General features: G+C 42.4%; 1 protein-coding gene across 1 annotated transcript; it reads left to right on the top strand.

The window, feature by feature from the left end:
* The first annotated feature begins 75,449 nt into the window (after positions 1 to 75,449).
* Positions 75,450 to 227,011, top strand: LOC126252400 (uncharacterized). Its single transcript, XM_049953290.1, has 8 exons — positions 75,450 to 75,731; positions 93,122 to 93,246; positions 93,330 to 93,506; positions 100,122 to 100,330; positions 125,250 to 125,461; positions 133,036 to 133,313; positions 178,130 to 178,374; positions 226,851 to 227,011. Exons 1-8 carry the CDS (start codon positions 75,450 to 75,452, stop codon positions 226,934 to 226,936), a joined length of 1,614 nt encoding a protein of 537 aa, XP_049809247.1. The 3' UTR covers positions 226,937 to 227,011.
* Positions 227,012 to 227,768: the final 757 nt, after the last annotated feature.

Raw genomic sequence — 227,768 nt, 5'->3', positions numbered from 1 at the left:
TGAGTGATTTTGCGAGTGTCAAAGTACGTGGCTGTATTGACTTACAACCTTCATTTCATTACGTCACCAAGGGACCGCACACCTTAATTTGTGCCATAATTTTCAAATTGATACTTCTACCTGTTCCTGAGAAAAAGTGTTTTAAACAGTCGGAAGAACAAAGACAGACAGATGGACTGCAGTGACTCCCATTCACCTCCACCTGTAGCAGCAGACGATAGGCAGCACTGACCGAAAACCAGCAATCAGCGAAGCGCCTGCCGGCCGAGGTACCACCGCATCCCCAAAGCGCCCTCGCTGGTCATTTCTGCAGGAGGTAGAGCTTAAACTGCCATGCTTTCTGGACACCATGCACGCTGGACCGTCGCTCGGACAGTCCGTTCTCCCACTTAGACGAGGTACACCTCCCGACCTCGCTCTCGGTAGCTCTTCTCGCGCAACGCCACATGGCTTCCGTCGTCGTCTGCCGCACTTCGGTGAAGTATGCGTGGACAGCAGGATTTTGTACCCGCGCCCGAAGTTCCGTAAACGAGAGGAGTGCTACCGCGTCTACCACGCTGCCTTCCCGAGCGGTGTACACTGAAAGAGTTTTCCTTGACCGCGGCTGTACCAAGCCTGATGCCGGACGCCTCCTTCATCCTCCGGTATCAGCACCTGGAATACTGTGTGCAGTGTGATGTAAATTATGTGGCGAAGTGCATCGTGCACTGGGAGTACCAGGCGTCTTTATTACCATTCCGCCGCCGGCCGATTTGGGACCCCTTTACCGCCAAGCGTGCCACTGAAGCGGGTTTCCCCGCTCCACCAGATGACGCCGAACAAAGTACTGTGAACCATTCATTGTCCGCACCATTAACAGACTCCGCCACGAGTGAGAGCCTTCCCCCTCCCCTCCCCCCACCCAATTGATTAAGAGGTAATAACCCATTAAACTTTATTGTAGCTGTTAGCTTTTAGGAATAACATCACCTAACCAGGTCACATTCGTCTATCAGCACGTCCCGTTATTTATTGTTGTCTTTATTAATTACTGCGCCTCTACAGACATATAGGCCGCTTAGGAACATCGAAGGAAACCTAAATCGTTCATTCAGGACAACAACGTGAACCTATAAGGATTCCGTCATTACCGATTGAGGTACAGAACCCTAAAACCTTAGTTGTTTGAGATTTTACTGTAACGTTTTTTAGTAGATCTATACATTTCAGTTGATTGAGATCAAAAAAATAGAATAAGAAATGAAGTTACACATCAATATTACAGAAATGCCGTAAACATACCTACAGTCTAGGAGTTTCCTAGACACCTGAGTCAGCTGAAGGTTTTTGTCAGAATGAGGCAACGAATGACGCTGAGGAATCTAAGCTTCCATCACCGTATAAGATCATTTATAACGTAATAGTTCTCACTGAGTCACGTTGGTGATAACGTACGTCGCAGCAGTCAAGTTGCGTGACACTGCAAGGAGGTGTTTCGCGTAGAGGGGGTGAGATGTGGGAAATCGGCCTTTCGCAGTGCAATTGACACAGGCCCTGATCACGACAGCTGTACTAAATAAGGGAGTGGACGAAGTTACTAACAGTATGGTCAACACAGATAAAAAGATGTAGCTGAGGTCTGAGGCCGATGGGAACAACGATACAGTATGTACTCATGAGCTCACTGGGCAAAATAAATATCAAAACCATAACCGATCACACTGCTCGCTGTGGAGTTTGAAACAACCCCTTAGAAAAATTTATGAATTACTGTACTGGTAAACCTCACGTTATTTGATTTTCAAACAGCTGAGCAAACCTGAACATACTCAGACATTTCTCTCTTTACTTATTCTGATCATCACTAAACTGACACACAATATTTTTAGCGCAAAGCAATCTGACTTTCAAAAATCCCTACAAAAGAATGGCCCTGATTAACAATAACCTATACCTTTCATGAATCACTTACCTCACAAAATTCTTCGTTACTCGAACTACTGCAATAGAGCGAGCGCCAATACTGCCAGCTAAATAAAAGATTCTAACTACTGAAGGCACTAACTACTGATAGGCATAGTTAGCAAATGAAAGATTTTGATAGAGAACAAACAATGTATTTACCTTAATAGTATTCAAAAGTATAATATACACTCCTGGAAATTGAAATAAGAACACCGTGAATTCATTGTCCCAGGAAGGGGAAACTTTATTGACACATTCCTGGGGTCAGATACATCACATGATCACACTGACAGAACCACGGGCACAGACACAGGCAACAGAGCATGCACAATGTCGGCACTAGTACAGTGTATATCCACCTTTCGCAGCAATGCAGGCTGCTATTCTCCCATGGAGACGATCGTAGAGATGCTGGATGTAGTCCTGTGGAACGGCTTGCCATGCCATTTCCACCTGGCGCCTCAGTTGGACCAGCGTTCGTGCTGGACGTGCAGACCGCGTGAGACGACGCTTCATCCAGTCCCAAACATGCTCAATGGGGGACAGATCCGGAGATCTTGCTGGCCAGGGTAGTTGACTTACACCTTCTAGAGCACGTTGGGTGGCACGGGATACATGCGGACGTGCATTGTCCTGTTGGAACAGCAAGTTCCCTTGCCGGTCTAGGAATGGTAGAACGATGGGTTCGATGACGGTTTGGATGTACCGTGCACTATTCAGTGTCCCCTCGACGATCACCAATGGTGTACGGCCAGTGTAGGAGATCGCTCCCCACACCATGATGCCGGGTGTTGGCCCTGTGTGCCTCGGTCGTATGCAGTCCTGATTGTGGCGCTCACCTGCACGGCGCCAAACACGCATACGACCATAATTGGCACCAAGGCAGAAGCGACTCTCATCGCTGAAGACGACACGTCTCCATTCGTCCCTCCATTCACGCCTGTCGCGACACCACTGGAGGCGGGCTGCACGATGTTGGGGCGTGAGCGGAAGACGGCCTAACGGTGTGCGGGACCGTAGCCCAGCTTCATGGAGACGGTTGCGAATGGTCCTCGCCGATACCCCAGGAGCAACAGTATCCCTAATTTGCTGGGAAGTGGCGGTGCGGTCCCCTACGGCACTGCGTAGGATCCTACGGTCTTGGCGTGCATCCGTGCGTCGCTGCGGTCCGGTCCCAGGTCGACGGGCACGTGCACCTTCCGCCGACCACTGGCGACAACATCGATGTACTGTGGAGACCTCACGCCCCACGTGTTGAGCAATTAGGCGGTACGTCCACCCGGCCTCCCGCATGCCCACTATACGCCCTCGCTCAAAGTCCGTCAACTGCACATACGGTTCACGTCCACGCTGTCGCGGCATGCTCCAGTGTTAAAGACTGCGATGGAGCTCCGTATGCCACGGCAAACTGGCTGACACTGACGGCGGCGGTGCACAAATGCTGCGCAGCTAGCGCCATTCGACGGCCAACACCGCGGTTCCTGGTGTGTCCGCTGTGCCGTGCGTGTGATCATTGCTTGTACAGCCCTCTCGCAGTGTCCGGAGCAAGTATGGTGGGTCTGACACACCGGTGTCAATGTGTTCTGTTTTCCATTTCCAGGAGTGTATATATCAGTTCATGACATCCGTTCTTTCAATTTTCGTTTTTCTGACGGACACACTTCCAGATCGTCCGCTCTCAAAATTCTGCCATCTCTCTCCCCACATCCACCACTGCTGGCGTCTCACCTCCAACTAGTGTTGGGGAGCTCGTGAATGAGTCGTTCAAATGAACGCTTCACTCCAGTGAAGTGTGAACTAACCACTCAATTTCAATGAACTGGTACTTCAAACTCTTCACAGATAGCACACACCACTCTTTTTTCTAGTTCACTCACTCTCTTCCCCTCTCCCTCTACCACTATATCGGTGCTACGTCACTCATCCTCCCTTGGCTTCAGTCCTCCCTCTACTGCCTGTTGACGAATCGCGCGGTGTTTCTGGGGAACGATAGGTTTACGATGGGTAGGGGTGATGTGGGGATAGTTGTTTCCTGCTGTGATGACATCATTACCCGTAACTATTTCTGCAGTTAAACTTCGCGTCTATAGGTAGCCTACCGTTGGCAGCGCTTGCAGACAAATGAATATTAAAGATACAAACGAAGAGGCTGGCTGTGTGAGCACGCACAGCCAACATGAAAATAAAAGGTTTGTTAATAACACTGAAAGAGGGATTTTACCTGAAATCGTACTAGTGACTGCATGTGAGAGTTTACGTTTTGAATGTGGAGGGTTATTATTCTCAACAAAAATATAATCTCAAGGAAAACTTCTGAATAATTACTTAACGTAGGTGTATAGACTTTATGACAGTGGTAAACATACTGATTCTATTTTGGATTAAATTTTAAAAGGAACATAAAATTGGACTGCATTTCGTTGTTAGCCCTAGTTTTCAGTCCATGAATACAACAAAAATGTTTCATTTGGCAGATAAAGACTTTTTTGGGCGCTTCATGAGAAAATGTCGAGCAAGATTAAATGTAATACCTTCTTTATATGTGACAAGCTTCTCTGTTTATCTTTCCTTTATCCCCTTCGACCATGCTCTATTTAACTCAGACGCTGTAACAGCATAAAACGTTGCGTGCACGTTACTGCATAGTTCGGCCATCTGTTGGTAAAATTATGAAGTATTACGAAGCATTATTGTACGAGCGAGGCGAAGCGAACGTAGCCGCGGCTGAGCGGCGACCTGGGCAACTTCGCTAGGCTTCCGTACTTCATGAATGAACTACTTCATTTGAACGCTTCACGGCAAAGAGTGAAATGAATGAAGTAGTTCACGGGAATGAACGAGTTCGACCCATCTCTACCTCCAACTGCGCAACGCTACGCGCTGTTCACATCCAACTGCCCAACACTACAATAGCAAATATTCCAACAATGCAAACCAGCCACAGACTGCACACAGCTCAGTCATTTTCATACAGAGCGCTACGTGGCGTTACCAACATAAAAACCTAAACAGCCTACTTACCAGTTCTTTAAATGGTGTGACGATCATGTGACCTTCCAGCACTGACAGAGCTCATGGGAGTTAAGTGGCATGCACGTGCCAGCCAGTTGTAAGAAATTAGCGCACACTGGGTCAGAGTGGAGAAACGTCAAAATTGCAGAAAGGAGCTATCATGTCTGGACGAGCCCAGGATCACACAGTGAAGTAAATCGCCCGATTTGTTGGTTTAGGAACGCTGACACTCCGAAGTGTCTGCAAGGAATGTGTCTGCAGCCATGTAACACAGCGTAAGAACATTGGTCGTAAAAAGAGACTAACTGATAGTGACAGGATACGAGTGTCTCTAATTGTCAAAGATTATCCGTTCCAGTCTTACATCAATTGCCGTCGTCAGTGGATGTTCAATAAGCAAATATCTATAAAGGAATTGCAAACAATGGATATTTGGAGTCGAATACCTCTCGAAAGGCCATTTCTCACGAAACCGGCACGTCGTCAGTAGGCCAAGCTACAGAGCAACTAGACGGTAGCTGGCTGGGAGTGCGTAGTCCGTAGTGTGACCCAAGACCACCTACAATACATCAGACCACAACACAGGAACCAAGATGGCGCCCGTCTTAGGCCAAGTATTTCAGCGCTACCCTAATACGAATAATTTACAAACTTCATAAATGGAAAGTAGATTCTAAATTGCGTAAGAAATGTATTGTTATGTATTTTTGTATCTTCAAACTTCAATAAAAAGTTGTCACTAAAGCCACAAATTACGTAATAAGTACTATGACGAAGTAAAATTATGAGATGCAACTCAAAATCAAATCCAAAAAACTACTACACAACACATGTAAATGTCATATTTGGACACTAATAATAATTTGCAAAATAGAAGCTTCATAGCAATAATAAATGAAGCATGCAACTAAAGCTCAAAATTGTATTAAACAATATGCAGTTACTTCTAGTCACAGTCATTACGTAATATGTTAGAAGTGGTTTGATTTTGAGTACCTGTTGGAATTCTTTGCTGCTCAGCTTGGCCACTTTGCGTTTTGTTATTTTTGCTGCAATGTCTTCATGAGTTCCTCTTTTTTGTTTGACTAGTGTTCGAGCAATTTCTTTTGCAACACACTTTTCATTCAACAGTTTTGTGTAATTATTAATAAAAGTATTTGAAAGTACTTTAATACTTTTCTTGATTATTGTCTTTAAAGGAATGCCACATTTGCACACATCACTGAGGTTACTAATGGCATTTTCACACAATTCAGCTCCTAAGGCAAGTACTGCATCTCTCTGATTTTCAAGTTTTAGAAATTCTGGTTCATATGTGCTGCTAATCAGAACTTGAAAAAGTTTATATATATTACAACACAAGGAAATCATTATAGAAGAAGGACACTTCAATCCCCCACAATTCAGTTGGTTGAAATAGGAAAGGAGTTATTTGGTTTCACACTGCAACAAAATTTCATCCTGTGTCTGCAACATTTCTTCACAGCCTGAACATTTTCCACCTTTTTGCAGCTTCTCAAGCACTGTTTTGCTGGTGTAGCTAGCAATACAAACGAAGACTTTCAAGTCTTCGACCATCATGGGAATGTTTGCTAGTCCCTGTAGAGCAGGTTCTAATTTGTCTAAATTTTCATACGTTTGGTGTTTTATGCTGTAATTTACTTTTGCTGCAAAATCATTTAATGTAAATTCACCATGTTTAGTAGATCTGAGCTTTAGTAGACTTATTACTTTCAGTTTCCTCTCAGATTCCAAGATTTGCTCAACTGAAATATTATATGTGCAGCCACTTAGCCTTCTATAAGCTCCAAATCTTGCTTCCAAAGCATCAGTTTGTAATTTTGCTGTAAGAATATAGGACCAGTTGTAAGTGTTAAAATGTATTTGCATAACTGAACTGTTGTTGCAAGTGTGTGAGAGAAAGCAATATATGTTTCATTGGTTGATTTTCCATGAGTAGGCAATGCAAGCCAGATATCAAGAAATGTTTTCAAATTGTCAAGAAACACAAGTTTGGAGTCAGTAGGTCCAGTGATTGGGCTAGAATTATCATCTGATGTGTATTTGCCTTTCGTGGGATGCTGTACATTAGAAACTGTCCACCATTTAATGATTAATTTCAAAAACTGAATAGTGCCATCAGAAATCCCAATCCCTTGACTTTTCAAAATTTCTAGTGCTGCCACATTTTTAGAATCAAAAACACTGAGAGCAAGGGTAACATTCTGTCTCTCAATAGAAGTTGGATATACTGCCTTTGTCACTAGCTTTGGGGCAAGTTTCAACAGTTTATTTTCCTCAGAATGAAACAGGTTCTTCAAATCTGAAAACTTTGCTTCACTGACAGTATATTCACACGCAGCATTCCCTTCATCACTGTGTAGACAGGTATTGATGAAACCAAATGTATCCTCAATATTTGGCATTATGAAGGATTCATTTTGTCCATTCAACAAGTTATTTCTGATACACTTAAGCAAGTGCACATTGTCAAACAGAAGAAAGAGAAATTTGGATGGAGCGACTGGATTTGTAATACATGGGTGTAAAGTGCCACCACACATAAGCTGATACATTTTTCTATTAGTGCTATGGTTATCTGTTACCAGGCATATAACATCATACTGAAGCTCATGCATTAACTTTAATACATCAATTGTCATTTTCAGTAGAGTATCAGAATTAACATTTTTTACAGGAAAGAGAGCTATTACTTCTTTATAATCAGAATGTAAAGATGATGTCAGGAAAACCTGCATTGTACCAGCTGCTGTAGTATCTGAAGTATTCTCAGCAACACCAAGTATCTTTCCTGCCTTATAAGAGAATTTTGAATTAACATAAACTTCATCTAGCATCACTGAATTTGCCTTGTCACTTCCCTGAAGAAATTTATTTTTTTCCCTCAAAAAAGGTACCTGCGATGGACCAATACAAGGTTTATTTGGACCCATTTTGCATAGAAACTGCCTTAAATAGACAGGATGAGGTAATGTTAACACATTTGTTTTTCTCAAGTGATGGTAGGCACCAGGAAATGAAAAGCAAATGGTTGCTGCCCATATCAAAAGCTCAGGAGAATATCTACTTTGCTTTGTTATTGCAAGTTGTAATTGCTCCAAAACAAATTCTATTTTAGGTGCTATTTCAGCGTCAAAATCACAACCAGCTTTCAGTTATTGTTTGAGAACATTGACTAAAATTATAATCTTGTCAATGGTGCCAGTAGAGTTATCTGCGAAGCCATTTAGGTGGCTCACCAGATTGTCAAATTTCGTCCATTTGTCACATTTCAAGTTCTCTTCCTCCCCAGACTGTTGTATCCATTTAAAGGTTTCTGTAGGCAAACACACATTTTTGTGAAACACTTTTACTTCCAAGGAACTTGATATCTGGAAGCACACTGAAACTAATGACACATCACTGACTGAATCATCCTTTAATTTAATGAAAGATACGTAGTCATCGTTTACTAAAATTGTAAATGGACAAACATTCCTTTTCTGCACTTCGCTTTTAAAATGCTGAAAGTCTGGTATATTGTAATTTTCGCACCACTTACTGAAACTAAATTCATCACGTTCCAGTAGCTGTAGAACACGATCTTCAGGATTCTTCCTTTCCTTAGGAACTGGTACTGTGTGATAAGAAGGTTGATTAGGAAAGATGGTTGGAATTGCATCATTTGTTAGTTCTGGTATTTTTCGTGGCACATGTATTGGTTCACTGTTTCCCACAGGAAAAATGTCTTCCCTAACCACAAACTTAGGTTCAAAATGCCTTATGCATACCACAGCTTTATCGTTCACTTCAAAATTATCTCTATGAATTAGTTTAATCCATTTGTTCCTCAATGCTGTTTCCTTGGGAAACTTAAATGTTGAGGTATCGTATGTTTTGCCGTAATTGGATTTACATCCTGGTACACAACAGCTACGACCCATCGCAAGAACAGTTTACACTTTAAATTATGCCGAACCTACTACAGAATCTAGAAAATAAATACTAGCGTAGCACTTTTGACGACGCTCACAGCATATAGCATAAATAATAGCTAGTAATAAATGCTTTCGCTTCTATTGAAAATCACGTATACAATGTTACACACAGGCGTTATGGAAACACGAGCACGCTGGTTTGTTTCCCCCAAGATGGCCGCCATATTGTCAACTATCGATATCTGCCTTAAGGTCTGATGTATTGTAGGTGGTCTTGTGTGACCTGGGCAGTCGTCATTTTGCCACTTGTGAAATGATGCAAGGTGCCGAGTGCACCGGCCCTGCTCTAACTATTGATGTGCGGAGGATGTAGTTAGGGTGGAAGCAGTTCTGTCATTCTGATTTAATCCATAACGGATATGAGGTCGTGGTTGTAAGAAGCAATGTTAAAATGTCATATCAACCACGTACATACAGTGTAAAAACACTACATGAAAGTGATTTCCGACTTTTGCTGCATTAGAGCACTGAAACAACTCAGTGGCGACAGATGATAATTTTTGATGGACCGGGACTCGAACCTGGATTTCCCACTTCACGTGGCCGGTCGCCTTAACCACTCCAGCTATCCGAGCACGTCTCCCGTCTGACCCAAATTTCCATATGCCGCACATTATAGAGTAATAGTGTCCTCCGTTCATTATGTGTCGAATGGGAGATGTGCTCAGATAGCTGAAGTGATTAAGGTAAAGCGAAAAAACAGCGTTCGAATCCTGGTCCGGCAGGAATTTGTTCGAAACCAGGTCCGGCACGAATTTTCATACATGTTTATATAATACCACTGTGATTCCACACAGTGGTGACTGTTCTTTCGAATATGCATGTCCGAAAGGACAGACACCATACTTATAAAAATATTAGAGGTTACACGTTTTGGAGGTTAAGTCTTCTTGTTCAGAATTACTGTACAAGAAACCTCTAAGAGCGATCAATATACAAAATAAACAAGAACAATAAAAATAGTAAAATAACGTGACTACGTCCCTTGAAGCTGTATTTTCTTAAGATAAACAAAGAGGTTATGCGGGTGAGCTCTGCACGAACGTATACCTGAAATTAAAGAGATGGTGAAGAAACATTGATGAAGTATGTATAACCACGATACTATGAAGAAAGTTTCTTCCGTGTCTCTTTGAATTAATGTCTACATTCATGAAGAGCTCATTCGCATTACTCCCGTGTTTGTGTGTGGGATGTAGCTTTCAGCGGACCCATTGAGATGTTAATATGAACAACGTATGCCATTCCATTTGAACCTACGAGGACGTGATCAAAACTAATGCCTGCAAGAGCCCGAACGGCTAGCCGCGCGGTCTAAGGCTAGGCGCAAACTGAGACGCGTATAGCGCGTGTGGCGCGACGCAGCGCAGCGCGCGTTTTTGTAACATCACAGGTTGAAATGGGACCGCGCAAATTGCAACGCGACGCGACTGGGACGCGACACGCGCCTGCGCCAGGTCGCGCGGCGTTGTGGTTGAGGCACAGTTCCTCGCGCCGCAAGTCGCGCGTGCCTCGCTAGCACCGTGGGAAATTTGAGGCGGGGAGCGGAAAGGTAGCCCGGCCATATGCTCACATCGGAACGGCGCATATGAGCAGTGGTAGTATTGCCCATACGATAAATTTTGCCTTACTGTGTACTAAATTTTATTGTCTTTGGATAGTGTTTCGTTTTCCGCCATTTAAACGCTCCAATTTTCTTCGTTAGTACATTATACTCTTCTGTTATTTATATCTGTATAGTTTTGTTTTGTTTTGTTTTGTTTTTCTTCTGTCAAGAAAAATGCATACTTCAGTAACTGATGACACATTGGCCGCTGGAATTGCAGCATATGCCTCCGCGATGTTTTCAGATCGCAAGCAGGGACAGAGGGTAGTGAATATGGAAGCAAGGAATATTATAAAATCATGTGATTAAGAATCAAGGCAGGAAAGTAAAAATAAAAGGTTATCTTCTCGCTGCCTAGAATGCTGGCGTATCTGTACGATCTGTTACAAAAATTTAGAAAGAGATAATCTCCACAGGTGTGATCCCTTTGTGCTCCTGGTAAAAAGCGTCCAAGATCTGAAGTATAGAAGTCTCACTGTGATTTCTCTGGTATGGATGTAATAATGTAATACGACACACTGTACTACATGCATGTGCATATCACATTTCCACTGCAAGCTAGAAACAGTCGAAAAGCAGTCACAAATAACAAGGTTTTAATTGGTTTGGCGTGATAAGAAAAAGAATTTCAATTGTTGCATGCACATTATCAGCATTAATAAACTAATTATACAACAGGCTACACATATGAAGAAAATGGTCGGTATTATTACGAAAGTAGGAATATCCTAAAAGAGTATTATGATTAGATATATTTAATTTGTTGAAATGTACTGCTGACAAAGACAGATCTACTTTCATGACAATGTTTTTTGAACTCAAACTCACAAGACACACATGGTTAGCTTGTGCATTCCTGTCGTGCGCATTATCCTCCGCTACTGACAATACACTGACCATTGTGTTGTGCAACAGATCAATTGTTTATTTTTCTCATTAACAACTATTTTATTCGCGATCACACATTGCCAGTTTGGCAAGCCGTAGGTGAATAACCAGTATCTGGCAATTGCCTATCATTCCGCTTGAAGGAACGCTCATCATTATTTTAATACTGCTCAGATCAAGAGAAGGAATAAAATCCTTTGGTAAGTTTCCATTCCAGTCGCTCAGTGTTAAGAATACGATGGGTTACGAGGATTCCACCAAAATTCCAACTGAATTGGCAATCTATTTTTGTGTGAGTTATTAACCTTTTTTCATTCGAAGAAGCATCACCGTTTGTGAGTAACGGCCACATTTCCCTTGGTGACTGGTTTAATTGTACTTCCTTTGTCACAGTGTAATTTGCCAAACTCATCTCACAGCAGCTATCGAGACAGAATTCCGAAACGGAGTGTCTCATTAAACAAGTAATTGGCAATCACACACCTCAATAGCTTACACAAAACCTCATAGTGTCGGTTTGCAGTAACATAAAAGAAGAAATTTCATCTTTATTTTCATACTAGGAAGCTCTTGTTTCGCTAGCTGTCGATAACTCTTAAAAAATTAGTCATTGGAGTGAAATAAATAAAAAGGGAAGTGTAAGTACTGATATATCGCCATAGATAAGGAAGTTCCGTGCGTTTAAGAATTGGAAACACTCTCCTCCTTGGGTGCTGTCATTCGCCAAACTTTCGTTTCGATGTCTCGAGCGGTTTAGGAGATATGAGAGACGTTGCGAGTATTTCATTCTCGCGGGCGTGGGATCGGGATTGAGCGCGCTACATAGGATCCATTTTCTCGAGATCGGAGGCAGATAGAGACCTCCTCCCAAGTCTAAACAAAAATTCAGCATGTTAGCTAAATTTCATACGCAGCAACATATGGTGTAATATGCACCAAACGCAAAATCATAGCGACCCCTAATTTTCGATGCAAAACCTTTTGAGTTTTGCGTAGTGTCTTAACTACAATGTGTACATCACAATAAGAACGGTCATTAGCGAGGTGATGAGCACTGCGGCACGAAGCTGACATATAACGCTACAAGTAAGGCAAAAATCATATATATTTTCAGTGAATAGTTTCTGTAAAATCGTTTGAGAAAGTTAACAGGTTGCGCGCGCTTCGGATCTGTCAGCGCAGTGTCGCCAGTCGGCGCGTGCGAAGTAAGGTGTACGTTTCGCAATATGCGCTGCACCCGCGCGACTCGTGCGGCACGTGCGTGTCGCGCTGTAGTGTCGTGTCAAGTCACACGTGCTATACGCGTCTCAATTTGCGCCTAGCCTAACGCGCTGCCTCCCGAGCGGAAAGGCGTGCCGGTCCACGGCACGAATCCGCCCGGCGAATTAGTGTCGAGGTCTGGTGTGCTGGCCAGCCTGTGGATGGTTTTTAAGGCGGTTTTCCATCTGCCTCGGCGAATGCAGGTTGGTTCCCCTTATTCCGCCTCAGTTACACTATTTCGGCGATTGCTGCGCAAACGCTGTCTATACATACGCCATAATTACTCTACCACGCAAACATTGGGGTTACACTCGTCTGGTATGAGACGTTCCTGGGGACGTTCCTGGGGAGGTCTACCGGGGGCCGAACCGCACAATAACCCTGGGTTCGGTGTGGGGCGGCGAGGGCGCGGCGGTAGGGTGGGTGGACTGCTCTGGGGTTGTGAACCACTGAGGGCTGCGTCGGCACGACGCCTCTCCGTCGTTTCTAGGTCCCTGATTCAATATATACACACAAATGCCTCCAAGTTTTTTATGTGAGAACTTTTAAAGATTTTTAATCCAAACAAATGTTATTAACATTCCACATCTTTATTCTTCGTGTCTGTATATTTGCAACCCTCTGCCGCTACATGACTCCGAAATGTAATGTGGAACATGAAGATGTGTGACGTAACTATGTCGATGCGTGAGAAACAGTGTGATGTAATCGAGTTTCAAATTCGAAGAGTTCGTCCACACAGGGAGAACACTCTCCTTCAGTATGACAATGCCAGACAACAGACAAACACAGCGACATGTGCAACAATCCCGACGCCTTAGGTCCACTGTCATCGATCATCCTCCGTGTGGTCCCGACTCCGTCCCACCCGATTTTCATCTCTGAGAGCGTGAACAACATCTTCGAGGCCTTCATTTCGATGGTGACGAAGCCTCACAAACAGAGATGAGATTGTGACTCCGTCAACAACGTCAGATAATTTACAGTGACGGTATCAACAAACTGGTTCCTCGTTGGAAGAAGTGTTCCCCGCCGCAAAGGGTGACTATGTTGAGAAATAAATACGTAGACGTGAAGAATAAAGATGTAGAATGTTAACAACGTTCGTTTTACCGAAAAAGCTTTAAGAGTTTTCACATAAAAAGTTCGGAGGCATTACTTTTCAGTACCCTCCCTTATTTTATCAGCTGTCGGTGATGGATAGGTACATCTTAAGAAAACACGGCTGCAACGGAAGTAGCCACGTTATATTATTTTTATTGCTCTTCTTTATATTTTATATTCATCGCTTTTGGAGGTTTCCCGTACAATAATTCTGAAACTGGAAGCTTGATCTTGGAAACGCATAAATTGCTGTGTTTTTTTAGACGGAATTTAACATTTGTTCTGTCATGTTCTGGGTATGTTTTCTTACCATAACTTCTGCCCAGATAATCGTATTGCACTGAACTCACGCAGGATATTGCTTCTCCATTCACAGAATGTTGCTCTTTCTTCTACATTTTCATGATAAGTGCGCTGTGGATACTCTCATCTTTTAAGATGCCAACAGTCGTACTCACAGGGCGGCACGTTCCTGGTTCGTCGAACATTCGGACACCATATCGCACCGCGGTCCCCAAGTGTGGGATCGAAATTTTGATAGCATCTATCTATACGGTGATGTAGGTTAGTGTCCCAGGTTTCACACCATACAGCCATTCATCCAGGTGGATTACTGTTTGCGAATAATCGACGGAAAATATTACGGAATTTCATCTTGTAAGTAGGCTGTTTAAGTTTTTATGTTGGTAACGTCATGTAGCGCTCTGTATGAAAATCACTGGCTGTGTTGTGTGCTGTCTGTGGCTGGTTGGCATTGTTGGAATATTCGCTATTGTAGTGTTGGGCAGTTGGATGTGAACAGCGCGTAGCGTTGCAGAGTTGGAGGTGAGCCGCCAGCAGTGGTGGATGTGGGGACAGAGATGCCAGAGTTTTGAGAGCGGACGATATGGACGTGTGTCCGTGAGAAAGAGGAAATTTGTAATACTGGATATCATGAACTGAAAATTATTAAGGTAAACACATTGTTTGTTCTCTATCAAAATCTTTCATTTGCTAACTATGCGTATCAGTAGTTAGTGCCTTCCGTAGTTAGAATCTTTTATTTAGATGGCAGTATTGGCGCTCGCTGTATTGCAGTAGTTCGAGTAACGAAGATTTTTGTGAGGTAAGTGATTCATGAAAGGTATAGGTTATTGTTAGTCAGGGCCATTCTTTTGTAGGGATTTTTGAAAGTCAGATTGCTTTGCGCTAAAAATATTGTGTGTCAGTTTATTGATGATCAGAATAAGTAAAGAGAGAACTGTCTGAGTACGTTCAATTTCACTCAGCTGTCTCTGTATCAAATAACGTAGTAGTTTACCAGCACAGTAATTCATAATTTTTCTAAGGGGACGTTTGAGTCTGACATTCTATAGCATTTAAAATGAGGGAGGTACACAGAACAGCATTGTAGCGTACGGAAGGTTGTGGTTCGAACCGAGTCAGCTGTTTTGAAATTTTTTATTTTCGTATCTTTATCGAAATGACTGTGAATCATTATTTTTATTCGATTAATTGGTCTAGATGTTATTTTTTGCATTTATAATCCTTTGTCACATCGTTTGAATCATTATATTAACAGTTTCGTTTTGATCTTATTTTGTCTCGAAAAAAGAATGATTGTTAGAGTGGTGAATAAGTTCTTAGTGCTTTTGTTTTGCATGTTGATATTCCGGTTGCTTTTTTATTTGTAGTTTACTGTTGCTATTTGAGTTTGTATATAGTCATTTTGTCATTTGGAGATAGTGTGTGGAGCTATGGACGCTAGTAAATGGAGTGCCAAGTAGAGAATTCGGAACCTTTCATCTGTATTCTTTTGGTTGAGTTCAATACAGCAGGGGAGGCAGCCAAAAGCATTTGCTCCGCATGTGGGGATAGTGCCATTGGACAGAGCACGGCAAAAAAATGGTTTTCTCGTTTTAAGGAGGATCATTTTGGCGTTAATGACCCAGGAAGACCTTCGGGGCTTGATAAGATCGTTTAAAGGCAGCAGGTGGCTATATGTGCATCTCTGATTGCTCGTTATCAATTGACTCGAGAACAATATTGACCATTTCTATCATGTATTGTTACTGGTGACATGAGGCCTTTAAGCTAACACAAGGAAAAGAAAGGAGTGATTGAGTCGAAACAAAGCAGAAACCCCCCGTACAATGACCTGTGTGGATCCACAAAACTTAATGTTATTCAAGTGGTGGAGAAGCGACGATGTGGTGTACTACGAATTGCTTCCCCGAGGAGCAACCATCAATGCTGACATTATTCTCAACAACTGGGACGTCTTGCAGAGGCAGTCCAAGAACAACGACCAAGAAGACTGCGTGAAGTGATGCTGTTCCAATATAGCGCCCCACCGCATTTTGCTAGACTGATTAAAAACACTGTAAAGGAGTTGGGTTGGAAAGCCGTTCTGCAACCATCTTATTCACCTGATCTTGCGCCCTCAGATTGTCGCCTTTCCCGCTCTCTATAGGACAAACTTCAAGGAACTTCCTTTCCGGATGAAAATGCGCCCCAAACGTGGCTCGACGAGATCTTCGCCTGAAAAGCCTCGTGATTTCCACAGTCGCGGAATCGAAAAGTTACTCCAGCGTTGGCAGGCCGTTAAGTGTATCTGTTGTGTTTATTAAACTTACGGAAAAACACTAGGAACTTATGCACCATCCTAAAAGAATCTCTGGGCATGTGATTTTAATTATTATTATTTATCTATAATAATATTTAAAAGTTTGAAAATGCCGATCTACTGGTTAAAAAACAAAATACGAAGTAATCTATTTAGATTGGCTTTGCAGTGGTACCAAAAATACATTTTTCGCTACATAATGTTCATTTTCCTGGGTGATAATTGCTACACAAACATTAACCGTTATACAAAAACATAAAACAAATTCTTGTCGGACTGTGAGCAAAATAACAGATGAAGATTTAAACGATAGGAGGAATTATAAATAAAACGAAATTCAACCATCACGAGGAACGGAAATAATGAATTCAGTAACATGGACAAAAATATAATACGATAAAGCGGAAGAAATTAAATCATAATTAATACATAAAAATAAGTAAAGTCACCTGCACAAAAAATTCAAATGAAAAAAGAACGACTGAAAGACAAAATAACGGAAATTGAACTACACTCCTGGAAATGGAAAAAAGAACACATTGACACCGGTGTGTCAGACCCACCATACTTGCTCCGGACACTGCGAGAGGGCTGTACAAGCAATGATCACACGCACGGCACAGCGGACACACCAGGAACCGCGGTGTTGGCCGTCGAATGGCGCTAGCTGCGCAGCATTTGTGCACCGCCGCCGTCAGTGTCAGCCAGTTTGCCGTGGCATACGGAGCTCCATCGCAGTCTTTAACACTGGTAGCATGCCGCGACAGCGTGGACGTGAACCGTATGTGCAGTTGACGGACTTTGAGCGAGGGCATATAGTGGGCATGCGGGAGGCCGGGTGGACGTACCGCCGAATTGCTCAACACGTGGGGCGTGAGGTCTCCACAGTACATCGATGTTGTCGCCAGTGGTCGGCGGAAGGTGCACGTGCCCGTCGACCTGGGACCGGACCGCAGCGACACACGGATGCACGCCAAGACCGTAGGATCCTACGCAGTGCCGTATGGGACCGCACCGCCACTTCCCAGCAAATTAGGGACACTGTTGCTCCTGGGGTATCGGCGAGGACCATTCGCAACCGTCTCCATGAAGCTGGGCTACGGTCCCGCACACCGTTAGGCCGTCTTCCGCTCACGCCCCAACATCGTGCAGCCCGCCTCCAGTGGTGTCGCGACAGGCGTGAATGGAGGGACGAATGGAGACGTGTCGTCTTCAGCGATGAGAGTCGCTTCTGCCTTGGTGCCAATGATGGTCGTATGCGTGTTTGGCGCCGTGCAGGTGAGCGCCACAATCAGGACTGCATACGACCGAGGCACACAGGGCCAACACCCGGCATCATGGTGTGGGGAGCGATCTCCTACACTGGCCGTACACCACTGGTGATCGTCGAGGGGACACTGAATAGTGCACGGTACATCCAAACCGTCATCGAACCCATCGTTCTACCATTCCTAGACCGGCAAGGGAACTTGCTGTTCCAACAGGACAATGCACGTCCGCATGTATCTCGTGCCACCAAACGTGATCTAGAAGGTGTAAGTCAACTACCCTGGCCAGCAAGATCTCCGGATCTGTCCCCCATTGAGCATGTTTGGGACTGGATGAAGCGTCGTCTCACGCGGTCTGCACGTCCAGCACGAACGCTGGTCCAACTGAGGCGCCAGGTGGAAATGGCATGGCAAGCCGTTCCACAGGACTACATCCAGCATCTCTACGATCGTCTCCATGGGAGAATAGCAGCCTGCATTGCTGCGAAAGGTGGATATACACTGTACTAGTGCCGACATTGTGCATGCTCTGTTGCCTGTGTCTATGTGCCTGTGGTTCTGTCAGTGTGATGTATCTGACCCCAGGAATGTGTCAATAAAGTTTCCCCTTCCTGGGACAATGAATTCACGGTGTTCTTATTTCAATTTCTAGGAGTGTAGTTAATATGACGATTAAAATTAATTGATAAAGGATAAGAAATAAAAACACACAATTAAACCAATTACCTGAGAAACAATAATGATCAAAAGTTATATGAATAAATATTTGAGAGTAAATTTTCGACCTACTTGACGAGATTCGAACACACTTGCACTTTAACTACTGCGCCACAATAGTGCTCTAGGAATTTCCATCATTTTAAGACTCTAAAATATCATGCGAAATTCCGAACGTTTTTTCGTCGATCACTCAGGAACGAGTGCCCACCAGGGTGAATGGCTGCAGGGTGTGATACCTGGGACCCTAACGTAAATCACCCTATAATTTGTTTCAAAATGTCGATCTGACCCCTGTGGACATTGTCTTGTCAGTGCAATGCTGTGAGTATTCGAAATAGCGCGTAAAACGTAACAATCAACAACGTCGCAATTTCGTAGATCTGTGGGATCTAATCATAAAGTAGTGGCTGCATCTTGACATGGCATACCCTTCCTCGCCGAAATGAAACAAATGAAACTATTATGTAGGCTTGAGGTGGAGTTACGAGGTATTAGCGAGATGTCTCCACGGGCGAGTAATTTTTTATCTGAAGTGTTATTATCGAAACGATATAACATCTGCCAGTCTGTAATACCTATTAAACAATTTACAGAGCAATTTAAATAATCAGAGAGCATTTCCAGGTTTCCTAAAACAATTTTGTCTAATGGAAGCTGCCCGAGGTCCTCTCGAGAATTCGTAGCTCTCTTTGTTGCAATATAGAACAGATGCCAAACAAAACTAGAGTCGAACAGAGGTGACCATTAATGTTATAGCATCGGCTATTCTGGCTTTCCCCGGATCATTAAAGATGACAGCAATGCTCATTCCGGTAGAGCACGATTTCTCTCTCAGCGTTTCATCTTTGACGAGCGTGTAATACCTTTGGAGAGCCATCTGGACGCTTCGAGGCTAGAGCTGCCTTCGCACGGTAATTTCTGAGATAATAAAGGGAATAATTTAAACGTCCTTTACGCGCCGGCGCAGCTGCGCCTCGTTGCAGCAGCGCCGCGAGTGCAATTACTTAAATACGGTATGAGGCGTCGAGCAGGCAAGAGGTGCGCCGGACCAGCTGACGGCTACGCGATGGCTGGTTGGTGGCCGGCAGTCGGACTCGCCCTCTCTGCGATCCACGCCTGCTCGGCGCTGCTCGACGGCCGCGCCGTGCTGATGGCCTCGGACTACTTCGGCGAGAGGAACACGCGCGTATGCGCCATTTACGCCTGTAGTACTTACGGTCAGTAAGATTCTGCATGTAACGCCGTTTGCTTTACAGGGCTTCTCGTGTTTTGTTATTTTAACATATCGTTTGCTACAGCGTAATGTTTTTGTCAGCCTAAGTCTTAACCCTAGTGGTGTACACTTCTGAAATTGTCACACGAACTGTACACCGGTGTCACAGTGACCCGCAATTATCTCCTGGAGAAATTGCTTGTGTGTGGAATATTTTATAATGAAATTCGTGTCATTTGCTAAAAGTATTTTATTTCATCTCTGTCTTGTACTTTTCCGATGATTATTAGTATTAATGAATCCAAAATTCGAGGAAAAGAAAAAGGTCTCTTGGAAGCTTTTCAATGATGTAAGTTGAAAGTTTTTTTAAAGGAACACACCGCCATTTGACTGTTTTATTGTTTATTTAAGTACAACCCAAGTTTCGGACTCTTATGCCATTTTCAAGTATTTGATTTTATGTCTTTAATATATATTGCAGGACACTTAACATGTTGTCAAGCTCAAAGTTGGCCGTAAATTAAGAAAAATATTGGCTCCCCACGAAATGCTAGATGTAAAATCACCATCTTGTAACAGACCAGTATATAATTATGGGAGCACGTCGTATTTAGTAAAAGCAGGCTATCATTACGTTTTAAGGACTTGTTCTCATCTTTTATTTACGAACGTAAGCGTGCTTTTACTAAATATGATGTGCTCCCACAATTATTTACTGATCTGTTCAAATGGTTCAAATGGTTCTGAGCACTATGGGGCTTAACATCTGAGGTCATCAGTCCCCTAGAACTTAGAACTACTTAAACCTAACTAACCTAAGGACATCACAAACATCCATGCCTGAGGCAGGATTCGAACCCGCGACGGTAGCGGTCGCGCGGTTCCAGACTGAAGCGCGTAGAACCGCTCGGCCACACCGACCGACCTACTGATCTGTTACAAACGCTGATTTTAAATCTGGCATTTCTTGGGGAGCTAATAATTTTCTTAATTTATGGCCAACCTTGAGCTTAACAACATAAGTGTCCTGCAGTCTATGTTAAACACATAAAATCAAATACTTGAAATTGGCATTAATTGCCGAAACCTGGGTTGTACTTAAATGAACAATAAAATACTCTATGACTCTTGCTCAGCAACATTACTTTACCTTTTTGTACCTCATCCAGAAGTACAACAATTCACTAATACTAAGTATTTTGTGCTGAAACCGTTCAATGTGCAACAAAGTTGGAGGGTCTGTTGTCATTTATCGTCGTCTGCTATTTAAACTGGATGCTGTACTTCCTTTCCGTTTGACCAATACAAACAAGTAATTTGCATAATTAATGTGAAGTATGCCTGGTTGTGGAAAAGGTCCAGATTTGTGACTCAGTAGCTGTTGTAAACTGTTACTGCTCTTATAGCTTATTTTTATTTTGTGTTCTTACAGCAGCTAGTTATTTTTCCGGAAACAGTACCTAAATATGGGCATAGAAGAACTTTGATTTTATTCTGTTTCTATGTATTCCTCAAACTTGTTTCTTCTTCAGAACTGGCTTCTTATTAGTTTTCTTTTAAAATAATGCGTCAGCCCTGTACTTAGGAAACTCGTCATTTATTGCCATGTCCCAGAGAACGTTTAGCTCCTGTCCAATTTTAATTTTTTCCAGTGATAGATTGATCAATATATAAATCATAGCGCGAAAATATGCAAGTATATGTGTCCTCAGGCGACAATATTGGTTGTGTGTAATTACGTCCGTTGTGGTAGGTTTAAGAAATATATCGATACATATCCAGCATTTTTAGATCTAAAAATTTAATGTCGTGTTTTTTGTCTTCTTCCACTGTCAACTTCATCTTATGGTGTTGTTGAACTGTGAATGCATAACATTACTCTCATCTGTTGTGCCGTTAAATAAGGTTAAAATTTCGTTGACGTATCAATTGTAGTAAACTATTTAGTCAGCTGTTCGAGTGAACCTACAAAAATCTTTTCCTCTGGAGTGTTAATGAGAATATCAGTCCTAAGTGCCCTCAAGGCACGAAGCCATTGTCACTCCATCGTCTTTGAGATAAATTTCGTTCTGGGACGAGAAATAATTATATCCATTGATCAACTGCAAGAGCTCTACTATTTCGTGAACTTCACTTAAGTGATTTTCGTATACTTGAGGTTATTTTCAGTGATTTCCATATTCCCTGCTACTGGAATATCTGTGTAAAGGTTTGATATGTCTTTTATGTCTTTGTATTGTAACACCCCACTCGTCACTTACCTGGTTTTGGTGTGTGTTCACCCCAGGTAATTGACTAACAGATCAACAGAGAGTGCAAAACTGCCGCAATATCGGATAACGCAAAGAAAGTAATAAGGCCCTGTGACTGCTGATTGAACTGCGGTGGCAGTGTTGACATTAATTGATTCAGAATTGATCCCTTTTAATTAAAAAGGGGTGCACATTGATGTTATATTCAGCTATTGAACACCAGATGCAAATGTTGAACATAAAATTAATTAAGAAATTGACTTGGGATTTCAACTACTTGATTGAAAACAGATGCAGTCGATCGGCACAGATTTATTTTAACTCACAACCTTCAATCATCACATTACATGACTCTCCTAACAGGCAGTGGTAATAAATTGCATTTGCGTGGAGTAAAGTGCGATAAATCAAAAGTAATTCCTATTGACTGACCCAGGCATAGTGCGAAGTGCGAGAAGAATTCTACAATACACGGCCTATGAAACCCTCATGGAAACTTTGCCGACGTGATCCAACAATTTAATCAGTGGCTGGAGCGGGCGCAATATCACCGAATTCAGCGTGGCAGAGCGGCGTCGTTGTGTGGACGTCGGCCGACCTCGTGGTGCTGCAAGGCAGCGCACGTCTATTCACTCCCAGCTATCTTGCTCAATACACAGCTGAACCATAACTTCCTATCTCCAAGCTCAATCGTTCTCTTTGTTAAGTCCTAAACTGCAGAGATGCTCACTCTTTCTCAGGCAAGCTAAGTCAAGAACGCCACGTCCGCACTCTAGGCAAGCTGGGAATGGAAGACCTCTATTGAGACTTCTCACAGTCCGCTCTTCGCCTCAGTTTCCCCCCCAGCAAAATCACTTATACCAATTGCAGCGTAAGTCGCGTTAATTATCCGTCGCTTCCCAGCGCTGACCAATGCCTGCTATGGGAAGTGAACAAATTCCCACAAAATTTCCCTTCTTCTCAACTTCTTCTATATAGCTCCTCCCAGGCCACCCATCAAGGTTAGCGTCTGCACAAACACCAAGTTTTCCGGAATTCTGACTCCCAGGAGAGTACTTCAAATTCCTTGGTCCTATGTTCCCATTGGAGGCCGGCGTATTTCATGCTGTCGCTCTTCACCTGATTTACTTCAGGCTCTGCGGACCGTGAATTCACCATGAAGTTGCTATAGTCACGAACATGCATATTTTGACCTCTGTTGACCAATCCACCATAGCTTTGCGCGGCTTTCTCGCATGTTTCACAGAAAACGGGACGACGGACATTTATCAACAGGCATAAAGTTCTCCGTCTGTTTCCCAGTACATCAGCATGGGGTCGGGGTCAACCACCCATGCTGTCACTCATCTTAAGGCGGCTGGAGGCCGGGCCGCGTTACCGCTCTCTCAGAGCTTGAGCTGCCCTAAGCTGCCTGTTGTCGCTTCCCTTCGCCATTCCCCATCCGGCCACAGTCAATTCTAAATACTTTCCTGGGGTAAACTAGCATCCAGTAAATCGACTCATTTCCACAAAGTTTTCATGTCGTGTGAATTACTTTAAAACCATCACCCGACTTTAATTATTCCACTACGTCCATACTATACCCTCTACAAGATGCATTGTGCCTTGTCAGTCATTTTGTTCAGCCCTACTGTTCGCTCAACGTGAGTTAGGTGATCTTTAATGACTTCATATAAGGGGCACAGTTCTTGCCATCTTACGAGGTGCATTCAAGTTCTAAGGCCTCCGATTTTTTTTCTAATTAACTACTCACCCGAAATCGAAGAAACTGGCGTTACTTCTCGACGCAATCGCCCTGCAGACGTGCACATTTTTCACAACGCTGACGCCATGATTCCATGGCAGCGGCGAAAGCTTCTTTAGGAGTCTGTCTTGACCACTGGAAAATCGCCAAGGCAATAGCAGCACGGCTGGTGAATGTGCAGCCACGGAGAGTGTCTTTCATTGTTGAAAAAAGCCAAAAGTCACAAGGAACGAGGTCAGGTGAGTAGGGAGCATGGGGAATCACTTCAAAGTTGTTATCATGAAGAAACTGTTGCGTAACGTTAGCTCGATGTGCGGGTGCGTTGTCTTGGTGAAACAGCACACACGCAGCCCTTCCCGGACGTTTTTGTTGCAGTGCAGGAAGGAATTTGTTCTTCAAAACATTTTCGTAGGATGCACCTGTTACCGTAGTGCCCTTTGGAACGCAATGGGTAAGGATTACGGCCTCGCAGTCCCAGAACATGGACACCGTCATTTTTTCAGCACTGGCAGTTACCCGAAATTTTTTTGGTGGCAGTAAATCTGTGTGCTTCCATTGAGCTGACTGGCGCTTTGTTTCTGGATTGAAAAATGGCATCCACGTCTCATCCATTGTCACAACCGACGAAAAGAAAGTCCCATTCATGCTGTCGTTGCGCGTCAACATTGCTTGGCAACATGCCACACGGGCAGCCATGTGGTCGTCCGTCAGCATTCGTGGCACCCACCTGGATGACACTTTTCGCATTTTCAGGTCATCATGCAGGATTGTGTGCACAGAACCCACAGAAATGCCAACTCTGGAGGCGAGCTGTTCAACAGTCATTCGGTGATCCCCTAAAACAATTCTCTCCACTTTCTCGATCATGTCGTCATACCGGCTTGTGTGAGCCTGAGGTTGTTTCGGTTTGTTGTCACATGATGTTCTGCCTTCATTTAACTGTCGCACCCACGAACGCACTTTTGACACATCCATAACTCCATCACCACATGTCTCCTTCAACTGTTGATGAATTTCAATTGGTTTCACACCACGCAAATTCAGAAAACGAATGATTGCACGCTGTTCAAGTAAGGAAAACGTCGCCATTTTAAGTATTTAAAACAGTTCTCATTCTCGCCGCTGGCAGTAAAATTCCATCTGCCGTACAGTGCTGCCATCTCTGGGACGTATTGACAATGAACGCGGCCTCATTTTAAAACAATGCGCATGTTTCTATCTCTTTCCAGTCCAGAGAAAAAGAATCGGAAGCATTAGAACTTGAATGCACCTCGTACATAGCACGTCTCTTCAAATCAATGTTGTAGTACAGGTGATGACTCCTATGGTGTTACCACATGTGGTACAAAATTAATATCTCCATAACTGGTATTTTTAATCCATTCGCGTGTGTAGTTACGGGTGATTGATTACCACTGCTTTCTCTATGATGTAAACTCCCCTCCCTGCCTTCAGTGACTGGATTTACTGTTAAAGACGTGGTCATTATTTAGTCTAATTTTACTTTAATCTCTGCCGATTCCTGAGACAATTATTGGCCAGAGTACTCAAAAGAAAACTACAATTATATTACAAGGACACATGTCGCAAAGGGCAAATACACATGTTTAAGCACCTCTGTGCTTGTCATTTGAATGGCAAGACCCACAATTATAACTTAAGCTCCATTCACTCTCAGTTATCCATCCCTACGCGACTTAAATTACTAAAAACATAAATGAACAATATTCGTGTAACATTTTGTGAAGTTGATAATAGTTGCTCTCATAAAATTATATGTGAATCCCCCTTTGACATTTTATAAATATAGTTTTTTTTGTGTCTGTCCCTGGACGTTTATATTGTGCATGGTGTAAGTGTCATCTTTACACAATTCAACAAGGTCTGGCCCAGTCCAGTGTCTGGATTGTGTACACACATGTACTTATATATATATATATATATATATATATATATATATATATATATATATATCACAAGCAAAATGACAAGAATCATTGCGTATTAAGCAACCACTGTTGTGTATTTGTAACAAGGTATAAGTATGAAATCTTATTTTAACACAAACTGATGTGGCATGACAAATATATGACGTTTTAACAAATGGCACATTTATAAAATCATAACCTTCTTATAACATAATTCATAAACAGAACAAATGAGTACGTTTGTTGAACCGCATGTTATTAATTTGAATCCACACTGACACACTCACACACACGGCACAAGTTTCTTGCAGGAACGGAAGTGACAATAGTTCTCACTAGCAAGTTGAGGGATGGCTAACGGTTGAGAAGAGAGCAACGTCGATTACAGAGATGGCGCCACAGGCGCCCGCATCTTCTTGAGGCAGGATGGCTCTCACCTAAGAGCTCGTTGTTGACATCTTGTCCGACAGGCACAAGACCCCATCGGTGCATCTATGATCGGTGACCTCTCGCGGCTCAGCCACAGGTCATTGCTCGTTCTATAGACGTTTTAGGGCAAGGAAGGGACCGTGATAAGACAAAAGCCTATTTTTTGCTCAGGCCCTCAAAGTTGGTGCCATTAGGCACAAAAGGTCAGCTGGGCTGTCGCTCCACCTGTTTTGGCGAGCAACAAATATAGAAACCTTCTTGGACCTCTTCATTGCTGCCCCCGATCTGCACTGTGTACAGAGACCAGGACCGACCTCTTTGTTGTACACAGAGGTGCTGGATCTCACCTCTCCTTGGCTGCTGAGTTGACCACTGGCCCGTCGATTCAGGGCGTGGTCTGCATGCCATCCTCATCGTCAGCTGTGTGCTCCCCTCATTGCTGTCGTCCTCGTTCCTTGTCAGCTCGTGTGTGGTGTGCCAGGTGTCGTCACATCAACTCCCTCTCGCTCAGTTACGCCACCTTAACAAACTAAGATAACTAATTTTAGTACATCGAAAGTGCTGATGTTTAACCATCAGTACCATACATTTTTTTAATACATAAACATAAAAAATGTACAAGACAACTTGCTTCACAGTCATTCACACATACACAATCAAGGGATAGGGAATCAAGATTATCTGAACATGATCCCATCACCATTTCTAACAACCAATTCCTACGATTAACACGGTGTTGGCCAACCCGACTACATATCTACTATTTATTACTTTTTATCTCTAATCTTGTTTTTTCTTCTGAATTCCCTATGTGGCAGACGTCCCTCTTATTGTGCCTGTGAACATGTATAAAACACAACAAACTTAGACATGTGTCAGTCTTACCAAGATTTTTGTTGGAAGTTTGGGTAGCGTCCATTATCGTGTTCTATTGCGACACTTCTTCTCTCCTCTATTTTCTTCCCGTTTTCTCCTTTTGTCGCGAATGGTTTTATAAGGCCTGTGAACATGTTTTGGATTAGCAATGTCATAATTGCACAATACAAATATAGCTCACTGCTCACACTCGCAGTTGTTACACTATCTTGGTATCAACAAGTATTTCTGGCGTATCAATGCTGCTGTTCGCACTGTAGATGATTAAATCCGGTTCATTTTAACATACACTGGGAGCGTTAATTCACGCAACTGCGCATAGCTGTCCACCTCTTACGTATTCAGGGGCATACGAGATGCGTCGGTGCGTCCACGTAACGACCTACGGAACTGGCCACCTTAAATATGTTCTCCAATGACGGAGATACAATTACGGGAACTTTTCTGTAATTTACAGAGTTCCTAAGTTATCTTTATCTAGGGGTACGCCCAGAAACACTTGTATTCCATTCTTTAATCATGTGTCTTTACAAAATATTCTAGTGCACTTTACTTGTTTAACATCGAGAGGCGAGATATCATTATTAATAATAAAAACGCAAAATATCGGCACATATAAACGAGACATTCTACCACTATGATCAGTATATACACAAACAAATAAGACACTTTAACAAATATCCTTATTCTAAGCCTATATTTACTACAATTCCATGTACAAAGTCTGCAGTTCATCATTCCACAAATGCCTTTACATGTGCTATCGGATGCACTCCCAGTGATTTTCCTGTTTTCATGGATTCTACTTACAATGCGTTGGCATGCGCTATTCTCCGCACGCGCACAGGCCCACTATACGCGGCGAAGAATTTGTGGCACAACTTCCTTTGCTTGTTTGACAGCCGGTGTGTCTTAATGAGCACCTTTTCCCCAACCACAAATTGTCGTACTCGCGCCCTTTTATCCGCTCGTGCTTTGCGCTTCTCGCCTGCACGTCGGATATTTTGTAGGGCTTCCTCCACGACGGTCCCATGTCGCTGACGTGTTCTTGGAGGAAATTCCACTAACTGACGGAGCCTGTCCGGCGGGTCCCGGTTCTTTAGTACCGTAATTGGTGCTGTGGGGTATCTCATTAATTACTTCCTGGAAATCTTTGATGAAGATGTCTCACGTGGCGTGCTTCTTAACTGCAGTACAATCTGCAAAGGTTTCGTAAATCCTTCATTGTTCTTTTAGAGGGATTAGAACTGGGGTGGAAGCGGGATATGAAAACTGGTTTAATTCCATGACTTTCAAGTGTTCTCTTCCATGCCTCCGACCTGTACTGTGGCCCATTGTCTGACAAAATGTACTCTACTGGCCCTACCTGTGCCAGGAAATCTTTACGTAGCCCCTGCTCACCGTTGTCCGGGTTGCTCTTTACAAAAGTGTCAGGGTGACGTACTTAGACGTTAACCACCCTGATGTATCTATAACCCCTTTGTGTGGTTGGTAACGGACCCATCAAGTCCGTCGCCGCTGTTTGTCATAATTTCTCCGGAATAATGGGGTACAGAGGCGGCTGCATGGCCACAGTACTTGTTTTCGCCTTCTGACACTTCTTACATACCGCGAGAACCTTGCGTATTCGTCTCTCCATGCTTTTGAAGTGACAGACGCTTTTTAGTTCCAAGAAGCACTTCCTGGGTCCGAAGTGAGCGTAACTGAGATGTGTATACCAGATGAGTTTGTTTATTACTTCCTCTGGCACACACACAACGCACAAAGTCTCACCCAGATTTCTTCAGTAAAACAGGACCCCCTTTCTTAACAGATAATGCTGCCTAAGCGTGGCTTGCGTTCTATCTTTCCACTTCTCTTTTATTCCTCTCAGCACAGGATCTTTGTCTTGTTCTCGCCCAATATCACGCATTGTCACTCTGATATAATTTTCAAATGCCACTTTTCGTAGATAGAACAAGGAGAAATGTTCTTGTTCCAGTTCTTCAGCCTGATAATTTCTTATCCCCAGAGGGGAACGGGATAGTGCATCCGCTATTACATTTGTGGGTCCCGGTACGTAGACTATTGTGAAATTGAATTCCTGGAGGACACAACCCATCTCGCAAGCTTCCCATGCGTTAATTTGGCAGTAAGTAAGAACTCCAGAGCTCTATGATCGGTATAGACACGTGTCTTACGTCCGAATAAAAAGTACTTGAACTTCTGGAACCCCCACACTATCGCGAGGGCCTCCAGTTCGGTTACTGAGTAGTTCCTTTCGCTTTTACTCAGCACCTGACTCCCGAACGCGATCGTTTTGTGTATCTTTATTCCATCTTCTTCATATTCTTGGAAGACCATTACGCCTAGCCCGGTTTTTGCGCTATCCGTGGCCATACAGAAGTCATGCGCCAGATCAGGATGTGACAGAATCGGAGCCTTCACCAGAGCTGATTTTAGCATACTGAATTCGCTTTCTGCATCATTGTCCCATACCCACGCCGCATTCTTTCCGGTTAATTGACACAGTCGTGGTGTCGCCAATGCCTCTATATATATGAATTTTTTGTAAAAATTCACGACACCGAGAAAGCCTCTCAGCTGTTTCCTTGTGGTAGGCGTTGCAAATTCTGCGATTGCCCTCATCTGCTCTGGGTCTAGCATAATACCTTCCCCTGAGATGACATGACCCAAAAAATGTACTTGTCTTCCTCCAAAACAGGACTTTTTTATGTTTACCGTCACCCCATGTTTTCTTAATTTGGAGATCACTTCTCCTAGAAGATTGTTGTGAGATTCCCATGTCTTTTCCGCAATGAGGATATCATCAACGTAACATGTTATTCTCTCCCTTAACCCCTCATCCAAAATTGACTAACAGATCAACAGAGAGTGCAAAACTGCCGCAATATCGGATAACGCAAAGAAAGTAATAAGGCCCTGTGACTCCTGATTGAACTGCGGTGGCAGTGTTGACATTAATTGATTCAGAATTGATCCCTTTTGATTAATAAGGGGTGCACATTGTTGTTATATTCAGCTGTTGAACACCAGATGCAAATGTTGAACATAAAATTAATTAAGAAAGTGACTTGGGATTTCAACTACTTGATTGAAAACAGATGCAGTCGATTAGCACAGATTTATTTTAACTCACGACCTTCAATCATCGCATTACATGACTCTCCTAACAGGCAGTGGTAATAAATTGCGTTTGCGTGGAGTAAAGCGCGATAAGTCAAAAATAATTCCTATCGATTGACCCAGGCGTAATGCAAAGTGCGAGGAGAATTCTACAATACACGGTCCATGAAACCCTCGTGGAAACTTTGCCAACGTGATCCAACAAATTAATCAGTGGCTGGAGTGGGCGCAATATCACCGAATTCACCGTGGCAGAGCGGCGTCGTTGTGTGGATGTTGGCCGACCTCATGGTGCTGCAAGGCTGCGTGCGTCTATTCACTCCTAGCTATATTGCTCGGTACATAGCTGAACCAAAACTTCCTATCTCCAAGCTCAATCGTTCCCTTTGCTAAGTCCTAAACTGCAGAGATGCTCACTCTTTCTCAGGCAAGCTGAGTCAAGAACGCCACGTCCGCACTCTAGGCAAGCTGGGAATGGAAAACCTCTATGGAGACTTCTCACAGTCCGCTCTTCGCCTTGGTTTCCCCTCCAGCAAAATCACTTATGCCAATTGCAGTGCAAGTCGCGTTAATTATGCGTCGCTTCCCAGTGCTGACCAATGCCTGCTATGTGAAGTGAACAAATTCCCACAAAATTTCCCTTTTTCTCAACACCAAGTTTTCCGGAATTCTGACTCCCAGGAGAGTACTTCAAATTCCTTGGTCCTATGTTCCCATCGGAGGCCGGTGTATTTCATGCTGTCGCTCTTCACCTGATTTACTTCAGGCTCTGCGGACCGTGAATTCACCGTGAAGTTGCTATAGTCACGAACACGCATATTTTGAACTCTGTTGACCGCTCCACCGTAGCTTTGCGCAGCTTTCTCGCATGTTTCACAGAAAACGGGACGACGGACATTTATCAACAGGCATAAAGTTCTCCGTCTGTTTCCCAGTACATCAGCATGGGGTCGGGGTCAACCACCCATGCTGTCACTCATCTTAAGGCGGCTGGAGGCCACGCCGCGTTACCACTCTCTCAGAGCTTGAGCCGCCCTAAGCTGCCTGTTGTCGCTTCCCTTCGTCATTCCCCATCTGGCCATGGTCAATTCTAAATACTTCCCTGGGGTAAACTAGCATCCAGTAAATCGACTCATTTCCACAAAGTTTTCATGTCATGTGAATTACTTTAAAACCATCACCCGACTTTAATTATTCCACTACGTCCATACTATACCCTCTACAAGAAGCATTGTGCCTTGTCAGTCATTTTGTTCAGCCCTACTGTTCGCTCAACGTGAGTTAGGTGATCTTTAATGACTTCATATAAGGGGCATAGTTCTTGCCATCTTACAGTATGTATGTGAATATTTAATGTAAGATGTTTGAAACAGCATTTCTTTTGTCCATACTCAACAATGCGCAGTCATATCGTGTACGTTGAGTACGATGCTACATGGAATGTGGGGTGTTATGATTGAAGAGCAGCTACTCATCAAGGCCCGTGTGGGTGGTCATTGTCGTACTGCATCGAAAGTTGGTAGATATTGCAATGCGTTAATGTGGAACCGATTTACGCTGGAAAAAAATAATTCGAATTTTGGTCACTAGGCGCTAATCTGACGCTATGAATGCAAGAAAGACATGTAGAAATGTTTCGACATGTATCAGATTAGGAACGGGAGATGGGCAGAAAAGGTCAAACAAGTGACAAAGACATATATTGAATTTTTTATTATTAATCGCCGCTCACGCTATTTACACAATATGAGCACCGGAAACGTCGAGTAGATGGTATACAGCACCAACTTTGCATCTGGTGGTCAAAATTGTCAGTTTTTTTTTTCTAGCGTGAATCGGTTACGCATAAAGGCGCCAACATATCTACCAAGTTTCGCTGCCATACGATAATTACAGACCACACTGAACCTCCATGAGTAGCTGCACTTTAATTATAACTACCTGCTACGTGTAATTTTCACAACTGTGACTTGCACGCATACTAACTGTGCAACTTCATGACATATGCGACACGTGCACTCAGAAACACAATGGCAGCAGGTGCCACTCAAATATACACAGGTGCAGAAACTTGTATGGCATATTGTGCCATTGATGAATGAATGCTTCTAACGTAAATTTTTAATTAATCCAAGAATGTTTTAACGTCTGATTTGTTTCTATGTTTAATTTTTAACTGGTTGCTAATACACTGAATGTACGAGCATGTTGTTTCCGAATAATAGGATTCTTGGTAGTGGTCTAAGACCCAAACTGCGCAATCGTACAACGCATACAGAAGAAATGACAGCTGCAAGCGGTATAAAACCATTTAAATGTCACAGAATACTGTATTGCCTATTAAATTATAACGTACAATGCTTAAAAGGGTATTATTACAGGATACAGGTTCTGCCTTTATACAAAAACGCTGTTTTTTTTCTTTTCACCCAGACATGTTTTGGCACCTCTGCGCCATCATTAGTGAGTTTAGTTTATTGAAGGCTGAAAAAAAAGGAACATATTTTAGGTTATAACAATCTAACGAAGTGAGGCAAGAAAGTTTTTGGTTCGTCTTTCTTCTTACCGCGATTTTACATTATATCGTTTTGCAGGACTATCTGTTTGGTATCCTGTACTGATAGTTCGTCGTCTTCAAACCAAACGATGTAAATGTGAATTTCATCGGCGACTTAACACAGATCTTAACATTCCCTTGGTCAACTGTGCATAACTTCTTCACCCCCAACTAAATAATTTCCGATCGTCTTGATGAAATTTGCCGCGACTAAAATAATAATTTCAAATATAGTGTGAGAGGGAGAAGTGGCACAACTTTTTGACTTTGTGCCTGGATATTCAGTCTGGAACCGCGCGACCGTTACGGTCGCAGGTTCGAGTCCTGCCTCGGTCATGGATGTGTGTGCTGTCCTTAGGTTAGCTAGGTTTAAGTAGTTCTAAGTTCTAGGGGACTGATGACCTCAGATGTCAAGTCCCGTAGTGCTTAGAGCCATTTTTTGTGCCTGGATTAAGGACATCCTAACAGATAGACCTGAACATGCCCTTCTTAATGAGGCAAGACTGTCGGATGAAGAGGTGGCTTCGGGAGTTTTATACTCCAGAGGAGTGTTATAGGCTCATTATAGTTAACGACATGCATAAATGATCAGCTGGGTATAGTCGGGAAGGTCTTAGAGACTATTCGCGAATAATGATGTTTCAGGTGGTGTCCCAACGCCTGAAAAAGGTAGCGAAATGGCTGGGTATAGTCGGGAAGGTCTTAGAGACTATTCGCGAATAATGATGTTTCACGTGGTGTCCCAACGCCTGAAAAAGGTAGCGAAATGCATGAAGGCACACAGAAATCGGCGCTTGGAACAGGGACTGGTGTTGACGCCCTACGTGAAATCAGTGTAATATATTGCGGATAAGTAGGTGGAAGTATGGCAAATGTATGGAAACAGAAACAGTTGTAAAAAAAAGGAGCATCTATCTGCAGCTACCTAAAGAGGAACAACCACATAAAACTAGTTGTAAGGAAAGCTGATGTCAGGTTGAAATTCATTGGTAGAATTCTGATGAAATGTAACATCTACGGCAAAAGTAATGTACAGAGCGCTGATTCATAGGATTCTTGAGGATTGTTCGTCGGTTCGTCTGACTTTACTATGTAACATTAATACTGGATGAGCAAAATAAACTGACCAGGATATTATTTCATGCAGCTTAAGATGCGCAACCGATCTTACACGTCAATCACAAAGGGTACAGGTGTTGTAAGTTAGCTAGCCTATGTTAAGGTGCATGAAACACATTTTATGGCCAGTTTTATAAGGGACATTCAAATGAAAAGAGACAAATGGCAAAAAGTAAATAACTTTTATCACTTAAGAGATAATCACCGTAACCGCTAATACATGTTCGAAAGAAGTTAGGCTACACCTTGCCGGGCATTATCCTGCAGCAGAATGATGCTGTCTGTAACAATCCTAGGCCTTTGAACTTGAAGGCACCATTCGGTTTTAGCAAAGTGTGCACATACCGCTACGTCTCAATTGCGGCGCCACATCGCAGAAAATCAATGAATGGGTGACCCTTGCTGTCAAAGAAAAAGGTCTTCTTGACTTTCTCAGAGCTGACGTGCCTGTTGTTTCGACTATGATGCAGAAATGTCACTGAGAAGCCCTTACATACCCCGCCTACAGTATCGATGTCGTACGATGCGGTACCTATATTTTTGGAAGCTGAAGAAAGACATTCTGCATCTACATCACTTCTCTATAAATCGCACTTAAGCGCCTTGCGGAACGTTCTTTGAACCAGCTTTAGAGTATTTATCTACCATTCCACTCTCTAAACACGTGTGGGAAATGAACACTTAATTTTTTCTAAATGAGCTGTGATTTTTCTTATTTTATTATAATTATCATTTCTCCCTATATAGGTTGGACAATAAAATATTTTCACTTTCAGCGGAGAAATTTGGTGATTGAAATTTCGTGAAAAGATCTCGCCGCAACTGCGAATGCCATCCAAACTCGCTTATCACATGCATGACACCCTCTCCCCTATCTCTCGATAATACAAAACGAAATTAGTGGCCATCGGTTAGCTACGGACGAAGAGTTGCACGCCTGGGTACAATAATCGTTCGGTAGGCAAACACAATCATTTTTCCGTGAAGGCATTGTAACGTAAGGCGTGTGTAGGCGAGAAGCTTAAGAGGACCGGCTATGCACCAGCAATGGCGAAGTGACAGACAAGCTGAAAGATGGCTTCTTATAGCTCTTTGAATTTTGCCAATAAATCTCAGTTACATAATAAAGCAAAGCTGAATTAATACATATGTAATCTCAGATAAATGAGGCGCATCCAATGAAACAACAATATTTTCAATATCTTTAAAACTGCAAAAGTTAGTAATTTAGAGTGACTAAACATTTTCATCACGAACCTTGGAATTAACAGTTTTTAAGCGCTTCATGTGATTTGAACGAACGATATCTCAGGTGATAGCATTCCACTATAGCTATCATCCATGAAAGCAGCTTATTTGTATCTATTTCATTTCTTGATTTATTATGATTTTTGTATCTTTTCATTATGTAAATGTTTGTAAGGACATTGTATTCTCCACAATAACACAGCAAATGAATGCAACATAAATACCTCATATCTTGTCATACTTGTGCATTTATTTAAGGAATATTTTACTATTTTTGACAGATATTTATTTAACTGTTGATTACAATTGCTAGCACAAAATCGCGGTAATTTAAGAAGTGGCCAATCGCTTGTGCTAGTTGACAACACTATTGTAAAAAGTACCGAAAAACCCTAATATCAAGCAGATGTAAATAATTGTTTGAACAACATTTAACGACAATTTTTTGTAATTTAACATGAGCGCATTGGCGTAAGAATTCTGACTTGTTCATTCATGAACAAACTGTTATTTATATTTATTGTAAATGATTTGAGTGTGGGTGGAAAGTGGTCAAGTAGGGTCAAATAACGTCTGTAGAACATAAGAGCGATGTATTTTTGGTGAGGACGGCATTCAGCCACTGGAGACGTAGACAGCGATGGAAGACTGCTGAATTCAAGTGGAGACAGACACTTTTCGGGTGGTACACTCAAGGAAATGATTCCGGACACTTTTACGTTTGTTATCGAAGAAGGCTTAGCTGCCGGTGTATTAAGGAACTGCGAGTGGACTGAGTATGACTTTCTGCTCGTTATCTCAAGTTTATTAATTTGTAAATTATCATGTTGAACTGTAAACTACTTCGAGCTGGTGAATACCTCGTGTACTCTGATCATATATTGTGATCACGAAATGAATTCAGTTTTCACGTGTCTTCGATGACTTTTTAGCTCGGTGATTCTGTTCCAATTCTCGTAACGTTCTCAATGCAGCTTTATGCATTTGATAAGGTTATTTTCTGTATGTATTTTACTGGAAATCGTAGGACCACTTTCTGTTTATTTGAGATGTACTTCCTCTGTTGCCTACTTCAATTATAGACATTAGAACAGAACCATTTTTATTAAATAATTTATTTATTTCTTATTTTATGTTTCTGTGCATTTTATTAATTCGCGATTCTAGCCAATGCATAGACCATTTGACTGCAGGACCACAGCTACAGGTTATTATTTGCAGCGAGTAGGCTGCTGGGCATGAAAGCAGGTGTGTGTGACTCAATCCTATGACTTTATAGAGCTATTCTTTTTAAACAAATCCGTGCATAGCCCAATAACCTAAGGTACGAGCAACATCAGGTAAATTCACAACTCTCTGTCGGTCCATTATGGGCAGGGGACATCGGCTGGTACGTACTTCTCAATTCAATAAACTTTACCAGCAGCCGTATACTTTAGATTATTTTATTTTATTTCGAACGCCACCAGTTTCGGCAATTCTTTTTGCTATCTTCAGGCTCCTGCATAATAAAGGAGTATACATATAGTAATATAAGGGTGTACAAATCAAGTTTACAAGTGACAGGTAATCATAATACGGTTTAAACTTGAAAATAATGGAAGTACTGTATTAGAATTAAATCGAATCTGTGTGTACATCCAGCACAATAGACTAAAACTTGTGAACACATTTGTCAGTCATAAAAGCATTTTACATCACAGATTTACGAGGGAACGTGTAAGTTCATTGAAAAGATCAGCACTAGACAGCGTACAATCTAGAGTTCCGTAAAAACAAAGCCCGTCATTCTTGTTTTTTTAATAATAAAATCCTATAAAATTCTTTTAGATGAGAAACTGCCCTGTGAGTCCCAATCTTCATTTAAGTAAAATGTCACATAGTAAAGTATGAATTACAATAGTATGCATATTTACGGCCTAGGCAATATCACTGTGAGACAAGTACTTGTCCCAGTATCAAAAATAACTTGAAGCAAAACCCAACGGCAGTCGACATATTAAGAGGAAATAAGCATGCATAGCGAACACTAAGAATATTCACAACTAACTTGTGGCCTAGGCTGTAAGTAAATCGGAATAAAAGACGTGATTGGTTTCCTTTATAACACTTAACAGGTTGGCAGTACCACCGTGAAACAAATAAACAAGAAAGTCAAATCCTACTTCAGCAAGGCGAGTCGTCTTTCACAGCCGACCACTTGATACGTCACTGGGAGTGTAAGGCAATCCTCACACGACCTATCTGTAGAGGACAATCCATCTAAATAGTAAGACGTAAAAAGTTGTGTAGCGATAAGGAACATGGGCACAGAGAAAAATGAAAGGTAAATGAGTATGCGAAGACCACTATATTGTCGAAGTTGAAGCCCATAAAACGAGTACCATCATCTATCTCCATGAATACCAAAACCCAACTTGTTATGTCTTAGTATGGCTGGTAGTTGATGGTTGGAGTGCTGACACATTATCTGCGTATCCAGTAATGTTGGCAACACGTGTGTTATGTGTGGGGCCCATATCAACCTATACCGCATCAAAAACAGCCTGAAGATGACACACGGAAGCGTTGAAACTGGTAGTAACAAAATAAAATCATAAGGACGGCTGTAGTTGTTTTATTTTGTCACTATATTAAACGACCGTCGTCCCAGGGACCTCTTGCCAAAAGGATCGACATGCAAAAGCTAGATGACAAATAGCTCTCGGTAGTGATATGTACTGGCCTCCTAACTTGATACTTAGATGCTACAACCACTTGTTTGATGGGGCAAGATGCGAGCTCAGTTTGCAAAGACTTTTTGTAGAGTGGGGGTAGAGGGGGGGGGGGGAATGGCGGCAGCAGTTGGTCTAACCTGTCCCTCGTTACATACGCTAAGGATGGAGGCGTACAGTGCATGATGACAAAGCTATTCGCCAGTGCCCTCGATAAAAAACCGAAATCCGTCCGCAGTGTCTCGGGGAACAAGGGGAGCGAAGTTGTTTGTAGTGACTCGTCCGCCGGATGGAGGCCTCAAGCTTGGTGATCCCTTCGCTGCTACTCGAGAACGGTAGGCTATTAGGCTATGCACGGAAACTGGGTTCCAACCTCTCCCGTCTCTCTCATCGTCATCAACACTATAAGCAAGACACCACACTCTTCTTTGGCTCGTGGCACTCGTCTTCACTACAGGCACACTTAAAGATATCAGGCACACAAATCGCTTAAACGGTGTCGACTACTTTGAATTCCACAACGGCGTGAGGCACATGGCAGGTAAATAATAATCGGCTAGCTTAGGGTCATACGACAACTTTGTATGATGTAATATTTTGTGGTTTACTTATTCTAGGATTGAAGACAACTGTGTAAGTTGAAATGACCTGTTTAATGTCGCAATATTAGCACAAAATTACACACTTTTACACAGTTTTCAATGTGACAACGAAAGAACAGTTGTCAGGATAACACATCTCGTCAACATCAAAGAGTGAAATAATCCTAAAGACAACAATATTAAATATTAACTCTCAGAAGGTTAAATTTTCCTAAACACGACCGAGCGAGGTGGCGCAGTGGTTAGCACACTGGACTCGCATTCGGGAGGACGACGGTTCAATCCCGTCTCCGGCCATCCTGATTTAGGTTTTCCGTGATTTCCCTAAATCGCTTCAGGCAAATGCCGGGATGGTTCCTTTGAAAGGGCACGGCCGATTTCCTTCCCCATCCTTCCCTCACCCGAGCTTGCGCTCCGTCTCTAATAACCTCGTTGTCGACGGGACGTTAAACACTAATCTCCTCCTTTCCTAAACACGACAATATAAAAGTTTAATTAGAAGTTTCTTTACAAAATTGTTCCTACACTTAGGTTATGATGTTGGTCAGTACTACGAAAATCGTCCGATTCCGGTTCAAAGTTCGGTACTAATTTTAGGATGACAGTCAAGTCTACGGTGGATGGTTAGCTATGTGGTAAATTGAGCAAAAGATTACGCAAGGTCGCTCGAGTTACAGTGGACGCAGGCTGGTGAACCGACAAGTTTACGCCTCTGCGAGTGGTATTTATCTCAAGCTGCGATGAGCTGTCGTTTGCTAGGCCGCTCTCTTCCGCTGAAATTCCTGTAAAACTAATTACACCTTTGCCGAATTTTCCAGCAGAAATTTTCCCTATATTTCTCGTTATGCGAGAGAACATGTACTCATCACTAGTCTTAGAATGTGGCGATATACACGCGCATGGTTGGAGCAGCGTGCATATTATAATGCCCTCTTAGTTCTCGCAGGAACAATTAACTAATTGGCTGGTTCGTTTCTCCACAGTTGGAGATAAACGATGCTACAGATAATTTCTAGCTGGATATCAGCCTCTGTGAACGCGGTGTTCACACAAATTACTCCTCTGCGTCGTACAGAGCGTTATGCGCTCCGTTCAGAGAAGAGTCCCCCGAAAATTTCCGTCTTGTCTTACTCATAGCTGAACTGTCTCCCCACCTGAGTTCTTTCGCTCTTCACGTCACGGCTTTTTTCGACCAATAGGAGCGTTCCTCTTGTTTTGTGGAAACTTTCTCTTCCAATCGAAAGGTCCCTACCATTAAGCTGCGTCGAAACTTTTGCTCTTTTCTCCTTCCTAGCGCGTTTCCGCCAATTAGACGTTTTGTGCCCGTTCCAGACTCCTAAATGCTTACATTGACTCTCTCACATGTGTAGCACTCGCTCGACACGTGATCGAAAATGCGTCACTGGTTTTGTTCCTATCCCTTTGGAATTCCGAAACACAGTTTCTTAAAAGCTTTCTTTCCTGTCCTCCCTCAGATGGGCTCTTATACTCACTCTCCCCATCTGAATAACCTGGTCGGTCGTTTACTTTCCGCCAGGGACTCCACTTTAAGTGGCTCCTGTGGTACCCCCTGTAGCACGGACTTGCCTCTGATTACCCCTCTGAAATTCCAAACTAAAACACCTCTCGCTGCTTGTTGCACCTTCTGCTCATAGAAATGCATTATATATGAACAGTGTGATAATTACCGTCGACTGAGTGTCATCCCTGTTTTGCATTTCAAACTTGTAAGGTGTATGCTTCGCCGGCGATGGGCGAGGCATGACAGAATCTCTGACCAGAGAGTAGTTTATTGTTAGTTGTTGCTTGTCGCAAGTCTGCGCTAGTCTGCTCGAGTCGACAGTAGTAGTCAGTCGGATACAGTGGTAGTCCGTCGGCTTTAGTAGCGAGTGGACAGGAGTAGTCTGCGGGAGTCGGCATGCGTCGGCTGTGCGCTCTGCTCGCGACTCTGGTCAGGACTCTGGAGAATGAGTATTGTTGTAGAAGGTAAAGAAGCAGCCTTGCGCATAATTAATAATGTATGTTAATTGTAATTTAATTTGTTCAAAAAAAATGCCCCAATAATAATTTTTACAATATAAAGTAACCTTTTTTTAAAGAAAAGTATTCATTTCAATTTAAAGAATTTTTCCAATGCATTATCATTGCTTCCAAGAATCCAAAAAAAATATACGCCAGCATTGCACGAAGCTGTGTCGAAGAGTGTATACATAAGAGCAGATATTTAATTGCAGTTTTATTGAGGTAAGAATTTTTGCTTGTTTTATTCAGAATACAGGGCCGAAGGTCAGCGCTGCTGTCCTTATAAAATTTACCAGATATTATTATTTCTGTTAAGAGGTTACATTTCGTTCATGGTTCATTATTTAATTAATGTTATTGTGTGGTTTATGGTCAATTTTCATTTATCAATTTTTTGCGGGGAGTTTACACTTGGCTCCATTTTCCACAATCATTTTTATTCAAATATTTCTGCTGGGAGGTTACACTTGGCTCCATTTTGCATTATTATTTAACGTTTTCTGTGGGGAGGTTACACTTGGCGACATCCGGCCAGGATCGTATTTCTTTGTGAATCTTCTGAGAAGTAGTCATATATCTGCTCTTAATTACTTAAATGTAGTTTGCATCTGGGCAACGCATTTACTAATTTGTCACTCTTTCTTCCACAGATCATCGGCAATTTGTTGCTCTTTGTTGTAATTGTGTTTGTTGGATTTTGTATTGGCTTTGTTTTATTTGTGAATAATTATGATTTGTGAAAAATGCCGCGAAAAACTGTTAACAGTACATCGCGATGCGTAATGAGTGAAATAGCCGATTCTAATAATTTGACCGATAGTATTTGCGACACTCAGTGTAATGATGACAATCCTCCATTTACAATCAGTGCGTACCGACCACTTGTAATGATTTTGATCGTAGTGATGAACAAATAAATTCAATTGTGTCGTCTGTTAATTTAACGACAATTGATGACGCGGGACGTTCTGTTACAATGAACGCTACCCAGCTTGACACACCCGGTTTGCAAAATTTACGTAGTGAACAGACAAATCTTTCTAACGAAAATGAACAGTATACTCAAAGTAGGACAGATTTATTTGATTCCGAGGTAATAACTAACAGTGCACATCCGATTGGCAAACCTTTTCAAGAATCACAGAATATCCAAATGGATACACAAAACGTGACAATTGCAGGTACACCATTAAACAGCACAGAGAATACAGTAGCTAATTTTGGCATGGATCGAGTCATAGCATTAATGCTACAACTTAACGAAAATCTCAAACAACAGCTTGATGAAATTAAAGATAAGCAAGACAGCAATCACAAACAACTTAATGAAAGTTACGACAAACTTATTGAATCGTGCAAACAACTCAATGAAAAATATGACAGGTCGATTAAAATAATTAATGAAAGTTGCAAACTGACGAACGAAAAACACGACAACCTTAACGAACAGAACAAACAAGTTAGTGAACAGATTACAGCTGTTACCGTGCAACGTCACGACACGAAAAAAGAATCATGTGAAGAAAGTAAGGCTCATGCTAGGAAAAGTAGTGAAGAAAATAGATCTGTTGCACAAGAATTAATTAATACACATGTAGCCACAACAGAATCACATAGCGATGAAATTAATGCAGTCGCTGAACAATGTTCTGAAAATGCGACACAGTTACACGACGAGTTTAATTTAAAATCACCAGAACTTTCACACACTGTGGATACGGAAGTCGATAAGAAATGTGAACAACAGAACAGGCAAGTTGACGAACGTATTAAAGTGACAGAAATGAAAAATGTTTCAGTCACTAACACGTCACAGCATACGGCACAATCCGAACATTTGTTATACTCACACAGACAGTATAACTTAAGCAATTTACAGAGACTACGCGACTTAAAATCCGAAAAGCTACGCGAGTTAAAATCCGAAAAGACACAGACAAACAGATTCTTATGTAATCGTGAACCTGTTCACACATTCAGTGACGATAACGTTGATTACGAGCAATTTTCATCCGTAAAAATGTCTAAGGTATTTGAAAATGACAGAGCACAGGTACACGCTTTGAACCGTATACGACAATTTGTTTTTGTATTTTCAATAGCATTGCCTGTAATGCAGAAATTAGAATTAGCATTGGAGTGGATACAACAACTTGTTTTTGAATCTTCACCGCCATTGCCGGTAACGCGAGAGCTGAAATTTATTTGCAGCGCGTAAGGACCTCAGGGGATTCATTACGCTTTAATGGGTATGTGCCGTAGCGTGCACAGGGCCCCGAGCCGTAGTAGTGCTGTTTCATCTTTAGTTTTCTGCACTGCTGCCTTCTCTTCTACTATCCTTCATATCTATCAAAACAGCTCTTTAACTATTGCTCTACGTAGGATTAAGAAAAGTGTAAAGAAAACCCGATATGACAAATTTTACCGAAAGTGACAATTTTTTATTAGACGCTCAAGAAATGACAACCACGAGAACTTTAATATCAGAGAAAATTTTAATCATCAGTATGTGTAAAAAATTTATCAGCAACAGGAACCACATTTTAGTAATAATAGACGTTTTTCACCCGAACAGCATGAAAGCCAGCCGGTTAGCATACCAAACCAACTATGTAGTCTACAAGGTCAACCAAGCTTTAATGTTTCGCCACGTACACGTATAGCATCAGCTCCAACAAATAGCAACGCACAGCAACAAGGGAATCAGTACGTACAGAAAACACACTATTTCAATTCCTATCGCAATGCACCGTATAGAAATGACTATCACGACAGACGTAAAAGAAATGAGCACAATTTTCAGCGCACATTTAATAACAGTTGATCTTATCACAGCAAGAAGATCAGCAACAACATATTATCATGAATGAACCAGACAGTAGGTATCATCCAGAACGTAATACGTCTGGAAGAAATAAAGAACAGTTCAAATAGTCGAAACGCTACAGCATCCTCCAGAAAATAATAACACGTCAGATAGAATTTGACTAGATACAGGACAGGTCGCATCTTCCAGCAACGCAAGCACTACTTTTGACACGCAGAATGTTGTTCACGAAAATGTTATTACTTTTGACGACATCCGAGACACTCTTTTGCAGGAAAGACCAGTTGTTCAAAAAACATTTCACACCCTGTCATCGAAATTAAAATTGGATCATCGAAATTTTCAGCAGTAATCGATTCTGGATCACCTATGTCAGTTACAAATGAAGAAACTTTCAACGAGTGTACAAAGAGAATACCTATCCTACGTTACCATTAGGCAAAACGAAAGTAAAAGGAGCAGTATCGAGTAAAGGAGTAGATGTAAAATTACAGACACATTTATCATTTTGTATTGCAGGTCATACATTTCACACAAATTTTTGGATTATTCCGTTATTGACGACAGACATTATTTTAGGTACGAATTTTCTGGTACAACACGATGCCATTATTGACTTTCAAAATTCCTATTTAATGTTAAAGGATGAGAATGTACAACTGTCTTTAGAATTTCAGCATTCTTTATCTGCATAAGAGCAAACAATTAATCGTACAGAGGTCATTTCCGCATCACGTAACATAGACTGTAATTCCACATTGTTCACAGATACGTACGTACACAACTATAATACTCCAGACGAAGCCGACTATGACGTTATACAGACGATTTCTGATAAAGTTAAACAGAGCAGTGCAAATACAGACGACGAACGCACGCAACTACACAATATTCTTTTACAGCTAGCTCCAGTTTTTGACAACGTTCCTGGTACTATGTCCGGTTTGATGTATGAATTTCAAGTTAAACAGCACGACACATTTAAAGCCAAGCATTATCCCATTCCGTATATTCACAGAGAACAAGTTAAGAAAGAATTGCAAGCTACGCTTGGCCAAGGAATTATTGAGCCGGCAGTTAGTCCGTACATAAACCCACTCCATATTGTTAAGAGGAAGGATGGTTCACTTCGCCTCGTACTTGATTCGCGGCACATCAATGACATTATTATTAATGAAACAGATCGCCCACAGACACTAGAAGAACTTCTACAGAAATTTCATGGTACTGCTATTTATTCCACATTAGATTTGAAATCGGGATTTTGGCAAATTCAGCTCCATCCGAACTGCAAAAAGTACACAGCATTTCTCTGTTTTGGTGTCTGTTACCAATTTTATAAATTACCGTTCGGTTTAACAATTTCTTCAGCAGCTTTTATTCGCGGTTTGAATACAATACTTCCGACAGAACTTAAAGACAGAATCACAACGTACGTAGACGACATTCTTATTGCAGAAGCTAACTGGTCTGAACACAATTTGATTCTTGAACAACTGTTGCAAACTTTTCGTGCACAAGGACTCACAGTTAATCTCAGTAAATCGCACTTTGGTAAAACTTCTATAAAATTTCTTGGACATGTAATTTCAGCAGAGGGCATTACGCCTGACCCGGAAAAACTTCAAGTTCTACGTGACATTAATGTTCCTACGACGAAGAAACAACTACGCAGTTTTTTGGGTTTAATTAACTTTTTCGTAAATTTATTCATTACTCTGCTTTAGACACCCCTAGATTATGTCAATTGACAGGTAAAAACACTATTTGGTCTTGGGATAGGCAAGCACATTCTGAATTTGTGAACCTGAAAGAAGCCTTGTTGAATGCACCACTTTTATCGCACCCAGATCTTACTAAAAATTTTTCCATTGCTACCGACAATTCTAACACCGCTTTAGGCGTACACATTTTTCAAGAAATTGAAGAAGATGGTTGCACAGTAATTAAAAGCATCGCTTTTGCAAGTCGCACTCTGTCACCTGCTGAACGTAATTATTCTGTTACAGAACTTGAAACATTATGTGTTGTATGGGCTTTTAGCAGATTTAGGCATTTTCTTTATGGAAGACACACTACAGTTTACACAGATCATAGAGCGATACAATTTTTACTTTCGGCTAAATTTACACACGACAGATTAAGCAGATGGAAACTTTATCTACAGGAATTTAATTTTACAATTGTTCACATTCCCGGCACACAAAATATTGTAGCAGATGCACTATCCCGTTCTCTCAGCAACAATCTGCAAGACGTAGCAACCAACTTCTGCCAAGCAAATTTCAGCGTCATGTACATTCAACAAGTTGCATTTGAAAATTTCATTTCGTCGTCATTACAAGACATAGCACAAGAGCAGAATAAAGACAACGTATGGAAAGAGATTAAACACCTTTGGCAAGATAGGAATAATGTTACCATTAGAAACCATTACACTGTACGCAATGACATTCTGTTTCGCCGCTCTCATCCTTACAGCAACAATTGGTTATTATGCATTCCTGACGAACTTGTTAACAAATTAATCTGGTATACTCATTTAAGTTATGCACATTACGGAGCTAGAAAATGTTTTCTTATACTGAGACAGAACTGTTATTTTACCAACATGGAAAAACGTATTCGACGAGTTTTAGCGTCATGTAAAATCTGCCAGAAAGCTAAATCAGATACGACTTCACATATTCCTACATTACATCCCATTGTACCTGTTAAATTGAGACATATGGCCGCTGTAGACATTTTTGGTCCGATTCCCAGAGCTAATAGAGGTTTTTGCTACATCTTTGTCGCTGTTGAACTCACTTCAAAATTTGTTACCTTCACTCCGTTACGCAAAGCTACTGCTAAAACTGTTTCGAAAGCATTTGTAAAACATTTTCTATTTCATGTAGGGCATGTGTTGAAAGTAATTTCCGACAATGGACCACAGTTTCGATCTGCTATATGGACAAGTATGTTACGAGCTAGAAACATTTCTCCGATATATATATCCAGGTACCATGCTTCTTCGAACCCTTGTAAACGAATAATGAAAGAAATTGGTAAACTGTGTAGAATATACTGCCATAAAAAAACATATTGATTGGGACACACACATACTCTCATTCCAAGATGTAATTAATTCCATACCGAATGAATCTACTATGCTATCTCCGTCTGTTATACTGAAAAATGTTGAACCACCTAACAAAATTAAAGAATTAGTAACATTTCCTACATCTCGTCGACTACGATACCATGAAATAATTGACATTGCGCTGAACAACATCAAACGTGCCGCAGAGCGCCGGAGAAGACAGCAAAAACAGGTTTGCCGTGACTTTCACATTGGACAGAAGATATTAGTACGTACACACTATTTAACGAATAGAGGAAAAGGTAGGTGCAGTAAATTTGAACTTCTATACGCAGGTCCATATCGGATTCGCAGCATTCCTCACCCCAATGTAGTACACGTCGAAACTTTGAGAACCAGAAAAACCAAAGGGAACCACCACATATCCAACATCAAACCTTTTATTGAATGAAAATACTTTATGATTTATCACACTGTAATGCCATTTCCTAATTGTTTATGACCGCTTATGCAATTATATTCACATGAACACCTACTGATGATTATCGTAATTTTTTCTTGACAAGTGCCCGGCAAGGTAAGGTTAGCAGGTCGCTTTTCTTGTCGTTACACATCAGACCGTGCATATTTTTCCAGATGAACTTATACATTTTATGACCACCTATGCAATTGTATTTATGTGACTACTTACTGATGATTGTCGTATTTTTTCTTGGCAAGTGCCCGGCAAGGTAAGGTTAGCAGATCACTTTTGTTGTCGTTACACATCAGACCGTGCATATTTTCCATTTTTTATGTATGTATGACTGTTTTCCTGTTTGTTTGTATGCTCTATTAAATATTTAAGATATAACAAACACCAGTTGACTTTAACATTTTGGCTTATGATATCTCAACATCGTGACTACTTTACTTTTTTTTTTTTTTTTTTTTTTTTTTTTTGCTGCTACATTGTGATACACTGTGTACATTTTTGCTTCTGAACACTGTCGATGTTTTGACATATTACGTTTTTTGTCATGCTATGCTGTATGCTCAATTATGTTACTATAAACCAGTTTTTATCTAATGGGTCTATGAATTAAATGCAAGACATAAATCTTTGTTCGTCATTTTCAGAAAGAAATAACGCGTAAACGAAATAAATTAAACAGAAATGGGAATTTCACCTTCGGAATGAACGAAAGAGGATGCAATACCTCGTGAAGAAGAGTAAATGGATCAGAATTAACAAGCATTAACGAGAATATACTATACACATCGTATGATAGCAGTCTTAACTAATTTTTTCTTTCAGAATACAAGGCGATTGATGCAGGCTGTCAGACAGAACTACACATCTTAGTTTTAGTGATGAAATATGATGGAAATAAGGAATAGTTGTATAATGAATAATGAAGTGACTCTTTTGCAGATGATAATGAATGATGATGAATAATGATGAAGAATATGCTACTATGGATAATGAAGTTTTTCTTTACAGGTGATGATAATAATGGAGTTATGGTGATATGGATAATGAAGTTTTTCTTTGCAGATGAAAATAATGATGAAGTTTATATATTTGCTGTTAGTTAAGAGATGCTATGTAGTTATTTAAGTATTTGTTGCAGTTCGTTTTGACATATGTCTTATATCGCATGATATGATGACTGAAGGTTTTGGAAAGGACAGCTAGAGAACATATATATTTTTATAGACATTTCACTACCTGTTAATTCGAAGTTCACTACTTTTCAGCATAATATGCGTTTCTTCTTTCAGTTTCATAATCCATTTTGTATATTTTGCAGGAGAAAGTATTCATGAAATTAATGTGGTATAAATAGTTGTTTATTAAACCTATGTCGTTTATGAATGTGATCACATATACTCTACTTGATTCATAACCTTGCTACAGCTGACTCATGACGAATGACGTTACACATCTTCATTTGCAGCAATAACTCAAAAGCAAACAAAGTAATTACCAGTCCCAAATAATGGTTCAAATGGTTCAAATGGCTCTGAGCACTATGCGACTCAACTGCTGAGGTCATCAGTCGCCTAGAACTTAGAACTAATTAAACCTAACTAACCTAAGGACATCACACACATCCATGCCCGAGGCAGGATTCGAACCTGCGACCGTAGCGGTCACGCGGTTCCAGACTGAAGCGCCTTTAACCGCACGGCCACACCGGCCGGCCTGTCCCAAATAATGCTACTAGTTTAAGAGAGTTCTGAATAATACTGATCAGCTCTGAATAGTATGTCACTTCAATAATGACTTCTGAATAATACAAAAAAAAGCTTTGTAACTGGCCAATGAATGCCACTGTTTATTGTAATAAGATTACCTATGATGCCAATGATTACTATAATTAGATTAATTATGTATAAATGCTATGCCAATAATTAACTCATTTTGAGTAATGACTTCTGAGTAATACAAAAAAATGCTTTGTAGCTGGCCAATGAATGCCACTGTTTATTGTAATAAGATTACCTATGATGCCAATGATTACTATAATTAAGTGAATTATGTTAATACTATGCCATTCATTAGCTTCTGTTTTGAATGATGACTTCTGATGGTTTGTAACTGGGCAATGAGTGCCAATAATTACTATTTTCAGATAATTTTATGAACATTATTCTGTAATACTACATACATGGTACAGAAATGTTCAGTAACTGGGCGATGAGAGCCACCGACTACTCAAATCAGTTGTTAGACTAGTGTAATTCTCAATGAAGACTACTATGTGACTTAATGTCCTTCACCTTCTGACCTAATTACCAGAAATTACTCCTATATCCATTTGTCCTGTCTATCCTCATGATCATGACAAGAACATGGTGTTGACACGACATGCTGTCCACCACCTTGAGCGATGGAGATGTTATTATGGTCCCACTGTTTGGTGTACCTAGTGTACTACCAAAATGATAGCATGGAATATTATTACGACATTTCAGTGTCTTGGCTACACTGATTAATACTTCAAGGAAAAGAGCTTCAGATTGTCTCACTTGGTGTTGTGCTTCTGTAGAAAGATATGGACTTTCAGTGCAGCTGCGTGCAACCTAAAGTGCTACAACCATGACGCAATCCTTCCCATTCCTTTCCTAATTCTTGTAAAATGATAAAGACATATACTGTGCGTGTGCACTTCCTTTCATTTGTTAATAAGATCAGTTGTCCTGAAAATACTAAAGACTTCTATAGTGCATGTGCACTTTATTTCACTCCTTGATATGTTTATTTGTTGTAAAAAAATGCTACAGAGTTTTACAGTGCGTGTGCACTCTATGCCATTTGTTAATATGATTTGTACTCATTACGTATACATTTTGTGATTCCCAGATATGTTCTGCATTACAGTGCGTGTGCACTTTCGTCATTTTGTTAACATGATTTGTATTCATTGCTTACACATTTTGTGATTTGCTGATATGTTCTGAACTACAGTGTGTGTGCACTTTTGCCATTTGTTAGTATGTTTTGTACTCATTGTGTATACATTTTGTGATTCCCAGATATGTTCCGAACCTCAGTGCGTGTGCACTTTTGTCATTTGTCAATATGATTTGTACTCATTATGTTTATTTGTTGTAAAAATATTAGAGAGTTTTACATTGCGTGTGCACTTTATGCCATTTGTTAATATGATTTGTACTCATTACGTATACATTTTGTGATTCCCAGATATGTTCTGTATTACAGTGTGTGTGCACTTTCGTCATTTTGTTAACATGATTTGTATTCATTGCATTTTGTGATTTGCTGATATGTTCTGAACTACAGTGCGTGTGCACTTTATGCCATTTGTTAATGTGATTTCTACTCATTCCGTATACATTTTGTGATTTGCTGATATGTTCTGTACTCAGTGCATGTGCACTATATTTTATTTCATGTTCTACACTTATATATCTGTAAATATTCTGTGACTGTAAAGTTAGTTAATTATGAAAAATTTGTTGCTCATGGCAAGTCCAATTGACTCACCATCGCTGCCAAATTTTTGCCCCCCCCCCAGTGGAGGGTTATGTAAGGTGTATGCTTCGCTGGCGATGGGCGAGGCATGACAGAATCTCTGACCAGAGAGTAGTTTATTGTTAGTTGTTGCTTGTCGCGAGTCTGCGCTAGTCTGCTCGAGTCGACAGTAGTAGTCAGTCGGATACAGTAGTAGTCGGTCAGCTTTAGTAGCGAGTGGACAGGAGTAGTCTGCAGGAGTCGGCATGCGTCGGCTGTGTGCTCTGCTCGCGACTCTGGTCAGGACTCTGGAGGATGAGTATTGTTGTAGAAGGTAAAGAAGCAGCCTTGCGCATAATTAATAATGTATGTTAATTGTAATTTAATTTGTTAAAAAATGCCCCAATAATAATTTTTACAATATAAAGTAACCTTTTTTTTTTTAAAGAAAAGTATTCATTTCAATTTAAAGAATTTTTCCAATGCATTATCATTGCTTCCAAGAATCGAAAAAAAAATATATGCCAGCATTGCACGAAGCGTGTCGAAGAATGTATACATAAGAGCAGATATATAATTGCAGTTTTATTGAGGTAAGAATTTTTGCTTGTTTTATTCAGAATACAGGGCCGAAGGTCAGCGCTGCTGTCCTTATAAAATTTACCAGATATTATTATTTCTGTTAGGAGGTTACATTTCGTTCATGGTTCATTATTTAATTAATATTATTGTGTGGTTTATGGTCAATTTTCATTTATCATTTTTTTGCGGGGAGTTTACGCTTGGCTCCATTTTCCACAATCATTTTTATTCAAATATTTCTGCTGGGAGGTTACACATGGCTCCATTTTGCATTATTATTTAACATTTTCTGTGGGGAGGTTACAAACTGCTAGGCAAATTTGCTCATTACCGGCGAATTAAGTTAGGTGCTATATTCACGTTTCCATTGCGATGTATAAAGCTCTCATGTAACGTGCGAATCTGACCTTCATTTATTCTGCCACCTTTCAACTTATGTACAACATACTACACCTACGCCAACACCAACAGTAAACGGACTGCAGCATCCTAAGTCTTTATAAGAGTCAGACTGTTTTATAACTAAGAACTAAAGTTTCTGCAGATCAGGATTCAGACTGGTTACAACGAGATCGAACGCTACAGAGCTGCATTACAAGACAGTACTTTCATAGATCTACTCAGAAAGTAGTCATGCGACACAACAGATTCGTACACTTTCCGTAGTTTCTGCGAACACCAGTGTGTAGGTGGCGCTGTAATAAAATTTAATGGTACTTTCCAATTCGCTTAAATATCGTAGCTACGTGCGAGAGCCAAGAACTTGTGCCTTTTGTGTTCACAGACAGCTACCGGGTCTGGAAGCACTTCTCAGCACGCCACGACACATGGCTGCTGGCAGCGCCTGCCGTCCATCGCATCCCGGTCGGCAGCAGCGCCGCCGTCTTCCTCGACCACGACTGTGCAGCCAACCGGTGGATTTTCTCGCTTGTAAGTAAAAGCACTGCGGCGATTGTGGAACGGCAACATGTTTTGGGGGTGGCGGGGGGTATGGGAGGGGGGGGGGGTGCCTGAGGCGACATACACTGTGTCGGACCTCATTTTGCCCAGCGTAGTGCACAGCTCGACGTGGCATGGACTCAAACAGTCGTTGGAAGGCCCCTGCATAAATATTGAGACATGCTGCCTCTACAGCCATCCATAATTGCGAACGTGTTGCCGGTGCAGGTTTTGTGCACGAACTGATTGCTCCATTAAGTTCCATGTCGGGCGATCTGGATGGCCAAATCATTCGCTCGAATTGTCCACAATGTTCTTCAAACCACAATTGTGGCCCAGTGACATGGCTCATTGTCATCCATAAAATTTCATCGTTGTTTGGTAACATGAACCCCGCGAATGGCTGCAAATGGTCTCCGAGTAGCCGAACTTAAACATTTGCAGTCAATTATCGGTTCAGTTTCACAAGAGGACCCAGTTCATTTCGTGTAGACACAGCCCACACTATTATGGATGCACACTGTCTTGTTGACAACTTGGCTCCTTGTTGTCATAGGCACCACACTCGAATCCTACCATCAGCTCTTACCAACTGAAATCGAGTCTCATCTGACCAGACCACGTTTTTCCAGTCGTCTAGCATCCAACCGATATGGTCACTAACCCAGGAGAGGCTCTGAAGGCGATGTCGTGCTGTTAGCAAAGGCACTAGCGTAGGTCGTCTGCTGCCACAGCACATTAACGCCAAATTTCTCCATACTGTCGTAACGGATACGTTCGTCGCATGTCCCACATTGATTTCTGCGGTTATTTCACGCAGTGTTGCTTGTCTGTTAGCAATGACAACTGTAAGAAACGCCGCTACTCTTGGCCGTTAAGTGGAGGCCATCGGCCAGTACGTTGTCCATTGTGAGAGATAATGCCAAAAATTTGGTACTCCTAGCACACTTTTAACACTGTGGATCTCGAAATGTTGAGTTCTGTAACGATTTCCGAAATGGAATATCCCACGTGGCTAGCCCCAACTACCATTACATGTTCAAAGTTCGTTAACTTCCGTCGTGCTGCCATAATCACGTCTGAAACTCTTCACGTTAATCACTTAAGTACAAACGACAGCTCCACCAATGCACTGCCCTTTTACACCGTGTGTATGCGATACTACCGCCATTTGTGTATGTGCATGTCAGTATCCCATCACTTTTATCACCTTAGTGTACGTTTTGCTTAAGGAGAGGTAAGGCGGAAGGGTTGACTACAAGCTGTACAACTAGGATGTACATTTCACTAACATCATCGGATGCTCATTCGGTATATGCTCTGCGCTGGACAACACTCCTGCATCTAAAGACAACACCCTATCTTTTGCCATCAAATTACAGCCTTGCATATTGCACACGAGCGCTACGGCACTGTTTTGGAACTGAATCCATAGAGAACTATACCGACCGAAATTGAAAATATTAAATCAGGAAGTACCAGTCCCATATTTATCAAACTGTGTGGAGATGTTCATCGCAGCCGACGCATTTGAGTCTACATTTCATTTATAATGTAAATGTAAACCTTTGTGTTCTAACGGTTGATACTGATGTTCACACGTTACATGAGTGTTGCAAATGTGATTGTACAGTACAAATGATATGGCCAGGCATTGACATTTCTGGCAAATAAGCAACTTGTATTATAAAGTAGTTTTGTGTTCCGTAAGGGGTCGATTGTGGTCAGTCCTCAAACAATCGGAATGCTTGATACTGGCGGCTGCCCTCGAATCCTGCGATCAGCGTGACTGATTTCGGTGTGTGTTGCCATCCAACCGTCGTAACTCTCGTGCTGGCTGAATACAAACGACAACCATTGTAATAAGATAAAATGTCAATGAAGAGATACAGACGGCCGCATCTGCCACGGATACTGACCGAAATTAAGCACTCCAATGATGAGTGACACACAAGGGGACTCAACAAACCAAAGCATCCCGATGGCAGCAGAAAACTGTTACCTCCACGTCGCTGATTCCTGGAACGTGCTAAACGTAGTTTTTGACCAGATATTGGACGGCTAACCGTATTGTACTGTACAATCAAATTTGCTACACTGTAGTAAATTTCGAATATAAATATCAAACGTTAGAGCCCAAAGGTTTACGTTTACATCGATGTAGAATCAAATGCGTCGGTTCTTAATTGCAAAAGCAGGCACACTTGATACACTCGACGACAAAAAAAGAATGACGCGCCAAAAGGGAATTATGCTAATAGGACGGAAACGGTAGATGTGATATACATGTACAGATAAGGTAGATGTGATGTACCGGGTGATCAAAAAGTCAGTATAAATTTGAAAACTGAATAAATCACGGAATAATGTAGATAGAGAGGTACAAATTGACACACATGGTTTGAATGACATGGGGTTTTATTAGAATAAAAAAAAACACAAACGTTCGAAAAATGTCCGACAGATGGGACTTCATCTGAACAGAATAGCAATAATTAGCATAAGAAAGTAAGACAAAGCAAAGATGATGTTCTTTACAGGAAATGCTCAATATGTCCACCATCATTCCTCTACAATAGCTGTAGTCAAGGAATAATGTTGTGAACAGCACTGTGAAGCATGTCGGGAGTTATGGTGAGGCATTGGTGTCGGATGTTGTCTTTCAGCATCCCTAGAGATGTCGGTCGATCACGATACACTTGCGACTTCAGGTAAGCCAATAATCGCACGGACTGAGGTCTTGGGACTTGGGAGGGCAGGCATGACGAAAGTGGCGGCTGAGGACGCGATCATCACCAAACGACACGCGCAAGAGATCTTTCACGCGTCTAGTAATATGGGGTGTTTTTCTTTTTTTGGTTCTAATAAAACCCCATGTCATTCCAAGCATGTGTGTCAATTTTTACCTTTCTACCTACATTATTCCGTGGTTTATTAAGTTTTCAAATTTATACTGACTTTTTGATCACCCGGTACATGTACAGATAAACAAAGGTATCGAAATAATCAGCAATGAGTTCCATAAACTGCTATGAAAAGAACTGGCACCCCAGACGATCATTTCTGGTTGTCAGGCCGTATGGCGGGCGACAGTCAGGTTGGTATCCCATTCGATGGAGCAGAAATGTCTACAGCGATAAATTCCGCTTCTAACTGAGGGATGATCAGCGGTGTGGTCTGGTGTGTCATTACGTTTCATAGCAGGACCCCCACGCCCTGATGATATTATACGCCCCGTTTTGTTGCCTTTCGTGGCAAGCCATCCTCAGCTTGATATTTCAGCAAGATGATGCCCGCCCGGTCACGGCTAGAGCTCCTACTGCTTGTCTTCCTGCTTTCCAAACCCTACCTTAGCCAGCAAGGTCGCCGGATCTCTCTCCAATTGCGAGCATTGTTGGTAGGGCCCTCCAACCAGCTTGGGTTTTTGGCGATCCAACGCGCCTATTGGACAGAATTTCGCACGAAATCCCTCAAGAGGACATCCAGCAACTCCGTGAATCAATGTCAAGCCGAATAATTGCTTCTATAAGTACCACTGGTGGACCAACGCGTTACTTAGTCGCTCAATTTATTTGTCGATTACAGCGCCGTCTAGCACGAATGGAAAACAATGATTTGAGGAAACTGTACGTATTTGTAGATGTAGAATCCGAATATGTAATAAGAATGGGGGATTCTTATTTCAAATGCAATGTTGATCCAGCCCAATCAGGAGCGGTGGTTAGGAGATGGCCAGCTATAGCACCGACAGATATGCCCTTTACTAATATTAACTCTGCCCCTTGATCTTTGTTTCTACACGATGTGTCGTTTTCGAGATATTTAGCTGTCTCAAGCTCAAACAAACGTCTCGAATACACATGACTCATTAGTTTTGTAGGAATTAAACAGTTTTTTTCCATTGCTGTCATCCAAATTTATTTATTTTGAATAGAATTTAAGTTACGTGTGAAACGGTGAAAATTTTGATTAATTAATTATAAGCAGTAATTGAACATAGCAAACTTATGATCTTAATAATTTTTATGATGTGTAACTACGTTTGGCCTGCCGGAGTGGCAGAGCGGTTCTAAGCGCTACACCGTCTCTAATGACCTCGTTGTCGACGGGACGTTAAACACTAATCTCCTCCTCCTCGTCCTCCTCCTCCTCCTCTAAGCGCTACAGTCTGGAACCGCGCGACCGCTACTGTCGCAGGTTCGAATCCAGCCTCGGTCATGGATGTGTGTGATGTCCTTAGGTTAGGTTTAATTAGTTCTAAGGTCTAGGGAACTGATGATCTCAGCAGTTGTCCCATAGTGCTCAGAGCCATTTGAACCATTTTTTGTAACTACGTTTACCGACACGCAGTGCTATGCTGTGCGTGTTTTTGTCTCGTGTAATTAATCATGCATACTTTAATTTTATATATATATGATTCAATCACCTCTCATTGGCTAATTACTGTGTAAGTAAGCATGTAGATAGCCCATTCGCTACGTCCCGATGACTGCTTTTGTGTGGCAAGTCCATCTCTTTTGTAGTTAAATTATTACAGTTGTTATTACAGACGCTGTGAAAGTTCGTTACAGACACTTTCTGGGCTCGATAGCTAATTAAATACATCATCTGCATAGTCGTTCTAAATACTAGCTGAATCATCGCACTCTGCTCTTAAAACTGGTGTATCAGACTCAGCTGTAAGTTTTATGGTGGATGTTATATGCATACAAACGTATCCAAAGCTACGTTGTTCGTCACACGAGCTGCGCGGTGGACCTGACGTCACATCTAGACTTCAGTGCGACTCTGAGAGAGGCACGTGCACCAGCTGACTCCCGCATCACGGGGCACCATGCCTAACTGGCTCATCCCGTGAAGCAACAGAGTGGCATGCTGATGCTGCCAGTGGCCGGGGAGCAGTGTATACACAAGCTCCCGCGCTCAACCAGATCAAACCACCTCTGATCTCTTTACTGTCCATTGTGCTATAATATCTCCATGTAGATTATCTTTCACGCAGAAATTGATATAAAGAATGTAGCACCAAACTTGAAAGTCCCACTAAAAGAATACCATAGAGTTGTCAGAAAAAAATTATGCAAATAGGCACAATTTGGACATTCACAAAGTTAGCACTTTTGGCATGTTTCTTTTAGCCTAGAGTCTAAGCATGTATTAAATCGCTGGCACTCTCATATCCACTTAGATCAATATGTTCTCATTCAAAAACAAATACAAATAAACAATTAAAATTGTGTGTAGGTGTATGTATGTCAGTGTAGCACTTCATTAACAAGAAAGAAAAACATTTAACTGCAGAGATACAGTGCTAGAGTTATAATCTGCGCCTGTGCTCAAACCTGTACAAACTGAGCTAATTACAAGAATAAATAGAATAATTTATGAAAACAGTAACATTACTCAGCATCGGGTGCCTCTTTTCAGTCTGATGTATATGTCATTTAACGATTGTAAGTATGTTATTATCAAGCTTCTCTAGATTTTACATATTATGACGCAGTGAACTGACATTTCACTCACGCTACGTAGCACATGATACACTGTGATTTGCTTGCATTACATCTGATGTTCGTGCGCATTTATATCAGGTGATGGTAACTTCAGTGCAGCCACCATTGCTCCGTTATCTCTACCTCATGCCAGCCAGATGGACAACTTGCAAAGAAACAAATCCAACCCACGAGCCACACAGATGAAAACTCATTCACGTTCCCAATACGTCATAAGGTATGAAACCCCCCTCCCCTCCCCCACCCCCCCACCCCCCTCCCTCTTTGCTGGCCAGATTCATGCGACATATAAATTCTTGGGGGACCAAAACAGATGCACTCACAATTGCTGTGCAGAGAAAAAACCAAGCAGCTACAGTTTTTTTTTTTTACTTTTGCTGGCGTAACCTGTATCTTTAGAATGATAGAACTCCAATTACAGTACTGCATGCATTGAGATTACACACCAAGCAAGCCCTTCGCAAAGGTAAACATTACATTAAACTATGACATCCGCTGTCCTACTTCTGCTGTAAAATAAAACAAAACAAACCCAAATTACACCTTACACTAACGCAAACAAATAAACAATTACATAAAATCCAATGGCATCTCCACACACCAAAATAACCCTGTGGCTTAACTGATATTTACACAAAAGATCCATCATTAAGACTTATATAAACACAAGGAATATAACCCGCATACCAGCAGTTTACAGAGTGCTGGTAACTTCTAAAATATACTGCCTCGTATCAGTGACGGTCCCAGTCCCAGTGGTATCCCAGCTAAGCAGTAAGCATTCGGACATGGCTCTCATTGACCACAAAGGGTCCATGGTACAGTTCAAACAATTTATTATTTTCGCCTTCCAAGTCACTTGATTTCTCCTTCGTCTCCACTAGAACTGCATCTTCTAGTTTGTAGCATACAGCCTTGTATTTCATATCATGGCGACTCTTTCTTTCATTGGCCATTTTCGTCATACGTTGCTTTACCATCGCCTCATGCTCTTGTGTAGTGATCTGGCCTCCACGAGGAAATTCCAGCACCGCTGACAACAGATTAGCTAATTTCTTTTGCATCATTATTTCATGTGGCGTGAATGCTGTCGCACAACTTTTAATGCTGTCCGTAACAATCTCAGACACTGGAACATACTCTGTCCGTTGCATGTGTTTTTAGCTACAATATGTTCTTACTAATTGCCCCATCTCCCTCATATAGTGTGCTGCTAGATTCCGTGCACGATACTACACAGCTGTCCGAACATACTTGACACCCACTCCAGCCATAAAATCTTCTTACAGTTTCGACACAAATTGAGACCAATTGTAAGACAATATGCTTTCGGCTTTCCTTGTTTGGCAAAATAATCCGTTTTCATCTTGCTTTTAATTTTTCTTGTGGCTCTTTTCATTGCTTATTTCGGAAAATGTCTTCCGCCAAAAGGACTTACTTTGCTACTACATGACGTGATGGTAGTGGCTCGTGGATGTCAAGTGCAAGTAATTCGTGGACCTTATTAGACCCGCCTCCCTTCCCCCCCCCCTGCCACCCCCCCCCCACCCCATGAACCATAGACCTTGCCGTTGGTGGGGGCGCTTGCGTGTCTCAGCTATACACATAGCCGTACCGTAGGTACAACCACAACAACGGAGGGGTATCTGTTGAGAGGCCAGACAATCGTATGGCTCCTGAAGAGGGGCAGCAGCCTTTTCAGTAGTTGCAGGGGCAACAGTCTGGATGATTGACTTATCTGGCCTTCTAACACTAACCAAAACGGCCTTACTGTGCTGGTACTGCGAACGGCTGAAAGCAAGGGGAAACTACGGCCGTAAATTTTCCCGAGGGCATGCAGCTTTACTGTGTGGATAAATGATGATGGCGTCCTCTTGGGTAAAATATTCCGGAGGTAAAATAGTCCCCCATTCGGATCTCCGGGCAGGGACTACTCAGGAGTACGTCGTTATCAGGAGAAAGAAAACTGGCGTTCTACGGATCGGAGCGTGGAATGTCAGATCCCTTAATCGGGCAGATAGATTAGAAAATTTAAAAAGGGAAATGGATAGGTTAAAGTTAGATATAGTGGGAATTAGTGAAGTTCGGTGGCAGGAGGAACAAGACTTTTGGTCAGGTGAACACAGGGTTATAAATACAAAATTAAATAGAGGTAATGCAGGAGTAGGTTTAATAATGAATAAAAAAATAGGAGTTCGGGTAAGCTACTACAAACAGCATAGTGAACGCATTATTGTGGCCAAGATAGACACGAAGCCCACGCCTACGGCAGTAGTACAAGTCTATATGCCAACTAGCTCTGCAGATGACGAAGAAATTGATGAAATGTATGATGAGATAAAAGAAATTATTCAGGTAGTGAAGGGAGACGAAAATTTAATAGTCATGGGTGACTGGAATTCGATAGTAGGAAAAGGAAGAGAAGGAAACATAGTAGGTGAATATGGATTGGGGGTAAGAAATGAAAGAGGAAGCCGCCTGGTAGAATTTTGCACAGAGCACAACTTAATAATAGCTAACTCTTGGTTCAAGAATCATAAAAGAAGGTTGTATACACGGAAGAATCCTGGAGATATTGACAGGTTTCAGATAGATTATATAATGGTAAGACAGAGATTTAGGAACCAGGTTTTAAATTGTAAGACATTTCCAGGGGCAGATGTGGACTCTGACCACAATCTATTGGTTATGAACTGTAGATTAAAACTGAAGAAACTGCAAAAAGGTGGAAATTTAAGGAGATGGGACCTGGATAAACTGACTAAACCAGAGGTTATACAGTGTTTCAGGGAGAGCATAAGGGAACAATTGACAAGAATGGGGGAAAGAAATACAGTAGAAGAAGAATGAGTAGCTTTGAGGAATGAAATAGTGAAGGCAGCAGAGGATCAAGTAGGTAAAAAGACGAGGGCTAGTAGAAATCCTTGGGTGACAGAAGAAATACTGAATTTAATTGATGAAAGGAGAAAATATAAAAATGCAGCAAATGAAGCAGGCAAAAAGGAATACAAACGTCTAAAAAATGAGATCGACAGGAAGTGCAAAATGGCTAAGCAGGCATGGCTAGAGGACAAATGTAAGGATGTAGAGGCTTATCTCACTAGGGGTAAGATAGATACTGCCTACAGGAAAATTAAAGAGACTTTTGGAGAAAAGAGAACCACTTGTATGAATATCAAGAGCTCAGATGGAAACCTAGTTCTAAGCAAAGAAGGGAAAGCAGAAAGGTGGAAGGAGTATATAGAGGGACTATACAAGGGCGATGTACTTGAGGGCAATGTTATAGAAAGGGAAGAGGATGTAGATGAAGATGAAGTGGGAGATATGATACTGTGTGAAGAGTTTGATAGAGCACTGAAAGACCTAAGTCAAAACAAGGCCCCGGGAGTAGACAATATTCCATTAGAACTACTGACAGCCTTGGGAGAGGCAGTCCTGACAAAGCTCTACCATCTGGTGAGCAAAATGTATGAGACAGGCGAAATACCCTCAGACTTCAAGAAGAATATAATAATTCCAATCCCAAAGAAAGCAGGTGTTGACAAATGTGAAAATTACCGTATAATCCACGGCTGCAAAATACTGACGCGAATTCTCTACAGACGAATGGAAAAACTGATAGAAGTCGACCTCGGGGAAGATCAGTTTGGATTCCGTAGAAATATTGGTACACGTGAGGCAATACTGACCCTACGACTTATCTTAGAAGCTAGATTAAGAAAAGGCAAACCTACTTTTCTAGCATTTGTAGACTTGGAGAAGGCTTTTGACAATGTTGATTGGAATACTCTCTTTCACATTCTGAAGGTGGCAGGGGTAAACTACAGGGAGCGAAAGGCTATTTACAATTTGTACAGAAACCAGATGGCAGTTATAAGAGTCGAGTGGTATGAAAGGGAAGCAATGGTTGGGAAGGGAGTGAGACAGGGTTGTAGCCTATCTCCGATGTTATTCAATCGTATATTGAGCAAGCAGTAAAGGAAACAAATAAAAAGTTCGGATTAGGTATTAAAATCCATGGAGAAGAAATAAAAACTTTAAAGTTCGTCGATGACATTGTAATTCTGTCAGAGACAGCAAAGGACTTGGAACAGCAGTTGAACGGAATGGACAGTGTCTTGAAGGGAGGATATAAGATGAAAATCAACAAAAGCAAAACGAGGATAATGCAATGTAGTCGAATTAAGTCGGGTGATGCTGAGGGAATTAGATTACGAAATGAGACACTTAAAGTAGTAAAGGAGGTTAGCTATTTGGGGAGTAAAATAACTGATGATGGTAGAAATAGAGAGGATATAAAATGTAGACTGGCAATGGCAAGGAAAGCGTTTCTGAAGAACAGAAATTTGTTAACATCGAGTATAGATTTAAGTGTCAGGAAGTCGTGTCTGAAAATATTTGTATGGAGTGTAGCCATGTATGGAAGTGAAACATGGACGTTAAATAGTTTGGACAAGAAGAGAATAGAAGCTTTCGAAATGTGGTGCTACAGAAGAATGCTGAAGATTAGATGGATAGATCACACAACTAATGAGGAGGTATTGAATGGGATTGGGGAGAAGAGGAGTTTGTGGCACAACTTAACTAGAAGAAGGGATCGGTTGGTAGGACATGTTCTGAGGCATCAAGGGATCACCAATTTAGTATTGGAGGTCAGCGTGGATTGTAAAAATAGTGGAGGGAGACCAAGAGATGAATACACTAAGCAGATTCAGAAGGATGTAGGCTGCAGTACGTACTGGGAGATGAAGGAGTTTGCACAGGATAGAGTAGCATGGAGAGCTGCATCTTAGGACTGAAGACCACAACAACAACAACAACATTGGACACAATGCTTTGCATTTTCCTTTGGCTTGCCTCTGTGCCGTACTTCACTCTCTGGCAATGATCACAAGCACTGAGCTGCTGTCTATACTTATTATAACATTATTGAACAAAACAGATAGTTGCAACATGCCCATGTACTTTTATGTTCCAAGGTGACCGAGGCTCAGGTGAATGAATATAAGGAATTAACTACTCTACATGTTGTTCAGGAAAGCAAAGCCTCCATGCCTCTTTGCTCTCATCTTTTCTCCTAAGCAACACACCTTACAGATTTGGTAGAAGCATTGCAACATCTCATTCCCCTTCGTTGCATACACTGTCTTTACTAAGCCAGAAGGGTAGTTGAGTATTAAATTCATTAGTAATTTATGTCGTGGAAAGGAATCGTGTTTTGTTTTCATTAAATTTTATCTAGTATCGGAATTATGGTATTTCTAATCTAAATTACTTGTGGTAATCTGATTGGCTGACATTAGGAATACCGCGGGTATAGATGTGCTCGAGATGATTCTGATTGGATGCTTAACATAGTAGCCAATAGGAATGCAGCATTTCCGGCGCCTCTGAGTAAGGCTTTGTGCCTCAGTTCTATGAGCTGAGATAGTCGCTCAGAAGACGTTTTCTGGTAAACACCTATTTAAATCGCACTGATCAAATTTGTACCAAAATCAAGAAATTCGCGCGTTTGATCGGTTCTTGCATCGCTGAAGAAAAGTGACTGCACTGAGTATTTTGTGAAAGTTTGACGTTTGTGAGTGGTTTACTTTCGGAGATTTTCGCGTGTGAACATTTCATGCCATACATAATTTCCGCGTGGCGTGTTCTGTACCGCTTACGAGACATTATGGCGAACGCTTCTTTACAAGAAGCCCACTGACTGTTTAGACGTTCAAAATATCGGGTCGGACTAAATATCTTTTGGCTGCTTTTGGGCGTTTATTAGTTACAGAGGCGGTAGCATTGCATAATTAATGTCGGCATATTAAATACGGACTTGATAGCCACTTTCCTTCTTTTAAAGACAATAAACCAACTTAAAGGAAATTTTAGATATTTTTTCAAAGGAGTCATGCAAGAATCCCGAACACTCGATAGTGTAACTGACTTTCAGCTACTGCCCATGGACTGGAGTTATGTGGCCTTTGCGTGGTAGGTACTTAGCTGAATTTTCGTCAACTATGCTTTTATCGGCTAAACTAGCACCTACCATGGCAGAGTAAAGGGGCAGACAACCTGAAGCCTATCCAGGTAGGTGGACAGATTGTTTAATGGATAGTGAGAGCACAACCCGACCCTCCACACCATCTCCTTTTTCACTGTCTTCGGCATCTACTAAGTGCATTCGTAACAAAGCGTCTGCCACAGAGCTGTCAGTTCTTTTTATATATTCGGTGGTATACTGAAATTGCAAAGGAATAGCAGCCACTACTTCTGCCTCCAATTGTCCAGTTTGCACTCTTGCAAGTAGCTAAGTTCATTACAGTCGGTTTGTACAATTGTTACACATCCTTTGAGATACACTCAGAATTTTGTTAAACCCAGAATACTGCAAGCAGCTCTTTGTGAGAGATCCAGTATCCCCTCTCATGCTTTAATAACATTTGGCTGAAAAACGAGATCGTTCAATTCTCTGAGGTTCCACCCGTATTCACCACCTGAAACGATGCCACATCCACTCCATATTCGAATTGTCCATTGTCAGGCAAAGTCATGTTAGGGTAATATAAAACTTTTCTATGGCGCAGACTGTCTTTTATTGCCACGAAATCAGCCTTATAATCTTTCACCCATAGCCAAGGCACAGTTTTCTTCGGCAATCTCGACAGGTTTGGCGAGTTTAGACACTGATTACCAATAAACTTACGACAGTAAGAGAACATCCCTAGAGGCGACTTAAGCTGTTTCTGCATTAAATGTATTCGCAATTGTGAATAATGGCAACCAGGTCAGACATGCATGCATCCATGTCCAAACGAACTTTGCATCGTAATCAGAATAACACAGGCACTGCAATATCGTAAGCTGTTTCTGGTGTTTGGGTGTTGCAGAGCCTGCTATCCCCGCAAGATTGTCTGTATTTGTTGTTGTACCTGTAGCTGTATGTCCTAAAAGGCGAGTTCTGCTTTCATTAGTGCTTGCCCTAGTACACAGTTCAGTGGATATACAAATACTGCCACAGATGAAAAAATGGTTCAAATGGCTCTGAGCACTATGGGACTTAACATCTGAGGTCATCAGTCCCCTAGAACTTAGAACTACTTAAACCTAACTAACTATAGGACATCACACACATGCATGCCCGAGGCAGGATTCGAACCTGCGGCAGTAGCAGTCGCGCCTAGAACCGCTCGGCTACCGCGGCCGACGCACCACAGATGAGCAAAGGGCAAATGGCACCACTTTACATTGGTAAAATCTTTCCTCAAAAGTTCGTCCATGTTACCAGGATGATCTGTATCCTTAACAATGATTTAATCTCCTGCCATCCAATACAATTCTAACTGAATTGTCTTTCTTTTTAACCACTACAATGGAATTGCAATACTCATTTCTACTGACCTCTGTGACACTCCTGACAAGTTTTCTCTGAATCTCTGCCCTCCATTCATCCCCGTTTGCCATGTGTATAGGGTATGGTAATACTTTTACACACTCATGTTGTTAAGCTCTCATAGAATAAACAAATCAACAGTCTTCCCAGGCTTACCTGAGTATACACTCTGGTGTTCAAAAACAAATTAAATAGCTGTTCCTGTTTTCCTTTGTAAATCCTATAGTATCAGCTACCTTACTTCTAATTCGCTCAGTTAGATCTACATCATCAACACTACAGTCTCTGAATATGCCTGCCACTACGTTCTCTCCTGCCAGTGCGGACCTTTAAATTTGGCCCACATGCTGTTTGCACCAGCATTCAGTTCTATAAATTAATGTTTGTAACTAATGTCACCCGCTTGCTTCCTCAGGAAATCTACACCCATCAATATGTTGGAGCACAGATTTGGGATCACAAAGGACCCGTGAACATAAATTGCTCCGCCGATTAGTGCTTCAAGAGTAACTTCACTTTTTGCCGGTCTACTGTAGCTCCCACTTGCATTTTTACTTTTTACACTTGTCACGAGGTAAACAACACTTCCCTTATTTCATATATGATTGAAACATAGAACAGACTCAATGACACGTCACTATCTGTGTCCACCAGATAACCCACTCCAGAATTGTTAGCAGTAACATTTAAGACGCTTCTAATATATTTACTTCTGGAAGCTTTTCAATTTTGTCTCGTCAAACAGGTCATTCTTGACTTCCTTAAAATGGTCAGCATATATCGTATTTACACAGATCTCTCTCGGAGGCTCAATTTCACTATCATTGCTGAAAATTACATTAAAAGCTTCATCGAAACTATAGCACCACTTCTCAAATGCTTCGATTCTCTTCTGCTCCGGTTTTCCCACAGTCCATGTTTCACTACCATACAATGCTGTACTCCAGACGTACATCCTCAGAAATTTCTTCCTCAAATTAAGGCCGGTATTTGATATTAGTAGACTTCTCTTGGCCAGAAATGCCTTTTTTGCCATAGCGAGTCTGCTTTTGATGTCCTCCTTGCTCCGTCCGTCATTGGTTATTTTACTGCCTAGGTAGCAGAATTCCTTAACTTCATTGACTTCGTGACCATCAATCGTGATGTTAAGTTTCTCGCTGTTCTCATTTCTACTACTTCTCATTACCTTCGTCTTTCTCCGATTTACTCTCAAACCATACTGTGTACTCATTAGACTGTTCATTCCATTCAGCAGATCATTTAATTCTTCTTCACTTTCACTCAGGATAGCAATGTCATCAGCGAATCGTATCATTGATATCCATTCGCCTTGTATTTTAATTCCACTCCTGAACCTTTCTTTTATTTCCATCATTGCTTCCTCGATGTACAGATTTAAGAGTAGGGGCGAAAGGCTACAGCCTTGTCTTACCCCCTTCTTAATACGAGCACATCGTTCTTGATCGTCCACTCTTATTATTCCCTCTTGGTTGTTGTACATATTGTATATGACCCGTCTCTCCCTATAGCTTACCCCTGTTTTTTTCAGAATCTCGAACAGCTTGCACCATTTTATATTGTCGAACGCTTTTTCCAGGTCGACAAATCCTATGAAAGTGTATTGATTTTTCTTTAGCCTTGCTTCCATTATTAGGCGTAACGTCAGAATTGCCTCTCTCGTCCCTTTACTTTTCCTAAAGCCAAACTGATCGTCACCTAGCGCATTCTCAATTTTCTTTTCCATTCTTCTGTATATTATTCTTGTAAGCAGCTTCGATGCATGAGCTGTTAAGCTGATTGTGCGATAATTCTCGCACTTGTCAGCTCTTGCCGTCTTCGGAATTGTGTGGATGATGCTTTTCCGAAAGTCAGATGGTATGTCGCCAGACTCATATATTCTACACACAAACGTGAATAGTCGTTTTGTTGCCACTTCCCCCAATGATTTTAGAAATTCTGATGGAATGTTATCTATCCCTTCTGCCTTATTTGACCGTAAGTCCTCCAAAGCTCTTTTAAATTCCGATTCTAATACTGGATCCCCTATCTCTTCTAAATCGACTCCTGTTTCTTCTTCTATCACATCAGACAAATCTTCACCCTCATAGAGGCTTTCAATGTATTCTTTCCACCTATCTGCTCCTTCCTCTGCATTTCACAGTGGAATACCCGTTGCACTCTTAATGTTACCACCGTTGCTTTTAATGTCACCAAAGGTTGTTTTGACTTTCCTGTATGCTGAGTCTGTCCTTCCGACAATCATATCTTTTTCGATGTCTTCACATTTTTCCTGCAGCCATTTCGTGTTAGCTTCCCTGCACTTCCTATTTATTTCATTCCCGGAATATGTTTGTACTTCCTCCTTTCATCAACCAACTGAAGTATTTCTTCTGTTACCCATGGTTTCTTCGCAGCTACTTTCTTTGTACCTATGTTTTCCTTCCCAACTTCTGTGATTGCCCTTTTTAGAGATGTCCATTCCTCTTCAACTGTACTGCCTACTGCGCTATTCCTTATTGCTGTATCTATAGCGTTAGAGAACTTCAAACGTATATCGTCATTCCTTAGTACTTCCGTATCCCACTTCTTTGCGTATTGATTCTTCCTGACTAATGTCTTGAACTTCAGCCTACTCTTCATCACTATTATATTGTGATCAGAGTATATCTGCTCCTGGGTACGCCCTACAGTCCAGTATCTGATTTCGGAATCTCTGTCTGACCATGATGTAATCTAATTGAAATCTTCCCGTATCTCCCGGCCTTTTCCAAGTATACCTCCTCCTCTTGTGATTCTTGAACAGGGTATTCGCTATTACTAGCTGAAACTTGTTACAGAACTCAATTAGTCTTTCTCCTCTTTCATTCCTTGTCCCAAGCCCATATTCTCCTGTAACCTTTTCTTCTACTCCTTCCCCTACAACTGCATTCCAGTCACCCATGACTATTAGATTTTCGTCCCCCTTTACATACTGCATTACCCTTTCAATATCCTCATACACTTTCTCTATCTGTTCATCTTCAGCTTGCGACGTCGGCATGTATACCTGAACTATCGTTGTCGGTGTTGGTCTGCTGTCGATTCTGATTAGAACAAACCGGTCACTGAACTGTTCACAGTAACACACCCTCTGCTCTACCTTCCTATACATAACGAATCCTATGCCTATTATACCATTTTCTGCTGCTGTTGATATTACCCGATACTCATCTGACCAGAAATCCTTGTCTTCCTTCCACTTCACTTCACTGACCCCTACTGTATCTAGATTGAGCCTTTGCATTTCCCTTTTCAGATTTTCTAGTTTCCCTGCCACGTTCAAGCTTCTGACATTCCACGCCCCGACTCGTAGAACGTTATCCTTTCGTTGATTATTCAGTCTTTTTCTCATGGTAACTTCCCCCTTGGCAGTCCCCTCCCGGAGATCCGAATGGGGGACTATTCCGGAATCTTTTGCCAATGGAGAGATCATCATGACACTTCTTCAATTACAGGCCACATGTCCTGTGGATACACGTTACGTGTCTTTAATGCAGTGGTTTCCATTACCTTCTGCATCATCATGTCGTTGATCATTGCTGATTCTTCCGCCTTTAGGGGCAATTTCCCACCCCTAGGACAAGAGAGTGCCCTGAACCACTATCCGCTCCTCCGCCCTCTTTGACAAGGCCGTTGGCAGAATGAGGCTGACTTCTTATGCCGGAAGTCTTCGGCCACCAATGCTGATTATTTATTAAAATTGAGGCAGTGGCGGGGATTGAACCCGGGACCGAAGACGTTTTGGTTATGAATCGAAGACGCTAGCCCCCAGACCACGGGTATGTATGGCTATTGTGATCAAAATGCCCAACGGGTATGTGCTATGTATGCTGCTCGGTATCCTGGACGACATCATCCAAGTGCCCGGACCGTTCGCCGGATAGTTACGTTATTTAAGGAAACAGAAAGTGTTCAGCCACATGTGAAACGTCAGCCATGTCCTGCAACAAATGATGATGCCCAAGTAGGTGTTTTAGCTGCTATCGCGGCTAATCCGCACATCAGTAGCAGAAAAATTGTGCGAGAATCGTGAATCTCAAAACGTCGGTGTTGAGAATGCTACATCAACATCGATTGCACCCGTACCACATTTCAATGCACCAGGAAATGCATGGCGACGACTTTGAACGTCGTGTACAGTTCCGCCACTGGGCACAAGAGAAATTACGGGACGATGACAGATTTTTTGCACGCGTTCTATTTAGCGACGAAGCGTCATTCACCAATAGCGGTAACGTAAACCGGCATAATATGCACTATTGGGCAACGGAAAATCCACGGTGGCTGCGACGAGTGGAACATCAGCGACCTTGGCGGGTTAATGTATGGTGCGGCATTATGGAAGGAAGGATAATTGGCCCCCATCTTATTGATGGCAATCTAAATGGTGCAATGTATGCTGATTTCCTACGTAATGTTCTACCGATGTTACTACAAGATGTTTCACTGCATGACAGAATGGCGATGTACTTCTAACATGATCGCCGGCCGCGGTGGTCTAGCGGTTCTAGGCGCTCAGTCAGGAACCGCGCGACTGCTACGGTCGCAGGTTCGAATCCTGCCTCGGGCATGGATGTGTGTGACGTCCTTAGGTTAGTTAGGTTTAAGTAGTTCTAAGTTCTAGGGGACTTATGACCACAGCTGTTGAGTCCCATAGTGCTCAGAGCCATTTGAACCATTTTTTTCTAACATGATCGCTGTCCGGCACATAGTTCGCGTGCGGTTGAAGCGGTATTGAATAGCATATTTCATGACGGGTGGATTGGTCGTCGAAGCACCACACCATGGCCCGCACGTTCACCGGATCTGACGTCCCCGGATTTCTTTCTGTGGGGAAAGTTTGAAGGATATTTGCTATCGTGATCCACCGACAACGCCTGACAACATGCGTCAGCGCATTGTCAATGAATGTGCGAACATTACGGAAGGCGAACTACTCGCTGTTGAGAGGAACGTGGTTACATGTATTACCATATGCATTGGGGTTGACGGACATCATTTTGAGCATTTATTGCATTAATGTGGTATTTACAGGTAATCACACTGTAACAGCATGCGTTCTCATAAATTATAAGTTCACAAAGGTACATGTATCGCATTGGAACAACCGAAATAAAATGTTCAAACGTCTCTAGGTTCTGTATTTTAATTTAAAAAGCCTACCTGTTATCAACTGTTCGTCTAAAATTGTGAGCCATATGTTTGTGACTATTACAGCGCCATCTACCACAAAGCGAAAAAAGTGGTCCAACTAAAACATTCATATTTCTTTACGTACTACACGAATATGTAATAAAAAATGGGAGTTCCTATTTAAGAAAACGCAGTTGATATCCGTTTGACCTATGGCAGAGCCATCTAGCAGGTCAACAATAGCCCCATCTGGTTTCCCCCTTCAAGCTAGACCAATTTCGTTCTTAGTAGTTTTTTCGTTTGATGCTTATTTCGTGAGATATTTGGCCCAGTCACTATCAATGGACCACCCTGTATATTACAGCTCCCTACATATCGCTCACATGGGGATCGTGAGGATAAGATTAGATTAATTACAGCACGCACAGAGGCATTTAAATAATCATTATTCTCGCCCTCCATATGTGAATGGAACGGAAAAAAGCCTTAACAACTGGTACAGGGGAATGTACCTTCTGCCATGCATTTCACAGTGGTTGACAGAATATATGTGTAGACGTAAGAGTCTACAAAATGCAGACCCTATCGTCTTTTTATTCACACACTCTCTCTCCACGAAACATCTACTCTTTCTTGTACAGATGTTTTTTCCCTGCGGTTATCCAGTCCGCCAACTTCTTTTCAACCTGAGTAATATGAGTGCAAATTCCCACTAGCGAAGAACTTGTTTTCACAATCAGGTCATCGAAATTTTTTCTTATTAACTCCTCAGACTTTCTGTCTCTCTCCTCAAACTTGTTTATTCCTTTAAATTGACGGTTCATCACCTCAACTTGACTGTCCATCCTCTTCAGTTTCAACATTATATATTTCAATGACATTTCTTGAACATTCTCTTCCTCCACAGACCTACTCAGACTCTTAAGCTCACTCAAATGATCGAAACCAAACTTAGTGGGTGACTGCTTAATACCCTTTGCCAATACTAACAATCTGCAAAAATATTGCGTGGTCAGTAGCAAATTCTGCATGCACTTAATTTGTGTCTGCAACCGCTGTCCACTACTGATGAAATGGCGACGTCTGTGAGAATTTCATGGGGCTTCTGTGGCGCGTTGGAGCGCCTTGGCCCTCTGTGTGTGTGTGTGCGACGGCTGGTTCTCACTGCTGCTGAGCCAGCAATATGCGAGAGCGCCGCGTAGCCATTGGTGTGATGCTTTGGCGAACCTATGGGTGTGAGTGTAGCATGCTGCGTCGTCCTGAAGGCCACTGCTGCTGTACCGATGACGTTCATATGCATTCACGGTGAAAGCAAATAAAGAAGTCACCATCTGCAACTAAATTTTCATACGCACCATGCACTAACCTTCCGGTCTAGTTGCTTATAGCAAATTAATTCCCTAGTAACTGAATTTTTAGTCCTGTCCAGGGAAACCACGTATAGCACGTGGGCTGCAAGTTTGCACCAAGTATAACGCTATGCTCGCAGTGTAGTGTTACCCTCTGTGAGGATTTTTGTATTTCTTTGACCGTGTGTATACCTAATGGACAGAGGGTATCGAATTTCTTATAAGTGCCAATTAATAGAAAACTGAAAGACTTTACTTTGGAGGTAATACTAGTATTGACATTCGTACATATGAAATAATAAACGGTCGTCAGCCTAATTAGGCATAATAATTTGAAACATTACATTTCAAGAAAATTTAATATCAGCTACTAAATTGACTTTCATTAATACTCCTTTTGAATAGTGCAATGAATACACGCGACTACTGGACGAACTGAGTAGTGGGTAGCAGTAGTTAATATTTACACAAATCAGCAATCATAGGAATTTTAAAAGTTATTTCACTCATAGTAATAATAATTACTGTTGCAATCAATAGCTAACTCAACAATAAGACGTTACTAAAGACCTCACGAGACTAAAACTGGGCATGGCCAGAGTCCTGGTTCAACTAACATACAGACACCACAAATCAAGTTAAATAACATTACACAGGCACTTTTTATACTCACTCTTCTACGGAAATGCTTCAGACTTCTTTAGCGAAAGCAGTATTTAGTTTATCTTTCTTATAATAGAAAAAAATATAGTGGGGGCCCATAAATTGAAACTGTCGTTTCTAATCACACTTGAAATAGTTTATGTGTTCATACTTTAAAGCAAGTAATTCAAATATTAAGTTCAATTAACTACAGAAAATAGTTCATAGTAATAATCAAAGCAAAATTACTTTTCATATAGGTTCAATTTGTGTGCCTTATCCATTAGCTGTGAAACAGGTGTTTTTACGATAACACTACACACGTTGGCACTGAACATTAGCACATTTAGTACAGAAGCAAACCATTAATTAGTTAGAAACAGGTTACTCCGTTTCTGCACATTTATAATGGGACCCTACATTGATTTCATGATCAGGACCATTTTAAGGTTCAAACACACGTTATACCAATGGGATTATTATTGAAAAACATTCACACAAACAAACTGTTCCATACTATGATACATATCTGAGTTCCTGAAGTTGGCGGGGCAGTGGCGCAATAGTGGTGGTAAGCACGTGGCGGCTATCTGGTCTCACACTCTTGATGTTGAATGCTCTTTATAAAGTCTTGTTGGCGACGTATTATCCTCGTTTTAGAGCCATTCCATAATAACAAGAGCACCATACGACAGCCGAAACCACATCCGAGGCAATTTCAATATAAATTGGCTTTCAAATGCCTCACTTGGCCCCTTGATGTTAACTGTACAATGGCTAGCCACTGACTTTCTCTGACTGAACATACATATTTTCCAAAGTTTCATTATTTTTAAACAATATTTTAGTTTTCATAGTGCATATATTACAAACTTCAGCCTTCTCTCTGACAATTCGATGACTTTCATTATTAAAGAACAAACACTTCATAGTCACATACACATAATTACACAGTACAAACTACTTACAATCGATATTGGTGTTACGTGCTGTGCATACGAAATCCCGGATAAAACATCCACCTTTAGCTTGTATCGTTGTTGTAGGGCTTAGAGTTCGTTTGATAAAAATGTTAATGCATACCTAATACAAAAAACCAGAGTAAATTACTGTTAGGTTGATGCATTGGTGCTGCTTGCAAATAATGTTTCCCAGCAACGAGTTTTGAGTTCGACATCATTCACTCTTTATTCATTAATTGCACACAACAGTGCACATAGAACGTTGGCCGTAACCTTGTTGCTAAGTCTACGAAGCTACAGAGCCCTTAGTAACCGAGCGGTCTTGGGCGCTGCAATCATGGACTGTGCAGCTGATCCCGGCGGAGGTTCGAGTCCTCCCTCGGGCATGGCTGTGTGTGTTTGTCTTTAGGATAATTTAGGTTAAGTAGTGCGTAAGCTTAGGGACTGGTGACCTTAGCAGTTAAGTCCCAGAAGATTTCACACATGTGAACAGTTCTTAGTAAGCATGATTCGGAGTCGCACTAAGTAATGTTGTTCGTATGACCAACAGTGAATTAAATCCTCGTTCTTAAGTAAGCAAGTTCTGAGACAAACTTGGTGATGATGGCATGTTGCCAACAGTGTAAATTGGCCCTCAGTCTTTAGTACGCCAGATCTGAAGATGGTTGTCATTCAGCCGAAACCAGTTATGAGCAAATGTCATTTCATGTTTTACTGCGATAAGAATATTACGAATTTTTAACAAATAAATCAGGTATCTACATCTCTGTCACCTGACGATGTCAGGACTTACAAACATACATAGATGGCACATCAGTTTTGTAGAAAATGATCTGCTCCTTCCGTTGCTGCTATCCAAATTTATGTGCCTGTAATGGAATTTGAATCTCACGGGACACTATGAAAAATTCTGATTAATTAATTAAAATCGGCAATTAAACATATAAAACTTATGATATAACTGGTGTTTATTATTTGTGAGTACGTTTACCAAAACATGTCGCCAAGCTAATCATCTATAAATCTTGTGTAATTAAATATGTTTACTTTAATTTAACATCTGATTCAATCACCTCTCATTGGCTAACAATGTATGTAAATAAACATTTAAGTATTCCATTCAGTACGTCTTGATGAGCGCTTTTATATGATAGGTCGATCTCATGTGTCGTTAGATTATTACTATTGTTATTAGAGGTATTGTGAAAGTTCGTTACAGATACGTTCTTGGCTCAATAACTAATTAAATGTGTCATTTGCGAAGTCAAACTGTACTCAGCTGAATAATCTCGCATTGCTCTCATAGTTGGCGTATTGTACTCCACTGTAAGTCTTATGGTTTACGCTATACGTTCGCAAACGTATGCAAAGTCATTTCAGCGCGACCCTGACGGAAGCGAGTGCGCCAGCCGCCTCCCACCTGACGGAGCGCCGCGCCTAGCTGGCCCCTCCTGTTAACGCTTTGAGCACCAGTGGTTTCCGCCTTAACCCACCATTTTATTAATTTTATAACGAAGTACTAGTCAGTGCCTTGTAGCTTGAAACCACCGATGCTATTGCAAAACAGACACATCTAGTACTGAGATACTTTTACGAATGCAATGCATTGTAGCAGTCACTTACAGCATTCAAAGAAACAGTCGGAGCGCAGTATGTACAACGTGACTGTAGGAGATTCTGACAAGAAGATTTTTTTACAGTGGTCGTACTGAGAGCATCATTCACAGCTAAATCAAGTACATTTAAAGTTATTGTAACGTAAATTTGAGTTTTCAATACTGCTTTAATGAGTTGTTTCGAAATGAAACCACTAGAGCAGTATGTACCTTTCATATAAATTTATTAACTGTTATGCCCATTTTGCTTGTTATTTAGGACTACATTTGCTTGAGTTCACAGAAGTTGTGGAACTGTGTCTAGGAAAAATGCGAAACTGCTTTCAAATATATCACTTGAAATTACTGGAGGTTGAAAACTGTGTCCCAGTGGTTCCAAAATGAAAACATCTCCCTAAAACAATTGACTGTTTACTTTTTGCCAGTTTCTTCTTGCATAATAGTATGATGAAGGTTATTTTTATGAAAAATTTTGAAGTTATTTTTTTCATCAGAGTGACGCAATGCCAACCAGAACAAATCAGTCTTAGTATCCTTACTGTCCGTCATGTTACAAGGCCTACAAAACTTCGTCGAGTAACCCCAGATGTCACTTCAGTTACACAAGTTTGCTTCCTCTCAATTACTACCAACTGTGACAGATCTGACAGAAAGACACAAATCCTGTTGCACAGTTGAATGATATTCCATAGGCAGGCAGTCTGATTAGGAGTTGCTTGTGGATAACGGTGTCGAAAACCCTTCTGGATATCTAGAAATATGAGATCAACTTGATATCCCCTGTCGATAGCACTTATTATTTTGCAAGAACAAAGAGCCTGGTGTGTTTCACAATAACGACACTTTTATGAATCTGTGCTGAGTACGTGTCAAGAGAGCGTTTTCTTCAAGATGTTTTATAATGTTCAAACACAGTATATGTTCAAAACGCCTGCTGTAAATTAATGATGATGTGACTCAAGAGTAAGATTTTGAACATGACTGCACTTCAGCAACTGCGCGTTCAAGAGCTTTAGTGGATTGTAAATAACAGCCAACTAGTTGCAAAATACAGTTGTATCAAACCTTGACCATGGTTTTAATAAATCTGTATTTTGCAACTGTTGGCTGTTATTCCCAGTCCATTCAAGTTCTTACTCGAGAGTGGTGAGTATGTTAGATATCTGGAATGTTCGTCACCAGAGTGTGGAGATGGGCCTCCTGAACACGTCGACTCACTGGTTGGTGAGGAGCGGAGGTCCCCCGCCTCCAGGCCTGGTCGTGCGCTTGGACAGTGACGTCACGTGGGCCTCCCCACGCTCTTCGGGCGACCTGCTGCTGCAGCAGCTGACCAGAGACCATCTGGCGGGCCCGACTGTGCAGCGCCCTCTGGGGTCCTGGTCACCAGTTGCTGGCCGCCTGTGCCACGACGACTGTCGCAGCCAGGGCTTCCGGAGGAACCTCTGGGGCCCCATCCTGAGAGTCGGCACAGTGGTGAGCACGCAAATGCATCACTGGCCATTAAAACTGCATCACCAAGAAGGACAGAAGACAGAGTTTTATTTATTATGCGAATTCAGTATAACAGGAAAAATATGTGTTTAAATTTCAAGGTGATTTGGGCGTAATACAGGAAGAGAAACTTAGTATATAGCGCTGCCAGCTCCATTTTGGCTTTTCATCTAGTGGAACTGAGTTTGGATGACCAAAATGGGTACGTCAATCCGCACTGCCCTCAACTCTGTCCCCGACTGCATGAGTTTATTGACTGGCGTTTTGTGGCATGTCAGTCTCTCGGCAACCCATGAACAGATGTTTTCAGTAAGTGAGAGATTTGGAGAACTTCCTGTATAGTTCAACGGTCAACGACCTCCATTCCGAGGAAGGTTACGAAGTTATTTTTTATTACTTTATTTGCTGTTATTTTCAAAAATGGCAAATGGTTCAAATGGCTCTGAGCACTATGCGACTTAACTTCTGAACCGCACGGCCACACCGGCCGGCTATTTTCAAATGATTTGTCTCCCAGGTGCTAAGTCAGGTCGTGTTTTCACAATATTAAATTTTACATATAAAGAATATGAAGCTTATTTTATTTATAATAAAGAATGAATTCAAATTTTGACATGGGGCTATATGATACAAAAACGAGAAAAATTAAACTTCCTGGCAGATTAAAACTGTGTGCCCGACCGAGAATCGAACTCGGGACCTATGCCTTTCGCGGGCAGGTGCTCTACCACCTAAGCTACCGAAGCACGACTCAGGCCGGGTACTCACAGCTTTTCTTCTGCCAGTATCTCGTCTCCTACCTTCCAAACTTTACAGAAGCTCTCCTGCGAAACTTGCAGAATCTCATTCTGGAAACATCCCCCAGGCTGTGGCTAAGCCATGTCTCCGCAGTATACTTTCTTTCAGGAGTGCCAGTTCGGCAAGTTTCGAAGGAGAGCTTCTGTGAAGTTTGGAAGGTAGGAGACGAGATACTGGCAGAAGTAAAGCTGTGAGTACCGGCTCTGAGTCGTGCTTCGGTAGCTCAGATGGTAGAGCACCCGCCCCCGAAAGGCAAAGGGCCCGAGTTCGAGTCTCGGTCGGGCACACAGTTTTAATCTGCCAGGAAGTTTCATATCAGCGTACACTCCGCTGCAGAGTGAAAATCTCATTCTGGGAACAAGAAAAATGTTTGTTTCGTAAATAACTCGCCTTGCGTCTCAACATAGTCTCCCTTGAACAATATACACTTGATCCTGCGGCCTCAACCCTTTTCATCTCATCGGAAAAATAGGTTCTGCCAATCTCTGCCAATCTCGTTGATTGCAATTATCGCTTCCGCGTTCGATGAAAATTTTTTTCTCAGCAAGTAATACATGTTTTAATTTGTAGGTGATTTGGGGCGTATTACAGGAATAGAAACTTAGTATAAAGCTTCCAGCTCCATCTTGGTTACACATCAAGTGGAACTGAGTTTGGATGAACGAAACGGGTACGCCATTCCACGCTAGGGAACAGTAAGAAGTCACTTGAGCTAAGTCTGGTGGGTAGAGTGGATGAGGAACCAATCCAAAGCCTAATTTATACACTTTCGCTGTAGTTATCGCTGATGTGTGCGATGGTGCATTATTCTGGTGAAAGAGCACTTTTTTGTGTACCAACCTTTGTCTTTTTTAGCCAACGCAAATTTCTAACGATCCAACAATGAAGACTAATAGGATCCAGTTATGGTTCCCCCTTTTTCCAAATAATCTTTGAGGTTTATTCCTTTGGAATCCCAAAAAAACAGTGTCCATCACCTTCCCAGATGATAAATGGTCTTCTTCTTCTTTGGTGCACTTTTACCAGCCTTTATCCATTGTTATGACTGCCGTTTTGTCTCTGGTGAATAACGATGGATCCAGGTTTCACCAACAGTCCCAAATTGGCGCAAAAAGTTTTGCGGACTGCTATTAAACGTGTTGTGCCGGATACACTTTCGGTAGACTGTGAGCGATCGCTGCACCCACTTCGCACGCAGTTTCTTCACAGCCAGTTCTCCGAGCAGGATACTATACTCTCGCTCAGTTGAAATGCCCACAGTCTCAGCAATCTCACAAACTTTTGTTGGCGGTCTCGCATTACCATATCATGGATTTTGTCAATGGTTTCTTTTGTGGTGACCTTAATTGGACGGCCGGAGCGCGCTTGGTCTTCGGTGCTTTCCGACCACTTTTAAATTCATTTGTCCAAAAATAAATTGTCTTCAATGATGGCGAAGAGTCTACATAAATTTTGTCCAATTCTCAAAATGGTTCAAATGGCTCTAAGCACTATGGGACTTAACATCTGAGGTCATCAGTCCCCTAGACTTAGAACTACTTAAACCTAACTAACCTAAGGACATCACATGCATCCATGCCCGTGGCAGGATTCGAGCCTGCGACCGTAGCAGCAGCGCGGTTCCAGACTGAAGCGCCTTGAATCGCTCGGTCACAACGGCCGGTCATCCAATTCTGTTTTGATTTTAGTGGCAATCCAACCTCCAAATGAAAATGTTTAATGACAGCACGAAACCAATTTTCTCCATTTTCAGTCGCAGTCAACACACTGACCAATTCAGACGGCTGTCAGGAATGTATTGTGCTATGTACACTGTTGAAACTCTTTGTACGATCCTTGAAATAAGCGAACTAACCAACCATCAAGGTGCAACAGAAATGTTACATTCTTTCATGGCTATTTACTGCACATATCAAACCACCCTCGTATTTATATATAAACAGTTTTAAGGTTTTAACTTAACCTTTACCGCATTGGAGATGGCCACAAAATGACCTAAATTTGTTTATAAAATAAACATTAGTGGTCATTGACTGCTGTACCCTTTACTATCTAAAATAAATACAGTCGCTGGGCACAGCTGCTTCCTCACGGAATTAAACATGATTTTAATGAAGTTGAATAATATTTTTAAACTTAATCACGAAGCAGAAAAGTTTAAAATTAAACAATTTGTGTATTAAGAAGATAGAAAGACTTTAGATTTATAGAATGCTAGCACTGATGCCGTCCATGAGAAGTACCTCAGAACGACAATGAGCCTCTCGCTTCTGGGCAGCCACTGCCCCATCTACTGCTACTGGCTTGTGAGGTGAGGACCTCAGCAATACTTTGGGTCTCCTATCCTGAGATGGCGTGATCCTACAACTAAGCTAAGTTATTGTGGTATCGATAGCAACGATGCCACGGAATAGTTTCTCAAGTTGGCACTAGGAGAGACACAGACGATAGCGCCCTCTAGCCGGTGCTGTCGAGGTCTAGGAGCTCCGCGACTGCTTCAGCCCATTTCATCAGGTGCAGCCAGCCAGGACACTTCGCTTCAGCATCGCACCTACGTACAAAGTTATGTAATCGTTTATCACATTGTTTTTACACCAGTGAACCACGTTCTTGCATTACCGACTTGTATTACCTTTTCCTGTTCCTACTCACGCGCCGCCTCCCAGGAGGGATACAAAAGTTATAGTACATAGCAGCGTGTGGTATCCTGTATTTCTATATTTCTCAATCAGTCTATTATTATTGTCTGCTATACAGTTGTTTTTGTGACAATCCAATAAATGAAGACCTACTTCTTATTCTTTGTTTGTCTTCGGCTAGGCCGCTGTAATCTGATTTGCTACCGCTACTGCTGTTGTCTGTCTCGCTGGAATTGTCTATGGAGCCATTTGTCACCTGGGCTGCTCGCCGCCTGTACTTCCGTTGCTGGAAGTATTTTTTATGCACCGCTCTTAGACATTCTATCTGTATAGTCGCTGAGATCGGTCCATTAGGTCTGATCTCTAAGTAATTGTGTTATGTCGTCGTGTGAGTCTGTTAGTCACCTTCCCTGCGACCGACGGTTACCATATAGAAGTACGTGTTCTAGGGTCCCCATCTCCCCACAAGCGCAGTCAATCACCTGACGAGATTTATACAGAGCGATTGAGTGGGGTGTGACCCATGTCCGGGCTGGGATTGACATGGTTTATCCTCAGTCACTCCATGACGTTGGGAAAGAATTCGATATCCTGCTATCCTTTCCGCAGTTGTCCTATTCCCTTTGCCACGAATTCACTCTGAGCTCTCCGGAAGTTTCTATTTTCTCCCCTGCAGTATCTCTCAGTGTGTCTGGTCCTCCCAGTTTTAGCCCCTGTGTTGCCAAGAGATACTTAATAGTTTTGTCTATCGGGAATATTGCGAGCACGAAGCATATTGTCTCCATTGACGTAGTGTCGGAAGCTCCCGATAGCTGCAGGAGCACACTCCTCTGTCCGCACCTTACCGCTATGGCACTACCCGCTATACAGAGTCGATATTCCCACATGCTGGCAGCAAAATATATTGTTGACTCGAAAAGAGCGCACTGGTTTGTTCATATTACAGTCATGGGTAATCTGTAATTCACCGTGTTTATCCTGGCAAGTTATGCCGTAACTTGTAGATACTTTCTGTAGCAGTTTCGATATGTTGATTGAAGTTTAATTTCCGGTCCAGGTATATAACCAAGCACCTTGTAATCATGTTTCTTTTTATGCTAATTCCATCTAGTTTAACTGCAGGATTCTTTTGTGTCTCCTTTTAACACATTGTCAAGGATTTTATTTCTGAAATGGTGAATTTATTTATAGCACACAACTTGTTCGCGGTTTGCAAAACTGCCGATGTTTTCACTTCAAGGTGCTCTCTCAAGTTGGTCGGTGTCACGAGAAGGATGTCATCAGACCATGCGAATTCTCCTTCTGTGCCATCGTCATTTCCATTAATGATAGACTTGGTTCAACGGGTCCACGAATCGACCCCTGCGGCCATCCCTTAATGACCTTCCGATCACCTTGCGATTCCCTCCTCGCCACTTGATAACTATTTCTGCATTTTTAAATAAAATTGTTACACAGAGCCGCCGGGAGTTGCAGGCCTCAAAAGCGTGCAGACATCGAGGGCCACCATAAATTGTCGAATGCCCCTGCTATATCTACTAGTACCTTAAATGAAACGACAACTTTACTGTTACCAGTCACCTTTTTATTTATTTCCACGACGCGTTTCAAAGGTTTAAACCTCCATAAACCTTTGAAACGCGTCGTGGAAATAAATAAAATGGTGACCGGTAACAGTAAACTCGTTGTTTCATTTAATGTCAATAACAGTCACGGTAAAGCCTAACCTAAAATGTTCGCATTTAAAACGTTCTATTAGTACCGCTATCATAAAAAACTTTTTAAAGTCTAGAAAGCATAAACATTTCTTTATTTGACAGACTTTGCTGTCATCCTCAGTTCTTCAAAATGTTTGTTAAAAGCTTGTTCATTGTCAGTTGGAACGTCACACTAAGTTGTCATGTTAGTGGATAAAATGTAGCAACCTATACAAAGGTTTGTCAATAATAAAACATTTACAATCAAAAAGCAATTTATGTTAATGGCCTTGCCCGTATATGTAGCCTTCAAAGAAGATTGTTACGTCATAAAAATCACAGCATACAGTAAAATGCACAGTAGCATATCTGTTTACGATAGCATGACATTTTCCATTGATTGCTGATATAGGATCAGCTTGACATGTTCTATTAATTGATGATCCAGCATCACGCGGATCAGTGATTAATGGAACATGTGAAGTTAGCGTAAACAAGTGTGCTACTGTCCATTTTATTGTATAGTGTGATATTTATGAGGTAACGATCATGTATGAGCGCTATATATGCAAACATGGCCATGCATACAAGGTGCTTTATCATTGTAAATTACTGACAAACCTTTGTATAAGTTGCCACATTTTGTCTACTAACACGAAAATTTGGCTTGACGTTCCATATCACAATGAACACGTTTTTAAACAAAACTTTTTAAGACCTAAAGATGACAGCAAAGTCTCTCGAATCTGTTTGTTGAAAATAAAGATATATTTATGCGATCTTGACTTTTGAAAGGTTTCTTTTTTTTTAACCAAGTAAAAGAGATCGTTCCTTCTCATTTATCAGCACGAGAAAATTCAGTCATACTGCTGATGTGTATTTCTCTTCTGTTCTGTTGCTACTCGTATAGCCTGCTTAACGGCGTCAGCTATTGGTTTCGCGGGTGTAAATCCTGAGCGTCCTGCACACCTAAAGGCGATCAAAAAGAGTGGGTCAGGATACCATGATAGCATGCAGAATAGCATGATAGCGTGCAGTTTTATACAGAGAAGGTCACGTAAACCTAGGCCACAGACTTGATGCGCCAGACATGTAACGGCTGCTGTCCAAAACACAACCTATGCAAACCGCATATGAGCGTGTTGTTTACCCAGCGGCACCCTTCACAATCATGCCATGTGCTGACCCCGTATGACAATGATGAGTGCAACCTGGTAACTTCGGTTGTCTTCGGAGTCTCCACATACGGATAGACTCATGATGATGCCGAAGGTAGAAACGAGATTCATCTGAAAAGAGGACTTTGTGCCAGTCGTTTGTCTAATGTCGTTGAGTGCAACAGTGTTGGCTCTCATAGTTCTCCTTGCTGGAGGCTCTGGATTCTTATTCTGCACGAAGGCAGTCGCACTTCAGTGGAACTGAATTTGCTTCTTGTCGGAAGTGAATTTTACTTCTTGTCTTATTTTTGTCGCTTTCTTCTTGGCAGGTAACATCCTGTCAGGATTTGCTTGTAACCGATCCCGTCGATTCCACGTGTGACGAGTTCGTCTAAATTTTGAAGTGTAGAAATGGTACATAATCGAACTTTTTAATGTTTTCGTAACAGGAAAAAATGTTTTTTTCTGACTATTTAAATACACTATGTGATTAAAAGTATCCGGACACCTGGCTGAAAATGACTTAGTAGTTTGTGGCGCCTTCCATCGGTAATGCTGGAATTCAGTATGGTATTGGCCCGCCCTTAGCCTTGATGACAGCTTCCACTCTCACAGGCATACATTCAGTCAGGTGCTGGAAGATTTCTTGGGGAATGGCAGCCCATTCTTCACGGTGCGCTGCACTGAGGAGAGGTATCGATGTCGGTCGGTGAGGCCTGGCACGAAGTCGGCGTTCCGAAACATCCCAGAGGTGTTCTATAGGATTCAGGTCAGGACTCTGTGAGGCCAGTCCATTAGAGGGATGTTATCGCCGTGTAACCACTCCGCCATAGGCCGTGCATTATGAACAGATGCTCGATCGTGTTGAAAGATGCAATCGCCATCTCCGAACTGCTCTTCAACAGTGGGAAGCAAGAAGGTGCTTAAAACATCAATGTAGGCTTGTGCTGTGATAGTGCCACGCAAAAAAAACAAGGGGTGCGAGCCCCTCCATGAAAAACACGACCACACCATAACACCACTGCCTCCGAATGTTGCCGTTGGCACTACTCACACTGGCAGATGACGTTTTCCGGGCATTCGCCATACCCACACCCTACCATCGGATCGCCACATTGTGTACCGTGATTCGTTACTCCACACAATGTTTCTCCACTGTACAATCGTCCAAAGTTTACGCTCTTTACAACAAGCGAGGCATCGTTTGGCGTTTACCGGCGTTATCTGTGGCTTATTGGCAGCCGCTCGACCGTGAAATACAAGTTTTCTCACCCCCCCCCCCCCCTCTAACTGTCATAGTACTTCCAGTGGATTCTGATTGCGTCTGGAATTCCTGTGTGATGGTCTGGCTAGATGTCTGCCTATTACACATTACGACCTCTTTAACTGTTGGCGGTCTCTGTCAGTCAACAGACGAGGTCGGCCTGTACGCTTTTGTGCTGTACGTGTCCCTTCACGTTTCCACTTCACTATGACATCAGCAACAGTGAAGCTAGGGATGTTAAGGAGTGTGAAAATCTCGTGTACAGACGTATGACACAAGTGACACCCAACCACCTAACCACGTTCGAAGTCCGTGAGTTCCGCGGAGCGCCCCATTCTGCTCTCTCACGATTTCTAATGACTACTGAGGTCGCTGATAAGGAGTACGTGGCAGTAGGTGGCAGCACAATGCACCTAATATGAAAGCCGTATGGTTTTGGGGTGTCCGGATACTTTTGATCACATAGTGTAGCAATCATTAACTAATACATTAACTGTGTTCGTTTTCAGAAGCATTAAGTTTGGTGCAGGATGCAATTTTTGGTTACTGGAAAGCCGCTTTTTCGACGGCCAGACGCTACATAAAAACAGGCTGCTGTTTCGCCCTTTTACACTGCTTACATGGCGCGCGACCCTGCCGCTGCCTCGCGTAGTCACAAGAAATGTCTAACACGACACCGGATCTCTTCCCAGAAAAACTGACGCTTTTTGTCCCTTAGTTAAGCACTGGCATTTATTCTGCACTTCAAAACTGTCACTGTTCTGCTGACTCTAAAGGTGTTTAATTAACTTGTTGACCATGTGTTACCTAAAGGAGTGTATTATTAATATTTATTTAGGCAGTTAATTTTATCATGGACCTCTCTGCGAAGTGCGATGAGGATAATGGAGCGTAATTTGCAATAACTTCGGCACACAACAAAGGATATTTCACTGTATGATCACTTCGCTGCCTGCCTAGCTGTGTGGAGGGTCTCAATCCGAGGCTCAGACGGTTCTGCGACCGTGTAGGTGGCAGGTTCCTCGACCTTGGTGAGTTTCCAGGATACGCTGAACAGGTCAGGAGTCCACTACAGGCAAGAAAAAAGATTCGGAAAACCGTGTTTAGTAACTTTGCTTTAGTGGTGCTGTCATCAATAACATCACCATTGTTATCGCGCTGTGAAGGTATTGATTGCATTTTCCACTGATGTACTTTACATACGACCGAAATCCCTTCTGGTTTTCTACCATATTTCGAGAGAGAATTTCGTTGTCGAAGCTTATCGCACTGAAGTTCATGCTAAATTTCGAGCTTCTGTGAAACTTAGCCAGTCTTGGAGATTTTGCTTTCTTTTAAATGTGACATGTTTTGTGTACAGTGGGGGATCGTTAACGCGTCTTATTAATTTATTTGGTACATATCTCACAACTGCCGTCGATACTACTTCTCTGAATATAAACCTCATCTGATCTGCGATTACATACTCAGATTGGAAGGAGTGGACTCTCTCTCTTAGGAAGGTTTCAAGCGAATTTTTTTATTTATTTATTTATTTATGCATTTATTTTACCTGGCAAGATTAGGGCCTTCAGGCCCTCTCTTACACCTAACCAGGCATACTCAGATTCAACAAATTTCAGTTTCTACAGAACATTAAGGACATATTACATGTTATACAGTATTAATGTTAAGAAAAAAATAGAGATTATAAACGTAGTACAATGATAATTATAACAATCAAAAATTAAGTATAACAATCAAGAATAATAATAATAGTAATAATAATAATAATAATAATGACTATGTATATGAAAGTAAACATATTTTTCTTTTATGAATGTCAGTCCTATTGCTGGTTGGGAATTTTCTCGTTATATTCTTGCAGCTTGTGAGTTATTCTCATCAAGCAGAGACATAAGACGATAGAATGGGGTGAAAGAGATATAGAAGAGGTAGATAGGTTAGAGGAAGAGAAATAGAATGGTAAAATTCGAAGCTATGATGGAGAGGAGAAAGAAAGAGATGAGAGGGGCCCAACAATGGTGGCTATACCGTCCCTAATATGTAAGTCTTGAGTTCACTCTTGAATGTTGAGTGGTTCCGGATAAGACGCAGATCACAGGGGAGCGCGTTCCATAGTCGTATGGCTGAGATGGAGAATGACATGGAGAAAGATTTTGTGTTATGTAAAGGTACAGCCAAGATGCTAGACGTATCCGATCTGGTATTGCGGTTGTGGAATGATGATAGGTGTTTAATGTGAGAAGATAAGTATTGGGGGCACCAGTGGCTAAGAAATCGATGAAGTAAGCACATCGTGTGGAGATCGCGTGCCTTATGTGGGCGTATCCAACCTAGCTGGGAGTATGAAGGACTGATATGATCATACAACCGTACATTGCATACGTATCTAACGCAAGCGTTCATCACTAGCTCGAGGCGTCTCGAATTTTCACTATTTGTGCCGTGTTGAACTACATCACAGTAGTAAAGATTAGGCAAGACTAGTGTTTGGACTAATTTTTGTTTAACATGGGTTGGAAATATTTTTCTAAATTTCTGAATTGCATGTAGGGAGGAGAGCGATTTCCGGCAAGCTGTAACTGTTTGTTCTTCCCAGTTTAGGTGTTCATCCAAGATTATTCCAAGGTCTTTTACTGTTTTTTGGTATGGTAGTTGGGTACCATTGAGGTGTATTTGAGGGACTGTTTCGTGAAAGTGCCGACTGATTAACTTTGGATGAGATATAAGTATGACCTGGGATTTCTTGGGGTTTAGTTTCAGACCTAGGTTCTGTGCCCATCGAGAAACAGAGCAAAGATCCGCGTTCATACTCGCTACTGCGTCAGCAATGTTCTTGGGGCTTGCACTTATGTACAGTTGGATGTCGTCGGCATATAGATGGTAGTTGCAGGAGTGAATCACTGAAGAAATATCATTAATGTACAGTGAGAAGAGTAATGGACCAAGGACGGAGCCTTGGGGAACTCCAGAGCGCACGTTTTTCCATGATGACTTTTCCGACCCACAAATGACTTGTTGACTTCTGTTTTTGAGGTAGCTGTCGAACCAGTGTATTGCGCTGTTTGAGAAATTCAGCTGCTTCATTTTAATTAGTAATATATCAAAGTCAACTGTATCAAAAGCCTTGCTAAAGTCAAGCAGTGTTAGGATGGTAGCTTCACGTCTGTCCATAGCATGTTTAATGTCATCAGTTACTTTGATTAGTGCAGTTGCTGTACTATGGTGCTTTCGAAAGCCTGACTGATATTTGTCATGGATGTTATGAGTTTTGAGGTAATCCGTCAGCTGTTCATGGACGATGTATTCTAGGGCTTTAGATATTGCAGGTAGTATGCTGATCGGCCTGTAGTCACCTGGCGACTTAGGGTTGTCAGTCTTGGGTATAGGTTGAACTAAACTTTGCTTCCACTCAGTAGGATATGTACTACTGACAAGAGACAGGTTGAAGATGTCTGTGATAACTGGAGTAATAGTGTCTACGACGTTCTTGATCATGCCAATGCTCACTCCATCATTTCCTACTGCCTCGGAAGAGATTCTCGTAATTGCCTTGTGTACTGTGCCGGTAGTGACATGTTTTAGGAAAAACTTGTCTCTCGAGAGATTGATATCTTGGGGCTGGTAATTTGTCGCTGCGTGGCAATTTACAGCTGTTGAGAAGAAATCGTTTAATTCTTCTGCAGACGCTTGATAAACAGCGTCAGATCTTCGCTTCCCTATACCGAAACTGCGCAGCTTTTTCCACAGTGCAGCAGGCTTTGATATGCCGCATACGACAGAGCGGGCATGTCTGATTTTGGCATTCCTCACGCTCTGCTTGGTTCTATTTCGGAGTTTCCTATAAGCTTCGTACGCCTCGGGAGTTGGGTTACGCTTGAAGGCCCTATGTGCAGCATCACGTTTATTCATTAACTGGCGTAATGCAGTGGTGAGCCACGGAGCGGGAGCTCTCTTTACCTTGACAGTGCGTTGAGGAGCATGTTTATCATACAGTGCAATGATTTTGCGACATAATTCCCGAATTTTTCCGTCTAAAGTCGGTTCATTGCTTATATCATACCAAGGGATGTCTGAGCAATCCTTTTGAAGAGCGTCATGGTTAACATTTTTTAGGTTTCTGTAGGTTACCAGGTGAGATTTTTCTTTGGTAGTATGCACTGAGTAATTTAAGAATATCACGTCATGAGCAGAGAGTCCTGGAGCGGATGTCTGATTGGCGCGAATTATTTTATCTGGTCGCTTTGTTGCCATTATATCTATGAGTGTATGGCTATGTGGCGTGTGATGAGTTGGGTCCAGCGGTGTTAAACTCATATCATTGGAGTGGAACAGTCTCCTTAGTTTTTCTGCAGAGGGAGATTTTAACTGTAAGTCGATGTTTGTGTCGCCCATAATGATTATGTGTTCATACAGTGTCACGAGCGAGGACAGGGCAGACTGAAAGGAGGACATAGCACCGACGTTTGGAGGTTTATAGATTACTCCAATTAGCAGTTTCTGATTTGATGTATTTATTTCGAAAAACAAGAACTCTGCTTCTCCTTCGCGCTTTGCATCCGATGTGCATAGTATAGTAGGTCTCAGATCAGAGCGAACATAGGCACCCACACCACCCCCGCGTCGTGTTTCACGATCTGCCCTTAGGAGAGTGTAACCAGTGATTCGGATAGCGTCGGAAGAGATGTTTGGTTTCAACCAAGTTTCAGAGACGAGGATAATATGGAACAGCGATTGGCAGAACAGGTTACAGAACTCGTCGAAGTGAGCCGTTAGCGACTGAGCGTTCGCGTGGGCCACAAAGAGCCCGCCGCCGGAACCGGTCCGTCCCATTGTGGCCGCCTGTAGGACCGAGCGCGCTCCGTCTACCTGCTGGCCGGAAGAGGGACAAAAGCTGGATTTCGCGGGGGAAGACATATTTACAGGTGTGTCCAAGGTCGTGACTGACTCAAGCGTCTGTGGGCTAAAGGTGAAAGACAAGCTGGAGGTATCGGAGAAGGGAGCGAAAAGAAAGATGGAAAGTGGCAGTGGTGCTTACGAAAAAGATAATAGTAGTAGTAGTGGTAGCGACGAGGATGAAAATAACAGATATAGAAAGGCGGTTTTAAGGAGATTCCTGTTAATGGTGAATGTTAATTCCCGTTTGACTGACAATATGAATATACATGAGCACTTATGATACACAAATAAAGAAGCAATATCTATGTGAAACAATTGACTGATTTTAAATAGAGTACTTATGGTACTTATAGAATTAACGAAGCAATATTTACGTAAAAAAATGAAAAGAACGAATACTAATTAACTTATATTAGACAGAGTACAATATGAGACTTTGTGTCTCGCGAGATTTCGCTCAGTCTTTCAGTTCGGACATGTTCGTCACCGTTTTCCTCCCTCCTTCCATCTTGACTACGATCCTGCCATCCTGGGTCCATACATTTTGAAGGCCGAACTGTGTGATCGCAGTGTTCAAAATTTTTAGTCTTTCGCGCGTCAGATCTTCCCTCAGGGTAACCCCACTCTTGGCGAGTTTTCTTTTCTGAGCAAACACTTCAGCTCTTTTCCGATATGACACAAATTTAATTATTATGGGCCTGGGTTTCATGACACCTGGTACCCTGCGCCCAACACGGTGGCTTCTGTCAATATCGGTCACGTCGATTCGCACGCCAAGTTTTTCACGCACGAGGCTAATGACCAGGTCGTCGGTGTTTTCGCGATCGTTTTCAGCTACCCCGAACAAGCGCAAGCTGTTCCTTCGCTGATACTGCTCGAGTTCATCGGTGGCCGCAGACAGTTTAGCTTCTAGGTCGGCGGCTTTTTTCTCTTGTGCGGCCAGGGACTTTTTGAGAGACTGGATTTCGGTGCTGTTGCGCCCGACAGACTCTTGCAGTTTGTCCATGACCGCGGCCGTCACAGAATCCGTGATGGATTGCACGATTACGTCTAGCGTGTCTTTGCTGTGCAGCGCCGCACTCACCTGGGACCGGACGAGCTCCCCGATGTCGGGAAGCGAGGCCTCACCTGCCGCCGGAGACCGGGCGCCCGCGCCGCCTGCGCCCCTGTAGCCTCGCCTGCTGCCGCTTACTCGTGCTCTTCCCATTTTTCACTCACTTATCACTTATCACTTGTGGTAATCAACGGAGAACAACACACCACGGCAAGTAACTCTTGTTTAGTCGGATGCACACGTTGTGGACTGCCGCACTTCTCTGTAACACCTTCAATGAGCGGAAAAACTCGCGAGCCAAAGAAACGCGCGTCACTCAGTGGCCGCCATGTTGTTTTTATCTGCTTTTTTTAAAAATAGATATATTTCCCATTTATTTCTGGTGGATTTGGATGTTGCGGTACTCAGTGTAGCTACAACAACCTTGTGGTCACTAACGCTTGTATCTGTCATGATACTCCTGAAGTAGCTGTTCAAAATAAATTTCTGAGAAGCCATTCAGTACGATTTCGAACGATGTTTTATGCCTGCCACCGACTTCAAACACGTATTTTCGCCACCATAGCAAGGGTAAATTGAAGTCACTACCAATAATAATTGCATGAGTGTGGCATCTATTTGAAAAGCCACTCAAATTTTCTTTTAACTGTTCAACAACTATATCATCTGAGTCGGAGGGTCGGTAAAGATAACCAATTATTAATTTATTCCGGTTGTCAAGTATAACCTCTACTCATACTAGCTCATGGGAACTATCTACTTCAATTTCACTACAAGGTAAACTATTTCTGATAACAATAAACCCTTCGCCATCAACTGTATTTAATCTATCCTTTCTGAACGCAGTTATTTTCTTAGTAAAGTTTTCGGCTGAACCTATTTCCTGCTTTAGCTAGCATTCCATGCCAATAACGATTTGAGATTCAGTGCTTTATATTAGCATTTGAAGCTCTGTTACTTTTCCAGCACATCTGCGACAGCTTAGAACTACAATACGGATTGTTTCCATGTCCACCCTCTTCCTGTGTTCGGCCTGCACCCTTTGAAATTAAAGCCCTTTTTGTACTTTCCCAAGACTCTCTAAACTAAAAAACCACCAAGTCCCCTTCACACAGGTCTCGTTGCCCGAAGTAAATATTTCAAAATTCGAATCAAGAACAACTGCCAACATGAATAACTAAAAAGTAGATGTCCTAATTGTAGCGAATCAGCTTAAAACACTTAAGAAAGGCTTCTGGTCCAGATTTTATACCAGGCAGGTTCCTTTCAGAATATGCTGATGCAATACATCCATACTAGCAGTCATATGCAATCGCTCGCCTGTAGAAAGATTCGTACCCAAAGACTGAAGAATTGCATAAGTCACACCAATACCCAAGAGAGGAAATAGGAGTAATCCGTTGAATTACAGACTAACGTTGAATTGCAGTAGAATTTTGGAACATATACTGTGATCGAGAAAACGATTTATTGACTAATAGCCAACACGGATTCAGAAAATATCGTTCTTGTGGAACACAGCTAGCTCTTTACTCTCACGAAGTAATAAGTGCTATCGATAGGGGACGTAAAATTGATTCTACATTTTTAGATTTCCAGGACGCTTTTGACACCATTCCTCACAAGCGACTTCTAATTAAATTGCGTGACTACGGAGTTCGCCTCAGTGACTGGATTCGTGATTTCTTGTCAGAAAGGTCTAGTTGGTAATAATTGACGGAAAGTCTACGAGTAAAACAGAAGTAATATCTGGCGTTCCCAAAGGAAGTGTTATATGCCCTCTGCTGTTCCTGAACACAGATCTCTTAGATTGTTTGCAGATGATGCAGTCATTTACTGTCTAGTAAAGTCACCAGAAGATCAAAACCAATTGTAAAATGAATTAGATAAGATGTCTGCACGGTGTGAAAAGTTGACTCTAAACCACAAAAGGTATGAAGTCATCCACATGAGTACTAAAAAGAAACCATTAAATTTCAGTTACACGATAAATCACTCAAGTCTAAAGGCTGTAAACTCAGTAAAAACTTAGGGATTACAGTAACGAATAACTTAAATTGGAACGCTCACATAGATAATGTTGTGGGGAAAGCAAATCAAAGACTGCGATTTGTTGACAGAACTCTTATAAAATGTAACAGGTGTACTAAAGAGACCGCCTAAACTACGCTTGTCCGCCCTCTTCTGGAGTACTGCTGTGCAGTGTGGGTTCCGCACCAGATACGATTGACGTAGGACACCGAAAATGTTTTTGGCACCCTCCTACCTAGGGAGAAATGATTATCATAATGAAATCAGAGCTCGCACGGAAAGTTTTAAGTGTTCCTTTTTCCCACGCGTTGTTCGAGAGTGGAACGGTAGAGAAGTAGCTTGAAGGTGATTCGATGAACCTTCTATCCAGCATTTAATTGTGAATTCCAGAGTAATCAAGTAGAAGTAGATGTTACCCTCACCACAGCAGCGAATGGACTGTAGACTGGTGAATGATCGTATGGCATTGTTGGCCGGGAGGCCCCATGCGGGGAAGTTCGGCCGCCGTATTGCAAGTCCTCTTTAGTTGACGCCAGTTTGGCGACTTGCGAGTCAATGATGATGGACACACAACACCCATTTATCACGAGGCAGAGAAAATCCCTGACTCCGCCGGGAATCGAACCCGGGACCCCGTGCGCGGGAAGCGAGAACGCTACCGCAAGACCACGAACTGCGGACTGTAGACTGGTGTAATCTTACTATATGACAGTCCGCCTGTAAAAGATATTAATTCTACGAATATTTTAGGTTTGGAATCAAGATGGATGCAAGTTGTGAGATTAAGACGTAGCTCAATGGCTACCATCTTTAAAATGTAAATTAAGTGGAAATGAAAATTAAGTAACAGTCAAAATTGTGAACTTAATCTCTAGATTAATATAAGCTAGCAATGCGATTAGTATGCTTCAGAGAAATACAAATAGATTTAGAGCTTCCAAAATGAAATTTTCACTCTGCGGCGGAGCGTGCGCTGATATGAAACTTCCTGTTTCCGATTTAGAGCTGTCTATTACAGGAAAAAAAGCCCTTTAGGTGAAATTACGTCATTCTTCCATCATCGTGATATTTAAAAAATAATATGTTTTGATTGTTGAGCTTTACACAAGATTATCTAAAAGAAACAATGACACAGAAATAGGATTTTGTTTAAGATCTTGAGAGAATGAATTTAAGAAAGAGTATCAGAATCTGTTTCACACTGCTTGTGTGAATTTTGGACTGTGATATTCAGTACAGTTCTACCCACTTACATTTAATACAGGCTCTTACCTTATTTGTTATAGCTCTTGTGATAGCTATATTTGAAACTTGCAGAATAATATCTGGCTAGCTCTTTATGTGTCCTTGGAAATAGTTTAGTATAACCACATTGTATGCGGTAGCCATTATTCTTGATGTAGCGTTGGCTATAAATTCCTTCATAAATTAATGTTGCATAATCTTGCTTTCCAGAACTCACAATTTTCGGGAACGACTTTGCGACATGAATGCTGCTGTCACGCCAACTTTCACTTGAATTTACACATTTTTAGCACTCACAAAAATATTAACATCATCAAACATTACGCAGCTACGTCCGCACACCAGGATACCCTTCCCGCTATTGTCACCTTTCCTTTCCTTCAGTCTTTGATCAGCCTTGCCCACAACATTTCCTGTGTGTTCCTACCAATTTAAATTGTTCGTAATTGTAATTCCTAATTATTTAGTTGAACAGCTTTTTGAAACTGGAACTTTAATTATGGAAGTCCTGTATTTTATGACGCAAGAAAAGAAGCGTAGTGTTGTTACAAAAACTAAGTGATAAAATTTTCGTAAATATTTCAGGTAACTGACCTACCTCTCGATAATCTTGGACAGCGCCTCAGTGACGTCGAAGAGAAATATGTAGACACAATGGCACGTTTTGGTTGGGGACTGACAAACATTCTGTCACAAAAATTAAATTTCACGTACGTCTGGTAACTAGCTTTCAGGCTTCTTAAAATATAGTTGTCAACAATTTCATATAACATTAACCGCTTTCTCATTACAGTACAGTTCTGTACGCGACGGCGTCTTTCGGATACAAGCGGCAGAGTGAAAACAACACGCTCGACGGACTGGTGGGTATGCTGGAGAGAGGGCTGGTCGACGTCGGATCAGCGGGCCTGGTCATGGTGGAAGACCGCCTCAGCCGCATCGACTACGCCGGGCCCTCCCGCCTCTGGGTGTAAGTGTTGCCACCTCGTCAGCTGCGAGTCTGCACCAACCGGCCGTAGACAAATGCTGGATAAACAGGCTTGCTGTATCAGGTGTAGCATACAGAGATTTGTCAAGCTTATTGGAAATTTGAAGGTATGAAACGTTCCTTTTTTCCGTGGCTCGGAGGAACCGTGGCTTCTTACGGAGTCGCACCGTAATCTTTAATTTCTTGGCGATGTGCGGCATGCAAGGTGAATTACACTACGTACTGTTCTGCAGATTTATTATCGGATTTTTTGTTCTTAAGGCTCGAATCTGAGCATTAATTACAAGTGAACCAATACGCCTTACGCACAATGAGTTACATCAATATATATATATACTATACTTTAAGTTGTGTTGTTGTGATCTTCTGTCCAGAGACTGGTTTGATGCAGCTCTGCGTGCTACTCTATCCTATGCAACCCCCTTCACCTCCGAGTAACTACAACAACCTACATCCTTCTGAATCTGCTTAGTGTATCAAATGGATAAATTTTTAGACAACATTGTTGTGTGGAGATAACATCGATTGGTTTACTTATAATCAATTATTCAAAATGACAGTCATAATTGCATTATTGCGCAGGCAGGGTGACGGCTCCAGCGAGCGACCAAATGGTGTAAATTGCCCTGAAGATGACCCCATCGCGGGTTGAAACCGGTTGGCGACAAAATAAATAATGAGACTGTGACTGTCATTTTTAATAATTGATTGTATCAAATGGTTCAAATGGCTCTGAGCACTATGGGACTTAACATCTGAGGTCATCAGTCCCCTAGAACTTAGAACTACTTAAACCTAACTAACTTAAGGACTTCACACACACTCAATCCCGAGGCAGGATTCGAACCTGCGACCGTAGCTGTCGCGCGGTTCCAGACTGAAGCGCCTAGAACAGCTAGGCCACAGCGGCCGGAGTTTTGTCTATCCATCTCTTGGTCTCCCTCTATGATTTTTTTACCCTCCACGCTTCCCTTCAACACTAAATTCGTGATCTTTTGATGCCTCAGAACGTGTCCTACCAACCGATCCCTTCTTCTAGTCAAGTTGTGCCACAAATTCCTCTTCTCCCCAATTCTGTTCCATACCTCCTCATTAGTTACGTGACCTACCCGTCTAATTTTCAGCATTCTTATGTAGCACCACATTTCGAAATCTTCTGTTCTCTTCCTGTCTATTTATCGTCCATGTTTCAGTTCCATACATGACTACACTCCATACAAATACTTTCAGAAAGGACTTCCTGACACTTAAATCTATACTCGATGTTAACAAATTTCTCTTCTTAAGGAACGCTTTCCTTGCCATAGCCAGTCTACGTTTTGTGTCATTTCTATTTCGACCAGCATCACTTATTTTGCTTCCCAAAGAACAAAACTCATCTGCTACTTTAAGTCTCTTTTAATCTGATTCCCTCAGCACCACCTGATTTAATTCAATTACATTCTATTATCTTCGTTTTGCTTTTGTTGATCTTCATCTTATATCATCCTTTCAATACACAGTCCATTCCGTTCAACTACTCTTACAGGTTTTGCTGTCTGTGACAGAACTACAATATCGTCAGCAATCCTCAAAGTTTTTATTTTTCTCCATGGATTTTAGTTCCTACTCCACATTTTTTCTTTTGTTTCCTTTACTGCTTGCTCAATATACAGATTGAATGACATCGGGGATTGGTTACAACTCTGACTCACTCCCTTCCCAACCACTGCCTCTCTTTCGTGCCCCTCGACTCTTATTACTGCCATTTGGTTTATGTACAAATTGTAAATAGCCTTTCGCTCCCTGTATTTTACTCTTGCCGCCATCATAATTTGAAACAGAGTATTCAAGTCAGCATTTTCAAAAGCTTTTTCTACGTTTACAAATGCTAGGAAAGTAGGTTTGTCTTCTCTTCACCTGTCTTCTAAGATAAGTCGTAAGGTCAGTATTGCCTCGCGGGTTCCAGTATTTCTACGGAATCCAAACTGATCTTCCCCGAGGTCGACTTCCACCACTCGTCTGTAAAGAATTGGTGTTTGTATTTTGCAACCGTGACTTACTAAACTGATAGTTCGGTAATTTTCACACCTGACAACTTCCTTTTTCGGGATTGGAATTATTATATTCTTCTTGAAGTCTGAGGGTATTACGCTTGCCTCATAGTTCTTGCTCACCAGATGGAATATTTTTGTCGTGGCTCGCTCTCCCAAGGGTATCAGTAGTTCTAATGGGATATTGTCCACACCCAGGACCTTGTGTCGACTTAGGTCTCTCAGTGCTCTGTCAAATTCTTCACGCAGTATCATATCTTCCATTTCATCTTCATCTGTTCATCTACGTCCTCTTCCATTTCCGTAATATTGTCCTCAAGTACATCGCTCTCTATATACTCCTACCTTTCTGCTTTTCCTCCTGTGCTTTAGGTTATATGAAGCAATTTTGCTTTAAACTTCAATATACGTTTTTTATTTTAGATTGTAGTAAGAACTGTCCGGTTTTGGCGTCTTCGCTACGAACTGCTCACTTCAAAACAATGTAGCTTTAAATGTTAGTGAAATTATAATACTTTATAGGCACATATATTGGCAATGGAAATTTTAAGTTACAGAAATTCTCAATCACCCACAAAAATGTTCTAATGATTTTCCTAAAGTAACTTTTTCTCAGCCAAGAATAAACAAACGACAGAAAGCGTGGGTTTCTTTTGAAGGTCTCAGTTGTGGTTGTAAGACGCACAACCACTGTGACCATACCGTGTGATACGGATCTTATAAAGAGTGCTATTTAAGAGAGGTTCTGTGAATGCTGGACCTCGCGATTAACAGCGTGCACGCGAAGCTCCGTGTTGTTGGAAAACGGCTTGCCTGTGACTGGCAACATAGCAACTGATTCCATCACGGCGACCATTGTTATTCCCACGGTCCAACACGCACAGAACCAGTCTTAAATGCTATTCTGTTACATATTCATTTACAACGTGGCCAGATCACCAAATAAAAAAATAAGAAGAATCATTATTATATAACGACAATGTCGTCTGTTGCCCACGGGGCGCGGTGGAGAGGGGGAAGGGGTAGAGAGGGGGGACATTTCATAACACTCCTGGACAACATCAATACGTGGTGGAACGTCCACGTGCTCGGATGCAGACTTGGATCTACTGTGGCATACTATGGATGAGGTCATCAAACTACCTGTGTTTCCGTGATTTCCCTATATCACTTCAGGCAAATGCCGGGATGGTTCCTTTGAAAGGGCACGGCCGATTTCCTTCCCCATCCTTCCATAACCCGAGCTTGTGCTCCGTCTCTAATGACCTCGTTGTCGATGGGACGTTAAACACTAATCTCCTCCTCCCTCCTCCTCCAAACTACCTGTGGTCAAAATTGTCCCACTCTTCAATGACGAGTCAGCATAAGCCGCGCGGATACGAGGCCGTCGTCGACGTTCAAAACCGGCTCGTTGCAGTCGAACTCACCCGTGTTCCATTAGGGTCATGTCTGAGAACAAGCAGGCCACTCCGTTCCGCTGAACATAGTAGGCTGTACGAGCGTGTTCACGGAAACAGCACGATGAGCACGCGAGTTACCGTCCATCGTCCATCGTCGTTGGCGATTCGGTCCACTATGTGTTGGAGAATCTCGTCCCTGTACTATAGAGCAGTGAGACAGCTGTCAGCAACAACGAGAGGTGTCCGGTGGCCCCATGCAATGTCACCCCAGAACATCACTCCATCAAATCTCTCCACCACCGCTTTGTTGCATATATGGGACACAACATTCAAGGCGTTCATGTTACTGGGTTGTCTCCCGAGATGTCTTCAGTTGTCAGGGTGCAAAACGATCCAGATTTCGTCCATAAACAACACTTGGGGCAATCCTGGGTCGTCCGTTTTACATGATTTCTTGCCCTTCATGGTGCTGTGATGTACGACATAATGCTCGGTATGGCCGTCGGGAATGAAGGTTCGCATCACACAATTGTGTCCAAACAGTTTGGTCCGATACATGACGTCCTTTAGCGTCTTAGAATGACGGATTCCGTTCTGGAGAACTAAGCTCATAGTTCCTTTGATTCAGAAGTCGTAGATATCGATCGCCGTGCACCCCTATCAAACAGGGATACCATATGCAGCGTTAACTCCTCAACATAACCTGTGGAATTGATTCCATCTCTGCACCACGTGAATTGGACTCAGGTGCAAATGTCGAGAAACCTCCCTAGTTACCAAGACTTCTGCAAGTAACGTGGTGATGCGGACCCGATCATTGATTGGGACTGTCCTTCTGGCGCTATAGATATTCACTCTACTGTTCCACAGACGTCTCTAATACATCCCTACTGGTGTTTTACTTTCAGCTGAAATGCTGCAATCCATTCGAGTGCAGCTTTCTACCCTAATTAGTTCTCATGGTAACTCTGTGTATGTTTACAAGTAACGTCACATATGACCTTCCGATTGATACAGAAACAGTCACAATAGCAACACACCTGTGCGACATATCAGGAATATGCGAAACTTTTGTTGGTTTGCGTACATCAAATCTAAGTTTTAAAATGCGAACATTTAGGTTATGGTGGAACAGTGAACCTTTTTTTTTATGAATGCTTGCATTCGATCTCTCATTTATAAAAACAGTGGAGTGATGACTTGAATATAAAAATATGCATATAAAAATAGGTTAAGAAAGCATACAAAAACAAAACTTTCTTTCAAACTCATGAAGAGTTTGCCAAAAACAACACAAGAAGCTTCTAGCAAAAACTATAAAAACCTACCCTTCAATTGCGAGATGCTAATTGGAACATTGCTCACAAAAATATAGAAAATTGCAAGATATTTTCAGACTTCTTTAAGAAACTCTTGAATTGTGAAGTCATTGTTGAAAATTTTGAATTCACTTCAAATAATTCTAATAAACCAGATTCAGAACCATCAACAATTGAAGAATTACAAAAAATCATTTCAGAATTAAAAAATAATGAAGTACAGGTGGAAATCAAATAGTGGCCAAACTATGCAGAAAATCTAAAAAAAGTCATTAAACTTGTGTTCAATAAAATTTGGGTAGAAGAAGAGATCCGAGTAGAGTAGAAAACAGCTCTCATCCATCCCTTCACAAAGAAGTCCTTTTCAGAAGAGCAGAGCCACATTTGAGTCCGCAACTGGGGGAGTACCAGGGAGGGTTCTGAAACAGTGGATCATACTCAGAATAAATACAAAACCTTTAAAAAAACGTTACACTATATCAAAAATCAAAGACATACACAATTTCCTTCACTGATTTCAAGAATGCATATGATACAATTGATAGAGAATCCCTAATATCAATGACATAAGAACTGGATTTGGATACGAAAACAACTAACAATAAAAACCACTATTACAAATACGTCTTTGAAAGTTAAATTCATGGGTAAAGTGTCAGACACATTTGTAATAAAAACAGCAGTAAGATAAATGGATGGGTTTCCAACATTATGGTTTGATTGTCCCTTGAGGAAGTAATCAGAGAATGGAAGAAAACCATAAAGAATGGAATAAGATGGTGTTGCAAAAAGCAGATTTTAAAATCAACTACATTGCCTTTGCAGATGATGTGGCCTGTTTGCTGAAGCAATGAAGGAAGCAAAGGAATGAATCCTTGAACTACAGAAACATGCAGCTAAAGTAGGTCTCAACATTTGCTTTGAAAAAACTAAAATAATGGCAAATAACAAACACATAAATAAATACATAAAAGTCCAAGAACATAAAATAGAAATAATAAAAGAATTGAAATGTTTGGGGGAATGGATTAATTGGAATGCAACAGAACACAAGGCAATAGAATCGAGGAAAAACAAACTTGAATTGGCCTTCATTTGACAAAACAGACATACAACAAGTAATTCCTTTCATGAGGTCCAAAAGTAAGCATCACAAAACAGTGAACACGCCAGAAGTATTGTATGCAACAGAAACCCTAACCATGAATCGATTAGGCCAGATAGAACAATCAGCATGAAATTAAGAAAAAAATTTAAGAAAAACTGTAAGGCCAAAATTTCTGGATACTAAAAAAATGTACCTCAAGAATCAAACTCTCTGAAAAAAAGAAAGACCTCAGATACTATGCGAAAAAGGAGACTACATTTTTATGGACATCTTGTTAGAATGAACTCTAAATAGATTCACTAAACAAATTTTTTATTTCTCCCATAACCAATAACGAAACCTAATTGATTTACAGAAATTGAAAAAGACCTAAGAGAATTAAAAATTACAGGAAAGTCATTACTCGATAGAACAGCTCAGCAAAGTACCAAAGACGACAAAGTAAGATTCCAAGACAAATTTAAAATAAAGTCGAAACCCATCAACTCGGAAGAGGAGTGAAGAAGAAGAAGATCAGAGAGAATGAAGAAATACTGACACAAAGGAAGGAACATTATGCGAAGAAATAACTGATTCATCGTACTCCAGTAAGGGTGAAACGAAAAAGAGGAAGAAAAGAGAATTGCACCACAAAACCCGATTTTTCGCGATTAATGAAAGACAGGATATATATAAAATTATGCTCATAGCAGGGTACGCTGTTTTGGTGGCATACGCTAACGAACGACATGTTTCAGGTCAAAGATCATGTTCCGGCACCCGGCAGTGGTGACGGTGCAGGGCACGCTGTTCCGGCCGCTGGCGCCACGCCTCTGGCTGTGCGTGGTTCTGGCGTTCGCCGCACTGGCGCTGGTGGCGCGCGCCGTCTGCTGGGCGCACGGCCGGCCCGCACTCCAAGCCTGGGGGGACACGTTCCTGCTCGTCGCCTCTGCTGTGGGGCAGCAAGGTATACCTTGACAGCAATATTACACGAGAAAACGCGAAAATTGTTAATTTGTAACAAAATCTTACGAAAAAGTTGCTTTTATGGCATTTGTTTTCCGACAATTGCAATGTTCGACCATCACATAGCACACCTTTCTCTTCAGGACCGAGTACAGCTATCGAGTGGAAATTTATGTCACGTCCTAAGATATCTGGACTCTTCGTTGTTTGCAAAATAGAAGCTTCTAAGTCAATGCAATCCACAAGTACGCCGATCTATGTCATATATTTTGGTAATCGAAAAATCAATAATCGACCATTGCAGGTGCCTCTCACTTGACCTAGGACAGTAATATTTGACAAGAGACAAGGTTTAGCAGCAATATTATACGAGAAATCGCGGAAGGTGGTAATTTGTAGCTGGTTGGTTGTGAATTAGCAGGCTACACAGATGCGCGAGCATGGCTCTAAACAAAATAACGTTGGATGTTATGTGTTCTGCACTGCTATCGGCAGACACTATGAGTTCACTGAGGAAAAGCATGTGTGTGTGCCGCACAGTTACGAGATGTATTTATAGAATACCTTAGTTTCTATTTAACTAATGAAGTATTATCCTACTGCTGGAATATTAGTGTATATTCTGTAACTTGCACATCCTTTAACTGACACTGGTGGATTCAGGCAGGTATCACAATGGAACACATATTGGACTCATAAAGCATAAAATATTGTAGTGAAATGCAAATTATTACTGGCTGGATGCCAAACATTTAGTTAAATATAAATTATTAATGACAAGGCCCAATGCTGGGTGCCAAAATACGGTAAATTCAAATTAATAAAGTAGGAGAAATGTACATTTATTATAATCATTTATAAATCATTAGTACAAAAAATTTCAGTGCAGATTGATTGGGCTTACACACAACTCTGGGCATGAGGGAGGGGAGATGGGTGATTAAAACACTAAATCTTACCACGTGATAGAACTGGTGGCATGTGCAGGAGCGGACAGCTAGTGTGATGCCAATGTCAGTGTAAGATATCAGTCTCCTGTAACATCTCTCGTGGTGTCAAGCCGACATTGGTTTACAGTAGAGCACTGCATCTGTGAGGTGGAACTACGTGGGCTGCAGTCGCTTCCCATCACTCGCTCTGTAAGCATTGTGCAAGCATGCGGCCAGCGACTTCCACACCCAGCACCACGTGGTGCGCACTCACTGAGTGGCGCACACTGACTGAGCTACACAGCTAAGGAAACCTACAGTGGACTCTGGACAGCTTCGCTGCAACGTAGCAGCACTAATAGTCCTGGCGTAGGAATGCATTTAGAATTACAATTTCTTGGTAGCTGTCGATATTCCATAATTTCTGTGCAGCAAGTGCGTGCTGTGTACCTGAGATTCATGAAGTATTACCCCTGCATTGAGTATGATAACATATAACGAGAATTAAACTGGCAATAGAATAATGAAAGTTATTGATAGACACTGTTTTACTTGTGGAACTGTAAATATGTCTGAAATAATGCCTGCATTCAGTCTGCTGGTAAAATTGCACTGACATTGAGACACTCTGTGGACAAAACAAATGAAAAAGATTTATGCTGCGAAGCATGAAAACATATTGTAATTGGCAACCTTCTTCATAATTAACAAAAAACTTCAACCCAGCTACACTATAGATTGTTGTGTGTAAATCGAGCAAATTAACTAACAGAACTCATTACAGTTGGTAATATTAATTGCTATGAATGGAAAGAGGAAGGAAGTGTAAGGTGCAGTGGTAATCGAAGATGGATATTATTTGAATAAATTTCTAACTTGGTAATTATTCGAATATGCAGATCACTCTACTGAACTTGTTGTTGTTGTTGTTGTAGTCTTCAGTTCTGAGACTGGTTTGATGCAGCTCTCCATGCTACTCTATCCTGTGCAAGCTTCTTCATCTCCCACTACCTACTGCAGCCTACATCCTTCTGAATCTGCTTAGTTTATTCATCTCCTCGTCTCCCTCCAATACTAAATTGGTGATCCCTCGATGCCTCAGAACATGTCATACCAACCGATCCCTTCTTCTAGTCAAGTTGTGCCACAAACTTCTCTTCTCTCCAGTCCTATTCAATACCTCCTCATTAGTTACGTGATCTACCCATCTTACCTTCAGCATTCTTCTGTAGCACCACATTTCGAAAGCTTCTATTCTCTTCTTGTCCAAACTATTTATCGTCCATGTTTCACTTCCATACATGGCTACACTCCATACAAATACTTTCAGAAACGACTTCCTGACATTTAAATCTACACTCGATGTTAACAAATTTTTCTTCTTCAGAAACGCTCTCCTTGCCATTGCCAGTCTACATTTTACATCATCTCTTCTTCGACCATCATCAGTTATTTTGCTCCCCAAATAGAAAAACTTCTTTACTACTTTAAGTGTCTCATTTCCTAGTCTAATTCCCTCAGCGTCACCCGACTTAATTCGACTACATTCCATTATCCTCGTTTTGCTTTTGTTGATGTTCATCTTATACCCTCATTTCAAGACACTGTCCATTCCGTTCAACTGCTCTTCCAAGTCCTTTGCTGTCTCTGACAGAATTACAATGTCATCGGCGAACCTCAAAGTTTTTATTTCTTCTACATGGATTTTAATACCTACTCCAAACTTTTCTTTTGTTTCTTTTACTGCTTGCTCAATATACAACCACTGCTTCCCTTTCATGTCCCTCTACTCTTATAACTTATAACTTATTCATGAATAAATTATTTGTAACTTAAATAATGTTTAACATATACTGCCACTGAATTGTTTTCATTTACTTCTTGTACCGAATTCTATGACTAATATACACTGCTGGCCACCGTAAGTGCAACACCAAGAAAGACAAGAGGTAGCACAACAAAATTTATTTTGTAGATAACATGTTGACCAAGCATCAAATGATTACGTTTACAGACGTCTGTGACATGTGGTTCCTGCCAGAATCAGTAGCCAGAGTAGCCGCCATTGTTGGAGATCACCGCTGCCACACGTCTCGGCATTGAGTCAAAGAGACGTTGGATGTGTTCCTGGGATACAGCAGCCCAAGCAGCTTCCACACGTTGCCAAAGATCATCTGGTGTGGCAGCTGGGGATGTAATCTGGGTCACTCGTTGAGCAACCATGGACCACATGTTTTCTATCGGCGAAAGATCCGGAGAGCGAGCCGGCCAGGGAAGCAATTCAATCTGGTATTGACGAAGAACCTTTGGACAATGCGTGCCACGTGTGGTCGCGCATTATCCTGTTGAAATATGGCTGTGGCCGAGCCCTGAAAGTAAGGAAGGACAACTGGCTCCAGCACCTCGGATATGTAGCGCCGGCTATTTAAAGTACCGGCAATGCGTACTAGAGGCGTGCGAGAGTAATATCCAGTACCGCCCCATACCATAATACCCGGTGCAAGACCAGTGTGCCAGTGCATAATGCAGCTGCCCAGCATCCTCTCTCCACGGTGTCTCCACGCTCGAATCCGACCATCGTGGTGCTGCAGACAGAAGCGTGCCTCGTCGGTAAAGACGTCATTCCATTCTGCCGTCCACATCCGTCTGTCATCACACTATTGGCGACGGAGACGTCTGTGGTTCTGCGTCAATGGTAGACGAAGCAATGGACGTCTTGCGGACAGACCACTCTGCTGTAAACGGCGTCGAATGGTACGCGCAGACACTGGATGATGCGTTACAGACGCAATGTGCTGTGCTATGGTTCGGGATGTCACTGAGCGATCCGTCACTGCCATGCGCACAATTTGCCTGTCAGCACGTGCAGTGGTGCACCGAGGTGAATGCGATCGACCACGTCGGTCCGTCGTACCCTCCTGCATCCAACGGTCACATATCCGCATTACAGTTGTTTGGTTTCGTCCAACACGACTAGCGATTTCTCTGTATGATAATCCACAATCTCGGTAAGCCACTATCCTTCCTCTGTCGAACTTTGATACTTGATCAAAAGATGTTCGCTGTTGTCTACGAGGCATAACTGATCGTCTTGTGAAACAACCACAAGGTAAACACACGTGCCGAACGTACACTCGTCGAAATCGCCAAGCCTTAAATGGCGCTATGAGGTGGCGCCACAGGCGCGCGTGATGTGCGTCTGCGCTGAAATTCTAATCAGTTGCATATCTCATCGCTGCAAACTCATGGTGTAAATTTCACTTGATTCGGATGCTACCTTCAGGGTGTTGCATTTACGGTGGCCAGCAGTGTATGTTACCTTTGCTCGGTCCATTCTGTATTTGATAAATAACTTATTTAAAGTCTGTACATAAGTGTGGGCTCACTGAGTATACTTACAGACTATAAAGCCAAAAGTTTTAGGTTCGATCCTCCATACGTTCTGGGACTGTTCCTGTTATTTATAGCTTCTTTCATCTCTGACAACGAGAAAAATCCGAAGTTGCAGTTTGTTCTGGAGTATGTGTTGAACTGTGGGTTTCGTTCTAAGTAGTTGTGTAAGTCGGTTCAGAGGTGAAAGGAAGTCAAGGGTGCGCCACTATGTCTGTTCAAACCCAACCCACTTTATCTGACTGCACCTGCCACTCCTCCCCCAACCTTCTGCTAACACGATCTAGTACTCTACCGACAGTGAGTTCAAAAAGTATTCGTCTAGCTGAATATCTTTTAGAAAACAAAGTCTGTGTAACATGAAAAGAAATGTATACAATATCTAAAGAGTCAATAATGTAAGAAGTACCTCGGTAAGTCATTTTTGTTCAAAAGCAAGGAAAGAAATACATCCAAGTCGACAGAAAGGTTAACAAAATAGCAAATGTAATACAAGAGCTAGTTTATAAAGTAATCGTCCACCATCTGAACATGCCGAAATTCTACGCGCAGTGATTAGACTATAACGCTGACCCACGGCACGAACTAGACTCAACCGCGCGCGGCCCCACTCTATCGCCTGTTGTGGTTCTGAACGAACCGATACAGCGCAATTAGCGCCATGGGCCTTAAGGGTAGTGAGGCGACGCTGATCGAAAGGAAACTTATTTTGCGCTTACATAATGAGTGCAAATCTTCTTACGAGATTGCTAAAGTAGTCGTTAGACCTAGATCGACGGTTCAGTCGATAATAAATCGATTTTGCGCAACAAAATCATTAAGAAACCAACCACGTACCGGACGCCCTCAAAGTTTGACTGATGCAGACATGATATTTATCGTGACGGAAATGAAGAAGAAACCTAAAATCAGCGCTCCTAAGTTGGCTGGGGAGTTAGAGTCTAGGGGAAAGAAGGTATGTGCCAACACAATCAGAAATATCTTCAAAATGTATGTGTATCACGGCCGAGTAGCGCGCAAGAAATTTTGGGTCAGTGAACAGAATAGAAAGAAACGTCTTCATTTTGCGATGGAATATAGATTCAAAAACGAAGACTTCTGAAATAGAGTAATATTTTCTGAAGAGAATAAATGTAGCATATTCGTGTCGGATGGCAGGCGGATGGTGTGGCTTAAGAAGAATGCGGAGATGTTGCCACGCAATCTTGTACCAACGTTTAAACACAGTTGTGGCTCCCTGATGGTGTGGGGCTGTATGAGTGCTGCAGGTATTGGAAAATTACATTTCATAGAAGGTACAATGAATCACCATAAGTATATCAACATTTTAGAGGACAATCTGAATCCTAGCGCCGAAAAATTAGGTCAGCAAGGAAATTACATTTTTCAACAAGATAACGACCCAGAGCATACGGCTCTAAATACAAGGCTGTGACTCCTGTACAATACTCCAAAACAACTTAACACCCATTCTCAGAGCCCAGACATTAATCCTATTGAACACCTTTGGAAAGTACTGGAAGATAGTATTAGGAGAAGACACATTTCTAAGAAGAGAGGCCTAAAAGAGGCACTTCAAGGGACAAAATTCCAGCCTCTCTCACGGCAAACTTGGTCAAGTCGATGCTCAGAGGACTATAAGCAGTAATTGCTGTAAAGGGAAACCCCACTAAATATTAATTTTTGTAATTGAAATCATATTTTCAGATTGTAAATTTAAAAAAAAATGAGTGGCCTAATACTTTTTTAAGTAGTCCTTGAATAAATTCTCTATTTTGTCAAATTTGTTATCGCTATGGATGTATTTATTTCCTTGTCCATCAATAAAAATCTTACCAAGGTTCGTTGCATATGACTGGATGTTCACATTTTATGCTCCCTTCTTTTCACGTGACATATACTTAGTTTTTAAAAAAAATTACAACTAGACTAATACTTTTTGGACTCATTGTAAGTAGCTAAAGATGACAATTCAGCCAGCAGAAAATCATAGGGTACGTTTATGCTGCAGCCTCGCTGTTGGCATCACGCTGCTGGTGCATCGCACATCGCTGCTCGCTAATGAACGCTGCAACATAGCTAGCAGGAACAAGCACAGCACTGCTGGAGTGACATGCAAGCTGTCAATGGTAGCTCTAGTTTCAGGACATACTGCGATGCTCACAACGCATAACACAAAATAGCTCGATGTCATTGTCTGGCGACGATCGCAGCGAACAGTGAGGCGAGTAGCGGGCCGAGCAGCGATGGTGCAGATTAAACAGGCCAGTTAGACTCAGTGCGCTTGTTTCAACTTTACCAAGACACGCTGTCGAGCGGCAAGATGACAGCATAAACACACCTTTAACCTGCAGCACCTTCCTCCAATGTACCAAGATTCCTAAAACTATCGGATATTGGTGACTCGTTGAGATAACTACGGAGTTTTATCCAGTTTGTGGTACTACGAAATGAGTGAACAAAGTTACTGCTTAGTTCCTAACGACTAACAACAACTGACTTTAAATCTGAAAAACTCCATAAATGTTTGTGGGCTGCTGTTGGACGTCCAGAGAAATCCAAAAGTGTTTTAGGAATAACTCTGATTAAGCTTTCCATTAGAATACGTCATGGTTTTTCGATCTGACATGTGTCTGTGCAGTTACATAGAGCATTAAGATTCAAAAATTTTGGAAGATGAATTGGGTTTGCCGGCCGCTGTGACCGAGCGGTTCTCGGCGCTTCAGTCCGGAACCGCGCTGCTGCTACAATCGCAGGTTCGAATCCTGCCTCGGGCATGGATGTGTGTGGTGTCCTTAGATTAGTTAGGTTTAAGTAGTTCTAAGTCTAGGGGACTGATGACCTCAGATGTTAAGTCCCATAGTGCTTAGAGCCATTTGAACCATTTGAATTGGGTTTGAATACACAAAAGACTACATAATATTGCAGTGTGATTGGCAACTTTTTATCGAGGAAGTGTCAAGAGACAAGCAGAAGACCTTTTATGCCTTTTTACATCAACTGCAACTATTGCAACATTGTCTTGCCCAGTATTTACAGATAGTTGACCTGTATTGGGGTCCATAACTCAGGGAAGCTTACAACAAACTACAGACATATAATAGCCAAACAAACATCGAAGAAGTAGGGTTACGATGACATGTCATAATATATATATATATATATATATATATATATATATATATATATATATATATATATATATATATATATATATATTTTGAATGTAATTTGGAAAGTGAAGCTGACGTGTAAACACGAATAATTATTTGCTAAATATTCCAGTGGAATTGATTATTTCGTATATTTGATGATCAAGACTGTGCATTGGAAGTCATAACTCGTTATCATGAATAAAGACGAATTCTAACGCACCGATATCCTCTCTGCATATGCAGAACGTGTCGCAAGGATAAATCTTCGAAAATCAACTAACATTTCTGATGAAATGTTGGACAAAAAAAGTTGTTCTGAGGTCTAATTTTAAAACAATGAAAAGTACATTTGTTTGATACATAACAAATAATTGGAGCAATAAACGTCATCGGACTTCAAATTTATCTGTTATTCGTAACACTTTTTACAGCATGCAATTCACTTACTTGATATATAAGAAACTCCTCAACGGATCAGCTGTGTAACGCTCGAGTCACCTCAGAATGAACTCTTGTAGGTCTCAAAATGCTCTTCCACTCATCTCAAATCGTAGTCCTACAGTATGGACTCTTGAGTTGTCTCTGAATGTACAATAATGATCAGAATGAACTTCAAATGCGAGCTCACAATTGTTCTCAGCTGCTCTCAAGGCATTTTTATTCATTTCCCCTCCCTCTGTCTTTCAAGGCACACAGTTTCACGTAATATCATGTCATCGGTGGGCTCAATTTACAATGTCACCTGACCAACGATGAACGCTGGATCAGTCACTGCTGCAGGATGCCAAACTTTCTGATCTTGCTTTGAAAAGCCGCTAGCGGCAGCTTGCGTGGGTCATGGGATCTCCAGTACCGTTCTCGCTCTAGCTCCCATAGCGGTACCTGCTATAGTTGGTGGCTAGTTCGATACTAGCTTACAAGATCGATTTTCTTGTGAAAACCGGTGCGAACGCCTCCAGGCCTTTCTTGGTATTCCTGACCTGTTAACACGGCCATAGCTTAACAACAAGGCCATTGGTTTGTAATGAGAATGCCTTAAGTCCCCATTCAAGTGTCTCATGTGCTTCCACAGCTGTCACCCTCTCCTTCGTCTCTCATTCTCTAAATAGGACACTTATTTTAGAGCGAAGCACAATATTTCCACTAAACCATACCCGTCTGTCGTTCTGGCTTTTGGGAAAGTCTCATGATAACCTCACGCATGTTAACTGGAACTTTTTGTCCAGATCGTTTCTCTACGAAGTATTACAATATAGTTTCTGTCAAAGCGAATGTTCGAAATGGACACCCTGTTTTCTCAGTTGACTCTGAGAAAAGTGTAAATAAGACAAGATGTCAGATCAGGCATGGGCAACGTTTGGTCACCCGCAGTCCTGATTCACATATTTCCTTAAGCTCACAGGGCGCCTCATCACATGATGCGAAGGCAGTGCTCGTAGCGCAAGTCAAAATTATAGCATCCCTTACGTTAGTGTTTATGGAGTAATGCACCAATAAGATGGTACCCCTTTCCCGACATGCCATACCACCAAATTATGCCGAAAACCTGTGTTCTTGAGAGTACATTCATTTTATGTTCACTTCACCTTCAGATGTTTTCGTGAAGACTGTGTCTTTACCTACAACGTATAACAGTCCTAAAAACGTCCGTTTCAAAATTCTGCAACACCATTAGTAAAGCAAAAATGTTCACGCCATGTAAAGAAATACTCTCCTTCCCCCCCCCCCTTACATCCTGTTGTTCCCCGCCTACCCTCTGACTCCCTTCTCTCCCCCCGAGTCCTTTTGCTTCCCCCTCCACTGCCCCCATACTCCTCGCGCCCGCCCTGCGGCCCCCTTTTTCTATGTCTTCTTCCTCCATCTGCCCCCCCCCCTTTTTCTGTTCCACTCCTCCTCCCCCCTTTTTCCCCCTCATCGATCCAGGTCCTTCCCCCGCCCCCATCTGCCGCTGTGTCGCCTCTATAGTGTTGTTTTCAGTGAATGTTCGGTGTTGTGCGTCCCCTGTCAGTGTTGCGAACAGCCACCATACTGTCGCTAGGTGTCTTTTTTATCTCGTGCGAACAGAAACCAGCCCGCATCTCGTGGTCGTGCGGTAGCGTTCTCGCTTCCCACGCCCGAGTTCCTGGGTTCGATTCCCGGCGGGGTCAGGGATTTTCTCTGCCTCGTGATGGCTGGGTGTTGTGTGCTGTCCTTAGGTTAGTTAGGTTTAAGTAGTTCTAAGTTCTAGGGGACTGATGACCATAGATGTTAAGTCCCATAGTGCTCAGAGCCATTTGAACCATTTTTTTTTTTAACAGAAACCAAACTGTCGCCGTGTTTCTTTTTTTTTTAGTTGTGCCTGTTTCCTTACTATGTGTCTTCATCAGGATCGTCAACACCGTGTTTTTATATTTTAAATTCCACAACTTTCCGCCGTTTTACAGTTTTTTACAATGTCGCCGTTCCATCGCCTGTTTTTCTTGTTTGTTTATCTTCTCATTAAGTTTTTTAACTTTTCTGTAGGCTGTAGAGCAGCATATTACGCTGCTGCCAGCCCGCCACCCCTTGGGGGGGGGGGGGGGGGAATATAAAACTCTGGAGATCAGATGCCAGACATCTTGAAATGTCATCATGGAACAATAAATGCCAATAAAAGCAACTGGTTACAGCTAATTCATTATAAATTATCTTAAAATTCAATACTGGCAGTGTTCTAAATGTTCATAATGGACAGGAATTATTTACTTAAGTTAATACCAGAAAGAATAGGGAAACAAAATACGTCAGTAAGATACCTCATTTTTCACCTGGCTCAAAGGACGATGCATTTGAAAGTAGAATAACTTGGGCATTGTTCCCAAACACGACATTCGAATTCAGTTCTTAACACCGACTGGCAATGAAAATGTATGTTCGAAAATTTTGCATTCTTAAATCAAGTCACTAACATAATCAGTATCTTGGAAATTACAAGAGCGCTTGCACCGTTGACAGCATCTTCCTATAACATTTTTGTCACCCACTATTGCATTTCCCACCTTCCACATTTCACGGAAGTTCTCCACATAGCTTCTGGGACTAGCACTCGTGGAAGAAAGGACTGAGTGCAGCGGTAGTGCAGTAGCGAGTCGCATATTTAGCTTTCATATTTGTTTTGTAGTTTGATTCTTAATTTCTTACCGAGTGTTTGTGCGCTTGCATATTTCATTACATAAAATCCTTGCGTATTCTCGTATTTGAGAGGAGTAATATTGCTTATTGATAGCTGTAAAGTATAAATTCGCGGAGTCGTTAGTCCGTTGTTTGTTTTGGACAGCCAGTGCTTTCTGTTTATTTCGTAGAGTCAGTTAGCAACAGACAGAGGCCAGTGCAGTTTCATCCGTGCTTGCAGAGTGACGTGTGCGAGCAGCAGTAGCAGAAACTAGTCGTGTATTCAGTTTTTCGTATTAGTTCCGCAGGTTTAATTCAAATTACTTTGTGTGTTTGTGTGGTGAAATTTTTCCGATCTTTGCGTATTTTCGAAATAGAAAGGGGTAGTATCCAATTTTAATAACGGTAGAGTGTAACACCGCGTAGGCGGTTGTCATTTGTACTAAGACAGGGGTAGGATCGCATTGTAATATCTGTGTAGTGGCGTTGTCGTAGTCATTTGATTGCTTAGTTCGTAAGTAGTTGTTCATATATCGCAGCTCAATCTAGCGCTGGTGATGCAACTGTGCAGTCGCATGTTGCCGTTTTATCTGTCGCAACTCTATACGTCCAGATATTAGCTGTAGGATGGATAGGATGTGTGCGTGCTGTGTGCGGGCGCAGGAGGAACTGGCCGCAGTTCGCGAGCAGCTGAGCGTGCTGTTGGCCACGGTCAGCCGCCTTCAGGCTGCTGCATCGAGGTGCAGCGACGGCGGAGGGTCTGGCACGTCGCTTGAGACACCCCAGGTGTCGCTTGCTGCGTCCGCTGACTCAGCCGCCGAGGCACCTTCTAGTGTACCCGGCGCGTTGGGGCCGCCTTCACCTCAGGATGAGTGGCGGACTGCAGCGCGTTCGCGTCGCTCGAGGCGGAGGGTCAATGTGGAGGCTGGCCGGCTGGCCTCGCTCGTTCGTCCTGTCAGTGGGCAGGTGGCCGCTCCTTCATCAGTGCCCGAGCAGGCACACGGCGGCAAAGGCTTGCTGGTTATTGGGAGCTACAACGTTTGGCGGGTGATGGAGCCCCATAGGGAAATAGTGTACAGGGCTGGAAAGAATTCCAACGTGCACTCGGTTTGTCTGCCGGGGGGCCTCATCCAAGATGTGGAGGCGGCCTTTCCTGCGGCTATCGAGCGTACGTGGTGCAGACGTCTGCAAGTAGTTGCTCACGTCGGCACCAATGATGCCTGTCGCTTGGGTTCTGAGGCGATCCTCAGTTCGTACAGGCGGCTGGCGGATTTGGTGAAGACCACTGGCCTCGCACGCGGGGTGCAAGCAGAGCTCTCTATTTGCAGCATCGTTCCCAGAGTGGATCGGGGTCCATTGGTTTGGAGCCGAGTGGAGGGTCTCAACCAGAGGTTTCGTCGACTCTGTGACGGTCTTGGCTGCAGATTTCTAGTCTTGCGCTATTGGGTGGGGAATTGTATGACGCCTCTAGATAGGTCAGGGGTGCACTACACAAATGAAGCGGCTACTCGGGTAGCAGAGTACTTGTGGCGTGCACATGGCTTTTTTTTGGGCTAGGCAGTAATGCGAGGTTTCCTGATGAACACTCACCAGTCGACGTGCAGGTAGGGAAATCAGGTCGCGCTCAGTGTAAAGACACTTCAGCTATCAAGATATTAGCAGTAAATTTTCAGAGTGTTCGGAATAAAGTTCCTGAATTTACTGCCCTCCAGGAAGCGCGTGGCGCGCAAATTGTTCTCGGGACTGAGACCTGGCTGAACCCTGAGATAGGAGGTTCTGAAATATTTAGTGAGGGTTGGAACGTGTATCGGAAAGACAGATTAGTCACCGTAGGAGGTGATGTCTTCATTGCGGTTGATAAAAGTATTGTGTCTACTGAGGTCGAAGTAGAGTGTGATTGTGAAGTCATCTGGACATGTTTAATATGGCTAGGAGAAATAAAGTTAATTGTTGGGTGTTATTACCGGCCACCAGGTTCCACTGTGACAGTTCCAGAATCAGTCAAAGGGAGTCTACACTCTGTATCGCAGAAGTACCCGAATCGTGCTATATTAGTCGGAGGCGACTTCAACCTACCTAGTATAGACTGGGATGTCTATGGATTCATTACAGGTGGTACAGACAAGCCGTCGTGTGAATTACTTTTGAACACATTATCCGAAAACTGTCTTGAGCAGCTAAATCGACAGCCAAATTTTAATACATTGTAAATCACGCATTGGAGAAGTATGTGCCGAAAAAGTTTGTTACGGACGGAAAAGACCCACCGTGGTTTAACAGCGCAATTCGGGGAATGCTCAGGAAGCAAAGACAGTTGCACTCGCGGTACACGAAAGATCGGGAGAATGAGGACAGGCAAAAGTTAGTAGAGATTCGTGCTGCTGTATAAAGAACGATGCGCGAAGCCTACAACCACTACCACTGTCATACCTTAGCAAAAGATCTTGCTGAAAACCAAAGGAAATTCTGGTCTTACGTAAAATCGGTAAGCGGGTCGAAGGCTTCCATCCAGTCACTCACTGATCAGTCTGGCCTGGCAACGGAAGACAGCAAAACGAAAGCTGAAATTTTAAATTTAGCATTTGAGAAGTCTTTCACGCAGGAGGATCGTACAAACATACCGCCGTTTGAGTCTCGTACAGATTGCCGTATGGAGGACATAGTGATAGACATCCCTGGGGTTGTGAAGCAGCTGAGTGGGTTGAAAATAAATAAATCACCAGGTCCCGATGGGATTCCAATTCGGTTTTACAGAGAGTACTCCACTGCATTGGCTCCTTACTTAGCTTGCATTTATCGTGAATCTCTTGCCCAACGTAAAGTCCCGAGTGACTGGAAAAAAGCGCAGGTGACGCCTGTATATAAGAAGGGTAGAAGGACGGATCCTCAAAATTACAGACCAATATCCTTAACATCGGTTTGTTGCAGGATTCTCGAACATATTCTCAGTTCGAATATAATGAATTTCCTTGAGACAGAGAAGTTGCTGTCCATGCATCAGCACGGCTTTAGAAAGCATCGCTCCTGCGAAACGTAACTCGCCCTTTTTTCACATGATATCTTGCGAACCATGGATGAAGGGTATCATACGGATGCCATATTCCTTGACTTCCGGAAAGCGTTTGACTCGGTGCCCCACTGCAGACTCCTAACTAAGGTACGAGCATATGGGATTGGTTCGCCGGCCGGAGTGGCCGAGCGGTTCTAGGCGCTACAGTCTGGAACCGCGCGACCGCTACGGTCGCAGGTTCGAATCCTGCCTCGGGCATGGATGTGTGTGATGTCCTTAGACTAGTTAGGTTTAAGTAGTTCTAAGTTCTAGGGGACTGATGACCTCAGAAGTTAAGTCCCATAGTGCTCAGAGCCATTTGAACCATTTTTATGGGATTGGTTCCCAAATGTGGGAGTGGCTCGAAGGCTTCTTAAGTAATAGAACCCAGTACGTTGCCCTCGATGGTGAGTGTTCATCGGAGGTGAGGGTATCACCTGGAGTGCCCCAGGGGAATGTGGTAGGTCCGCTGTTGTTTTCTGTCTACATAAATGATCTTTTGGATAGGGTGGATAGCAATATGCGGCTGTTTGCTGATGATGCTGTGATGTACGGGAAGGTGTCGTCGTTGAGTGACTGTAGGAGGATACAAGATGACTTGGACAGGATTTGTGATTGATGTAAAGAATGGCAGCTAACTCTAAATATAGATAAATCTAAATTAATGCAGATGAATGGGAGAAAGAATCCCGTAATGTTTGAGCGTTAGTAGTGTAGCGCTCGACACAGTCACGTCGATTAAATTTTTTGGCGTAACATTGCAGAGCGATATGAAGTGGGACAAGCATGTAATGGCAGTTGTGGAGAAGGCGGATAGTCGTCTTCAGTTCATTGGTAGAATTTTGGGAAGATGTGGTTCATCTGTAAAGGAGACCTTTTATAAAACCCTAATACGACCTATTCTTGGCCGGCCGAAGTGGCCGTGCGGTTAAAGGCGCTGCAGTCTGGAACCGCAAGACCGCTACGGTCGCAGGTTCGAATCCTGCCTCGGGCATGGATGTTTGTGATGTCCTTAGGTTAGTTAGGTTTAACTAGTTCTAAGTTCTAGGGGACTAATGACCTCAGAAGTTGAGTCCCATAGTGCTCAGAGCCATTTGAACCATTTGAACCTATTCTTGAATACTGCTCGAGCGTTTGGGATCCCTATCAGGTCGGATTGAGGGAGGACATAGAAGCAATTCAGAGGCGGGCTGCTAGATTTGTTACTGGTAGGTTTGATCATCACGCGAGTGTTACGGAAATGTTTCATGAACTCGGGTGGGAGTCTCTGAAGGAAAGGAGGCGTTCTTTTCGTGATTCGCTACTGAGGAAATTTAGAGAACCAGTATTTGAGGCTGACTACAGTACAATTTTACTGCCGCCAACTTATATTTCGCGGAAAGACCACAAAGATAAGATAAGAGAGATTAGGGCTCGTACAGAGGCATATAGGCAGTAATTTTTCCCTCGTTCTGTTTGGGAGTGGAACAGGGAGAGAAGATGCTAGTTGTGGTACGAGGTACCCTCCGCCACGCACCGTATGGTGGATTGCGGAGTATGTATGTAGATGTAGATGTAGACTTAGTATCGAAACCATGTCACATGATCTAGTGCCTCGCCTTCACTTATAAAGTCCTCGGTGTAGGTCAGATGAGCCACCGTGTGTGTTGTTGCAGTCTCACCTGAAACTAGCTTTACTAGACGTGTTCGCTTTACTTGCTCCACAGAAGACTGTTGGCTCTAGTGTTTTTGTTAACAACAACAATATCCGCTAGCAAACTTTGTCCAAATGTTACGATTCAATTCATGTAGAATCCATAAACGGGGAAGGGGAACCAGATGTAGCTCTCTTCCATAGCAATATTCGTGTTTGGTCGATTGCGGGATGTGACATGCCTCTCCAGATTTGTACAGCTCGTCTTAATGAGAATGCACATTCTAGTTTCGTGTATCTTTGTTCTGATCTGTTAGTAACGCTTGTTATTTCTGGGTTATCAATTAGAGGCACTGCAGTTACCGAAAATGAATCGCTTTACTCTCGAACAACGTGTTGTCAAGGTCAGAACATATATATACGAGGAAAGTTCTTTAGAAACACAGAGACATTAGAGACATTTACGTAAAATTTTTCGGTCAGCGAAAGGCAACCCTATTGAACGACAAGTCGACATTTTATCGAAAAGTTTGTGACAAGTCGTTCAGTTAATGACACCAAAGCGACATCGTATCGACCAGTCTGCTGCAAATATACGAGGGCCACTCCAAAAGAAATGCACACTACTTTTTTTAAAACCATCTTTTATTCTACATGTTTGAAAGTTTTACAGTGTGTAGACACATCCTTTAGGAACAATATTTTCATTTCTCGACATAATTTCCATCCCTCTCAACTGCCTTACGCCATCTTGGAACCAGCGCCTGTATACCCGTACGGTAAAATTCTGGAGCAACCTGTTGGAGCCACTGTTTGGCAGCGTGCACAAGTGAGTCATCATCTTCAAACCTTGTTCTACGAAGAGAGTCTTTCAGTTTCCCAAAGAGATGATAGTCACATGGAGCCAGGTCAGGTCTGTAAGGCGGGTGTTTCAGTGTTGTCCATCCGAGTTTTGTGATCGCTTACATGGTTTCTTGGCTGACAAGTGGCCGTGCATTGTCGTGCAACAGCAAAACATCCTGCTTTTGCCGATGTGGTCGAACACGACTCAGTCGAGCTTGAAGTTTCTTCAGTGTCGTCACATACGCATCAGAATTTATGGTGGTTCCACTTGGCATGATGTCCACAAGCAAGAGTCCTTCTTGGGTGAATTTGCATGATGCCACTCCACTGATCGCTCCTTTGTCTCTGGTGAAAACTGATGGAGCCATGTTTCATCACCTGTCACAATTCTTCCAAGAAATTCATCTCCACCATTCTCGTACTGTTCCAAAAGTTCGCTGCATACCGTTTCCATGTGCCTCAACGCATGCGCGTACGCGCCGTTGTATGTTCTGCCTCACACGTTCACATCGCCCAGGCTGCATACGAACAGTGTCAAAGGCAGCATGAATACGCTGCTCCACTTCCTCCGCACTGGAATGGGCTCTGCGTACACGATGATTTTGGGATGACAGACAGAAATCGCTTGGGTTGAGATCCGGCGAACGAACAAGCCATGCAACTGGACCACCTCGTCCGATCCATCGATCGGGGAAGACACAATTGAGATGCGTCTGGACGTTAGCAGCGAAATGAGCTAGAGCACCATCATGTAGCAGCCACATAACTCTTAGAATCATCAATGGCGCTTCTTCCAGCAGGGGAGGCAAAGTCAGGCGCAAGAAACGCCGATAGTTCCGGTCTGCTAGGCAACGTAGAAGGAAGACTCGTCCCAAAATATGGTCCAAAGTATCCCAGCCCACACATTCCAGATGCACCGATGCTGATGATTCGCTGTGCCATACCATGGTGGTTCTGCGCACTGTCCCACAGGTGACTGTTGTGAAAGGTGGAGACACAGGATGGCGCAGGGAAACGGGAAATTTCGAAATAACGTCATTTCCATGAATAAATTCATAAAACTAGTAATTTATTAACGAAAGTGAATATATTCAGTATGCCATTATTCAGTATGTCTTTACAATCAAAATGTCCAAAAGTGTCTCTTTACTTTTTAAAGATGACATCGGAAAGATGTGCTCCCATTCGGCGTTCACACTCTAACAGCCGGTTATGAAAACTGTGGAATGCGCGGTGTAGCAAATCTTGGGGAATGGCAGTGATTGCGTTTTCAATGTTCTCCTTCAGTTCATGGATTGTTGCAGGACGTGTACGGTACACCTTGCCTTTAAGATATCCCCACAGGAAGAAGTCGCACACACTAAGATCAGGGGATATCGCAGGCCATGCAATGTCACCGTTACGTGAAATAATGCGTCTTCCAAACAATTGACGAACTGCTGCCATCGATTGTCGAGCAGTGTGTGACATGGCTCCGTCATGCTGAAACCACATGTTTTCGAGGTTAAGATTAAGCTCGTAAAGTCTCGGTGTAAAGAATGTTTGAATCATTTCAACATATCGAGCGGATGTTACTGTCACTGCACTACCATCCTCACGTTCAAAAAAATAAGGGCCGATAACACCATGACATGATACTGCACACCATATTGTGACCTTGGCGCTATGTAGTGGTCGCTGGTGAAACTCACAAGGATTGTCCTGTGCCCAATAACGAAAATTCTGTTTGTTCACGAATCCGTTCAGATGGAAACGGGCTTCGCCTGATATCCATAAGTTACCAAGAAAATTCGCGTCCTGGTTGATTTTAGCCAATATCTGGCTACTAAACTCCATACGTGACACTGGGTCTCGTTCATGTAAGTGTTGCACAATCTGCAGCTTATAGGGATGGAAGTCTAATTCGTGCAGTATTCTTTGTAAGCTTCGTCACTTAATCGCTAGCGAAGATGCATGCTGTCGAACGGAGCGGCGAGGACTTCTCTCGATTGCAGCTCTAGCAGCTTCGGAGTTCCAAGATGGCCGCCGAGTAAGTGACGCCAGAAACTATTTCCAGAAAGATGACTTAGACAGGAATATAATTTAGTTTAACGCCGACAACAAATTAAATACGTGCATTAGTGTATCGTTTAGTCTTGCCATTAAAGGTTTGACTTTTCTTTGCGTATTTTTTCAGAAAACACGAAAAGATCGTAACCTCGCGAAGTCGCGCTTAGGCTTGAATTTTGTAAACGTGTTTGTTTATTGTTTCACGGTAATTAAACTAGTTTCTCGATAACAAATAAGTAAACTACCGTAAATAGCGTGTAACTTCATTGTTTTAATACAGATTTCAGAAAAACAGCGTAACTTTATATCAGAAACTTGCCTATATACATTTGTTTATAGGCCTAATTCTCGTAACGTTTTTGGAGAATCAAAGTTAAAGTACCTCGTTTAATTGTCCTTTTTTCATTCAATCGAGTGAAATATATAATAAATAGCGTATACCTTCATTGTTTTAATACAGATCTCAGAAAAACAGCGGAATTTTAAATCAGAAACTTGCTTATATACATTTGTGAATAGGCTTAATTCTTGTAACGTCTTTTTTGATTTTCGGTAATTTTATTGATTTATTCTAGCTAAAGTATTATTTTTGCCATGAGTGAGAAGTGCCTGACTTGCCGTAGAATTGTTAGTTCCGGGGTTTGGTGTGATGGATGTAGTAGTTTTTTTCACTGGGGGGATTGCAGTGGCGTGGGTGTTGGGAAAGTGGATCAGGCTCATCAGTGGTTATGTAGGATTTGCAGCAGAGATAGGAAGATAGTGGAACAGGAGGGGAAAATTGCTGCCCTTCAGGCTGAGCTAGATCAGGCTAGGGAAGACCTGGACAGGTTAAGGAGGGAGAAGGGCAAAGAGAGGTGGGAAGTGGCAACAGGTAGCAGAAGGAACAGGCCTAGAACTAAGTCTGACAGTTTTGTGGTGAATGTCAAAAATAAGTTTGACCTGTTGCTTCAGTTAGAAACTGATGAGCCTCAAGCAGAGGTAGGTGTAGACAGGACACAACAAACTTTCAATTGGAAATTGTAAAAGAATGTAGGAAAGTCATCGAAAAGGAAGAAAGTTTTGTTGTTAGGCAGTTCTCATGCCAGAGGTGTAGGCCAACTTCTGCAGGAGGAATTAGGACCAGAATACCAGGTCACAAATTTTTTCAAACCAAGTGCTAGTCTGGAACAGGTGACAGAGGATTTAGGTTCACTCTGTAAAGGATTTACCAGGGAAGACACCGTGGTTATTGTGGGAGGGCCAGGGAACAGCATCGACAGAGATCCTGGGTACAGTATAGAGTGTGACCTGGTAAAGATTGCGTCGGCATCGAGACACACCAATGTTGAATTTGTATCTGTCCTGAGACGCCATGACCGGCCTCATTTGAACTCTTCTGTTGGGAGAGTTAATTTGGAGTTGGAATGGCTGCTTGGGTCGGGTGCGGGGGCTCATATTGGTGTGGTTCCTGTTGATTATCTCAGTAGGTGGGACTATACCAGGCACGGCCTACATCTCAACAGGAAAGGGAAGGGGAAACTGGCTGGGGTAATAGCAGGAAATTTAAGGGGGGAAGGCACTGCCATGAATGGTAAAATACCAGTGGTTACAGGTGTTGGAGCAGCACCTTTTTTAGCATAGGTAAGACAGAAAGATGTCAAGTTCTACGAGAGGTCAGGATTGAAACAAATCTTCAGTTTAGGAAAGAAATTAAACAGCACAATTCTAGCACATTGGATCACCAATCACAGCTATCAATTATAAATTTTCACCAATCACCAGAAATTTTATCTCCACCAAGTTGTATCTCAGTCCTAGGTAATTGCATTGATGAATTAAAGTCACCCAACCCAGTTGACATAATCTGCCTCTCTGAACACCGTGTGACCACTGGTATAGGAACTAGGCCTAAGCACAATGAGAAACTCAGACAGGAGAGTACTGCAAATGTTAGAATAAGGAAAGGTTCTCATAAAAGTATAATTAAAAATAATGTAAGTATATTTCATCAAAATATTGGGACTTTAAAGAATAAAGTAGATGAGCTTCTGGTTTGTTTAGAAGATTTAGAAGCTGAGAATGAAATAGATATACTATGCCTGTCTGAGCATCACATTGTTACTGATATGGATAGGGTAAATGTAAGTGGATATAAGCTCTCTGCACATGTAATGAGAGAAAATATGGAGAAAGGAGGAGTTGCCATATATGTCAAAAGTTATCATTGTGCAAAAAGTATAGAAACAAAAAAGTTTTGTGTAGAGAAACATATAGAAGCATGTGCCTGTGAGCTTAAATTAAATAAAGGCACATTTATAATTGTAACTGTATATAGGTCCCCATCAGGAAATTTTCATCTATTTCTGAAAAATTTGGACTCCTTGTTGTGCTATCTGTCAGACAGGGGGAAGCAAATTATTATTTGTGGGGACTTCAATGTAGATTCTCTGAAAGAGGGTAATAGGAAAAATGACCTTGAAGTATTACTCGGTTCTTTCAATTTGACACCCGTTATTGATTTTCCTACTCGGGTGGTAAAGGATAGCAGCTCACTGATAGATAACTTCTTTATATACCAAGATAAGTTTAACCAGATAAATGCTCAGCCTGTTGAGAATGGTCTTTCTGATCATGGTGCACAGCTAGTTACAATATATGACATAGCTCCATTCAGCAATACTAAACAGTCCTCCAAAGTAGTACGTTCAGTCAACGATTTAACAATTGCAAATTTCAGGGAAAGCCTACAGCAGTTAGACTGGGATGAGGTGTACCGTGAACCTGATGCCAATTTAAAATATAATTTATTTCATGACATTTTTGTAAATGCATTTGAAAACTGCTTCCCCAAGAAAATAGTTAAATATACTCGTAAGAAACCTTGTAACAAACCATGGCTTACTAAGGGTATAAAAATATCTTGTAACCGGAAAAGGGAAATGTATCTGACAGCAAGAAAGAGTAGTGACCCAGAAACTATCAAAAATTATAAAAACTACTGTGTTATATTAAGAAAAGTTATTAAAAAATCCAGGAGTATGTGTATCATGTCTGAAATCAGCAACTCTGATAATAAAATTAAAACAATTTGGAATATTATTAAAAGAGAAACAGGTCAACCAAGAGCAGAGGAAGACAGTATTACCATCAAATTGAATGAAAACTTTACGAACAAAAAGTCAGAAGTTGAAAATATTTTTAATAATCATTTTCTAAATGTTGTGGATATAGTAGGATCCAGGTGTTCATTAGAAGATGCTAGGCTGTTAATGGAAGAGGCCATACCTATGCAATTTGATACAATTGAAATCTCACCCACTTCTCCCTCTGAAATTAGGAAAATAATAAACTTGCTTAAAAGCAAAAACTCACATGGAATTGATGGTATTTCCAGCAAAATACTAAAAGCTTGTTCTCAACAGATAAGTAAGATTCTCAGCCACCTGTGTAATAGCTCTCTGGAACAGGGCATTTTCCCTGATAAACTGAAATATGCTATTGTTATACCTTTGCATAAAAAGGGGGATAGATCTGATGTCAACAATTACCGTCCAATCTCCCTTCTAACAGCTTTATCCAATATTTTTGAGAAAGTAATGTATTCAAGAGTAGCTTCACATATCTGTAAAAATGAAGTACTAACAAAATGTCAGTTTGGTTTCCAGAAAGGTTTTTCAACAGAAAATGCCATATATGCTTTCACCAGTCAAATTTTGAATGATCTGAATAACCGAACACCACCCATTGGGATTTTTTGTGATCTCTCAAAGGCTTTTGATTGTGTAAATCATGAAATTCTGCTAGACAAGCTCAAGTATTGTGGCATGAGTGGGACAGTGCACAAATGGTTTAATTCGTACCTAACTGGAAGAGTGCAGAAAGTAGAAATAAGTAGTTCTCGTAACATGCAAAGATCAGCACATTCCTCAAACTGGGGAACTATCAAGAATGGGGTTCCACAAGGGTCAGTCTTGGGTGCTTTGTTGTTCTTATTATATATTAATGACTTGCTATTCTATATTCATGAAGAGGCAAAGTTAGTTCTCTTTGCTGATGATACAAGTATAGTAATCACACCTGACAAACAAGAATTAACTGATGAAATTGTCAATACTGGCTTTCAGAAAATTACTAAGTGGTTCCTTGTAAACGGACTCTCACTGAATTTTGATAAGACACAGTACATACAGTTCCGTACAGTGAATGGTATGATGCCATTAATAAATATAGACCTTAATCAGAAGCATATAGCTAAGGTAGAATATTGCAAATTTTTAGGTGTGTCCATTGATGAGAGATTAAATTGGAAGAAACACATTGATGATCTGCTGAAACGTTTGAGTTCAGCTACTTATGCAATAAGGGTCATTGCAAATTTTGGTGATAAACATCTTAGTAAATTAGCTTACTACGCCTATTTTCACTCATTGCTTTCATATGGCATCATATTTTGGGGTAATTCATCACTGAGGAATAAAGTATTTATTGCACAAAAGCGTGTAATCAGAATAATAGCTGGAGTCCACCCAAGATCATCCTGCAGACATTTATTTAAGGATCTAGGGATATTCACAGTAGCTTCTCAGTATATATACTCTCTTATGAAATTTGTTATTAACAACCAAACCCAATTCAAAAGTAATAGCAGTGTGCATAACTACAATAGTAGGAGAAAGGATGATCTTCACTATTCAAGATTAAATCTAACTTTGGCACAGAAAGGGGTGAATTATACTGGCCTAAAGTCTTTGGTCACTTACCAAATAGTATCAAAAGTCTGACAGATAACCAACAAGTATTTAAGAAGAAATTAAAAGAATTTCTGAATGACAACTCCTTCTACTCCATAGAGGAATTTTTAGATATAAATTAAGAAAAAAAACAAAAAAATATTTAAAAAAATTTAAAAATAAAAATAAAAAATAAAGAAAAACAAAAAAACACAATAAAATAAAGTTGTTATATTAACTTAAGTATGTTGTTAAATTAACCTAATTATGTCGTGTATTGGAAAATTCGACTCGTTCCACATCATTACGAAATATCGTATTCATGATCCATGGAACTAGTATTAATCTAATCTAATCTAATCTAATCTAATCTGTTCTCTTGGGTACGTACCGCTGGAATGCCACCTGGAGGTTTCTTTTTCAAGGCAGATCCTGTTTCTTCAAAATTACGCACCCACGTTGTAATCGCATGCGCAGATGGGACACGTCCATGACGTCCAAGCTGGTAATGCTGTCGAAATGTTCTCTGCGCGGCAGTCGCACTATCACCATTTTTGTAAAACGCTCTCACAGCTACTGCACGTTCCGCACCAGTCCAATTCTCCATGATTACTAAATGGCAATGCGTTTACATCAATTGTGCAAAGTTTCGAACATCTGCCGGCGCTACAGTGCAACTGTAACGTTCAAAATTTCCCGTTCCCCTGCGCCAACCTGTACCAATCCGCGTAAAGGTGGCCCCATCTAAGAATAGGTTGGATGACAAAAACCCCGGAATCTTGTTGCCAGGTGAAGAAACCAGTGTCAAAACTGCTCTCGATGTGGAAAGTCTGTCGTTAGTAAGCCCTGCACACGCTTTAAGTGATAAGGGTAGTAACAGTTGTCAAGGAGAATGTTCCACGCGGTCACTGGTTTATTCTGCACTGGCCGGCCAACTGCCTGGTACTGACACGGAGGTCACCTTACATAGTGTTAATCACATTTTCCTTCAAGTCTGGTATCTGAACATTTCGGGTACGTCCTTCATGATTTCCTGCTTCCTGAAACGGCCTGTCTCAGATAAACGGCGAAACTCTGTTACAAATATTGAGTGCTGTGGTTGTTGTTGGTGGGGTAGGTCTCCTGATACAACCTTGCTGCCCGCCGCCCGTTGCCATTTTCCTTTTCTTAAGTAAACACCACGCCGGCAAGCTCTGGATTCGAGTTCGGATTCAATGTGTACAACGCTGTATCACTTCCACTACAAGGTGAGTTAGCAAAAAAAGTGAATTCGTACACAACATTACCAATTACTATGGCAGGAGACGGCGCTAGGGCATGACGTATGAGGGACAGTACCGCCCTTTAGGAGGAAACCATGCATACTGTAACTGGGGCTGCACGGTAAAGCGCGTATCAGACCGCAGTGTCTGTAACAAAGTATGATTGAATAAATGGACTCTAGCATCGAAACCACGCATTTCCGGACATAAGTTCATTAGACCTTTTTCGTGCCATATCCTCTCATCGATGAATCCCTAGAACTTGTACACGGTGGAAAAAATCACCCTGCATATAAAAATTATTGATACGACAACGATGTCCTCTTAAGAGGAATGAATACACTTTCACTCACCATTTAGTGAACCCTTACTTGAAAATGGCACAATAGCGGTACTCGCGATCGTACGTAAATAATTAAATTTATGAATCGTCTAGGCGCAATATATTGTAATTTCTAAATTACAGATGAACAGAAAATAATTAAATGAAACAAACTCTTCAGTCCGGAACCGCACTGCTGCTACGGACGCAGGTTCGAATCCTGCCTCAGGCATTGATGTGTGTGATGTCCTTAGGTTAGTTAGGTTTAAGTAGTTCTAAGTCTAGGGGACTGATGACCTCAGGTGTTAAGTCCCATAGTGCTTAGAGCCGTTTGAACCATTTTTTGAAACAAACTCAGCATCGCCTGAAATCGTATTTGGAATCGACTATGTTGTAGACCAGCTGCTAAGATGTATTTACAGTATTCTATTCCGAAACTTCTGTTCGCAGGCAGCTCGCAGAGTGCAGATTGGCCCAGTTGGCGCATCCTGCTGGTGGTCAGCCTGGTGTGCGCTATGCTCCTGGACACGCACTACTCCGCCGCTATTGTCAGTTCTCTTCTTCTACCGCCACCTAGGACCATCAACACCAAGAAGGACCTGCTCCAAAGTCCACTCGAGTTTGGCATAGAGAACATCAGCTACGTCCACAACCTTATAGAGGTATTACTGGCCATGCCGTTCTTGTTACTACGTAGACAGGTAGAGGTGGTTCATAGTTCACAATCTTTCGACTATTCTCCAGTTTTGGAGGCGGAATTCTGGTTATAGCGCGAGTCGCGTAAGTCAAAACGAGGGCACACAATTTTGTTGTGTGTTTAATCCTCTTGTGGCGCCAACTAAAACAGGTAAATTATGTTGCAATGATCATACTAAAAGCATAGATAATTATATACAGGGTGATTATAATTACAGTTTCAGGTTCAAAACGCTGTAATAGAGAACCGCTGCTTAGAATAATGTCACATTTGAACGGAATGTTACTGAAGAAAAGGGAAACGTTATGAAAAAAAAAAAAACAAAGTTTATCCACTAGGTAACGCTATAGGCGTCGTAACATAAATAGGTTCGTTCGGCTACAAATGACAGATGAATCACAACACGACGGCTACTGTGTGAGTTACGCATTAAGCCAACCGTACCGTGCAAAATGCATGACCGGACGAGTTTCGAAGTCAACAGTTGAGGGACTGTTAGTTGGGTAATCCTACTCACCACGGCAAGGTCATACAACATCGGATGGGAAAATCCATTTTTAATGATTCTGAGACCAAAAAACACATAAAAAACGACCCCTGTGTCTTTTATGTTGCATATTTTGTCACTTACAGTGCAATCTAGTACCAAAATTTTCATTAATTTGGTTTTGCTTCCATAGCGCTCCTCCTTTTTCGATGATATTGTGTTCAAATTTGATGTCATCCTGAACAGTAGTTCCTTTTATACAGCGTTTTGAAACTGGAACTTTTATTGTAATCATACTGTATATATATTTACATATTCTCACTAAATAGTAATAATCCTAGTGAGATAGTACCTTAAAGTTGCCTTGCTTAATGAATCTCAGTTACAATACCGTGTGTTTTAGCGGGCTCTCTTTCAAACTAGCACAAACTTTCGACTCTGTGAGGTTAAATATTGTTACCAGTTTGTGATGTCGCTGTCACGCAGAGCGGATCATCACAAGAAATTACGTTCTTTAACACAGAAATTATGTCCTCTATTAATGATGATATTGTTCAGGATGCTAGTTACCAACAACCAATGCAGCACCTTGCGTTATTTACCTTAAGTTTTATTTTAAATGAAGAAATGCTTCATAGTGTATTACTACATCTGTTATTACACCTCTGAGCGCCGTACATACCTGTTCAATATTTGTAGTAACTAGGATGTACACCGTGGTCCGCAGCTCGTGGTCTAGGTGCTAGAGTTGCTGCCTCTGGATCACGGGGTCCCGGGGTCGATTCCCGGCCAGGTTGGAATGTTCTCTGCCCCGGGACTGCGTGTTTGTGTTGTCCTCATCATTTCATCATCATCATTCGTAACAATGGCTAGATTGGACTGTAAAAAAATTGGACTGTGCAAAAATTTTGTATGGGCGCTGATGACTGCCCAGTTAGCGTCCTACAAATCGAACATCATCATTATCATCATCACGTCGCCGCGCGGTATTAGCCCAGCGGTCTTAGGCGCTGCAGTCATAGACTGCGCGGCTGGTCCCGGCGGAGGTTCGAGTCCTCCCTCAGGCGTGGGTGTGTGTGTTTGTCCTTAGGGTAATTTAGATTAAGTAGTGTGTAAGCTTAGGGACTGATGACCTTAGCAGTTAAGTCCCATAAGATTTCACACACATTTGAACACTCCAATCATCAAGTATAATCTGAGTAATAAACTGAGAACTGACGCGCTCACGTCCTGCTTCTTTTAATGCAAATGGCAGCAGATAGTGGGCGCAATAGCCGGCCGAAGTGGCCGTGCGGTTAAAGGCGCTGCAGTCTGGAACCGCAAGACCGCTACGGTCGCAGGTTCGAATCCTGCCTCGGGCATGGATGTTTGTGATGTCCTTCGGTTAGTTAGGTTTAACTAGTTCTAAGTTCTAGGGGACTAATGACCTCAGCAGTTGAGTCCCATAGTGCTCAGAGCCATTTGAACCATTTTGGGCGCAATAAACGTTGCGCAGAACCAAACGCGTTTCTGCCATTTCGCACATGACGTCAGAGAGGAACACACTGCGCTTGTATTCGTATGTTGGAGGCTGGGTGGTTTCGTGAGTGTTGTCGTTTTCGCTTAGTTGCATTAGTACAGTGGATTATTTGCAAGTGAAAGTGCGCGAGAAATGTCAGATGTGCTGTTGCCTGTTAAGTCTCACAGTTGCAACAGTTTCAGTGTCCACCAGATATTTTGAAGGATGTTCTAATTAGATTAGCTAATTCAAATGCTTCCTATAAATAAGGCAAGTGTATAATTTCCTGATTCAAAATGACGCCATCCGCCTGTTAGGTGAAGTTCGTCTAAACTTGTGATGAATACAAAATGAAAATGAGGGTTATATATGTCTTGTTTACTCGTTAAAACTTTTCTCAGAGCCAACTTAGAAAACTGCAAGCTCATTTCGAACATTTACTTTGACAGAAAACTACAAAAACAAAAAGCTTCGCTCTTGAAATTTCCTGGCAGATTAAAACTGTGTGCCAGACCGAGACTCGAACTCGGGACCTTTGCCTTTCGCGGGCAAGTGCTCTACCATCTGAGCTACCGAAGTACGACTCACGCCCGGTCCTCACAGCTTCACTTCTGCCAGAGACGAGATACTGGCAGAAGTGAAGCTGTGAGGACCGGGCGTGAGTCGTGTTTCGGTAGCTCAGATGGTAGAGAAGTTGCCCGCGAAAGGCAAAGGTCCCGAGTCCGAGTCTCGGTCGGCCACACTGTTTTAATCTGCCAGGAAGTTTCATATCAGCGCACACTCCGCTGCAGAGTGAAAATCTCATTCAAGCTTCGCGCTTTTTTGCATCTTTTAATTCGACAGAACATTTTTAAACAACAGTGTCAGTTTAAAAGCTGGTTAAGTTACAGGATGTAGAGGTAACATTTTAGCTGTAGCAGAATATCAGTTTAAACTGAAAGGTGCCACAATTACATCGCATAAGCACACGACCAACACGTTATAGCGCCGAGGTAGACCCGATTCCTTAGTGACGTCACGGCGTCAGCCGACTGGGCCAACGAGATATTCGGGCCCTGCAACGAACCTGTGACGTAACACTAATCGGCTTGTCCGCCACACTTCACGAACACTCGGTTCCGTGCAGGGCCCACGATAAACCACTATGTAATTGAAAAGATTCCCACGAAAGGTTACTGGCTCCCCGCCGGAGACGGCTGCTGGCACCCGTAAGACCTGCAGAGTCACGTGCTCTGACGTACACGCCACGGTCTGTCTTTCTCGTGGGCCTCGGTCAGCCAATAGCAGCGTAGAACCCTTACTGCCCAATCATATTTCTCTGCAGACCTTGCAGACAGACATAGACATAAGACTACTCTCTGGGATAGCCAAATTAGCAAAAGACGAACGAAAGTAAGTCAACGATGTAACCTTGTAAATTCTGGCCATGGAAGTGCAATAAAGGGTGATTGCGCTACAGACTTACGATGTGAGGCCCGTCCACGTTCCTGGCAATAGAAACTAAAAGGATCTAGGATTTGTAATGCAATTTCGAAACAAGCATTGAGTGAAATCGCGTATGCCTCAGTTCCGACAAGTTATCATATCTTTACAGTATTAGACGTGTTTGACACGCAGTATGCTCTTGGAAGTTATGAACTTGGCCAATCAGTTATAGTTCAGTCCCTTTTGAAGCCGAGACTTTCAATTCCCTGGCTGAAGTCTACCAGCAAATTTTGCACCAGAATATAAAATTCCATTCTGAACTCTAACCGCGCGGTCTAAGGCGCCTTGCCACACTTCTCGCGACTCCCCCCGTCGGAGGTTCGAGTCCTCCCTCGGACATGGGTGTGTGTGTTGTCCTTAGCGTAAGTTAGTTTAAGTTAGATTAAGTAGTGTCTAAGCCCAGGGACCGATGACTTCAACAGTTTGGTCCCATAGGAACTTACCAATAATTTCCAAAAAATTTTTGATCTCTAGACTGGGATTCATATTGTTCAAATGGTTCAAATGGCTCTGAGCACTATGGGACTTAACATCTGTGGTCATCAGTCCCCTAGAACTTTAGAACTACTTAAACCTAACTAACCTAAGAACATCACACACATCCATGCCCGAGGCAGGATTCGAACCTGCGACCGTAGCGGTCACGCGGTTCCAGACTGAAGCTCCTAGAACCGCACGGCCACACCGGCCGGCGGATTCATATTGTATCTGGTAAGTTTTACTTGTAGTATTGTGGTAGTGAATTCCATAGTTCTCTCCCAAACCACTCTTGTTACGAGCCACATATTATATCAGGAAGAAAAAAAAGTATAAAAATACCTATGTCCATTAAGGGAGCTTTCCAAGATATTCCATTATGTGCTTAACCTCATATTCTGGCAGTACTGACTCTTTTTTAGAACAAAAAGTTTGCTACGCTCTCACGATTCACATTACATTATAACATAGGACAGCACTGAATGAAAGTATCCTAGCAGTTCCCCGGCACCAGATTTCTCTTTGTGGTAGACAGTTCACAACGACGTTTTTTAATTTTATACCGTTTCCCTGTTTGCCGCCGGCAGCTGTGACCGAGCGGTTCTAGGCGCTTCAGTCCGGAACACCTAGATAACGTGGACCTTTGCTTTGCCTAAGGTGTTTCTCTTCAAAATGTACCTTCATTTTCTAGTTGGTGAAGTTGTTCTCAAGGTGGAAACAGGGGTCATCTGCTTTGGCGGGACTTGACTGTAACCTCCATTTACGGAAGTGTTTGTCAATAATGGTCTTCATCAATATACATTCAATAACACCCAGATCTTTGTGGCTAGCAGCAAGAGCCCAATCGTCAGCATATCCAACTTTCGTCAATGTTGCCAGAGATATGTCTGCTGTATACAGGGAAAACTGAAGAGGACCTAGCACTGACCTTAGTGGGACGCCATTACTAAGCTTAATTAGAGGGCTAATCTTATTTCGTGTCTATTGCTTAACATACCATTGATGAGATTTCAAGTTCTAAGATGTGTTACGAATAAAGAAATTTTCCATACGGGCCCTTGGCTTCACACTGTATCATAAATCTGCACACAGTATCATAATGTTTGTTTGAAATCCTGCTTCAATAAGAGTTGTCAGTGAGTGAACCTGATCTATATTGCAGCTGTTTTGGCGGAATCCTGCCTGAACAGCAGGCAAGTTTTGGAACATTTTGTGTCAGATTCTGTTACACAGGATTCTTTCGAAAAATTTATATAACGTACTAAGTAAAGCAATGGGTCAGAAGCTTTGCAGTATGTCATTTGGTTTACCTGGTTTCAAGGAAGCTATGATCTTTGCCCTTTTAAAATCATAGGGTATGTTACCAGTTTGGAGAATAAGCTAGCCAGTTTTTTACATAGTTCCCACTGTGGACTGAGAATTCTGAACAGATGTCATCAAAACCAGGTGCCTTACATATGTTCATTTCTTTGAGATCTGTGGCTATTTCCTCACTGCTGAATGGTCTAGAGTAGTCTGTCTTAGGTTTACAAGCTAGTTTGAGTGCCTTTAATTCATTTTTGGCGTCATCTGTGTGTGATCGAATCTGAGGAGTTCTAGAGATGGACACAATGCTTTTAAATAAATTTGGCTACTTGCTTGGGTGTAAAAAGCTCCTTCGTGCGACGAAGTGGGTTGGCACGTCCTGCTTTTCCCAGCAAGGTTTTCCAGGTTTTTCTGCTTGAGGCGCAGAAGCCGAAGGCCTCAGCTGTGTCAGTCCACCGCATACAGCGAGCTGCGTCGATACTGTTCAGAAGTTCATCACCTATTTCACATTCATTGTCACAAAACTTTTTGTACAGAATTTCGCACTTTCCCGTCAGTCCAGGTACAAAGGGTGTTTTTTATTTAACTTGAGACAACCAAATATCTTGAAAGCGATCCATCGTACGAAAAAAATGTTCTAGGTGAAAAGTTAATATTAGTTGTAGTAATAGTATTAGTGATGCTGTAATTGGCCACCTCGAGCGAGGACGGGGTGGACTTCGTTGTTTCAAATGGGAAAAATGAGAACCCCCCATATTTACCGCATATTTGGATTCTACGCTAAAAAAATACGAACGGTTTACTCGAAGCATTGTTTTCCATTCGTGGTAGATGACGCTGTAATTGACAAATATCAAGTGTGCATGTTTTTGCAATTAAAAACCAACGCATTTGATTCTACATTTCATTTACGATGTAACTGTAAACCTTTGTGTTGTAACGGTTGATGAAACCTGAGAGTTGCAAATGTGATTGTACAGTACAGATAATGTGGCTAGATTTCTGGCCAATAAACAGCTTGTGTTGTAAAGCAGTTTTCTGTTCGCTACGAGTTGATAGTGATGAGTCCCCAAATCATCAGAATGCTTGAATTCGGTGGCTGCCCTCGAACCCCGCCATCAGCGTGACTGATTTCGGTGCGTCTTTCCTTCCAACCATCATAACACTGACGCTGTGCTGCTACCGGCGTACTGCGAACCACAACCATTGTAACAAGATAAAATGTTCATGAAGCGATAATCAGAGGCGCACCAGCTATGGATACTCACCGAAATCAAGCACCCAAGTGTTGAGAGACAACGGGGCTCACCAAAATCAAGCATCCTGATGGGAACAGAAAACTATTACATCCACGTCGTTGTTAATGGATCACGCTGAACGTGAAAGGGTTAACTATATTCTACTGCACAATCACATTTGCAACTCTAAAGTAAATGTCGAACGCAAATATCAAACGTTAGAACACAAAGGTTTATATTTACACCGTAAATGTAAAGTAGAGTCAAATGTGTCCGTTCTCAATTCCAAAAACAGACACACCTGATATTTTTCTATTACAGCGCCATCTACGACGAATGGGAAATAGTGATTTGAGTAGAATCCGACTATGCAATAAAAATGGGGGTGGGGCTGCTTACAAATGAAAATACGAAGTTGATCCTGCCCACTCAGGAGGGTGGTTAGAAGGTGGCCATTTGTAGCATAGACAGATGTTAGCTATATTAATATTAAGTTTACACCTAGAACATGTTTTCGTATGATACGTCGTTTTCGAGATATTTAGCTGTCTCAAGGTAAAATGAACACCGAGTATATTCCTCTCAGAAGCCTCTTTGCTGTGCATAGTACTGCTCCAGTAAACTTATTATAGTTTGTGCTTCCTGGCGGAAACGATCCCACACGTATAGTCGGATTTTTAGAAAATGCAAAACCAGTCAACTCTTTTAAATTTCCAGCTATTATAATTATAATTGTAGACATCTTTGAGTAATGGCAAGTCAAATTTGGGAAGGTGGGATGGTGGACTGTAACAAATTGTGATTTCCCCCTATCCCTCATCACTCTCCTGAACCAAACCCCGAATCCGCATCTGACGGCAGCTTCCATATTAATGAACACGCATCCCCTAAAGTCATAAATATTATAAATTCCATTGCATACTGTTCCGTGCTAGAACAGCTTACCTTACCACCCTAGGACAGTGCAATTCTAATCGTTTAATGTAGCTTGTGTGTTTGCTTCAGACACTTATTTTCTCCAGTATTGTTTATTTCATTATATTATGCAGATGAGTGAAGACCCTGTGGTACGGAGCTTGTACCTGAAGAAGGTTGCGCCACCAGGCGCCGTTCGGTCAAACTACTTCTCCCTGGAAGAAGGCATGACCAAAGTGGCCACCGAGATGTTCGCGTTCCACTCGCAGGAGTTCCAGATGTACCCTCTGGTGGAGAAGCTGTTCACCGAACACGACAAATGCGCTCTCGTCACCATTCCGCTTCTCGCACCGCGGATGACCTACGTCGCGGTGGGCAAGAACTCGCCTCTCAGGGAGACGTTCACGGTCGGGTACGTTATGCGGCTGCTGCTGTAGGAAGTTACTTAGTTTCTTACCGGCTTGCTCTACGGATCAAAGTTGTCGCTTCTCGCCAGTGTTCCAAACTGACAAACCCTTGATGCCTTAGGATGTGCCACATCAATCAGTACCTTCTTATAGTCACGTTGCGGCATACGCTTCTTTAACCCCCCCCCCCCCCTTTCCAAAGTGATTCAGTACCTTCTCACTAGTTATTTGATGTACCAATCTAATCATCACTAATCTTCTGTAGCACTACGTTTCAAAAGCTTCTATTCTTTCCTTGTCTGAACCGTTTATCATCCATGTTTCAGAAAACATTTTGCGAAAAAAGCGACCAATTTCAAGTCATTCCTTTATGGTATTCTATTTTGTGTCTCAATTTTTTGCATCACAAATATAATAGTTGTTAATCTTACAGCGAATGCTATAAATAGATGTCATTTTTAATTTAGTAACTAAAGTTCTTCGTCATGTATTCAATAAGTATTCATTCTATTGGTTCGAATGATGTGTAGAGACGAGTACGCGAGGGGGGGGGGGGAGGGGGAGCTTCCGCTGTTTAACAACATATCGTTGCTTCTCCAGCAGTTGACAGCATCTAGAGGGTTCTGAGTTCTGCAGTTCCTGCTCTGTGGATCGTCTTCACACATCAACTCTGTGTATAACTTCGTTTTATTTTTTATTACATTGTTTCTATTTTATCCGTATGTCCTTCTGTGTTTATAGTGCTCTATATTCCAGATTACGGTCCAAGGATGGCCCGCCTTTGGGCTGAAACCGGTCACCATAAATGTGATTTGTGCGATCTAGACTGTTTTTCTAAGTACAATCCATGTTTCAGTTCCGTATAAGGCTTACACTGGAGACGAATACAGTCAGAAAAGAGTTACTTGTATTTAAATTTATATTCGATGTTAACAAGTATGTCATTTTCATAAATGCTTTTCTCATCTACTTCCTTTAACTCCTCGTTTCCTAATCTAACGCCCTCAGCTTCATCCAATCTAATGTGACTTCATTCCGACTCTGACAGAATTACACTGACATCAGCAAACCTCGAACTTTTTATGTTTCTCTCTGATCTGTAATAACCTTTCCAAATTTCTCTTTAGTTCAGTGTGACTCTTTCCCTCTTAAAAAAAGAAATCACAAAATCATATTACTATACATTCAGAAATTCTCTTATAAAATAGAAGGAGTTGCCAAGTAGGCATTTGTGTTTGAAATTAACTTGATTTCCAATGAAATTCTTTGCATCAATGAGTAGGTTGTCAACGACTTTTATGGCTGAGTAGCTCCCACTTTTCTGTGCCAAACTAAGGCTGAGTAATGGATAGTCTCACCACAAGGCTGTACAATTCTAATGGTTTCGTACGCTTGTGTGTGTGTTTTAGCAACTATTTTGTCCAAGTTGATACCGTGTTTCTTGGGAACAAAAAAAGGGAATGAAGATTAGAGTTTTTAAAGTCCCGTCGACATCGCAACCTCGTATTGTTGCAAGCATGTGGAAGAAATCCTGCCGTGCCCTTTCAAAGGACATTTTCCTGCAACGGTTTAGGGAAATGACGAAAAATCTAAATCTGGATGGCCGGACGTGGATCTGAACCGTTGTGTTCCCGAATGCGAGTCCGGTTTGCTAATCACTGGGCTACCTGGCTCAGTCTTTAGCTAAAAACAAGCATTTGATTTAGTTCCACATTGCTGTTTAGCAAATAACTCATGAGCTTACTGAGTATAGGACTATATTTGTTACCGGATGCATCTCCGAGGTAGCAATAAAATTGGGATTTTCCCATACGACCATTTCACGCGTGTACCGTGAATCCGGTAAAACATCAAATCTCCGACATCGCTGCGACCAGAAAATACTGCAAGAATGGGACCAACGATGACTGAAGGGAATCGTTCAAGGTGACAGAAGTGCAACCTTTCCGCAAATTGCTGTAGATTTCAATACTGGGCCATCAAAAAGTGCTGTGGTGGCGCACACAGTGTTATATAGAATTTTTGAATGTCCTCGTCCAGTAATTCTGTTACCACGGAATCAGGAGCCGAAGGCCCACTCGTGTACTCTTGATGACTGCACGACACACCTCGCCTGGGCCCGTCAACACCGACATTGGACTGTTGATGACTGGAGATAATTTCCCTGGTCGGACGAGTCTAGTTTCAAATTGTATGGAGGGGATGGACGTTTACGGGTATGGAGACAACCTCATGAATCCATGGACCCTGCATATCAGCAGGGGACTGTTCAAGCTGGTGGAGGCTCTAATGGTTTGGGGCGTTTGCAGTTGGAGTGACATGGGAACCCTTATACGCCTAGATACGACTCTGGCAGGTGACACGTACGTAAGCATCCTGTCTGATTACCTGCATCATTTCATGTCCATTGTGCATCAACATGTCGTTCTTAGTTAAACAAAATCGGCAGATGTAAGTAGGGTATCAGAGTGTGTTCAGGATAACCTTCAAATGAGATTTGGTGTCATATTACAGCTGATGCAATTGCGAATGTCATATTTAAGGTCACGCAACATGAATCAAGATCACACCCTATTATCTCCCTCCACTCCTTCCCCTCTACGCCCTCCACCTCTTTCACTTTGCTCTCGCCCGTTAGGAGTAATTTGATGTCTGTACATGGTAGTAAAAGAATCGTCATACGACGCTATCAGTATAAACTGGCCAAAAGGTAGAAGAAGGCTAAAAGTAAGTATTTATCCATCGATTAGTAATATTAGTAGCACTGCACTCCCCTGATTCCGTGGTAACAGAATTACTGGACGAGGACATTCAAAAATTCTATATAACACTGTGTGCGCCACCACAGCAGCAGTGGCAGCAACAGCCGATAGACGACCTTCCAGATTTATTGGACGTGCTACCATTCGACTTTTTTGTACCGCCACCGGGGATTATTCAATTCATAAAAGCCTCAGCTACGTCTCACAAAAGTACAGTTATCCGCAAACACATACAGTGTGACTGGTAGTGATTCTAAATGCGTGTATGTACACCTAGCATTTCACAGTGACTTTGGAGTAGTTATAAAAGAAGAAACCGTTCAGTAGAAACCGTTCACCATCTTGTTGCTAAAGTGCAGTATTCATAATATTTATTGGGAGTATCTCTGCAACGTGAGGAAGTAGATCGAGAAGAGGATAATGACGGATTACGATCCATCACATACCTCAACAACATTCAGATGCTTCGGAAAAAGGTTTCAATAGTGGCTATGTATGCTGAAGTTGTGCCTGAATTAACGTCAGGGGACATACACATTTACATAAAACATTCAAGTGCTGCCAATTTAGATAATCTATACTGTGCTTTAATGATTGCGGCAGACTGAGCTGCATATTATAACTTTCTAGTGTATTTACATGCGAATAGTGTAAATAAAAAGGAATTAGAACAGTGTATAAAAGCTTCTATTCGATCAGTGTCAGAGAATGTATGAGTTGAGCGGGTAACTATGAAATCTGAGGAAGCTGTATTTACTGAAGGAATTGAAAGGTGGCTACACTGAGCCACAGCGCCAGAGATCGCGCTAGAGAGTATTGTTCCGCCGCCTCCACTGGCAGTGATTATTGAGATGTCGTAGTGGGCAGTGGTTGTTGAGAACTCGTAGTAGTCAGTGCTTGTTAAGAACTCGTAGCAGAGAGTGTTTTTTGAGATGTGCTAGTAGGGAGTGCTTGCTGAGATGTGATACTGAAAAGTTCTTGTTGAGATGTGGTAATAGCGAGTCGGTGTGGAGATATATTGTAATGATTAGAGTGATTTTGGTCAATATATGAAGGTAACGAAACTTGATTTATTTTTCATTATTTAATGTCGTAAATAATGCTTCATTACAGGTTCAGTCAACAAAGCATCTGGCTTGTGTTCTGGGATTAGAGTGTAATTCTGGTTTTCTTGAGTAATTATGGTATTTCTATTTCCTTTAATTAATTCAGTATAAATGATATTTAAAATTTCTTGTGTTGTTGAAGAAGAACCGTGCCAGATGCGTACGTTGAGTCATACTCCCACACACAGAACAGTTACACTTGTGCTTTGGTTTCGTAGGTTTTATAGTTGCTGGGGACTTAATTAATTAATTGTGTTAATGAAAATTTCCATTTCATTCTTTGTTATTGTTCTATGCAGTCAGATAGCGTAATAATACTAGTCAGGGCGAACCGTTTACGAGACTTCGTAATCGAACATTCAGCTACTAAAATTGAAATTATTTGCATTGTATTTTAATTAAGCCCCCATGCACGTGGCGACCCTGCATTATTGAGCTTTACAATGTACTGTTCAGAATACATCTTCATCCCCTCGTACTCTCACGCATTTATGTACAGCCCTACAGGATTCATGGTATCAGTTCTCTCCAGCACTACTTCAGACATTAGTCGAGTCCATGCCACGTCGTGTTGCGGCACTTCTGCGTGCTCGCGGGGGCCTTACGCGATATTAGGGAGGTGTAACAGTTTTGTCCCCTCTTTAGTGTACATAATTTATATAGGATGGTCAAAAACAGTTTGAAATGCTTAATGCTTGTAAGGTTGTTGCAGGGTAGGTTGTGGGTGAAAATAAGTGTGAAGGGAAAAAAAAGAAGGTATGGTGCGCCGTTTTTGAGTTAATTGGCGTCGAAGTTTGCTTATCAGGCTGTTGTGGATGCAAATTCACGTGACTACCGGATACCATTAGTGTCAATTGTTCTCATACCGCAGATGACAGCACGTGAGACTCTCAGCCTTTGGCCTGGGTTCCATCCTGACTACCGTCCCATGTTCAGTTTTTGTATTGCTCTCTTGTTCAATCTTAGGAAACCTAACAAACGACACCGTTTCTGTCAGGCCACTTGAATTTGTGCGCAATGACTTGATTTGCCAACTACAAGGCAAATTAATTCGGAAATGGTACAAGGTACTGAACTTTTTTCTTAAGAATTATTACTCAGCACAACCTCCATTACAGCTCCCTTACAAGATTTTCGTACTGTTATTGACCACCATGTACATTCACTTAGTTGTACCACCCCATGCCCATTGTATGATTCAAATGCACATAAACATACTATAAGCCAGTGCTCATGCATGCACGTAACCATTGGTGAGCTGGGCTGAGCGGTGACTGAGTAGTGTGACTGCCCACCACACCATGCAGGTAAGTCGCACATGTGGGCACAGGGGAACCCTCGTCAGACACATAAGTCCTGCAGAGGGTGACCTAACTATCGGCCTGCCCGCCAGTTAAGACCCACAGAGGTGGGACCCCCACTTCTTCTGCTTTTGTGGTGCGGTTTAATATTGAACACTTAATGCTGATACATTTACTGGATCTATTCTTGTAGAAAATATGTGTGTCATGCAGGTGTAACTGCACATTGAGAATAATAATAGAAACTAGTTGGCTTTTGCAATTTATTTTCAAATTAGTTCCTCAATTATATGGACTAGGTTGTTTAGTAAATAATAAGCTGTATAATCAAAAATTAGCTAATACATTTTATTAACTTTTTCTTCATTTTTTTCAGGTTAAGGATAACTAATACAAAGATGGTTTATATATACAGCCGTGGAAATACTTTTCCGCCTTTTCTGCTCTTCGAAAAGAAAATTATCTATATACAATGTTTTTATATTTTTAAAAACTAATATACAATATTTACACAAGATTACAAATAAACATTTTTTTCATATTAATACTATTACTATCGATTTTTTCTGTGTACACAGTTTTCAATATATTGTCCACACAATGTTTACAGTGTGTGGGGTACTAGCAGAACACAGCCAGAAGAGAAAAAACCTCATGTACATATAGATACATGCATACATAGTCTGAAAAACAAGAAATGCTTACACAGTACACACAAAACAGTATACACAATTTTCAAGCAGACACAGTGTGCAGTCGTTCATACAACACATATACAGACGTCTATGACATACACTTCAGCTGTCAACTCAGCTGTGTGTGTGTGTGTGTGTGTGTGTGTGTGTGCATAAAAGAATACATCATTCAAGTGGACAGTGTGAGAATGGGAGAGTCCTGATCCCATCTGCACAGATGAATCGTTTGTCAGCACGACACAGCAGGCCAACTTACGGCTGCAGTACAGTATGCACCTGATGACATCATAACTGAAAGACTACTTGGCACACCATATGTGGAGAATCATCTGCACCATCATGCAGACACCTCTTGTAGTCCTCACTCATGAGAGCCTATAATGTTGCATGATGCACCCCTTAGCCCTCCTTCGAGTGGCACCTACATCTATATGATCTGCATATATTTTGGATCTGAGGCCCGCAGACTCCACAGTCTGCAAGCAATATGCTTTGTGTTTCTTCAGGCCAATAAACTTCTTATTCTGAGCCCACCTGCTTAGATGAGTGGTAATGTGTTTGCCTACCATGTAGCAGACCCAGGATCGATACCTGGCTGGGTTGGAGATTTTCTCCAGTCATGGACTGGGAGTTATGTTGTTCTCATCTTCATCATCTCATCATCACCGACACACAAATCGCCCTGTGTGGCGCCAGCTGAAATAAGATTTGTAACCCTGTGGCTGAACTTCCCCAGACGGGGCCTCCCGGCCATTAATGCCACATGATCATTTCATAATTTTTTCCTTGTTCTGAAGTGTTGTACTATAAAGATTATTGGCCACATATCCAGATATGTTCAATTCCTCCTTGTATCTAATTAATTCACATGGATTGCAGACTTTCACATGGTAAATTGTCTACATCCATACAAAGTAATTTGGGAGCAGCAAAGTTTGGTTTTGCAGACTCATATTGAAATCGGTACATGTGGACTTTGGAGAGGTCCAGAATACACATATCAATACAGTTTTGTGAACTCCAGCTGAAACCTTAAGCATCGCCACAGTGGCTAATCCTTCATTGGAGATTGGACCTGCTTAAAATTTGGCCTGGAGGTGTAATCTATCATGCCATAATGCCCATCCCATTGGTAAACTAAATGAATTTCATGACAGTTTTTAATATTCTCCATGGTTTTGCCAGAAACAGAATTATTAATTAATCCATTAAAATCCTTTTCAAAGTCAAACATCATGAGGGCATTCTGTTCAGTATTAACACCAATGCGTTCCTTGAACCAGTGATGCAGCTTGAAGGAGATGCCATGGGTGTTTCCAGTAAGTGTCATCACTAAACCAAGACATCGCTGGAATTTTCTGTAATGTAGAAAATAGCATTGCTTATTCTGCAGTTTTGTCATCAGCTTTGGGGTGGAACCATTGAGTGAGACTAGGCACTCTTGGCAAAGTGGCAAGTCACTGTAAGTCCCTTTTCATGCTATGCAAAGTGGAGGGATATTCCAGATCAGTCTCCAGGTCATATCTCACACCATAATCTGCAGCCACATCTTGGATCTCTTCTTATAATCTGTTGCTTTCATCTTCGGACAGCCACTGGAACTCTCCAAATGGCAGACATTTTTGCATAGCATACCCATGGAGATTGTTTACATCTAAGGAAAGGACATAAATCGTCGGAGGGCTTACCTTCCCCTCACTCATATGCAGGTTATTCACCCTGGCGTACTTGTGCACATACTAACAAAGTCCCTGTGAAACCTACCTTCGGAAGAAAGCAACATATCGCTATTGGTCAACAGTTTGATATTGACAGGTGCCTTTTTAAAAATTGCAACCCACAAAAGCACTGGCATAGTGTAACAGAAGGTAGGATCCAGGCTGTATCAGCCCAGGCATGAACTTTGGATTTTCTCAAAAATATCTGTGTGCATGGGCACACCTGTCTCCATGGATGGTTTAACATATCCCTCTAAATTAGAGGTGTCGAAATCCTACCAAACATTCACCGCATGCCTGTACTATGCATCCATTATAGCAGTGCCTGCGAGTTTTCTTGTGAATGCGGTTATACTGCGCAATGAAGTTTCACAGAGTCTCTCCATCAAATCCAGGTATTCACAAGGGAAGACTTACTTCCTCGTTACAAGCTGAAATTTTACATCAGGACATGCGGCTTTGGTAGTAATAATATCCTCCTGATGCACAGTCTCAACAAGTTTCCCAAGAAATGCGTGCATGAATTGTAATGAATACAGGAAGCAGAGAGTTATTCTTGGCATGACTCGTGTGGAGAATTAAGTGTAGTTTTCAATATCGTCAGGTATGACACTGACGATATCATTCTTCAAGCCAAAATCAGCCAAGTGCTCGTCAAGAAAGTGGGCATCTTACCCATCCAAATTATAGTAGAAGGTGGGCATATGTCGTGCCGGTTTGTATTTCATATAACATATGACCATCAACTGTCTGCTAGTATAAGGCATCATTCTCCTGCCGTTTGGTCATAGGAGTGTTACAGCGATAAATCTCATCAACGCTCACTGCAGGATGATTAAGACTGGAGTCATATGAGCGTACAACTTGATAGACCATCACATATGATACATGTCATTCTGAGAAAGTGGTGTGAGAGGCCGTGGGATCACCTTCACAACATGCCACAGGAAATATGCTCAAAATAAGCATACGCAATGAAGAGTCAGCGTTCCTGATAGTGTTATCATATTCTCTTCCTGCAGCAAAGTGGTGCGTGCATTTTATTTATACTTTATATCTATTCTGTTGCTTCAGATGAAGGGGTACTATAATTTCCTCACTGCAAAAATGGACTAGATTCTCATTCTGATCTGTGATATTCAATTGGAGATGGTCTAATCCCTGAAGAGTCACTGGGAGGTATGTTGGATTGCCAGACACCTCCATAATTTTGTAACCTGGACCCACTGTAGAAAAAATCCGTCCATTGTGTAAATTAATCTTTCAACACTTGGCTCCTCAAGAAGCCTCGTAGAGATCCTATTGAATCTTCATGCCTAAAATCTGTAGTCTGTTTTGTTGTTTTTGTGTCTGCTTTAAGCGTATTAACGTAACTCAAAGCCTTGTACAAAACTTTTTATATACACGTTCAAATCGTTAATACTGCATACGCCGGGAGGTGTTTCTGAAACTCTGCCACTTCCTAGATGTAGTTTATTGTTCTTCTCGGTGATGTTAGGATGCTGTTATACGTTTCCAGACCAATCAATGCAACACACCACTCCCCCCTTGCTTAGATCTATTGGAGGAAAGTAGTTTGCTCTTAATATGGATGAGTGCTCTTTTAAAATAAGAATGTACAGCATCACATCGCAACTCCAACCGATGCAGTGATATGCATACTGCTTGCTTTAATGCATTCTTCAAGAGAAATATTACACATAAATGATCACAGAGATATGAACTGAAGTCTCGGTTGTGCCGAAAATTGTAGAATACCTGGTTCTTGTTGGTAAAATATCAGCACAGTTCTTCAAGTGACCTTAAATCACCCTGTGGGTCAATGCAGTAGATGATATTTCAGTTTTATTTAACGTTTGCAACCCAGTGAGTACCATACCTTCCTACAACATCTAAATTGACAATCTCACATTCCTTGTAATTCCATGTCATTTCTGACAACGTATTTCACATAAAGACGCCATGAAAACTCGGGATTTTGTGTTTTCTGATGAGTTTAAGCAGGTCTGTAATGGTGAGCGTTCTGGTTGGTTGGTTGGTTTGTGGGATTAAAGGGACCAGACTGCGATGGTCATCGGTCCCTTTTTCCAAATACTAAAAACACCCACAGAGAATAAAACGAGTAACAGAATAGAGCACAGACAACACAGAACGAGAGAGACTTAGACAAAGACCAGACAAGAAAAACTAAAATCACACAGAGTGTGACAGTGGTTGGCCGACCATAGAAACAAAAAAGGAAAAGCCAACCACCGAGAAACGCATTAAAAACTCAGATTAAAATCGTAGGTCAATGGCCAGAATCAACACAAAAGAACATAACAAACACTCAGAGTAAACGATAAAAACCCCCTGCCCGAATAAAACGTAAAACTAAGTCAACCATAACAGGGTCATCAGATAAAAGGGCAGGGAGCGTATCAGGCAGCGCAAATGTCTGCCTGACCACCGCTAAAAGGGGGCAAACCAACAAAATGTGGGCCACTGTCAAAGCCGCCCCGCAGCGACACAGAGGAGGGTCCTCCCGACGCAGTAAGTAACTGTGTGTCAGCCAGGAGTGGCCAATGCGGAACCGACAAAGGACGACTGAGTCCCTACGGTTGGCTTGCATGGATGACCGCCACACAGTCGTCGTCACCTTAATGGCACGGAGTTTATTGGGCGTGATCCGATCGCGCCATTGAGTGTCCCAGAGCGAGAGAACTTCGCGGCGGAAGACTGCCCGCAAATCAGTCTCCGGGAGACCAAGGTCCAGGATGGGTTCACCAGTGGCCTGTTTGGCCAGGCGGTCAACATGTTCATTGCCCGGGATACCGACATGACCGGGGGTCCACACAAAGACCACAGAACGGCCGCAACGGACAAGAGTATGCAGGGACTCATGGATAGCCATCACCAGACGAGAACGAGGGAAACACTGGTCGAGAGCTCGTAAACCGCTCAGGGAATCGCTACAGATAACGAAGGACTCACCTGAGCAGGAGCGGATATACTCTAGGGCACGAAAGATGGCGACCAGCTCAGCAGTGTAAACGCTGCAGCCAGCCAGCAAGGAACGTTGTTCGGAATGGTCCCCTAGAGTTAGCGCATAACCGACTCGACCAGCGACCATCGAGCCGTCGGTGTAAACAACTCCAGAGCCCTGATACGTGGCCAGGATGGAATAAAAGTGGCATCGGAAGGCCTCCGAAGGGACTGAGTCCTTCGGGCTCTGTGCCAAATCGAGCCGAAGGCAAGGGCGAGGCACACACCATGGGGGTGTGCGCAGAGGTGCCCGGAAAGGAGGTGGAACTGGGAAAAACCCAAGCCCAGAGAGGAGCTCTTTGACGCGTACGGCGATCGGACAACCCGACCGGGGCCGACGGTCTGGCAGATGGACGACTGACTGCGGGAACAGGACACGGTAATTTGGATGCCCGGGCAAGCTGAAAACATGGGCAGCATAAGCCGCCAGTAAATGTTGGTGCCTCAGTCGCAGTGGAGGGACACCTGCCTGAACAAGTATGCTGTCCACAGGGCTGGTGCGGAAGGCACCAGTGGCAAGTCGGATGCCGCTGTGTAGGATTGGGTCCAGTACCCACAGCGCAGATAGAGATGCTGAGCCATAAGCCAGGCTCCCATAATCCAGACGAGACTGGATTAATGCCTGGTAGAGCCGTAACAGGGTAGATCGGTCGGCGCCCCAGCGGGTGTGGCTCAAGCATCTCAGAGCATTTAGATGCCGCCAACACGCCTGTTTAAGCTGCTGAATGTGAGGCAGCCAAGTCAACCGGGCATCAAAAACTACACCCAAAAACCTGTGGGTCTCCACCACAGCAAGGAGTTCGTCGGCAAGATAGAGCCGCAGCTCAGGATGGACTGTTCGGCGGCGGCAGAAATGCATAACGCGGGTCTTGGCAGCCGAAAACTGAAAACCATGCGCTACAGCCCAAGACTGCGCCTTGCGGACAGCGCCCTGTAGCTGACGTTCAACAGCTGCAATGCCAGTAGAGCTGTAGTAAAGGCAGAAGTCGTCAGCATACAGGGAAGCGGAGACAGAATTTCCCACGGCCGCAGCGAGCCCGTTAATGGCTGTGAGCACTATGGGACTCAACTTCCGAGGTCATTAGTCCCCTAGAACTTAGAACTAGTTAAACCTAACTAACCTAAGGACATCACACACATCCATGCCCGAGGCAGGATTCGAACCTGCGACCGTAGCGCCCGTTAATGGCTATTAAAAACAGGCAGACACTTAAAACAGAACCCTGTGGCACACCGTTATCCTGGACGTGGGAGGAACTATATGAGGCCGCGACTTGCACGCAGAAGGTACGATACGACAGAAAATTGCGGATAAAAATCGGCAGAGGACCCCAAAGACCCCATCCATGAAGCGTAGAAAGGATGTGATGACGCCATGTCGTATCGTACGCCTGCCGCATGTCGAAAAAGACAGCGACCAGGTGCTGACGGCGGGCAAAGGCAGTACGGATGGCCGACTCCAGGCTCACCAGATTGTCGGTGGCGGAGCGGCCTTTACGGAACCCACCCTGAGATGGAGCCAGAAGGCCCCGAGACTCCAGTACCCAATTCAAGCGCCGGCTCATCATCCGTTCGAGAAGCTTGCAAAGAACGTTGGTGAGGCTAATGGGGCAGTAGCTGTCCACCTCCAAAGGGTTCTTCCCAGGTTTCAGAATGGGGATAACAATACTTTCTCGCCATTGTGACGGAAACTCACCCTCGACCCAAATGCGGTTGTAAAGGTCGAGGAGGCGTCGCTTGCAGTCCACTGAAAGGTGTTTCAGCATCTGACAGTGGATGCGATCTGGCCCGGGAGCGGTATCAGGGCAAGCGGCAAGGGCATTGTGAAATTCCCACTCACTGAATGGAGCATTGTAGGATTCAGAAGTGTGGGTGTGAAAAGAAAGGCTCCGACGTTCCATCCGCTCTTTGATGGAGCGGAAGGCCTGGGGGTAGTTCGCAGAAGCGGAACTCAGAGCAAAATGCTCTGCTAAGCGGGTGGCAAAGACGTCGGAGGAAGTACAAACTGCTCCATTCAGTGAGAGCGCAGGGACGCTGACAGGGGTCTGATAGCTGTAGACACGTCGAATCTTGGCCCAGACCTGCGATGGAGTGACATGGAGGCCAATGGAGGACACATACCGCTCCCAGCACTCCTTCTTGCCTTGGCGGATAAGGAGGCGGGCCCGCGCACGCAGCCGTTTGAACGCGATAAGGTGGGCTATGGAGGGATGTCGCTTGTGACGCTGGAGCGCCCGCCGGCGATCTTTAATCGCTTCAGCGATCTCAGGCGACCACCAAGGCACAGTCCGCCGCCGAGGGGACCCAGAGGAACGGGGAATGGCAGATTCGGCGGCAGTAACGATGCCGGTGGTGACCGATTGAACCACCGCATCAATGTCATCATTAGAGAGAGGCTCAATAGCGGTAGTGGAGGAGAACAAGTCCCAGTCAGCCTTATTCATAGCCCATCTGGTAGGGCGCCCAGAAGAGTGACGCTGTGGTAGTGACAGAAAGATCGGAAAGTGGTCACTACCACACAGGTCGTCATGCACACTCCATTGGACAGACGGTAAGAGGCTAGGGCTACAGATTGAAAGGTCAATGGCGGAGTATGTGCCATGCGCCACACTGAAGTGTGTGAAGGCACCATCATTTAAAATCGAGAGATCGAGCTGCGACAATAAATGCTCAACGGTGGTGCCTCGACCTGTTGCCACTGACCACCCCACAGAGGGTTATGGGCGTTGAAGTCGCCCAATAGCAAGAAAGGCGGCGGCAATTGGGCTATCAGCGAAGCCAGGACATGCTGCGAGACATCACCATCCGGTGGAAGGTAAAGACTGCAGATGGTAACAGCCTGTGGCGTCCACACCTGAACAGCGACAGCCTCTAAAGGTGTTTGGAGAGGGACAGACTCGTTGTGCAGAGTGTGAAGGACATAGAGGCAGACGCCACCAGACACCCTTTCATATGCTGCCCGGTTCTTATAATAACCCCGATAGCCACGGAGGGCGGGGGTTCGCATTGCTGGAAACCAAGTTTCCTGAAGAGCAATGCAGAAGAAAGGGTGAAGGCTGATAAGTTGTCGGAGCTCAGCTAGATGGTGGAAGAAACCGCTGCAGTTCCACTGGAGGATGATATTGTCCATGGCTGAGGAAGGCGTGAAAGGACTGGGAAGGCAATTTACGCCGCTTGTTCACTCACTGCCACCGATTCAGTACCCGTACGAGTGGCATCCATGGCGTCTGAGGGACCGGCGAGATAAAGGTCCTCAGCGGACGCTAGAATCACGACCTCATCCTCAGACGCAGAGCTCGAAGGGTGCGGTGGGGTTGGTGCCACCGCAAGTTCTTTGGCCTTAGAGGTCTTTCTCTTGGACTTCTCTCACTGAACCTTGGGTTTCACCGGCTGGGAAGGCTTCACCGATTCAGTCTCTGGGACGGAGGAGGATCGTGAAGCCCTACGCCCGGCCGCTGGTGAGGACTTATGCCACTGTCGGCCATCATCCTTCCCGCTGGTGAAACCCTGGGAAGGGAGGGTCCCAAGGGAACTCTTACGGGCGAGAGTAGCCGAAGAAGTTAGACGCTTCTCCGGCTGAGAAGCGGGGACGGACATCCCCGATGGGTGGGAGGAGGTTACTCCTGAGGTAGGTGGTGCAGGAGCAACCGGTTGGGTGGAGCCCCCCACAGGCAAGGGGGCAAGAGGAGTCGTACTGCTTATCGAGCTGGCTGGAAGTCTCGAAACTGATGGGGCTAGCACAGTTGTTGTAGCAGCTGCGTAAGAAGATGTCATTCTCACAGGATGGAGTCTGTCATATTTCCTTTTGGCCTCAATATAGGTCAGCCGGTCCAGGGTCTTATATTCCATGATTTTGCGCTCTTGCTGAAAGACTTTGCAGTCCGGCGAGCAAGGTGAATGATGCTCTCCGCAGTCGACACAGGTGGGAGGCGGGGCACATGGAGTATTGGAATGTGATGTGCGTCCGCAATCTCGACATGTGAGGCTGGAAGTGCAGCGGGAAGACATATGCCCGAACTTCCAGCACTTAAAGCACCGCATCGGGGGAGGGATATAGGGCTCGACGTCACAATGGTAGACCATCACCTTGACCTTCTCCGGTAATGTATCACCGTCGAAGGCCAAGATGAAGGCACCGGTAGCAACCTGATTGTCCTTCGGACCCCGATGAACGCGCCGGACGAAATGAACACCTCTACGCTCTAAGTTGGCGCGCAGCTCGTCGTCAGACTGCAAAAGTAGGTCCCTATGGAAAATAACTCACTGGACCATATTTAAACTGTTATGTGGTGTAATGGTAATGTGAACATCCCCCAACTTGTCACAAGCAAGTAACCTGCGTGACTGGGTGGAGGATGCCGTTTGTATCAGTACTGACCCAGAGCGCATTTTGGACAAGCCCTCCACCTCCCCAAACTTGTCCTCTAAATGCTCGACGAAGAACTGAGGCTTTGTGGATAGAAAAGACTCCCCATCAGCTCTCGTGCAAACTAAGAATCGGGGCGAATAACTATTACCTCCATCCGGAGACTTACGCTCCTCCCACGGCGTGGCCAGAGAGGGGAACGTTTTCAGATCGTACTTTTGAGCATTAAATTGAGCCCGAGAACGCTTAGAGACTGCTGGCGGCTGGCCGCCAGCGAGAGATGATGTACCACGCTTCATTGCGGTTCATCCGCCCTGATGCCATCTACTCCGACCAAGGGCCCTCCCCACGGGCGCCACCCAGCCGCAGCAATAGCCACCTGGCAGGATGGCCATTGCCGGGAGTCCGGATGCCCCAGGGAGATGGGCATCTACTCCTTGGCATGCGTGGGGAGTTAACGGCGCAGGTATCAGTAGAGCGATCCCTGTGTTGTAAGGGGGCTACAACCAACAGGGTACATGGCGGCCCCACCACAACGGACTGGCTACCGTGTTGGATCTTAGGTGCAAAAATGTCCAACGTCGTCGTCGCAGTGAAAAGCAACACTGCAGAGTGCAGCGTGGTAATCGCACCCAGTGACGTATCCTCGCCCAAGAGACGGAAAACGAGCGGGACACCATCGCAACGACGAAAAAGTCGGCTAAAGGTCTCAATGCACGACGGATACAGTGCACCATGTAAGGCGCCCTTCCCGAATTGGCTCGCTCTTCGGAATAATTTAGAAAGATGGAGGTCAAACCCGAGAGGGGACCATCACATAAGGCCGAAACATTTGAGGCTCCTTTTAGTTGCCTCTTACGACAGGCAGGAATACCGCGGGCCTATTTCTAGCCCCCGAACCCGCAGGGAGGGGGGGGGGGGGGTGAGCGGTCTGTTCGGTAAAATAATTAGGAGGCTTTTTCTTAAAAACCAGCCAAATTCCTTTTGTACGGTTTTAAATACGTCCTTTACTTATAGTTATGGCCTTCATATTATGTCTTTCATCTTCCGTAGTTGCTCCTCTGTATTTCATGCATTCTTCACTCTTCGAACTATGGCAGAAGCTCCTCCAGCCAAAGAACCATCTGCTGGTAGTCCTGGGAGCGCTGGAATTAAAAACGGGATGAACCCATCTGATGTCTCAGGTACTGGTAGAAGAACCCTTTGCGTTTTAACTCTACTTTTTCTTCCTCTTCCTCCTTTCTGCGCCTCCTAGCTGCTGCCAGCACCGATCGGATGCAATAATTTTTTGTTTTCAACACATCGTATGGATTTTTTTCTTCAGTATACAATCATCTGCAGTCATAATTTACTTGAAATTAATTCCAGCACCCTATTTAAATTTGCCATGCACTGCTTTATCAACAAAAAATGCTGAAATACATTGTCCTGTGTTTTGTTTTTAAACATCTTACGGATTTTTTTTTCTTTCAGTATACAAAGAGCTGCGGTCATAATGTGCTTGAAATTAATTCCAGCACCCAATTTAAATTTGACATGCACTGCTTTATCAACTAAAAATGCTGAAATACATTGTCCTGTGTCTATAATCCTTCTTCCATGTATTTGCATAGCTTTGCCGGCTAATATTCGATCTGCAGTGTGACGATCTTTATTTGTAGTATAAACAATACCATACTCCTTGCAGGTGTTGTCTAATATATTAATTCCCTTATCGCCATAAGCTAGGTACTTTCTCAGCTTCGTTTCAGGTCCACAGTAGTTGTATCCAGGGGTATGCAATTCAAGTGGTTAGAATACCACTACCACCTCCTATATGCTTCCTAGAGCTCCTCTCAAGTTACTACTTAGTCTGAGGTTTATGTTTCCTGTTTCTATAGCAAATCATGAACGTTCACTTAACTATTGGCTTTGACAGGAAGCTAAGCCACTTCACTAAAGCCTCATTGCCTTTTCTTGTAACATTTTTTACAAGAAACATATGGTTCACAGGTTTCCTGTAGTTCCTCTGTGTAAAAACTTCTAGCAATTTCTTCACCTACACTGTCCTTAGCCGCGCGGGATTAGCCGAACGGTCTCATGCGCTGCAGTCATAGACTGTGCGGCTGGTCCCGGCGGAGGTTCGAGTCCTCCCTCGGGCATGGGTGTGTGTTTGTCCTTAGGATACTTTAGGTTAAGCAGTGTGTAAGCTTAGGGACTGATGACCTTAGCAGTTAAGTCCCATAAGATTTCACACACATTTGAACATTTTGAACTGTCCTTTAAATGTAAGTTCTACGATTTGTAGGTTTCCCTTTCGAAACTTTGAATATCTCTGTTGACCAACTTGGTAGGTAAGACTCCACAAAAGCAGCTTTATATATCTAACCTACATTGAATTTCTGTTTGGATGGATCTATCATGTTAGTATGATTATATGCTATATTTAGAAGTCTATAGCAGTGTACATCAACAGGTTTCATTCTAATTGCACAGTGTCTAGTTCAGTTACGCTGAGCAATTATTCATGGGAGAATGTCTCACCATTTTCATGAACCCCTAAAATTAAATCTCATCAACATGCAGTTCTTTATAGTTCTGTTCACACATTTCACAATACTTACTTTCATGTGGGAGACTGTTGAGTAGAATTTATTCTATATCGTTCCATTACCGACTTGAAATGTCTATTGCAAAATTCACCTTCAAAGAATGTCAAGACAAGATTTGTCCACATCTGCAGCAAATATTCAAATACTTACGCAACTTCCTTTCCTGTCTTTGTCAGGCAGAACCCAGGCTAATTTTGAACATGTATCTATGACCATTACGATATACTTTGAAACTTTTTTTTGATCATCAGTCCTCCAAACCTCCTGTTACGACACAAAGGGGGGGGGGGGGATGTCTTGCATGTAGCTCATAAGCGACTGCCTCCACAGTTGCTCAATAATCTGTCTTTGTTAAAGTTCTAAAATGATCTAGAGGATTTCATTTGTGGGTGCTACTTTCCCTGCTGCAACCAATACTGTGAGTAGCTAGAGTCATTGCATGATTTCATTTGGGTTATTGTACTCCAGAGGTAGAGTATTCAGTTCTATATGTTGAGCGTCAATGCCTTCACCCATACTATATGTAACATTTAAAGCAGGTTTAATAATGTTATTGTATTTCTTTCTTCTATAGTCTTATTTGTCCTTTTGTGTCATTGCCTTTCCTATGTGTATTAGCATATGTCATACTAAACTAAGGTTCGATTCTCTTTCCGTAGATACTTTTCAGGAGTTTAAGTTTTTAAGAATGTTTACTCTGATAAACACAGTTTTCCCTTAAATTTCGCATTCCCAAACTGTATTACATCCTTGGTTAATTTATAGGGAGGGGGCCTTTACAGACTTTCAGTTGTTGGTTTAAATGTTACTGAGAGCGATTTTTCTCACTGCAATCGTAATTTCTGTCAAATAGCCCATCACACCACGATAATTTTATACTTTGTCATCAACATGCCATCATATATTAAACTATTTTTGCGGTAGCATACAGCTCATATATTATAGGGGTTCAGTCCCAGACTCCTACAGTCGTTAGGAGACAGCCAGATGGGATGCAGTGGGAAGGTCCTAATTACACTGAAGAGCGCCAAGAAAACGTCATTGGCAATAACTTATTTATTGGGCAGCAACACAGAATTGCCTTCCAAAGCATGAAGCCTTAGCTGGGCCAGCGGAGCAGCGCCTAGTCATCCGTAGAATGTCGGTGTGCTAACGACTTACAGTATCGCTGGTGCAACAAAGCATTGGGTGGCAGCAAGAGATGGCAAAATCATCGACAAGAAGGGAGCCGGAGACGCCCGGCGGGAGACAGGCAATTATAGGGTTAATGGCGATGGCAAAGAGGATGACACTCAGGGCGGAATCCTGAGGCACACCTGAATAAAGGTGTCCGGCAAGGCAAAACCCACATGCACCTTGAAAACTCGGTCTTGTAAAAATGCCCAAAGAAAACAGCGCAGGCGCCCATGGAAGCCCCACGTGTAAAGAGTACGGAGTATACCAGTTTTCCAGCAGGTGTCGTAGGCCTTCTCCAAATCGAAAAACACGGCCTCAGTCTGGGATTTCCCCAGAAAACCATTCGTGACATGGGTGGACAAAGTAACGAGATGGTCAACTGGAGAACGCCACACCCGAAATCCACACTTTGCATTCGTGAGTAAATGGCGAGACTTGAGCCACCACACCAACTGGGCGTGAATCATACATTCCATCACCTTACAAACGCAGCTGATAAGAGATGGGCGTAGCTTGATGGAAGGTTTTTGTCCTTACCAGGCTTAAGTATGGGTATGACGGTGGCTTCACACCAGCGTCCAGGAAATGTGCCCTCAGCCCAGATGCAGTTGTATGTGCTAAGCAGAAAATGCTTGCCTGCAAGGGAGAGGTGCTGCAACATCTGAATGTGGATAGCGTCTGGCCCTGGAGCAGAGGACCGGGATGAGCTAAGAGCAGGATCTACCTCATGGTGAAGGCAGCATTGTAGCACTCACGATTCGGAGAAGAGAAGGTTATCACCCGAGCCTCCTCCACTCGTTTCCGGTGGATGAAGGCAGGGTGATAGTGGGAAGAGATCAAAACTTTCGCAAAACGGTGGCCCAAGGTGTTGGAGATAACAACAGGATCCACGATGACATTGGCACCTACTGTCAAGGGGAATGTATCTTGGTTCCAGAGAGCCATCGGAGGTTGGCCCACACGACAGAGAAAGGTGTGGAACTGTTAAAAGAACTAGTGAATGAAATCCAGCTAGCTCTTTTGCTATCCCGAAGAGCTCTACGACACTTTGGATGCGTCATTTTATAATGTATGCCGTTTTCCAGCGTATGGTGGCGGTTAAAGAGATGGAGAGCACGTCTCCATGCGCGAAATGCGTCGCGGCGTGCCACTAAGAGACTGGGGCACGATGCTGTAAAGAGGAAGTGTGACGAATGGAACGTTCTGCAGCAGTAAGGATAACGTTGGCGAGATGATCCACCTGGTCATCACAACTGAGGAAATCTTGTTCTGCGAAGGTCGCCAGGGAGGAGTAAAGCTGCCAGTCAGCCTTAGTAAGCCACCATTTGGGAATGCATGTATATGGAGTAGGAGTCAGCAGACGGAAAGCACACGGGAAATGGTCACTCGAGTAGGCGTCAGAAAGTATGGACCACTCAATACGATGGGCAAGCTGGGCAATGCAAAAGGATAGGTCCAAATGGGGATAGGTGTGCGAGGAGTCAGAAAGGAATGTTGGTGCTCTAGTGTTAAGACAGCAGAGGTTGAGTTGGTTAAGAAGAGCAGCCAAGAGGGCACCTCTCAGACAGGTCCTGGGAGAACACCAAAGGTGATGATGCACATTAAAGTCACCGAGTAGCAAAAATGGGGGAGGTTGCTGCCCAATAAGCTGAAGGAAGTATGACCTGGTGACATCGAAGGACGAAGGTACATAAAGGGTACAGAAGGAGAAAGTCGGATGGGGAAGGAAAAGGCGAATGGCAACAGCTTGAAGATGGGTAGTCATGGATGTGGGTTGACTATGAAGGTCATCCCGTATGAGCAACATAACGCCCCCATGAGATGAGATGCCGGACTCAGGGGGAAGGTGAAAACGAGTTGGTAAGTAATGTGAAAGCTCAATGCGGTCTTGAGAGCGCAATTTCGTTTCCTGAAGGCAGAGTACAAGGGGATACTGCGATGTTAGAAGCAGCTGTAATCCTCTTCGTGCAACCGAAGGCCACGAACGTTCCATTGGAGGACAGCTATCAGGAGGAAGAGATGTAGGAGTGTCACCTCGGTGGCTGCCGAGTGACAGCCGGAGAAGAGTCGCTACTACAGGGCTACAGGAGGATCCTGCTCCATGGGGTCCACAGAAGCATCGGCGTGCTTGTGTGGTCGGTCTGTGGAGTCCAGTGCTGAAAAATGGTTGGTGGTGCGCACCGGCGAGACAGAGGCCAGCTGGGCTAAGTGACCATGTGGCGACACTGTCGAGCAGTATCTTCGAGTTGGTGAAGAAGAAGACCGTTTATCTTTAGCAGACTTCTTCGAGCCCCTCTGGTTAGAGGAAGACTTTGGTGTTGTTTGGCTGCAGGGACAGAGGAAGTCTTCTTGGGAGTACTCCTTCTGTCCTTTCTTGCCTGCTGGTTGTTTAGGGGGTAGCTTCACCCCTTTAGGCGAGAGTTTGACGGTTTGTTGCTCAGAGGGACGAGGGGACGGCGATGCTACCTTGACACTGGGCAACTTCACAATCTCAAAGCCATGTTTGAGGTCGTATGTCTGTGTGGCCATGTCCTTCATAGAGCGAGGAGTAACAAGAACTGAGATATAGGTGCCACATGGGAGAACACAGGGTTTGCGACTAGCCAGTAACTTGGGAGCTACTGCTAAGGCACTTTTTCTTTTACCCATATCTCTGGAACAGTCCGTTCATCTAGATATATGAGACAATCACGGGAGGAGGTGGCATGGCCGCCATTGCAGTTGATACAACAGGGAGAATGAGGCAGACATTCGCCCTCTTGTGCATCCCTGCCACAGGTTATGCATATGGATGGGTGTCGACAAGACGTTCTATTGTGATTGAACCGATGACACTGGTAGCAGCGCATAGGATTGAGAATGTACAGCCATACTGTGATGATTTCATAGCCTGCTTTAATCTTGGACGGCAGCACCACCCTATCAAAGGTGATGAGAAGAGTGCGCTTGGGCACCAAGGAAGAATCGACGTTTTTCATTACACAATACACAGCAGTGACACCTTGATCAGAGAGGTAAGGTTGTTTTTCAGCCTCAGTTAGACCGTCAAGCAGCCTGGTGTAAAAATTACACCAAGGGAAGAATTCAAAGTTCTATGTGCCTCGACACGAACAGGGTAGCCATGGAGAAGTGAGGCAGCAAGTAGTTGTGCTTGAGAATTAGGAGCAGTCTCCAAAAGCAAAGTGCCATCCCGTAAACGAGAATAGGATTTCGCAGGGCCAGCAATGTCATCAACACTGTAACCTCCCCACGGAAAATTTAAAAGACAATATTTATTAGAAATGGAGCTACAGCTGAGTGTAACCTTCCCGCAAAAACATTAATGACAAAGACAATTAAACAAAATTAGCAATCTGACCCAAGTATAAGTTTCTCACAAAATGAAAGTCAATTCAGTGATAATAAAATCTCAGTGACAATGAAAATGCAAATAGACCGAGATGTCAGTCTTTAGCCCTGTGCGAAATCAGAATTAATTTCTTACCTCAATATAACTGCATGTCAAAGTTCTGCTCTTATTGTTGGCCGCGGGTTGGAGGAAATGCATTGCAATAATTATTATTATTTTTTTTAAAAGTTATCTGAAAATTTTCTTTAAGGAAATGCAAGGGAATCAAATGATTTTTTTTTTTTTGTTAAAAATTGTTTTGAAATCAACATTATTATTGGGGCGATTCTTTAAAGTCAATTACAATGAATGTACATTAGATTATCTGATGAGCGCAAAGCTGCATGAATACTTATTTAATAAAAATATATCTCATCCTGAATCTCGACCATTGCGGTGCCGACGCCCGCCGACTGCTCTGGGCTACCATTACTGAACTCTCTCGCAACTAGATCGCAACTCTACTCGGCTACAACTGCCGACAGACTACTGTACTGCACTGCGCCTCGAGTGCAACTGCTCTCTGGTCAGAGATTCTACAATGCCTCATCATCGCTGCCACACAACATACGTGTTTCATAACCCTCCACTGGGGGGGCAAAAATTTGGCAGCGATGGTGAGTCATTTGGACTTGCCATCGTAACAAATTTTTTCAACTAATTAACTTTTACAATTTACAAAATATTCACTTATAGTACAAAATGTGAGTACAAAACATATCAGAAAAATATACAAATTATTTGACAGATAACAAAGTGCATACGCACTGTAAGATTCTGTAGCTTTTTCAGAAGAAAATCATGTTGACAAAGGACATGAGTGCACATGCACTGGAGTGGAGAATATATCAGCAAAAGACGAAATGTATATACAATGAATAACAAATGACATAAATCATAAAAGTATGCAGAATGAACACAAATCATATCGAAAATTGAGAAGAGTGCACAGGCACTGAAGTTCAGTTGAAAACATATTCACATAAGTGCACATGCACTGAAAAATTTTTGAACATTTTTATAACAAATAAACGCAAGGGTAGAAAAATCATCAAATCACAAAAAGTATATACAATATAGATGACAAGAGTGCACACATACTGCACTTCAGAACAAATCGAAAAATGTCTTTAGTATAATGGCAAAAAAAATCATGTCGACAGGTGACATAAGTGCACTCGCACTGGAGTTCCACAAATCGAAAAAAAAAAAAATGTATAGGCCATGAACATAAATGGTGTTAGTTAAAAATGATTTTCACTATTAGGATAGGAAAGGAAAGGATTGCATCATGGTTGTAGCACTTTAGTTTGCACACAGCTGCACTGAAAGTCCATATCTTTCCACAGGGTCACAACACTAAGTGATACAATCTGCAGTTCCGTTCCCAGAAGTATTTATCAGCGTATCAAGACACTGAAACGTCGTAGTAATATTCCATGCTATCATTTGGCAGTATGCCAGGTACACCAAACAGTGGGACCATAATAACGTCTTCGTCGCTTACGGTGGTGGACAGCATGTCGTGTCAACACCACGCTCGTAAGAGGCACACCAACGTAGAATTAGTGCAAAAACCAAATATAGTGCTCCATGATAATGAGGATGGACAAGACAAATGGATGTTACAATAATTTCAGGTAGTTAGGTCAGAAGGTGAAGGACATTATATCACAGACTAGTTTTGATTACATTAGTCGTTTGCGGTATCCATAGCCTAGTTATTGAACATTTCTGTACCAAGTATTTTAGTATTACAGAATAATGTTCATAAATTGTTTTACAGACAACATTGTCATTGCTCATTTCAATACCGTAATCAGTAGCATTCATTTCCTAATTACAAAGCATTATTAATTAATCATTGGTCATTTAAATACAGTAATCATCTCAATACAGTAATCACTAGCATTCTTTTCCAAATTACAAAGCATAATCAATAGCATTCAATTCCTTGTTACAAAGCGTAATTAGTAGCATTAATTTCTACAAAGCATTAGTAATTAATCATTGGTCATTTAAATGCAGTAATCATCTCAATACAGTAATCACTAGCATTCTTTTCCAGTTACAAAGCATAATTAGTAGCATTCAATTCCTTGTTACAAAGCGTAATTAGTTAATGTTCATTTCAATACAGTAATCAGTAGCAATCATTTTTCAGGTGACATTATTCATAGCTGATCAGCATTACACAGAATTCTCTTAAACTGCTATCATTATTTGGGACTGGTAATACATTTTTGTTAGCAATGCATTGCGTTGGGATCGATAATTAATTGCTCAGGCATAACAATATTTGCTTTTGACCTATTGCTGCAAATGAGGATAGGTAACGTCATTCGTCATAAGTCAGCTGTAGCAAGGTTATGAAACAAGGCAGTATATGTGATCACATTTATAAATTATAGACACAAATGGGTAAAAATAAAAATGCAAGTATTAGAACGGTATAATAAGTAACAGGTTTAGTAAGTATCATGAAAAGCTTCTGCTGGAAAATACAAAATGGATTATTAAGCTGAAAGAAGAAACGTAGACTATGCTGAAAAGTAGTGAACTTCGAATTAACAAGTAGTGAAATGTGTATAAAAAATGTGTTCCATAGCTGTCCTTTCCAAAATCTTCAGTCATCCTACTATGCAATATAACACCTGCTGTCAAAGCAAACTGCAACAAATACTTAAATAACTACATAGCATAAATACATAAACTTCAACATTATCCTCATCTGTAAAGAAAAACTTCATTATTCATATCATCATAACTCCATCATTATCATCATCACCTGTAAAGAAAAAACTTCATTATTCATAGTAGCATATTCTTCATCATTATTCTTCATCAGCATTCATTATCATCTGCAAAAAGTCACTTCATTACGCATTACATAACTATTCCTTATTTCTATCATATTTCATCACTTAAAACTAAGATGTGTAGTTCTGTCTGACAGCTTGCATCAATCGCCTTGTATTCTGAAAAAAAAAAAATTAGTTAAGACTGCTATTCTGCGATGTGTATAGTATATTCTTGTTAATGCTTGTTAATTCTGATCCATTTACTCGTCCTCATAAGGTTTTGTATCTTCTTTCATCTATTCCGTAGTTGAAATTCCCATTTCTGTTTAATTTATTTCCTTTACGCATCATTCTTTCTGAAACTGATGAACAAAGATTAATGTCTTGTATTTAAATCATATACCCATTAGATAATGATTGGTTAATGGTGACACAATTAAGCATACAGCATAACATGACAGAAAAACGTAATATGTCAAAAGCATAGACAGTGTTCAAAGGCAAAAACGTACAGAAAATATCACAATGCAACAGCAAAAAAAAGAAAATGTAAAACAGTCACGATGTTGAGATATCATAGGGCAAAAATGTCAAAGTCAACTGGTGTGTGTTATACCTTAACTAGTTCACAGTGCATACAAACAAAACTTGAAAACAATCGTACATACATAAGAAAGACAAAATGTGACATTCGTTGTGTTCAGCTTGTATGTAGTGTAGTTAATAGAGGCGATAATTAAAGACTTCAATGGAGAGAGAATTTGATAAAATTAATGCGTCACTACAGAGAATTGCATAATTATTCATAAAATGCGTAAGTTCATCTGGAAAAATATGCACGGTCTAGTGTGTAACGACAAGAAAAGCGACCTGCTAACCTTACCTTGCCGGGCACTTGCCAAGAAAAAATACAATAATCAATAAGTAGTCACATAAATATAAGTGCATAAGTGGTCATAAAAATGTGTAAGTTCATCTGGAAAATATGCACGGTCTGATGTGTAACGACAAGAAGAGCGACCTGCTAACCTTACCTTGCCGGGCACTTGCCAAGAAAAAATACGATAATCATCAATAATTGTTCACATAAATATCTGGAAAATGTATTACAGTGTGATAAATCATAAAGTATGTTCATTCAATAAACGGTTTAACATTGGAGATATGGTGATTGCCTTTCGATTTTCTGGTTCTCAAAGTTTCGACGTGTACAACATTGGGGTGAGGAATGCTGCGAATCCGATATGGACCTGCGTATAGAAGTTCAAATTTACTGCACTTACCTTTTAATTTGCTGGATAAATAGTGTGTACGTACTAATATCTTCTGTCCAATGTGAAAGTCTCGGCGTCTACAAACCTGTTTTTGCTGTCTTCTCCGGCGCTCTGCGGCACGTTTGATGTTGTTCAGCGCAATGTCAATTATTTCGTGGTGTCTTAGTCGACGTGATCTAGGAAAATTTACTAACTCTTTGATTTTGTTTGGTGGTTCAACGTTTTTCAGTATAACAGACGGAGATAGCATAGTAGATTCATTTGGAATGGAATTAATTACATCTTGGAATGAGTGTATGTGTGTGTCCCAATTAACATGTCTTTTGTGGCAGTATATTCTACACAGTTTGCCAATTTCTTTCATTAATCGTTCACAAGGGTTCGAAGAAGCGTGGTACTTGGATATATAAATCGGAGAAATGTTTCTAGCTCGTAACATGCGTGTCCATATAGCAGAACGAAATTGTGATCCATTGTCAGAAATTACTTTCTTCACATGCCCTACATGAAATAGAAAATGCTTTACAAATGCTTTCGAAACAGTTTTAGCAGTAGCTTTGCGTAACGGAGTGAAAGTAACAAATTTTGAAGTGAGTTCAACAGCGACAAAGATGTAGCAAAAACCTCTATTAGTTCTCGGAATTGGACCAAAAATGTCTACTGCGGCCATATGTCTTAATTTAACAGGTACAATGGGGTATAATGGAGGAATATGTGAAGTGGTGTCAGACTTAGCTTTCTGGCAAATTTTACATGACGCTAAAACTCGTCGTATACGTTTTTCCATGTTTGTAAAATAACAGTTCTGTCTCAGTACAAGAAAACATTTTCTGGCTCCGTAATGTGCGTAGCTTAAATGAGTGTACCAGATTAATTTGTTAACCAGTTCGTCAGGAATGCATAATAACCAATTGTTGCTGTCTGGATGAGAGCGGCGAAACAGAATGTCATTGCGTACAGTGTAGTGGTTCCTAATCGTAACATTATTCTTATCTTGCCAAAGGTGTTTAATTTCTTTCCACACATTGTCTTTGCTTTGCTCTCGTGCTATGTCCTGTAATGACGAGGAAATAAAATTTTCAAATGCTACTTGCTGAATGTACATGACACTGAAATTTGCTTTGCAGAAGTTGGTTGCTACGTCTTGCTGATTGTTGCTGAGAGAACGAGAAAGTGCGTCTGCTACAACATTTTGTGTGCCGGGAATGTGAACTATTGTAAAATTAAATTCCTGTAAATAAAGTTTCCATCTACTTAACCTGTCGTGAGTAAATTTAGCCGAAAGTAAGAATTGTATAGCTCTGTGATCTGTGTAAACGGTCGTATGTCTGCCATAAAGAAAGTGTCGAAATCTCGTAAAAGCCCATACAACACATAATGTTTCAAGTTCAGTAACGGAATAATTTCGCTCAGCAGGTGACAAAATGCGACTTGCAAATGCGATGTTTTTAATTATTGTAGAGCCATCTTCTTCAATTTCCTGAAAAATATGTACGCCTAAAGCTGTGTTGGAACTGTCGGTGGCAATGGAAAAATTTTTAGTAAGATCTGGGTGCGATAAAAGTGGAGCATTCAACAAAGCATGTTTCAGGTTCACGAATTCAGTGTGTGCTTGCTTATCCCATGACCAAATAGTGTTTTTACCTGTTAATTGGCATAATCTAGGCGTGTCTAAAGCAGAGTGATGAATAAATTTGCGAAAAAAGTTAATTAAGCCCAAAAAACTGCGTAATTGTTTCTTCGTCGTAGGAACAGTAATGTCACGTAGAGCTTGAAGTTTTTCCGGATCAGGCGCAATGCCTTCTGCTGAAATTACGTGTCCAAGAAATTTTATAGAAGTTTTACCAAAATGCGATTTACTGAGGTTAACTGTGAGTCCTTGTGCATGGAAAGTTTGCAATAGTCGTTCTAAAATCAGATTATGTTCAGACCAGTTAGCTTCTGCAATAAGAATGTCGTCTACGTACGTCGTAATTCTGTCTTTAAGTTCTGTCGGAAGTATTGTGTTCAAACCGCGAATAAAAGCTGCAGAAGAAATAGTTAAGCCGAATGGTAATTTACAAAACTGATAACAGTCACCAAAACAGAGAAAAGCTGTATATTTTCTGCAATTTGGATGAAGTTGAATTTGCCAAAATCCCGATTTCAAATCTAATGTAGAATAAATAGCAGTACCATGAAATTTTTGTAGAAGTTCTTCCAGTGTCTGTGGTCGATCGGTTTCATTAATAATAATGTCATTAATGTGACGTGAATCAAGTACGAGGCGAAGTGAGCCATCTTTTTTCTTAACAATATGCAGCGGGTTTATGTACGGACTTACTGCTGGTTCAATAATTCCTTGGTCAAGCATATCCTGCAATTCTTTTTTAACCTGCTCTCTGTGAATATACGGAATGGGATAATGCTTTGCTTTAAATGTATCGTGCTGTTTCACTTGAAATTCATACATAAAACCGGACATAGTACCGGGAATGTTATCGAAAACTGGAGCTTGCTGTAAAAGAATTTTGTGTAATTGCTTTCGTTCGTCGTCTGTATTTGCACTGCTTTGTTTAACTTTGTCGGAAATCATCTGCATTACGTCGTAGTCAGTTTCGTCTGGAGTATTATAGTTGTGTACGTACGTATCCGTGAACAATGTGGGATTACAGTCTATGTTACGTGTTGCGGAAATAACCTCTGTGCGATTAATTGTTTCCTCTTCTGTCGATAGTGAATGCTGAAATTCCAAAGCCAATTGCACATTTTCATCCTTCAACATTAAATAAGAATTTTGAAAATCGACCACTGCGTCGTGTTGTATGAGAAAATTAGTACCTAAAATAACGTCTGTTGTCAATAAGGGAACAATCCAAAAATTTGAGTGAAAAGTATGACCTCCAATACAAAATGATAAATGCGTCTGAAATTTTACGTCCACTCCTTTACTCGATACTGCTCCTTTCACTTTCGTTTTGCCTAAAGGTAATGTGGGATAGGTGTTCTCTTTGTTACACTCGTTAAAAGTTTCTTCATTAATAACTGACATAGGTGATCCGGAATCAATTACTGCTGAAAATTTCGATGAACCAATTTTAATTTCGATGACAGGATGTGAAATGGTTTTCTGAACAACTGGTTTTTCCTGCAAAAGAGTATCTCGTATGTCGTCGAAAGTAATAGCATTTTCGTGAACAACATTTTGCGTGTCAAAAGTAGTGCTTGTGTTATTGGAAGATGCGTCCTGTACAGTATCTAGTCAGATTCTATCTGACGTGTTATTATTATCAGGAGGATGTTGTGGCATTTCTACTATTTGAACAGTTCTATTACCTCTTCCAGACGTATTACGCTCCGGGTGATACCTACTGTCGGGTTCATTTACTAGAATATGTTGTTGCTGATGATTTTGTTGCTGGTAGGACCGACTGTTATTAAACGTACGCTGATAATTGTGCTCGTCATTTTTACGTCTATCGTGATACTCATTCCTATACGGTGCATTACGATAGGAATTGAAATACTGTCTTTTCTGTACGTAGTTATTTTCTTGCTCCCGTACGTTACTATTTGTTGGACCGGGGACTATACGTGCACGCGGCGAAGCATTAAAGCTTGGCTGACCTTGCGCATTCCACTGTTGGCTAGGTACGCTAACCGGCTGGTTTTGTTGCTGTTGTGAAAAACCTCTGTTGTTACCAAAATATGGCTCCTGTTGCTGAAAATTCTGACGATATTGATAATTAGAATCTTGTCTGTTATTAAAGTTTTGGTGGTTGTCGGTCCTAAAGCGCCTGTTACCTCTCCTATTGTAATTACGTGTCTGATCATAGTTACTGTAAGTTTGCTGACCTTGGTTGTTATATGAAAAGTATTTGTTTACAAAGGAGTAATCAGATTGTTGTACTTCCAAGAGCTGTAACAGATCTCTGAATGCCGAAATATTTTCTTTTTGTTGGCCTGTTAAAAGTGACACTCTTAATGATCGTGGCAGTTTAGAAATGCATAATTGTATAAGTGCAGATTCACTATAGGGTTCACTCAAATACTGATTTTGTTGCACCATGTGCTCAAAGAATTGAGTGACACTGGGAAAATTGGAGTTCTCATAATTTGGTAAGCTAATTAATTGATCTTTAATTCCGCGCTGTGTCGTCTTCGACCAATACGCAGATAGAAAAGCATTCTGAAATTCCTCTACTGAATAACATTGTCTCGCGATCGGTCTCATACGAGTTGCCGGTTCGCCTTCCAAAAAACTGCAAATAAATTCAAGTTTGTGTGTAACAGGCCAAGACGGTGGAAAAGCAAAGCTAAATTGTTGGATCCAATCTAGCGGGTGAATCTGTGTTCTGTCGTTTTTAAACACTTTAAACTTTCTCACTGACAGAAAATGTTTGTAATCAAAATTGTCGTCTCTGTGTGATGGAACAGGTTCAGTATTGTAAGAGAATCTATTGAACTGTGGTTGTTCGGAATCTAAGTCCCGTACTCTCTGTAGATTACTCAAATTACACGCGCTGCGTGAGTCTGGCAAATGTTCGAAAAGTGGCGTCTGCTGTGATGTGTTATTAACTGAAGTGTTTTTCATCTCTGTTACCTCCTGCTGTAAACTTGACAATTTTCTACGCAAGGTGTTATTAGACGAATCGATCTCATTAATTGTCTGCTGTAAATTTTGAAATTCAGGTGTTTGGTTAAATGAAACCGGTGAAGTATCGTCTGATTTACTGTCATTATTACTTTCAATAGCATCAATACGACTGGCCAATTCATCATATTTTTCAGTCAGTATTTTTGCCTGATCATCGGTTTTAGAATCGGTGGCATTAATCTGTTTTTCCAACTTGCGTGTAGTTTCGTTCAGTTTTCTAACGTCAGCTTTGACGACATCGGAATCCTGTGTTAGTTCTAATTGTTCGAGTCTGTCGGTCACTGTTTGAAAATCTGTTGTGTAGGTGTCTGTTTTCGATTTAAGATCCGAAATTTCATCACGTAATTCTGTGTTCGACTGTTTGATGGTATTAATTTCGTCGGACACTGTAGCAATATTGTTGTCCACGTATGTTTTCGCTTTCGCAAACATCTTACGTTTGTCTTCCTGTCTCTGAGCAGTGATTGTTTCCATTACTTGACGTTTTACTTTATTTTGATCATCAATAAATTTGCGGAAACGCGTATCACTGTTTTGTATGTGAAGACTAAGACGTTCGTTAATCTGTGTGTTCTGTTGTTCGAATTTCGCGTCAATCTTTTCATCCATTGTGCGCGAAAGTTCTGCTGTCATTGCTTTAAACTCGTCGCGCAATTGTGTAGCTTTTTCAGAGCATTGTTTAGCGACTCCGCTAATTTCGTCTCTGAGTGTTTCTGTTGCAGCTGTTTGCAATTCCCTTAATTCCTGAGCAACAGACTTAATTTCTTCGCTACTTTTTCGTGAACAAGCCTCAATTTCCTCGCGTAACTGTTCCTTAGTGTCATGGCACTGCGCGGCAACGGCTCTAACTTGTTCACTAAGCTGTCTGGAATTGTTGTCTAATTTTTCATTTAACTGTCTGGAATTGTTGTCTAATTTTTCATTTAACTGTCTGGAATTGTTGTCTAATTTTTCATTTAAGTGTTGTTTGAGATTTTCGTTATCTTGTTTGTTCTGTTCACTAAGTTGTTTGAGATTTTCATTAAATTGTTTATTATTTTCGCTCTGTTGTCTGACCTGTTCATTAAGTTGTTTGAGATTTACATCATTGTTGTCTAATTTTTCACTCTGTTGTTTGACCTGTTCACTAAGTTGTCTGAAATTTTGTTGCAAAAATGCCATAATTGGATCCGATAGAAAATTAGCATTTCTGTTCTCTGTGTTAATTAATGCTGGATCTGGAATTGTCTCATTTTGTGTAACCATTTGGTTATTCTGTACTTTATAAAAAGGTTTATCAGTCGGATGTGCACTGTCAGACATTATTTCGGAATTAAATAAATCCGGCGTACTTTCAGTACGCTGATCATTTTCATTAGAAAAATTTCTCTGCACGTTACTTGAATTTTCCAAACCGGGTGTGTTAAGCTGGGCAGCGCTCATTACAATAGAGCTCCCCGCGTCATCAATTGTCATCAAGTTAACAGAGGAGACTATTGAGTTCGTTTGTTCATCATTAAGACAAAAATCATCATTATTGGTGGTTGGAACGCACTGATTGTCAGTGAACGCAGGATTGTCATCATTACACTGCGTGTCACTGGTACTATTGGTGAAGTTATTTAATTCGGTCATTTCGTTCATGATACCTCGCGATACACTATTCACAGTCTTTCGCGGCATTTTCACAATAGTCAAAATTATTCAAAAAGGAATAAGCACAATACAAAAGCAACACAAAAATACAACAGAGCAACAAATTGCCGATGATCTGAGGAAAGAAAGTCACAAATTAGTAAAAGCGTTGCGCCAAATTGTAATTATATTCAAACAAATAAGAGCAGATATCTGACTGTTTTTCAAAAGATTCTCACGAAATACGATCCTGGACTGGGTCGCCAAGTGTAACCTCCCCACGGAAAATTTAAAAGACAATATTTATTAGAAATGGAGCTACAGCTGAGTGTAACCTTCCCGCAAAAACATTAATGACAAAGACAATTAAACAAAATTAGCAATCTGACCCAAGTATAAGTTTCTCACAAAATGAAAGTCAATTCAGTGATAATAAAATCTCAGTGACAATGAAAATGCAAATAGACCGAGATGTCAGTCTTTAGCCCTGTGCGAAATCAGAATTAATTTCTTACCTCAATATAACTGCATGTCAAAGTTCTGCTCTTATTGTTGGCCGCGGGTTGGAGGAAATGCATTGCAATAATTATTATTATTTTTTTTAAAAGTTATCTGAAAATTTTCTTTAAGGAAATGCAAGGGAATCAAATGATTTTTTTTTTGTTAAAAATTGTTTTGAAATCAACATTATTATTGGGGCGATTCTTTAAAGTCAATTACAATGAATGTACATTAGATTATCTGATGAGCGCAAAGCTGCATGAATACTTATTTAATAAAAATATACCTCATCCTGAATCTCGACCATTGCGGTGCCGACGCCCGCCGACTGCTCTGGGCTACCACTACTGAACTCTCTCGCAACTAGATCGCAACTCTACTCGGCTACAACTGCCGACAGACTACTGTACTGCACTGCGCCTCGAGTGCAACTGCTCTCTGGTCAGAGATTCTACAATGCCTCATCATCGCTGCCACACAACATACGTGTTTCAACACCTTTCTGAATAATAAACGGATTGACCATGGCGAAGGACTGACTATATTCAGTATGGGATACCACAAGAAACCGCGGTGCAGTGGGAAGGGTCTTCGATTCAGTAGCCTCTTTACGTTTACGTTTCGTCGACGTCGATGGAGAGGATGATTGACTCATTGCAAGGAAATCACCCATGATTGCCAGCATATCTGATGGCACGCTCCTTCCAACTGGGGGATCCCTTCACAAGGGTGTGCACCCACCTTAGGTGATTGTTCACACCTCAGGTCATACCTCCCAAACTCCTGGTGGAGGAACCAATGGGCAATTTGGGAAGGTTACAGCACAGGCAGTCACCCTTCACTGGACCTGGCCTGTACCTGGGGGTACGTGCAAACTCTACCTGTCGACCTGGGGCTGGGAATTATGTGTTACCCAGTCACCTTTTACGCGTCAGACTAGTGGGCCGGTCTTCAGGAGTGCACAGAGAGGAAGAAGAAAAAAGCGAATCCTTAAACTCCGACGCGGAGGAACGAGGAGAAGGGAAACAAAGAAAGGAAAAGGGAGCCAAAAAGAAAGCTGAGACTGTTCGCAGGTCAGCGACAGAATGCAGAACATTCCCAATAATACCCCAGACATGTACCCCAAGGAAGGGGAAAAAGAATAGCAAGAGGATAGACATACAGCACGGGAGGGAAAAAGTGCTGCAAAGGCTGGGGTCCCGTGGTAGCCAAGCACGAACCCACCAAAGAGTGGCGAGCCTCCCGCCCGGTCCTGTTGGGTGAGCAGACTTATGTAAGGCCTTGCATTGTTACGGAGAGTGAGAAGTTCGTTTGTATTTTTGTGCTGATGAACATGCTGTAGTCGTTCCTTCTGTTTCCTGAGAGTAGCACAATATGCCTCCGAGTTGATCGTTGCACCATGAGTAAGGACGTCAAATAAAATTACCCCTTTAGAGTCCCAGAAGAACATCACCATGACTTCACTGATATAGGTTGCAGCTTTGAACTTTTTCTTCAGAGGAGAGGTGGAGTGGTGCCAGTTCAAGGATTGCCACTTTGCTTCCGTTTATAAGTGATGAACCGGTTTTTTACTGCCTGTGATGTTGTTGGGAAAAAATTGTTACAACCAGCCTCTTAACACGCAAGTAATTCTGCACAGATGGTCCTCCTTTGCTCTTTACGGTTTTCTGCTAAGAGGCGAGGAACCCATCGGGCATACACTGAGTACCCTAAATGGTGACAGTGTGTCAGCACTACTAACAGAGACGTCCAGTTCAGCAGTGAGGTTTTGACTGTGACCAGTCGATCACATGGAATGAGAGTGTCCGCACGTTCCCAGATTGCAGGATCCAGCTGTGTGCAACCAGCCTCCCCATATGAGATTGGACAGGTTTGTGTAACATTTCGTTATGACAGTCGTGTAATCCAACGACTCACCATGCTTTTGTTCACTCCCAGGTCTCTGTAGACATTCCGCAAGAGCCTATGAATATCTGTGATGCTCTGTGTTTCCTGAAAAAGGAACTTAATGACAGCGCTCTGCTTGGAACGCATCTCTATTACAGTCGCCATTTGAAGGCTACACATAGCGGCGCCACCAATCGGGACTTCATCAAACTATAGGGGTGGAAGCAAGAACATTCCATCATATCCCACAACAAATTCCATGTTTTTTAACCCAAAACTGGCTGAGGAAAAAATGTGTTGCATTACTTACTAAGCGCCCCTCTTACATCAACGTCAATATATCGCAGAATTTTGGATACTACCTTTGGATACAACTAACAATCCAACATCACTGCCTTGCTGATGCATTTACGGGCCCTTTTTTAAGCTGTAACTGACCATAAACAGCATTATTTGCCATTAATTATACCTTGACATGGTTAGCCTTTGAGAGTTCCCACGGACTGGGTGAATTATTTATCAACAGCTGTTAATATATATTTAGTAACGTTTAAAGAAGGAAAAGGTGTGCACGAAATTAAGGTTTCCATCGCCTTTTTATTATTAATGTAGAACAGTAGAATAAGTTTTACTTCTTACTGAAGTTGAAACACACAGATATATCAGAGGTGCTGCAACGCACATGCGATGGCCACAGCCAGGAGACGCGCAGTGCAGCGGTCTTATCTATCCAATGCACTGCCTCATGCCACACACCTGTCTTGCTGACAATCACGCAGCAGGAATAATACATTTGTCAAGGCTGTCAGACGCCTCCTGGTGGTCAATGCATGTTGGATCTAGCATTGTGTAGTATACAGATATGTGCATAATTATGTTGAAGGTGTTTGAATATCGGCCACTGGTTACACATTTCAGGCAGCTTATATACACATGCAATATGCCATTTGTTGGTGAATTTAAGAATGTCATACAGCATTTGTTCGCATATTTACGCATATCATACGTCGTCCTGGCATGTTCACAAATAATACACTGGTCAGCTAGTACTGTAGGAAATCACCTTGAAAGTCCAATAATATCGTCACTTTTTTTAAAATTCAGAGCAAAATTCGCCTCTGTAGGAGTATGTGATTCACTTACTGTGGAGCACAGACTTCGAATGATGCCTATTGGATGAGATCAAAATACAAGGTTGGGGAGGGGGGCGGGAGGGGGGGGATGGAGGGAGCTTGATTTTGATTGGCCGACCTCCTACTCTCTCCAGTGGAGACATCGAGACGAGACGCCAGTGACTTTGAAAACGTGAATATGACATTCACGATCTCGTCAGCTGTAATATGACATGAAAAGTAACTAGACGGTTATCCAAAACATACACTGATACCTACTAAGGTAAAGGTAATTTCAAAAGTACTCCATGAACCATTATAGTTTACAGTATGTACATAACGTGGACCACTTTAATCCATAATGTGGAGTAACTCTGGATAGATAAAAGTTATATCGCCAAAGAGTGTCATACATTGCTACTAATAACCGTGATCTTGAACGGGATTTTCGAGGTTATTTGGAGGTTTCAGTGATTTCTTAAAGTGGTAATCCTAATATTTGATCCAAGATTTGAAAAGAAGGCGAATTTTAGATATAAAACGATACATTATTAAAGGTCTTTGCTAGCTCAATGAAGGTCAGATTAACTTAGAGGAGAGATACAGCAAAATACAGTTTTAGATACAAATTGAAAGGGTTATTTCGAGGAATGAGAAGCGAGGGGACTCATTCAGTGACTTGTAAATCCATGATTCACCTTTTATTGATGTTCTTTCTTTCTTGCAAGTGCCACAATAACATTTATACACTGATGTATCTATTTTCACCAATAAACACGTTAATTAATACTTCCAAGTTCAAATCTCTGCACTTTTCAAAACGAGGTTTCCATGAGACCAAACTCAACCTTCGAATTACCTTCAATAATTACCTTTAAAATCATGGTTATTGGTAATGATACGTGACGTCTTATACCCCTTCCATTCTGCATCTAAAATTGTGTTTTGCTGTATCCCACATCTATTCTAAGTTAATCCCTACTAGAACTAAAACATATTTGTTTGTTTAACCTTCAGTGAACCTTTCCGTGACTGAATAATGTATGATTTTATACGAAAAATTTCTTGCTCTTTTAAAATCTTAAATCAAATATTAGGATTCCCATTTTAAGAAAATCTCTATAACCCCCGAATCAACTTTCCTCTAGAATCATACTGAACATGCTGAGAATGTTGCCAATCACATCATACGATGCTTCCAGTTCTTTGAGAAATCCATTGAAGCAGTAATTGACATTATGACCCACAAAAAATTCACGCAGTGTAGTGAGATGAGCAAATAAATGATGTTGTTGTTGTTGTGTGTTGTTGTTGTTGTGGTCTTCAGTCCTGAGACTGGTTTGATGCAGCTCTCCATGCTAATCTATCCTGTGCAAGCTTCTTCATCTCCCAGTACCTACTGCAACTTACATCCTTCTGAATCTGCTTAGTGTATTCATCTCTTGGTCTCCCTCTAAGATTTTTACCCTCCACACTGCCCTCCATTGCTAAATTTGTGATCCCTTAATGCCTCAGGACATGTCCTACCAACCGATCCCTTCTTTTAGTCAAGTTGTGCCACAAACTTCTCTTCTCCCCAATCCTATTCAATACCTCCTCATTAGTTACGTGATCTACCTACCTAATCTTCAACATTCTTCTGTAGCACCACATTTCAAAAGCTTCTATTCTCTTCTTGTCCAAACTATTTATTGTCCATGTTTCACTTCCATACATGGCTACACTCCATACAAATACTTTCAGAAAGGACTTCCTGACACTTACATCTATACTCGATGTTAACAAATTTCTCTTCCTCAGAAACGCTTTCCTTGCCATTGCCAGTCTACATTTTATATCCTCTCTACTTCGACCATCATCAGTTATTTTTCTCCCCAAATAGCAAAACTCCTTTACTACTTTCCTAATCTAATTCCCTCAACATCACCCGACGTAATTCGACTACATTCCATTATCCTCGTTTTGCTTTTGTTGATGTTCATCTTATATCCTCCTTTCAAGACACTGTCCATTCCGTTCAACTGCTCTTCCAAGTCCTTTGCTGTCTCTGACAGAATTACAGTGTAATCGGCGAACCTCAAAGTTTTTATTTCTTCTCCCTGGATTTTAATACCTACTAGAAATTTTTCTTTTGTTTCCTTTACTGCTTGCTCAATATACAGATTGAATAACATCGCGGATAGGCTACAACCCTGTCTCACTCCCTTCCCAACCACTGCTTCCCTTTCATGCCCCTCGACTCTTGTAACTCCCATCTGGTTTCTGTACAAATTGTAAATAGCCTTTCGCTCCCTGTATTTTACCCCTGCCACCTTTAGAATTTGAAAGAGAGTATTCCAGTCAACATTGTCAAAAGCTTTCTCTAAGTCTACAAATGCCAGAAACGTAGGTTTGGCCTTCCTTAATCTTCCTTCTAAGATAAGTCGTAAGGTCAATATTGCCTCACGTGTTCCAACATTTCTACGGAATCCAAACTGATCTTCCCCGAGGTCGGCTTCTACCAGTTTTTCCATTCGTCTGTAAATAATTCGCGTTAGTATTTTGCAGCTGTGACTTATTGAACTGATAGTTCGGTAATTTTCACATCTGTCAACACCTGCTTTCTTTGGGATTGGAATTATTATATTGTTCTTGAAGTCTGAGGGTATTTCGCCTGTCTCGTACATCTTGCTCACCAGATGTTGAGCTTTGTCAGGACTGGCTCTCCCAAGGCCGTCAGTAGTTCTAATGGAATGTTGTCTACTCCTGGGGCCTTGTTTCGACTCAGGTCTTTCAGTGCTCTGTCAAACTCTTCACACAGTATCGTATCTCCCATTTCATCTTCATCTACATCCTCTTCCATTTCCATAATATTGTCCTCAAGTACATCGCCCTTGTATAGACCCTCTATATACTCCTTCCACCTTTCTGCTTTCCCCTCTTTGCTTAGAACTGGGTTTCTATCTGAGCTCTTGATATTCATACAAGTGGCTCTCTTTTCTCCAAAGGTCTCTTTAATTTTCCTTTAGGCTGTACCTATCTTACCCCTAGTGAGATAAGCCTCTACATCCTTACATTTGTCCTCTAGCCATGCCTGCTTAACCATTTTGCACTTCCTGTCGATCTCATTTTTTAGACGTTTGTATTCCTTTTTGCCTGCTTCATTTACTGCATTTTTATATTTTCTTCTTTCATCAATTAAATTCAATATTTCTTCTGTTACCCAGGGATTTCTACTAGCCCTCGTCTTTTTACCTACTTGCTCCTCTGCCGCCTTCACTACTTCATCTCTCAGAGCTACCCATTCTTCTTCTACTGTAATTCTTTCCCCCAGTCCTGCCAATTGTTCCCTTACGCTCTCCTTGAAACTCTGTACAACCTCTGGTTCTTTCAGTTTATCCAGGTCCCATCTCCTTAAATTCCCATCTTTTTGCAGTTTCTTCAGTTTTAATCTATAGTTCATAACCAATAGATTGTGGTCAGAGTCCACATCTGCCCCTGGAAATGTCTTACAATTTAAAACCTGGTTCCTAAATCTCTGTCTTACCATTATATAATCTATCTGAAACCTGTCAATATCTCCAGGATTCTTCCGTGTATACAACCTTCTTTTATGATTCTTGAACCAAGTGTTAGCTATGATTAAGTTATGCTCTGTGCAAAATTCTACCAGACGGCTTTCTCTTTCATTTCTTAGCTCAATCCATATTCACCTACTATGTTTCCTTCTCTGCCTTTTCCTACTGTCGAATTCCAGTCACCCATGACTATTAAATTTTCGTCTTCCTTCACTACCTGAATAATTTCTTTTATCTCATCATACATTTCTTCAAGTTCTTCGTCATCTGCAGAGCTAGTTGGCATATAAACTTGTACTACTGTAGTAGGCATGGGCTTCGTGTGATGATGATACTGTAAATTGTTTCAGTATATCAAACAATATTTACAAGGCCGTAAATAGATTCTTTTCACTTTATTCTTCGTGGCTTGTTTTCTAAGTGCCAAAAACACCAAAACTTATTGTTATCTTTCAGTAGAACTGCCCTTTACACTGTCGAAACAATTTTCATTAGAAAGAGTGTATATTATTTAGAGTCTTATTGGTACAAAGTGTTGACTTTTTCTTTGTAAGGTATTATAAAATGTAAGTACCCTTTTGCTTTCAGATTTTTTGCCTGTCTTCTAGAAGAAAAATATCCAGTCCTCATGCAACCTTTGTAGTGTGTCATGAAAACAAACCAAACCATAAAATAAACGCTAAGAAGACACAAAATTCACTTGGCAAAGCCTATTGCTCATTGCCTCACTGACCAACTCGTAACTGAGAGGCAGTAGTTAGTATACCCAGTTCTTTGAAGAGGTTTCTACAGGACGTCCGTGAATTTACTCCACAAATAATACGTATTACACGCTTCTGGACTCTGAAAACTTTTGTTTGACTTGAAGAGTTACCCCAAAATATTATACCATATGACATTACGGAATGAAAGTAGGCAAAGTATGCAAGCTTTGTCATTTTTATGTCGCCTATGTCTGCTAACACTCGAATTGCAAATACAGATTTGTTAAGGCATTTCTGCAGTTCTGTGGTGTGCTCTTCCCAACTGAATTTATTATCAAGTTGTAATCCCAGGAATTTAAGACTGTCAATCTCTTCTATCTGCTCTTCTTCGTATTTTATGCATATGCTGGGTGGAAACCTCTTACAGGTTCTGAATTGCATATAGTGAGTCTTTTCGAAGTTTAATGTCAGTGAGTTGGCTTTAAACCATTTATTAATATCCACGAAAATATCATTAGCAGATCTTTGTACGGGATCGTCAACTGCTTTATTGAGGAAATATTTTCCGCTAACACGAGCCTTCTATCAATGACATTTGTGTAATTTATACTAGCAAGGTATTTGTGACTGTGGATGTCATTGCACTGAGACACATACACAGACGTTAGAATTGTACTCTATCTAGTTTTTCTAATATCGTTTTGTTGCCTCCATGGCAGAACATGCTCCCAAAACAAATTCTAGTACCAGTACTCTACAAATAAGTAAAATGATGTGAGGATCCACTTCCACCATACGTGTGTCAGACTTCGTAACACATTTATGTTCTCTTCGATCTGGTCAAGAAGATACTTTATACAAGAATTCCAGGTTAAAGCAGAATTCAAAAGCATGTGAAAGAACATGGGGAATGGGTCTTTGAAATCGATATTATCGATATTTACCCATTTCTAGTGTATTATTTACCACTTCATATCTACGATGGGTAAAGATCATTGCAGTAATTTCTTTCTTTAGATATTTCTAGTTCGTTATTGGAAGTTAATCATCGAAACTATTGACTGATCGATAATGCTGATAACTGGTCAACAACTGGACCCAGAAAGAGGGACATTGTTGTACAAGCGGACCACAGCAATGTAAACGGCATTTCGTATCCAAAAATAATAATGTTCTCACTCTGTACTACACAGATAAGCAATGGGAATGCTTGACGACTGATTGGGGCCTACGTTACCTCTTGTAATTCTGTGACAGGCTCCTTCCTCTGTGACACTAGCAGTGTTGAAAATGAAGTAATATTTAAATACAAGGCAACAGTTCAACATTAAAGGAATGGGCGCTGCTCTGGTATTGAAAATGACGCAGTTATACTAGGATTTTATTTCTTTTCTTAAATATCACAAGACATAACACTTTTGATGTATTAATATTATATACCCATTCGAATCTCTCTCAGGTGCAGATCACAAGTCTGGAGACCGATTTTCCTTGTACATAGCTACATTTTGCCCGTCGCAATTACCACCCAATTCAACTTTAGATAGCACAGTAGTAAGTTCCAGACTGGCATGCATTGCACAATGTAATACTTTCGCCATTAATCCTTGAGGTGTAATTCACAGTTCGACACAGATGGTGCACTCGGCACGGTGTGGCAGGCGTATTGCTGGTGTGGTCTCCAGTCCTAAGACTGGTTTGGTGAAGCTCTCCGTGGCATCCTATCCTGTGCAAGCGTCTTCATCTCCGAATAACTACTGCAACCTAAATCCTTCTGAATCCTATTGTTGTGTTCATGTCTTGATCTCCCTCTACGATTTTGCTCTCTCCCGTCCCATGCTTCGCTCCAGCATTGCTTGGTGATCCCTTGATGTCTCAGAATGTGTCCTATCAACCGACCGTTTCTTTTAGTCAAGCTCTGCTACAAATTTCATGTTCCTCAATTCTACTCAGTACCTTATCATTAGTTATGAGATTTAACCACCTATTCCTCAGCTTTATTCCATAGCACCACATTTCAAAAGCCTCTATTCTTGTCTAAACTGTTTATCGCCCATGTTTCACTTTCGTACATAGCTACACTCCAGACAAATACCTTCAGAAAGCCGGCCGGAGTGGCCGAGCGGTTCTAGGCGCTACAGTCTGGAACCGCGCGACCGATACGGTCGCAGGCTCGAATCCTGCCTCGGGCATGGATGTGTGTGATGTCCTTATGTTAGTTAGGTTTAAGTAGTTCTAAGTTCTAGGGGACTTATGACCTCAGCAGTTGAGTCCCATAGTGCTCAAAGCCATTTGAACCAACCTTCAGAAAAGACTTTCTAACACTTAAATCTATGTTCGATCTTAAATTTCTCTGCTTCAGAAACGCTTCTCTTGCCGTTGCCAATCTATATTTTAGGTAATTTCAATTACGTTTTATCATAAAGATACGGAAACTTTCTTTTGCAAGTGAAATTTATTCTTGAGTATCATACCTGTGTCGCCTATTCATGTTAGGCATCTTCAGTGGTATTCATTTTTGTTTCCTGTTCATGTAGCCATTCGTTGTTCTGTATGTGCTAAATGCGCATAATACAGACTTCTCCCAGTGAACATGTAACATGTGCACTTAGCACACACAGAACAACAAATCGCTGCATGAACAGGACAAAAAACTGAATACCACTTAAGATGCGTAACATCAATAGAAGAAACATGTCTAGCACTTAGAATAAATTTTAGTTGCAAAAGACTAAAGTTTTCTTATCTTTATGATAAAGCATAATTGAAGTTATTATTGCTAACTGAGGAAAATGGATGCAAATATTAACAATATATTTTATAAATCTCTACTTCGGCCATCGTCAGTTATTTTGCTGCCCAAATAGCAAACCTCATCCACCATTTTTAGCGTCATTTCGTAAGCTAATTTCTTCAGCATCACCAGATTTAATTCGACTACATTCCAGTTTCACCAATGTAAATCATTTCCCACAAAAACTGTTTCCATATAGAGTCGAAAGTGCATCGCCTATCCGATTCCGCATTGTACTGGTACGCGTACCGCTAGTTAATTACTTATAATTGCCCCAATAGAATTTCTGTCGCCTTACACTGTTCCAGGCTCCGACGAACAAGCCAACTCATACTCGTTACTGGCGAGCTATCGACAGTGGGTACAACGATACACAGTTTACAATTGGACAGCTCTGCATGTTGACAACCAATTACGAAGACTACCCGCGAACGTGCAAGAATTTGGCAGATAATATTAAATTCTCGTATGTAACGGATGTATCTAGTAGTTTTGATTATTAAGCCTAGTTTACATGACGACATTTGGTTGCGCCATTCGTTGCGTGGAATGTGTTGCACGCAAGTGGTTTCATATATGACTGTAGACACGGCGACACCAGTATACACTTCAGTTTCATCGTTTTGTGGGTCCCTGAATCGTGTCTGAAATGAAAGTTTTGGCAGCTTCACATCGCACAAGTTGCGTGGAATCGCTGCATAAGAAAAAAATAAGAAACAATGTTTCGATAAGTGACTGGATGAAGAAGAGACGTCGGCTCGGTTGCTCAGCATCCTTGCTGAAACAATTTATAACGGAAGATCCAAGAAGTTCTTTTAATTATCTTAGAATGTCACCAGCACTGTTCACGTTCCTTCTAAATAGAGTTAAGTATGTGATAAGGAATAAAGGTACTGTAGTGCATAAAGCACTGTCACCAGAACTGAAATTACGTATCATATTGCTTGCATTACAATCGAGAACACTCGGCATGCTATAAGATACGGTTGTAGTTGGTTATGACGCTATTTCATTAACACCAATAATTATTAATATTAACAGTAATAATTTTTAACATTAGCAACAATAATTACTCGAAACAGGCCGCATTAAGAAGAGAATGGTTTGCAAACTACTCTCTTGAAGAGAGATCTTTACAGTGGCAATATTTCAAAATTCTAACATATGTGAATGGGGAGCACTGCAGCGACGTTTTAAATAGATGAATATTGAATAAAGGATGCAGCTTCTTGAATTTGTATAGCCTTCCCTACTGTCAACAATATTCCTTAACAAAGAGTTGGCCAACTCGAACGATGGGATTTTAGTCTTGTAGACGAGAGCATTGCCACAGCTAGAATTACACTTGCTTGTATTTTTCTTAATTCAGTTATATATGTGCTCCTAACTCCATAAATTTTGCCCTGCAATTCAGATATCGTCAAGCCATCTATGTTATGATCGCACATGACAGTCTCAGCGGCAACAATATGTTTCCTATCTTTGTAATCAGCGTTACTGAAATCCCACAAACACATATGCAAAGCATAGATATCCAAAAAGCGAACATTACTCTCTGTTCCCCACTTCATATTTCAGTTTGTCTACACTCTACGAACACACATAACCTCAAAACTTATGCAACTAGTGTCGCCAAAGTTGGAACACGCCGAAAGTGTATAGTTTCACCAACGAGTTGCGCAAACGCGCTGCCCGCATTCACATGGCCGGTAGCGCAGTTGCCTGCAACCTAGTGTCGTCGTGTAAACTAGGCTTTCCTTTGAATCATGGTACCTATGCGTGCAGACCTGGGATGCGGTGTTGTCACGTTGTAGGATGCGCACGATGTGGGAGCAGGGACACTTGAGCCACCTGCGCATGCGCTGGAACTCCAAGAAACCGTCCTGCATAGACGACCGGGACTTCGTCAGCGTCGACCTGGCCACCATTTCGCCCGCCTTCATGCTTCTGGTTTCCGCTGTGCTACTCTCCCTGCTGCTCCTGCTGCAAGAAAGCGCTACGGCTAGGCAGACACACGAGAACAGACCAGCAAACTTTTCACATTCAAGACCCATGCAAGGTATGTACAATATGTTTGTTATCTACATCCACACTCTGCAAACCACTGCAAAGTGCATATCAGAGGGTACGTCTCACTGTACCAGTTATTAGAGTTTCTTCCCACTCCATTCACGTATGGAGCGCTGGAAGAAGATTGATTGAATAACTTTGTGCGTGATGTAATTATTCAGATATTGTCTTCACGACCACTGTGCGAACAATATGTAGCGGTTTTTAATATATTCCAAGAGTCATCATTTAAAACCGCTTCTTGAAACTTTGGTAGTGGGCTTTCTCGGGATAGTTAACGTCTGTCTTTAAGAGTCTGACAGTTCAGTTTCTCCAGCGTCACTCTCCCCACAGGTCAAACAAACCTGCAACCATTAATGCTGCCCTTCTCTGTATATGTAGAATATCCCCTATTAGTTCTATTTGGTAGGGGTCCCACGCACTTGAGCAATATTCTAGAATCTGTCACATGAATGATTGGTAAGCATCTCCTTTGTAGATTGATTGCACTTCCCCAATATTCTACAAATAAAGTGAAGTCTACTACATCCTTCACCCACAAGTTTGCCTATGTGATCATTCTATTTCATATCCCTACGAAGTGTAACACCCAAATATTTGTATGAGTTGACCGATTCCAACTGTGACTCACTAATACGATTGTCATACGATACTACTTTTCTTGTTTCGTGAAGTGCATAATTTTACGTTTCTGAATATTTAAAGCAAGTTGCCAGTCTTTGCACCAGTTTGATTAGTGCTTACGGGCGCTAAACGGCGAGGTCACCAACCCCATTATGCAGATTCTTTCAGACTCTACCTTATGATTGGTAACTCCATCGTCTGCAAAAAGTCTGAGGTTACTATTAATATTGTCCTCAAGGTCATTAATATAAAACATAAACAGCAAGGTTCCGAACACACTCATCTGGGGCCAACCTGAAGTCACTTGTACATCGGACGATAACTCTCAATCCGAGATAACATGTATTAAGGTGCGTTTTTTATTGAGTGTTAAAACTATACAGCGTGACGGTAAATGCGGACAAAATGCAGGAAACCATCCCTTACAGGATAATGAGCAAATAGAGGTCGTATAGACACATAACTGGAAATGTGCTCCAAGGGAAGTGCACCCAGTTCAAGGTGGATATAAGATCTTCGACAGTGCCCTGGTATCAGCACCATCAGACTTCCCATCAGTGTGAGATAAGCCAGACGACCATGTGGAACATCCTCCACAACTGCCACCCATCCGTATTATTTACAACATGTGCAGTCCTTATTACCTACAGACTTGCCTATGTAGCAACAGTTTCGTCGTTAGTTCGTTACACGAGCCACAATGGTGCCGAGATTACTGCCATCCATCCTATTCACAGGTGAGGATACCTTTAAGAATGGTGATATCGATAACCTTCACAGCACCGACTTGTGGGCTACTTAGAATTCCGATGGTGGCAGTCAATCATCAGCATCGGTTCAGCCTCAATGTATGTGTGGAAAGTAATAACGACTGCCTCATGTGACCAGTCATTCCTCCACAACGCCTCACAGGCGACGGGTATCTGCACTTTCCTGTGGGTGACCCTGCCTCCCCCGCTGAAATACCTGACTGTGGTGGTACTGCCATCTTGAGTGTGAAGCTTCAACACTTGTGCAGGCAGAACATTTATACTTGTCTAGAGTGTTCAGTCAACGAAACCTACACTGCCAAAGATCTTTCATCTCCACCTTCAAGTGGGTGTACCTCCCTTGGAACCATTTGCGGTCATATGTCCACATGACTTTTGTTTGCTCCTTATCCTTTAAAGGACCTTTTCCTGCAGTTTGATCCCATTTAGGAAAATCACATAAGGAGAAAGTAAGGACTAATGCAGGGATGCAGCCTACCATCAACGTTGTTCATTTTGTGTGTTGAAGTGGCAATAAAGGAAGTGAAAGAAATTTTCGGAAGAAGAATACGAGATCAAGTGGAACAGATAACAATGCTAAGTTTTCCATGTGGCATGACCCCTCTGTCTGGGTGTGAGGAAGACCGACCTGATGAAACAAACGGGCAGTGTAAGAGCGGCAGATAAAAAATTAGTAACGTCAAGAACACACCATAGCATCATCTCTGGCCCTTATAATGGCCTCAGTTTGATGGGGAAGAGAAACGACAAGCTTATTCAACTGTGGCATATCCACCTGAAGTAGCCCACTGATGATTTAATCCCATATAGCTATTATGAAGAGACTTCAAAAAGTGAGTTACACAATAAGCCTTCATGTGCGAGCAAAGTAGAAAGGCATGCAGTATTGTCTGTTCCCGACATGGCATTGTTTTGATGAGTCGGATCATATTCTGAATACCTCTCTGCGAAAGGGACTGAAGTCAGCAGCGCCGGCCGGCCGCTGGTGGCCGAGCGGTTCTGTCGCTACAGTCTGGAACCGCGCGACCGCTACGGTCGCAGGTTCGAATCCTGCCTCGGGCATGGATGTGTGTGTTGTCCTTAGGTTAGTTAGGTTTAAGTAGTTCTAAGTTCTAGGGGACTTATGACCTCAGCAATTGAGTCCCATAGTGCTCAGAGCCATTTGAATCAGCAGCGCCTGCTACATGTTATAGCTGTGATCTGTTTCACATGACAGGTTAGGGTTCAAGTGCGGATAGATGTTGGGATTATCTATCCTGTCGACATCTGATACCTTGGTGTTGATTGTTCCCTTTCCTTTTCAATGTTACTAACGATGTTAGTCCGCTGTTTTGCATTCATTGCTTTAAATCTCTGTTTCAGCTCTTAGTTCTGCTTTCTGTGCCTTCATCGCTTCGTCGATCATATCTACACAACCCTTGTGTTGTTGGATTACCTCCTGCGCCAGGGTACTGCCTTGGTCTAGCATACCTGCCTCGGCTCTATCCTTTATTTTCTTAACGTCTTTATCCTTTCTTGCTCCTTTCTCATGAATTGGGTATTTAAACCTATGTACCTTGTTTCAATGACAGGTCTTGCACCTGTTCAGGTAGATCTGATTGCAACTTATCAACGGTACCTACGAGTGTGTTTATATTCTGGCACAATTGTGACTGCTCCTGCTGCATTTTTGTCTGAGCTTCAGATAACTCTTTCACCTTTTCCGCGATCTGTTCTTATGTCTCACCTACTGATGAAACTTTCTGGCTTAAATTATTTGTATCTTGCGACAAATCAGTGAGCAATTGTGTTTTTAGATCTTTCGCCATACTTACAATTTTATCAGATTATTCATTTGAAAGAGCAGCACGCCGATTTTTTGCCAGGTCACTGAACTGTTGTGTTATGTTGGTTTTGAAAGCTTGAGGTGCTGCCTTTTGTGTATTTGTCTATTTTGAAAAATTATTAAATTACTCATCTATACTTTGTTTGTTTGTTTTTGCTCTTCCTTAAACACGTTCTTGAAAACACTGAAGCTTTGTTTGAATACCTGTTGCAACATTTTCATCGTGATCGGGGTACTGATGTGTGAAATACGCCCTGTCCAATCACCTTTGCATTAGGCGTAAGTGTGGCAGGCAAAAACTTATTAAATAAATCCGCACTGTCACGCGTTACATTTTCACCAGGGGAAAGAATACATCCTGGAGACAATTGCGACCCTGTCTCATCTACTGCCATCATCGTATCATTTTGAATCAATGTTACTATAGTCTGTATCCATGTTAACTGTAAAATGTAACTGGTCGTCGTCACTGCGACCTACATCTTGAGTTTCGATTTCACTTGTTTCCCCGACCATGTCGGCGACGTCTTGTGCCTGGCTATCCGGCAATGCACTGGTAACAATGTGCTTATCTTGTGTTTTTTGATAATTTTACAAAATGACAAAATAAATGAATACTTTCGAAACTGAAATATTCTGTTTGTAATAGTGGGGATACCACTACGAAACCTATTCAGTGGTGTCTTGATAACATGTATCAAAATATATTGTACGCATCTCTTAGTTGTGCGAGGATTGTCCGTAAATTAAGGCCTCCAACGCTTTTTCACATGGTAAACATCATTTTATTACAAAACCAATTATAGATTCTGAAAGCTTGGACTTTTATCTATTTTTCTACGTAGTCCCCGTCACGATCGATGCATTTTTGGAGACGCTCCGGAAGCTTTTTAGTACCCACGTCGAACCACTCTCCCACCGACTCGTGCAGGAAGCAATGGACAACTGCCTTCCGCTCTACGTGCTTGCAAATCTCATTCCCCCAAAGTGTTGTTTCAAGTTGAGGAACAAATAGTAGTTACTGGGAGCCAAATCAGGGCTGTATGAAGGATGGTCAATGATTTCCCACCCGAATATGGCGATCAGAATTGCGGTGCTGGCCACGTGAGCCGGCCCCTCCTTTTGGTCTGTATGGCCGGCGTAGCTTTGTTAGTGTCTCGCAGTACCTTGCTACATTGACTTTTGTACCTGTTTCCAGGTAGTCGACCAGCAGAACGCCTTTACCATCCCAGAATAACGAAGCAATGACCTTCCCCACTGACGGCGTTTGTTTGAACTTCTTGACATTCGTAGAACCAGTCTCTGGTGTAAAGCAGTGGACCCAAGTCTCGTCTCCGGTTACAACTGAATCCAGAAATTCCTCACTCTCTTCCCCCTAACGGTGCAGAAACTTGCGGGCACTTTTTTTGTGTGTGTGTGTGTTCATCAGTGAGCATCCGCGGCACCCATCTGGCACACACCATGTAATACTCCAAAATGTCCGTCAAAATCTTGTCCACGGTAGTCATAGAAACGTCTCCTACCAGTTCGGCAATCTCTCGCACAGTTACATGCCGATCCGCAAGCAAAACTACTTTGAGTTTTGCCACTTTCTCGTCCGAAATTGATGGACACCCGCGGCCGGCCTCGTCTGATACGTTTGTACGGCTGTCTGCAAACTCCCTACACCACTTAAGCACTTTTTTTTACATCTATACACTTTCCTCCAAACACATTGATCAACTGGCGATAGATCTCAATACGGGTTGACCCCTTAATCCACATAAATCTAATCACACAACGCAATTCATACTTGACGAGAGCATCGATTTTCCCATCCATCGCTAACGGATGCTACGCCAAGAATGAGCGTCGCAGAGAGGTGTGGATAGGCAAGAATAGTGGTGTGAGGAACAAGGAACACGGCGCTGTTGTCAGATTTAATCTGACTAGGAACTAGTCATTGGATGTCACCTGAGTCACAAATCCATTAGGAACATTTCTACCCTTCCAAAGCTGCCAAAGGCGACTGTTGGCGATGCGAATGTGAATTGGAAACGAGAAGACTCAACTACACCAAATCCAAGACAGGAAAATCTCATGTACTGGCGGAAGGGACATTCGAGCTTTGCGGAAGGTGGTTGGAAAAAATAGTATGAACTCAGCGGATGGTTTCACTCTCGAGTTCCACGATGCTACTAACAATTCAGATAGCACAATGACTGTGCATAAGGAGTTAAAAAGAATTGGGTCGAGTGGTCGAGCAGCTTCTCACAAGCCACACATTTATGCAGTCAGTGCTAGGCGGCGCTTGAGGGCGTGTCATGGGCGATGTCACTGGACAGTGGATGACTCGAAACGAGATATTTGGCATGATGAATCACGTTATACTCTGTGGTCATCCGACAGATGGGTTTGAGTTTGGCGAACGCCTGGAGAACGTTACTTGCCATCATGTGTAGTGTCAACAGAAAGTACGAAGCAATTGATGGTACATTACGGTGGTGTTTTACATGATTAGGGTCTGGTTCCTTTATTAAGAAAACGCTAAATGTGGAAATATGTGAAAAGATTTTACAGCATTGTTCTGCGTAAAGTAATGAACAATTCAGTGACGATGATTAATTGCATCAGCATGACAACACATTCCGCCATAAAGCAGCATCTGTGCGCAATGGTTTGTGGACAAGTAACGTTCCTGAAATGGACTTGCCTGCACAGAGTGGACCAGGTTCCGTATGAGTTGGAACGTCGCCTTCGTCCCAGATCCTAGCGTCCAACATTGCTACCTTCTCTGGTTTCGGCTCTTGAGGAAGAATGGGCTGCCATTCCTCCACAGTGATTCAGACACCGCACCGGAAGTGTCCACTAGTAATTGCAAGCCGTATTAAAAGCGAGGGATGGACACACCCCATTTTAATGTCCACTAACAGGTGACCAGATTTCTTTGATCAGATAATGCACACCAAAAAGTAAATATAGGTACATCTCATCCTCAAAATCAATTTCAGCTTATCAGTAACACCCCATATTCCACGGGGACGTCTTCGATTGCTTACAGATGACTCACAGTCTATGATAACACCTATGGCACGTCGAAAATCGAAGGCGCTCCGTTACAGACATGGAGCGCTTGCAGTCATTATCTCGAAATGGTGCCTAAGACGGTATGTTTAAGAAACCCAGACTTCGATTGTGAACACTGGAGCAGGCGGGAACACTTCAGCTGTTGCTGCGACGGTAGCGCTTCGAGTAACTGGGGCAGAAGACATTCCTGAGTGTATGATATGGTTGAACACTTTAATATCCTGTCGCATTTACGTGTCTCATCCATTAAGAAAGATCGTTGATAGCTCCCTATAGAGAACGGTCGCGTTAGGTGAAACATCTCCTACTGAGTCCCATATCGCCGGCCGCGGTGGTCTCGCGGTTCTAGGCGCGCAGTCCGGAACCGTGCGACCGCTACGGTCGCAGGTTCGAATCCTGCCTCGGGCATGGATGTGTGTGATGTCCTTAGGTTAGTTAGGTTTAAGTAGTTCTAAGTTCTAGGGAACTTATGACCACAGCAGTTGAGTCCCATAGTGCTCAGAGCCATTTGAACCATTTGAGTCCCATATCGGCCGTTCTGTCCGCCAAGAACTACGATGCTTTGCGAAAAGATCCTGGTGAATGCTCATTTGGAATAAATCACGATTCCTGAATTAGCAGGGTGTATTATAGTGTCGGAAATCACGAAGCGCGGTAAGCTTATAAGTCTCGCTCACAAGAACATACGAAGACTGGAAATGGAAAAACTTCAGAGTACCATATCTCACATTTGTCAAGTGAATGATAAAAAATGTATCCAAACAAAAAGTTATTTTGATACCACAGAATTACGCTGCTCATCGTATCGCCGCTAAAAATAATGACAAATTAGAAAATAAGTCCTTCATTAAGAACATTCTAAGTGTCATAAAAGGAGACTGACTGGTGCTAAGTGACAATAAGGAAGTTTGAAGAAGCTGACTCCTACAAACAAGGAAACAACAACCAGCCACTGTTGGTAATTCTGTTTTACACAAATGGTACCGTTACCGGTTTCGAACCGACTGGATCATTTTCAGACGTCTGTTCAAGCTCATACTACATTTGTTGTTGTTTACAATAGTTCTTGGATGTTGTTTTTCAACAACGAAACAACAACAAATGTAAGCTTGAACAGCCGTCTGAAGATAATCGCGTCGAATCGAAACCACTAACGGCGCTATTTGTGTACAGAAACGTTATTATTAACAGTCGTTGATTGCTATTTTCTTCTTTGCAAGAATCAGTTTGTATTTTACACGCAGTAACCGTCTAATAAATTGCAGTTTTCCATAAAATAACAGAAAGAGCTTCGAAAAAGTTCAGAGAAGGGCAGCTCTTTTTGTATTACCTCGAAATAGGTGAGAATGTCACTGATGTTGTTGTTGTTGTGGTCTTCAGTCCTGAGACTGGTTTGATGCAGCTCTCCATGCTACTCTATCCTGTGCAAGCTTCTTCATCTCCCAGTACCTACTGCAACCTACATCATTCATAATCTGCTTAGTGTATTGACCTCTTGGTCTCCCTCTACGATTTTTACCCTCCACGCTGCCCTCCAATGCTAAATTTGTGATTCCTTGATGCCTCAAAATATGTCCTACCAACCGATCCCTTCTTCTAGTCAAGTTGTGCCACAAACTTCTCTTCTCCCCAATCCTATTCAATACCTCCTCATTAGTTACGTGATCTACCCATCTAATCTTCAGCATTCTTCTGTAGCACCACATGTCAAAAGCTTCTATTCTCTTCTTGTCCAAACTATTTATTGTCCATGTTTCACTTCCATACATGGCTACACTCCGTACAAATACTTTCAGAAACGACTTCCTGACACTTAAATCTATACTCGATGTTAACAAATTTCTCTTCTTCAGAAACGATTTCCTTGCCATTGCCAGTCTACATTTTATATCCTCTCTACTTCGACCATCATCAGTTATTTTACTCCCTAAATAGCAAAACTCCTTTACTACTTTAAGTGTCTCATTTCCTAATCTAATCCCCTCAGCATCACCCGATTTAATTTGACTACATTCCATTATCCTCGTTTTGCTTTTGTTGATGTTCATCTTATATCCTCCTTTCAAGACACTGTCCATTCCGTTCAACTGCTCTTGCAAGTCCTTTGCTGTCTCTGGCAGAATTACAATGTCATCGGCGAACCTCGAAGTTTTTACTTCTTCTCCATGAAGTTTAATACCTACTCCGAATTTTTCTTTTATTTCCTTTACTGCTTGCTCAATATACAGATTGAATAACATAGGGGAGAGGCTACAACCCTGTCTCACTCCTTTCCCAACCACTGCTTCCCTTTCATGCCCCTCGACTCTTATAACTGCCATCTGGTTTCTGTACAAATTGTAAATAGCTCCTTGTATTTTACCCCTGCCACCTTCAGAATTTGAAAGAGAGTATTCCAGTTAACGTTGTCAAAAGCTTTCTCTAAGTCTACAAATGCTAGAAACGTAGGTTTGCCTTTTCTTAATCTTTCTTCTAAGATAAGTCGTAAGGTTAGTATTGCCTCACGTCTTCCAACATTTCTACGGAATCCAAACTGATCTTCCCCGAGGTCGACTTCTACCAGTTTTTCCATTCGTCTGTAAAGAATTCGCGTTAGTATTTTGCAGCTGTGACTTATTAAACTGATAGTTCGGTAATTTTCACATCTGTCAACACCTGCTTTCTTTGAGATTGTAATTATTATATTCTTCTTGAAGTCTGTGGGTATTTCGCCTGTCTCATACATCTTGCTCACCAGATGGTAGAGTTTTGTCATGACTGGCTCTCCCAAGGCCATCAGTAGTTCTAATGGAATGTTGTCTACTCCCGGGGCCTTGTTTCGATCCAGGTCTTTCAGTGCTCTGTCAAACTCTTCACGCAGTATCTTATCTCCCATTTCATCTTCATCTACATCCTCTTCCATTTCCATAATATTGTCCTCAAGTACATCGCCCTTGTATAAACCCTCTATATACTCCTTCCACCTTTCTGCCTTCCCTTCTTTGCTTAGAACTGGCTTGCCATCTGAGCTCTTGATATTCATACAAGTGGTTCTCTTCTCTCCAAAGGTCTCTTTAATTTTCCTGTAGGCAGTATCTATCTTACCCCTAGTGAGACAAGCCTCTACATCCTTACATTTGTCCTCTAGCCATCCCTGCTTAGCCATTTTGCACTTCCTGTCGATCTCATTTTTGAGGCGTTTGTATTCCTTTTTGCCTGCTTCATTTACTGCATTTTTATATTTTCTCCTTTCATCAATTAAATTCAATATTTCTTCTGTTACCCAAGGATTTCTATTAGCCCTCGTCTTTTTACCTACTTGATCGTGTGCTGCCTTCACTACTTCATCCCTCAGAGCTACCCATTCTTCTTCTACTGTATTTCTTTCCCCCATTCCTGTCAATTGTTCCCTTATGCTCTCCCTGAAACTCTCTACAACCTCTGGTTCTTTCAGTTTATCCAGGTCCCATCTCCTTAAATTCCCACCTTTTTGCAGTTTCTTCAGTTTCAATCTGCAGTTCATAACCAATAGATTGTGGTCAGAGTCCACATCTGCCCCTGGAAATGTCTTACAATTTAAAACCTGGTTCCTAAATCTCTGTCATACCATTATATAATCTATCTGATACCTTTTAGTATCTCCAGGATTCTTCCAGGTATACAACCTTCTTTTATGATTCTTGAACCAAGTGTTAGCTATGGTCTCGCGGTTCTAGGCGCGCAGTCAGGAACCGTGCGACTGCTACGGTCGCAGGTTCGAATCCTGCCTCGGGCATGGATGTGTGTGATGTCCTTAGGTTAGTTAGGTTTAAGTAGTTCTAAGTTCTAGGGGACTGATGACCACAGCAGTTGAGTCCCATAGTGCTCAGAGCCATTTGAACCATTTTTTTGTTAGCTATGATTAAGTTATGCTCTGTGCAAAATTCTACAAGGCGGCTTCCTCTTTCATTTCTTCCCCCCAATCCATGTTCACCTACTATGTTTCCTTCTCTCCCTTTTCCTACTGACGAATTCCAGTCACCAATGACTATTTAATTTTCGTCTCCCTTCACTACCTGAATAATTTCTTTTATCTCGTCATACATTTCATCTATTTCTTCATCATCTACAGAGCTAGTTGGCATATAAACTTGTACTACTGTAGTAGGCATGGGCTTTGTGTCTATCTTGGCCACAATAATGCGTTCACTATGCTGTTTGTAGTAGCTAACCCGCACTCCTATTTTTTATCCATTATTAAACCTACTCCTACATTACCTCTATTTGATTTTGTATTTATAACTCTGTAATCACCTGACCAAAAGTCTTGTTTCTCCTGCCACCGAACTTCACTAATTCCCACTATATCTAACTTTAACCTATCCATTTCCCTTTTCAAATTTTCTAACCTACCTGCCCGATTAAGGGATCTGACATTCCACGCTCCGATCCGTAGAACGCCAGTTTTCTTTCTCCTGATAACGACATCCTCTTGAGTAGTCCCCGCCCGGAGATCCGAATGGGGGACTATTTTACCTCCGGAATATTTTACCCAAGAGGACGCCGTCATCATTTAACCATACAGTAAAGCTGCATGTCTTCGGGAAAAATTACGGCTGTAGTTTCCCCTTGCTTTCAGCCGTACGCAGTACCAGCACAGCAAGGCCGTTTTGGTCAATGTTACAAGGCCAGATCAGTCAATCATCCAGACTGTTGCCCCTGCAACTACTGAAAAGGCTGCTGCCCCTCTTCAGGAACCACATGTTTGTCTGGCCTCTCAACAGATACCCCTCCGTTGTTGTTGCACCTACGGTACGGCCATCTGTATCGCTGAGGCACGCAAGCCTCCCCACCAACGGCAAGGTCCGTGGTTCATGGGGGAAGATGTCACTGATATGATACACGAATTAGGGTGGCAATCATTAAAACAAAGGCGTTAGGCGTTTTTCGATCTGTAGCTTTTAAATTTGATTATGTTCCGTGCTTTAATATCTGGCTAGTTGTTCGAGGGTTCAGACTGTCATTTGCGTCGGTATTTCACACGTCTTTCTGCTGCCAAGATCAGACCGATCGCTGCCCACCTGTCCATGGTAGTGCGCTTTCGAGAATGAACTTATGAGATGATCCCTCTCATCCCATTTGTTCTTTGCGAACTTTGCCAAACCAGCCGACCCCTGATTTAAGAGCGTTTTAATGTTCGTAACTGGTTGTCCCTCTCACTTTGCAATTTATTGCTCATATTAATGTGTAATTATTTCTTTCTTCATTATATTATATATGTGCTTATATTATATATGTGCTTGCGAGCATTGATTGTTATAAATTGCGGTTAAATTCGGCCAATTCAGTTGTCAAATGAAACTCCTTTTTAATAATTAAACGTTTCATACCTTTAGTGGGAATGAACACCAAGACTCAAGGGCCATTGTATTCAGATCATTCAGTGTGTTGCGCCACAGAAGTTGAAGCTAGATTTTTTCACACAGGATCAATCACCACCTTTCTCCTTTCAACGTGAAAATATTTTACTATTACCAGCCTACATCAGAGAAATGATCATTGTAATAAAATGAGAAATCAGATCGTACAGAAAGGTTTAAGTGTTCATATTTCTCAAGTGCAGTTAGAAAGTGGAAAGGTACGTAAATAGCCTGGAGGTGGTTCGATGATTCGATGAACCCCCTGCCAAGCCCTTAAGTGCGAATTGCAAAGTTGTGGTGTAGATGTGGGTGAAGATCAAGAGAGTGTTTGTTACAAGTTCCGCTAATACTGAGACGCTACTTTTTAATTGTGATACTATAAGCATAGAAATACAGCATTAGATTTTTGATTGCTAGAACTGTATTCATCAAAAACCACTTGTCATACATTTTAAATTTTGGAACTCCACATATCAGGCGGTAGAGAGCTATGTTGGAGCAATAGGGTGCAAATGATGGTTGTGGATAGTAATGAGTAGTCGTTCTACCAAAAAAACATTCACAAGACCTAAACGATGGGGCATTATCACTCATCAAAATCATAGGCGCCCCAAACATAGAAAATTCTTGAGCGAATAGTCGCACCTTGGTGCCGCTGTTACAGCCCCGAGTTGGAAGGAGTCAAACGGGTAAAAGCATCTACGGTGACCAGAACGCTCCTGTTACCCTCTTGGAGCGAGGTAGGGGACCCAGATAATCGATAAAGACCTTGTCCATCGGATGTTCAGCCCAATAAGAATGAAGCTCACCAACCCGGGTGTTTCAGTTTGGTTTGGCGTGCAAACAGTCCTCACACTTCCCCATAATCCTTCCAATATCACTGTTCAGGGAGGGCCAAGTCAGGCGTTCTTTATGCACATGATCGTCTTACATACTCCCAAACGCCCTCCACACAGGGACTTGTGGAAATGCTGAAACAGTGGCGCAATTAATTGCTTGGGTAGGCAAATCTCGTCCTTCCCGTCATAGTAGGTCCTAAAACATATTTGCTCCTTACGCACGGAATACCCTGGTACTCCCTCTTTTCCGATGTGTTCCCATATACTGCTGTTCCGATTTTCGACACGGTTGTGTTCCGGCCGCGAGTGTTAAGGTCGATATTGGCCTCGCCAGAGATACTGGGGGCGCCGAGTTGGCGGTGAGTGGCCCTCTGGCGACGAGGAGTGGAGGATTAGGCAGTACCGAGCGAGGACAGAACGGCAGAGTGTTGGGGTCCGGATGGTCCGAACTGTGCATTTAATAATTTTGGCACTCTGTGGTTGTGCACTAACGGTGAAAGCGAGACGCATGGGAATTCGACGCTGCTGTGGAACTATAAGCCGTGGGCTCTGTAATTGTATGGAAGCAATTACGGCGAGCTGTGGCCGATGTCGTTTGTGGGTGTTTTGCCACGGCAGATAAACAAGACAGCGTGGGCCCAACCTGAACACGCTGTGCTGTAGCATGTCGCCCACAATAGGGATGTCATGATATTGCTGGAGAAAGTAGTGGAATACGGTACGTGTGTTGACCTTCAGAGACTTCTGCGGTGTTAGTTTGCTTACATGTGTGGAGATTGAGCAGTGCTGCCACTTTTCAAAGGAACTGACAAGTGCGTAAAAGTGTGGCCAATGCCAGATGGGGGTTGTCATAAAGTTATTACATTTCTTATTTGTGAACATAATTTTGTTAATCAGGATTACTCATTGGATGGATTTGAAATTCAGTTCTGCGCTGTAGTTCAGCGGGTGGAATTGTTTTTATATCTGCGCGTTAAATGAAAGTTAATTTTGAAGTCTGAAAGTGATGTTGTTTGCTACTGTTATTGGTTGAGAAATTATTACCCAAAGGAACAGTTATTTAATCAGTCTTTTACGAAGTGTTTTAAGACTTGTTGTTGTTGGTGAAATATTACCAATAAATTACGTAAATTAGTAATGTTGTGTAAGCAGTTATTGAAGGCACCCATCTCCATTAGCCAATCAATCATGGACAATTGGGAACAGGCATTGATGTAACATTAGGGAACTAGAGACTATTTGCTAAGTTATGGCAAAGCTAATCCTGTAGTTTGTTGTTATTGTTGAAGCGTCTAGTCGCCCCTAAATTAATTAAATCTGCCCACTGCTTAAACTCTAATCAGCCTGCTTTTTTTTCTTTTTTTTCCTGTAAGCCCCCAAATTATTCTGGAATTTCCCCCAACACAGCTCCATCTGCACTTGCTCACTCTCCTCCGCAGGCTTGCCTTGCTCTTCCTCGTCACCGTGGAACATACGGCTTAAGGCGTCAGCGACACTGTTTTTTGAGACCCTAGTATATTTCACAGAAAACTTAAAAGCAGAAACATGGACTGTTTACAGGGCTCAGCTAGCACCCACATCAGATCCAGATTGTCGGTCTGCAGATGGAGAGTTTTATGTTCCAAAAGAACTTAGAACACTCAAGCCCAAATAAATTGGCTAGGGCCTCCAGCTCTTCGACCAAGTATTTTACTTCAGCTTCTGACAGTGAACGAAACGCGTACCCAACGGGTACCGAGCTGGACCCATCCATCTGTAAACTCGTGTTGAAAATTTAGTACCGCCAACACTCGAGTGCTGTTCATCGAGTCTTTCCAAGCGCCAAACGACGCTTGCTTTGTCCCCCACTGAAAGGCGAACCCTTTCCACCACAGCTGATAAAGAGTCAACGCCAATTCTATAAAACTGCCTATGAACTTGCGAAAAAAATCAGCATCCCTATGAATCGTGCGAACTGTTTCTTATATTTAGGTGTAGGAAATTTGTAAATTCGTAAATGGACAAAACGTGCCCCAAAAACCAGAGTAACCTTAGATAACTTAATTGTTAGCCACACCTCCCTAAAACTTTGAAGCACTTCCCAAAGTGACTAGAAAGTTTTGCTGTAAATAACGACATCGCCAAGTTAGTTGAAAACACATTTGAACTATAAGTTACCAAGCACCAAACCTAACAGTGTAGATAATACGACCGCCGCGGTAGCCAAGCCGTTCGGTACTCTATTGGACTCTTACATTCCAGTCCGTACAAAAGGCAGTTAGTGGCTTCGATTCATCTACCAGGCGAACCTGGTGGCAGGCTTCATTGAGGTCTAACACCGAGAATTACCAAGCACCGGAAAACCAGGTGAAGCAGTTGTGTAAATCAGAAAGGGACACCGATTTTTGAACAACTTGCAAATTTAGGATACGAAAATTGACTATTGGTCTTAGCTCTCCCCACTCTTGAGGTGTGTAAGGGAAACAGATGGCCGAATTACGCCATCCGCCAATTGTTTGTCAACGATCTTGCGTAAGTCTCATCTTGGATGGGGACAACCGATATGGTGACTGCCGTACTGGTGCCTGATCGGTGAGTAGGGTCGTATGCTCAACCTTGTTGGTAACTCCCAACTTGCCTGTAAATCAGAATATTGTTTTAACACCTGCAATAAATCACGTTCCTGATCTGCATCCAGGTGACATGTTTTGAACACTAACTCCCCAGCCCTAGCTTAACACACCTCTGCGGCATGAGGATGAGTCCACCAAATATCTTCGGGATCGGCCTAACTTAAAGGAAATCGAGCGCTCGGCTTTATTCATCACACACCTATAAAGTTCAAAGAAATAACACCCTCATAGTATGCTCGTATTCAGCCCCTTTCTAACGGTAAAGTCTACAGGCCAGGTCTTGAATTTTCAAGTATAATCTCACCAAGAATTTTCCCATCTACAGAATGACGATTTTCAGAATATGTGGATACAGTTAAACCAGTTCCAATCAGTCAATGAAATGTTGCTCCCAGAGTCAAGCAGCATGAGCAATGGTAACTGCAACAAAACGTTTGAAGGTCTTAATCTTCTTATTCTTCTTCAGTAATCCATGCAGGCCCATACACCGGCCTGCACTGGAACGACATCAGCTCTCCATTCCTTTTCTCCCTCATTATCGTACAATTAAGCACCAAGCGTCCCTCCTGGTGATACTGATAGCAATTTCTCTGCATATCCGATGCACGTGAGTAGGGCCTAACGTCATGAGTTTCTTGATACTCGGCTTCCCTTCTTGGGATGCCACATTCCTCTTTTGACCATTAAAGCGCTCGTTTTCCATACTGGTGACCAATTTTTCTAATTCCCGAAAGGTCTGTGATGGAATGTCAGACAAAATGCGGCAGTGATCCTCCGAGCGCCTGCCTCCAAAATATTTGCTACGGCTTCTCTCTCAGAAACACTAATTCCTAAAGTGATCATCGCGGATCTAATATCTATACATCAGACCACTTCACCCATTAAAAACACTGGTTAACCATCTCATTCTGACACCTGACCAGTGAACATTCCCTTAGTAACCAACTTTAGTTACAAACTTCTAAACGCTGCTAAGTTCTCGCCCGTGTTTAGTGCTTCTGTTACAGATCTACTGAGTCTCCCATAGGTGATCGGGAAAATAACTTGAAAAATGACTGGATCATTAACGTTCAGAACTGAAACCGGATTTTCTAAACGAACTGTCGACCACAACAAATTAATAACTTTATCGGTGGTGTCAACATAAAGATGCTCAATAATCTGTACAAGGGGCATAATGGGTTAGGTAACTTTTTTTTTTTTTTTTTTTTTCATCAGTCTACTGACTGGTTTGATGCGGCCCGCCACGAATTCCTTTCCTGTGCTAACCTCTTCATCTCAGAGTAGCACTTGCAACCTACGTCCTCAATTATTTGCTTAACGTATTCCAATCTCTGTCTTCCTCTACAGTTTTTGCCCTCTACAGCTCCCTCTAGTACCATGGAAGTCATTCCCTCATGTCTTAGCAGATGTCCTATCATCCTGTCCCTTCTCCTTATCAGTGTTTTCCACATATTCCTTTCCTCTCCGATTCTGCGTATAACCTCCTCATTCCTTACCTTATCAGTCCACCTAATTTTCAACATTCGTCCATAGCACCACTTCTCAAATGCTTCGATTCTCTTCTGCTCCGGTTTTCCCACAGTCCATGTTTCACTACCATACAATGCTGTACTCCAGACGTACATCCTCAGAAATTTCTTCCTCAAATTAAGGCCGCTATTTGATATTAGTAGACTTCTCTTGGCCAGAAATGCCTTTTTTGCCATAGCGAGTCTGCTTTTGATGTCCTCCTTGCTCCGTCCGTCATTGGTTATTTTACTGCCTAGGTAGCAGAATTCCTTAACTTCATTGACTTCGTGACCATCAATCGTGATGTTAAGTTTCTCGCTGTTCTCATTTCTACTGCTTCTCATTACCTTCGTCTTTCTCCGATTTACTCTCAAACCATACTGTGTACTCATTAGACTGTTCATTCCATTCAGCAGATGGTTCAAAATGGTTCAAATGGCTCTGAGCACTATGGGACTCAACATCTTAGGTCATAAGTCCCCTAGAACTTAGAACTACTTAAACCTAACTAACCTAAGGACATCACACACACCCATGCCCGAGGCAGGATTCGAACCTGCGACCGTAGCAGTCCCGCGGTTCCATTCAGCAGATCATTTAATTCTTCTTCACTTTCACTCAGGATAGCAATGTCATCAGCGAATCGTATCATTGATATCCTTTCGCCTTGTATTTTAATTCCACTCCTGAACCTTTCTTTTATTTCCATCATTGCTTCCTCGATGTACAGATTTAAGAGTAGGGGCGAAAGGCTACAGCCTTGTCTTACCCCCTTCTTAATACGAGCACATCGTTCTTGATCGTCCACTCTTATTATTCCCTCTTGGTTGTTGTACATATTGTATATGACCCGTCTCTCCCTATAGCTTACCCCTATTTTTTTCAGAATCTCGAACAGCTTGCACCATTTTATATTGTCGAACGCTTTTTCCAGGTCGACAAATCCTATGAACGTGTATTGATTTTTCTTTAGCCTTGCTTCCATTATTAGCTGTAACGTCAGAATTGCCTCTCTCGTCCCTTTACTTTCCCTAAAGCCAAACTGATCGTCACCTAGCGCATTCTCAATTTTCTTTTCCATTCTTCTGTATATTATTCTTGTAAGCAGCTTCGATGCATGAGCTGTTAAGCTGATTGTGCGATAATTCTCGCACTTGTCAGCTCTTGCCGTCTTCGGAATTGTGTGGATGATGCTTTTCCGAAAGTCAGATGGTATGTCGCCAGACTCATATATTCTACACACCAACGTGAATAGTCGTTTTGTTGCCACTTCCCCCAATGATTTTAGAAATTCTGATGGAATGTTATCTATCCCTTCTGCCTTATTTGACCGTAAGTCCTCCAAAGCTCTTTTAAATTCCGATTCTAATACTGGATCCCCTATCTCTTCTAAATCGACTCCTGTTTCTTCTTCTATCACATCAGACAAATCTTCACCCTCATAGAGGCTTTCAATGTATTCTTTCCACCTATCTGCTCTCTCCTCTGCATTTAACAGTGGAATTCCCGTTGCACTCTTAATGTTACCACCGTTGCTTTTAATGTCACCAAAGGTTGTTTTGTCTTTCCTGTATGCTGAGTCTGTCCTTCCGACAATCATATCTTTTCGGTGTCTTCACATTTTTCCTGCAGCCATTTCGTCTTAGCTTCCCTGCACTTCCTATTTATTTCATTCCTCAGCGACTTGTATTTCTGTATTCGTGATTTTCCCGGAACATGTTTGTACTTCCTCCTTTCATCAATCAACTGAAGTATTTCTTCTGTTACCCATGGTTTCTTCGCAGCTACCTTCTTTGTACCTATGTTTTCCTTCCCAACTTCTGTGATGGCCCTTTTTAGAGATGTCCATTCCTCTTCAACTGTACTGCCTACTGCGCTATTCCTTACTGCTGTATCTATAGCGTTAGAGAACTTCAAACGTATATCGTCATTCCTTAGTACTTCCGTATCCTACTTCTTTGCGTATTGATTCTTCCTGACTAATGTCTTCAACTTCAGCCTACTCTTCATCACTACTATATTGTGATCTGAGTCTATATCTGCTCCTGGGTACGCCCTACAGTCCAGTATCTGATTTCGGAATCTCTGTCTAACCATGGTGTAATCTAATTGAAATCTTCCCGTATCTCCCGGCGTTTTCCAAGTATACCTCCTCCTCTTGTGATTCTTGAACAGGGTATTCGCTATTACTAGCTGAAACTTGTTACAGAACTCAATTAGTCTTTCTCCTCTTTCATTCCTTGTCCCAAGCCCATATTCTCCTGTAACCTTTTCTTCTACTCCTTCCCCTACAACTGCATTCCAGTCACCCATGACTATTAGATTTTCGTCCCCCTTTACATACTGCATTACCCTTTCAATATCCTCATACACTTTCTCTATCTGTTCATCTTAAGCTTGCGACGTCGGCATGTATACCTGAACTATCGTTGTCGGTGTTGGTCTGCTATCGATTCTGATTAGAACAACCCGGTCCTGAACTGTTCACAGTAACACACCCTCTGCCCTACCTTCCTATTCATAACGAATCCTATACCTGTTATACCATTTTCTGCTGCTGTTGATATTACCTGATACTCATCTGACCAGAAATCCTTGTCTTCCTTCCACTTCACTTCACTGACCCCTACTGTATCTAGATTGAGCCTTTGCATTTCCCTTTTCCGATTTTTTAGTTTCCCTGCCACGTTCAAGCTTCTGACATTCCATGCCCCGACTCGTAGAACGTTATCCTTTCGTTGATTATTCAGTCTTTTTCTCATGGTAACCTCCCCCTTGGCAGTCCCCTCCCGGAGATCCGAATGGGGGACTATTCTGGAATCTTTTGCCAATGGAGAGATCATCATGACATTTCTTCAATTACAGGCCACATGTCCTGTTGATACGCGTTACGTGTCTTTAATGCAGTGGTTTCCACTGCCTTCTGCATCCTCATGTCGTTGATCATTGCTGATTCTTCCGCCTTTAGGAGCAATTTCCCACCCCTAGGACAAGAGAGTGCCCTGAACCTCTATCCGCTCCTCCGCCCTCTTTGACAAGGCCGTTGGCAGAATGAGGCTGACTTCTTATGCCGGAAGTCTTCGGCCGCCTTAGGTAACTTATTGAACAGATTCCAAGCAGGTTGTTCAGCTTGGATGGGCGAGGGTTCACCTTCCCCCTCTCAGCCCCCTGCCAATGCAGCAAACTACACTTGGGCTGAAGGTTAACTAACCTACTCGGAAAGCCCCAGTTGCATATTTCACTTTAGGATCTTTATCCACAACCGCAAGGTTGAGAGGTGGCATGAGCCCCCTCTCATATTTCTATCTTACGATTCTCCTCTCTAATTGCATGCGGTGGAAAGTTGCTATTCCTTCACACACGGACTTCCCACGCAGCGTCTCTCGTCACCCGGGTGGTCCGGTGACAGGCGGGCTCTGCTGACCTTGAAAAGGTAAGTCGACGGGTGTGAGGGAGTCGAGTGAATGCTTTCCAGACGCCGACATTGTAGAATAGCGGCTGAGACACGCCCTGAAGTAGTGGCTGAGCTAGAGGTTCCGTTACTTCGCAGAAACACTTTCTGGCGGGCTACCAGCGAGGCGTGGGAATCACTTGTGTACCCAGGCAGTTGTGGCGGGCAAATTCCCGCGCTTTCTGCAAAAATCGTAACTGTGATTGGCTTGCTCAGGGCTTAGCTCCGTGACGTAGCAAAATCAGCGCAGAAATTGGCGCCAAGAATCCCCATTGGTGAAATGGTAGTGCTCCGGCAATAGAGTGAAATTTTCCGCCGGTTTTCAAGTTGCTGATTGGAACGGTTAACCACGGCCACTGTCGTGGGGGCGGGGATGTTCTGTGTTCGGTTTGTACGGGTGCTCTTGTGGAGTATTCGGCTCTCGCCTTTCAGTCGGATTAGGTTACAACACTGAGCTCTCACTGCTCTGGACAGCCGGCCTTCCGTTGGCTGTCTAACATACTTTTATTTGATTGTAACTGTTTAACCAAGTTGCTGAAGTTTCGACTTCAACGTAACTTTCCGAGTACAGTTGGCAATTGAGCGTTCTGTGTACAAGCGGCCTATGTTGTCTGTCTTGGGCAGTTTTGGCTAAAGTTGACTGTATCGGAGTTACTGTGTGACTTCACTTGTGAAAATCAATCACTGTACCGTCAGTGATTGTGTGGCGAGCCTTCTTCGTCTCCCTCAGAGGCGCGTTTGTATTGATAGGAAGTCTTTAGTCTGGAACAACCAGACCAGGACAATTTGTTTCGGGCTATACTCACGACATTATCATCACCACGACGGGACGTCGAAGCAACCAGCCATCGCTTCCAGTACGCCAGATCGTGTCCTTGCAGCTAAGAAGACAGCTTGGCAATGTACGTCCGCAGCACCGGCAAAGCAGGCATTTTTGCTAGGCGATAATCAGAGCTCAGCAGAGCGCGCCTGTTCGTCTTTTCTAACTTTGTTCTATCTTGGGTGTTCATTGTCTGAGTTCTCACTAATGTAGCAGTAATTAATGTTGGGTTAGCTGTGTGTCTCTCTTAAGATGTGAGTGGCAAGGAATTGGCTCCACATACCACTTCGTCATAAACGTCACAATCTAGTTTAGGGACAACTTCACCTTCACAGCGTTTGTTTGAGTATCCAATTTGAGCCAATTTGATGTATTGTAAATGTTTCATGTGTTTTTGTTTATTATTTTGTGTTTAGTCTTAATAAATCATATTGTTATTTTGGGCAGAACTTTCATTCTGTTAATCGGTAGAGCAACCCTATCATTACTCACTACGTTAATGAAACTTTCCTTTATTTAACTTATTTCTCAAATTAAATTATTGCAGGTGCCACACTCTTTCCTACTCCACTTGCAGGGTTGATTACAGTCAGTTCACGTATCTTTTTAATCCATGTGCAACAGCAAAAGTCGGAGTTAGAATAGGGGGGGCTTAGAGCATCATTTACATGTGTAGATTCTAGAAGAATTTAGTATTAAATACACTGCTAGCCCCGGCACCTCGCAAGGTGCTCCACTCTATTCCGCAGATAGTGAAGATGCGTCTGAAGTCTGAATACCTCAGCTGTAATCGGGACACTCCCACCCAATAAATCAACATTGGCTTGCCGGAAAGAAGTTCAAAACAAAGGGAACAGACGGCACTTACCTCTCCCACAGTGGCTGTGGTGAGGAAGAGGGTATGGTCCAAGGCCTCCCTCAACTGATGGAACTGGAAAGCCGCCCTCAGCTCCGATACCCTCTCACGGTGAGCTCATATAGTAAATGTTCTTTGGGAAGACAAGATATTCATAACACTCCTCGATGGACCATGACTGAGTTACAACCTGAAACAGCAAAACTGACACATCACACAAACCTAAAATAAAGCACTGTAGCCTATACATGGGATGAGAACCCTATCCTTAGTTTCAACCATGCCCTACTACCATTCAGGCTGTAGGGAGCTGGATTGGAGTAGTAAGGTGCTGGTGCTCAAATGAAACAGTCCAGTCACAATAAGAATTTAACTAAAACTCGATATCTTGACAGATTACAGAGGTCTGTGATTAAACAGTTTTGCATAACATGACTCACAGCCAATCAAAGGTTAACAAAATTTAACTATACTTATTTACTCTAAGGTCATCAAGCAAAGATTACTCAAATTTTGGAGACTTACAGTGGGTGGCTCCTTTAAACTTTGCACCAAAACAGGCATTCAATTACATTCAAATAGGGTGAATTAATTTGTCAAATAAATGAATCATTAGGTGAAATTAAGCTTGGAAAATTTATAAGGATTCAGAAATACACACTTGATGGCTGCTCCAAAATTTACATCAGGCTTGTAGTTCAAGAAATCTATAACACAGTAAACGCTTTCAAAAGATTTATTAATTGAATAAACAACAAAATCAGAATGTCTTAATTAACAATATGGAGACACCCTATATAAGTAATTTTTGGTAGCAACAGCTGCTTCAGGCATAACAGCTCTCAACAAGAGCTTATACTCATTAGGTTTCTCAGGTAACTTAGCCAAGACAATTATTCAAAGAATCTGAAGTCACTTAAGCTTTATGGTGCTTGGTCCACGAGACAATTTCTGGTTACAGTTCAGTACCCAAAATTATGACAAGCCACTATTCTAACTGGTGAGTTAATAGCTCAATTTATTATTTAACACATATACATGCTTAACCAATGGAACGTCTCACTAAAACATATCATACGGGTACGCCAAAAGGCGCCAAGTCTCAACAGTAATCTTGCTAACGAAACAATTTGCTGATTCAGACATTGAAATAATGGACCAACAAATATACCTTTTGTCGCACAGGTTATCAGGCCAGGGAACTGATTTTTATGCTCTTTCGGATTCACGCCACTTAGGTAATCGAACATCAGACCCAAGGCAGTGGTCTACCTTAGGGCATTTACAAGAACTTGGCCATAACTGAAACAGACAACACACCAATTACTGAACTACCCACAGTACAACAGTACAGTTCGTAAAATCAAAAGGAACTATTTAACGCCAATTGTCTAACTCCTAAGGCTTTGTTTCAAGTACAGAAACTTGGCAACTCTAACCTGCTACCTTGTTTGATGATGATCCCTTCCAAAACCTATGACTAACAGACATAATACAGGTAGTCAGATTCAATGGCGCGATCCATGTGCCGTGACACAGTATAATATAAAAACCCCAGCACACAGTTTGCCTACAACAGAAATAGAACATTAAATCTCAGTAATACAATATGCAAATCCAAATGTACATGATGAAAAGAATTGTGTGTGAGATGCCACTGACGTAAACCAGCCCACATGGTTTCGTAGTAACATCGCCGCAAGACAAGATAATTTTAAGCTTTAACTTCTCTCCCCAGTTAACAGAAAATTCATGTATCGCAACAGGAGAAGGAGATTAGTGTTTAAGGGGAGCCGGAGGTGGTCAAATCCAAAAAATTACGATTTTTTTTTGCTACCGAAAATTAATTGGAACATTCCTCTTTAATGTTAACTTTGAATTATTGTTCAACTCGCCCTAGAAGTGGAGTTATTACCATTTTCCCCCACGCCTGCAGAGGAAATGGGCGGCCGCTGAATGCATCTAACACCCTCTCGTGACTTCCTGGCGAACTGCTTGGGATTTCCTCGGCCTGTTACGCATACAGCGAGTGTGCAAGGGTTGGCTACATTGTTTTTTGTGACAAATATTACCCGTATTTCCTTACAGCTTACTCCTATTTTCCTCAGAATTTCGAACATCTTGCTCCATTTAATATTGTCGTACACTTTTGTTCTGGTTACGATGCCACGTTTTAGTAACCGTGTATATAAGAAGAGGAAGCACGTAGGGAAAAGAAAATTAACACTAATACCAAGTTGCGATACTACAATGAATAAGAGCGCGGAACATCGTCTCTTTGCTGTTTACCGTTTCGAATTAGTTCAGTGTTGCGCCTGTTGTTGGTAGTACTATACTTCTTGTATAAAGCGGGTAATATGCAGTATGTACAAGAATCAGGAGGGAACAATAAAACCAATTTTTCATGATTTAGCACAGCCAGAATTGTTACACAAATGTCTACACGGAAAGACGCAGAATCCTAATGGGAGCGTAAACAATTTGATTTGGAAAGTGATTCGTAAAAGGGTGTTTGTAAGCATAAAAACACTGCACTTTGGCATTTATGATGCAATAGCAACCTACAACCAAGGGAACAGTGTGAAGTGTGAAGTTCTGAAGGCATTAGGATTTACAGCCGACCACTAAGAAATATTGACAGAGAAAGGATAAGAGGAGCAGAAAGAAGAGAAAGGCATATGAAGTATGATGGAACAACAGGCCAGAAAAGAAAGAAGAGGAAGCTTTTGGAGGATGAAGGAGAAGACCCTGATAATCCATCCTATAGTGCAGGAATGTATTGAGAAACTTTGATAGCCATTTCCCGTAAATTAGAATTTTTCGAATATAAGGAACATTTTCTCAAAATCCACTCAAGCTAGAGAGATGAAATTTTTATACAGCACTCCTAGTGGTCAAACTTACATTGTAACACAGCCATTTGGCAATATGTTCAGTAGTTACATTTAAGTTTAATTTTAAAGCATTTATATGTAAAAAAATTTGGGTCATTAATAAAAAAAATAATTGGAAGGAAACTAGAAAAGATACTTCAAAATCCCTCTGTCATAGCTGCAATACTAAACCACTCTATATGTAAAAAAAATTCAAATTTTTCTATTTGGTAGTTTATTCATAAATGTTCCTCAAACTTAGTGATTTTAACATGGGCAGCATAGGCACCTCCGGCTCCCCTTAACGTCCCGTCGACAACGAGGTCATTAGAGACGGAGCACAAGCTCGGATTAGGGAAGGATGGGGAAGTAAATCGGCCGTGCCCTTTCAGAGGAACCACCCCGATATTTGCCTGAAGCGATCTAGGGAAATTATGGAAACCTAAATATGGATGGCCGGACGCGGGTTTGAACCGTCGTCCTTCTGAATGTGAGTCCAGTGTGCTGACCACTGCGCCACCTCGCTCGATTGTATCGCAATAATTACAAAATACGATGGGTACTTGGAACTGAGGACAGTTCGAAAAAGGACAATAAAAGATCGCATATTACAGCTGTGACAAAATGTGTCGGACACTTCGGGCTCAGGCGAGAGAACATAGGAATTTCTCCGTAACATCAGGGAGACATTAAAAATGAGATTTCTTAACCCATCGAGTGGATTGAGACATTACCTGACTGGTCCTAGCCCTTATGCCACGTATCTGTATAAAATCAGAAGACAGATGAATGATAGCTGCGCCTGCGGCAGTGTGGACACACCAGAACACACATTGAAGGACTGCACGATCTATGAAGATGCGGCTGGTAATGGACGTCAGTATTGAGGATGTTGGATCCCAAAGCAGCACTAAGGAGCGAGCCGTCTTGGCGCATCTTTGAGGACACTGTAACCGCAGTATCCAGCGAGGCCAAGGAAGACTCAACAAGGCATTCAGCCACAAGTCATCGTGCTGCCATCCAGGCTAGGCAACATGCTCTGTAGATGGAGAGAAGATGACTGAGGTCGGCGACCACCGAATGAAATATTGTCCCAAGAATCTACATTGCGTTGGTGCATGTGATCAGGGAAGTGTGCACTTTAAGAAGTAACAGTGATGGATGGAATTACATGCAATAGTGGAAACGCTGTTGACGCGCTGCCCGACTCCCAAGGCATCCAGCAGGTTGTTGACCGAGGTAGTATGAGGGCGGATCCAGTAGCGGAGACAGTCATCTACAAGTAAATGAACAAACAGGGAGCAGGTTCTGTAGTGTTTCTAGAAGAGTAGTAGCTGGGTAAGTGGTTAAGGGTTTTAATGTAGTTTTGCAGTAGAACTTGTCTTCTGTTAAATCTTTTTTTAATTAAGTATCTAATTTACTACTATCCAAGGAAATGTGATTTGTATGGCCTATTTTAGCTTTTCAGATAATAGGCTGTAACTACGAAGAATAAATAAAAAATTGCAAAGTACAAATCCGAATGGACACGGTAAAAAGAATTACGCGTGAACTGCCACTGATAAATCACTCCACACGGTAAAGACAATTTTAAGCGTTAACTACTCTCTCTCACAATAATTTAAAAATGCAAATCGGAACGCTCGTCGTATAGGATTACAACAAGCTCGACCTGCCGACACATTAATTCGGATCACACTGTTGAGTAAAGATCAGTAGCCTTGTGGTAATTTAACAGGTATGGCCAACGGCCTAAATGCACTCAGTCTAATTCATAGCCAAATGAACAGAACTCAACACGAGTGCATCGGCGACAGAAATATCAAAATCTGCTTAATGACCAATTGCTCGGACTCTCACCATAAGGTCCAGTATGTAACACAATAGGCAAATGAACGCTCCGACACCGTCTGCGTAATTTCAAACAGCCTTCCAACATGACTACCATGGCACGACCACCGCCCATTCCAGTACTGCCGCCTCCTAAAGACCTTGCTCGGCTGATACTAGCAACGCCTCCACACTGTCTGTAAACAACTCGATTCTGCTCATGCTGCGCGAGCCTCTATACCCGCGTCTTCGGTAGCTCGTGGCCTTCTCAACTAATCAGTTTCCCCGGCCAAATCAGGAAACGGCACTCCAACTGATCTCTGGCACCTTGCCAGGGAATTTGCGTGCGTGGCACAAGACGGAAGCACAGCTTGATACAGAGACCACTTTTGACCATGTCTGAAAGACATTCTGCATGGATTGGCATCTGTATCAAGTCTAGGGATTTGCAGCAGAGTGCTGCATACACAAAAGCACTGCAAATGCGTTTTGTGGAAAAATGGCACTTAGAACGTTTTCCATTTCTACTCTTCAACTGTGTCGTAAGGATAGCTGTAGAATTACGCTGTCTAGGCCATAGAGATGGCACTTCATACTTTGAGTAGCGTTTGCTATTCCAAGTATATTTCTGGTAAGCAGAGTGATCCTATCGCAAGCTGCCTGAATTGACAACTGCTGTTATTCGGTTATACATCTTCTACCCTGTAGAACAAGTGCACGTTAAAAAGAAACGTATGAGACTTGCCTTAGCGTATCTGTCGTGTATAGATGACTGACGGATGTATACAGGGTGAGTCACCTAACATTACCGCTGGATATATTTCGTAAACCACATCAAATACTGACGAATCGATTCCACAGACCGAACGTGAGGAGAGGGGCTAGTGTAACTGGTTAATACAAACCATAAAAAAATGCACGGAAGTATGTTTTTTAACACAAACCTACGTTTTTTTAAATGGAACCCCGTTAGTTTTGTTAGCACATCTGAACATATAAACAAATACGTAATCAGTGCCGTTTGTTGCAATGTAAAATGTTAATTACATCCGGAGATATTGTAACCTAAACCTGACGCTTGAGTACCACTCCTCCGCTGTTCGATCGTGTGTGTCGGAGAGCACCGAATTACGTAGGGATCCAAAGGGAACGGTGATGGACCTTAGGTACAGAAGAGACTGGAACAGCACATTACGTCCACATGCTAAAACACCTTTTTATTGGTCTTTTTCACTGACGCACATGTACATTACCATGAGGGGTGAGGTACACGTACACGCGTGGTTTCCGTTTTCAATTACGGAGTGGAATAGAGTGTATCCCGACATGTCAGGCCAATAGATGTTCAATGTGGTGGCCATCATTTGCTGCACACAATTGCAATCTCTGGCGTAATGAATGTCGTACACGCCGCAGTAAATGTGCTGTAATGTCGCCGCAGGCTGCCACAATACGTTGTTTCATATCCTCTGGGGTTGTTGGCACATCACGGTACACATTCTCCTTTAACGTACCCCACCGAAAGAAGTCCAGAGGTGTAAGATCAAGAGAACGGGCTGGCCAATTTATGCGTCCCCCACGTCCTATGAAACGCCCGTCGAACATCCTGTCAAGGGTCAGCCTAGTGTTAATTGCGGAATGTGCAGGTGCACCATCATGCTGATACCACATACGTCGACGCGTTTCCAGTGGGACATTTTCGAGCAACGTTGGCAGATCATTCTGTAGAAACGCGATGTATGTTGCAGCTGTTTGTTACAACACGCAACTGAACGTCGGAGGTTTCAAGCGTCAACTTTAGGTTACAATATCTCCGGATGTAATTAACATTTTACAATGCAACAAACGGCACTGATTACGTATTTGTTTATTTGTTCAGATGTGCTAACAAAACTAACGTGGTTCCATTTAAAAAACGTAGGTTTGTCTTAAAAAACATACTTCCGTGCATTTTTGTATGGTTTGTATTAATCAATTACACTAGCCCCTCTCCTCACGTTCGGTCTGTGGAATCGATTCGTCAGTATTTGATGTGGTTCGCGAAATATATCCAGCGGTAACGTTAGGTGACTCACCCTGTATATTGTGTGATATCGTGTTTGTGTTTTATGATAATGAGAGAAGGAAGGAAGTGAAACCTAGTGCTGGCGCTTGCGTTAGTCTGCCTGCTCCTCCTGGACTGAGCTAAGGAGATTGTCGAGCTTAAGGTCCGGATGCAACAGACGGATCACCATCGACAGGGTCAGTGCACCAACCCATGAGATATAGTGGAGAAGCAGGAAATTCAAGCCAGGCAGCGGTGCGAAGTCTGGTAATCCGGAACTTTAGAAGACCACCCGTCCCCCCTTATCAGTAAAATACTCACAGTGAATATTTCAATCCACACCAAGATTCAAACCTGACACTTTCGAGTCCAATGCCACTGCACAGGTGTGTCTTAGCTGGCTCCGTCATAAAGGTGAGTTAAATACACTGAAGAGCCAAAGAAACTGGTACATCTGCCAAATATCGTGCAGGGACCCGCGAGCACGCAGAAATGCCGCAGCACGAAGTGGCTTGGTTTCGACTAATGTCTGAAGTAGTGCTGGAGGGAACTGACACCATGAATCTGCAGGGCTAACCATAAATCCGTAAGAGTACGAGGGAGTGGAGATCTCTTCTGAACGGAATGTTGCAAGGCATCCCAGATACGCTCTATAATGTTCATGTCTGGGGAATACGGTGGCCAGCAGAAGTGATTAAACTCAGAAGAGTGTTTCTGGAGCCACTCTGTGGCAATTCTGGACTTGTGGGGTGTGGCCTTGTCTTGCTGGAATTGCCCGAGTCCGTCGGAATGCACAATGGACATGAATGGATACAGGTGGTCATACAGAATGCTTACGTACGCATAACTTGCCAGAGTCTTATCTAGATGTATCAGGGGCCCCATATCACTCCAACTGCACATGCCCCGCACCATTACAGGGCCTGCATCAGCTTGAACAGTCCCCTGCCGATACGCATGGTCATTGGATTCATGAGGTTGTCTCCATATCCGTACACGTCCATCCGCTCAACAAAATTTGAAGGGAGACTCGTCCGGCCAGGCAACAAGTTTCCAGCCATCAACAGCCCAATGTCGTTGTTGAAGTGCCCAGGCGAGGTGTAAATCTTGATGTCGTGGAGCCATCAAGGTACAAGAGTGGGTCTTCGGCTCCGAAAGCCCATATCGATGATGTTTCGTTGAATGGTTGGCACGTTGGCACTTGTTGATGGCCCAGCACTGAAATCTGCAGCAATTTGCGGAAGGGTAGCAATTCTGTCACGTTGAACGATTCTCTTCAGTCATCGATGGTCCCATTCTTGCAGGATCTATTTCCAGTCGCAGCGATATCGGAGATTTGATGTTTTAAGGGATTCCTGATATTCACGGTACACTCGTGAAATGGTCGCACAGGAAAATTCCCACTTCATCGCTACCTCCAAGATTCCATGTTATAGCTCGTACACCGACTATAACACCACGTTCAAACTGACTTAAACCTTGATAATCTGTCATTGTAGCAGCAGTAACCGATCTAACAACTACGCCAGACACCTGTCTTATACAGGCGTGGCCGACCGCAGCGCCGTATTCTGCCTGTTTACATATGTTGTATAATACGTATGCCTACACCAGTTTCTTTGGCGCTTCAGTGTATAAGGGGCATTGCTGCAGCGTATATGCAATGCAACGCTACGGTAGATGAGACAATGTGAACTATGGCGATGTTATTGCCAATTCATCCAAACAGGACCAACGCGCTGTTATACTTTTCTTGGCTGCCGAAGGATAAACACATGTAGACATCCTTAGCAGAATGAAGAATGTGTATAGCGCAGCTTGGCCGTCGGAAACCACCGTTTTTGAAAGGTGCACCAATTTCCACGCTGATCGCAGTTCGACACAAGACACTGGTAGATTTGCGATACAAGTAGGGAACTCTCGAGGACCTGCCCTATCGTCCTGATCTTTCCCCATGGGGTTACAACGCCTTCGGTCCCGTAATAAAGCCACTGAAGAATAAATGATTCCTATCGGACGAGGATGTGCAGCAGGCAGTTATGGACACGGTGTTTTACCAAACGGGTATATGCAACATGATATTTAACACTCATGACGATTTTGCCTCATTGGCCTATCGATTATGGACTGTACGGCCTTCGAACGGAAACTTTTTGATCGCCGCTTGTACCTGTCTAGTTTACGAAAGCAAGAGGAAACTTTCTTGGTCTAGAACTTAAACAATAATTTGAGCTCACTCTCTAGTAAAATGTTAAATTTTGTTGGCCTAAAAGAGGACCACGAAGAAATATAATTGCATTTAGCAGTTATATTTTTTCTTGGTCCTCTTTTAGGCCAATAAAATTTAACATTTTACTAGTGAGTTATTCCACGTATTGAGTGCTATTCTAGAATTTTTTCGAAATACAGGTGACATTTTCCGTTAACTGGAAGAAACACCTTTCTCCAGTAACACATTTCTGTACATGTAAGGTTAGTTAGGGGTTGCCAAATCTCCTGAACGAATTGGATGTTCTGAAAGTTCGTACCTCAGATTCTTAGTATTCTCACTGCCAAACCCCCTTCGTTGGTAAATGAGTTGTGGTGAATAAAGATGTTAGTTTTCTATTCTAAGTCTTCTCATATATCTTTTCAACACATGGGTGCGATGGCCCAGAATACGGGGTCAGAAGGATACCGGGTAACTGTGAAATGGCTGGGCCCCAATTAGAACTCATCAATTCCTTCAACAACAATAATTGCATTTAACATGAATTCCTAGCACGTTAAACTGCTAATTCCACTTATTTGCTAATATCTGCAAGCTTTCTTTAATGTAAAGAAGCAACGTTTAAACAATCAGTAACATAATGAATAAAACTTGTTACAAGGCAATATAGTTACGCTTGTAGAACTTACATAACAGGAGGATAGGAGTAGGAAATAGATTTAAGATAAGTTCTAGTTTAAAAGCAATAAAAGTGCTCCATGATTTTACCAAGCAGCGCCCTTAAAAAATAGACTGAAGCGCCAAAGAAAATGGTATAGGCATGCGTATTCAAATACAGAGCTATGTAAACAGGCAGAATACGGCCCTGCGGTGCCGGCCAGAGTGGCCGAGCGGTTCTAAGCGCTACAGTCTAGAGCCGCGCGACCGCTACGGTCGCAGGTTCGAATCCTGCCTCGGGCATGGATGTGTGTGATGTCCTTAGGTTAGTTACGTTTAAGTAGTTCTAAGTTCTAGGGGACTGATGACCTCAGCAGTTAAGTCCCATAGTGCTCATAGCCATTTGAACCATTTTTGAACGGCCCTGCGGTCGGCGACGCCTATATAAGACAAGAAGTGTCTGGCGCAGTTGTTAGATCGGTTACTGCTGCTACAATGGCAGGTTATCAAGGTTTAAGTGAATTTGAACGTGATGTTATAGTCGGCGCACGAGAGATGCGACACATCATCTCCGAGGAAGCGATGAAGTGGGGAGTTTCCCGTACGACCATTCCACTAGTGTACCGTGAATATCAGAAATTCTGTAAAACATCAAATCTCCGACATCGCTGCGACCGAAAAATATCCTGCAAGAACGGGACCATCGACGACTGAAGAGAATCATTCAGCGTGACAGAATTGCTACCCTTCCGCAAATTGCTACAGATTTCGATGCTGGGCCATCAACAACTGTCAACGTGCCAACCATTCAACGAAACATCATCGATATGGGCTTTCGGAGCCGAAGACCCACTCGTGTACCCTTTATGACTGCACAACACAAAGCTTTACGCATTGCATGGGCCCGTCAACATCAACACTGGACTGTTGATGAAAGGAAACATGTTGCCTGGTTGGACGAGTCTCGTTTCAAATTATATTGGGCGGGCGGACGTGTACGGATATGGAGACAATCTCTTGAATCCATGGTCCCTGCTTGTCAGCAGGCTCCTTAATGGTGTGGGGCGTGTGCACTCGGAGTGATATGGGACCCCTGATAGTCTAGAAACGACTGACAGGTGACACGTGCTTAAACATACTGTCTGGTCACCTGCATCCATTCGTGTACTTTGTGCATTCCGACAGACTTGGGCAATTCCAGCAGGACAACACGACACCCTGCACGTCTAGAATATCCAGAGTGGCTCCAGGAATACAATTGTGAGTTTAATCACTTCCGATGGACACCAAATTCCACAGACATGGACATTATTGAGCATATCTGGGATGCCTTGCAACGTGCTGTTCAGAAGAGATCTCCATTTATGGACAGCCCTGCAGGATTCATGGTGTCATTTCCCTCCAGCACTACTTTACACGTTAACAGAGTCCATGCCCCTTCATGTTGCGGCACTTCTCCATTCTCGCGGTGGCCCTACACGATATTTGGCAGATGTACCAGTTTATTTGGCTCTTCACTGTCCCCAGAACAGATATAGAATAATTATTCAAAACCAATTCGTTTAAGGTCAAAAGAGCAATTACTGCCAATTAGAAGAACTCGAGTGAATAATTCAGTTTACCATGAAAATGAAGCAATTGACAAGGAAGCACAATCAGAATAAGTTATCAGGTTAACCATGGTGACAATAGAAAAACAGTTGCAATGCAAGTAAAACAAGAACCTTTTAAAAACATAAGTATAAAAGGTTCTCCCTTAAAACCCAAGTTTGCTCTGATGATAGTTACAGACTTGCTGAGAGAAGCCCTTCCCCCCCCCCCCCCCCTGAATTAATTGAAAAAAGATCGCACTCCAAAATAATTTAATGATCCCAATTTAGGCTACAATAAGACAAGAAACTCAGCTTAGATATCTCTGCGGAGAATTGGTCAAGACACAAAGGGAGGCTGGAATCAAACCGCCTCACTGGTGTCTGTGACACGCGCCGGAGCCAAGCCCCAGCGGGTCAACACAAGCTGCGCTTCACTCTCGCTCGCTCTCGGTGTTCGTCTCGCACAAGTACACAACGGCCAGCACTGCCACAAGAGACACGAAGCCACAACGAGTTCCGCCCGAAGAATAAATATAAATGTCAGTGGTACGTAAGTGAAATCACTTGACCCAAAAATATCGACATTCAGTAACAGGAGGGTGCGACCCAAATAACCTAATGAAAGGCCTCTGATTATTTCTCTGCAAGCCCAAGTAGTGTCAAATTGCCAGTGCTTCTATAGGGAAATAAACAATACAATACAATAAATAGCCAAAACGACCTTATTAAAATTACACAAAGATGTGTCTGAAGGTACTGAACTTGAACAACAATACTTAAACACAAAGAGCGAGGTGGAGCAGTGGTTAGCACACTGGACTCGCATTCGGGAGGACGACGGTTCAAACCCGCGTCCGGCCGTCCTGATTTAGGTCTTCCGTGATTTCCTTAAATTGATTCAGGCATATGCGTGGATTGTTCCGTTAAAAGGGCAGGGCTGACTTCCTTCCCCGTCCTTCCACAATCCGATAGGACCGATGACCTCGCTGTTTGGTCCTTCCTCTCAAACCAACCAACCAAACCGGCCGCGGTGGCCGAGCGGTTCTAGGCGCTTCAGTCCGGAACCGCGCTGTTGCTACGGTCGCAGGTTCTAATACTGCCTCGGGCATGGATGTGTGTGATGTTCTTAGGTTAGTTAGGTTTAAGTAGTTCTAAGTTCTAGGGGACTGATGACCTCAGATGTTAATTCCCATAGTGCTCAGAGCCATTTGACCCATTTGAACCAACCAACCAATACTTAAAGCTGGAGGGACAGCGGCGTGGGCAGGAAGTCTACGCCGTCGAGCTTACCTTAAATAACACAAGTACAGTAACCTTACTGACACGAACAAATGCCCTTAGCTGGAGCACACCAGGACGCCTAAAGAATAGTTCAATAACATACTTGATTAAAAACAGGTAATGATCATAATAAAGCCGGCCGAAGTGGCCGTGCGGTTAAAGGCGCTGCAGTCTGGAACCGCAAGACCGCTACGGTCGCAGGTTCGAATCCTGCCTCGGGCATGGATGTTTGTGATGTCCTTAGGTTAGTTAGGTTTAACTAGTTCTAAGTTCTAGGGGACTAATGACCTCAGCAGTTGAGTCCCATAGTGCTCAGAGCCATTTGAACCATTTTGATCACAATAAACACAAAATTTAAAAAAGGTAACCTGTTAAACAGAGACAGTAAAGAACATGGAAGAGCAGTTGAAGGGAATGGACAGTGTCTTGAAAGGACGATATAAGATGAACATCAGCAAAAGCAAAACGAGGAAATGGAATATAGTCGAATTAAATCAGGTGATGCTAAGGAAATCAGATTAGGAAACGAGACATTAAAAGTAGATGAGTTGTGCTATTTGGGAAGCAGAAGAACTGATGGTCGATGTAGAGAGGATATAAAACGTAGACTGGCAACGGCAAGAAAAGCGTTTGTGAAGAAGAGAAATTTGACATTGTGTACAGATTTAAGTGTCAGGAAGTCCTTTTTGAAAGTACACTCCTGGAAATTGAAATAAGAACACCGTGAATTCATTGTCCCAGGAAGGGGAAACTTTATTGACACATTCCTGGGGTCAGATACATCACATGATCACACTGACAGAACCACAGGCACATAGACACAGGCAACAGAGCATGCACAATGTCGGCACTAGTACAGTGTATATCCACCTTTCGCAGCAATGCAGGCTGCTATTCTCCCATGGAGACGATCGTAGAGATGCTGGATGGAGTCCTGTGGAACGGCTTGCCATGCCATTTCCACCTGGCGCCTCAGTTGGACCAGCGTTCGTGCTGGACGTGCAGACCGCGTGAGACGACGCTTCATCCAGTCCCAAACATGCTCAATGGGGGACAGATCCGGAGATCTTGCTGGCCAGGGTAGTTGACTTACACATTCTAGAGCACGTTGGGTGGCACGAGATACATGCGGACGTGCATTGTCCTGTTGGAACAGCAAGTTCCCTTGCCGGTCTAGGAATGGTAGAACGATGGGTTCGATGGCGGTTTGGATGTACCGTGCACTATTCAGTGTCCCCTCGACGATCACCAGTGGTGTACGGCCAGTGTAGGAGATCGCTCCCCACACCATGATGCCGGGTGTTGGCCCTGTGTGCCTCGGTCGTATGCAGAACTGATTGTGGCGCTCACCTGCACGGCGCCAAACACGCATACGACCATCATTGGCACCAAGGCAGAAGCGACTCTCATCGCTGAAGACGACACGTCTCCATTCGTCCCTCCATTCACGCCTGTCGCGACACCACTGGAGGCGGGCTGCACGATGTTGGGGCGTGAGCGGAAGACGGCCTAACGGTGTGCGGGACCGTAGCCCAGCTTCATGGAGACGGTTGCGAATGGTCCTCGCCGATACCCCAGGAGCAACAGTGTCCCTAATTTGCTGGGAAGTGGCGGTGCGGTCCCCTACGGCACTGCGTAGGATCCTACGGTCTTGGCGTGCATCCGTGCGTCGCTGCGGTCCGGTCCCAGATCGACGGGCACGTGCACCTTCCGCCGACCACTGGCGACAACATCGATGTACTGTGGAGACCTCACGCCCAACGTGTTGAGCAATTCGGCGGTACGTCCACCCGGCCTCCCGCATGCCCACTATACGCCCTCGCTCAAAGTCCGTCAACTGCACATACGGTTCACGTCCACGCTGTCGCGGCATGCTACCAGTGTTAAAGACTGCGATGGAGCTCCGTATGCCACGGCAAACTGGCTGACACTGACGGCGGCGGTGCACAAATGCTGCGCAGCTAGCGCCATTCGACGGCCAACACCGCGGTTCCTGGTGTGTCCGCTGTGCCGTGCGTGTGATCATTGCTTGTACAGCACTCTCGCAGTGTCCGGAGCAAGTATGGTGGGTCTGACACACCGGTGTCAATGTGTTCTTTTTTCTATTTCCAGGAGTGTATAAGCGTGGTGTTTAGCCATGTATGAAAGTGGAACAAGGACGATAAATAGTTTGGACAAGAAGAGAATAGAAACTTTTGAAATGTGGTGCTACAGAATAATGTTGAAGATTAGATGGGCAGATCACGTAACTAATGAGAAGGTACTAAACAGAATTGTGGAGAAGTGGAATTTATTCAAAAATGGTTCAAATGGCTCTAAGCACTATGGGACTTAACATCTGAGGTCATCAGACCCCTAGACTTACAACTACATAAACCTAACTAACCTAATGACATCACATACATCCATGCCCGAGGCAGGATTCGTACCTGCGACCGTAGAAGCAGTACGGTTCCGGACTGAAGCGCCAGGAACCGCTCGGCCACATCGGCCGGCAGTGGAGTTTGTGACACAACCTGACTAGAAGAAGCAATCGGTTGGTAGGACACATTCTGAGGCATCAAGGGATCACCAATTTAGTACTGAAGGGAAGCGTGGGGTGGGATGGGAGTAAAAATCGTAGAGAGAGACCAAGAGATGAATATAGTAAGTAGATTCCGAAAGATGTAGGTTGCGGTAACAACTCGGAGATGAAGAGGCTTGCAGAGGATAAAGTAGTATGGAGAGCTGCAGCAAACAGTCCTTGGGCTGAGACTTCCCGGCAGATTAAAACTGTGTACCCGTCCGAAACTTGAACTCGGGACCTTTGCCTTTTGCAGGCAAGTGCTCTACCAACTGAGCTACCCAAGCACGACTCACACCCATTCCTCACAGCTTTCCTTCTGCCAGTACCTCTTCTCCTACCTTCCAAACTTTACAGAAGCTCTCCTGCGAATCTTGCAGAACTAGCACTCCTGAAAGAAAGGATATTGCGGAGACATGGCTTAGCCACAGCCTGGGGGATGTTTCCAGAATGAGATTTTCACTCTGCAGCGGAGTAAAAATCTCATTCCAGTCCTTGGGCTAAAGATCACTACCACAACATAGTTGTAAACGTATCTAGAAGACCAGTTTAAATTAAGAAGGTATTTAAACCAATACGTAAGATGAGCGAGCCCTTCCACAGCACACCATGAAAGCTAAGCTGTGCTCAAAAACCTTTTAAAAATATCAAGTACACATTAATGAGACACCAGCAAAATTACACAGTACGCCGCTAACAAGGCAGTAAGCGAACTCAGAGCAATGGAGGCCGGAACAGCACTCGATTGCGTAGCGGCAGGCAGACTCACAGAAACAACAAAAATGGTTCTGAGCGCTATGGAACTTAACTTTTACGGTCATCAGTCACCTAGAACTTAGGATTAGTTAAACCTAACTAACCTAAGAACATCACACACATCCATGCCCGAGGCAGGGTTCGAACCTGCGACCGTAGCGGTCGCGCGGTTCCAATCTGTAGCGACTAGAACCGCTCGGCCACCTCGGCCGGCCGGAAACAACAGCTACAAGGTTTACCCACCAAAGCCATGCACCGGCGATACAACCGAGCCAGCAAGAACAGGTCACATAAGCAACGCGCGAATATTCCTCGAAAGGCACGCAGCCGATTAACTCACAACTGTCCCCAAACAGGAATTAGTAAGCACGCAAAGACACAGAAAGCAACACGTGCTGAACGCCGGCCAAGCTCCGCATCTGGCCCGTAAGGCTGCCCAACTTATCTCTCTCCCTTCCTTGCCGCTATTTTTTGTATATACGGCTGCTCGCCAAGAGCCGAAGCGCCATCTTGCGGAGCGCCAGCGCAAAAAGTCGCGCCAGCAGGTCGAAACAGGAATCGAGGCGAGCCAGCTCGGCTCAGTTAGTCTAATATTTACATAGTATTCGTCTTTTATTGATTTATTTACAAGAATTGCAGTAAAACTGGCGACAATCTTCTCTATACAGGATATGTCAAAAAGAATCATCCGATTTTTAAAAAATCATAACTATTATGTTTTACGAGATATGTGCGTGAACAACGTACTGTTGGAAAGAGCAAACTCTCGAGTTTTACATGGTTCCCGCTAGGTAGCAGCAGTGTACACCCACTTCAGTTCCAGCAAAAATGGTGTCGGGACAACAACGTGTTTTGTGTTTTCTACGTTTTGCGCAGTACGGGTCAGTAATAACTGTTCAGCGAGACTTTCGTACTGGGTATGGTGAGGATCCTCCTACAGCACAGAGCATTAGACGATTTCATGAACAATTCCGAGAAAGGTTGTTTGTGTAGAGGCAAATCGCCGGGCCGTCCCCGAGTGTCTGACACAGACGTCGAACGCATCCGCCATAGTTTCACAAGGAGTCCGCAGAAATCCGTTTGCTGTGCAGCTCAACATGCCCCCGATGTCCGTTTGGCGTGTGTTGCGTCGACGTTCACACATGGAACCATACAAAATTCAGCTACTGCAAGCTCTTCGTGAATGTGACAAATAACAATGTGTGGATTTCTGTAATTTCGTTCTTGGCAAGATGGAGGACGACAGTTTTCTTCCATTCTTATTGTTTAATGACGAGGCAACATTCCCTTTAAATGGAAGGGTGAACCGTCATAATATGAGAATATGGGGTACGGAACAACCGCATGAAGTTGTACAACATGAGAGGGACTGTCCAAAATTTACTATGTTTTGTGCAGTTTCACTGGAAAAGGTGTATGGTCCATTTTTCTTTGCCGAGAACACAGGAAGCACATATCTCGATATGCTTGAGAACTTTCATTTCCTACAGTTGGAGACTAACTCGAAGGACTTTATTTACCAATAGGATGGGTCACCGCCACACTGGCATCTGGAAGTGAAGGAATTTTTAAATCAAAGGGTTACTAAACTATGGATCGTCGCACTGGACCAAATAATTCAGCCTTACATTACTGGCCTCCAAGGTCACCGGACCTGACTGTATGTGATTATTTCTTGTGGGGGTTTATAAAAGACTTTATGTTCCTCCGTTACCAACAACAGTGAATGAATTGAGACATAGCATAACAGCAGCTGTGGAAGCTGTAACTCGAGAGATACTCGCTGCAATGTGGGAACAATTTGAATGCCACATTGACATTTGCTGTGCATCTCAAGGGGGGCATATTGAACACCTATGAAAAGGTATGAAAAAACTTTTTGACTTTCCTGTTCATCAAAAAACAAAATTCATTATTTATGTTCATTAGTTTCAGAAAAACAGACATGTCAAATCGGATGATTCTTTTTGATACAGCCTGTACTTTTAATCGATTTTGCCCTGTGGGTGGAGGGGTACTATCTTCTAATAATTGCTTTCACTTCTGTTTCGCTTGTAGTGTGAAATGGTGAACTCATGTCTCAATCATGGGACAGTTACATGATGTTTTTAACTGATAATGTTTTGTCATTCTTAACTGTTCAAAAGCAAGGAGGGGACTCAATAAATCTTCACCTAGTGAAGATGATTCCGTTTTGACAATAAATAGTTCAAATCAAAGAATTTTTAGGTATCATGGTACGTAGACCTACCTCTTTGAGCTCTATACTACGAATGGCATAATTACTTTTCGCAGATCAGATTTTACTCTTGACTTACACTGTTGTCCAACCTGTAACATTATAATAAAAAAAAAGACAGAGGTCAACGCCATCTCTGTGGCATCTCACTGCCCAAATATCGGCACCTTTGTTACAAGGCTATTTTTAGAGCCAATGCTAGGTAAAGTCTCCTAGTACTTTTGGCATTGTTAATTAGCAATGTCACTCATCATTTGCGTTATATCCCGGTGGAAGTTCCCAAAATCGCAATACATCAGTGAAATATGAATCAACTGACAAGAAAAATGAACACAAAATTACCAAAACACCCCAATACAGAAGTGGAAGTGTGATAGCGAGCCACGGCGATGTTCTGTATTCGTCACTTGTCTGTGGAAAGTTGGAAGAAGTATGGCAGCTGGCGCGGTAAGAGTGAGACACAGCATTTCAGCAGCCAGAAGATTTTCCACACAACAAGACAACAGGTTATCAGAATCTGAAAAAAAATGTCACCAAACGAAGCTTTATTCATGAATACTAATGGAAGCAACGTAATTAGTAAATGTATATTTCTCCGGCATGGACAAAGAAAGCGTTACACAAAAGCAACGACAGTTGAAAACAAATAATTTTATTCGCAGATGAAGAATTCGAGCTAGATAAATCTAATCTAGGTGTATCGTTAGTTGCTACGAACAGAAGATGTGCTTCGTTGGTGGTGCACAATATTCGCAGTTTAGCCAGGGATAAGCTGACGCTGCACTGCTCGTCTTTGGCACGCCAGAGCAGAAGTTGTCACAGAATCAGCTAGGTAAAAAAAAAATCCGTGCAATTTGTGCGTTTATTTGCGTATAAAAGCCGATTTCCGAATTTGTTTGTGTGAGATCTCGAGTGCCATTCGAAATGCAAGAAGCTAACACAGATTGATTACATTTAAAGACGTGCTACTTGAGCCAGTGTAGATGGAAAACTATTTCCCTTGTGGGTACCCAACTTTATAGGAATGATGTTCACACACTGTACTGCAGGATTAGCGTTGTTACTAGTGTTAGTGTCATGACGTGCCGTTAGGCGCCGAGTTGAAACCCAAGTATTAGTGTGCAGTACAGTTGGAGATGGTTACTATGGGTCTGGTCAAGGTGACCAGGGCTTCATCCGTAAAGCTGTTTTATCAAAACACCACCTGTATTGTTGCTGCTCTTAGTGAGTAACGACGCATTAAAGGAAAACAGAGGGGACTTCTTTCCACGCAGGGATTTGGGAATTGCTCCTGAGAAGCCAACGGCCAATTGCGCCACAAATTGTTGAAGAAGCTACTGTTGTCATGGCTGAGAATGTCGGATGCGGTTCCCTAAGCAGTGGATGATCTGTGTCATGACAGCTGAACATTCCATGGTCTACCGCTCGAAAAATACTGCGAACGATATTATGAAATGGTATCCGTACAGACTACCACGATGTCGTGGATGCAGATGGCCTTTTACACTGAGTAACGTTTGTAACCTGAAACGTAAAGATGGTATGCAACTAACAGATGTTACCCTCTCTGTTTCAGTGGTTTATTCGTTATTTCTCTTTCGCATGTCCTTGCAAACGTTTTCGCAAAGTTTCATTGTCCTACGATCCTTCATTTTTCTTGGGGGCCCTATCAAGTAGCGGAAATTTCATTATATTTTACTGTACGTATCACTTCCGCGTCATCTTTTACTAACTGTGTCAATACTCTTTTGTATCTTGATATACTGTAAATTTTCAAACATTTGCGAGTTCCGCATTAAACTCATATCATTATCGTCGATTGTAGGTCCAAACGTAAATTGTACTCTCTCAGGAATCTTTGAAACAGTAGGCGCATCCTCGTTCAAAACAGTCATTCCCTAATTTCATTGTACAATTACGTGAGAAATAAGTTTGTTTTTGAGACTCACTGAACACGTTCCTATCGACAGGCCAGATTCCAGTTAGTCGGAACCCATTCACAGCAGTGATCATTGTTGCAGCTTGCACATAAGTTGCACCAAACGGACAAGCGATCTGAAATAAGACCACAACTCGTCCAGGATTAGATCTTAGCCACTTTCGTACTTCGTTCTTCTAATATTTTCTCAATGGTTTCGTAAATGATACATGGCTGCGGTCTATGAGAACAATGTGGTGGAAAACACAGCAAAATCATCCCGTTTTCCCGTGCTAGCTCAATCAGGGTCAAACTTCTTGTGCACGTCCAGTGTCCATCAGGAAGAAGCAACTCTCGTCTTTCTTTTGTCACTCCTGTGAACGAAACGAACGTTTTGAACCAGGCTATAAAAAGTTCCTTAGTCATCCATCCAGTTTCATGAACTTCATCAGAAATGCCAGGAGGAAATCCAGTTTGGAATTCTTGTTGCTTCTGTTTTCTTGGAAAGACCAGCATGGGCGGGACATGCGTTCCAACAGCAGAGACACGAATTTTCTTACAAGTCTGAAATATAGAACCGACAAAGGAATCCATCCGAATAAATAAAATGTAATCAAATACGAAGTGGGCTGAACGGGGTACTACCCCATTATGCCCTACCCGTTTTGCCCCATAAGCACATTTTTACAGTTATGAGGTCTCGACAGCAAACGTAATTCAAATATCTTACGTAATGTAAAGGAATACGAAGCTCATAAGGTACACTTCGAAATAATAACACAACCTGTTACCTAAGTGTATATTATTTCTACTTACTCGAGATCAAAGGATACTGACCAAAGGTAAAACAAAGTCAGAATACTAGGTAGTGTCCAAAATAACACAGAAACACGCAAGGAATTGCGGAAAACTATCGTATGGTAGAAGATAGCCAAGTGATGTCAATGTTCTGGTAGATTCCGAGAGACTGCGCCTCTTTGTGCGGAGATAAGCGCTATACCCTGTTCTGTTGTTGATAATTCTTCCGGGTTATATGGCCGTAGTCCATGGAACACTTCTATTCCTTACGTTTCGTCCAATACTACTTTGGACGTCCTCAGAGGTATTGCTGGTCCTGTTGAGTCCTGCCGACTGACGAGTCAGAATCGATAAGTGATTTTTATCTATGACGGACTATTATCGATTGTTACATTTTATCTTTGACTACTTTTCTCTCTGCTACTATGTGCAAGCTAGACCACGCCCACTTTCCTCAGTATTTAGGCCGCTCTCCGACGCCCGACTCGTCAGTCGGCAGGACTCAACAGGACCAGCCATACCTCTGAGGATGTTCAACGTAGTATTGGGCGAAACGTAAGGAATAGAAGTATTCTATGGACCACGGCCATATAACCCGGAAGAATTATCAACAACAGTACCATCCGGTCGTGAAAGCCTTCATTGTATATTCCCTGTTCTGCCCCGCTACGTCGTTTTGCCCCACCGTCCCCTAACTACATTTATCGCAAATTGACGCTATTTTCGAGTTTCGTAGCGACTATAACCTCAAAAAGTTAGGAAACTAGAAATTTTTATCGCAAGTTTTTCTGTTGCCTTAATAGAAATTTCGTTTTGTGTACTAACTGCTTCAGTTCTTAAAGGTAATTTGTAATATTTTTAGCTCAGCAGATTAAAAGATAATCAGCAGGCTTAGTTTAAAGTTATTTGTTTACTGTTCTATGAAAGATTGCACCGGTCACAATGCAACTTCACTCTAAACGCTGCTCTCAAACACGGGATGAGTTAGTTGATGTTCGTAAGAAGCGGGAAGTCGTCCTGATTTCTGTCAAATTATGGATAGCTACTGTGAATCAATGTGTTGGGTGATCTCCTGAGAGTCATGTGCCAGAGTTACCAAAGGTATCTTAAGTGCTATCCTCTCTTGTGAATCCTGTCTCCTCAGCAGCAAGTACGGAATCTGTTACTATTTGTCCATTTGACTGCGAGTAGCGTGTCAGTTGTAGGTCTAGGCGTCCTGTACAACGTAGACGGGTACCAACACGTGCGAGGTGCTGTCTGCCACTGAAACTGAAACTGAACCGGTGGGTCTCGCTTCACCTTTTGGGAAACCAGCTCTGTTCTGAGTCAAGAGGAGGCAAATGGTAAAGGGAAAGGGCTGTTAATCGTCAGAAGTTCTAACATCCGATGAATAATGGCAGCGAGGGACAGGAAGGAACACCAGTTGTACTCATTGTGTATGCCTGGGCTGAAGAGGCTGTTCCGCCAATCATTGAGGGAACGGGGTGGAACCAACTGCAGATTGTTGCGCACACTGGAACAAACGGTGCATATTGTCTGAAATCTGATGTTCTACCTGGATCATTCCAGTGACTGGCAAAGAAACTTGGGAAGACCAGCTTTGGGCACAGAGTTTCAACGATGCTCACAATTTGTAGCATTTTCCCCAGAACTGATAGTGGCCCTGTAAGTAAAGTGGAAAGACTGAACCAGAGACTTTGAATATTCTGTGACGAGACAGGCTGCGATTTATTGAACTTGCGTCACAGCTTTGAGAACTGCTTCAGGTATGCACCACACTTCAGAGGCTGCTACACAGGTAACAGACTATGTGTAGGGTGCACACAAGAGTTTTTTAGATTAGGCGACTCTCTATCCAGTCCAGATAAGGGCAGCTGTAGGAGACCCATAATTATTAGCGTAAGATCCAAAGGAATGGCCCCCACAGCCGAGAATGTTAACATACTAGTAGTTAAGTGTCGAAGCATTCGCAACAAAGTGCCACAGTTTGAGGAGCTTCTGAAGAGCAGTGAACCTCACGTATTGCCGGACGGAGCGGCCGTGCGGTTCTAGGCGCTACAGTCTGGAACCGAGCGACCGCTACGGTCGCAGGTTCGAATCCTACCTTGGGCATGGATGTGTGTGATGTCCTTCGGTTAGTTAGATCTAGGCGACTGATGACCTCCGAAGTTAAGTCACATAGTGCTCAGAGCCATTTGAACAATTTTTTTAACCTCACGTATTACTAGGTACAGAAAGCTGGTTAAAAGATGAAGTTGACAGAAGTGGGGTTTTTGGGGAAAAAATAAGTATTTATCGAAAGGATAGGCTAGTGCGAAAGAGAGGCGATGTATTTGTCGCAGTAGACAAGGAACTCAAATTCACCAAGATCAAAATTAAAGCTGCATGAGAGAATGTTTAGGCTTATACGGTATCAGGTGTGGGCTTAAAAGTATAATTGGTTCCTTCTGGCGATCACCAACTCACCTCATTACATAATCGAAAACTTTAAAGGAAAACCTCAGTTTGCTTGTACGTAAGTTCCCCGATAACACTGTAATCATCGGTGGAGAGTTAAAACATCCAACAATAAATTGGATAAATTACAGTTTTGTTATTAGTGGGCGTGACAAGACATCCTATGAAACTTTACTAAATGCTTTCTCTGAAAACTGTATAGAACAGATAGTCCATTACTCCATTCATAGTGGTAGTACACTCTAAGACAAAAGAAAGAAGCACCACGAAGGCATTATGCAAATGGAACGGAAATCGGTTGATGTGATGTATGTATACAGACAAACAAATTATTAAAATTTCAGAAAGAATGAATGATTCACTTAAGATAACGAGCATCACAAATTGAGCAAGTCAATAACACGTTGGTCCACCTCTGGTCGTTATGCAAGCAGTTATTCAACTTGGCATTGATTGCCAGAGACGCTGGATGTCCTTCTGAGGCATATTGAACAAAATGCTGTCCAACTGCGTTAGATTGTGAAAATCCCGAGCTGGTCGGAAGGCCCTGGTAATAATGCTCCAAACTTTCTCAACTGGGGAGAGTTCCGGCGATCTCGCTGGCCTAGGTAACGTTTGGCAAGCATGAAGACAAGCGGTAGAAACTCTCGCCGTGTGCAGTCTGCCATTATTTAGCTGAAGTGTAAGCCCAGGATGTCTTGCCATGAAGGACAACAAAACAGGGTGTAGAATATCGTTAACGTACTGTTCTGCTGTAAGGGTGCCACGGAGGACAACGAAAAGAAATCGAATCCCAGACCATCATTCTCGATTGTTGGGCCTAATGGTAGGCGACAGCCAGGTTGGTATCCCACCGCTGTCAGGAGCTTCTCCAGACGACGTTTTCGGCCTGTAATCTCATTGATTGGAGTAGAACTGTCTTCAGTGACGAGTTCCGCTTCGAACTGAGCCCCAGTGACCAGAGATAATTTGGTACGATATCCCTCAAGAGGACATCCAACAACTCTATCAATCAATGCCAAGTCGAATATCTGTTTGAATAAGAATCAGAGGTGGACCAACGCGTTATTGACTTGCTCAATTTGTAAAGCTCTTTCTCCCAAATCATCAAATTTCTCTGAAATTGTAATCATTTGTTCGTCTGTGCATGTACATTACATCACCGATTTGCGTCAGATTCGGATAACTCCTTCTTGGCGGGCCGGCTCTTTTTTTTTTTTTTTTAATCTCTTACGGAGTCTGTTGGATCGAATGGCAACAAACAGGCCTGACCTATTTGAGGGTGTCCACATCGAAACTGGTATCAATGAGCGTGAAATTGTTGTGGCAACGACGATTACCAATGTGCGGAGTGCAACTAAAAAAAGTAGAACTTACCACAGTACAACTAAGTGCAAAAATTCACAGGAAAAGACAATGCTTTGATGCATGAATTGAACGAGTTCTCTGAGAGTTTCACATGGTTGTATGAAAGTTCTGCACATTGTATTCAAATGGAGGTAAACCATGTAGAACACCTGAAGCATTAAAACTGCCATGTTAACCTTGCGCTATCTTTTTTTTTTTTTTAATTCCATCTCGAAACTTCTTGATATGATGGGGTAAGAGCCTCTACCGTAGTCTTTGGCTTTTGTTGCCCACAAGACATAAATTTCCCTCATAATTTTCGGTTTGATGATGAGTATACTTGACGTCACTTTCCTATGCAGTTAAACATCAGGCCACTGTTCTGTCCTAAAGTCACACAAATCTTGATATTGCTTGTTTCGACCATTTGGTTCAATGGAGACACACAATGAAGCCATCTCAAACCGTTTACTCCCCTTACATATCCTACCTGGCCCGGAAACACCAAAAAAAGCGAAAAGCACTATTCACACTCTGGTGATCATTCTGTCACAGAGAATTGTAGCTCCAGTCATTTACATACCTGCCGATGGTGTGCCCATGTACGAAGTTACATTAACATTCGAAAAGGCTTCTGGGCGCTTCACTTTTTTTTTTGTCAGGCAGTGACTTTCCTTTGATGTATGTGGCACTAGCACAATATGGTCAGAAGTCTAGAGATACCAAACCTTTCACGGAATATGAGACTGAAAGACACCAGAGAGTCGGTGGCGGTACAATAGACGCTAAGTATGGAAACGTGTTTACACACCTAGGCACAGTCTACCAAAAGGTCTCGTGGACATTACAAAGGCACTTTTCCTAGATCTGTCAGACACTCTGTCTTAGAGGAAATGTGCTTTTGGTAGTACACAGAATTGGAATGATGAGCTAGTGAATAGTATGCGTTAGATCAGAATTCTGCTTCTGACCCCATGAAGCTTCTTTGCACTGGTTGTTGGAGTTGGCGTCTCCTCAAACACAACCTCAGTAGGCTGTTGCTAGTACTATTGTTCGCATTGTCATAAGAAATTGTAATTTTGTTGCTTACCTAAGTTTCTGGATGTTTCTTCCTTTTTAAAATCTTGCTTTCAGGATTGCACCATCTTTGCACTTGGCTAACAACATAATTCACAAAGCAACGCCAAAGAAAATAGGTGATTCTTGAGATTCGTCATATGAAATGGTCACACATGTCTGGAGCACCATTTTAGCCAGCAGTGGGAACATGTTTCACAAATTTGCCAGTGCAATTACTAAATAGTCTGGATGACAGTTTTTTTCAGAGAGCAAATCGTGAGAAACCTGTCTCAGCATATCTACAGAAAATATTTTAAAAATACTTCGAGTTAAGATAATACAAAACACATACATCATTTTAAGGAAGAAACACTCGATTATTTTAATATTAATACTAAGAGACAGTCTTAGGTTGCAGAATGCTCTTTATTGACCCAAAAACGACGAGTTTCACGCGGGTAGAACATTATCAGATTATATGTTTATTCAGAGAAAAAGATACAGTTTGCAGTAAAGAGCATTCTGCAACCCAGGATTGTCGGATAATATCTATCACCATAGAAGGTAGCTGTACCACAGCGGCACAAGACTGGAATATATTTTATCAACTATTTTATTTAAAAAAAAACAATTTTTCGTCATTTTCTAGATTCAGCCCCGCATAAAACAGATCGTGGTCGATTTGCTTCCCATTCCTTGTCCAGTAGACCTAGTATTCTCGATCGCCATTAGATGCCTTTCTGCTCAGGGTTGGCAGGTCTTTGAGTTCTCGCAAACAGATTAACTAGAATTTAATAGATAAGCAACTTTATTTCAATGCGAAATTTATGCAAATAATGGGGCCTTTGACAATGAAATTATATCTACTTTTATATCATCTGATAATTTTTTCGGCATGAATCTTCATCTGTAGGTAATTCACTGCAAATAACCAATTAATTTGTTCAAATATGTATACAGAAAAATCTTTCTACAAGAAGTAGGCCTTTAACGAAACTACATTCACTATTTATCCACTAAGAAAGTTTTAATATTCATGTGTCCATCACCAAAATATGTAATCCAGCTAACATTCTTTTTTGCTTCTAGATGCAAACCGGCGTGCTCTTAGTTTTATGGATCGATCCACGAAACGTTCCAACAACGATCGGAGCACAAGGAAGACAGCTTCATAGAACAACACTGTGGGAGGGAGCCTCGCTCTCGTCAGCTATAGTTTACTTCAGGAAAATAGTTCTGTGGACAATAGTTTTCAGTAATGGCAGTCAGTGACAAATCTATAAACTTCGTTTCAGTTTATTGTGTTTTAGTTATTTCGTGCTTTTGTGTGCACATGAATGCTATTTATACTGGATGTCTTTCGCTTCCATGTCTAATTTAAGCAAATCATGTTTCCTTAGAAAGCAAATAAGTCAAGTTGTCTTTTTCGAGTGTTTTCATCTTAATTATTGTACATAAGTGAGTAATCAATAAACACGTAGAAAATCATAACAATTCTGTAGGGCTTCGGAACTGCAGCTGGATGACGTCGGCATCTTGCCACCATATTTCGGCTGGCAACCAAGCAGCCATCCTCAGGTGAGTTCCATGATTGTTGCGTACTACTGCGCGTCAGTGTATTTATTATGATGCATATACACCTTTGCGTCTAGATGCGTAAATAAGACTGTCGCACAAAGATGCTAGGGAGCGCGTGGAACGGTGTGTACTGGACGCATGTAATTTGTGCGCACCGGAGTCTCTCCATTCTAGTCTGAGAGATATAAGCAGAAGTCATGCGCATGTCCACGATTTTGTTCGTTTGTTGGTTACTATTACTACCGCTGATCGTGGAAAATTTCAGCTTTTCGCATCCGTCGAAACGGCCTCATTAGGAAGATTCGCGCCAGGTGCAGTCAATGAAGATGCTGTGAGTATCACAACCATACCCCCCCCCCCTCCCGAATTGCGCACCCTCATCGCATAGTGTGGATGCAGGCGACGACGTGGGGAATGTCTGTGCTGTGC

This window comes from Schistocerca nitens, chromosome 4 (assembly GCF_023898315.1).
Source record: "Schistocerca nitens isolate TAMUIC-IGC-003100 chromosome 4, iqSchNite1.1, whole genome shotgun sequence".
Classification (NCBI taxonomy): domain Eukaryota; kingdom Metazoa; phylum Arthropoda; class Insecta; order Orthoptera; family Acrididae; genus Schistocerca; species Schistocerca nitens.
The sequence above is the reverse complement of the archived record's forward strand: the minus strand, read 5'-3'. Positions and strand labels throughout refer to the sequence as shown.

What these genes read in the sequence shown, in the direction of transcription:
- LOC126252400 (XM_049953290.1), top strand. Translation starts at nt 75,450, where the DNA reads ATGGGCCTCCTGAACACGTCGACTCACTGGTTGGTGAGGAGCGGAGGT. An exon ending in TCACAAAAATTAAATTTCAC is followed by an intron (nt 93,247 to 93,329) that starts GTACGTCTGGTA and finishes TTCTCATTACAG; the next exon opens with TACAGTTCTGTACGCGACGG. An exon ending in AGGGAGACGTTCACGGTCGG is followed by an intron (nt 133,314 to 178,129) that starts GTACGTTATGCG and finishes GTCACGTTGTAG; the next exon opens with GATGCGCACGATGTGGGAGC.